The 202500-nt window shown below is 34.3% G+C and overlaps 3 protein-coding genes and 1 long non-coding RNA gene across 5 annotated transcripts in view; 1 reads left to right on the plus strand and 3 right to left on the minus strand.

Annotated features, from left to right (window-relative positions):
* Window positions 1-15509: 15509 nt before the first annotated feature.
* On the minus strand, window positions 15510-136010 carry LOC111046354. Its single transcript, XM_039440729.1, has 21 exons — window positions 135767-136010; window positions 132433-132601; window positions 128620-128827; window positions 126000-126090; window positions 122875-123024; window positions 122014-122179; window positions 114486-114672; window positions 112206-112257; window positions 102667-102828; window positions 101834-101993; window positions 81367-81589; window positions 77486-77543; window positions 75103-75231; window positions 73156-73321; window positions 61237-61432; window positions 57812-57890; window positions 55925-56164; window positions 39894-40050; window positions 32480-32651; window positions 21562-21691; window positions 15510-15923 (listed from the first exon to the last, which is right to left on the minus strand). The coding sequence occupies exons 1-21, from the start codon at window positions 135988-135990 to the stop codon at window positions 15758-15760; spliced, it is 3285 nt and encodes a 1094-aa protein (XP_039296663.1). The 5' UTR covers window positions 135991-136010; the 3' UTR covers window positions 15510-15757.
* Window positions 24446-27465, plus strand: LOC120354186. 2 transcript variants are annotated; one of them, XM_039440731.1, is made up of 3 exons: window positions 24446-24494; window positions 26464-26578; window positions 27022-27465. In XM_039440731.1, the coding sequence occupies exons 2-3, from the start codon at window positions 26474-26476 to the stop codon at window positions 27229-27231; spliced, it is 315 nt and encodes a 104-aa protein (XP_039296665.1). In that variant the 5' UTR covers window positions 24446-24494; window positions 26464-26473; the 3' UTR covers window positions 27232-27465. The 2 variants fall into 2 exon arrangements, with proteins under 2 accessions (XP_039296665.1, XP_039296664.1); XM_039440730.1 differs by lacking the exon at window positions 24446-24494 and having other exon boundaries at window positions 26408-26578; window positions 27022-27464.
* LOC120354187 lies at window positions 44900-50392 on the minus strand. The gene is made up of 4 exons (XR_005572883.1): window positions 50270-50392; window positions 49279-49438; window positions 46379-46478; window positions 44900-44992 (listed from the first exon to the last, which is right to left on the minus strand). It is a non-coding gene; the product is annotated as an uncharacterized LOC120354187 (long non-coding RNA).
* A 7270-nt stretch (window positions 136011-143280) lies between the features above and the next one.
* LOC111046351 overlaps window positions 143281-202500 on the minus strand; it is a 63737-nt gene continuing 4517 nt past the window's right edge. Inside the window, exons 3-12 of the mRNA XM_039441167.1 lie at window positions 198696-198750; window positions 191204-191386; window positions 186518-186665; window positions 184220-184400; window positions 164857-164926; window positions 159757-159882; window positions 158741-158915; window positions 155223-155391; window positions 144740-144788; window positions 143281-143488 (exon numbers count right to left, since the gene is read on the minus strand). Of these exons, the coding sequence (XP_039297101.1) occupies window positions 143281-143488; window positions 144740-144788; window positions 155223-155391; window positions 158741-158915; window positions 159757-159882; window positions 164857-164926; window positions 184220-184400; window positions 186518-186665; window positions 191204-191386; window positions 198696-198750 (1364 nt within the window). The remainder of the gene's footprint in view (window positions 143489-144739; window positions 144789-155222; window positions 155392-158740; window positions 158916-159756; window positions 159883-164856; window positions 164927-184219; window positions 184401-186517; window positions 186666-191203; window positions 191387-198695; window positions 198751-202500) is intronic.

The following is a 202500-nucleotide window of genomic DNA, read 5'->3' on the forward strand; positions in this document are numbered from 1 at the left end:
TATTGTCAACAGGGTAGTAAACAGCTAGCTGATGGGAATTCGATAGGCGCTACCATTCAAAAATTATTTGTCAGCCCGGGAATCGAACCCAGTACCTCCTAATTGCCGGTCAGGAATGCTCACCCTTACACCAAACTGACAATCTCTGGATAGCAGCGCTCATTTTATACGAAGCCGTAGCGGCCAACCAGTCTACAGATAACTGAGATATTACAATTATTCAAATGCTAATGAATCAATTATATAGCGCTCATCGAATCTCAATCTAGCTGTTTACCCTGTTGTCAATATTCGCAGTAGCAGAAGTCTTCGGGGTGAATAGTTGTAGCATTTAATTTGGATTTTCGTTTAATAATAATGATGACTAAATAGAATTTCGGATTCAATAAGATTTATTCCACATATATTCGACAGTACTCACCTACTCCAAATCAGCAGAGTCCACCCAAGAAAATGTAGTACTGTAGTCGACCTCATTGCACTTCAACTCACAGATACTCACTGACTTTATTCTTTGACATTGGCATTGTTTGAAACTGTATCTTCCACGTCAGGCATTCAAAGTTAATCGAAATAACTTATGCGGATTGGCTCTTGGAGACAAGAATAGCCTGACCTATTTGCTATTAGATCGACTGAATAGGTAACATTGAGCAAAAAACTTTATCTCTTTTGATAGCTTAGACTATTGAAATTACAAAATCAACTAAAGATACTTTCCAAATTATTTTCAACTGAAATTAAGAATGTTCTCCATTCAAATTATCCTTGCATTCCCTTGTAGAAGTTCACAAGTGGTCCCATTTGAAAAAAAATATTGTTAACAGCAACAAATATTTTGTCAACAAGAATTGAGAGTGTTCTCCATTCAAAATATTCTTGCATTTCCTTGTGAAAGTTCACAAGTGGGCCCATTTAAAGAATTATTGTGAACAGCAACAAATATTTCGTCAACTAAAATTGAGAGTGTTCTCCATTCGAAATATTCTTGTATTTCCTAGTAAAAGTTCACAAGTAGGTCCATCCGGAATTAGAATTGTAAAAAGCAACAACTATAATAAGAATTTCATTTTTGATAATCAGCCAATGAGAGAGATTCCTGACTTCCCAAGTCGTCTAAAAACTTTTTCCTGGAAGAACGATCAATTTTTCCTCGCCCTAAGATTAGATGCTTTAAATCATTCTTCAAAGGTAGCAGAATTAGTTGGGAGTATTAGCATAGAGAAACAATAGCGTAAGTATATATCCCATGTTATAGAAAATTTATGTCGCAACTTTTACTGTTATCTCGAGCCGATTACTCTTGATTATTGTCAAATTCACTGTTTTGTTGGGGTGAGAGACTACCAGCGTCATAAAGCTTCACAGGGAAGAACTACGTGGACTATCAGCTTGATAGTAGAAATTTAGGACTTGATCGTCCAAGAATGAGATCAGCAGGCTCGCTTCGCTTGCCTGCATTTTCCATTTGAGCATTTTTATCATATATTAGGATGATCCAGTCGGGGGTCCAGACTAAACGTCTGGCTAAACGGATATGGCGAGCGAAGCGAGCCTCACGGCTAATAATATATTCCCAGGAATAGCTCTGATTGAAGTAGCAGTACTACCCAATCAATTTTGCCGCTATAAATCAGGACCTCCTAAATAAGTATTTAGGAGGTACTGGATAAATTGGTATTTAGGAGGTCCTGGATAAATGCATTTCAATCTTCAACTTGGTGCCAACCTAACAAAGTCAACTCAACTTGACAACCTGACAAAATTTTTAATTTACTCACCAGAACAACTGTTCCGAAGAGGTACTCTCTCCAGATTATAGTTCTATATAACATATGGTATGGACATTTCAATATTATAATCTTAAGATATTGGAATAAGAAGAATAAACATGCTAAAAGACGAACTTTGAACCCTTAAAAACCACCCTCAGAGTCAAAATAACGCTAAAAGATTTCTTAGTGCGCCTCTAAAGGGCCAACAGAACATACCTACCAAATTTGAACGTTTTTGGTCCGGTAGATTTTTAGTTCTGTGAGTGAGTGAGTGAGTCAGTCAGTCAGTCAGTCAGTGAGTGAGTGCTATTTCGCTTTTATATTTATAGAAGACTAGCAGGAACCCGTGCTTCGCAAGGATCTATTTTCATACTTGATAATCTGAAAACTTGACGTAATGAAAATTTTAAATAACTTAAAATAGGCCTATAGCCATCCTTGGATAATTAAGAATCTAGCCTATAAGCGAAATTTCAAGTAAATTAGTCCAGTAGTTCAGACGTGGTGATGCGTCAAACATAAATTATTTTCCTATCCCATACGTGTATAAGCCAACTCTTCATTTTATTATAGATATGGTTAACGACTGCAAGAGATAGGAGTGTGGAACAGAATAGTTGTGAAACTATGATAGCGCCAGAAGTGTCTCAAACACAATAGTAGGTACTACATGAACTTTTTGAAAGTGATTAAAAAAAAATAATGTTAAAAAACAGAACTGAAAGTTGTCAACCTTATCATTCTACCTCCATTCAGAGAGGCTTTTGTTTGAGCCGAATGAAATCTTCTATCTTCTATATATATAAAAAATGAATGTCTGTTTGTGTGTTTGTTCCCTATGACTTGGAAAATACTTGACATAACGGCATGAAACTTTGGGAATATGTTGTGTGAATATTGGGGATGGTTTCTGACCAGAAATTTTAATAGGGTGGCTTATAATGATTATTTATTAATCTATTTTACAGACCTATGTTTTCGAAATTGTCGGCCTAGCGGCTACCGAAGAACGGAAAGATGATCATGATTCAAGATCATATTGAGATAATATGATTCAGCATCTAAAGTTACCAGCTGTAATGAACACACCACCCTATGATAAATTGTGTAGGCTACTGGTATTACTACGGTAGTTTGGAGTTGAAGTGTAGTTGATTGGTACCAGCTGTAGATAATGGTTCCTTAGAAGACCTCTACAAATATAATTATCACTCCCCTATCATTGAGTAACCGGAAAATGTTGGGAAAAAATTATTCACCTCATGGAAGAGAGTTGTTCATATTGCATTTATTATTACTGAAGAATGTCAGAATAATTCACAATTTCTTAGCTTAGCTTATTTTCATCCTGAAGATCCTAAAATGGAAGATGGAAAGAATATGTAATTCCTGGTGATGATTCATCGTACATCGCATATTTCCTGGACCATCTATTGAAAATCAACACTATGAAAACATTGAACTCATTTTTGAAAAGCTAATTTATCCTATCTATTTTTTTTTTTTTAATTCAACACTTCACTGTTAGATATTACTACCAATTGATTGAGAAGAATATGTTTTGGGAATAATGAATGCTGCAATACTAAGCACATAGGAAGTTCGTATTTAGATGTGAATGAAAATATTGATTGTCAGATAAATTTCATGATTCACCAAATAAAGTGAGTGTACATTGACTTTTGGCGGTACAAAGTTCGCCAGTAAGCTAGTTGTAAATAAAACTTTATTATTAATAGTCAACACTGAAAAAAGACAGGCTCGATCACCAGGAATACTATAAATTCTCTGAAGGACCAGTAAGCCATTAATTTTGAATAGTTTAATCACTTACATTATGGACAATCAATACGTATGACATTTATTAGCTACAAAATAAAAAACTTTGATTGAAGTGACCCGGACTACTACAATATGAATAACCATTTAGATCAAATAGAAAATATCACTCACATCTCTCATCAACTCCTACTTCTTGTTCACAAAATATTAACACAAAAATATGAGTTATATTGAATGAACTCACGGCTAGTACTCAAGTTTGTCTTTTTCTGGCCATGCTACAAATGAATATAGGTTTATGTTTGACATCTTGTTTTTGTAATCTTGTTGTCTATTAAGAAATTTTTCAATGTGATTTTTTTTGCAATAAAATTTGAAAAAAAGAATTATCAACAAACTCCTAACCAAAGAAAATATCTGTGCTCTGTTGTAATCGGAATGTATGAGACTCATACAACAATGGAACAAACACGTGGCAAGCTAGCGCTTTCGATTCATGGAAAATTGAATTCGATCAGCTGATTGATAAAATTATTTTAAGCTTTCCAATGATTATAACATAATATGTTAGAATATCATGTGTCAATTATCTCAGTTCCATATGGCATTCACCTTACCATGTTCATAACCTTACTAAATATGATCCTTTTTCATCCTTTGAAACCCTTAGAGGCAAAATATCTCAAAATCCGTTTTTAGTGCGCGTCTAGCATGTTTGAAGAATATTTATGCAAAGTTTCAAGTCTGTAGGACAATTAGTTTGAGCTGTAGTGTGATTTTACATCAAAATTTTCGAAAAATGCCCTCTCCTGGACCCCCTGGACTCCTGATCGAAATTTTTCTGCATAGATCTAATTTTTTTTCGTAGCTGAACAAAAAAGTTCCTCGTGACTTTGCTGTGCAATGAGCGGTTGAAAAGTACAAAATTTTGGGGGGGCCCCAGCTCCCTCAGGGGGGCAAATTTCTGAAAATCCTTTCTTAGTAGATGTTTTCAGGCTACCATAAACAATTGTGCAAAATTTCAAGTTTTTAGGCTCAGTAGTTTGGGCTGTGGTGTGATTTCAGTCTGTCGGGGCTTAGCCTTTTATAAGTATAGACATTAACCATAATTATGATTGTTTATTTGATTTATCGATCTGTATTGTACTGGTCTTGATTATATTATAAAGAGCTGTATTAATCCTTAAAACATCAATATAATAAGAGAGAGTAGGGTTGTAATTGTTCATTTGTTTGCATCAAAACATGTCAACTTGTGGATTGCATACCGGAAAAACTTGGATGCTTTAGTTCACATAGATTCTAAAAATATCAATCTCGTGCACCTCAAAGCCCAAATTTCAATTTTCTTTCTAGATTTCTCAGAATAATTGTTCAAATTCTATTCATGGTACATAAAAAAGATTTGATTTCATAAAAAACTCACAAAATCATATGATAGAAATCGAACATCTGTTCTATTATTGCTTTCTACCTGAAACCACTTAACCTCAATAATATTATTTTGATAATTGATAATATTTTGATACTATTAATATGATAATAGTATTATTAAGATAATCATAAAATATTTTTTCCACAAAGTCTGTATAATAATATGGTGAAAAAGCCGCATCAAAGAAATCATCTCAAAACATCTGTTCAGAAAAAACATAGTTTTGGAACTTCGTTTTTTGATGGAATGTATAGGCTTACACGTGACATGGATTATCACTTTCCTTGCCCTATTATCATAGGTAAAGAAAGTATTGCTTTCCGAAAAAAATCAAGGTTCCCCAATCTCCAAATTTCCATACCTTCCAAGGTCCCCTGAGTCCAGAAGAGTGGTTTTTGAGTATTCGTCTGTATGTGTTGTCACGTTATTTTTTATAAATTAAATAACGATTAGCCTCTTGCTTGGCATCAATCGGTAGAGCATGAGAATTATTTCAAAAATTATAAAATCTGATCGTGGGTTTACTAGGATATAATCTCATAGAAATCTTTATAGGCCCAGACATGAGCTTTCACAATAATACTGATAATTTATAGAAAAAAAAAATATATATATATATATAAAACTTATATCCCATAGTATTGAGGAATAAAATGAATCGTACACCATATAAAATTTGATACATATATTAACAAATATCTCAAAAAATAAGTCAAAACAAAAATAAGTTGAGCGACAGAAATATATAATATAACAAGAAACAAAATCAATAAAATATCACAGGTTAATATTATTCTTTAAGTTCTATAGCACGAAACGCTACCATATGCTTTCATTTTATGATCATATGCATTTATTTGCATGTAGCTTCGATATCAACTTGCTGATACTTGTCAACTTGGACAATTCTATTTCAAATATAAATTTCTTAAATCAGCGCCTGATAAATTGACAAACCAATAATCCAAATATATATTAAATTCTATAGTTTCCAATAGATTTCTTTGTAATAAATATTTTTTATCTCAGGGTGCGAGATTCGGCACCTGACGGAATAGATAGATCAATTCATCTAGTGAATCAGAGCTACATTATATTATCGCAAATTATATTGTAGAAATTAATGATCATATGAATATTGTATTAACAGCCTAGAACTTAGTATTTTTTGATTGTTGTATCCTTGGACATATGAATTGACTCGTTACTATCTAATAAAATACCTTTTATACTATCTTTAAACTTTCACAAGTATTTTTACCAATTTCTTAATCTATAAAACCCTTTCGACGAGCTAGCTTTGATTTCTTATTTCATTTCGAAGCACTGAGGGCGCCCTATCACTATTTCAAATATTATTCACTCACGTGCTGGAATTTTCTATGAGCTGCTGATGGCGATCCAAACTCCTGGTGATCCTGGATTATTATTGTAGCCGAAGTCGTCTCTTCCAAGGGGTTGAACAATTATTTAAAAATGACTTCTGCTTTACATTAGCATCACAAAGTCTTATGAAAATATTTAATAATTCGATTTACTTTAAGTTATTAAAAGGTATAGTAAGATATTACACTCTATAATTTTTGGTGACATCTCATGGTGGTGGTTGGTAGGCAAGTGGGGAAGTTCTCTCTTCTAATTTACAATTTTCATTTCCGATTTCCAAATTTAAATAAAATTCGAATAATCTGTTCCTCCGCCATTCAGGGCTCAAATAGACTACCAAACTATTAAATTATTACTTATGTTACATCTTTAATAATTTATTTGCCTTCGGGCCGTATCCAAAACATAAACTGTACAACAATAATTCATAAATTCTTATCATTTGTAGAAAAATATACAAATATATTTGAATCGGCTCACTATTACCGCCTATCAATTGCTACCATTTGATTGGTGCATGAAAATTATTATAGTATTCATGCGCCTAGGAACCTCCTACTTCCTTGATACATTTAATTATTTTTGTTTGGGTTTTCTAATATGCTTTTTACATGCAAAGTAATTTTTTACAAATTATAGGTTGTTTCTCATATTACGATATTTAGCCACGTGGAACCTTTGGTTCCTCAAGTTGAATACTGTTTTGTTACAATAAGTTTCTGCCAAGGTGTTTGGTCAGATTCTACGTTATGCGACTCAGTCGATCATTAGGTCGCCGATCAGTAGATTTTTTACGCCTAACCTCAAATTTTCAATATTTTATATAATATTATATAGGTAGCAAAAATTATTTTCATCTCTATTCGGCTGTTGTACAATTTAGCCATGATGCCTGATATTATCTAATCTTTAAACATTATCATCTTTGGCGATATTAGCCTATTATTTCACTTAGACCTATAAATTTCTTCAAATGGGAATTTTTATCTATCCATCCGAATTTCGAACGGTACAGTGTGTGTGTGTGAGAGAGAGAGAGTGTGTGTGTGTGGTGTGTGTGTATGAGTGTATGTGCGTCTGTATACACGATATCTCATCTCCCAATTAACGGAATAACTTGAAATTTGGAACTCAAGGTCCTGACAATATCAGGATCCGACACGGACAATTTTGATCAAATGCAATTCAAGATGGTGGCTAAAATGGAGAAAATGTTGTCAAAAACAGGGTTTTTCGCGATTTTCTCGAAAACGGCTTCAACGATTCTGATTAAATTTATACCTAAAATGGTCATTGATAAGCTCTATCAACTGACAAGTCTCATATCTGTAAAAATTCAGGAGCTCCACCCCATCCATGCAAAGTTTGATTCCAGATTCCCAATTATCAGGCTTCAGATACAATTCAAACAAAAAAATCCGAGTGGGAAAGATTAAGTATGAAAATCTCTGCAATTAATGTTCAGTACATTTTCACCTAAAATTAATAGTAAGGTTAGATTCAAGATTCAACTCAATTCACAGTAGAAAAATCAGATACAAGTGTAAAGTATGGGAAAATTATTTTTGGCAAGCTGAGCAAAAAGATAAGGCCCTATGCACCTTTTCGTTATATCTTCAAATAAAAAATGAGTTTGTGGGTTGTCAACACTCCCTCTGAAAGGGAAACTATTCAACTTATTCTATCTTTTGGTAAAATAACAATGATCATCCTTTCATCTATCATCTTCTATTCTATAATAAAAGAAAGAACTGAATTATAAACTTATACAAGTGTAAAGTATGGGAAAATTATGTTTAACGCATCTTCACATCTAAACTACTGGACTGATTAACTTGAAATTTTGCATATAGATTCTTGCTTAACCGAGGATGGTTATAGACCTATTTTTGATTCTTCAAGATTCGATTACATCAAGTTTTTAGTCTGTCAAGTTTTCAATTATTTGTCATGCTAGTTGTTGTATGGAAGCAGCTGAACATTCCTCTTAAGGAAGAAATTAGAAGATAGGTATGATTGAGGATCCTTCTCGGATGATGAAAACAGGTTTCCCGTCGTACCCATATTTTCACCGCCATTTTGAATCCAACTTCATTTTTTCTATTGAAAGGTGGTCATATGATTCATTTTTTCCAGAGAGAAGGTATAATGAAAACCACACATCGATATATCTAACCTTTCATGGTTATGTAAATGTATTCTCATTCAAAGATCCTGATATCATCCATTCATCTATCATCTTCTATACTATAATAAAGGAAAGAAATGGCTTGAACATGTATACACGTGTAAAGGATAGGAAAATTATGTTTGACGCATCATCACATCTGAACTACTGGACTGATTTACTTGAAATAATGCATATAAATTTTAATTAACCTGGGATTCTTATAGGCCTATTTTCAATTCTTCTAGATTCCATAACGTCAAGTTTAAAAATAGACCCTTGCGAAGCACGGGTTATCTGCTAGTCTTAAAATATAGTAGGGAATGTTTGAAGTCGTGGCTAGAGCACAAGATTCCTTTTTCTAGCCAAGCCAATTATTTAACAAAAGATGTGAAAAAATCCATATTGATCATGAGCTCATAAAGCATTGAATTCTTTTAAATTTGATGCATAACTTCACTCTTTCCCCTACACCTTTTACAGCAGCGTTGGTGTTGAGAGTGGAATCTCCATTTTTGCAACAATAGACCAATTGACAAAGGAGTTTGGAGGGAATGTTTTAAACTAAATTTTTGACTTTGCAGCTTTGTTAAGACTATTCAGGAGGAGAACATATCAAGAGTTCCCATTCCTAACTCATGTGCTAAGGGGATGAGGGTGGTTTAAAAGTAATAAATTCTCAGCATTTTGCTTCCACGCTCATATCTTGGGAACAATGCATTCAACCGACGTAACTAACAATTCAAAAATTAAGCTTGATAAATTGTCTACACTTTTTGTTTTGTGGAATTCTGTTTAATCCCAACAGTACCCGAGATATTCGATTTTGAAGGTGTGTAATTGTTAAAAAAACAGGTTTTTATCCAATGTTTTGCTCTTTCAGGGCTTATAACTCTCCAACAATGCATCATGAAAACTGATGTTCATCGTAGGTTTGTAGAGCAATGAATTCTCTTTGAAATGAAATATTACTACACTAATCCAAGATCTCTTTCCATTGTTATAGCAGCTTCAATGTAGGGGGTGGAATTTCCATTGCTGCAATAATTGATCGATTGTCAATGACAATTGAAGGGGGTGTCTGTGACACAGTTTTTGACTTCGCAGCTTGATTTGGACTAGTTAGAAGGTAGACATAGCAAAAGTGCGCATCTTTATTCCCTCTGTTGAAGGTGTGAAACCGATGAGTTGACACTTTTTGCAGTAATGAAAATTTCACCCCTACATTGAAGCTGCTATAACAATGAAAGAGAAACTTGGAATAGAGTCATAATACATCATTTCAAAGAGAATTCGATGCTTCACAAATCTACGATGAACAACAGTTTCTATGATGCATTGTTGGGAAGTTATAAGCCCTGAAAGAGCAAAACATTGATTCAAGGAGCAAAATTCGGGGAAGAAACAGTTTCGGGCTGTGCCTGTTAGTCCTTTTCCAATCATTTTGAAGAATTGAGCTCTGTTTATTCAATTATTTTAAAGAATTGAGTTCTGTTTATTCAATTATTTTAAAGAATTGAGTTCTGTTTATCGATAGATGAATAACGAGAGAAGCTCGGTGCCCCGATGTTGTTTTCCACCCAGGAACAATGCCCTAGAGTCTGTAGTGGTAGGGAGTTCGTATAAACACTCTGTATATAGTTAACATTAGAGTACAGTTGCACAGCTTAACCAAGATTCTGTACCCAATAAATCGATATAAATTAAAATCGAGCCTCAAATTTTGACATTCATTTACTTTTTTATTTGAGCACCGAATATGATGATTTTTCAGTTGTGTTTGTTATGTTCAGGACCAGGTTCATGGTCTATCAAATTTATAATCCAACTTCAGGACTCTTTCCTATGGTCCTTCAAAGATTACGTGTATAATCCTCATGGGAGAATATTTTTGTGAGCTGGTCACTCACAGAAATAGAAATCAGCTGTTATAATCATTGCGTCATACAACAGCCCTCGGTAGATAGTAGACAAGAGTGTGTGCTGCTCCATAACCGCCCATGTATTTCATTCTAAACTTTGTTTTGTGTGTAACCATCCAGCAGTGCGGCCTCAGGCTATTAAGTCTTACATACTCTAAAGACATAGATTTGTTTTGATTAATTGCTGTATTCGGTGTTTGGAATTATTGATTCTCAGTAAACTAGTAGTTCTGTGAACAGTAGACCTCACGCAGTATTCTCATTCACAAGTACCTGATTGGAACTGTAGACCTTATGGAAATACAGCAATAGACTGGCTTCTCCACACATCTGTGTAATCACTTGTTAGCTGATTCATTATGAGTAATTCTATAGTCTGATTTTTACCCTAATATTGGCGTATGAAGGAGGCTCCTCTTTCCTTCCATATTATCCTTGAAATGCAAAATTTCCAAAAACCTTGTATATACGTCAACGCGCAATTAAAAACGGAACATTGTCAAATTTCATGAAAATCTATCACCGCGTTTCGCCGTAAATGCGCAACATATAAACATATAAACATTCAAACATTTACACATTAAGAGAAATGCCAAACCGTCGACTTGAATCTTAGACCTCACTCCGCTAAGTTAATTATTTATATCGAAGTTGGATATCGAATAATTGGTATAATCCTATACCGTACTATTAAACGAGCAATTTCTGTTTATATGTTTATATGTTTGTATTGCACCGGATCTCGAAAATGGCTCTAACGATTCTCACGAAACTCAGAACATAGTAGGTTCATAATATATAAAAATTCGATTGCACTAGGTTTCATCATCCCTGGGAAAACTCGCTGAAGGACATTAGAAGGATAATTATTATTCATCCTTGGAGAAACAGCTGATGATAATTATTTCGTCGTCTGTTGATGATGGGAGTGAGTGAGCGAGTTCGTGTGTGTGAGACTGTGTCAAAATTATTATGACTCAGCTGTTAAACTTTTGTAATTATTCAATCAGGTACTTAGTGCCGGTTGCAAAAAAACCGGGTTATTTCCAGTCGTGATTAATTCCAGTAGATCCATCTTTTTGAAATGGTCTCATATGATTTGGTTCACGTGAAATTAATCGGGATTGAGATTTAACCGGCTTTTGTGCAACCGGGCCTTTGTGAGGGAATTTTCGCATTCCTCTAGGAATTAATCTCAATTCACTGTGATTTGATAGAACATTTCTGTATGAACTATGAATATTATTATAATTTCTCCTTTTGTAATACATTTTTTTGATTTTGTACTCCAGAACGAAGCTCGGTCCCCGATATGAATAATGGCATCTAAAGTTACCAGCTGTAGGCCACTACGCTAAACCAAGCTAGACATTAGTGTTTTCATCATACACGCATAATAATACAATACTCCAATTGATTGGAGTGAATAAAAGCATTTGGTACTTTTTAATAGCGTGTTTGAAGTTTTGTAGTCCTAGATATCAGTATGGAAAATTGGACAGTGCCAATAGCCATTGGGCATGCCTATCGATAGAGTAAGCCATGTATAGTACATAGCTATATCTTGAAAGATAAGCCATGATAGTGCTTCTCGGAAGTTGTGAATGTTGTAAAAGTGTAAAGTGTTAAAGTTGTGAATGTGTAAAAGTAATTTAATTCAAGAAACCAAAATATGATAGAATACAGAACATGACATGATAGCAGAGGTGAAAATGAGGATAACAATGTAGAAATATATTTATTATATTAGGTAATATTGAATCTATGAAAAAAATTTCACTGAAAAAAATAATTTTGTTTGCAGAAGTTAACATCCCCCTGGGATATCAGATATGCGTGATCTATTATTTTTGTAAGTTATGATTTTATCGTACACGCACATGGAAGAGTATGCTGAACTGATTATTTGATCAATAAAATATAATAGGATTGTCTGGATTTGAGGTATGGGTTATAGATTTTGAGGTGTGCATCCAGCTGAAGTTTGTCATGAGATGCATCAACTATTTGTCGGAATGAAGTACACCGGGCCAGCTAGTGGTATAATAACTGCCACACATAGGTAGGCCCACGGTATTTATATGAAAATATAATATCTTCTTCTATATACCGTGGGTAGGCCTATAAGGCCTGTTCGTGAACTTAATAAAATTAAGTTGATCAAAAATATCATCTGAATTCAGTAAGAGAGCGACAGTGAGATACAAAATAAGAAAAAATCTGGTGTGGTACACTCACACAACTTTCCTTGCCGTTAAGAAAATTGATCACCTGACGCTAGTGTTCACACACATCTCAAGTCTCAAGATACAAAGAGCCAGCTGGTGACAGGACAATAACGCCGGAGACACACGAGGTCTGTTATCTCTTCATAGTGAATGATTTAATAGAATCAACAGTTGCCAACAGTTTGCAATTGAATAATCACATTTTCTCGAATTTCTAGCTTATATTCAATTTCAGGTGAAAATGTTACAAAACATTAATTGTAGAAATTTCCATGCTGAATCTTCTCCAATTGAGATTTATTGTTTAAATTGTATCTGAAGCCTGATAATTGAGAATCCAAAATCAAACTTTCCATTGATGGGGCGGAGCTCCTGAAATTTTTAAACATTGGCCTATGGGACTCGTGACAGTTGATAATAATAACTATTTTATGTATAAATTTGATCAAAATCGTTGGAGCCGTTTTCGAGAAAAGACCTGTTTTTGACAACATTTCCGCCATTCTAGCCGCCATCTTGAATTACATTTGATCGGAATTGTTCGTGTCGGATCCTCATTTTGTAAGGACCTTGAGTTCCAAATTTCGAGTCATTCCTTTGATTTGCAGTTGAGATATCGTGTACACACACACACACACACACACACACACACACACACACTCACACACACAGAGACTAACCCCCTTTTTTGAACTCAGGGGACCTCAAAACATATAGAAATTTGGAAATTGGGGTAGCTTAATTCTTCTCGGAAAGCAATACTTTCCTCACCTATGGTAATAGGGCAAGGAAAGTGAAAAAAATGAGGAATAAGAAAAAACAAGATGATGGTCGTTCAAAAAAAAAGTGATTTGTATGTGAACAAGTTAGCGTTTTATTTTCAACTAGAAAAATATAATTTGAAATAAGATAGATGTCTTAAGAGTTCTTTTCAAACTTAGAAATAACACACAATAATAATGATAGAAATTATATTATAATAATGATTACAATAACAGAACAATAATAAAGATTACATTAAGAGATAGATTTGAAATACAATCATGGCCACTTGAATCGAACCAGCAACATTATAGTGGAAGAATTTAATTGAATTACCTCAGTAACATATAGGTACTGCTAGACTTGGAATTTGATTACTCAAATTGACCCAGTAACATAGTAATGAAATTTGAATTCAATTTCAATTATAATAATAATAGAAAAAATATGTTTCAATCTTAGAAGGGTTTCAAACATAGAAATAACTCATAGTATACTGATAACGAATATGATTTGAGGTTAACAGGCGAGTAGTCGCACCCGTGGCAAATTGCCGCACAATTGTAACTTTTACATGTAGTTTTGGGAATATTCGTTTTCCAAGGTCATGTAATATTCGCTGTGACTTTCCTCTAGAAATTTCTTGAACAGTTTGAGGATGACAGAATGAACGTTGACTAATTTCAATATAGTGTAATAGGTATTATCTTCCTATCTTATATTCTGTCTTCTGATTTAAACTTCCATTATATTTCTATTCTATTTAGATATCGAAAAATGAGTCAATTGAAGAAGGTATATTTATTCCATTTATGAGTAGAGTCTCTTATCCCATGAAAATGATAAATTCTAACAATAAATTTGCAGTATGTATTTCTGGAATCCCCTTTACGTATTATGTTATTATATACCATTAAATAGTATATAATAACATAAAACACGTTGAGAAAGATTTGAAATCAATAAATATTGAAAGAGCATTGTCAAAACCAACTGTTTATAGTCTAGGGTGCCATAAGCAGGGTGAGTGTGAGCAAAATGCTCACGCGCGACCACTGACGTGCGACTTCTCGCATGTTAAATCAAAATCAAATTACTCAAATTAACCCAGTTTCATGGTGATAGATTTGGAATAAAATCACTTTTCAACCCATAACATAGTGATATAATTAGAATTAAATTACCTGAATATACCCAGTAACATTGTGGTGGAATTAGAATCGAATTACTTAAATCAACCTAGTAACATAATGATTGAATTAAAATCAAATAACTCAACAATAACATAGTGTTATAATTGGAATCCCATAATTCAAATTAACTCAAAAACATAGTGATACAATTGAATACAAATAATTTCAATCAATTCAATAACATAGTGATAGAATTGAAATCAAATAACTTAACAATAACATAGTGCTATAATTGAAATCAAATAACTCAAATCAACTCAATAACATAGTGATATAATTGAATTCGAATAATTTCAATTAACTCAATAACATAGTGATATAATTGAAATTAAATTACCAAGATCAACCAGGTAACATATATTATAGGCCTATATTGTGATAGAATTGGAATGAAATTATCTAAATTAACCGATAACATAGTAAGCTTAATAGAATTGAAATGAGATTACTGAAATCAATCCAGTCATACATAGTGTATTTCGGATCAATAATACGACTTATAAAACTATATGTGGAAGAAGGTCAACATCAATGAATTTCCTCTAATCTACATTTTCGTCCAAGCTCCAACGGTAGTGAGGTCCATGTTATAAATTCAGTGCAAAAGATAGAACAACAGCATTGCCGATTCTCTGTGTTGCCACTTTATTCTATAGTGGATATATCATGTAATATTAGCTGCTCTTATTGATAATAATCAATTATATATTTAAAAACACATAGATGTTGTCAGTTTTCTACACTTTAATTTGGTACACGACCATGGTCGTACAAATTAAAGTGTAGAAAACTGACAACATCTATGTGTTTTTATTTCATCATGGAACGTTTCTACAACATCGACCACAACTCAGTTGAAATTATATATTTCCCAGGAAAATGTGTTTTGATTGAATAATGTATTGTCGCAAAAGAGATTGAATATGTTGATGATAAATTAGATTTAATATAGTTTAAAAACAATTTGACAATGTTGTGGAGCTAGAGAAAATAGAGCTGTTTGCTTTGCTCAATGACAGACAAGAATAGCAACTCCAATTCTAGTCAAGTGCTGCTGACTTTATAAGGTGGTCCTCACTAATATTCTTCTTCCAGGCTTCTCATAACTCAGGCCGACTCTACTTCAAGCTCTTGAAGTTTACCTGGTGGAGGTTGCGTAGGCTTTCTAGATTTTCCAAGTCTTGGTATCTTGAAGAATGGTTTGAGACATTCAAATAATGCTTTCAGTGTATTGACTGATGCTAATAGATAGGCCTCTCCTTTGGCAGCAACACTGTAAAAAAATAATTGCTCTCAATAACATATTTCGGTATGTAAGGCTGGTCACTAGCAACAGGACAAGAGTGTGTTGAGCATGTGTGCACTCACTCATGTCGTCATACATTATTGTGTCAGCGGGTAGCTGTCAAGTAGTCGGGGCTACTACTTGACAACTGGTCATTTTGGCCATAGGCGACTACTTGTACCCTCGTAAAAATATGCCATTGCCGTCAAGTTGTCCCCCGACTACTTGACACCTACTGAACCAAAGGTGCCAACTATTCATGACCGAAATGACTACTTGACACCTTGCACCCTCGCGTCAGGGTGTCCCCCCGACTAGTTGTCACCTCCTTAGAGAGGAGACAAGTAGACGGGGATGGCTCACGTCTACATGTCACCTTGCACGCTGGCGTCAAGGTGTCACCCTGACTACTTGTCACCTACAGAGCAACCGGTTGGCACAACCTACACCCCCGCGGCGTAGGGAGGAGGGACCAAGCAATTTTCATTGCTGGTTATGGTGAAGAATTGAATTCTGAACACTTTTGGCTCAGTAACATTTTCCCGTCAAACGCACAGTTCGGAAGATATTCGCCGTCTTTGCTATTTTTAGGACAAATTTTCTCGAGTTGGTAGAAAACAGAAACAAATGGATAGTAAGCCTTTTTGATGACTGAACCAGATGTAGAACACAATTCTGAACAGATTTTGTTCAGTCATATTTTCCCGTCATAGGCACCGTTTACGAGTAAATTGAGCATAATGCTAGGACAGTCAAATTTTCATCCATCAATGATATGGCAGATGAAGCTATCAGTCTGGTTATTAACTGTGGTATTACATGAAGTCTGGTGATTAATATGAGGATGAATAACTATTTATATACACTTGTTTCTATATAGTCTGTTTCTATACTTATTCTTGATTGCATCATGGTTGAAAAGGCTCACTCACAAAGACATGATGTTCAAAATATCTTATTATATCAGAGTTAGGAATCCTAATGCCTTTTCATATAGAACTTGACTTGATAGTTGGGCTTCATTTTCCAATTTTCAAATAAAGAGCCAGCTGGAATGTTGATTTCTTGTGGAGTGGAGTTGAGGGGATAGGTTGTCGTGACCGTAGACGACTACTTGTACCCTCATAAAAATATACCATTGCCGTCAAGTTGTCACCCCGACTACTCACCCCGAAAAGCTTCCAACAAAAGTTTTTGTGGTTAGGTTCCTGTATCTCGTTGTTCATTTCTTATTTCTTGTTGTTTAATCTCTTGTCTATTTTTCATTTGCTGCTAAACTTGAGATTTAATGATTTTGTATCATGATTTAGAAATTTCTATTTGTTTTTGTTGTTATTGATTGTTTATTTTATGATGTTGGAAGCTGATGTCAAACAGCTGTTTTTGTTTGAAGTATGTCTCTCGCTGATGACACAACAATGTATGACGACAACATATGTGCTTACACATATGTCCAACACACTTTTCCTGTCACTAGTGATCCCCCATGCAAATTCATGAAAGCCATTGCATTTATTTATTATCTTTTTTTTGTGTAATAGTTTTTTACTACATAAGCTCAAGGTTTATTCATGGGTGGAAAAAGTATGTAGATATAGTGGAGGAGAGAGTGAGAGAGAGTGAGAAAGTGAGTACTGCCTGTTAATAGCTACATTAAGTCAGAGAGAAAAGTCAGAGAATGGCTTAATATCTCATATACAAAGGTGATTTTATGGTGGATGTGATTGGGGATCCTACTCAAATTGAAAAAAACTACTTTACAATGACTTCAAAAATCTGGTCCGCCATCTTGGATCCGCCATATTAAATGCAACTTCATTTTAACTTTCCTTGTCCTATTACCATAGGTAAGGAAAGTATTGCTTTCCAAAAAAAATTAAGGTACCCCAATTTCAAGTTTTCTATACGTTTCAAGGTCCTCTGAGTCCAAAAACATGATTTTTGGGTATTGGTCTGTGTGTGTGTATGTGTGTGTGTGTGTGTGTGTGTGTGTGTGTGTGTGTGTGTGTATGTGTGTATGTCTGTGAACACGATAACTCCATTCCTAATTAACCGATTGACTTGAAATTTTTAACTTAAGGTCCTTAAACCATGAGGACCCGACAATAAGAAATTCAATAAAATTCAATCCAAGATGGCGGGAAAAATGGCGGATAATTACTGAAAAACCATGTTTTTCACGTTTTTCTCGAAAATGGCTCCAACAATTTTCTTCAAATTTATACTATGGATAGCTATTCATAAGCCCTATCAACTGAAATGAGTCTCACTTCTGGAAAAATTCCAGGAGCTCCATAATATTATTGAGAAAAATGGCAGATAATCACTAAAAAACCATGTTTTTCACGGTTTTCTCAAAAACGGCTCAAACGATTTTCTTAAAATTCATACCATGGATTCATACCTTATACCATGAGGACCCGACAATAAGAAATTCAATAAAATTCAATTCAAGATGGCGGAAAAAATGGCGGATAATTACTGAAAAACCATGTTTTTCACGTTTTTCTCGAAAATGGCTCCAACAATTTTCTTCAAATTTATACTATGGATAGCTATTCATAAGCCCTATCAACTGACATGAGTCTCATTTCTGAGAAAATTCCAGGCGCTCCGAAATATTATTGAGAAAAATGGCGGATAATCACTAAAAAACCATGTTTTTCACGGTTTTCTCGGAAACGGCTCTAACGATTTTTTTCAAATTTATACCATGGATAGCTATAGTTGTAGTTAGATATAGATATAACTAGTAGTTGCAAATATGTTGCCGTCTGGCAACAAATGGCGGAAACCGCATATAGATGTCTCAAACCGTTTCGGAAATATTCACATTATTAATCAATACTATTCAAAGCAGAAAAGAGAGAAATAAGTCTGAGAATGGCATAGTATATAAAAAAAGAAGTGATTACAAGGTAGGTGAGATGGGTGATGCTACTCGAATTGAAAATACTCTTCTTTACTATGACTTTAAAAATCTGTTTTGCCATCTTGGATCCGCCATATTGAATGCAACTTCATTTTTTTTAAGGGGAGGTGGTAATGTGATACATGACTTGGATACGGAATTTCAAGAAAAAATGAATGGCGAAAACCGCACATCGATATCTCAAACCGTTCAGAAGATATTCACATTATTAATCAATTCCACTCATGTATTTCATTTCTGATTTGCATGGTACTGATTGATAATGTGAATATCTTCTGAATGGTTTGCGATATCGATGTGCGGTTTTTGCCATTATTTTTTTTTTTTAATTTCGCATCGAAATCATGTATCCCATGACCACCTTCCTATTCAGAAGAAAAGTTGCATTTGAAATGGGGGATCCAAGATGGCGGACCAGATTTTTAAAGTCATAGTAGAGTAGTATTTTCAATTCGATTAACATTACTCATCTCACCTACCTTGTAATCACTTTTTTTTCATGAATACAAAGCCGTTCTCAGACTTTTTTCTATCTTTTCTGCTTAGAATAGTATTGATTAATAATGTGAATATATCCGAAACAGTTTGAGATATCAATATGCAGTTTCCACCATTCATTTTTCCTACAAATTCCCTATCGAAATCATGTATCGCATGACAACCTCCCTATTTAAAAAAATGAAGTTGCATTCAATATGGCAGATTCAAGATGGGGAAAAGATTTTTAAAGTCATTATAAAGTAGTTTTTTCCAATGTGAGTGGGATCCCCAATCACACCCACCCGCAAATTATCTTTGTGTATGAGATATAAATCCATACTCGGACTTTTCACCCACTCTGTATAAACACAGTATGGTCATTTGGCACATGTGTGCCTTTTGAACCTGTGTAAAGTCTTCATACTTTGCTCTGTTTCAGTCGGCTTTGGGGTATGTCTGGTGTTCTGGAGTAGGGCTACCAGGATTAAAAGAGTATTGATTATGCAAAAGATAGCAATCAGGAGAATGAGTAGAGCTGATATAATAGCCCACTGAAAGCCCCTTTTTGTCGAGCTTGGCATTCATTTGGTGGTGAATCTCCATACAGAGTGAGTCATATGTATGGGAACACTTTTATCAATTATTTGTTAGAGACTGTTGTGGATATAATACCCCAGTCAGCAGTAAGGCTTGATTCAAGGCTTGAATTAGAAGCAGCCTTCACTTGTCAATGAAGGTTGGAGTTGAATCCAGCTGGAAACGATGACATTCCACTTGCTTGACATTCAACTCGAAGTCCCCTTGAATTTCCATACTAAAATCGAAAGCAGCATACCCTTGTTTGGCATGTTATGTATTTGTTCGAATTTAGCATTTATTGCATGGGTCAAACAAGTCTTGACTTTGCATTGCATTCCCCTTGTCAGTCAAAGCTGACAGTCTTGATTGGAATCGTAAACACCCTTTGTGTGATACATCATTTTTGAGGCCTTTTATAAAGAAGAAAGATGGCATCGATAAAAATGTTCTATGATACTAATATCCAAAATGGCGGCTGATGGAAGTTTTAGCTTCCAACGAAATTGGAGGTTGTAACTCGAATATTTTAAATGTTGACACCCCTCGAGTGACACATCATTCCCAAGACCTTTCTAGAACGAGAAAGATGACATTAATAGAAATATCCTATGATACTTTCATCCAAAATGGCAGCTGATTGAAGTTTTAGTCTTTAAGGAAATAATTGATTATAAGTTCAATCAGCTGCCATTTTGGATAAAAGTATCATAGAACATTTCCATTGATGTCATCTTCCTTTTCTTCAGAAAGGTTTTGAAAATGATGTACCACACAATGGTTGTTAACTTTTAAAATATTTTAGTTACAAACCCTCATTTCCTCAAAAACTAAAACTTCAATCAGCCGCCATATTGAATACAAGTATCATAGAACATTTCAATTGATGTTACCTTTCTTGTTTGAGAAAGACCTTTAGAATAATGTATCACACAATGAGTGTTTACATTTGAAATATTCGAGTTACAACCTGTACATCACCCCATTATGAGGGGTTGAAATTCAGTTTTATGTTGAAAGAGTCAGTTTTACCTCACAGTTGTGTGTCAAAAGGTGGAGTATTTGATCAGTAACTTATCCTGAGAGTTAAAGTATTATATTCACAACAGTCTCCAATTTATTGAAGGGTTCCCATACATATGACTCACACTGTATATTTAGTAGCCCTGTTCAAACTGAGAAGTGTATGGAAACGCTCCAATGTAGATCAAATGTCCATGGAATCAATAATCATGACATCAACATTCATTTTGTCCATATGAAGAGGCTGAGGTCCAGTCATCTGATCATGGGTAGACATTTATTTGATAAAATGCCCCACAAATTTACAAACATGGGAACCAGAGAATTCAAAAAAACTCCACATACATGACTCTGCTGAAACCTTTCTTATGATGTTAATGAGTCTTTTCAGATGCCTAAATCCAGCTTGGACCTGCAATGCTCTACAACCGCTGGAACCAATAGGCATTATAACTTATTGACCATATTATTCACTAATTTATTGATTTGGACTCTATTATGTGTGTAGGTGTTCTAAACTTTGACATGAACCCATGCAACTCATGATGTTCATGAATCGAGAAAGATATCCATCTATCCATCAATCTATCTATCCTTTAGTAACTACTTTCTTACCATGATTTTTTCGAAGGGCCTTCCACTTGTATTTCTCTCATCATGGTCTCGTCCCTCTCGTGGTAACTTTCTGCAGATGATACTCTGACAGGAGGGATTGCAGGTACAATTCTTTCTTGTAAATTACCATCTGCAAAGTGGAAAAGAGGTTTTTTGACACAGAATGCAAGGAAATTTGACTGTAGTAAATTTATTCAACTCTCCCATATTCATACACAAGAATACATTCATTTTCAATGTATAAACAATATTTTACTCTGTAAATCACGATCTGAAGAATGAACGAAATCATTCATGCAGAAGTTCTGTTGATATAAAATAGAAGAAAAATTCCATTTTTAATATATTCCCATAAAACAGATATGCATAAGATATTCGATAAATCTATAATTCACTTAAATAATCTACTTTTAAAATCTGAATAATTATCACAGGCTTTGCTAATATTCACAATAATGAGTTTCAAATTCATAAATATATTATATTTAATACTGGTACTTAGACTTCCAATCAATGCAAAATTCTACCAATAAAAACCTGTTCGGTCTATAAGTTTGATATGATATACTTGGTTCAATTACAAAATTAATATTTAATAAATTAATATTCAAACATGAGATCTCAGGGCTTTTAATATGAATTCGGGCAGTGCATGGAAGTAAGCTTCCTACATATAATAAATAAATTATAAAATGTTCTTGTGAACTAGGTGATATTGTTCAACACGTGGTGACTCTTAATTTCAATTCAAATTAATAGGAATAGCGCTTTTCGTTTTAATAATTACCCCACTGAACGTAGAAAAATGAGCTCATTTGGTTTGACTTATCACTCACTGACTGAAGTTCTGGATGTTCTCGTGGATTGAATTAATTATTTCCAATAATTAATTAGGTAGGCTCCTTTTCGTCACTGCTGGGCTAACGCGTGATCCAGATTTTTATAAGTTTCTTTCGAATTAAAGCTATTTTTATGGGAATCTTTACAATTACGAACTCCTTGACAGCACTGAGTTCACAAACAATTAACATTCAACAAACATACATTACATTTAAAAAAGGGTTTGGCTTAATAATTCATTAAAAATTTTTAAAAGGAATAAGAAAAGACCCTAGACTCCATGTGCATCCTCTCGGGTTGGGATCTTAAGCCAGAAGAAGGAGGTTTTTAGAAAAATTTTGCTTCTTCCTAGAATAATTCTGTAAGCTACTCTCTGATTGGCCTTCAATTTAATAGACTCAATACAATTGGTTGCCTTGGGAATCAGGGCTTCCTCGGCTTTACAATAGAAAAAATTAAATAAAAGAAGTTTTCATACAAATATATGGAGTGTTTATCTTAAATTGAATTCATAAATAAATCGTAACATACGATTTTAATAGATAATACATTTAGTTTTTATATGAGTTTTGTATACTCTTGATTTATCATGCTTTTTTAGATTATAATAAATATTTATACAGAAATAATAGTTATTTGTATTTCTACACATCGACTTCCTTTAGTATACATAATATATCCTTTATGAGTGAATTTTATATGATTCAACCGGTCATATGGGTTGATCGAATAATCAGCTGATTCGTTCAGTATTGGTTCTAATAATTATCGATTTATCCAAGATCGACTAATTCTTTTCAAAACGTAAACAAGTAACTCTAACCTCAATGTTCATGCATTTTATTTTTTTTTTGTAATCCGCCAATAATAATTATGCCGCTTTATAATTTTTTGATCTTACCAATGGGTTCTCATAATTATTAAATCACAATAATACATGTTTTCTTATCGTTGTTGATAATGCTATTACTCCTAATCGCTAATAATACTTGATTTGAGTTGATTTACTCTTTGGATAGGTCTAACCTTCTTTCCAATTTTATAGTTCTATTACATTTTATTGGCTCATTTAAAAATATTTGGTGGTTTCAAATTACCACGTGACACAAAACGCCCTCTGATTTCTGATTTAAAACGACAATTCGAGAATATAATATAAATTTTATGATCCAGTTGGTTTTGGATCAGAAATCATACATGTTACAAAGTCTGCTAATAACTCTACTGAGAATCCTACCTCCTAACAATTCAACAACATATACAACAATAAATAAATTCAATTCAAATACATACGCCTTACATCGGCCAATCTCCTTCTATACACAATACACAATATAAACTATCTCCTCCTCCATATATAATATAAATCTTTTTTCTAATCCACGCTCTGCCCTCAGGCCAGAAGCACATTTGAATGTTGGTGCAAAATCATTGCCAACCTAACAAACTGATAATTCTCCGACTTGCAGAGTATAACATATTTTCTCCCTCAACATAGAACAGTGACTTGTACATTATCATTTCATTCTCTTGCAGAAATTGGGCTTTGTTTTCATATAATGGATATTTTTAAGGATAATCTTTGGTAGGTTTTATCAACAAGAACTTCTTATTCCTCTAATACATTGAGACTTGGGATTAATGCTTTTGGTGGTAACTATGCGGTTTGATCATTTGGCGGATAATTTTAGTGATTTTCTTAATAGCTTATACATAAATAATAATAATATAATATCTTTATAATATCTCTACATGCAATTCACATTTATATGACACTTGATCTTCTTATTCGGGGTATCAACTTTGATGATTTAATAGGCATTGACTACTCTGGTTTTCGTAGTGTACAGCTGGTTTACGTTGGCTTCGGTTTGTCACTTGTCGCCATCTTGATGTTTCTTCCTGCTACATGAAGGTAAGTTGGCTTTTAACATTAGAAGTTATTTATTCTCTTGTTTCATTAGTAAGAATGGTGTTAAAAATGGTTTCTAAATTTGTTCTTTCTTTATTTTCAGGTATATTGGTCGAAATGAATACTCGTCTGCGAAATAAGTGTGTTGTCTGGTGTTTGTTTGGTACGTATTTGTTGACAGGTAGGTCCATGAATCCAAATATTATTGTTTACTTTCTTATCGCTTATTGTCTCGATAATACGGCTTGAGATTAGAGGCATGGGCTTTGATTCTGTAAATAATCTGGCGGTTTTGACGACCGGTTCTCCATCAGCTCTCTTATCCTGGCTAGCCTAGAGTATTTACTTGGTGTATTTTGAATCGTTCTGAGTTTCAGATTAGCTTTGAAAATTTTAGAACTGATTCTCTCAACATAAGACACGCCCTCATTCATCAGTACTTTAATGATATTTTCCTTAATTGATATCGCAGCCATAAATATAATAATACTCACAAAATAAATCAATGCATTTACCGTGTTTCTCACAACATAACCTTTCCACTCATCAATAGTAGTTTCATTTAGTAATAATAATACAATATTTTTCATCCTATCCACAACACAGTCTTTTATCCATATCACAGTCATAACAAATAGTATACAATATATCAGAACATTTATCATTTCTTTAACAATATAATCTCTCAACATATAATAGTCAGGTACTTTCATTTTATTAATATAACTCCTTATTTCTCTCACTCTTCTTAAACACTTTCCAGTCTTCATTAGTTCCCACAAGTAATCTAATTTATTGTTATCATCCATGCATGTTTCCATATTTGTTTCGTAAGCAGCTCCATTTTTAATCCATTTATTAGGTCCGTTTTTATCACATTTCTTTAGCCCATTCTTCCGGTCACATCGCCGATCTTCTGCTTTAAAGCGAATGTGCCGCGGATGCATGCTGTCGATCTCCGGTCCTCCATCCTGGTTTTGGTCCGGAATCCTCCTCGGGCGTTTGAAACGTGCATGCGGCTGGTATCGTCGCGCGCGGTACTTCTTTTTCTTTCGCCTGACTTTCCGCCTCCGGGCCTTGCGGTGCATGCCTCTTTTCTCCTGTAGTCGGTCATGCAGTCGGTCGTCCGGTGTCTGCCTCGGGCGTTTCCGTCTCCGGGCCTTACGGTGTATGCTTCTTGTATCCCGAATGTTGTCCTCCCGGTACTCCCTGGTGTCATCCTTTTGTTCCTCCATCCTGGGTTCCTCGGGGTGCATAAGTCCTGTGCACGGATGCCTGGTGGTGGTCCCTTGATGCGCGGGTGTGGCATTCAAAACGGGTTGATCGCATGTTTGCTCCATATTGCATAACTCCTTTACTATAACCTGGTGTTCCTCGGTGGTGGGTTGCTCTTCCTGCGGTGATGGTTCTCCAGTGGGAAATATAAGGCTCAAAAGGGATTGATGTTTACAGGGCGTTTTAAGTGCATGGCGTGTGGCGGTTTTTGGTGTTGGTTTCTGTGTGTCTGGTGGTGGGTTATTTGCATGTTGATTTTGGGTTGTCTTTGTTGTATGTGCTACTGTGAAAGATGTGTCTACTCTATTATTATTTTGTTTATTTTCGCCCTGTTTTGTGAAATTTACATCCTGATTTGTGAAAGTTATTTTCTGTTTATTATTTCTATTCAAGCGATCTCTGTTATCATAATATGTTTTTCTATAGTACTGTTTGCTGTTTTGATATTGAAATCTGTTTCTGCAATTATTTTCAGTGTACTTTGCACTTTGCGCATTTGCTCCAGCGTTTGCAATATAGTTTTCACTATTATAATTTTTTCTGAAATGATTATTTTGTTGATTAAAATTTTTTGCTCGATTATTTAAGTGGTTTGGCTCAGACGTAGCTGATTGGATAGAATGTAAATGTTCTATCAGTTCTTCACAACTGGAAATCGAAGATACTGCCAGTGTCATACGAACATTGAAAGGAAGCTTTTTTGATAAGATGTGGACCAGTGATGAATCAGCTAGAGATTCGTCTAACTGATAGTTTCTGCTCATCAGATCTGTTATAAAATCAGTGTAGGATTGTCCATTTCTACTATCGTAAGTGCGTAAAATAATTTCCGACAATGCGTCCATCTGTTTACATTTACTCCAATACTGTTGCAGGAACTGGGAGATGAAGTCCTCCAGGCTGTTGATATCTCGCATCCGGCTCTGGAAAAACATCAGTGGCTCGCCAAGTAGTAAACTGGACAATTGGAAACGCCACATTAACCAAGAGGTGGGTGTCAGTTCTTGAACGGCTCTTATTTGGTCCACAAATAATTTGGGTTGCATGTGATGGTAGGAATTATCAAATTTTCCAAGATTTTGGAAAGGTTGAGTGCTATTTACTGGTTCAATCGGTATATAATGTATTCTGCTGGCTGGAATATTTTCTATGGATGTCACTAGTCTAGAGACTCTTTCTTCCCTTAATACGTCTACCCGCTTCTCAATTTCTTTAGGCACTTCATCCAGCTCATCGTTTAACTGATATATAACATCATCAATATGATTTTCTAGGTCGTTTATGGCAGTAGATTGCATGTCTTTTTGTATTTTTTTAGTCATTTCTTCTAAGGCTTGGCTGAGCAAGAGTTTAAATTCATTTATAGAATCGTTTGCTATGAAGTTTGTAGTATATCCGACTGAAGAATTTAATGTGGTGTTGCCTTTTCCTAGATTGGTGGTTGCGGATGGCGGTTGATTGGCGATATCGGATGGCGATTGGGTGGCGGCACTCTCCGTTCCCTCGGCGGCGCTTGGGGCGATCTGCGAAGACGCCGGTACCGGGTTGGACGCCCTCACTCCCTCATCTCCCTCAGCCGGACTCTCATTGGAATTAATCGCATTGACGACGTTATCAATCTTCGTAGAAGACAATTGGGCTAAGTTTTGCGGGTCGAAACTGATGGAGCATATGCTGCCTCCCTCTCTCTCTCGTGGGGTCTCCGCTGCATCGTCCTGGGGCTGTTGATTTGCCGGTGTCGTGGCTACATAGTTTTGGGGATGTTTGCTGAAGTAGGAAATTTGCGAGTTAGCCGGCGACTGGTTCATGGTGACGTTATTATGGAATACTTCGAGTAAATAGCCAAGTGTGTTGCCAAGTCTCAGGAATATTAAAATGGATTCAGTGATAGTGCCTATTCTGGATAAAATTGTGTTGTGTTGAAGTTTCAAGTGTCATGTACATATATTACAAAAAGACCTTCGAGTGCTACAGGTACGCTTATCAACATAGACAGATATGGCTTACAAATTACACTAATATAGTTCTTAAAATTTTAATTAGGGTCTTATCCTCCTGAATAACGATAGTATTATAATGCCTCAAATAACCTATAACCCTGGTCAGCATACAATGTCTAGATTCAAAGATCAAAATCAAATTTTTACTATAACTTTTATGGAAATTTCCATCCAATTTTCTCTATTATGAGAATTATGTTATCAAACTCGTGTGATACAGTTTGTCTGTATTTATGCAGCTTGAAAAATTTTAATTTGAAGAGCAACTCAATTATTTTAGCCAGAACTTACAATAGATTATCAGATATATCTTGTCGAAACAACTTCAGATTATGTTTGTTGCAGCTTTCAGTTTTATCAATAATTTCATTAATCATTGATAGTAAGATTGAGTAGGTAAGCTTTTCATCATGCTCCACTGGTTGGGTGCCATTGTGTGAAATGGTGCTTCCTGAGGGGTTATCTCTTATGATAGAGTCCCACGTTATGAAGCTATTGTGAGAAGTTGTGGATTGCAATTCCTTCACAGATAATACGATGTTTCTGGTATTTGTAAGAGCAGTCTCTAAATTCCCTCTTTTGCGAATAAATTCACAAAAAATTAAGGCCTTCCGGCTCGCAAAATTACTGGGTTCAAACCTCAGCTCTAGCTCAGTGGTAGAAACATGAATTTTATAAATACAAATAATCACCATAAGGTTCAGTGATCGGTAATTGGTAATTCTTACCGCTGCTTCTATGAAGTTCTTGAAGAATACCAGTAAGGAAATTAAAAGAATATTTGATGACTGATTATCAGTAACCATGTACCACTAGAGAATAATCAGGACCAACTATAGTTGTTTCTAGTTGATTCTTAAAACGCTCGTCGTGAATACAAGTATTCACCAATATATCCTTTCAAAATTCCTTAGAACTTACAACGCCAGTTCTTGAAGCTCTCTGGATCCTTATATGATATAACTGGAACCTTATTAATATAATTTCTTAATATACTTGTTATGGCTGATAAAAAGAATATCATCAAAGGATGATAAATATTGAGTGCTCTGAATAAGGTTAATATTATTTGATTCAATAATTTTAAATGCTGCTGAATATTTGTTGGTACCAAAACAGCTCAAACTATATAACACGAGATGAATTGGGATATAATAAAAAATTCTATAAGTTTGTATGCTGACATAAAACACAAAATATATTCCCATAAAACAGATATGCATAAGATATTCGATAAATCTATAATGCACTTAAATAATCTGCTTTCAAAATCTGAATAATTATCACAGGCTTTGCTAATATTCACAATAATGAGTTTCAAATTCATAAATATATTATATTTAATACTGGTACTTAGACTTCCAATCAATGCAAAATTCTACCAATAAAAACCTGTTCGGTCTATAAGTTTGATATGATATACTTGGTTCAATTACAAAATTAATATTTAATAAATTAATATTCAAACATGAGATCTCAGGGCTTTTAATATGAATTCGGGCAGTGCATGGAAGTAAGCTTCCTACATATAATAAATAAATTTATAAAATGTTCTTGTGAACTAGGTGATATTGTTCAACACGTGGTGACTCTTAATTTTAATTCAAATTAATAGGAATAGCGCTTTTCGTTTTAATAATTACCCCACTGAACGTAGAAAAATGAGCTCATTTGGTTTGACTTATCACTCACTGACTGAAGTTCTGGATGTTCTCGTGGATTGAATTAATTATTTCCGATAATTAATTAGGTAGGCTCCTTTTCGTCACTGCTGGGCTAACGCGTGATCCAGATTTTTATAAGTTTCTTTCGAATTAAAGCTATTTTTATGGGAATCTTTACAATTACGAACTCCTTGACAGCACTGAGTTCACAAACAATTAACATTCAACAAACATACATTACATTTAAAAAAGGGTTTGGCTTAATAATTCATTAAAAATTTTTAAAAGGAATAAGAAAAGACCCTAGACTCCATGTGCATCCTCTCGGGTTGGGATCTTAAGCCAGAAGAAGGAGGTTTTTAGAAAAATTTTGCTTCTTCCTAGAATAATTCTGTAAGCTACTCTCTGATTGGCCTTCAATTTAATAGACTCAATACAATTGGTTGCCTTGGGAATCAGGGCTTCCTCGGCTTTACAATAGAAAAAATTAAATAAAAGAAGTTTTCATACAAATATATGGAGTGTTTATCTTAAATTGAATTCATAAATAAATCGTAACATACGATTTTAATAGATAATACATTTAGTTTTTATATGAGTTTTGTATACTCTTGATTTATCATGCTTTTTTAGATTATAATAAATATTTATACAGAAATAATAGTTATTTGTATTTCTACACATCGACTTCCTTTAGTATACATAATATATCCTTTATGAGTGAATTTTATATGATTCAACCGGTCATATGGGTTGATCGAATAATCAGCTGATTCGTTCAGTATTGGTTCTAATAATTATCGATTTATCCAAGATCGACTAATTCTTTTCAAAACGTAAACAAGTAACTCTAACCTCAATGTTCATGCATTTTATTTTTTTTTTTGTAATCCGCCAATAATAATTATGCCGCTTTATAATTTTTTGATCTTACCAATGGGTTCTCATAATTATTAAATCACAATAATACATGTTTTCTTATCGTTGTTGATAATGCTATTACTCCTAATCGCTAATAATACTTGATTTGAGTTGATTTACTCTTTGGATAGGTCTAACCTTCTTTCCAATTTTATAGTTCTATTACATTTTATTGGCTCATTTAAAAATATTTGGTGGTTTCAAATTACCACGTGACAGTGTTTATATGTTTATATGTTTATGTGTTTATATGTTTATATGTTTATATGTTTATATGTTTATATGTTTATATGTTTATATGTTCATATGTTTATATGTTTATATGTTTATATGTTTATATGTTTATATGTTTATCTGTTTATATGTTTATATGTTTATATGTTTATATGTTTATATGTTTATATGTTTATATGTTTTATGTTTATATGTTTATATGTTTATATGTTTATATGTTTATATGTTTATATGTTTATATGTTTATATGTTTATATGTTTATATGTTTATATGTTTATATTTTATATGTTTATATGTTTTATGTTTAGATGTTTAGATGTTTAGATGTTTAGATGTTTAGATGTTTATATGTTTATATGTTTATGTGTTTATGTGTTTATATGTTTATTGTTTATATGTTTATATGTTTATATGTTTATATGTTTATATGTTTAAATGTTATATGTTCATATGTTTATATGTTTAAATGTTATATGTTCATATGTTTATATGTTTAAATGTTCATAGGTTTATATGTTTATATGTTTATATGTTTATATGTTTAAATGTTTATATGTTTATATGTTTATATGTTTATATGTTTATATGTTTATATGTTTATATGTTTATATGTTTATATGTTTATATGTTTATATGTTTATATGTTATATGTTTATATGTTTATATGTTTATATGTTTATATGTTTATATGTTTATATGTTTATATGTTTATATGTTTATATCTTCATATCTTTATATGTTTATATCTTCATATCTTTATATGTTTATATGTTGCGCATTTACAGCGAAACGCAGTAATAGATTTTCATGAAATCTGACAGGTATGTTCCTTTTTAATTGTGCATTGACATATAATAAGGTTCTTGGAAATTTTGCATTCAAAGGATAATATAAAAGGAAAAAGGAGCCTCCTTCATACGTCAATATTAGAGTGAAAATCAGACTATAGAATTATCCATCATAAATCAGCTGTCGAGTTGACTATAAATTGCATGCCATGACGCATTCAATTCAATATCTCAATGTAACTTGGTAAAAAATTAGTAGCTGTTTTGACTATAAATTGCTTGCCTCATTGCATGCCTCATTGGATGCAATTTTTATGCATTATTGAATAGGATGCAAAGAACTTATAACAGCTCGTCTGGGCGCCTAGATGTATTCTGGTTTTCTTGCGCTACATTCCGGAAAGCATTATATGATAATTAAATCTTGTGTAAGCATGATCTGATCAAATAAATAGTTAGTGTATCAGTGTGGATGTGCTTATGGTTTGGGACGTCGTTATAACTGCGACTGGTCTACTGTTCACAGAACTACTAGTATCATGACATATCAGATACAGAATATCAATCAACATGATACCAGTTTTCATCAAACTCGGTCAAGACATTTGGACATGATTGAAACAGGTTCACAATGAGTTCGTTCTGGGTACATGGTGAATTGTCCAAAGAGGTGAATTGTGATATTTTGACAATAAATATGTTCCAGAATCCAGGTTTTGGAAGATTATTCATGCCTTGCACTCTGACCACAGGGCATTCAGAATTTACCACAATCGCAGAGCTGTCATTGGTCGATGGTATGAACCATTTGCACTTGTGCTGATGTATAGCTTCTTGGTCTACCATAGCAAAGCTGCAGAATACATAAGCAACAAAATGATGTTTGATACCTATCTGCTGAATAATCTCTTCTGTATAATATAGTACCTATTTAGAAGAAATGGAGTGGAAGAAGTGCACACTTCTCCAGATGGTGAGTTTGTAAAGCAGACTTAGTTCATTCACACAGCTAGTGAATGATACACTATACTGGGAATCAACTTGAAAAGTGTGTGCCAAAAGCTTGAACCAAAAATTTTTAAATGTCGTTCCATGGAAACAAGTAGTCATTTTGTACTAGTCACAAATGACAGGTAGTCACGTGACATGGAAAAATTTACTTCTGCAACTAGAGCAATTTACCGTTTCTAATTCACCCAGAATGAACCCAATGAGTGCACTGGAACATGATTAGATAAGCTAACTCCACTCTCCACTGTAGTTACTATTTCGAACATACTTACCATATCTGTAAACGTTCAAAGCCAATACATCCATGTACAGAATTTCATTCACTTTGATAAGGTGTTTTCCATCTCTGGAAACTTCAACCTCGATGCCATCTGCATATCTTACAGCAAAAATTGGTACTTCTTGTATTGGTTTATAAACCGTTTTCACTCGTAACAGTTCATCCTGGAAATTAGTTTATGTTTTTCCATCAATTGTGGGAGACAGAACACCAAATATATTCTTCAATGTCCCTTTACATTACGAACTGCTTGTTAATATTCAATTTCCAACATTCAAATTACAACATAGCAGTCTGATTTTCATGTCTAAAAGCTATTATAGCTTCTACTCACATTTATGGAGCGTTTTCAGACACTAGGCCTTTCCTCAACACTAGTTAACACTTTCGTTGTGGAATTCGAAGTTAGTGAGTAGGGTGGGCTGAAGGAGTGGTGGGATTATTGAATGGTTGGTGACAGAGGTGGCAGGAATGTTTAAATTTGTAGGTCATTAGAGTAGGTGGTTGAAGAGGCTGTGATAATTGAAATTAATTGTCTGTTCATTGAGGTTACTTTAAGTGTCTCTTTTGATATGTTTATATATTTGAAAAGTGAAAGTGACATAACCAACATTTTGATTTGGACAGTATTATAGTATAAATTCGAAATGGGACAGATTTGGTCATGAGCCTGTTGTGCTTTTCCTCATACTAAGAGAGTTGCACACAATGTGATAAATAAATGAAGAAATAAATATTTCAAAGGGTGTTCAGTTCAGATCCTTTGTTTTTGATGCATAAAAATTTTTAATTCGTGGCTGTGTAGGTCTGATTGTTTTCTATTATGTGGTGGCAAATGTTGATTTGGGTTTGTTGATGTGTTCATTGAATATATTTTCAAATGAACGACCACTCTGTCTCAGTTAGGTAGTTTTTTTGACAAATTAAACAGTTGAGGTTTTATACCACTGGGATTTAATATCAGTTTTGTTCCTGTTCTCTTATGATCAGTAGCCTACCTGAGTTTTTGATTTTGTTCTTGGTTTGGAATGCTATATTGAGTCCTGCAGGAATCTCGGTAACTACCGTTCCTCTCACATTTGCTCCAGTAAAGAACCATTCCTGACATGATAGTGTAAGAAATGGTAAACAACCCAACCTAACAGAACACAATCTAACCCAACCTACCCTGACCCAGCCCTTTACCGACCCCACCCACCGAGACCCTCAACCCTTTCCTCAAAAATTCCAGAAATGCACCACTGTATGGGATTATAGTATCTAAGCCAGATAAACAAAAAAAGAACCAATGAAATTTCTTGATAATTCTTGAAACAAAAGAGTTGTTTTTTCTTTATAAAATTCAAACCCCTCTTGCAGAAATATTTTAATTGGGTATTTCCCTCATTGAGATTACATTCCAGCTACCTGAATTTGGAGTGATCCATCATAAAAATGGAAATAAAACTAAATGTGAGAAGTCTTGGGCATGGAATGACTTTGCTCATTTGAAACATTGAATTATCTACATCATTACATTAAACTTGGGCCGTTTCCGACTGCTGTAGCTTAGCTTGAATTGGGCAATGTACCACCATATTAATGAGAAAACAGTTCACGCCTCAATATATTTCTTTATATGCTTTGACCCAGTTGCACAAATGCCTCTCAAATTCAAATCGTAATTGAATGTCATGAGCTTTTCCAAAAAAAGGCTTCTCTCATTGGTTGAGATTGCATTTGATCATGATTGAAATTTGAGAGGCCTCTTTGCAACCGGTAGCCTTTATGTACTCAATCACAGATGAAATATCAGGAAAAACAATCGGAGATGTTTTTTCCAAGAAAACGATCATCTTATTATTATCAAACGAAAATTCGAATTAAATGCTGTAATTCACCCCAAAGACTTCTGCTTCTGCGAATATGGCAACAGGGTAAACAGCTAGATGGAGATTTGATGAGCGCTACTATTCAAAAATTATTTTTCAGCTCAGGACTCGAACCCAGTAACTTCCAATTGCCGGTCAGGAATGCTCACCCTTACACCAAACTGACAATCTCTGGATAGCAGCGCTCATATCCAGAGATTGTCAGTTTACAATCACACCATTATCGAGATGAAAATGTTTCAAGTAAATTAAATTAAATTTGATGGAAAATCTTTGGAGTTTTCCAAAAAAGGCTCACTTTTTGCTTCCTGTTGATTAACAATTTTAGTCTCCTGCATGAATCGTCTACAATGCACCGTTGATGATATATAGACCTTTTATGGTAATTTGAAATGCAGTTAAATTTTGGCAGATTTTTAATTTTCCCGGAACAATGTATTTTTGATGACTGATTCGGGTGTAGGAGTGAATTTCCAGCACTTTTTGTCCAATGTGAAAATCCTGTCAGATGAGCCGTTACTGTAATGTGCTACTGACGTTTAAAATTTTAAGAAAATAGTATTTGATTATAAAAAATTTGAAAAAATCATGAACGTTCCTGTTCATATTATCAACGTTGTCCTAGAATTTCAAATGATTCCATCCAAAATTAGAAAATTTATATCTTTTTTCCAAATCAGATCACAATTCATGAGGAAAATTATGCAGTATCCGAATTACTCACAGAGACTTTGAAATAATTTTTGAGTTCTCAATTCAAATAATAACAACCCACTTTTTTATTGATTGCAACATTATTTCAGTGTCAAGCACAAATATGCCCCCCCATGAAAAAAATCATCAATCCCTACCTGAAATATGAAATGTTTTAATTAAAATACTGTATCAATAATTATTTTGGAATTGCCACCATTACTATGGTATCAAAAGAGAATATCAATATTTCATCAATATTGATACTATGGAATGGAAATATCAAAGTTTTAACAATCAATATATCAAACTAATTCTAACTATTTTTCCGGGGTGAGCTAATTTTATTGCATTGAAAAATGTAGAAATCAGGATTGTATTCCACTTTCACTTATTCAAAAGTGTTCATTCAACATATTTTTGAACAAAGATGTAAAAGATGTTTGAGAATATATATAATTATCAATAACCAATATTAATCAATGTATTGATAATATTATATCAACATTCTGGGTTTATCAATAGTAGGACGACGTGGTGGGGGTTGTTGCAATTTGCAATGGTTTAACGGTTTTTGGAATGAGTGGGTTGTTTGTAATTTTTGTGTTTGATCCAGTGATATAGGTAAGCCAAGTGATTTTGTTTTTATTGATGTACCGTGTAATGGAAGAATGAATTTATTATATGTCTAAATACTTATATATTTGAATGATAATCTTTTCCAAAGGCTATAGGCACAGATGAAAGAAACACTTATGCTTACACTTATGCTTCTTCCGTGCTATAGGCCACACATAACATAACCTCATGACAACACTGAATACCATATTATTCATGGCATAACTCAATAATAATAATAATAAGAAAAGCCTCTTAAATTTATCACTGCTGAAAATGAGACGATTATTATTCTAGGCAGACATATTCCAGGGTTATTCTGTTACATATAAATTCAAATTTGTAACATAACTTTTTATCTAGCCTAAGTAATTGAAGCGACCATCAACTTATCTACACTTATCTAATTATAATGAACTGTGTTACCGCCAACCAGTTGCGGTAAGTAACCGGGTCGCCGTCAACCTGTCTCCCCGACAACTAGTCTCCTCGCTATTTTGATCACAGGCGTCAGTAAATCCCCTGGCAAAATATACCATTGCCGTCAACTAGTCTCCCCGACAGTACATCCCCTACTAGAACGAAGGAGACTAGTTGTCGGCGACAACTAGTCTCCTCACACGCTCACGACAACTAGTCTCCCCGACAGTAAATCCCCTGCTGGATAGGCCTATGAGCGGTCTGGTTGTCGTGATCGTATCCGACAACTAGTCTCCCCGACAGCTAGTCTCCTCGACAGCTAATACCCTATTGAACATTGGAACCAGCTTGTAGCGGGCGGGGAAGTACTACAATCACAGATGCTGTTGTGCACATTCTATGAATTCAAACAGTGTAGAATTTGACAACATATTTGTGTTTTTATTCAATTATGGAACGGTTCTACAATATTGACAATGACTCAGTCGAATTTCTATGAATTCGATTATTAGAAGGAAAGTTTGTTGAAGTTTTCACTTCTATAACTGCAAACATAAAATTAAAAAAATAAACTATAATTCTAAAATAAACTTCCAAATTCAACTGACTTGGAAATGTTCCTTATTGAATTGGCAAGCAGTTTCATAATGAGTTTGTAAGTCTTGCAAGAGTGAATCCTGCATGTATGCATGGAATATAACATATAGCCTATAATACCATATAACTACTGAATAATACTGCTTGCAGGAACTGTCCCCCAATCTCAGACGCATAGTCTTACTGGGGGAATTCCACTCAATCAATTTGTTCTTTGTACTGTTTTTGTAGAAATGTGATTCTTATTTTGTTGAATTTCAAATATAAATATGTACATGTATTGTATGCCAAGTGGAAATAAACGAATTGAATTGAATTTCTCGGTTTTAAAAAGAAGTAATAGACAGTAATGTTCAAATTTGGTAAACAGGTGCGTACAGATTCACGCTCCGCGAGAGTACTAACCACTACGAGTGCTGCCTCTAGTTCCTACAGAGCTATTTGAACTATAGTTCACCGAGAAACCGTTCTTTGTAGGAGTCGTTCTCGACTCATCGTTCACTCAGTACACTGTGAAAGTTGATCCCGCTTCCTGCTATGTATGGTGTCGTTTTCCCGCTCCAAGTTACATTCATGTCGATTCTCTACATGATTAATCCGCTCCAAGTGTTTTATTACTGTGATACCGCTTCAATATCGATCTGAGACTTATTATTGTTGAGTATAATTCATAAAGACAGTATAGAACTGAGCAAGTTGTGCTTCCGCCTCGTGTAGTGAGATTCCCGCCTTTGTATGAAAGACTTTTGTTTTACACCACTTTGCTGTATTGAACTTGATTTATTCGATTGAGTAATCCATTTGATCAACTTATTGTTGGTCTGGTCCTCCGATTATATTAATAAAAGTGTATTCGTTTCAATTTGTGTTCACTCAGTCCAACCTGGCTCCACCAGTAGAAGCTACTAAGTAATTTGTTACTGCGCCCACCTCGGTGGCCATAACAAACTGAATAGTGATATAATATGACTGTGGATAGATAGATAAGATGACTAAAGGCTACATAAATTCTAATGAAATAGTGAGCATTATTATAAGATATCTTCATATTATACTTTGTGTAATTTTGGATAGTTTTGAATTGAAGTAGCCTAGTAGATATCATTCAGTTGCTCTCTATTAGAATTTATTCAGTTGTTTGATGGAGCAGCAGGCTTCATTTAGACTTTTTCAGCAAGCAATTGATTCATCTATTTATATCAACAGCTTCATTATCTTATTCCAATTTAGAAAAACTATCGCTGTAGTCCTCTCATTTTAGCAATATATATATTTTATAAAATAATAGAGAGTGAGACCGTGGTGTTTGCAACATGTGTGTATTTCAATTTTCCAGTCAAAAGATATTGTTTGAAATATGTTTAATCATAGGTAAACTTTTATAGGTAAAGACTGGCTGAAGTCTTCAAAAACTTGGTTGACCAGCAAAGAGAAATCTAAGTGAGCCTCAATTTTGATTATTTTGAAACAGAATATGCGGTGAATCATCTGATTGCCACCTGTGATGTTTTCAACTAGCATAGTTTGTTTATCACTTGTGACAGTTTCATTTTCATATTATTTTATTGAAAGTTCAATTTTGTCATTCAAACATTGAAATTAGTTCATCCTCCATTTAGTTCCATTTAATCAATTCCAACATAGGAATCATCAAAATTAAATTCCTATAAATATAAAGTCAAACCAATTTTTGCTAAGGGTGATGCCCACATGAGCTCCAGGCTTGTGCTAATCATTATTAGTTAGTATTTGAACAGAGTGAGTGGGTGAAAAGTCCAAGAATGGCTCAATATCTCAAACACAAAGGTAATTTGACGGTGAGTGTGATAGAGGATCCTACTCAATTTAAAAATACTACTCCACTATGACATTAAACATCTGATCCGCCATATTGAATGCAACTTCATTCTTTCAAATAGAAAGCCGGTTATGAGATGCAATTTCGATAATTATGGAATTTCAAGAGAAAAGATTGGTGAGAGCCACATATCAATACCTCAAGCCCTTTTAAAGATATTCACATTATTTATCAATACTATTCAAAGCAGAAAAGAGAGAAAAAGTACTAAGAGCAGAAATGTAAGATCCTCAATCACACCCACTGTCAAATTATCTTTGTGTATAAGATATTAGGCCGTTCTCAGACTCTTTTCTCTCTCTTCTGCTCTGAATAGTATTGTTTGATAATCTTAATATCTTTGAAACGGTTTGAGATATCGATATGCGGTTTTCACCATTCTTTTTCTCTTGGAATTTTGTATCTGAATCAGGTAACACATGACCACCGTCAATACGGTGTCACAAGGACTCCACCGGGAGTCCGGTCTCACAAGGTGTCAAACTATCAAAAGATAAACTGAAAAGCTCCAATAAATAAACTACCAAAAAAATATCAATATTGATAAAACTTCGAATAAAACAAATAAAGAATTTATTTTTTAAAGGAAAACAAACAAAAATTATACTTTATGATAAAACAAATCTTTTAATTACTTTGAATGAATAATAGATGAAATTGTTATGGAAAAATGTATTGGATTGTACATACATAACCTCAAAAAAGGATTTGCCGCTTTTTTGGGAGGAGAAGCTGTTCTAGTAATCTAAATGCGAGATAAATTACTTTTAACAAAGCTCTTTCTCGAAGACGGAGAGGTCCGATGCTCTATCCTCCACTAATCGCTGCCACTACCTAGCTGCATTCTCCTTCTTTTGTGTCTGAGTGAGAGAGCTTTGTAACGCGACGCGGCAACACTCCCCTCCATCTATTGCTGGCAATGTTCCAAGTAGAACTGGTCAGCAGGTATATTGGTTTGTGTATGTTACAGAGATGTTTCCATCACAAGAACATGAAGCAAAATGACACGGTGCATCCATGTCCGTCTGTGTCTATGCTACAAACTGTGGAGGGAGAAATGGGTTTCTCCTCTTCATGTTAAAAGTAATTTATCTCACACTTTAGTTCTGTACTGTAGGATGTGGGCTATTCTGCTTTCTGGTTGTGTCGAGAATGCTTCAGGGTGAGTTTTGCCTTATTGTAATTGTGATTCTGAATTGTTTAAGTGGTTTATTATCAAGAATATTTTGGTGAACAGTGTTTGGAAATGGTTCATTTCATTTGAGATCTACCTGTCCACTGACAAAGAGTGTATACATTTTTTTGGGACACTCATCTGTGTATTAAAATATGTTGCAACTTGAACTTACAAATTTGTTGGTGCATAGCCAAACTGCCACATCGATAACTTGAAAGTTCTCATCAAATGTCTGCTTGTCCATAGTGTACAAATGCCTGCCAACATACTCTGCCACCCTGGGAGTGTACTTTGGAGTAAACGCTGAGCCCCATGTGAATCGAATACACCTGCAATGAGATAAGCATTGAGTCTATTGAAATATAAAAGCTGCATACTCCAGTCAATATGGACATAAAAAAAGGGAGTGTGCTTGCAATTTATATTGAAGCTCTGATTTTCCAATATTTCATTTGGGTACAAATGAGAAGTCCAGAGCCAATTAATTCATGCAAAATTTCCTTGTGCTAGATACAGAATGGCCCAAAAACCTCGTTTTTTGGCTCATTTTCCAGTTTTCAGCTATTTCTGCCAAATCTCGTAATCGGACAGAAATATTCGCACCTGCCTTTTTCCAGATTATGAAAGTCTGAATAGAATGAGATTATTCAGAACTCTCCATCTCCAATGAGTACTGAGTTATGATTTTTCAAAAATGAGTTAAATTTGAAGAAAAAAATCAATTTTGATGAATTTTAGTTTTTGATCAACCATTTTTTCCGATTGTTACCATTTGGATGTATAACTCAAAATCCCTCTGGGCGTATTTTTGTTCTCTACAATTTGAGATCAGGTAGAGCGCTCTATCTCATATAGATTTTCAGGTACACCTGATAACAATGCTCCTTGTATTGTGAAAATTACCTAATTTTCAGTTTCAACTATCATCACCAACTACATTGTATTCACCACATTGATATTTCGTACAATGATATAAGTGACATTATTTTCTATGAAAATCACCCATTAGATGCACTTCATTTCAGTATTTCCCAGTGGAGAGGCGCTCTTAAGGATATGTACCTCAAGGATCAAAATTTCTAACACTTATAACTCTTGACCCAAAGCTCAGATTTCATCGTACTACACACAATTCTTCTAGGCACGTCAAAGTGGTCCAAAATCAAGCATCATAAGTCAAATTCGGCCAAAAAATGGGAAATTTATTGTTGAGTGTACTTAAGCCCATACACCAATACTCCAACTCCAATACACGAAAAATGGTCAATTTCCATAAGTTATTCAGAGCTATATGTATCTCGGTAACCCCTTATTATAAAAATCATTATTTTATCTTGGAATGTACAATAGAAATTCATCTTCCGTATGCTGTGAACGATTCATAGTTAAATATGTTCGTTAAGTGAGATTTGATTGTTGAAGAAAATCTGGAAATTGTAGATATTTTTCTCATATTAACGGTTTTGGTAGTTCTATGATAGGGAAAAGTGATCAAAAATGGATTTTAGGCAACTGAGCTCGTAGACGATGAATTTATCTACAATTTGGAATCAGTCCTGAGTCTCTGTGATGCATCAGAATCGTTTTAGAAACTCTTGATCAACAGTAAAATCACGAAAAAATGTAAAAACTGAAATTGCCATTTCAAAAATCTTCTGTAACTTTCTAATTGTATTGTAATTGGAAGAATTATTTATTGGAGTGGGTAGAGGGGGACAATTTCCACATCTTCTCCAGATTTGGTAATTTTATCAGAAGTATCATTTTCACAACACATGCAGCTTTGAATATAGAAATTGGCCATTTTTCGTGTATTTGAATATGGGCTCAAGTACACTCAACAATAAATTTTCCATTTTTCGGCCGAATTTGATTTTGCAAATGATGCATGATTTTGGACCGCCTCGACAAGCCCAGGAGAATTAAGTGTAGTACGATGGGATCCGAGCTTTGTGTCAAAAGTTATAAGTGTTAGAAATTTTGATCCTTGAGGTGTCCTTTAGCGGGCCTCTCCACTAGGAAATACTGAACTGAAGTGCATCTAACGGGTGATTTTCATAGAACATAATGTCATTAACTTATATCATTGTACGAAATATCAATGTGAGGACAATGTAGTTGGTGATGATGGTTGATGCTGAAAATTAGGTGTTTTTCACAATACAAGGAGCATTGTTGTCAGGTTCACCTGGAAATATATATGAGATAGAGCGCTCTACCTGATCTCAGATTGTAGAGCACAAAAATACGCCCTAAGGAATTCTGAGTTATACATCCAAATGGTAACAATCGTGAGATATTTTTGATCAAAAACTAAAATTCATCAAATTTGATTTCTTTCTTCAAATTTCACTCATTTTTGAAAAATCATAACTCTGTACTCATTGGAGATAGAGAGTTTCAAATGTTCTTATTTCTTTCAAGATTTTATAATCTAAATAAAGAGAGAGAGCAAATTTTTCTGTCCGATTACAAGATTTGGCAGAAATAGCTGAAAACTGGAAAATGGGCCGAAAATACATGGTTTTTGGGCCACTCTGTATCTAGCACAATGGAATTTTGCATGAAGAAATTGGTTCTGGACTTCTCTTATGTAATCAAATAATATTTTAGAAAATCAGAACTACAATATAAATTTATTGCATGCACCAATGTATATAGTGACTGGACTAGCAATCTATTGACTGGCAACTTGTTAGTGAGTAACAAGCCAGGTTACAATGACAGTCTTTGTTCAACATACGTGTCACTATCCTTTTCTATCATTCAACAAAGCCGATATTGCTATCCTTTCTACCTCTGCAACGTTACCAGACTTCAAAACATGGGTCCTAAGTGTTCGGTGTTGCAATGCACATAGACGTCGGTCTGTCACCTAACATCTGCTAACATCTGCCAATGTTTGAATTTTTCCTTTGTCTGTCTACAAGTGTCTGCCTGCTGGGTGCATTGTTTTGTATTTTCAAGGAGTCAAGAAGGAGTTTTGTATTTTAATTACTTACATCCTTAGGCCCCACCTCAATGAAGAGGTTATGTGGGTCTTAGTAGCATATTAAACAACAAATAATGTTACAAGTTGAAGATTTTTTGGAATGAGTGATTGATAGAAGAGTCGAAGGATTTGGAAAGAAACCCGTAAAGGTTTTGATGGAAGAGTTTTTAGAATAGATGATCAACTTACTTCAATGGTTCCTCTCGATGGAGATCTTTTGTATTCAGAACTTTATCATAAAATCGTCCCAATTGAAACATGCGACTTGATCCAGAGTCCAATATCATTGTATGGAAATCTTGCTGATGGATATCTCCTGAGTAATGAACACCTTGGATTTGATGCTTCGCCAATTTTAGATCTCTCAATGCCAGAAGCCTCACACTATCCAATGACCATATGTGATCATTAGTTCGCTCTGTGAGAATTCTGCCAACACAAATTGCGAATAGTCAATGGATTTCCAAGACCTACCAATCATGACAAATATAATTATTCTTTCTTTCTCACTTTTGTTTTGGCTGAGCAAGCCAGGTCACTTGATAATTATATTGATTTTGTTTTATTCATTTTCAAAAACTCTTGTTGGTTTGGGTTACCTAAATTTAGTACATTCTCCATTCCAATTGCATCTATCTTGCAGACCAACAGTTAAGAACCAATGTATAAGAGTATCATCAGAAGTTGGCTATAGTGTGGTCCACGTTGAAATGATAGAACATCCCAAGTAGCAAAACAATATTGTCTTAATATTGGAAGGAATGTTTTCCCAATATTGTTAAATATATTGTAAATGTTGGTCAATGTTGTCAAAATACTCTGACAATATCTTTATGAAACATTTTTTTTTTTTTGAAAATATTATAGCAATGTTGGTACATATTGCTAAGATATTTTGACAAAATATTGGAAAATATTGTCACAATATTGAGACAACATTTTTTATAAATATTGTCCCAATATTGTGACAAAAATTATCACAACATTGTTCAATGTGTTATAAATGTTGGTCAATGTTGTCAGAATACTCTGACAATATCTTTATGAAACCTTTAATATTTTTTTGAAAATATTATAGCAATGTTGGTAAATATTGCTAAGATATTTTGAAAAAATATTGGAAAATATTGTCACAATATTGAGACAACATTTTTTAAAAAATATTGTCTCAATATTGTGACAAAAATTATCACAACATTGTTCAATGTGTTGTAAATGTTGGTCAATGTTGTCAGAATACTCTGACAATATCTTTATGAAACCTTTAATATTTTTTGAAAATATTATAGCAATGTTGGTACATATTGCTAAGATATTTTGACAAAATATTGGAAAATATTGTCACAATATTGAGACAAGATTTTTTAAAAAATATTGTCTCAATATTGTGACAAAAATTATCACACACATTGTTCAATGTGTTGTAATGTTGGTCAATGTTGTCAGAATACTCTGACAATATCTTTATGAAACCTTCAATATTTTTCCTACGATATTTAAAATATTGGTTGATGTTGGGAAGATATTTTCCTGAAATATTGAAATATATTAACACAATATTGATATTGAACTGAATATTTCCACAAAACATTGTGGAAAAATTATCTCATAATATTGTGAGAAAATTATTCCACAGTATTGTGAAAATTATTCCAAAATTTTGTACAAAAATTTTGACACTATTTTACAATATTGTGAGAACATAAGGGTACAGTTTACTATGTGCAAGCTTGCTCAAATAAGCACTTTCAAGCTAGTACCTAGTGCCAACTTACAGGTGAAATTTTTTTTCAAATGGATGAAACACGTTATGATGTGCTCGGAGAGAATGGTACTAACTCTGCATTATTCATGGATCATTTCTATTCTCTCTGTGCATGTCATGAGGTGTTTCTATGCATGTTACCAGATTCTGTTTTTACCTGTAAGTTTTCACTACCAGCTTGAAAGCGCTTATATGAGCAAACTTGCTCATAGTGTAACTGTACCCTCATTACACAATTTAAAAAAATATATTATAAATAGACTACATTTTTGCAATTTTGTAAATTTCAATTAATATTTTCAACAATATTGAGGTTTCAGGGATTGATTATTCAATTAAAAACCGTAATTATAACCAATTACTAATTTATTGTTTATGATATCAGTAAATTGAACATGTAGACACGTTTTATGATCTTTTCTGTCACTACTATTATATTCTTATCTATTCGAGAGGTTCATCTTCACAATCGATGTCGAATATTGTTATTGTAGCTGGTGTTGATGGCTGATTCCTGGAAAAAATGAAAAATAAAAAAATCAGAAAGAAACTAATTCAAAGCAGAAAATATTTGATCAATTTGTTTTATTAATACTTAATGGTTATAATTGAATATGAAATCATAAACTTGTATTTTTTATTGATAGAAGTTGTAGAGAATCAGATTCTGAAGAAAACGTTGAATGGCGGTGATTGTGTTAAAGTGGCTCAAATTTCAGAAATCCCGATCGGAAGAAGACAAAATAGTCAAACCATAGCACATCTGAATCAGTGTTTAGTCTCTCTATTTTGATCATTTGATAACAATTCCTGAGTCTTGGGTAAGTTTTACACAATCATGCCAATCAACATTCCACCAGAATGAAGTTATAGCTAAGTACCCAATAAAAAATTGTTGGTTCATGAAAGACAAGGTTATAAAACAGGTTATTCCGATTTGAGGAAACTGAAAGTGATGGGGAACCCGAAAAATAGTACAGATCAGAGATCCCGACTACATTTGAGATCACGACTGGCGCATTGAAAATATTAATCATATTGAGCTTTCATGGCTCATAACATCCACAAGGTTGCTTTAATAAAAAAATTATTGATCAATTGAGTTTTACATTTTTACCAATGTTTTACTATAATATCATGTTTCTGTAATGTTGAAATCAGATCTATTTATTAGATTCAGTCCAAGTAGAAACCAAGTGAAGTGTTCTATTTTGAGAAGTGTAACAAGATTACAACATAAATGATATTATTGTCTTGCTGAAAAGACAAGTGCATGCGCACGGTACTAGAATTTCTGATCTGTAGCACTTAAAAGGCCGGGACACATATAACCGCACCGAGCCCGTGCCGAGGTACGGCCGAGCTACGTCCGCGACACGGTGATGATAGTAGGAGAACACACATATCCGTGCGACAGCCGAGCGGCAGCAGTGTACTGCTCAGTTCTGTAGTGCTACTGTGGTCTGATTTCTGAATGTGTTAAACTATTGTTAATAATATAACACTATTAAAGCTTGTTACTTGTGAACCTTTTGTCCGGCCAAAAGTTTACTCTACCCACCCGATTTTCATTTCGTCCCAATATCAGGCAGTTATGGAACAACCTTCTTTTTATAACCTTGGGTGAAAGATGCTTATTCAGGAAACAGCTCATACAGAGTGAGTAAAAAGTTTGAAAACGGCTTGATACTTTTCATAGAGGTGATTTGATGGTCGGACGTAGGGGATCGTGCTAATATAAAAGTTCCTATACTCAATCATGACATTACAAATTTGGTCTGCTATCTTGGCTCAGTGATATTGAATCCAAGCTCTTTTTTTCGAATGGGAAGATTGTCGTGTTATACATGATTCCAATGCTGTTTTTCAAGAAAAATTGAATTGTAAGATTAATGCTTACATTTTGTCCAACTTGGATTGGGCTTGTGCAAGCCACGTAGCCGCTTTCAACTAGACCTGCTTCAATTCTGCCTTCGGCCAGCACCGGTTTGTAGCAGCTGCTGTAACATAAAATTTATGAGAACACTAATCCTATCACACATTACTCATTACAATGCGAAAGAAAGTATAAAGGACAAACAATGTATGAACAAAACTACTTTTTCTAGGTGGGATCGGCTGGAAAGATAAGATGAGGAGGAAGAATATTTTATAAAACATGGTTTATCATGTAATAGGCAGATTTTAGTAAAACATGAACAGGAAAGTGTTTAGAAAAACCGATAAGAAGTCTGGGTGAAATAATTTGAGAGGAAAAAGTGAATCTTCTGAGCATGTTATAAGAAAATTGTAATATTAATGTATTTCCAAAAAATATCCATTATTCAGTAATGGAATCATGCTTTTTATATGTAGAATTAACGGTGCCCTACAATTAGTAGGCCTAACACCTTGATATCTAGAAACTCGAAATAGAATGAAATATATTTGGATAAAAGTCCAAAGTTATCTCTAGTTTTCCATATAGTATTTCTTTATTGGAAATTGAAAGCTGGTCTTGTTATGCATGATAGGCCTATCACTTAACTTGCTACCGCAAAGCAAGTAGGCCCCGCCCTCGGTGGTTGAAATGAAGGTAACGATTCTATTCTATTCCAATACGGAATTTCAATATGAAGTGAATGGTGAGAACCTTAAATCAATAGGACAAACTGTTTCAAAGCTATGTGGAGTGTTAATCACAGACTTGTAGCTTACTACAAATCAATTGATATTTCCAATACTAATTAATGATCAGCATTATAATGACCACCTCCCAAATTGAAAAAAATCAACTTAGAGATTCAATATTGCAAATCCTGGATGGAATGCCTTCTTTTTTTATTAAATAGAATAGAATGACTTTTTCATTTTTTTTTTTTTTTTTTTTTATCTTTATTAGCCTCAATAGTACATCACAATTTGACATATAGGCCAGTCAACACAATACAATACAGCACAATAAAAACGGGCAATAAACCACCACAATAAACAGTCACAGTAGTACATTGGATTGAAATTCAAATATACATTACATACAGTTCATAATATACAACAATACACATCATTCAAAATATACATTATTTTTATTCATTTCAAAATCCCTTGGATATAATTTTTTCTCCATATATTCTTTGACGGAGTAGAAGGGATTATCTAAGAGAAATTTTTCTAGCACATTTCTAAACCTTTTGTAATTAAGTTGTCTTATTTCAAAGGGCAGTCTATTCATAATTTTGATTGCGGCATTAGTGGGGCTTTGATCTGTCTTGTGGAGTCTGCTTCTTGCTAAATTCAAGATTGACTTGTTCGAGTATTATGTGTGTGTGTAGCACTTCTCAACTCATTTTATCGGGATTAGCTTTCAAGAACAGTAAACATTGTAATATGTATAATGAAAAGAGTGTTGATATACGCAATCCCTTAAAAATTTCTCTACAATGTTCACGAAATGGAGCTTTGGCAATGACTCTGACAGCCTTTTTCTGCAACAAAAAGATATCATGCGCTTGTGCTGCACAACCCCAGACTATTAGGCCATATTGGATATGCGACTGAAAAATGCCAAAATAGGCCTGACGAATGCCATCCTGGTCCAGCTCCCACAAAGACGTTTGAGGCAAATACACTGCTGCTCAACTTATTTTTCAGACTGGCAATGTGATGGGTCCAAGTTAGAGTAGGGTCTACAATGATTCCAAAAAATTTCTGAGCCTTATTATTTGTGCTATTGGAAGCAGATCTACTTTTAAGCCCAAACGTGATTGTTGTTGTTTTATCTGCATTGAGAAGCAGCTCATTCGCATTCAACCACGTTTGAACTACCTTCAAATTAGATTCAGAAAGTGCCACAGCCTGAGTGTCATCTGAATGCCTATTGAGAACTGTGGTGTCATCTGCATATAAGACTATTTTCGATGGGACATTGATGCTCAAATCATCAATCATAATAAGAAAGAGCAAATGACCCAGGACCGAGCCCTGAGTACTCCACACTTAACAGACAAAGTACCGAGCTTTTACCATCCACACATACATATTGAGTTCTGCCCTGCAAATAGCTGGAGAATAAATCCAGTGCTAATCCTTCAATCTGTAGTGCTTCAATTTTGCTAACAGGATGTCATGTGAAACACATTCAAAAGCTCTACTGAGGTCGCAGAATGATACAGCAGCAGAACATTTCTCCTCAAAACAGTACAGAATTTCCTCCCCAATTTATCAGAGCATGGGTGGTTGATAGGCCTTTTCGGAACCGAACTGAGTCTTACAGAGCAAGTCATTCTCCTCCAAAAATTTGCAAAATTGCTTTCCAGCAGAATTTCTATTATTTTCGAAAAAATAGGAACTATAGCAATGGGCCTGAAGTTTGTAATATCTTCATGTTTACCCTTCTTGAAAACCGGTATTACTTTAGTGATTTTGAGTGAGGTGGGAAATTTCCCTTCCGCAATGACTTTATTTACAAGGCATGTGAATGGGGTTAGAATACAATTGATAATATTCTTTATTAGAGCATTGGACAGTCCATAGTGGCCCTTACTATTCTTTGTAGACATATGCTTTACAACTTCCAAGATACAATATTATATATTTTAATGACGTGGCGAAGTTTGGACAGTAATGTCCACTCAACCACGGTGTTTGTGGATGTCATGTTTAATGGCGAAATAAAGTTTTTGAGTCATACAGTGAAGTAGAATTTTCTATTCAAGTGGGATTTTGTCCGACTGATATTGATATTGCAAAATTAGAGTTGTTTAAAAAATATAAAGCAAGCTACACAGTGAACTTCAAAAGAGAAATTAGCTGAAATCTTACCAATCATAACTTCAGTTATCAGAAGGTCCTTGAAAGGTTTTTCTCTCTCTTATGGTCGTCCTTGCTTTGGATGGTGAGGAAGGGTCACCAGCTTCCCCATGATACTCATGATTGTGCGCCCTTCCGAAGCTTTATCGGCGCATGACGCGACATACGTCTCCTTTGAACAATGAAAAAAATACTTCAGTTGAAGAATAAAATCAAAGTATTCTCAAAGGGATCAAGTATGTCTGATGAATTCATAATGCAACCTTTGATTTTTTGCAATTTCCCAAAAAACTCTATTAAATAAGAGATTATGTATGTGAATCATTTTTGTTCCAAGTGCTAAGTTCGGTTCCATTTAGTGGAATTTATAGGTACGGCAAAAAAAAATTGTACTAGGTGTTTGGATTTAGGATTGAATTCGGAAAAAATAATTTTAAAGTTAGTGATTTGAAAAGATTTTGAAACGCTGAACATTTGAAAAAAATTATAGGCTCTGATACTCTTATACCGATGGAAATAAGAGACTAAATAATTTAGTGTCTAATTATTTATTTTTAGCTTGAACCTCCTTATTATCCCCCAGTCATACAATAGCCCACAAATTTGGGTTGGGTTATAAATTATAATTTAGCCCACAAATGGGCTTGGCTTGGGCAATGGGTTTGGTTATTATAATTATTTATAATTATAAATTATTTATAACCCAACCCAATTTGTGGGCTATTTATGACTGGGGGAAAATAAGGAGGTTCAAGCTGTAGGTCATATATTACAGCTTACTATAACTATAATGTGTATTCAGGATAGGTAGAATTCAACTGGTCAACCAAAATAAATCAACTAAACCCACCTTATAGAGAAAAGATAAAACACAAGCTACATATATAGGTAATAATAATGTATATTATTTTCTCCAAGCTACCCTATAGTAGGCTTAATTATACTTTTATCAGTCTAACTGATTCAAACTTCCATAAATTTAGTAATATTATTGTGTACTTACATTGATGATAGAAGATCACGTGACTTCAAAACAAATAAATGCCTGGATAAAACACTGGAAACAGGAAATGTACTCTGTATTCAATACGTGATGAACTGAAACTAACCTTGCAAGCTTGCGACTGCATTAGACAAGAAGATCAAGTCCAATAACTATATAGCAAAAGGCAAACGCAACTCAAAAAGGCGCGAAAATACTTCGACAAGGAAGGAGTGAGTTTCGAGAGAGAGAGCACGGCCGTGGACAATGGTGAAAGTTAGGCCTACATACTATTACAAAAGAAGGAGCTTGTAGGAGGGGGAGAGACTCAGACAATATACCGTACTAAAAAGTATAGCAATAGAAGACAACCAAGAATATGGCGGAACTGCCGAAAGATCTCGTTGTCCAGTGAGTGATTTATTCATTTATTGTAAAAATATCTGACTGCTAGTCGTTTTTTTCTAAAAGAAAAAAGGGATTTAATAATAAGCAGTTCGTGATGGAAAACAACATTGAAGAATTCAATAGAAGACATTTGCAGTTGAAAAGAGAACATACAGCGTAGGGATTACGGATTAGATTAGAGTTCTCTTTATTCATGCAGGCCTATGTTATGTTACAATATAATACACTGCTGGCTTATACACTAATTTAGATTGAATGGCAATATTTCTTATTATTGAACGAATTTTACAAGATATGAAGAATTAATTAATGAGAATAGAGATTGAATGCAATTTTTGAATAACGATAATTGACCGAACGCAGTGAGTTCTATGTTATAACTCGGATTTTCTTTCGTCTGTCTGTATGTAATGCATTTACGGCCAAACAAACGCGTTGATAGAATTCTATGAGATTTGGCAAGAATATTCCTTTCTTACTGCGCGTCGATGTATATACCAACTTACACCTTTGTCTCGATATGGTGTAACTAAAAACTATTTGCACTCAACTTCAAGCCACGAAATAAAATTGTAATTAAGAAAGAAATGTTATTGTTGTGATCATGCTCTGATCTGATCGAATAATAAACACCGATTCTGGTAGAAGTAAGTAAGTATTCCTGAGAAATAAGCGATTCTACTACTGAAAAACTTTCTGTACCGGAATTCTAATATCAAACCTCCATACCTACAATCTGATAATTTCATATTATAATAAGAAAACTATTTTCTTGAGCTTCGTGAAGCCAGTGATAGTTAAGCCAGTTACACACATCGATTTTTGGACGTTTGATTTTTTGCTGTCCTTATGAAATCTACCAGATTAAACGAGACTTGAAACTCTTGAATACATTATCTGTTTGCCAAGTTATGCAACTGTCGGAAAAGTATAATTATAAAATAATATCCTCCCCATAATTACGCGACCGGAATAAGATTGATACGATATCAGAGAAAGTGCAAAATGCTAAAACTAAAGAAGACTTGTAAAATGCTGTGAGACCTCAAAATTAATCTATATGGTTCAAATTAGAAAAGAGATAAAAAAACTAAATTGCCATTCATCCCCATTTATAAGGATTCTCAACTCCGGCTACGAAATGATCTTGGCAATATAATTTCGCTTGTATTTATGCTAAAACTAAGCACCTGAATGAAGTGAGTGAGGCGTGAGCTATTTTCTTTCTCCTTCATGTTGTGTAATGAAAAATCATGTTGTATTGTCTCTTGTGTGATAATTATATTTTACAAGCTCATTCCAAGCCTTGAAGAACCACAGATTAATCTAGAATCACTATGATTCTCAAAAATGTAGTAATACCAATGATTGAATTGACTCCTGTACAGGGGAGTATCGTTGGCATAACATTTGCTGTTCTCACAACTTTACTTGAATTGGTTCCTGAGTTTCTTTCATAGAATTCAATTCGATATCTCTAATCCATTCCAATACTAGACCATGAAAACCAATTTTCGAATCATAGTCTCAATCAGAACCTTTGGATATCGATCTTCTAGTAGTTAACAGAACCAAAATGCAAAGAGTATAAAAAACCCACCAGTCTCTGGTGGTAGGGCTGTGGTTGGGTGCAAAGTAAATTCTGTTATTATTGTAAATGGAAATAAATACGAAATATCTCCACTTTCGAGGTGAATTTCATTTCAAAGACTGGAGAGATATCGTCTATTTTTCTTTCAGTCTCCAATTTATCATAAGAGACAATACAGTAAGTTAATATTCTTTGACATTCAATATTTCGATTTCCGTTAATTGAATCAAGCGACTACAATGTAATTGAAGGTATTTAAGTGCTCTCTGATTAATATATAGATCTACTGGGTAGATTAATTGACTCAGTATGTAATAATTAATAACTTGATTGTTGAATTCTGGAAATTACTACTTATCACAATTTCCGAAAAACTACTTTATGGGTTGTGATGAAACTTATTATTTCTTATACATAGAACATTAAAAATGAAAAACAACAGCTTTCTAAGATCCTAGATGTTGACCAATAATGCAGCTTGTGGATATAATAACTTTAACTTCAAGAAGCTTTCAGGACTGTTTTCAGAGACAAATATTGTTGAAGCGTTTGAGTTATATAAACTGTGATGAGCTTCTAGCAAATAATGTGATACAAATAGATACTTTTTTCTCCTCTCAATACTCTCAATATTATTATGATAGTTTTTGTGATATGTTGATACACAAAATTAACGATGCATTTACTCCGCATGTGCTGGAAGTTTAGGTGTAATTGATTAATACAGTACCGTATCAATAATGAAATCAAATATTGGGCTTATCGAGAAGTAATGACAATCGTTCAAGTATTTAGTCTGAATCGTATCTGAAAATGACTCTTCAACATCAGTAGCAAGTTCTATTTGCACAAAAGAGGAAAATCTATACAGGTTTATTTCAACATGAAATTCAATAGTGTGTCGTCCAATAAAGTATGTAATGAAAACATTTGTGGTATGTTGGGTGTGCTTTGTAGATGTGAGATTCTCTAAAATTATAATTAGTAGATAACCCGTGTTCCGCAATGGCAGTCTAATTAAAAACTGGACCTACTGAAATATTCAAGAATTCAAAATAGGCCTAAAACCATCCTCGGTAAATTAAGAATAAATATGCAAAATATTTCAAGTCAATCAGCTCAGTAGTTCTGGTGTGATGATACGTCATTCGTGAATTTCCTGTCACCTACGTCTATCTATTAGCCAATATTATTTCCTTAATTAGGCTATAATTTATTATAGATAACTCTAAAACATCAACACAGACAAATTATTATCGTGATTCACATGATACGGAAGATAATTGAATGAAGATCTAGAACTTACATGTAGGCCTACATTATTTTGCTGTAAACTTACTATAATCTTGATACATAGGTACTATACATTACGATAGGAAGAGAGTTATGAGAGTTTCAGCAGCAAATCTTCCAAAAACTAGTGTCACAACCTCTTTCATCTACAAAAAGTGTTACAAAACTGTAGTGTGTTCTGTAAAATGTTATTGCCTTTCTATTATATTTGCGACACGTTTCCTACAATCAAACTTCTATATTATGCATTTATAATATTTCAAACGTTAATTCATTCTTCAGAAGTTCATATTTCTTAACATTTATTATGTTTCTATAAGAGAAACTATGGAATATTATAGAAACTTATAGAAGATTAGAAAAATCTATGCAATACAGGTATGACTCATCCAATTCAGGTATTAACGGTTGATATAAGTGAACAGTTCACTCACAACTCAGATTACGAAGTGACAGTGAACTCTATACTAAATAGGCTATGTATCGTTCATGTACTATAGCCTACTTCAAATTATGGAACAGTACTGCGATGTACTCGAAACGAAGAAGCAGTATTGGGCTACAGTTTAGAATTTAGTTTTCAGTAGGCTACCTGCCAGCAAAGACAAGAAGATTCTCAGCCAAAAATCCAGTTATATAGTGGTGTGTCTCACTCTTTTGAATTCTGATCTATTGATGCGAATTGGAATCATTGTCTACTTTTCAACTTTTTCTATCCAGAAAGGTTTAGAAGGTCCCTGCTTTGTAAATACTGCAGCTATAGTTGAATAGCTTTAGTTATACATACTAGGGATAGTGGGCAGTTGGATGAGTACTTATATATACAGGACAAAACATCTTCTCTCGCTTTCTCTATCACTTCTCTCTCTCTCCTCCCCTCTTGCTTATTCACCCGCTTTCTCTCCCGCTTACTCACTCACTCAATCTCTCACTCACTTACTCTCTCTCTCTCACACACACTCTCACTCTCTCTCTCTTTCTGTCTCTTTTAATTATTTTTTTTAATTAATTTTTTATACTTTGTAAAATTTGTTCAATAATTAGCATTACCGTAAATTTATGTATAAGCCAGTAAATATTGTAACATACATAAATAAATAACTCTAATCTAATCCATCTCTCTCTTTCACTCTCTCTCTCTCTCTCTTTCTCTCTCTGACAACTATTTGCTGAAACACGGCCGATTTATGTAGTTACATCTCAATATTATATTATCGTTATTCAAATTGCATTAAATCTTCATTCTCATTCATTTATTTTTCATACCTTGTCAAATTTGTTGAATAATTATCAATACTGTCATTTTAATGTAAATAAGTGTATAAGCCAGTGTATATTGTAACATACCTAAGTAAAGAACTAGATTCATTCTAATATAATTAATCTCTCTTTGTCAGTTTGTCAGCCTTGATCAACAAGGAGAATTCAAACCAAAGTCTAGACTTGTTTGACCCTTGCAATAAAAGCTGAATACCCAACAAGCCATATTCGAGCTCGACTCCAACAAGTATGTCATCCTTGAACAAGAAGGGTTTGCTGATTTCGATTCAAGTAGAAAAATTCAATGGGATTTTGATTAGACTTGAGCGATATTTACATTATCATTCAATATTGTGACAAAGTTATATTGATATTATGTAAATAAAGAGAGAGAGCAAATTTTTCTGTCCGATTACAAGATTTGGCAGAAATAGCTGAAAACTGGAAAATGGGCCGAAAATACATGGTTTTTGGGCCACTCTGTATCTAGCACAATGGAATTTTGCATGAAGAAATTGGTTCTGGACTTCTCTTATGTAATCAAATAATATTTTAGAAAATCAGAACTACAATATAAATTTATTGCATGCACCAATGTATATAGTGACTGGACTAGCAATCTATTGACTGGCAACTTGTTAGTGAGTAACAAGCCAGGTTACAATGACAGTCTTTGTTCAACATACGTGTCACTATCCTTTTCTATCATTCAACAAAGCCGATATTGCTATCCTTTCTACCTCTGCAACGTTACCAGACTTCAAAACATGGGTCCTAAGTGTTCGGTGTTGCAATGCACATAGACGTCGGTCTGTCATCTAACATCTGCTAACATCTGCCAATGTTTGAATTTCTCCTTTGTCTGTCTACAAGTGTCTGCCTGCTGGGTGCATTGTTTTGTATTTTCAAGGAGTCAAGAAGGAGTTTTGTATTTTAATTATCTACATTCTTAGGCCCCACCTCAATGACGAGGTTATGTGGGTCTTAGTAGCATATTAAACAACAAATAATGTTACAAGTTGAAGATTTTTTGGAATGAGTGATTGATAAAAGAGTCGAAGGATTTGGAAAGAATACCGTAATGGTTTTGATGGAAGAGTTTTTAGAATAGATGATCAACTTACTTCAATGGTTCCTCTGCATGGAGATCTTTTGTATTCAGAACTTTATCATAAAATCGTCCCAATTGAAACATGCGACTTGCTCCAGAATCCAATATCATTGTATGGAAATCTTGCTGATGGATATCTCCTGAGTAATGAACACCTTGGATTCGACGCTCTGCCAATTTTAGATCTCTAAATGCCAGAAGCCTCACACTATCCAATGACCAGATGTGATCATTAGTTCGCTCTGTGAGAATTCTGCCAACACAAATTGCAAATATTCAATGGATTCCCAAGACCTACCAATCATGACAAATATAATTATTCTTTCTTTCTCAGTCTTGTTTTGGCTGAGCAAGCCAGGTCACTTGATTATTATATTGCTTTTGTTTTATTCATTTTCAAAAACTCTTGTTGCTTTGGATTACCTAAATTTAGTACATTCTCAATTCCAATTGCATCTATCTTGCAGACCAACAGTTAAAAACCAATGTATAATAGTATCATCAGAAGTTGGCTATAGTGTGGTCCACGTTAAAATGATAGAACATGATCATTATTGATAGTGCTATCCTTGTCTATCATTTTACAAAGCGGATAGCACTATCCTTTTCTTCCTCTACAATGTCATCAAATTGTTTCTCAACAAAGTCAGTTGGTGTTGAATAGTGATTAATTTTTCCAACTCTCGATTTCCAGTTTAATTCGAAATTGAAGACATTTTAAATAGTTCATTATTGATTATGGTGAATTTGGACATTGATAGTTGATATTTTGAACCTAAGAATATAACACTGCAATGTACTGTACATCAAATCTGACCATTGATTCACTCTGTTTTTATACATTCCGTTCTCTTTATAGCATTTATGTAGACCATATTTACACCTGAATCATTCATAACCATCCATAATATCAGTTGTGAAGGCACTTGTAATAAACAGTTGTGAAATTACAGAAGCATTTGAAGTCATTGATATAAATTTGAAACTGTAACTATGTAAGAATGTGTGTTCAATAGCAATCTGAAATCTACATATCGATGTGATCGGTCTGTTTGTACCCTAGAATAAATTTAATGTCACATACTGTGGAAGGGGAAACTAATTTCTTCTCTTCATGTTCAATGTAAAAACCGATTTGGCCAACTGTTTACAGTGGAATAGATTGTAAATGTTACATTTCATAGATGTTATAACAAATACCTCCCTTCTGCAGAGCAGATTGATTCACAATCTTGTGAGGAACATGAGTTGATATGATGTCTATGGAAATGGAAATTATGCCTATGGATAAGAATGAACAAATTTTGTTTTGTCTAATTTCTTCAAATAGCCTCACTTGATATTCAAGAGGGATTCCATCGAAAATCCTCACTTAATGTAAGAGATCTCTTTGGATAACCCTGCTTTCAATGGGTGATTCCTTCAAATAACCTCATTCCAAGTAGAATTATATAAAATCATAGTGAGGTCCACATTATAATGGCAGTTGAGAAAGATAGGAGAACAACGTTTTGTCAATACCTTCTTGACATTAGCTGATACAGGTTTATACATGTAATATTAATTATCCATTCTCATTCAAAATAATCAATTATATTTGAGTAAGCAGAAAATTATATTTTTGAATAATTTCATAATCAAGATGATATATTTTGTTGATAATTGATTATCAATTCTACATTGAATTTTTCAATTCTACAATTCTACATTCCAACAATGTAGAATTAACAATTCTACATTGTTGCCTGATCAAGCCGATCAGGCAACAGAGCAAAGTGATAGAGAGATATTGCCATCAGGTTTGTTGAATGATAGCAATACCATTACAAATCAAACGTTGCCATTATGACATGGATCTCACTATAGTATGATAGTAAAGACAAGATTATTAATTCCTCACTTTACTGGTGCTTCAATATTGTGTCTGAGAAATGTGTCAGCCTCTGGTAGAGTTTCCAGTAGATACTTGATGGTGCCAACTGTAAAGAAGAATGATGATGATAGTAGGCTAAACATGAGAAGTCTGGCACAAATTTGACCTTGAACTTCCCATCATGTTTGGTAGAAATTTAATGGGGAAGATATTTTGAGTATTCTTTCCAGAGAATGGACATTGATATGACCGAAGCTCCTCCAGTTTATTCAGATGCATGGCAATATTATCCATAATTATTCCAAATTGCTTTTTTCACATCATATACAGTGAAATAATTATTCTCTAAGTCTATATTATGTGAATCCATTCATGATTCAGCTGTTCTGTGAGCTATTGTAAGTGTAGAAGCCAGTATAGTCCAAGTGCAAATGTCATTCTGTGGTCACTTTTGAGTAACAGTGGTGGAAGATGTCTCAATTTCTTTGTTAGGTCTGGCATAATAAGAATCGTGGAGATGATGAGTAGAAATCACAAGCTAACACCTCAAAAACAAGATGGTCACCAAAATTTTCAGGGTTCTGCTATATCACTTGTATTTCAATAACCATTCAAAATATGCAACAATTCTTTCAGACGAAAATATTTTGAAAATCTTCTTCTACAATTTTTGTTCCATAAAGTTTCCTTCTAAAATGGATATTTTTTTAGTTATAACCTTCAAAACACCCCAAAAAAAAACTTTTTTTTCCAAATTTGATTGAATTTCATTCCACTATAACTTTCTTGTCCAAGAGATACAGATAAATTTTAAATCTACAAAATTCAGAGCAATTTCTCAACTTTAGAACAATATATCTTTATGCTCCATATGTCCAAAAATGAGTTCTCCAGCTCCCTCCAAAGAAAACCCTGCATGATCTCTGGTGCATTTTCCCATATGCATGAGGTAAAGAGCTAGAACCATAAAATACATTTCTCTATGACTACTTCAAGATAGAGACTTGCGAATGGTATCAATCTCCTCATTACAACAGGATGAATAAGAATATTGATGATGGAAATGACGAAAATATCCTACATCATTGAAAAATACAAGATGGCGGTCATTATCGACAGACATTTCTATATTGCTTGTTATTCAGTTAATGTGATATATATTGGATTGGTATTACCACCAAAGTGTTCAGAATCAACAAAACAATGATATTCGAGAGAATCATCTAGATTTGACCACTCTTTCCATTATTTATTCAACTTCAAAAACTTGAAACATACATTTGTCGGGGACAATATTTCACTTTCCATCCTGTATTCGCAGTTAACAAACTCAAGTATTATTGGTACAGTGTTGGAGAATATTTCCAAAGCTTTCAAATTACATCTGATTGGAAGCTGTAAGTCCATATTTCACGGCTGGAGTGTCATTGGAAAAAGTACTGTTCTCAGTGGAAAACACACTTTTTCCACCAAATGTCAGACCCAACAATTAGAATACCATGTAACTCATGACTCCTTGGAGGTACAGACTTGAGAATTGTATCAATCTCTTTATAATGATGTGTTGGAAAAGATTATCCATGATGGGAATCTCAAAAACTTTAGTCATCATGAAAAAATCAAGATGGATGCAAAAATATATTGATTTTCAAAAAATCATCTGTAATTCTAATATTGTCAAGGATATCGGATCAACTCAGCCTTCTGGAAGCTCCAAAATCATCATACTACAATATCTGAAAGATCTATTCAATTCCACCAACTTTTGGTGGAACCAAAATTATATTCACCAACTATGGTGAATATAACTTCAAACTTTTTAAATTGGACTTTTTAGGGATGAAATTCAATTCTTCACCCTATAAAAATATTCAGAGTGATCAAACACCAATATTATTGGCACAGTCTTGTTGAATATTATGAAAACTTTGAAATGTCATCTAGTTGAAGGCTGCAAGTCCACCTTCTACTGCTAGAGCATTAATGGGAGAAGAGGAAAAACAACTGTTTGCAGTGGAAAACACTCTCCTTTCACAATATGACAAACCTGAACAATTAACAATGAACAATGGTTTTCCTTGTAACTCATGAGCCCTTGAAGGTACAGACCTGAAACTGGTATTAATCTCTTCATAAAGATGTGTGGAGATGAATTTTCCATGATGGCAATCTCAAAAATAGTTGTCATCATAGAAAAATCCAGGATGGCTGCAAAAAATCTGATTTCAAGAGTTTGGAGTTATTTTCACCATAGTAAAAGTTGGTGGATTTGGATGAATCTTTTGAATGATGTAGTATGATTATTTTGGAGCTTCCAGATGCTTGAGTTCATCCGATATCCTCAACAATATTAGAATTACAGACAATTTATTGAAAATCGATATATTTTTGCCACCATCTTGTTATGTTGATTCCAATCCCACCTTTTTTTAATCACTTTTCCGAGGAGTGGAAGTGGAGTTGAGTTAGAAGCTGGTGAATTATGATGAGGGGGGTAAAGTGTTGTATGTGGTTGTGAGGGTGGTCAAGGTCAAATTTGTGTTAGACCTTTCATAATTAACCTACTGGTGATGATGATACCATAATCTTCAAATTCCAACCTCAAACATACTGCTTCCTTCTAAACCACAAGATTATTAGAAATCAAAATTTCACAATATCCCATTTTGCACTTTAGAACAAGCATTTTCTGTCTTCTTGTGATTTGACTGCAATCGAACACTTCCTTTCATGAACAGTTCAACTCTAGCCTTAATTAATAGGTTGATGTTCGATACTAAATGGGTATAAGGGTTTTTCAACATTATAAGGACTCTTCTCATTTCCCCAATAAACTTGTACAGTTATATTCTTATGAAAGTGTAAAAGATTGTATAAAAAAATGTTTTTTCTCTCAAAGATTGTACACTCCAAAAAGTTTATATCTCGAAAACCATTGAAGATCTTACAAAACTCCACTGGACATAACTAGAGGAAAATTTGCCAAGCTTTGTTTTTGAATGATTAATATTGTTGGTAGGGAGCATTTCTCTCAAAAGATAAACTTACAAGCATGATATGGGAGAATGCAACTTTCAACCAACCTCGTGCCTTCATCACAAAGGATGAGGACATTTGATATGTTCACCCTATAGCTAGTTCAAACGAAGCTGCAGTGTAAAAGATGGTGTTCCAGACTCCCTTCAAATCTATCTGTCCATTGTGGATTGGGTTCTGTGTGGTTTATTTCAAATCATCCTCATCTCATCGCTCAAGTCTTCATCATCAATTCCATGACTCTATATGCTATCTTATTCTTACATTTAAAGTTTCAATAATGCTATCCCATCCTCACATTCACAAATTTAAATAATTCTATCCCATTCTTACATTAACATATCCAATAATCTTATCTTATGTCCACATTCATATATTCTGTGTGAATTGGACTGCATTAAAACATTGAGACTTACATATTCTAACAACATTGTATTCATATTGCCCATCTTTGCTCTTTTCTTCCAAAAGAAATTTTTCATCACTCATCAGTAGAACTTCTTCTCCATTGGGCAGAAATAATGTTCCAACAGAAACTTGAGTCTTATGATAGACTCGAATTTTTGTATCTTTTATTATCATTTTATTCTGCACAATTAGAAATTTCAAGTCCTGCAAGCAACAATGAAGATCATATCATATTCAGAACAGAAACGACAATCATAATACAAGAAATGGAACCTTTTCATCAGGAATATGGCTCGGAAGGCAACATACAGATGACACTTCATCCACCTAGCACCAGAACTCTACAATTTACTTCCTGCACACATCAAGATAATAGAAAACTAAAAATTTTATAGTGCCATTAAAAACTGGATTATAACAACTTAGAGACATTATTAGAGAAAAAAAACATGATTTTAAACAATATGCACTTCCATTTACCCAATCCATTGCCACCCTCATTAAAAGTTAATTACAACCACATCTGCCCTTGTACATGGGTTTTCCATAGTAGACTACTTGAGTTTCCAGAAAATCCCTTAACATTAGTACTGAATCTTATATACCGTACTGTATTTTCGTTGAATATGAATGAGCCAAATGGGACTTGATACAGATATTTTAATCCTGTTTATAATGAAATTCAGTTCAAACTGTCACTGTACAAACGGCTCTTAGTCCTGAGATACTTCTGAACTAGCTAGGTTTTTTAATTAAATTTAGGAATAATATTGGGGCATCAAGCGTTATTTATTTCTTTATTGATGAACAGAACACAATTCTTCAAAATGATTGCAGAAGGACGAACAGGCAAAGCCCAAAACTGTTTCTTCTCAGAATTTTGATTTATACACTATAAATGGTTCAAAAAGAAGGTTTTGTTCCATACACATGAATTCATCCAGGTCTAATTTTGAGTCCAAATATTTGAAAACAAAAAAGTTCTAATTCAGATTGTTCACAAACCGAATTGAATAACAAAATAACACTTGCCTATCACTTGAAATCGTAAAATAATTATCAACTTTGGATATTATGCAATACCATGTCATGTCAACAAATCAGATTATTTTGATCAAGTCTATTAAAATTCCCAGATTTCTCGCGACACATGGTAAGTTGATTGATTACACAGCTGATCTTCCACTCAGGCACACACATCTTGTTATCAACAGATGACAAATTTATAATCTGTTTTTCAAAGGATGGATAATTATTATCATCTTATGTCCCTCAGCAAGTTTTCTAAAGGATGAGACCTTGTGCGATTGAAATTTTATATCATAAACCTACTATGTTCAAAATTTTGTGAAAATTGTTAGAGCTGTATTTGAGATCCATTGAACATAAATAACCATAAATAAATATGAATAACCAAATATATAAAAATGTATTCAGATATACAGAAATTGCTCACTCAATAAAATAGGATATCGAATGTGAAGCATATAGGGCACCTATTTGAATCATATGTTCGGTAGGAAGCAATATTGAGAGTGAAATGACTTTTGAAATCATTTCAACAGCTGAAGCACCCTGTAAGGAATTCCAACTTCTACCATCAAAAATCTGGTGTGGCGCACTCACACAACTTTCCTTGCCATTATGAAAATTGATCATATGACGCTAGTGTTCCCGCTCATCTCAAGTCTACTATTCACAGATTTGAGCCAGCTGGTGACAGGGCAATAACGCTGGATACACACGAGGTCTGCTATCTCTTCATAGTGAATCATTTAATAGAATCAACAGTTGTCAACAGTTTGCAATTGGATAATTACAATTTCGCGAATTTCGAGCTTATTTCCAATTTTAGGTGAAAATGTTACTGAACATCAATTATTGTAGAGATTTTTAAGCTCAATCTTTTCTACTTGAAATTTTTTGTTCAATTTTCATCTGAAGTCTGATAATTGGGAGTCTAAAATCAAACTTTGCATAGATGGGGCGGTGCTTCTGAAATTTTTACGGATATGAGACTTGTGGAAGTTGATAGAGCTCATCAATGACTTTTTTAGGTATGAATGTAATCAAAATCGTTCGAGCCGTTTTCGAGAAAATCGCGAAAAACCCTGTTTTTGACAACATTTCCGCCATTTTAGCCGCCATCTTGAATTGCATTTGATCGAAATTGTTCGTGTCGGATACTTATAGTGTAAGGACCTTAAGTTCCAAATTTCAAGTCATTCCGTCAATTGGGGGATGAGATATCGTGTACACAGACGCACATAGACTCATACACACACACACACACACACACACACACACACACATACAGACAAATACTCAAAAACCACTTTTTTGGACTCAGGGGACCTTGAAACGTATAGAAATCTAGAAATTGGGGTACCTTAATTTTTTTCGGAAAGCAATACTTTCCTTACCTATGGTAAAAGGGCAAGGAAAGTAAAAAAAACGAATATTTATCAATTTATAATATTAAAAATTTATACTTGATGCACAGTATTCCCTATCATAACTCATTATGTGACCACTTTACTATCTCCGGTATTTATCAGCCAATCAATTTTTCTATTCACATTCCTATTGGAACTGTCTATCAGAGTAAATTCGCTCCTGTTTTATCATGTTGGCAAGATATCTGTGTGGAAACGTGAAAACAGCTAATGGCTGATTTGGCCATTTGGGATGGTGCATCAACAATGGTAATCATTGTAACATGTTTAAATTTGGGTAGATGAAAAGCCCTAACAGAAATAATAATAGGTCTAAAAATAAAGTAATTGGCTAATATCGCCAAGCAGATAATAATCAAGATAAGATAGCATCAGCTTGTTCTGGCTAAATGGTACAAGAACTTAAAAAGGATTTGAAGGAAGTTTATTACTCATAAATAGATTATTCATAAAATATTTGAAGATTGAGGTTAGGTAGATGTATTCACAGATCGGTGACCTAGAGATCGATCAAACCGAAGAACGTAGAATCTGACCAAAACCCCTTGGCAGAGCTTTATTGCATTCGGATGGTGTGCAATGTGAAAAAACACCCGTCCACGTGGCTAATTATTAGTTAGCATGGAATTAATATTAATATATATAATATTAACTAGCATGCAAAGAGCATAAATAAAAACCAAATAAAAATAATTTAATGTATTCAGGAAATAAGAGTTACCAGGCGCATGAATACCTAATAAAATTTGCATGCACCAATAGTAAAACAGCAGTTAATGGGCGGCAACTGTAGGCCGATTCAAAAATATTTATATATATTTATATATTTGTAGTAGATTTTGTGTAAAAATTGGTGTAATCTATATTATCAATATGGCTCGAATGCAAAGAAATTATTAATCATATAATCTAAGCAATATTTTGGCATTCTTTGTAAGATCTATTTGAATTTAATGGCGGAGGATTGAGATATTTAAATTTTATGCTAATTTGAAAGTCGGAAAGAGGATCTGTAAAACTTGAGAAGGAAGAACCAACACTCGCCAGCCAGATGCCACCATAAGAGGACCCCAAATATTTTAGAGCGAAGTACCTTATTAATAATTTTGTAAAATTTAAAGTTAAAGTAAATTATTAAATTTCTTAAAAGACTTCGTGATGCTATTGTGAAGCAGAAGTCATTTTTCATTTTTATTAAATTTATAACCCCCTGGAGGAGACGATTCCGGCTACCATATTCCCGGACCACATGGAGTTGGATCGACATCGGCGGCTTACAAGAAGATTTTCGACACGTGAGTGATTTAAATTTGAATTTAGTGATGGGCGCCCTAGTGCTTCGAAATAATCTGATGATCAAAGCTAGCTCGCCGAAAGGGTTATTATAAATTAAGAAATTAATAAGAGTAATACTTGCGCAAGTAAAAATTAGTATTAAAGGTATTTAATTGAAAGAAAAATATATAGATCAATATTTTAGAAATTTCTATTTAATCAAAGAAGTACGAAATCTAGGCTATCAAACGTATGCATACAATATTTAATTTTTTGCAATACAATTTGCGATAATTTATCATAGTTCTAATTCACTAGATGAATGGCTCTACCTATTCCGTCAGGTGCCGAATCTTGCACCCTGAGATGAAAATATATATTCGATACAAATAAATCTACTAAATACTAGAGATTTTAATATATAGATATATTTGGATTATTAGTGGCTAATTTATCCAGCTGATCTTAGAGCACATATTTATGATTGAATTATCCAAGCCGACAAGTATTAGCAAGTACATGTCACAGCTACATGCCAAAGAATGCATATGATTTCAAGATAAAGGCACATGGTAATGATTCGTGCCATAAATCTAGAATATAAAGTTAGCCTGTGATATTTTTATTGATTTCAAATATTGTTCTATTTTTTATATTATAATTTTTTACCGCTCTATATATATTTTTTGTCTCGATTGAGCTTTGCATTATTTGTGTAATATATGTATAACTTTTTCATGGTGTGCAATTTATTTTATATTCCTCATCTCTATAGTATAAGTATCATTTATATATATATATTTATTATTATTGAATTACAAGAGTTATTGGAGAAGCCCATATCTAGGCCTATCAAGATTTTTTAAGACTGAATACTATTAGAAAACCACGCCCTAAATATATTAAATCTCATGCTTTACCGACTGATGCCAAGCAGGAGGCTAATCGTTATTTTAATATAAAGAATAACGTGACATAAAGATATGGCGCCCAACGTGGGGCTGATGATGAGAGCCAAGCTCATTGAATAATTACTTGAAATTAGGTCAATAACTATAGTGAAAATTATAGATAACTTATACGAGTTGTGAGGAAAACTGGCGAAGGAATATTTGTATTACTTTTTGGGGAAACAAGAGCTTTAAATAGAGAGAAATTATATGTTTTAAAGAAAATTTTATATTATTAGTACTGTGAAAAAATTACATGTTTATAGAGAGAGATTATATTTTATAAGCCTAAACTGCTATTACTTTCTAGTCAAAAATATATTAGGTGTTTAAGCCGGTTGGAAAATAAGTCGCAGCCTGTAAACTAGCCAAAAATAAATCAACAAAACATTGAGGGCGCTAGAGCATTGTAAAAAACTTAAGTATAAATACCTGGTTGTAAGAGTATCCAAACACTTTACACATCACTGTTCACTGTAAGTCCCGGTTGTGTCTCTTTTTTAAGCATTTTCGCTTATCATTTTTTATCACTGTTTAATTAGCATTTATCCCATTTGACATAATGAATCACACTCCCGCAAACTCTGAAGTTTCATATATGTACGGCGGTTGCACAGATCCCACTTTGTCGACTCCGAGCACATCAAACCCCACCACGGTAGATGCCAATACGCCACGAGAAAGGGAACCAGGAAGCGTCGGGTCGATAGTCTTCGATCCACCAGGTCTGCAACCTCTATCCTCCACTCGAATCGACGCCGCTGACACACCATTGAATCAACGGATAGTAGAGATCAACTTTGAAGGGGGCGAAGAGCAGTCTGCAGAACCCGCATCGCCGGAGGCCGAGTCACACCTGGGCAAACAAAGTATGTTTTCAATCACAGAATTAGATCCGCTTCAAAAGGTACTAATGGAACAAACGAGTAGCACTTTCAACATTATGTTACAAAAAACAATGGATAGTATGATGCAGGAGATTAAAAAGGAGATTGCTACAGTAAAAGAGGAAAATAAACAGACAGTGGAACAGGGTATGAAAGAGACCACAGGCGCTATAAAATCAGTAGAACAACGGTTGGATAATATTGAAACTAAAGTAGAGAGTCATAGGGAAGAGTTAAAAGCAATGATAACCCTACAAAAAGAAAGTCAGGATAAAGTTACGGCAAGATTATCGGAAAGGTTAGATACGGTTACATGTGAACTCAATGAAAGGATAGACAACTTAAATACACAAATCACTACACCTATTCAGGATATAACAAATAACATTAAGGCCGATTGCCACCAAGAAATCCACAAACAAATTACCGTTGCCAATCAAAACTTAACAACTACAGTTGACAAAAATATTAGCAATATTAAAGAAATACAAAACAAACAGATTAATATGTCCACAAAAATGAACCAACTGCAAGGTAGCATCAATCAAAACACTGAAACCTGTAAAGCTTTAAATGGAACTCTACTAATTCAGAAATCCACTCTGACTCAACTAAATCAAGAAATAAACGCAAATAAAATTACACATAATAGTCAATGGCAGATCACACAGGAAAAAATAATAGCATTGGAAAATCATATTCAACAACAACCTCAAGGAATTCAAACAGACAACCTCAACGTACATAGTATATTACAAGGACTAGGAAAATTTGATAACACTGATCGCCATTTGCAACCTCAACCATTCATTGATCAGATAAAATTAGTACAAACTCTTGCACCTACCTCTTGGAATTTTTGGCGTCTCCGTTTGACTAATTTATTGATTGGCGAACCCCTGATGTTTTTTCGGAGTAGAGCCCATGAATTTACATCATTGGATGAGTTTGTCGCTGTCTTCCTGGAACAGTATTGGAGCAGAAGTAAACAGTTGGACGTGCTAGCGGACATCATATCATGCGATTTCAACCCTAACTTAGACGGTGCATGTACCACTTTCGTCACTGCCATACAGTTTAAAAATTCTCAACTGAGCGAGCCCATTAATGAATCGGCATTAGCAAGCATTATTTTAAAGAAGCTACCGTATCAAGTTAGAATGGCACTCGCCACACAACCCATTACTGATTGTAAGCAGCTGATTAATCATTTATATGGCATACAGTCTGCAATGGCAATATCAACCCACCGCTCAGACCAGAGATACGCATCAAATCAGCATAATTCAAAATTTAATCCGCATAACAGCCAAAATTATGAACCGGTATCATATGATCGCTACCGATCTGCTCCCCCAATTTGAACGCCGCTATGAGCACAGGAAAAATGGTAATTGGAATAATGAAAAATTTCAAAATCGTACAACCAACCACTATGCCCAGCAGAGCAATCGTAGGAATCACTATGATGGCCGTGATCGATTAAAACTCACATAATAATAATACACAAAACAGTTACAACAGAAATTATAAACCACCACCTCAACAAGTAAGTACAAACTATACACTAGCACATGCAATAGGTTTAAATCAACAAAAAACATGGAACCCAGCACCCAACGACCCGCCACCAGATATACAGAAAACTACATCTAAACAATTATGTCTACATGATAACCCCGATACAACCCACACAAGCTCAGAAAAAATAGATAGAGAAAATAAAGATACTACAGCCTCATATGCCACCTTTGTGAACGGTTTACCGAAAATATTAGAAAAACAGAAGTCAATACAAGACAGCCTACCATCAAAAACCGCCGCCAACAATGCAATTAAAACCAGCCGCAAGCAACAACCAATTTTAAGTATCCTGTTTCCCGTCGAAGACCCATCACCGCAGGAAGAGCAGCCCGCACATCAAGAGACCGTCACCATGTATCTGCACACCACACCCGCGCATCATTTGACCCCACAGCAGACCAAGGACCCGGACCAAGAGGACGACAACAGGGAGGACGGACTAGCGGACACAAGAGGCATGCATCATAAGGCCCGGAGGCGAAAGAAAAGGAGGAGCCGCGCGCGCGCATACCGGCCGCATGCACGCTTCAAGAGGCAAAGACGAACACCGGACCGACACCGAGGAGGACAGGAGCGGACCAACGACATGCATCCGCGGCACATACGTTTCAAAGGCTACAATCAGCGATGTGACCGGAATAATGGACGTAATAAATGGGATAAAAACGGAGCTACTAAAAGGACTACTACGGATTCATGCATGGGCAACAACGAAATGGACTACTTATGGAGATATATGAAGAATAAACAGTGTCTAAGAGTGAGAGAAATAAGGAATTATACTAATAAAAGGGAAGTACCTGGCTATATGATTAAAGATTATACTATTGAAAAGATGATAAATGTTTGGATATGGTGTTTAATATTTGTTATGATGGCTGTGATAATATTGAAAAGTGATGCTATAATTAAGACAATGTTATTGTTGAAAGAATTTATTAGTGTTGATTGGAAGTGTTATATTATTGAATTGTTTATTATGATGATGAAGCCTAATAATGAATTTAAGTGGAAAGTATCGGATGAAGATGATTGGAAGCTTTATATTATAAAGTCGTTTATTGGTGTAACTAGAATTATAAACAATGCCACTAAAGTGAAAATATCGAGACTCAACGGAATAAATAGAAATAATAAGGAAGAAAACAGAACCAGATCAAGGAATTGTTTAAAGGAGTACACCAGATACAAGGGCTTCAAATTTATGATGAAAATAATTATCAATTAGGACAGCCTCAACAAACAACCAGACAGCAGATAACCGAACGGCCTACAGCAGTATAGCCTAGCTACAAGCAAAAAGCCAAGATACGGGAAAACCACAACAATTCTACATGAAATATCATCGAATTTAAAATAATATGATAAGAAGTCAAAGGAAAACAACACTATCAAGCCAATTACTAACCTTCCTTAATAAATTTAATATTGGTATAGGACCTCGTGGCAACAATCCAATGTTTTAACTCCTTCCAGCCGTTAGAAGCCTGTAATAAGGAAAAGAACAATTTTTAAATATGTAATTAAATTATATACATCAGATAAAAAAGGACACAAGCGGGGATAATAAAATTAAAATTTGTTAATTACCTTTTAAGAGAAAAAATTGAGCAGTTAGGTTAGTTATGAAAGTCGATAGCAAATTCTGCTGTAACATGTAACACTATGAATTGTAGAACAGCGAACAGCTGACCAAAGCCACCCAAATCAAATGAATGTAATATCTGTGGAACATATGTTTATAAAAAGAAGTACTGTACCCAAAGAGTTATTTATTATTGTTATTTATTATATTTATTAATGTCGATATATTTATTTATATGTTTTTATATTTATTACTTTTAATTATGCCACGTTTGTTACCTGAAAAGATTTAAAGTGAATACCAGTTACCAAAACCAAAGAGCCATTAGCAAAAGAAAGTATTGTACCTGATGTATAGAAAATTATTATATTAAGACCTAAGAAATACTATAAGATATAAGCCCAGAAGTTTATGAATCGAAATTATTGTCTAAAAGGAATCATTTATGAGAATTATGAAATGTGTGTAGTTAAGTTGGCAGCCCTGCAAGCGGCGAATTCAAAAATTACTGTGTTGTAAATGGTGTCAGGAGGAGTACGTTTAGAAGTTTATATTTATGATATTTTTATGTGTGTTGAGGAGGAGAATTTGTTATTGTTTTTGATAAAGGTATAAAGGAGATGCAGCAAATATGACTGCGAAATGTGATAGAAGTAGGAGAGTATAATTTATAAATAAAGTATAGTGTATATCATGTATTTGAAGGGTGGGTTTTCATTAAAACATTGTGATTCTCAAATATTTTGAATTCAAACCCAGGGGCGCGTGTAACATGTTTAAATTTGGGTAGATGAAAAGCCCTAACAGAAATAATAATAGGTCTAAAAATAAAGTAATTGGCTAATATCGCCAAGCAGATAATAATCAAGATAAGATAGCATCAGCTTGTTCTGGCTAAATGGTACAAGAACTTAAAAAGGATTTGAAGGAAGTTTATTACTCATAAATAGATTATTCATAAAATATTTGAAGATTGAGGTTAGTAGATGTATTCACAGATCGGTGACCTAGAGATCGATCAAACCGAAGAACGTAGAATCTGACCAAAACCCCTTGGCAGAGCTTTATTGCATTCGGATGGTGTGCAATGTGAAAAAACACCCGTCCACGTGGCTAATTATTAGTTAGCATGGAATTAATATTAATATATATAATATTAACTAGCATGCAAAGAGCATAAATAAAAAACCAAATAAAAATAATTTAATGTATTCAGGAAATAAGAGTTACCAGGCGCATGAATACCTAATAAAATTTGCATGCACCAATAGTAAAACAGCAGTTAATGGGCGGCAACTGTAGGCCGATTCAAAAATATTTATATATATTTATATATTTGTAGTAGATTTTGTGTAAAAATTGGTGTAATCTATATTATCAATATGGCTCGAATGCAAAGAAATTATTAATCATATAATCTAAGCAATATTTTGGCATTCTTTGTAAGATCTATTTGAATTTAATGGCGGAGGATTGAGATATTTAAATTTTATGCTAATTTGAAAGTCGGAAAGAGGATCTGTAAAACTTGAGAAGGAAGAACCAACACTCGCCAGCCAGATGCCACCATAAGAGGACCCCAAATATTTTAGAGCGAAGTACCTTATTAATAATTTTGTAAAAATTTAAAGTTAAAGTAAATTATTAAATTTCTTAAAAGACTTCGTGATGCTATTGTGAAGCAGAAGTCATTTTTCATTTTTATTAAATTTATAACCCCCTGGAGGAGACGATTCCGGCTACCATATTCCCGGACCACATGGAGTTGGATCGACATCGGCGGCTTACAAGAAGATTTTCGACACGTGAGTGATTTAAATTTGAATTTAGTGATGGGCGCCCTAGTGCTTCGAAATAATCTGATGATCAAAGCTAGCTCGCCGAAAGGGTTATTATAAATTAAGAAATTAATAAGAGTAATACTTGCGCAAGTAAAAATTAGTATTAAAGGTATTTAATTGAAAGAAAAATATATAGATCAATATTTTAGAAATTTCTATTTAATCAAAGAAGTACGAAATCTAGGCTATCAAACGTATGCATACAATATTTAATTTTTTGCAATACAATTTGCGATAATTTATCATAGTTCTAATTCACTAGATGAATGGCTCTACCTATTCCGTCAGGTGCCGAATCTTGCACCCTGAGATGAAAATATATATTCGATACAAATAAATCTACTAAATACTAGAGATTTTAATATATAGATATATTTGGATTATTAGTGGCTAATTTATCCAGCTGATCTTAGAGCACATATTTATGATTGAATTATCCAAGCCGACAAGTATTAGCAAGTACATGTCACAGCTACATGCCAAAGAATGCATATGATTTCAAGATAAAGGCACATGGTAATGATTCGTGCCATAAATCTAGAATATAAAGTTAGCCTGTGATATTTTTATTGATTTCAAATATTGTTCTATTTTTTATATTATAATTTTTACCGCTCTATATATATTTTTTGTCTCGATTGAGCTTTGCATTATTTGTGTAATATATGTATAACTTTTTCATGGTGTGCAATTTATTTTATATTCCTCATCTCTATAGTATAAGTATCATTTATATATATATTTATTATTATTGAATTACAAGAGTTATTGGAGAAGCCCATATCTAGGCCTATCAAGATTTTTTAAGACTGAATACTATTAGAAAACCACGCCCTAAATATATTAAATCTCATGCTTTACCGACTGATGCCAAGCAGGAGGCTAATCGTTATTTTAATATAAAGAATAACGTGACATCATCTGTTGCAAACAACTACTATCATCAAAAGCTAATTTACTACGAAACATACTGGCAACTGTTCAATTTGAGTTGACGGCAACAAGAGATTGAGATAAAATGCTAAGCTACATTGAGTTATCTTTCATAAGTTCTTTATATGGAACATTCTTTCTTTCGAATAAAAATCTTCAACTACAGTAATAATAATCTTCGATTATGAAGAACTAGCAGGGCATCCGTGCTTCGCTTCGGGAATTGAAAGATAAGATTATTTTTGTGAACCATTCATAATCTAAATTCTACCAACAAAGTTATAATCGTTTTTGAGATTAGGCCACAACTTGGCATGAAAACTATTGAGTCGAATAAATGATTATCTTATCTCATGAAAGGCCTGATTAAAATAGGCCTTCATTTCAAAGTAGTGACAATCTGTAGCTTTTCCTACCTCATCACCACTACAACGCCATATGTCCTGTGACACTTGCTCCAGGTCTGGGAATTCACTCACATCCACATATTTAATTTCTTCATCTTCGGACCCTATATTCGAACATATCTTCGAGTTGAATATATTATCTCCAACTGGGAGGTCCTTGATTTTCAGGCACGTTCTGTAGGTTTATGCAAAACAATCTTCACAAACAAGGTGTGCTACATAATACAAGTGGAACCTTGATATAGCTTGTATATCTCAAGGGACACTCATACATATACAGATCAGTGTTGTATACTTGGTATATGGCACTCATGAACCAAATACAATATAATGATATGAACTCAACCATATACACATACAATAATTGAGATCATACTTGGAATGGTTCTTACTTTGGCCAATAGAGGATAACTGGCTCAGTTCGATTACGAATTCCAAAATGTCAGTCATTTTACAATCTTACAAAATAATTACTATAGAACTGTAAATTTCATCAGAAATGTCAAGAATGCTCTATTGTAGCCTTTTTGATTACAAATTGTATGCTGTAACTACCAAAACATTCAGACAAAGAATACAACCACAGCATTGATTGCTTGGGAAACATGGAATCAATTATCTTTTTTTTTGTGTAGTTGAGAAGTTGATAGTGTGGTAATTATTCATATTGAATGAAAAAGACTAAGAAACTGTCAAAAAACCACTGATTTTTTGATAATTAGAAAGACCGGTTTTGGTTATTACACCATTGTCAATCTCTGATAAAACGTTTTTTCAGAGATTGACAATGGTGTAATAACCGAAACCAGTCTTTCTAATTATCAATAAATCAGTGGTTTTTTGACTATTTCTTAGTCTTTTCCATTCAAGAATCAATTATCATTATTATTATTAGTATAGATAACAATCATGTCTTGATTCTATGTCAACCCATAAAGCCATTTACAAGAGTTTGGCACTTTACATGATTATGGGACACCCTGCATGAATCATTGTTCATATTATACATGTTGAATAAGAAAAATATGTACTATAAGGGTCCAGCAAACCTATTTATAATACAGTTTTGTTATAGGACACTTACTAGGTCCCATAAAACATCAATTAGACCATTGGTCCTATACCTACCATTGAATCTAATAGGATCTGCTTTTTCCTGTTTTCAGAGTACTGTACTGTATACACTATAACTGGTAGGCTCCACATATCATTAGGAAGGCACAATTGTTCGGATGTCAACACATACTCCTGTAATACTCCTTACTTATCAGCTATGATAAAATCAACATCAATTATCATGATATTTTATAATTCCTGAGAAATGTACTGGATATTGGTTTCCTTTTGTAGTACTAAGGCCACCTACACACTTATAATGAACAGGTTTGGAATTTGTTTATTGATTTCCTCCTGAATTAGGGGAGAAGTACTATTATGAGGCTCTCTGCCAAAATAAATATCATTTAGGGGTGTGTTGAACATTGATCTCTTTGGATGTTTCAAGGTATTTCAGAAGTAAATGTACTGCAGTATAATGAGGAATGCCCTATAACAGGATGCATTATATTGGAATTCTACTATTCTTATACTATTAGAATTCTAGAATTCACTTAGAGCTTCCAGCAATGACTGAATGAGAAGCATAGATGTTATTGATAAGGGAAGCAAATATATTCTCCATATTCATCATCAGTCAAAGACATTGGGAAGAAAAAGCAGGTCAAAATTGCCTAACATTCTTCATTTCTGGGAAAAAAGTTGAAATCTTTGGACTAAGACATTTCAGAATAAGCAGCCAATATAATAAATTTACTAGATTCCAAGGATGAATAAGGTATGGTTTCCAAATAGCATAGGCCTATACAATTTCCAATAATATCAATTCTGGAGCAAGCTGTTCTCCAGTTTGAAAAAAGCTCAACATTTCTAATTCTACATGAATTAATCCTCACTCACACTATCTCAGATGGATTTCCAATAATGGTTGTTGTATCATCTTGAGATTCAACTTGAATAGTGATTCCTTTGCCTTCTCCATTGGATAATTGCACTTTTTCTCTGTCCAAACGGTAGTCTATTTTCTCTCTGTGAACAATAATTTAACATAATGGGTGTTTCAAAAAGGATGCACATGGAAGTTTGAGAATGTGAATTTTTTGCATTGAGTTATTAAAGTAATTATAAGCTATGCTGTATGGAATTATTACCTTTATTATATTCAAATTACCTTCAAAACTTCCAAAGTAATGTTTGAATGGCTTCCCCCACTAGTAATGCTGATTTGAACATTTGCAGCCACTTTTTGTAGTGTCTGCTCAGAAATGATTTTAATCTCACTTCCAATATTAGCCTTTAATTCGTCAAGTGTATGAGGATTGTTATTGAAAACCTTACTTTTTAAATTCCTCCAAAGGAAAAAGTCAGCTGGAGTAAGATCTGAGGATCTTGCCAGCCACAATACTTTTGATATCACATGATAGTCTAAAAATGCTTGTAACATGTTCATCATTTCAGCAGAAGTATGGCATGTTGCATTATCCGCCTGCTGAAACAAACAATCTTGATCGTCTAAGTCTAACAATGCTATAAATTGTTGAATAAGGTTGAGATACACCACACCATCTACAGATTTGTCAAAGAATAAAGGCCCTACAATACAACGCCTGGATATCACACACCAAACACCAATTTTACAAGCATGTAATGGTCATTCTTGAAATGTGTGAGGATTTTCAGTACTCCATATTTGACACGCTTTGTCACTGATATATACACGATCAAATATTTCAATACTGATGTCATGAACAAGGGAATGTATCTAACAATAATACTGTATACATTTCTAATGGTAAACATCCTTCAGTTCACAAATGACTGACACATAATGTGGTAAGGATGCAGATTCAATATTTCAGTAGCCCTGAAAGTGGAAGATAGTGACAATCCAGCCTGTACAGATAACTTTCCAAGTGATTTCCTGGGTGATGTAGTCAAACGTTGTTTCACATTGTCCAGAACTTGTTCTGTTAACACTGACGGTCAACCTGTGCTTTTCCAATCCAGTACACTTCCAGTCTCACAGAATTCATCAATCAGACTTGTTATTGTGGTGTTATTAGGTACTGCAGGATTGGTAAATTTCAAACTGAATTTGTCTTACACTCGTTTATGGGATTTTTATGCAAAATCACTTTCAATAATAAACACATGTTCATCCTTTGAGAAAAACATATTTGAACATACACAGACACTACAGATTACAAATGTATACTAACAAGCACTAGTAAATGTAAATTATGCATGCTGCTTCAACAATGAGTATGGTAGTGCCAACTGTTATTTGGGGGAACAAAATATTCCCTATATAGGAAATATATTCCCTTAAAATTTGATGTGCATCCTTTTTGAAACACCCATTATTATTAGTTCAATATGGGCAATGAAGATTTTGTATTGATCACATCAACAATTAAATCATGATGAAGATTAAAATCTGGGAGTTATCTTTATAAATGAAAATTCATCTCAAGATTCAGTTTATATCTGAATGATGGGACTGGAATCCACAACAATGATACATATAACTTATATACAAATTTGTCTAGGAGTGATTGATATATATGAAGTAGCTCAGTCAATTGATGTGCAACAAATCAGGAGAGAGCTGAATTTTTGCTGGGAGTTAGTAGACATAGTACCTACATAGTCTGGAACCGAAGAGTCCCAGACTATATTCCTTACACACCTTGCTTTTGACCCAGGACCATCTCAAAGTCCAAAACTTTAATAGTTAGGCTGGGTTAGGAAACAAGTAGTAATTGGTATAGAATTGTGGATGATTCTATCTTCTACTATTTTCATTGATTTCATTGATTCATACAATACTCATACAACATTCAAAAATATAGGGAGAGGGAAGAAAAGGTAACCTTGTGCTATTTCTATGACAAATTCAGATAAGGTTAGGTCCAGTCTAAAATAGGTTGAGTCTTATTGTTGTTGTTCACTTAACAAAATTATCAGTCCTCAATTATTTTCACTATATAGATTTTTAAATTTAGATGCTTCAAAACCAAACCTAGAAGAAATATTCACATCATGAAAAAACGTTTCATTTTGATTGAACTTTGAAATCTAATAATTTTCGAACAAAAGCTCCTGATGATCAATTAATACATCATACATCACCTACCAAATTTAAAAAAAAAAATTGTATTCAAATAAGCTCTAGGACTCTCCATTCCACACTACTTTGAGTCTCTAGGATTTTAATTTGATTTAATTAAATTAGATGGGTATATTATGTAGGTTCATATATTAGATTAAAATCATGACTGACCTGTGATGCATATGTCTCTCTTCAAACTGTACATCAGGCAATAACGTACGAAAATGATCTGAAAAGGATGACATAGATTTTAGTTAGTCATGAAAACTTCTCTCTCAGTTGTCCTGTTCTGTCTTCTAACCATCGAAAACGTCAAATAATACATTGATATCGGGCACTGAGCTTAGCTGCTTATTTTTATTCATTGATAAACAGAACTTAATTCTTAAATAATGATTGGCGAAGGACTAACAGGCACAGTCCATGGATGTTTTTTCCCAGAATTTTTATTTATACACTAGAAATATTCTAAAAAGGAGGCTATGAATATCTGAAAACATGAGAGTCCTAATTCATATCGTTTACAAACCAAATTGAATAAAAAATAACACTCACTAGTCACTCAGAACTGTAAAATAATGATTAACTTTGAATATTATGATATACCATCTCATGTCAACAAATCAAATCTTTTTGATAGGATCAAATTCTCTAGAATTCTCGCAAGATATGGTAAGCTAATTGATTACACAGCTGATCTCTCACACAGGCACACGCATCTCCTGTTATCGACAGAAGATGAAATTATCATCTGTTTTTCCAAGGATGATTCATCCTTTCCATGTCCTCCAGCTAGTTTTCCCAGGAATGAGATCTAGTGCAATCAAGTTTTTAAATCATGAACCTACTATGTTCCAAATTTCGTGAAAATCATTAGAGCCGTTTTCGAGATCCATTCAACATAAATAACCAGATAACCAGTTATAAAAACAGGAAAATAACCAGATATAAAAATTTTAAAATAACATATAGAAATATAAACGGATATACAGGAATTACTCGCTTGATATAATAGGATACAAGAGGGAGGGAAGAATCAAGAAGATCAATAACTAGGATGAAGTTCACAGAGTTTTATCAGTTGTTACGTTCTTGTCTCTTCATAATAAATATCGGGGCAATGAGCTCCACTTGTTATTTTCATTTATCGATAAACAGAACACAATTTTCTAAAATGATCATGCTAATATTAATTCACAGCTGGCAACATGTCATCTTATAAATTTTGGGATGCAATATTTTTTTTTTCATATACTCACTCACTCATTCACTCTTTTACTATTCACAGCTGTTTCAGCCAAGGATGAATTATTCTTTTAATGTCATTCAGCGAGTTTTTCCAAGGATGATACCTAGTGCAATCGAATTTCTATATCATAGACCTACTATGTTCCAAATTTTTTGAAAACTTTAAGAGCCATTTTTGAGGTCCGTTTAACATAAATAACCAGATATAAATATGAATAACTAGGTAGTTATAAAAATACCGAATTTGCTCACTCAATATAATAGGATTAGATTCGTAGTAGCGATTAGATTCTTAGTATTCATTGTAACAGTGAACAATATTGACTCCTAGGAGAAGTTGTTTCAAAAAGTTAGTTCATTAAAACAAGTAGCTTATGTAATTTTATGGAACATGTGAGGCAACCTTGACTCTTACCCTTGAAAACCTAACCTAACCTATGCAACCCAACCAAACATGAACATGTCACAATATGAATTTTGTGATGAAATTAGAGTTGTTATAATAGGCAAGCAGTCATATATAATCTCTTCCTTTCAGGGTTTGATCATGGTGTCTTGTTAACCCTGTAACATATCATTACTGCCATCATCACTTTCTGTGAGCCTAATCAACTGTAATTTCTATTTCTCCTATTCATCATCCTTATTATAATGTTATTAGTGAATTGGCTCATGTTTTTCAATGTAAAGTTGAGCTATGTTTGGTTTTCAATGTGATGTTAGGTTGGGTTGCATGGATAACTGAGGTAAGGTTTTGAAGGTGAAGGTTGAAGTTGTTCAAGATCTGTCAGAATTAATTTAGGTACTCAAGCAATAAATTTATTTTTGTGTTAGCTTTGAATGGCAATGTTAATTGATAATTATAGTTCAATGGATTTGCAATAGAATCATAGATGTTTGAATATAATTATTGCATTTTCTAGGCCGGGTTTCACCAGGAACTAAACTCTTGTTGTTAGAGGGAGCATGAACTTCAATTAGCCCTTAACTGACAAAATCGGGTTTCACCATACACCATTAGGACTAATGAGCCATTATAGAGTTAACCGGCCAAAGTTGGTCAGTCAACATCTGTAATCAGAAAAAAATGGCGGTATCCTTTTGAATGTTAATACTAGAAGAGCATACGAATTGGCATTTGGGAGTGACAGTGATGATGATTATGTTGTTCGCCAACCTAGATGGATGAGAGAAAGGGTTGATAATTTGAATATAATCTGGTCGAAATCGACTTATTTTTCAATATAATTGACTAGATGTGTTCTTCCACTGTTAATGGATGCTGTGTTCCTTCTTCTTTTGATAGCTTTAGGCAACACAACATTGACAGAATAAGGGCTAGAAGACATCCTGTGGAATTTGATCTATTTACAAAAAAAAACTATATAACAATTATTAAAACACTACAACCGGAATTGAATTAGATAAATCACACAACTGAAGAAACTGCACTATAATTATCATTGATTACTAGAATTTGTAGGCTAATCTCCACTCAATTTGGTAAAGAAAACTTGTGGTTTCGAAATATAGTTGGATCATTCTAGGTTGGGTTCTACATGATAACAATGTGAAACAAGTATCATTATGGCCCACTGCCACCCTGTTCCACTCTAATCTGTCGTTTTGTAATGTAACATTAGTTTTTGTTGGTGGAATCAAATTTCTCAATCTTTTGTTGAAGTCATCAGTTAGTGTTAATTGTAGACTACAAAGTGGAGCATTAACATGAATTTGGTGGATCTTGCCCTTAGTGTGATGAATGTTAATGCCAACCAGTTGCAGTAAGTTATTCATCTACCAACAGTGAGATCCAATTTTAATAATGCACCCATGCCACTATGGCATCAGCCACTCAGTTGATACTTTGACATACCGCTACTATTGCTCCTACTAGATCCAGCAGAGATGTTTTGTAGAGCTGTTCTCCAAAGAGTCGTTCTCAAGAGTCGATCATCATTCTCCTATGCAGTCATTACCTTGTTGTTGATCTCACTTCAAGATGGATCCCGCTCTTTGTTGAACACAGCTTTGTTATAATGTTGTTATGTGTGATGAACCTACTCAACATTTGTATCCTTGTTTCAAGCTTTAATGAGATTGACTGTTTCAATGTAAAACTCCATCAAGTTCAAGATTCATACCTTTTGCTGCTAAAGCCTCACTATGAATTATACAGTGTGTCCATCTAGCTTCTGGTGCTACCTTTTTTATCCTCAAAGTCCAGTGTACTTTCCTGACATAGCCCGAGCTTCATCTGTACAAATGCCTACACATTTGCTCCAATACATGTCAATGTCCTTCAAAAATGTATCAATCATTCAAAAAAATGCTTTCACCAGTTTGTGGGAGAGTGGTGGGGGGCTTCGGGAAAGTCATTATTTTTTCTCTCCCCATAATTTTTATGATGTACTTATTGTATCAATCAATAGATAATAAAAGTATGAAAAAAGAAAGATGCTCATCGTAATTATTTAAGAAGTAAATTAATTCATATAATTTTTCAACCAAGCTTCACGCCCCCCCCTGAGGAATCATCGCGCCCCCCTTTAGGGTCGCGCTCCAAACTTTGAGAACCACTGCTCTATTCAATCATCTTATTGTTGTGGTCTGTTTGTCCACAATAAATGTGTAACCGCTCACTCTCACCTGGCTCTACCTTAACAGCTACCTACTAACTAACTTTCTATTGTGCCCACCTTGGTGGCTGCAACAATAAATATTTTCAATTTTTATGGAGAACTTCCAATATATAAAAATTTATTGAAAAAAATATCATTCCCGAAATTTGAAAGATATCTCACCTAATTTGACTTTTATTAATCCTTCTTCGGTGGATCCATCTTCATTTTCTTTTACTTGAAGGAACATATACTGTATTACTTCTATTGTCAACTCATTATCGGCTTCATGAATGTTTACTTCATCATAATAATAAATTTGTCTAAGTGTATCAGTGTTTTTCAATTTCAAAACAGTGACCACTCTGTAGTAGGAAGAATGAACTATGTCTAAACCCTCAGTCACCTGGAATCAATCAACCTGGTAATCAATTCATGAGAACTGGAATAACTCAGGGCTGGTTCCCAAACTTGAGATTAAGCTAAATTTTAAACTGGCTTTCAACTCTGGAGTCGGAGAATTGGCTCTCCAAGTCACTGTGTTAATGTAATCAAGGACTTAAACAGACTCTGGAGTTAAAAGATGACATTACAGTCTGGAGTTTATAACTCCGCTTTCTGAGTGAAGAGCTTATAAGTCCAGGACTTGAATCAGATTCTTTCCTCTTCCCAAGTCGAGGATTTATCAAGAATAATTGAGTCTAGAGCTTGAAACAGCATGATTTTAGACCCTCGACTGGGGAATGATTTAAAATGAGTTCTAGACAACTAGGCAAACACATTTCAGTTATTGTTTTGGAGTATGGCCAAACTTGGCCAACCTATAAGGTATACCTAAACCCATAGCCAAAGGTATATCCAACCTGAAGGTATAGCCGAGCCTATGAGGTATTGTCATGGAATACCTGAATTATTTCAATTAATATCAAAGTTCATAATATCCATAGTTTGCAAGTTTCCAACCTTAGGTTTCCTCAGGTTTGCAACCAAAGGTTTCCAACCTTATTTATGACTGTCGCATAACCTTAATATGATTTCAAAAACATGATACAAGGATTGCCTTGGAATTTCATCTTCCAATGTGAATGTTTTTATAATCAATGTCATTATTAACACAATAATAATAGTAATATAACAATAATAAATTGAATTCAGACTTGATAACAGACTTGATCATGGCTGATATTGATGAAATTCGTACTTTGCTGGAAATTGATAACATCACTCCTGAAATCGATGAGTATATCAATGATGTTCCTCCAATAAATGGAAAAAATATTGAATTCTTAAATATCTTATCGACCAATATCCGCAGCCTTCATGCAAATTTCAATCAGTTAATCTGTTGTAGGCTATAAACAGCTTAAAAACATATATTCATGTAATAGTTCTTACTGAAACTTGGCTAACCGAGAACATTCCATTTACTTACAAGATCCCAGGTTACACCGAAGTAAATAAATATTCGAAAAATTAACAAATGTGACGGTCTGTGCATTTATATTAGAGATAATATTGATGTCAGTGTTATCGCTTGTGACATTGTTGATGCAAACTCGTTGTGCTTGGACTTGAAAACACCAAATGATAAAATGTTCAGAGTTATAGGAATTTATTGATCACCCAGTAATCATAACACCGAGAATTTTGTCAACATCCTAAACCATTTCCGTGACAATATACCCAATTCAATGAGTGTTTGTATGGTTGGTGATATAAATATGAATATTCAATCAACTAGTATACAGGTTCAGGAATACATGCATATTTTAATGAGCAAAGGCTTCAAATCTCATATAAATGGGAGTACTAGAGTATCAACCACATCTGAATCGTGCATAGATCATATCTTTTTCAAATACACAAATAGCAATTTCAGCTTAATATTTGGGAACATCTTCAAGACAACAATAACGGATCATTATTCGGTTCTATTACATTTAGGTAATGAACGGAATCCCAAAACCACATCAAATAGAATAATGCCTGCAAACAGCATAAAAATATCATACAACTACAGACTTCTTGCTGAAAAATTGGAAAAAGAAAACTGGAATACAATTTTTGGAAATGAAGATATAGATATACTTGTTGAAAAGTTTGTGGAACGGTTGAATGGTATTATAATTTCAGTCAAAACTGAGATAAACATTCCTCGCCGAAACCGCCCTTTGAAGCCTTGGATAACGCAAGGAATAATAAGATCAATTACTATATGGGATAGAATGCATGATAGAATAAGGAAAGGTCCTGCAAATGCTGATTCAATAAATGAATACAGAATTTATCGGAACACATTGAATAGGCTCATAAGTAAAGCGAAGGAGAAATATTATAAAGGTAGAAAAGAGCAATGTCAAAACAATAGTTCAAAGCTTTGGAGGAGTATTAATGAGGCAATCGGGGAAGGAAAAAAGGAGTGTAACAGGATCAGAGTTGAAGCCAAGAGGCTTAATGACTTTTTTACCAATGTTGGTGAAAGACAGGCTATAGCTTTGAACAATGAACTAGCGAATTCTCCCAACTTTGATCACAACAACGATATAACCGAAACAAATCTACTGAATCCTTTCTTCATGAGACCAACAGATTCTTAAGAAATTGGAGAGACAATAAAAGAGCTGAAGAATAATTGCGCCCCAGGAATGGATAATCTCAATAACACAGTACTCAAGCAAATAGGCCACACTATTTCACAACCACTAGCCACGATTTTTAATAAATGTTTCGAGCAAGGCTACTCACCCAAACACTTCAAAAAAGCCAAAATAAAACCTCTCTTCAAGCAAGGAGATCCATCAAATCCTGGCAATTACAGGCCAATCAGTCTTATCAGTAATCTTGCAAAAATTATGGAAAAGATTATAAAGAAGAGATAAGTCCTGTTTTTGAGCAAGCATAAAATAATAAATGAAAATCAATTTGGATTTCAGGCTGAGAAGAGCACGGAAGATGCATTGATTAAATTTGCTAATACTGTTTCACAAAACCTGAATTCCAATTACAAATCTATAGCGGTTTTCTTGGATATCAGAAAAGCTTTTGATACTATTCCACATTACTCCCTTTACAATAAACTCGAGAAATATGGCTTCAGGGGAATTTTTCTAGAATTAATTAAAAGCTATTTGAGAGATAGAACACAGTCTTTAACAATAAATGGATGTACTGATACCTCTAAAATGACCTCTTACGGGTTGCCTCAGGGAACTGTACTTTCACCAATCCTTTTTATTATTCATGTGAATGATTTACTGAGCCTGAAACTAAAAAACTCAACAACTATATCATTCGCAGATGACACTGCAGCTGTTTTCTATGGGAAATCGTGGATCGAGGCTCATGAAATTGCAGAACAGAATTGTTCTCTCATTAAAAAATGATTAGACAAAAACACTTTGAGCTTGAACATTGATAAAACCAATTACATCACCTTTGCACTCAATACAACTGGTAAACCCGACGAAAATATGAATCTGAGACTACATTCGAACTGCAACATTTACTTCAATAACTGCACTTGTCCCTTAGTGAAAAGAGTAACAAGCACAAAATATCTAGGTGTCATAATAGATGAATATTTGAAGTGGGACATCCATATCAAATTTTTATGCAAAAGAGTCAGATATCTTTCTTATAATTTCTACAAAGCAAAAAAAATTCTAAACTCAAGTCATCTTAAAATGGTATACTTTGCACTGGTACAGTCCATAATTCAGTATGGGATTTCAGTATGGGGGGGGGGCTGTTATAATTCCCACTTGGAAGAGCTTTTCATAATTCAAAAATCAATCATTAAAACAATCTTAAATAAGCCTAGACTTTTCCCAACAAACCTGACTTTTGAAGAGTTTAACATGTTGACAGTTAGACAGTTGTATGTAATGAATGTAGTGAAGTATATATTTAAATATAAAAATAATTTAATTTGCACTAATAATACTATCGATAATCAATACAATTTAAGACCCACCTCAAATAAGAACCTAATCTATAATACTAACATTGAAAATATTAGAAGACAACTCATTCATTTAAGCACTAAAATTATAAATAAAATTCCTGAACAAATTATTAGCTGAGCCAAGATAACAAAATAAGTAAAAACAGATATCAATGCTTGGATCAAAATTAACCACTTCTTCTACCTTTGAGAACTATAATAAGTTAACAGAGAACTTTTCTGAATGGTGCGCTCACTTCCACTACTTGTGCTCTATCTTATCCCTTTCCCAATCCTTTCCAAGAATTTCCAAGGATCAAAAGCCTTCCTATGACATGGATAGCCATAGTTGGAAGAACTGTTGATCATCTACCCTTCTTCACCGCATAACATGTATAAATTGCCTTCTAATATTGTAACGTGTTCTCATATTCATGTTATTTATCTTAAACTGTAATGTTTTTTTATTGATGTAATTGATTTTTATTCCATATTGATGTATCTTATGTGTGTGTGTGTGTGTGTGTGTGTGTGTGTGTGTGTGTGTGTGTGTGTGTGTGTGTGTGTGTGTGTGTGTGTGTGTGTGTGTGTGTGTGTGTGTGTGTGTGTGTGTGTGTGTGTGTGTGTGTGTGTGTGTGTGTGTGTGTGTGTGTGTGTGTGTGTGTGTGTTTGTGTGTGTGTGTGTGAATAAGTAAATTGAATTGAATTGAAATTATATTCCAGATTGTTTTTTTAAATACATTTTTCTAGAGAAACTCAATTGCTTACTAATATTCTCATTACAAAATAACATAGAATGAAATGTTAATTTATTCATGTCTCATAAAGTTGGTAGATATATTTTGTATGTTCTGACACACCTGTGCCAGATTCCCCACAAGGTCAATGTGTGCTAGACTTCTCATAGGATCAAAGGTCAAGGTCAAAATCAAGGTCAAGGTCAAAGGTCAAGGTCAAAGATCAAGGTCAGAACTCTGAATACACAAAAAAAATTAAAAAATTAAAATGAACAAAAATAAATCAGGAGACTCCCCACCTACTTGGGAGTATATATACAGTGTGCACAACAGTGTAAAGCCATCAGTGTTCATCCCACAGTCACACAAGACACAGGTGAATTAGAAAAAAAGGAACCTGTTCAGTTATTTGTGTTCTAGAATCAGGCGTTTCAGACATGCTGGTGCTAGCAGTCAACACACACACACAAACACATTCCTTTGTGAAGTATTCCAGGACACCACCACACAGCTGCTGCTTATCATTTCCCAATAGAAAAAGATGTTCTGTAATAATATGGTGAATATTGAGAGGTTTGAATTGTAGTTTTTCTTGTGCCTTTCATTACGTTTGTTGAACTGATCAAATATCAAACTAAATTTTCCCTATACGAACTCTAGTAAACCTTGTTTGGAATCTTTAAACAATTCATTCATGCACCAAGTAAGCACCTGAATTTTGGATTGATATAGAAGATTCACTAACTTGCTTCTTATTCATCCAAATCATTGCAGTCTCCTAGCATTTATATAGTACTGGCTAGGATTTTGTAATGAAATTAATGCAACATATTCAGAAATGTATTTGAACCGTGCCACCCCACAACGTTTTCAACCTGAAATCAGCCTGGGTGCTTCACAAGTTTCCTTGGAAATTGGGAAATTTGAATGGAAGAGTGGCAGTTCTAGAGGAGTCATCACTGTGAGAAGATGTAGTCACAGAACAAGTCTTGGCCTCTGAATTAGGCTTTAGCCTATTTAGATGGAAACTATCCTCATCATTTATTATTTTGTTTAATTTGTAAGAATGTAGTTGAAATATCAGTTGAAATGTTAAGTTGAGTGCCGATTCATTTGTTGAACTTTTTATTCCATGGTGCATGCCAAAATTATTTTATTAAGCTCGAATAGATTGACCAGACATATTGACCATAGCCCTCAATTTATTGTAGAGTGAGTTAGCAAATTCTTGTCTGAATATCAATCATGAATCATTGCGATAAAGTCTCAATTTGAGAAATATCATTTGAAATTAGATTTTCTAATGTTGCAATTTTAAAACAAGTAAGAAATTGAACAAATAACTGGGTTGGTTACAGTGAAGATTATGATTCAATGTAACAGAATTTCAAACATGACCGATAATTCTATATTCGAATGCAAATAATAAATCAATGTTATAAGTAGATATAAAAGGTAGATATAAAAGGCCGGTTCTGGGGCACAAGTGCCCCAGAACCGGCCTTTATCTCAAGGTCATCCAGGCGCCTCAAGGTCATCCAGGTCAACCACCCCAACCTCAAGGTCATCCAGGTTAACCACCCTTAACCTCAAGGTCATCCAGGTCAACCACCCTAACCTCAAGGTCATCCAGGTCAACCACCCTAACCCCAAGGTCATCCAGGTCAACCACCCTAACCTCGAGGTCATCCAGGTCAACTACCCTAACCTCAAGGTCATCCAGGTCAACCACCCTAACCTCAAGGTCATCCAGGTCAACCACCCTAACCTCAAGGTCATCCAGGTCAACCAACCCAACCTCAAGGTCATCCAGGTCAACCACACTAACCTCAAGGTCATCCAGGTCAACCACCCTAACCTCAAGGTCATCCAAAAAAAAAATTAAAAAAAAAAAAAATTGAAAAAAAATAATTATTTTTCTTTTAATTTTTGTTTCTTTCATTTTTTTTTATTTTTTTTTTATTATTTTTTTTAATTTTTTTTTATTTATTTATTTTTTTTTTCATTTTCCTTTCAATTTTTTTTTTTATTATTTTTTTTTGGATGACCTCAAGGTTAGGGTGGTTGACCTGGATGACCTTGAGGTTAGGGTGGTTGACCTGGATGACCTTGAGGTTGGGTTGGTTGACCTGGATGACCTTGAGGTTGGGGTGGTTGACCTGGATGACCTTGAGGTTAGGGTGGTTGACCTGGATGACCTTAAGGTTAGGGTGATTGACCTGGATGACCTTGAGGTTAGGGGTGGTTAACCTGGGTGACCTTGAGAAGTGGTGTATCCATAAGATCCTTTCTTGTACCCCAGTCAATGAAAGTCCAAAAAAATCTGTTTCAATTCAAAAATCAAATAAAACCTGAATTCCTCACTATTGATAGAGCCCTACCAGAGGGTCATTCTCCCAAAAGTCCCAAGAAATGCCCTTGGAGCTTTCCCCCTAGCCCCCTAAAACATGAAAAAAGCAGTTTATCACGGGAAATCAATTATCTCTGTAACCATTGATTGGAGACCTTTCTATCATATGTCATTCAGCTCATTACATTATGGACTACAATATCAGTTTTAATCATTTTTCAATAAATTGAACAGTTTTCTTGATAGAATGATATATATCTGAAAATCTAGGGGGTTTGCGATTTGGTTTTTTTGTTTTCTTCAATAAACTTCAATGCAAATGATTTAAAAAAAAAAAAAATAAGACGAATAATAAATTCAGCCACTTCTATTGCAGATCCATTGATGTATATTGTTATGTATTTGCGATTCAATTTGAAGCCATGGAAGGGGAAACTGTTGACGCAGTATGGAGCGACTGACTTGCTTCCCCATAGTAAACAGTGAACAGGAAATCAAGTATCTCTGTAACTATTAATAAAAAAGTCTATCATATGTCATTCAATTCATTACATTATGGACTGCAATAAATGAGTTGTACTCATTTTCTCAATAAATAAAACAGTTTCTTTGATAAAATAATATATAATGTTGAAATATAGGGGTTTTTCGATTTGATTTTTTATTGTTTTTTCCAACTAACTTCGAAGCAAGCAATTTTAAAGAGAAATGATACGAATAATTAATGTAGCCATTTTCATTGCGAATTCATTGATGTTTATTATTATGTATTTGCGATCTGATTTGACTCTGTGGAAGGGGAAACAGCCCACGCGGTATGGCATGGCTGACTCTCTTCTCCATAGTACCATAAACACTAAAATAGTAGGCTACTGCTTTCTGAGTTGCATCTCATTTACACTATGGCACTCGAAACAATCAATCTTGTACATTGTTTTGACTTGCGCTGAAACTGAATCTACACTTTATAGTTCTCTAAGAAGTCTAAATATTGAAATGTTTGAGATTTAACTTATTTGATTACAGCAATAATTTATTCAGCTTTCATTGCCAGTTTGGAAATGTGGAATATGGAAATCAATATTTTTCCATATACTATACAATACAGTCATCATATTGTTGTCTATGTTTTGAATGAAATTTCATAATTGACTCATCACTTTGTTCCTATATATGTGCTTCATCATGGATTCTATGACAGACAGAGATATTGTTTGCAACCGATAAAATATACTATAACATAATATAATGAATGTATATTATGTGTATGATCATAATTCTATGCTATAATTCAACATAAGATAATTATGTATGTCAAAAACTGAGATGAATCATAGATTACAATATTTTCAACACTGGAAATTTCCTAAAAAATCATAGTATGCAGTGTTTGCTATTCTCGACAGTTAATATTTTTCATCCAGGTTGATAATATACCTTCAGTTGAGGCGGATATAAGGTATATGATGACTGAGGCATCAAAAAATAATACAGTGGGTTTGTTGAGTTGAAACTTTCTATATGATTCTCTCTGTAAAGTAACTCATCTTCCGTTCTTACTAGTCGAATCTACATTTCTAAATAGTACAATATAAAAATTCAGTAGATTTTGAAGATAAAAGGCATTAAAAGTTATTTGAAATGACCAGATACATTTCAACCAATACAACACTACGAATTTTGTTTTATCATAAAATTGTAAGCATACATTAGTCAATAGTTTTTCCATTTACATATTTGTTTTATTATCTCTCAAACTTGTTTTCTTGGTTCTTATTTTGTAGTGAAAGTAAATTTTATTATCATGGCGATTCTGTTGCTTAAGCTGCCATTTTGTCACACCGTTGAGTAGGAGGAGACTGTCTAGCTAGGCCAATGGCACTTTTGTGTGTGTGAGTGAAGGGACAGTCTGTCCACCTGTATACTATGCAGTATACATAGCATATCAATGATGCAGGTAGGTCAGGCGTGTGTGCCTGCATATGGGGGGGGGGGCGAGGGTCGGCTTAATCTTTCAAGACTCATGACAGTTTGGACAGATTATACATGTCAAATTCCATGAAAATCTTTTGCTGTATTTTGTAGTGAATGAGAAACATAAATATAAACATTTAAACAAAAACATAAACATGAAGAAAAATGCAAAACCCTTGACTTGAATATTAGACCTCACTCTGCTCAATCAACAAACTATAAATAATGAATTTAGATAAATAATAATCCATATAAATCAGGTATTCCATGACAGCTATTAGTCTACCATGTACTCCAAAACAGTACCTGATATGTGTTTCTCAGTTGAGTCTAGAACTTCAATGTGAATCCTACCCTAGTCAAGGGTTCAAAATCACACTATTTTAAGTTTTGGACTCAACAATTCCTGATGAACCTTCAACTCAGAAAGAGACAAGAATCTAATTCAAGTCCTGGACTTATCAGTCCTTTACTCAAAAAGCAAAATTATAAACTGCATATTTTAATGTGATCTCTATACTCCAGAGTCTAGTTAATTCCTTGACTGTGTTAGAGCCTTGACTTGGAAAGTCAATTTTCAGACTCCAGAGTTCAAAGCCAGTTAAGGTCCAGAACTCAGCTGAACCCTGAGTTTGGAAACCGGCCCTAAAGATCAAAACAGCAGATTGACAGCAGTTTTCAACATGAAATCAACAACCATAAACAATAAAAAGATCACTGGCAATTTCATATTATAGGGATACAAAAATAATCTATCCTCAAATGGATAAGCAAAGATGAAGGGAAAATGAAAAATGAGAAATGAAAAATGATGATACAATATAGGCTGATATCAGAACATTTTTTGTTCAAAGCCTCCCCCTGATGTCAAAACTTGTCTGCTGAACATATGCGTTCACACATGCTTGACACTCTTGACCTGTCATTAAGGTGCATACAGATATACTTGCCGCGAATATGAGCAATTCACTTTTGATCAACTGACTATATCTGTATTTTTACAGAAACGGTATAGGATATAGATATAAAACCAAGCTTCAAACTGATCTAACACTCTGAAGGTTCGTACAGATATACGTGCCACGAACATGAACAATTCATTTGTAATCAGCTGATGCCAAGCTTTTTATATCTTTATCTTACCTTTTCTGTAAAAATACAGATATAGTCAGCTAATTAAGAGTGAATTGCTTATGCTCGCGGCGCGTAAACCTGTACGCACCTTTAGTGGCCACTTTGAGTGATCATTATCAATAATTTTGTCCAGTCAACAGGAAAAGCAATGTTACATATTATGTGAGTGGGCTTGGCTAGAATGATAATTATCGAATCAGGCTGTTCAGAGTGTGAATGGTTCACAAAAAGGTAAAGTCACTTAGCCCATAGCGAATAAGAGATACTATGTTTGATATCGTGGCACAGTTTTTCTCTTACAGTTCCATTTGAAGAATTTCCTTCTGCTATACAGGTCTCTGGTCAATATTTGCAGTAGCAGATATCCTTAGTTCTATTAATACAGAGTGTTAACAAACTCCCTACCGTACCAATACTCTGGCGCAATTTCCCTGAGTGAGAAACATATCTAAATATCATATTTGAATTGTCCGGAAGTTTTCAGTTACTCACACAGCAGCCATTTTGCTTTTTTTACTTATTATTTTTTCCAAATAATTATTGTTGAACATAATTGAATTTAAAATTGAAATACACAATTATCCATAACAACTAGACAAAGCTACAAAAAATTGTGATAATTTTTCAAATTCATAAAACAAAATGGTGGCTATTAAACGATTTTGTTTCTTAAATAACTCAGAAATCATTTGTTTCAAGGAAAATGGACAAGAACAACTAATTTCAGTGAATTAAATCACCTATCGCTTAGTACCTGATTGGACCAATATTGAATGAGATATGGCAGCCTCAGTGATAGGACACCACTGAGGGTTAGTTGCAGTGCATGCCAATGCATGTGGCTGAAGTCTGCCACTACAATGCAAGAGTCTCCATCTGCTTCAAATGTCATTTGTAAGCTATTTTGGATTATTTTCAACAATAATCAATGTTGCATTACCCTCTTGATCTTGACATAAGTTAAGAATAACTAAAATTTATTTCAATTGAGTAGAGAACAATTATTACATGAAGATTTGTTAACAATATGCGTTTTATTCGAAGTTTGGCTATGTTTTCCAATCTCTGCTAATTGTATCAATTTTCTTTTGTATTCTTCTTTCGAAATGTATTGAAGTTCTGTATTGATTTTAATAATAAAAAGCATATTGTTTACGAATCTTCTCATAATTTATCTCTACTCAAGTGTTGTTCATGGAACAAACGGTTACTGAGTTATTTAGATAATAAAATTCAAAATGGCCGCCATCTTGTTCTATAAATTTAAAAAAAATCTCATAATTCCTCTGTAGTTTTGTTCTGTTGTTATGAAGGATTGTGCAATGTTCCAATTTCGTATGCTCAATCATAATCAAAAAAAAATAATAGGTGAAATAAAGCAAAATGGCCACTGCATGAGTAACTGAAGACTTCCGGACAATTTAAATATGATATTTATATATGTTTCTTACGCAGGAACAATGCCCTAGAGTATTGGTAAGGAGATCGTAAACAACAAATTATCAATTTGAATTGATAATTACCATAAAACAGTTATACAGAGTGGGTGAAAAGTCCGAGAACAGCTTTATATCTTACATTATACAAAGGTAATTTGACGGTGGGTGTGATTGGGAATCCTACTCGAATTGAAAAAACTACTTTACAATTACTTTAAAAATGTGGTCCGCCATCTTGGATCCACCATATTGAATGCAACTCTTTTTTTCTTAATAGGAAGGTGGTCATGTGATGCATGATTTCAATAGGAAATTTCAAGAAAAAATGAATGGCGGAAGCCGCATGTCAATATCTCAAACCGTTTCGAAGATATTCACATTATTAGTCAATACTATTCAAAGCAGAGATGAGAGAAAAAAGTCTGAGAACGGCTTGGTATTCCATAAAAAAGTGATTCCAAGGTGGGTGTGATTGAGGATCCTACTCGATTTGAGAAAAACTACTTTACAATGATGTATGTCATTGAACGCTGATGAGGAGTGAACAAGACTAACTCCCTTTTGGATCTGTCGCCGCGACGCCTGAACATTCCTGGAGGACGACCAATCATCTTCACCCTATCATTCATCTCCGCCAGGGACTCCGGACATCGCGACGACAACTACAAGATGAGTACTTGATCTTTCTCCATCAGAATTCAATGTGTCCCTTAAATTTTGGTCTCTTAAAGACATAAATATAGTTAAACTTGGTCTCTTAAGACAAAGATAATCTCTAATTGAAGAAAGTATTTATTGTAAAGTGTTGTTTGAATTTAAATATTTAATATAGAGGCAATCAATCATCAAATGATTTTTATTTCGGATTCCTCACCACTGGAATAGCACTAGAAATTTCACCAACCCCTCCACCATCAGGGTCTCGCATGATTTCCAAACTTGATCATAGTTGTCTGAGAATTAAGGTTCTCAAAAGACACTATAAAATTGGTAGCAGAACGTACGGTTCATTAGTGAATTTTCTAGTCCTGTTTTTTGTGTTGGAGTTGGAAATTAAAATTTGAAATGGTAAAATTGAATCCCAATGGAATATTATTGAATTAATGAAATTTTTAAGTGATTCAATGAGTAGCAGGTTCCAGACTATCAGATTCCATTAATTTATCTAAAGTAGGAAAAATTTTAGTGATATTGAATTATCAAGCTTTTCAATTGTGTAGAAGTAATAAGTATTAATAATTAGTAGATTTGATTATAATAGGATAACATGGCGGTTACACTGGAGATTGTGAAAACGGCATTTACAAGTAAACGTGTGATTAATTCATTTTTGTCTCATAAAATTAACCCAGATGTATTAGTAAAAGATGAACTTCTGTTCGAATTGGAAATCCTATAGATCGGAAATGCAAAGTCAGACAGTTGATTGTCTGAGAACTTTGTTCAGACAAAAGATCGCTGACCTCACTGAACGTAGACAAGTGTCCTATGAAACGTTAAGCTCTTATAGCACAATAAAAGAAATTAGCTCTCGAATTCTATATTTATTGGAAGAACTTGAATCAATGTCGAAACTGACTAGAAAAGAAATTGTGAAATTGGAATCAAAGACTCTTCATTTCATTTCAGTGATTGAACAATCTTTGAAAGCCTTTCCAACAATAACACCAGATAAACAAGAAAAGTCAATAACCTTGTTGTATGAGATGATAAATATGTTGCCTTCTATCATTGCTCGTACTGTAGATTTGCAAAGTAAACAAGTTAAGAGTAGGCCTCCTTCTCCAGCTAATATGAAATCGCCTAGTGCATTCTCGTTTCCAAATACATCAAATATTGTAGTTTCAAATCAACCAGGAATAAGTAAACTAGTGAATATACCTTCTGTGAACATAATAAATCCGCCAACTGGAGAAGTGAATGCAGCTGCAGGCCCTGACAATAATATAATTTTGAGTCAAAATCAAAATCAGGTACAACATTTAATGTATTCAAAAATACATAACCCCATTGAATCTTTGACTGAAAATTTGAAACCCACTGATGGTCTGAACATTCATGATTTGTTATCATTTCTAACAATTGCACTAAAAATGCAGCCATTTTCTCAAATAGATGACGGCCAGATGCTAAAACTATTAGCGCCATTCACAGTTGGGCCTCTATGCGATAAAATCACTATGGCGATCAATTCAAGTCACTCTTTTGATAAATTCCACCAGGAGGTTCTGAACTATTTTGTACCACAGAGACTTATGTCAACAATAGTCAAAGATCGATTTTATCGACTGCAAGTGCCGGTTGAGCCTATATCAGCTTACATGGTGTCGATAAAAGAGAGTGCTTTGCTATTGAGATTGGAAAAATCAGAAGCTGAAGTCGTATCTACAATATTTAGTGGTCTGAGTCCTCACGGAAGGTCAAGGTTAATTTTCATGAACAAACCTACAACTCTAGCCCAATCAGATGAAATCTGTATCCAGGCACAAAATTTACATTTTGCAGACATCGAGAGAGATGCTTTCTATAGGACTAATAGGGATAATAACAATACACCTCAATTTGAAAAGAGACCCATCAATAACTATCCCAACAGAGGATACAGACAGGGATTTGTATGCTATGAATGCAATGGACACAATCACATTGCAAGAAATTGCACTAAGAATTCAAACTCCAAACTAGCCTCATCAACAAAAAAAAAAACTTAGTGTCAAAAGTAAATAAAGTAGAAAAACAATCAAAATTGAAATCATTGAAAAATAAAATATCTAATTCTAAGAAACGTTTCATTCAAAATTTGCAAAGAAAATCTGAAAATAAAGTCTGTGGGATGATTTATTCTAACAAAGCTCTTCCCCTTTGTACCAGCGAATTTCAATAATGATGAAACTACTTACCAATGTCTAGTTGACTCTGGTTCAGAATTTTCAATTACAAAAGCCTCCACACTTCAGGAAATAATTAGCAGTAATAAACTTAAAGAAATTGAGATCACTGAAGATCAAGTTATTTGTTCGACTGCAAACTCTTCTAAATTAGTTATGAATACATCATGCATTTTGAAAATTAAAATAGAAATATTCTCATGGAAATTCCGATTTTTAATTGCTGATAACTTGCCAGTTGAAATAATTTTGGTATGTGACTTCATAGAGCACTCTCAAATCCTTGTGAATTTAATAAGAACAAACTTTTTCTTTGACTTCAGTCCTCACTTAAAATTTCCTTTAATCAATAAAGATTTTTCTAACGATTCTGAAATTCAAGTTCACAATATCATGGAGAGACTGGCTCCAATGGACTTATCGCATTTGAGTTATTTTGATAGGAGTAGTCTAGAGGAATTGATCAGTAAACACGCAGATGTTCTGACTGAGAAAATTGGATCAACCGATCTAATAGAATATGATATTGAATTAACATCTAACAAGGTTGTCAGATCTCAACCGTATTCTATGGATCCAATCAAGTTAGAATATCGAAGAAAAAAGATTCAACAGCTACTAGATGAAGATATAATTGAACATTCAACATCGCAGTACTCGTCACCTTGTTTATTGGTGCCCAAACCAACTCCAAATTCTTATCGTTTCTGCATTGATTATCGTCGCCTAAATAAGGTAATAGAGTTACAATCAGCTCCATTAGGAAATATTCACGAATGTTTTCATTATTTTTCAAATGCTAAGTGGTTTTCGTGCATTGATTTGACTAGCGCTTATAACCAAATCCATTTGACTGAAAAATTGAAGCATCTAACAGCGTTCATAACACCATTTAATTTGTATCAATTCAAGCGTTTGCCATATGGATTCAGTTGTGGATCAGCTGTTTTGACCAACTTGATGAAGTAAAATATGTTTGGTGACTTGCGTTTCAAGGGACTATTTTTTTATTTGGATGATTTGATTATAATATATACTGACACTCTCGAAAATCATTGGAAATTATAAGATGAAGTTTTCTGTAGATTAAAACGATCAAACCTGACAGTGAACCCTCAGAAATGTAACTTTGCTGCCAACAAGATCAATTTCTTAGGTCATTTGGTTTCTCATAATAGTATTTCGATCGACCCAGAAAGAACAAAACCAATTGTTAATTTTCCTGTTCCTATTAGAGTAAAAGGAATTGAACGATTCTTGGGAATGGTGCAGTTTTTCTCCAAGTTTATCCCCAACTTAGCACAGATTTCAGCCCCATTGAATGCCTTGAGGAAGAAAAATGCGAAATTCATATGGAATGATGAATGTCAAAAATCGTTTGATAAACTAAAACAGATTCTGTCACAGCCTCCGCTTCTAAAAGTGGCTAATTTCAATGAGAAGTTTATTTTGAGCACTGATGCTTCTTCAATTGCAATAGGATGTGTGTTGGGTCAGATGCAAGATGGAGCTTTTGCCCCAATCGCTTATGCATCACGCACACTATCACCATTAGAACGAAAATATTCCACCTATGGAAAGGAAACTATAGCTGCACTTTATGGAGTTGAGAAATTCAAATATTTCCTTAAACATACAAAATTCATTCTGAGAACTGATTGTAATGCACTGCAATTCGTCTTGAACCACCCAAAGCAACTTGGTAGGATAGGGAGATGGGTTCTAAGGTTATCTGCCTTTCAGTTTACTACAGAGCATGTAAAAGGCGTTGACAATAAGGTCGCCGATTGCTTAAGCCGTATGTTTGAAGACTCTCCTCCCGAAGTAATAGAACAGAATTTATGTAGTATAAATTTAGTAGATTTCTCACTCAGTTTCACTGATATTTCAACCTATCAGAAGCAGGACGAATTTGTGAAGGAGATAATGCAATCAGCGAGTGCTGGTGATGATATTTTTCCGTATCAAATAAAAAAGGGAATTCTAGTATGCAATGTTCGAAATTCAACTGAACCAAAAATAGTACTTCCCCAAGTTCTAAAACCTATGGTTTGCAAGTATTACCACGAATCTTTGTTTGGCGCTCATCTAGGATATACAAAAACTTTGAATAAAATTGAACAGGTTTTCACTTGGAAAGGAATATCTAAAGATGTAGGAGTATTTATTAAGAACTGTAAAATATGTGCATTATCTAAACCAGCACAAAAGGCTAATTATGGCTATATGGCTTCCAGTGTTGCTTCTTACCCAATGAAAAATTATTTATAGATTTTGTAGGAAAACTTCCAAGATCTTCTAAAGGTGATTTGGCATGAGGTTATAAAGCATGATTTTTAGCTGTCTCGACGCTTTTAGTAAGTATTGCTGGCTGATTGCAGTCAGAAAAGCCAATGCTAATACCGTTTGCAATGAACTACAGAGGATTATCACTAATTTCGGTGTACCTAAAATAATAGTGTCAGACAATGAACCACAATTCAAATCTAATATATTCAATAAGTTCTGTTTTCAAAGAGGCACTTTACATGTCACGTGTACTCCATACCACCCTCAATCCAACGCTGTTGAAAGAGTACATAGGAATTTGAAATCTGCACTTATTGCATTCTCTTCTTATGACCACACAAAATGGGATGTACCACTCAGTTGGTTACCTCTAGCATTTAATTGTAGCTTCCATGAAAGTAGTAAGTATACTCCTTATGAGTTGATATTCAGGTATAAACCAACTCACCCACACACGAATATATGGGTAATAGATGAAATACTGCCCCAGAAATTCAGTGAAAATACGAGAAAATTGTGGAAACAAGCTCATGAAAACCTCTTAAAATCGCAGAGTAAAGCGAAGGAAAGATTTGACTTACAAAGAAGTAGAATCCCTTTCAAAACTAATGATAGAGTTTTCCTGGAAGCTAATCCAATTAGTAGAGCTGCTGATAAAATTTCGGCAAAGTTAGCACAAAAATGGTCTGGCCCATTCATAATAAAAGAATGGACTTTACCTGTATCTGTAAAGTTATTTTCCATGGATGGAAATACATTCATACGACGTGCACATGTATCACAATTGAAATTAGATAAGAGCATTAATACAGGAGACACATAAGAAATCAGGTGGACGCATCTGAATTTCGTGACTGTTGTATCATGTCTTTGAATATATAATAATTGAAAGTCGACTATAAACAAGAGAGACATTTCCTAGGTAGTAATATAAGTTCATGGCCATGATTATAGTGATAAGAATATTAGGAAGATAAGGGTTAAATAGGATAAATAAATAGAATTATTATAATAATCGTAATTGGAGTATAATCTTATATAATATCAAGTTTTTATATATAATCAATTAAACTATATCGTTGTGAATAAGGCATAATCAGTTTATTATTGTGTACTCAAGTAGGATTATTCAGTTAGGTTGCAGTATTTTATTCACGTACTATAGTATTCATTGGCAATATAGAAATAGGTTAGTAGTGTTAATGTTTAACTAGATTAAGTATTGAATGAAAAGCTTCCTATATCGATAATTCTCAAAGTGATTCATTGTTCTAGTAAGGTTTCATGATAATTTTGTTGATATTATGATATCGTTAAATGAGTAATTTGTGTAATGTTGACTTCGAACGGCTAGCTCCGTTCAGAGAGAATAGGAACCAGACAGAGTCAATCCTATTTTCTCTGCATTCGAAGTAAGTTACTCTAGCACACTCTCTCTCACAACCTTCATGACTTGTAGTAGTAGTAAGTGATAGCTCAGAAAACCAGTCAACGACGCTAGATCGCGCTGGGCCCGCGCTTTTCTCCGTTTTGACTGACTCCGAACGCTGTGAATTCTCACCACACCCTTTCAATTTGCGCGCTCACCTATTCAAAATTTTGGTAGTTTTTTTCATTGGCGTCCAACTTTCCTTTAACGGGGGGAGAATCTGTACCAAAATTTTGAGTTATTGAATAGAATTTATTCTATCTTAAGTAAGTAGTTTTCAGTTCCCATAAGGATAGTAAATTTATTCTTGTTGATTGGCAACTTCGCCAGCATTTCTAAAATCATTATAATTATGATCAGCATCTTATTAAAGTCCTTGATTCCCACTTGGAATTATCTATTCTCACGACAGATTTAGACGCCAGAAGTATGCTGAATCAATCCCATAATTCTAAACTTGCAAAAGGGAAATAACTTTTCTCTCCTAGTTTCCTTCTTGCATGAACATATCACATTCCTTATTTACTGAGGAGAAAGAGAGTGGGCGAAGAGAAATTCACAGGCAATCGGGTAAATATTTTAAAGTTTTATGGTAGAACTGATCAGTCTGGAAGCCTCTGAAAACTGGGAGAGCGTTCATTCTAATCCCAGCTGTCATAGTGTTAACTGTTTCTTGAGATTTTCTTTCAATTTCCAGTAATGTTTTCGTTTGGGGGTACATTCTCATTCTCTCCAGGAGAATTTAATTGATTGTCCAAGTGAATCGGACATCTTTTGAAGTTACTTTAAATGTAGGCTAAGAGTAATATTTAGAAGTAAAGTCTCCCTTTTGAGAATACAGTAATAATGGGATAGCTTGAATTAGGATGACGATTGATTCCTCTATACTTTGGATCTTCAATACCCCTTTTGGGTGAGTATTTTTATTATTGTCATTGAATAGACTATAATTTATCATTTTGTGAAGTGAAAGTTTTCGATTTATGTATGTTAATAATATTATTTCCTCATAGGAAGCGGTGAATTGTATTTATTTGATGATCTTCCCAGATCATCAATTGAATACAATCCTATTAGATATTGGTAATTATTATGTTTCTAATTCTGTTGTAAATTTGTCATCAGGTTTCTGTATCGGGCTGAGAATTTCCATTGTGAAAGGGCCGGCGACTTCTTCCAACCATGGATGGAATCGTACGTCATTGAACGCTGATGAGGAGAGAACAAGACTAACTCCCTTTTGGATCTGTCGCCGCGACGCCTGAACATTCCTGGAGGACGACCAATCATCTTCACCCTTCATTCATCTCCGCCAGGGACTCCGGACATCGCGACGACAACTACAAGATGAGAACTTGATCTTTACCCATCAGAATTCAATGTGTCCCTTAAATTTTGGTCTCTTAAAGACGTAAATATAGTTAAACTTGGTCTCTTAAGACAAAGATAATCTTTAATTGAAGAAAGTATTTATTGTAAAGTGTTGTTTGAATTTAAATATTTAATATAGAGGCAATCAATCATCAAATGATTTTTATTTCGGATTCCTCACCACTGGAATAGCACTAGAAATTTCACTAACCCCTCCACCATCGGGGTCTCGCACGATTTCCAAACTTAATTATAGTTGTCTGAGAATTTAGGTTCCCAAAAGACACTATACAACTTTTTTATTTAAATAGGAAGTTGGTCATGCGATACATGATTTCAATATGGAATTTCAAGAAGAAATGAATGGCAGGAACCGCACATCGATATCTCAAACTGTTTATAAGATATTCACGTTTTCAATCAACACCACTCATGTATTCAATTTCTGATTTGCATGGTACTGATTGATAATGTGAATATCTTCTGAACGGTTTGAGATATCAATGAGCAGTTTTTGCATTCATTTTTTTTTGAAATTCCGTATTGAAATCATGTATACCACCTTCATATTAAAAAAAAAAGTTGCATTCAAAATGGTGGATCCAAGATGGCGGACCAGATATTTAAAATCATTGTAAAGTAGTTTTTTTTCAATTCGAGTAGGATCCTAAATAACACACACCTCGGAATCACTTTTTTATGAAATACCAAGCCGTTCTCAGACTCTTTTCTCTCATCTCTGCTTTGAATAGTATTGATTGATAATGTGAATATCTTTGAAACGGTTTAAGATATCGATATGCGGTTATCATCATCCATTTTCCCGTGAAATTCCCCATCGAAATCGTGTATCGCATGACCACCTTCCCATTTAAAAAAATGAAGATGCATTCAATATGGTGGATCCAAGATGGCGGACCAGATTTTTCAAGTCATTGTGAAGTGGTTTTTTCAATGCGTGTAGGATTCTCAATCTCACCCACCATCAAATTACTTTTGTGTATGAGATATTAAGCCGTTCTTGGACTTTTTACCCACTCTGTATAAGCTACTATTAATAGATCCATATGATGATTATATCACTGGTTCAACTCACCCAGCACTCTTGTAAAGCATGTGATGTTTCAAATAACTCTCCTATTTCTTCAGGTGTCATGACAACTGAATGATGAAGAGAGTTGAATTTGGAGATTCTTGGATGATGTAAGCCTTCACTTTTGATACGTTCTATGGTCGAGCTGTCATTCGAAGTGCAGCTTGTGATACAAGAAATTGAATTAGGTACAGAAACACCCATTCATACTCTATTGATTCTATTTAATAGTGTAGAAGGGGAAACATTGGTAAAGGTGATCACGTTTGGTAATCCTATATAGGCATAGAGGAAAAGAAGCTTCTAGGAGTATATATTTCAAATGGTCGAGCATCACTTATAAATTCTCTCAAATTTTCGGCTACTGAGCTATTGCATCAATAGCTCATAGAATCGGTTATTCCTTTCCCAGTGTAGTGAAGAAGTTTGCTAAATTCCAGTCTTGAAAATCATATTATTCAAAATGCTCTGACAAAGTAGAAATTCAAAAATTTAATTTCAAGTTGAAATCTTTGCTGGAGGTGTGACTTATGTAGAATTAATGTCTGGAGTTTTGTGTAGGAATGACATATGTATATTGTTATCACCTACTCCATGAATTATGAGTAGAATTGATTATATGCTACCACATTATTTTAATGAGAGTAGCATCAGTAGATTATTTGCTCAAGGCAACAGTCACCTAGCCTGGGTTTAGAGCTTTTGAATGTGAGTAGCATAAGCCAAATATGACACGTCAAGCAGCAAACAGTTTCCTGAAATTGTGTTCGATAAAATTAGCACTGAATAATGAAGTTATCATCATTGGTATTATAATAATTTCAGCTTCTACTCACTGCAAATCTAGAATTGATCCAGCATAAGGATCAGGCTGAAGTATCTCACCAATTTCCAAGGTAATACCAATGTTATTAATTTTGGTTAGAAAAACTTCATTTTGTCCAGGGACTACTTGGTTCAGAACAGGTACTGTATCTTTTGCACTCTTTTCCTCCAACCTGAACAAAATAGAAGTAAATAAATCAATAAGTTAATTAATTAATACATATATATTTATCAATATATTATACTAGCAGGTAACCCGTGCTTCGCAAGGGTCTTTCTTAAAACTTGGCGTAATGAAATCTAGAAGAATTCAAAATAGGCCTATAAGAATCCTCGGTTGATTAAGAATTTATATGCTGCATTTCAGGTTAATCAGTATGACCACCTTTCAATTAAAAAAAGAAGTTGGATTCAAAATGACGGAAAAAATTTGGATGTGACGGAAAACCTGTTTTTATGATTCGAAAAGGATCCCCAATCATACCTATCTTCTAATTTCCCTTTCAAGAGAAATCTTCTGCTGCTTCCATACAAACTTGAAGCATGACAAATAATTGAAAACTTGATGTAATCAGATCTTGAAGAATTTAAAATTGGTCTATAACCACCCTCGGTTAAGCAAGAATCTATCTGCAAAATTTCAAGTTAATCAGTCCAGTAGTTCTGACGTGATAATGCGTCAAACATAATTTCCCTATACTTTACACCTTTATAGGCTACGTTTATAATTCAGTTCTTCTCTTTATTATAGTATAGAAGATGATACATGGATGATTGATCATTGTTATTTTACTAAAAGATAGAATATGTTGAATAGTTTCCCTTTCAAAGGGAGTTTTGACAACCCAGAAAACTCATTTATCATTTGAAGATATAACGAAAAGGTGCATAATTATGACCTTATTTTTTTGCTCAGCTTGCCAATATACCCCTCATTCCAATATTAAAATTTTCGAGTCAGTCATTCTATCAGGGCTCGAATAATTTTAAAATTTGAACTAAATAAAAATGGAAGAATATAATTTCTCTATGTAAATAACAACACCTTCATTCAAAGACATATTAACTGCATGCGTTTTCATATTGCCAATACGGCATTGAAGAAACTTTGGACGTTTATTTAGCTCTTTGTCTCAATAGTATATTTCGCACCTAGGGTCGAAAATGTACGTTTTCCGGCTCGATATCGCGGTTTTCAAGTTCGAGATGAAGTCGAGAACTTGAAGCGTTCGAGAGCCGGAAAAACATTTTTGCCCATGTTGCGAACACTATTTTTTGCCACACCAAAAAAAAAAACTTCCCAATATTTATAAGAAATTGAAAAATAAATAAAATTCAAACAGCCTATTTTGATAGCTTGAATCTTGGTTATGACAACTTTTACTGTCAATTAACTTCAATATTACTAATTAATAATTTACAATAGTGACCATATTTTTATACTTTTAATATTTCGAATAATTGTTTGAATTTTTATAGCTCGCGCTCTGCGCCCGGTGCAATATCTAATGGATAGATGGATGAATAGAATTTCCATTACTATTTTGAAATAATGTGATGAAAGAATTAATATAATTGCATATTTCACAGTTTTGTCTCAGAATATATCTAAAAAATTGATTGGAATTTAAATTATGGTAACTAATATAAAAAATAGGTAATAAAAGTCAAAATTCATTGACAAAAAAAAATGTCATTGACCGAGATTCGAACCTACATCATGTTTGTTTTTCTCTGAGCTTTGAGTTCTGATGTATTACGCCTTTACACTCTCGGCCATTGAGTATTGTTGAAAGTAGAGGCCTGACTGATAACACTCAGCATACACATAATACTGTAAACTAGACTTCTAAAAAAGTTTACTTCACTCCTAAAAAGCATACAACCTTTGACTATAGAAAGAAGGTTGTTCTTTGGAAGGTACAACAGACTTTGGCTCATGACTTATATTATTAAAATTGATATTTTTATCTGTTTCACAATAAAATTTTCACTCTGAATTAAGTCAGGTAACGTATGTAGGCTACTAAAATATAGTGTATAGCGGCATATCAATTGAAGCTGGCTTGCTGGCATTTTCACAACAAAATATTGCTCTGAAATCATAGAGAAAACATTCAAAGATTCAATCTTGAGTGGGCCTAATGTTTTCTCTATATGGTTCAATATTAAAGAAAAATTATCTAAAAGTTTTAATAATGAATTACGGAAAAATTACTAGGAATTTTTTAGTCAAGGCTGAGTTTCACCAGTAGGCTTACCTTAAACTTCAGATCTCTGCTGTATTTTCTTGTTATTATAGTTGATTGTATTGCATTAAGAAGTGGAATTCGATAATAAAAAAGAAACAATTATTACTCTACCTCACTTTTAAATATTGATACAATTATTGTACTTTGATATCAAATTCGATTCTTCACTTTAAAATACTTGTAATACATACCTTTCTGACAATGGACAATGCAGCCATTGTATTCATTGTTTGATATAAAAAACACAATAATAAATATTAGAATATGAAACAGTAATTTATAAAATATATTATAGACATAATACCGCAATTCACGATACATAATTATATAGATTATTACAGTCATTATGAGATTATCTCTCTATGATTTTTGTGAGATCGGACACGATCAGCTGTTATTCAAGGTCATTTTACAGCCCTAGGGCCGTGAAGTTTTACCGGCCTGGTCGGAAAACAATCACTTTCGGCCTCCATATGACGAATGAAAACCAGCTCATTACATCCAAGTGTGGCGAAAAAATTTTTCCAGCTGAAAAATTAATAATCCATGCCACGTGTAGGCCTAAACATTGCATCAGGAAGACGAAGTTCCAAAACTATGTTTTTCAGGTAGAAAGCAATATAGAAACAGATGTTCCTTTCTTAATTTTGACCATATGATTTGGTGATTTTTCAATGAAATTGAATGTACCATTGATGGAATTTGAACAATAATTTTGAAAAATCTAGAAGGGAAATTAGAATTTGGGCTTCCAGGTGCACAAGATTGATATTTTTAGAATCTATGTGCAAAATTTGGAGATCTAAATCATTCCCATTTTTCCGCAATCCACAAGTTGACATGTTTTGATGCGAACAAACGAACAAACCTCAGACCAGTTATAGAATAGATACTGTTCAGACGTTATATCAATGTTACTTTGTTGTCTGGCGTTGTGTGGTGGAGTGGGCAATTGAAGGGTGATGCGCATAGCATAATCGCCGCCAGTTGCCATTTGCGAGCCAATCAAACAGTTCACTTCTCATAATGTCGATTTCTGCAAAGTGATCTGTTGATTTATTGTGATTTATTACAAGTGTCGTCTTGTCTCGTATCGTGATCTGGACCCGGGATCCTAGAAGCAAGGAGGATTTGGACATGAAGGTAGGCCTATGTTATTGTGCACTTAGCCATTTAAATTGTTCAACTTGCTACCCGACGCCAGACAACCCAGACAACTTCTAAAAAGAAGTTCTTGATGTAATTGATACAGTCCACAAACCAGAGTGCTGTTTGAGCCAGCCTCTGTCGAATAAACATGGTTCAACCGTCAGGATTGATTTGTTAATCGAATTTGAATAGGACATAAGTTTGAAATATCGTCTAATAGGTTTGTCATTTTTTATGCCTATTTTATTCTTGGTTTTTCAGTGTATATGGCTTGTTTTTGTTGTCGTAGATGAATATACACTTTATTTGTGGTATTCTTAAGAAATTTGGGCTCAATTTGAGTTGGAAATAGAGTAGAACAAGTAATATTTTCGTAAATAATTGTGTTATAGTATTATTGCATGAGATTGTTGCATTGGCGCCACAAGGCTGGACTGGCAAGTTCATGTCAATAAGTAGAGAAAGACTTATACATCGTCTAGCTGTAACAGTAACTGGAACTTTTACTTTTTTCAAAGGAAACTTGCAGTTATTTGCATTGATTATTGTCATTACTTCGTTATTAAGAGCAGTTATTGTTTGTTATTGTGCAAACAAGTATTGATACGGTATCATTAGCCTCATAACCGATCATTCTCTAAGTTGAAGTGCTGGCTAGGCTTGTATGATTAGATAAGCTAGCCATTGTTTGTCTCATTGTGTCGCCTGCTCTCATGTTTTCCCTCTTATTCTTGTTTGGCTCTTTGTCTCACTCTCTCTCTCTCTTGACAAGCGCTCACTGTTATCGCCTCACTATGGGTGTTATTGAAGACTTGACGTTTCAAAGAGATGCATTAATTCGTGGAATAAAAAGGATTAATGAAATTGCCGAAGCTGTCGAAAAGGATCCGAAAAATAAGAAAATGAAGAATTTATTGAAAGTTAAGGGTGAGCATATCGATAACCACCAGGTGGAGTTCAATGATATAATAGATAAGATGCAAAGCTACTATAACAAACAAAATCCTCGATTGGAAACAACAGAGCTTGAAAATCTGATGAGCCAATTTAATGAGTTTTATTCCAATGTCAAGGCTATTCTCGAAACCTTACCATCCACTCAAACAAATTTGAATATTAGTTCTTCCAATGTAGCTTCTTCACCTACAACTGGAAATATCTCGTCAGTTGCCCTACTTAAGCTTCCTTTGATGACTTTTGACAGCAATTTGAAAATTTGGAGTCAATTTAAAGATTTATTCAAAGCCATGGTTCATAATAATGGTCAAATTGCTGACATACAAAAACATATGTATCTTCGGTCTGTACTGAGAAGCGAAGCACTGTTAGTCATTTCTGTAGTCCCATTGACAAGTGATCATTATGCTGAGGAATGGAAAATATTATTGAATCACTACAATGACTCTTACAAGCTGACTGACGCATACTTTTGATATAAGACTAAGCAATTTTTGATATGCCAGCAGTTAATAAGCAACCAGACTCCCTACAAAAATTCATCACTCATTTAGCTGAGTATATTGCAGTACTAAAACCAATTGGTCATTCAGTTAATGACTGGTCGATTCCGTTATTATTTATCTTACATAAAAAACTGACTGAAGAATTGAGAGAGAAGTGGCAGAGACTGCTGAGAAATGGAACAGTATACGATTTGAAAAACTTCCAAATATTTTTGAATGATGAAGCTGTTATTTTGGAGGCTACCCAATCCACTGATTCATTGGTGTCATCTACATTGTCAGAAGCCTCCTCATGTAAGCAGTTTGGGAAATCGAAACCCACTATGGGAAATTACAAAGCTTCAGCTATGATTGTTAAATCAAAATCGGACGAGCTGAAATGTATTGAATGTAATAATTCTCATGAACTGGAAAATTGTGAAGTGTTCTTGAATCGCAAACCATCTGATAGATTAAAATGTGTAAAAAAAATGAAAACTATGTATATGCTGTTTATTGGCAGGGCATCTCAGGGCCAGGGCATTAGAGATTGTAGAAGAAGGAAGCCGTGCAGTCACTGTAATTCGCGTCATCATTCGCTCCTCCATTTAGAGCCGAGACAGCCGCCTGTTGAAAACACCAACACATTGGCCGGTAATAAACAAATGAGCAGGGTAGATGGGCACAACGTCGCTGATCAAAGCCATCAAACATTTGTTACTGACTCAGCTAAGAAAGTATTTTCGAATGTAAATAGTTCCATAGTATTGCTACCAACTGTTAAATTGGGACTTCGAGGTAATCAAGGCAATTATCACAAGGTCAAAGTATTATTAGATAGTGCAAGCACCGTTTAAATGCATTTATTACAAGGTGATGCATGAAAAAACTGGGTTTAGTGGTACAGAAAACACACAGTTTGCCCATCTATGGATTATCTGATACTGAACTGGAAGTGACAGATGAAATTGCTAACTGTGAATTTGAAACACCGAGCTCCCCTTCATTAAAAATTACAGCGTTGGGAGTCAACAAAATAGCAGTTACAATTCAGATAAAAAATGCGTACTGGGCACATATTGGAGGATTGGAGCTAGCAGATTCTAAATTTTTCTTTTCAGAGGAGGTTGATATTTTATTGGGTGCTGAATACTTCCCCTTCATTCTGACAGGAAGAAAGGTGATTGGTCCAGCGGGTACACCATCTGCCCTAGAAATTGTATGGGGCTACTGCCTGATGGGTAAGGTTTCAGAGGAGAGTTCTACTATCTCAAATAATCTGCGCATGTATTCCAATGCTAATTTAGAAGAGTTGGTGAAGCGATTTTGGGTCATAGAAGAGCCACCTAGGACAAAAAAATTATTGGAAAGTGAAATGACTTGTGAGGAGATTGGATGCAAATCAACTGTTTGTCGTTTGAATACTGGTAGATTCATTGTAGAATTACCATCCAAGGAAACAAATACAAGTGAGATATCGGGATATCTTGAAGGTAAAACTAATGTCGGAGAGAATGTTTCCATGATTCGAGAAGAAGAATTGGGAGATAATTTAGAAGAAGTTCCAGGTAAACAAGGTATAGCCTTCAACAGTTATATACCAAGCAACGGTAATTTTGGGAAAGAGTTAAAAGTGATTCATAGTCCACATGAAATCAAACCAATGGGAAGACCCATACCGAAAAAGGAAATTGGAGAAGATGTTTTTGAAAGGGAGAAACGAAATTTGGGAGAGTTAGATGATGATAGACAGGATAATGTTGAAATAAAATGGACAAAATCCGAAAAGGGAAAAGAAATGAAAGAGTATACTCTAACAACTATGTCGTATGGTGTATCATCATCGCCATTTCTTGCCATTTGTACTATGCATCAGTTTATTGAAGATGAAGAAAAAATGTTCCCTGTGGCTTCTGAAGCCTTACGGTTTTCCACTTACATGGATGATATAGTTACATCAGTCTCATCAATGGAAGCAACCAAGCAACTGCAGCTCACTGAATTGTTAAGCAAAGGGAAATATTAATTGCGAAAGTGGGCCAGCAATCATTCTACCATTCTATCAAATCTCCCTCTAGAGCATTGCGCTATTGATGCAAAAGATTTCACTTTTGAGTCTGGTAAAACCAATGAAATTCTTGGCTTCCAATCAAATCCAATTGGTTACTACCTCTTCTACAGGGTGAAGGTTCCATCCAGTCTAGCTACAAAACGAAATGTTTTATCAACTTTAGCACAAATTTTTGATCCATTAGGATATTTGACACCTTTCATGCTTACCTTCAAGAGTATAATTCAATGTCTATGGCAATCGGGATGTGACTGGGATGATATAGCATCCATGGAGGTAGTGAAGAAATGGGAGCTTTGTGTGGTTGTCCTAGTAGCTAGATTATTACATGAAGTTCAAGAAGTGCTTTCAAAAATTATAAACATAGATTATATTGCAGCTTGGACTTATTCAACTGTGGCAGTGAGTTGAATTCGGTCTTCACCTCATCGTTGGGCTGGGTTTGTGGCAAATCGTGTAAGTCAAGTACAGGAACGCCTGTCTACAGAGCAATTCAGATATGTGTTAACCGAATGTAATCCAGCTGATTGTGCTAGTCGAGGACTATTGCTCAATGAATTAATTGATAATTCTCTGTGGAGGAATGGTTCTGATTGGTTAGACAAACCACTGGACTGCTGGCCACACCAAACCCACGGTAATGATGATGAAAATTCCAAACAGATTGAATTGGAAGCAAGAAAAATTACTCTAGCAACACAGAGTAAAGACTTAGAGGAATCAATTCAATCGGTGAACTTGAGAAATCGATGGAGTTTAATCAAAAGAATTATATCCTCATTCTGGAAACGTTGGCAATTGGAGTATGTATCTTGTTTGCAAACCTGAACACAATGGTACAGAAAACATAGTAATGTTAACATTGGGCATATGGCTCTCTTAAAGGAAAGTAACCTACTCCCTCTTCACTGGCGGCTTGGTCAAATAACGAGGATATTCCCTGGACAGGATTGAATTGTGAGAGTGGTGGAGGTACAGACTGCAAAAGGAAGTCTCACTGGGGCTATCAATAGGGTATGTCTCCTCCCTATTGATGAAGATTAGGCCTTATTGAAGGGAACTTCAATAAGTTTAGTGGTGAGTTTTTTTTGTTTCTCGTTTTACATGTGGGAAAGGTTCCAAAGTTGCTTGGTTTCTTGTTTTTATGTATAGTGGTTGAATATAGTCATTATTTCTCGTCCCATCCTCTCCTTTCCATGAGCCTCCTACTCCTTTTGTATCAATGGCCCCTGAGGAGTGAAGATATTTTCCTTTTTTCTCTAGTTTCCCAAGGAGGGTTCATTATAGGTGGTTTTTGTATTTTTTTGTTATTGGAAGTTCTTCCAAGGTGGGCGGAATGTTTGGACATTATATCAATATTGCTTTGTGGTCTGGCGTTGTGTGGTGGAGGGGGCGATTGAAGGGTGATGCGCATAGCATAATCGCCGCCAGTTGCCATTTGCGAGTCAATCGAACAGCTCACTTCTCGTAATGTTGATTTTAGCAAAGTGATCTATTGATTTATTGTGATTTATTACAAGTGTCATCTTGTCTCGTATCGTGATCTGGACCCGGGATCCTAGAAGCAAGGAAGATTTGGACGTGAAGGTAGGCCTATGTTATTGTGCACTTAACCATCTAAATTGTTCAACTTGCTACTCGACGCCAGACAACCCCAAAAAGTTCTCGATGTAATTGATACAGTCCACAAACTAGAGTGCTGTTTGAGCCAGCCTCTGTCGAATGAACAGATATGCTGGGAAGTCTAGCCTCTGAAGCCAACATCTACTGCCAAATCCACCCATCTTGACGTCACGCATCGTATGGAAAACTTTCAGATTGTGTCTATATCAGATTCATGGTGTTTCTAGGTTATTTTCAGCTCCGGGAAAAAACGATATTGGTTAAGTCATGATGTGTTATGTGATATCAGCTTCAAAGTTATAATGTGTTTTGAAAATAGAAAGGTATGGTAGCCTACAAAACTAATTTATTGTCATGCTGCAATGAGTTCACTTACATCATAACCAACGACTATATTACAGTTACAACTTACAATATTTATGTGTATGAATTTCAACTTACGCATGAAAAGATATTCCACTTTTTTTCTAAAAATTCCAGTGCAATTATATGCTGTGCAGGAGATTACCATTTTCATCAATGATAATTACATAAATAAATAGCAATTTGCTATGGAAAACAAGCTATGTTTAACAACAATGCATTCTTTAACAACAATGTAAGTTAAACACCACAAACACTTATGATGCATGACGTCACTGTTGTGACGTCAAGATGGGTTGATTTGGCAGTAGATATTGGCTTCATCGACTATACAATGAATATACATGAATATACAATGGGCCGTGTCTATTCTATTACTGGTCTAAGGAACAAACGAACACACAAACAAACACAACCCTACTCTTTCTTATTATATAGAAGAAAAGAAGATGAATTCAAATCTGCACCACTTCCTGTTTGATTGACAAAGGGAGCCCAGCTCTCGAAAATTTTCGTTTATACTGTATGGTAAGTTTCTAAGTGTTTTTAATCTATCTGTGTCGTGTGTATCCAGTTTCAATATATAGATATATAGTTTAGTGGTTTACCTATTAGTGATAAATAAACGATCATAGTTATGTGTAACTCACTGTGATGTCACCTGAGCTGGTTCACTGCCTTGAGCCATCACTACCTTCCCTTCTGAAAAACATAACATCTCACATCATGGATAGCCACATAATTGAAACTGTAACCAACTCATTCCAAAAATTAAATTTTCAGTTATAGTCAGGCTCACCCTATAATGGCAGTATACGATTGACAATGATGTGTTGCTATCCATGTCTATCATGCAACAAAGCGCTATTAATTAGGTCCGCCGCAAAGTAGACGCATGGTAATCCACAAAAAGCAACCCACGCCATGGGATGTTTTGTAAACCATTGCTAGGCTTCTCCAGACATCTGTGTAATACATGCAATGAATAATCCACTTGTCAGCTGATTGATTATGAATAATTCAATAGCAATGGTTTACAAAACATCCCATGGCGTTGGTTGCTTTTTGTGGATCATCTTGGATCTCCTTTGCAGTGGGCCTCAAACTATGATAATAGTGCTATCTCTCTCTAGCTTTGCACTGTTGTAAGTTTGCCAGAAATATTCCATTTTCACTTTCGACAGTGACTGTACAGATGTACCGTAAACAAACAATTGTCAGCCACCATGGTTTCTTGTTCATTGTACCAAAATACTTCATTGCACAAGTTATAGTTGATCTAAAATTTATTTTTGAATAATTCAAATAATTTTCAGATACTACCATATTTCATGAGAAACACAAATTATACTTGAAATGACACAAAGTTGATGACTTTGACCATCCCAGTCTTCATACCTACCATATAGGTTAAACCTGCTGGTACCATACCCATATAAATAATATTGAAAGGTCATTTTAGGATTATTTCTATTGAATATATCTTATTATGAACATGATTTCTATTCATCTTCCATGTTCAAGAGAAATTAGAATAGAAAATCTATCAAATAACTTAATCTCTGTTGTTTTAAAGTTCAGATTGGTGTATAACAGTGTTTAGTATATTGGTGTATGGTATTACAGCAGTTTGTATGAAAATAGAAATCTGATCTCAGTTATGAAAGCAAAGTATTGAATCAAATATCATGGAAAAATATATTTCATTGATTAATTCAAATCATATTTCATTGATCAATTTCATTGATCCAACATGGAATTGGATATTTTTTCAAGGACATGAAAACTGATATTGGATTTGATTTAATGGGATGATTTGAGTAACAGCTGTGTACATGCAGAGGCAAAATTCAATTTAAGAGAATTGACAAAGTTGTTCTCCTATCTTTATTCCCTGACATTATAACCTGGATCTCACTATAGCATAATTGAAACAGAACGAAAAAAAATTCTAAGATACTTAACCATAGTAGTCTAATATAGAGAAAGCTGGCTCACGAGAGGGAGGTAGGCCTTCCATGCAAAACTTCTTTTACAAAATCACGAACTTACTTCTCTATACACTCTTCATTTCCAATTTTTATCACTTTATTTTTCAAATTACTTGAACTTACCACAATTTAGTTTAAAAAGCTCCAGGGCTAAAAGGTCAACTTCTTATATTATTCCAGTTGTCGAATTTATTGTCATCATAATCATTCATAATGATGTCATGATAATCATTCAAATTCATGATGTTTATTATACATTATTTATATCATCATATACTTCATATTCATCATATCATTTCTCACTCTTCAATGTAAATGGTGAACTGAAGCAATACATCTAGATAGTGAGTACTATAAGATGAAGAATTCTAATTTATTAACTGTTTTGTCACACATCGCCAGCACAGGAAACAATAAAGTTTTGCTGGTAATGCCAATCAGTTTTCAGAAATTCAATCATTATAATAATGATAGCCTTTTATAGCCCATATATTTTATCAAGATATTATCTTTTGTACTTTCAAGTTATTTCTTCTATATTATGTATTGGTCTTGTATATTATTGTGAGGCAATAAATCAATTTAAATTTAGATTTTAGGATTTTAATACATTTTGTTCATCATGATGTGATTATTTCATTCTTGTTCTAATCCGATAGGCTATTGTAGCAGAACAGATTGCATTTTGTTTCATGTATAATTCATTATGCCAAGTTTATTCACAGAGTATATCCATTTGTTTTATTAGAGGAGTAATACACCTCACTTGGGCTCATGTCCAGAGTTGTTCACTTTCATTCCACATTTTTATATTTCTTTCCTATTATTTTGTATTATATTCATCTGAGGAGTGAATTAATTGATCAATAAAAAATCACTATTATAACAGAATAAAGTGGCCTACTGGTGATTTAGATGATTCATAATAGAACAACTTACCAAACTTAACTACACTCATATCAGCTACATTGAGATATTTGAATTCTGTGAACTCATAATGAAGCCTCTGATTGCTTAGCATGCCATGTATAACAGTCACTCCATCATAATAGATAATTTCTTTTAGTGAATTATCATCTCTTCTCAATGTGAAAGTATTCATTACTCCATATAGAGATGATTCACTCTAGAGTATTGGGAAAAAATGAAATGTAATAATAATAATAATAATAATAATAATAATAATAATAATAATAATAATAATAATAATAATAATAATAATATAATAATAATAATAATAATAATATAATAATAATAATATAATAATAATAATAATATAATAATAATAATAATAATAATAATAATAATAATAATATTTGGCTACACAATTACCAGCGAGTTTTTATATTATTTCTAAGTTCTGGCTGGCTGAAATTCTATTTTTCTCATTGTTGACACTGCCGCCTGCCTCAGCGATGAAATGTTTTATCAAGATAGTGTGAAACAATCCTTCTTTCTATTTTTCTTCTCCTTTTTCATACTTTTCAGTTGATTTTTCTTATTCAACAAACTTTGTAAAGTTATTTTTTAGTTTATACTTTCTTGTTTTTATTACATTACATATTGTCTTTTTCTTTATTTATTTCGAACTTCGAATGTCATAAAAATTCCTAGTAAACTTACCTAATTATGTTCTTAATATTGTTTTTGTGTTTGGGCACCCGCCGAAAAACCTACAGGTTTGGCAGGACCCTAAATTGTTTCTTTGAAATTGTGAATGAAATTTGAATAAATTTGAAGTAATGCACCAAAGTCTTGCCAAAGGCCGACTTTGACTGCAATAAACACTCACTTGTCATGTGATGAATGAAATGATACAAAATAATAATAATAAATGTGATGAGGCTCACATTGGATAGTAGCAATCGTCTTTGTATGAAATACATAGAACCAATACAACATATATATGTGGTGGTTGCTCAGTACTAGCCGGTACAGAGTATTTGCAGCGGCACAACAATGTGGTCAGAGTGGTTCATCAGGCTTTGGCTAGAATATATGAGTTTATAGCAACTGAGGTGCCCCATTACAAGTGTTAACCAGAAATGAAAAATTGTGAAAAGGGAAGGCTTCTTTGGGATTGTTGTATGACAACTAACGGAGGAGTGGAGGCTAACAGGCCAGACATTATCTTGTTCGACAGAAAGAATAAAGAGGCTCACATAATCAATGTGGCACTGCTCCTTGATGAGAATCTTGTGAGTACCATAGCCGAGAAGAAAAGGAAATGGTCATGTGTCTGATGAACTTAAAGATATGTCTAAATTGAGGAAGATGGTAATAATCCCCATAGTAGTGTTTGCTAATGGACTGGTCACAAAAGAATAGAGACAAGCAATGGAACAAGCACATTTGGAGAACTGGCATATGAGAATTATGCAGAAAGCTGCAGTAGTTCTTGGTACAACTAATATTGCAAGTTTCTAAGCCTCTGACATGGAAAATAGTAAATGAGTCTCTGCTTTGAATTGAAACTATTCAGTCTTGAGATCAGAATTGATCCTCGGCTACTCAGTTATGAAGACAAAAAATATTTTTCTACAACCGCTTATAGAGTTCTTCTTTATGAACTGAAAACTCATTATAAAATGGTTGTTTTGTGAGGAGCGAGCGAATGGTCTACTTTATGCTCACCAGCTGTTTTCTTTACACTCGCTAACTGAAGCTCATGTCTAGTAGGCTACATTTTAGGAAAATGCAATTCCAATAAGTTCATGTGCCTACTTTTTCACTCTGTTTCCGAACAGTCATGGTGGTAAAGTCGTGTAGTGCATTGACTCTCATGTTGAAGGTCCCAGGCTCAATCAATCCGGTCCCATGGTTCAACCAAAATTTTTTTGCAGATGATACTAATTGTTTTATCTTATTCTGACAATAAATCATCATGAAATAAATTATTATGATCTGATAGAATAATTTAATTGTATCATTTCATTATTATCACATTGATTTATCAAAATGATTGGATAAATTATTAAAAAAAAACTGTTTATTGTATTGGAATCCAATACTGTAGTTGTATTGAAAATGGTCTTGTAATTTGGGCAGAAAGCTTCTTTATCACTATCATCAGAATTACCATGCTCCACTATGGGTCACATGGTAACTGACTCGAGTAATAAAGTCATGTTTTATGCTCTCGTCAATACATAAATAACTATTCTCGATAATAATAATAATAAGTTGAGAAAGTTGGGATTGTCAGCATGGGTGTTGAATCTGATACAAAAAGCAATCATACTGTGCACAACATCAATAGTTGGAATTTTTTTGAATGTCCAAACATAGAAAAAAGTAGTCATTTTGCTTAATAGCCAATGCCACCTTCTTACCCAGTAAAATGGAGACAAAACACACATAATAATCATAATAATGGATTATTACATATCATACTCATTATTTCATATATAATAATTCCTAGTTTAGGCTTACATATCATTTGTTCTCTACAACTGCTTGTAAAACACATTTTTCAAATATTTAAGACTCATTGTAAATATGATAGCTGATTTTAGGGTAGGTGACTGATAATCTATTTCATGTGCTCATCTATTATTTTTGTTTCAATTTAGAAATTTCTGGATTATAACAGAATCCTAAGATGGTCCCACGACAGAAATCTAATTGTTAATAGAAAAAAAACTGTATTAATGCACTTCAAGTCTCCCCATCTGAGATGCAATGAAATACCAACAGTATCAAGTCATGACTGCCATTGCCTTTATTCAAATGCTTTTCTAACTTGCAAATGTCCGCCTCTAGATCTAGTGAATAGCACCCGTTATCTTGGTATTGAAATTGATTGTAGCCTGAGATGGAATCCTCATATCGATCACACTGCAAAAAGACTTCAAGCGCTAAATGCAAAAATTTATTATCTGCATAGAAACATCACTCCCGACTGCTTGTATCTAATTTATAAGTCACTGATGGAACCTATTGTTAGATATGGAATTGAAACATGGGGAAGTGCAGCAAATTATCTTTTAAAAAGAATAGAGCGAATCCAACTGAGAACATTAAACTGTATAACAACCAGAATCCCTGTCTTTAATATTGATCCAAACAACCTACAAAACATCTATATATTTTACCATACCCTATCACCCAGAAATTTTTACTTTTACAAACTTATAACACTTTTTAAATGTAATTTTCAGTATAGATTTCTTGCTCCTGCCGCACCTTACAACTTGAGATTTCCATTAATATTCCTAGTCCCCAGATTCAATAATGTATACGGCAAAAGATCCCTCCACTATGTTCTTCCCTACTTATTCAATAGATTTCCCCAAAATATTCGAGACTACACAAAAAAGGACATAATGATGTATCTTAATATTAATGCGAACACACTAAACTTATTATTTATTATATACTTAGATCATCTATAATATATATTATTATTATTGTTACTATTATTTGGCTACACAATTACCAGCGAGTTTTTATATTATTTCTAAGTTCTGGCTGGCTGAAATTCTATTTTTCTCATTGTTGACACTGCCGCCTGCCTCAGCGATGAAATGTTTTATCAAGATAGTGTGAAACAATCCTTCTTTCTATTTTTCTTCTCCTTTTTCATACTTTTCAGTTGATTTTCTTATTCAACAAACTTTGTAAAGTTATTTTTTAGTTTATACTTTCTTGTTTTTATTACATTACATATTGTCTTTTTCTTTATTTATTTCGAACTTCGAATGTCATAAAAATTCCTAGTAAACTTACCTAATTATGTTCTTAATATTGTTTTTGTGTTTGGGCACCCGCCGAAAAACCTACAGGTTTGGCAGGACCCTAAATTGTTTCTTTGAAATTGTGAATGAAATTTGAATAAATTTGAAGTAATGCACCAAAGTCTTGCCAAAGGCCGACTTTGACTGCAATAAACACTCACTTGTCATGTGATGAATGAATGATACAAAATAATAATAATAAATGTGATGAGGCTCACATTGATAGTAGCAATCGTCTTTGTATGAAATACATAGAACCAATACAACATATATATGTGGTGGTTGCTCAGTACTAGCCGGTACAGAGTATTTGCAGCGGCACAACAATGTGGTCAGAGTGGTTCATCAGGCTTTGGCTAGAATATATGAGTTTATAGCAACTGAGGTGCCCCATTACAAGTGTTAACCAGAAATGAAAAATTGTGAAAAGGGAAGGCTTCTTTGGGATTGTTGTATGACAACTAACGGAGGAGTGGAGGCTAACAGGCCAGACATTATCTTGTTCGACAGAAAGAATAAAGAGGCTCACATAATCAATGTGGCACTGCTCCTTGATGAGAATCTTGTGAGTACCATAGCCGAGAAGAAAAGGAAATGGTCATGTGTCTGATGAACTTAAAGATATGTCTAAATTGAGGAAGATGGTAATAATCCCCATAGTAGTGTTTGCTAATGGACTGGTCACAAAAGAATAGAGACAAGCAATGGGACAAGCACATTTGGAGAACTGGCGTATGAGAATTATGCAGAAAGCTGCAGTAGTTCTTGGTACAACTAATATTGCAAGTTTCCAAGCCTCTGACATGGAAAATAGTAAATGAGTCTCTGCTTTGAATTGAAACTATTCAGTCTTGAGATCAGAATTGATCCTCGGCTACTCAGTTATGAAGACAAAAAATATTTTTCTACAACCGCTTATAGAGTTCTCCTTTATGAACTGAAAACTCATTATAAAATGGTTGTTTTGTGAGGAGCGAGCGAATGATCTACTTTATGCTCACCAGCTGTTTTCTTTACGCTCGCTAACTGAAGCTCATGTGTAGTAGGCTACATTTTTGGAAAATGCAATTCCAATAAGTTCATGTGCCTACTTTTTCACTCTGTTTCTGAACAGTCATGGTGGTAAAGTCGTGTAGTGCATTGACTCTCATGTTGAAGGTCCCAGGCTCAATCAATCCGGTCCCATGGTTCAACCAAAATTTTTTTGCAGATGATACTAATTGTTTTATCTTATTCTGACAATAAATTATTATGATCTGATAGAATAATTTAATTGTATAATTTCATTATTATCACATTGATTTATCAAAATGATTGGATAAATTATTAAAAAAAAAACTGTTTATTGTATTGGAATCCAATACTGTAGTTGTATTGAAAATGGTCTTTGTAATTTGGGCAGAAAGCTTCTTTATCACTATCATCAGAATTACCATGCTCCACTATGGGTCACATGGTAACTGTTTTGACTCGAGTAATGAAGTCACGTTTTACGCTCTCGTCAATACATAAATAACTATTTTCAATGATAATAATAATAATAAGTTGAGAAAGTTGGGATTGTCAGCATGGGTGTTGAATCTGATACAAAAAGCAATCATACTGTGCACAACATCAATAGTTGGAATTTTTTTGAATGTCCAAACATAGAAAAAAAGAGTCATTTTGCTTAATAGCCAATGCCACCTTCTTACCCAGTTAAATGGAGACAAAACATACATAATAATCATAATAATGGATTATTACATATCATACTCATCATTCCATATATTATAATTCCTAGTTTAGGCTTACATATCATTTGTTCTCTACAACTGCTCGTAAAACACATTTTTCAAATATTTAAGACTCATTGTAAATATGATAGCTGATTTTAGGGTAGGTGACTGATAATCTATTTCATGTGCTCATCTATTATTTTTGTTTCAATTTATTCTGGCATTTTCTTTCAGCAGTGAAGAGATTGAGTTTATTGAGAAACACTCATTTTTTAAGACTTTTATTATTCAATAATTTATATTGATCTCTCATATTTATCAAATTTTATTGTAATTCCTTGCTTCAATTGATTCTGTTATATCTGCACATTTTGCTCTGCAGTATTGTTCACTAATGACGTGGTTAAATGGTAGAGTGGACATTATTGTCCAAGCTCCGCAATGTCAACAAATAAACAAGTCATTCTATATTCTATTCTATGCTTGCACAGTATGGTTCCATTTCATGGTCACCAGGCATGCGCAGTAGGCAGCAAGATTGCCAAAGTTACAAAACTGTTACCAACATCACCAATAGTGACTATCATAACATTTCTTGAAATGGATAGCAATATTCATAAATAGAAATACAAATCTCAATACCCTTTTTTGAATTATTTCATCACAACATCTTTCAACATTCGTGCCATTTTCGAGTGATCTAAAGCTTATAAAAATCACTTGACAATGGCATGAGTGTTGAAACATCTTGTGATAAAATAATTCATGTAAAGGATACTCAGATTTAGCCCTGAGAAGTAGCTGTAAACAGGAAAGAGACAATAGCAATATTTTTTATAATAAGAATGAAATGATCAACTTTCTTACGATAATCTGAGCATTCATCAAAATTTATGTCTTGCATTCATCAATATGGGAGGATAAAAATTTCGTATGTGATCAGCTGATTGATCACTGATTCAGTTCATCAATACAGCCATCCCTGATGCATTCCCATCAATCAGGGTATAAGCTTCCAAGTGGGTCAATCATACAACTGTACTTAAGGCGAATTATAGGTACCCCTATATCACAAGAAATATCATATGCTATTTGATCATAGAACTTCTCCATTGTTGTTGCAAAATTATTGCACTCCACTAACATCTGCTTGACAGCTGTTTTGCTCAAGCAAAAGAGTCAAATTTTACGCTTTTACATGAAAATATACAATGAAAATATCATGGAAATAATAATACATGAAAATATCATGAAATATATAATACATGAAAATATCAATGGTGTCTTCTCAAAACTAGCTAGGCTAGCTGCGGAGCCAAACTTTTTTCAAAAAAATAATTATCAGTGGTATCCATATTTCATTCATGCCTGGTTGCAGAGGCGTCACATATAGCTAAAAACAGGCAGTTATCTCATTTAGGAAGCCATAACTCCACTCTTCATTGCACAGATGCCAAAGTAAAATATAGCTTCCATAAAACTAAAAATGACCAATTAGACACATGATTTTTTGCACAGTCATCAGAAAGAGGTTATTTATTGATTCAAAAAAAAAAAAACGGTCAGTTGATTTATGGGCCCAAAGTCATGCTGTCAAATACAATATTTCCTCCCACCAAATGCGTTTTAGAGGTTGTGATAGCTTTCTTTGAGAGATGTTTACATAAAACCATCTGTGTACATACTGTATAATATATACTACTTATTCTTGTTTGGAATAATCAATTACTGTATATTATTCAATCCCTCAAGAAAATATAATAAATTTTCCAAGTTGAAATTGAATATTTTTTTCAATAATTAAATTTCTTCATTTCTGAGAAATGATTTGGAAACGTTGTGGAGATAGAAAAGAATAGCCCTATTTGCTTTGTCAATTGATAGACAATGATGGCAACAACAATGTTAATCAAAGACAGCTCTGGGATGGACCACTATATAATGAATTACCACAACGTTAGTGGGCCTACTACTCAGGAACCCAACTCTAAAAATAATTCTTATTTATCTTACATTGGCATCATCAGTGCATTCCCAGATTTTGAGTGTCAAGAGTTTGAAGTCATCATGGAAATTATACTCATTGTCTTCTCCTGTCCCTTGCTGAGATATTTTTGTAAAATACAAAGAATCCTTTTCCGAGAACTCACTTCCAGCTAGTTCTTTATCTTCAACACATCTATCAACAAAACATGTTTGTATTTTACAAAGAATTATAATATTTCAAATATTGATTTCAGACCATTAGTACATACAGTCACATTATCACTTAGCAATGTTATCATCATCACTGCACTGTTGCCAGAACTGAATCTTGTATTTTGACTGATTCCCACTTCAATCCCAGATGAATATGTATTCATAACAAAATAAGTCTTCTAATCCCTTGTAACTTACTTATGATATATCTTCATACTATCTAACAGACTTGAGGTGATATTGTCTTTTATCTGTTATCATCCACCTGCCTTTTCTCCCGTGTGATGAATCCCACAATGATTCCACTTGTATTTCCGTTTTATTTTTTGTTAAATTTTATTAATTTTGGGTTTACCTCTGGTACTCAATGTGGACGTGATTCATTCATTTGCATAATAGATTTTTTCTAAAATCAAAGATGACTCTGTAGTGTAGGTATTCAAAGAAGACTATCATTATCTTAAAAATAATTGAAATGATTAATCTAATTTACATGCTAATATGTTGATCCATGTCATTTTAGCATTCTTCATTATTATGTGTTGTACGATTACTTTTCCATTGGTTTATTGTTTATTATACTTGAATCAGTTTTTTATACTGTTTGTTTTATTTTCTACCAAGATGAATATATTATTATCATCAAATTCATACTTTGTTCAAGATATTACTCACATCAAAGTGGTCTGATGATTTCCATATATTTCAGTCCACTTGGAACCTATTAGCAATGTTCTGAAGGCTTCTGTGCTTCTAGTCATATTCAGGTGATACATCCTCACTGGCTCATAATAGCCCTCATCCAACTTTACTATTTTATATATTCTGGTTTTCAATAGAGAAGATGAATGTGAGATATTGATCAAGAGTATTCAGAAGCTATTGGAATGGCCTACTGCAGAAACCAGACATGTCCAAAGATCAGAAATTGCTCCATCATATTTCTGATTCTCAAGACCAAGATAACCACAAAACCATACATCTGCAATCTATAGTCTGATGAAGTACTTGACTTATGACTTATTCTAAACAGTTTCATAAATATTTCTATTTCATTATGTGGAAACCCATATTTTCAAATGATTTTAACTCTATAATTGACTCAGGAAATTCATTAGAAATTTCTTCTGGCATTTTTAACTCTTTTCATATCATTACCTCAAAAAAAAAAGACAATTCCACAAAACAAAACTAAATACTGAACAAATGAAAATGTGAAAAAGGGTACCTTTCACAAAATTACTTGTCTACTAACCCATTATGTATCATATTTCTAAAGAATTTCTAGAAATTATACTCAACAAGGAAAACAAATTTTTGTCTCTCCTGAAAAGTTTTTCTTTTGGACATGTCTGGTTTCTGCACTGGACCATTCTTGATGAAGTATTCTTAAGAATTGTCAAAAATTGAAATGTGACCAGCATGTGTGACACAGTGTGGAAGCTATGGTCAACCACTTAAAAAAAGTCCAATAAAGATTGGAACAGCTGAGTACCCTCTTACTGCCCCCTCATCACTAAACAATGAACATTGCCAATTCATCAGATGTATTATCAAAGTGTTAATTAATTGAATTAATTATTATCCATAATTAGCTGTGGACAGCGTTGATCTACTCCAATTTCACAATGTTCCACTAATCTGTTCCAATTTCCATCAGACTTGCTTTCTGTGGTTGATCATGAGTAGGTTGAAATGGAGACTTCTAGCACATGGCGACTTCTAGTGCATTGTGTGGGAGAAGAATCCATTTTAAACTACTCATGGTAAATAGGAATGTAGAATGGTTCACTCTGGCAAATTGTGCACAAAACGTCTCTGTGCACACAGAGATGAATCAATCTATTCAATTTTCTTGTGAATTAGTACATTAGCCAGCATAATATTGTGTCCATTCTGTGTACAGTAAATTGTTCCACTTCCAATTGTAAATTGTTCCATCACATGACTAGTACAAAATGTTCCCATGAAATGTCATTTCAAGAACATTGGTTCAAGCTTTTGACACACACTTATAAAGTTGATTTACACCAAAATGTTACCAGCTGCATGGATGAAGGAAGGCTGTTCTACAAACTCAACATCTATAGAAGCCTGGATTTCTTGTATTCCATTACTCTTAAATTTTCCATGAAAAAAATCATTTGAAAAATGATTATCAAAAATAATTTTGTTGATTATATATTCTATGAGTATGCAATGACGAACAAGCTTCAGTGCATGCACAGAGAAGCAAGCACTCTGTAAAATTCAATCAATCAATGAGAGCTTGGATAGTTGGGAATGTAACAATTTACCATGCTTTGACTGTGGGGCAGGAACTCGGAACTGGAACTGGTTTCTGATACAGAATCTATCAAAATTCGTCCCATTGGATGTGGAACCTTCTACCCGGTAAATTGTGAATCAGACAATTTACCACATTCTGTGTACACAGAACAGGCCCATTGTTACTAATGTTCCATGCCAGCAGAAGCTCTTGAACCCTCACTACAAAACTATAGTTACTTTTCTTCCTCCCGTTCCCTGTAGCAGGTCATTCACTATCCAGCAATCTTGTCAAACTACTTTGCCACTTGTCACTTTAGAAACACATGCTCCCACATTATCGTTTGCACTCTGTAGTTCCATCAATAGCCACCTTGTATGACACTGTTATGCTATTTATTGGCTACAAACATTTATATTATACAATATTTTTTTGTCTTTTTTCTTTAGGGCTACATTTAAATAGATAAGAATTAAAATCTGAGTACCCTTTTTTGAATAATTTAGTCACAACATGTTTTGGCTATATAATGCCATTATCAAGTGATTGGAGAATGTATAAAATGAACTAATAGATCTCAATAGAACACTATAAAAAAACAAAAATAATACATCAATAGAACTCATGAGAGATAATGTAATTTCATTTTATTTTCCAATCATCTAATAATGGCATTATATAGCCACAACATGTAATGTCTGAATAATTTCAACCTTCCGGTAGTCGCGCCCTACTCAATCACACGAGCAGTCCAGTCACGTGTTGTATTCTGTACAACATCCAATTTTCCAAGTGTTATGTACTCTGTTTACTGTCAAAACATATTAATTAATTGTATAATTACTTTTTCTTACTTCTTGAATTATTTCATGGCTATGAACATTTGGATGATTAACATTCCATAGCCCAAAAGGTACACCAAGCAAAGCCATCAATTCTGTGTTATTGGTTCATTTACAGTCCCCATATACAGTCTTTCCCTATCTTATGCACAGGGTGACTTATGCACTGTCACGACTAAATGGCACCTAAAGACTGAACCATTGCTCAGTTGATACTGCAACTCAGTAGAGTGATGGGGGGAAAGTTTTGGAATGCATAGGTAACTCACTCCCTGACATCACCCCATACATTAGTTTTGTGCAGCAAAAAACAGTGTCAGTCTGTTGTACTTTTTACAACAGCCCGACTGCTGGAAGGTTGGAAAGGGTAGGCCTACTCAGATTTTTTTACAATACTTTTATAAAAGCAATTCAATTGTAAGCAAATACTTCTAACATTCCATACTCAGCTCATTTCAAATCAATGAAATCAGCAAGTGATCAATACTTTGAAATTGGCATAGAAGATTTTATTTTATGTAAAGTATATATTCTTGGAACTGCCAGTCAATAAAGTATACATGTTCTAATGTGGGTGCCTGTGTTTCCCCAATGGTAAGTGCCATAGTAGTCAGACAAAATTATCCAATAATAAATGGTCTGCACATTGATTAATTCAATCCCCAATTATAATTTAAAGGTTGTCTTACGTTTTTGATTTCCCATTAAAGTTATTCAGGTATTCTGTTCCACTCTTCCATACACCAGTCGGTGGATCATGTTCAAGTATAACATGGGAGTCTGGAACAAGATTGAGCACAATGAATCTCCAGAAACTTTTATGCAGTTTGATTGATTTTTTGTATACTTGCTGAACGATTTCTTATTTTAAGCTCATATTGTTGTGTTCGTTATTCATTCATACAGTTAGTTCATAGGAAGGGAAAAATATGATAACCTTTTGCTACTTCTGTCCCAAATTCAGGTTACACATAAGTATTAGGTGTTCAGACTAAAGCTTGATTCCCACATAAAACGGTGAGACATAATATCAGCAAACAGTGAAAATATAGTTCCCATAAGCTCTTAAGAGATTTTTCATACTTGCTTGGCCAGGCTAGATAAATATAGTTTCATTAGAACTCATAGGAATTTCATTTTTACTGTTCACTGTCACCGATAACTCCAACTTCATTCTTCACAAAAACGTGCTGTGTGAATTTTTGTTCAGCTGATGCAATATACTTATTATAATTATTTGCTTCAATCCGTATAATTTTGTATAATCTGTTTTTATTTATATGTACAGATAAAGCCAAGGCCAGTAGCACTTGGTTTTATGTAGGCTTGTACTAGCTCGATTTGAATGGAGAAAGATCAGATTTTTGTCAAACCTGTAATGAAACCGAATCAGAACGAATGAAATTATATCAACAAGTAAATGTGGTTTAGGTTTTGTTTGGTTGGTGTTTGGCTTCAAGTCACAGAACCTAACTAAATTTTCTCTAGTTATTTATCCATTCAGTTTTCAATGGTAAAATCAATCTCCAACTCAAGTAAAATGATGTAATAGGCTGTAGAAATTAGGAATTGAACCGGTATGGGCTTGAACCTTTGATACATATCCAGCAAGTTAGGCTCATATGATTCCAGATTATTGAATAGAAAATGATTAATACAGTAGCTGAGTTGAACAGACTTTGTTCGTTCACATAAATAAAAATCAATTCTCTCCAACGTTTTCTTCCTTGTATCAGGTTTATTATAGTAATAGCCAGCAGGCTCGCTATGCTCGCCTGCCTACGCTGAGCCATTTTTCAGCTATTCAGTTCTTGAAAATGCTGAGAAAACGCAGAAAAACGCTGGAAAAATGCAGATTGTGGGTGTATCTTTGAATTTTTTCTCAAACCCGTTTGTGCACTTCTAGATGGTTAACTGAAGAGCCCTGCCAAATTTGAATATATATTTAGTCCAGTATATTCTTATTTCTATTGATTATGAATGAATGAGTGAGTGAGTAAATCAATCAGTGCTATTTTGCATTAAGAAACTGAAGTAGATTCTTAAAATATATAAATTCAGAGCTACTTTCTTGTATAGTACCTTTTTTTTAAACCTGATCACTGAAACTAGTAGTTATAATTTGTATTCTTATTCTATTATTTTTTCAATTTCAAAGGGTACTATAATTCTATTTCATAAATACTGTGATAGATTTATATAATAATAAAAATAAGAAAACCCCTTTTTGACATTCATCTCCCATTTTTCACATGTTGTTATAATTTAGACTCTGGTTTTTGTGAGATATATAGTGATATATTTATTGATTTAAGAGCTCTTGAATATTTTATATCATTAATTTATTGAAAAATTACATACATGTGTGAATATCATTTTATTGCCTATGTTGTGACAAAATAACTTTGAAGGGTACAGAGATTTAAATTTTTATTCATATGTGTGAACACTCATGGTGTCAAACTTCAGTTTGAGAATTCAAAACTTTTTTTGAAAATTCGTGATATTTAATAGTTATTTTTTGTATATCTAGAGTGAAAAGTACTGTTTTTCTCCCTCAGGTAAAAGTTTGAAGCTTGAGCGGAAGCTGAGGGCAACAAATTTCCTGAGGGAAAAAACATTTTTCACTCATGATATACACAACATTTTTCCTCCACCTACATTTTTATAAAAACTGCAAATAAAATAATTTTCAAAAACGTACATGACCAAACAATGTGTTACAACATAATCTTGGAAGTGAACAGCTGGGCTGGCTTGTAATCACAGTTCTTTGCCGACTGCACTATCTGTTGGCAAAAGTTGTAACAACAATGGCTGCCACAACTACAACTATGATTAAGTTCCTGTTTCAAATTTGATTAGTTAATGAGGAATATTCGTCGTTAGCTGGTATTTTAAATAACATGGAATGAAAAAAAATTATACATTTTTTTAGTATAGTGATATGAAGTTTGTAATAATCATTTCATCATAGAAACATGAATTTCATATATTGATCAAATGTCTGGTTGAGGTATTGATTTTAGTTGGTTTAATGACTACTGTATATGCTTTCTCATCTGAGCTTAGACCTTCTAACCTATTTCAAATGTACGTTTTTAAAATAGAGATGCTCCCCATGTTATTTAAATAAAGCTACTTTTATGCTCTAGGGAGTTTTTCTGTTTTTCCGCCCGAGAGCAAAAAAGTGACACTTTAGTATTATGTTCCAGGGAGTAGAGTGAGCACTCTAGACAGGAGGTGGAGGAAAAACAATATCACTGTTTCTTATGATGTTGTGAATTCTGCTACAAAAAATTTACTTACTCAAATTATTGTACAATTTGAACTGTTCTCCATCCTTCTGATAGTATCTGATTTCTTCGACTTTTGTCTGATAGTTGTTATTGAACATTTCAAACCATATCCTATCCAATGGTGTGTGCTCTATCACACAAATATCATTGGGTCTCCTCAGGGTTTGCTTGGTTATAACTCGGACAATTTCAGTCGGTGAAGAAGAGGTGGAAGCTCTCTAACAAACAAAAAGCAGATTCAATCAAAGTTCATTTCAGTCCACAAAAATGGTAGAACTCCAACCCTCATCCATAGTCTGAGAGATATTACTTTCAACATGAAGACTAAAAAACAGTTTCACCTTCCACAGTTTGTAGCAAGGACTGAGTGAGTGTAGAGTGGAGTAGTGGAGTAAGCCACTACCTCCATAAGCAAAGTCATGGTGCATGACAGATGGTTGATGGTAATCTCAGCACAGTTTGGGCTCCTACACTAGCTGATATATAGCTGATTTACAGCTGATCAGCTAAAACCAACAACAATTTATTGGTTTGGGAGCCCTACATGTGCTGACATCACCGGTATGAACTATGGCTTTGTTTATGGAGGTAGTGAGTGAGCATGCTAGATGTTGACACAAAAGTGATCAGTGGAGGGAAGAGAATCAGGCATATCTGTCTTGGAAGAAGAGCCATGTGAAAAGTTGATATCTCTTGGACTACAGTCCATCTACTAGAATGCAAATTTTCTCTAATCCACTTTTAGAACTCTGATCAAGATCCATCCTTGTTTCACACAAGGGCTATTTGCATTCATTGGTATCCCTTGAACACATTGGAATCCGAAAAAATGAACTGTCTTTAAATATGACATATTATATTTTCATGATGGATGAAGTGGGTCTTCAGGACACAGGCTTATTTGACTAACGTCGGAGAAATACAGGGTCACGAATAGGAGGATGAACATTTGATTTTGTTTCTCATATCAAAGAATGAGAGGTCAGAGAAAGATGGTGAGGAGGAGGAGGAGGAGGAAGAGGAGGGGAAAACGGTGAATTGAATTGAATTCATTTGTTTGCAACAGAATACAAGCATACAATGTACATCTATACACAGCATACATGATAGAATAAATTAGTATGAGTTCACAAATATTGAAACTACGCACACATGAACCTTAAGGTTTGTTTGTGAGTATGAGTTCACAAATATTGAAACTACTCTCACATGAAACTTAATATTTGTTTGTGAGTATGAGTTCACAAATATTGAAACTACGCACACATGAACCTTAAGGTTTGTTTGTGAGTATGAGTTCACAAATATTGAAACTACGCTCACATGAACCTTAAGGTTTGTTTGTGAGTATGAGTTCACAAATATTGAAACTACGCTCACATGAAACTTAATATTTGTTTGTGAGTATGAGTTCACAAATATTGAAACTACGCACACATGAACCTTAAGGTTTGTTTGTGAGTATGAGTTCACAAATATTGAAACTACGCACACATGAACCTTAAGGTTTGTTTGTGAGTATGAGTTCACAAATATTGAAACTACGCACACATGAACCTTAAGGTTTGTTTGTGAGTATGAGTTCACAAATATTGAAACTTTTGTTTCAATTAGTTTTGAATATCATAATGAGGTGGGTGACGTCTCCCATTCTCCATACACTGAGCAAACCGATTTCTGGCATTTATCAGGACTCCTGCCAGCATTGCAGGCTATGTTACCAATTTTTTCCCTGATATTGGTGTTCCAATCTCGTTGGGTTTATGGACAGTTTACATGAACAATAGTTTCAAAAAACCCCCATGGAAGAAAGCCTGAATTGGGAGATCAGGCTGGCCACTCCAAATCGCCCCTGATTTAGATGAGGTGTCCTGGAAAGTGTTCCATAGATTGAAGTCACGTTCAGAAAACTCCTGCAAAATTTTGTATTGATGGGAATGAAGATCATCATGAAGAATTCGTCTCACAGAACGATCTAATAGTTCAAGATCAGACACATTTTTGCGTGCAGGATGCTGTGGTGACTTCAACATTGAAACTCTCACTGCCTCAATGTTCTCAGGTGACCTAATGGGCCGGGGGACTCCAGTTCTCCGTCTTGTCACACTTGCAGTTTGTCTGAACGTAGTGAACTACATGGAAATCGATTTCCAGTCCGGGACAGTGGTCCAAAGGGCAAAATTGAAGTGATTTCGAAATCACGCATTGGGTTGTGATCACAGAACATTCGAAAAATGAGTCTCAACGGCAAATGCATGCTTCTCATTGTTCGAATGCCTGAAGGTGATTGGACATGGCAGGTAAATACTTATAGTCTGACCTTTCTGATGAGACCATTTGCGCTCTACTACGACATTAGCTGACTTGAAAGCGCTCAACTAAATCCTTTCTCATGTGATGCACAGTCTTCTGATAGCATTTATGAGCATCTACATATAAGCTAAAATCATACTTTTTAAGTATGTGTAAACTTTTAAGTCTATGGGCACAGTCGTGCTGTTGAAATCTAAATGCATGGTTTTAAACATGCTTTGTAGGTTATGTTATTGTTATGAAGGTATTTGTTTCGGCAAAATTTTTATTGAAGTGATATTTTATAGACATGGTGTAGTCCAGGTTGCAAAAAGGCCTGTTAAATTTAAACTGTGATCCAATGCTATGAGAACTAAAAAAGGAAAGACTCCTTTTCGAAAAAGCCTACTCTGATTGACCTTTGACTTTTAAAAGGTTCCAAATTACAAGTTGTTTTACAAATATGAATTTCAATTCATTCGTCCGTGCTCACTGTTGCAGTGTGCGCAAAGCTTAAGTTTTAAAATGTTATAATTCACAGTTTAATATCAATATAATATTTATTTATAATTCAGAGGAGACATGAAATTAGTGAATCCTATTCATGAATTAGTGGATGACGTTCACTCTAGAAAATGAAGTTTTGCTGCCACACCTGGTATATTGTTTTGTTGATTTACCAAACACATCTTCAGCTGACTTGTTGAAACAGTGAGTTGTGATCAGTACAGCTGAAGATGTGACTGATGAAGTCTTGGAATCAGGTTCTGTTATACATGAATCATTATTGATAATTATAGGGAAGGATTATTGACTCATACACCTATGGAATAGGAAATTCACTGATGACGCATCTTCAGGTCTGAACTACTCAACTGATTTACTTGAAATTTTGCATAAAGATTCTCAATTTAGGATGGTCATAGACCTATTTTCAATCCCCTAACATTCCAGTAGGTCAAGTTTTCAGTTTGTCAAGTATCTAATTGAACTCTTGCATGGGTTACCTGCTGGTATATAATAGTAAAGAGTGGTTCACAATCATTTCTATGTGTGTTCTCATTTGTTATGTTCATATTTTGTTTGTATGTCTCTTTTTCTTCGGGCAACTTCCAATATGAATAAGAATTGAAATGTCAGTAGCCTACCCTTTTGAACCATTTTCTCAAAACATGTTTTGGACTTGAGAAAGTCAATGCCTTGAAAATAACATTAATGTCCAAAACATTTTTTATTTTTAAAGGTTACTGAATTCTATATCTTTATTTGTTCAATAAGAACAATATGAAAATCTTGAAGTACCCTCTATTTTTGAAAACTTTAAAATAGTTCCAGTTTCGACTAGTTGAGAAAGTAGTCGTTGAACTATTTCAAAGTTTTTGAAAATGAAGGGTACCTACTTCAAGATATGTATATTGTTTCGAACTATTAGGAGTAGCCCATGTCAGTGAAGTATTTTTATTTGTTTGTTTGTTTATAATGTTTGACATTTGATATGTTTTCCTATATGTTTCTTCTTCAATTTACTCACTTGTTTTTCCTTTACTTCACTGCAGAGCCACTTCTCACTCTTCATGTTGTCGAAATATTTCTCATTGAGGGTCCTGTCTGTATCAGATTGCATTGATTCAATCAACTCAGTTCCTTTTATAATTTTGAAGAAAGGAAATCTCTCCACCAATGTTTCTTGTGCTTTACAGCTGGAAAAGGAAATGATATTCATTTTCAGACATTTCACAATGTTTGTACTATATGAATGATCACAGTATTTAGATGAAAATACTATCTTCTTCTCCTATATAACGTGATATTGATTATAAATAATCATCCACAAAATTCATCTCAAATATATCTCATTCAATTTGCAAGTAATATTGGAAAATTACAACATGACATACATAAAATTCCAAAACTACTATATAAGCCTATTGAGCCAGTTGAGTCAGTTGCACACACATCAATTTTTGTTCTTACAATATTTTGCTTAGTGGAATAATTTAAAGTAGTGAAATTATAGATTGGAACTGTAGGCTTCACTGGAAGTATTTAGCAATAAAAATTAATTCAGGATAAGAAATAACAGAACAAAATTAATGGTTAGTCCTAGCGACTAGTTTTAATAGAAATAACAAAAAAAAATATATATTTTGCTATCCTCATGAATCCTAGCAGATAAAATATGAAACTTGACAAACATCATCATCAGTTTGACATCATCTGTTCAATCTAATAGATTCATAAGGATGACAAAAAATCATATGATCAAAAATCGATTCTTGGATGTACAATTTTTATCATCCTTATGAATTCTATCAGATTGAATGACACTCAACAAACATAATCTGTTCAATCTAGATAACAATTTATAAGGATAACAAAGAATTTCAAGTCAAAAAATTAACAGGGGTAATCATAATGATGTTTTAGGCAGCTAAAGTGCTATTTGATAACTCTGGATTGTGAACGCTCCATCCAAAACCATCAGCTATTAGCTAACTGCAATAGCAGTCCAAGCGGATAATTTGTGTAACTCAAAGTTTATAACCTCACTTTTGCTAACAAATATCACCAAAACAAATATGGCCGCCGTTTTAACAGAGTTAGCTAGAGTTAGCAGACTGAAACCTGTGCTATCTGCTATCTCGTCTGCTAAGTTTTTTCTAATATAAATATACTATTATAGCATTGAGTTAACACAGACTTAGCAAATAGCAGGAGTTAGCGAATAGCTCGACTTATGCCTGGTTGCAGAGTGGTTCCATAAAGTCACCCATAGCTGACAAAGCCATTAGTTGACAACTCGCCCATAAATAGTTATTCGTTGCAGAGTCGTTTGCCAGACCCCTTCTAACTATGGCTCTCATAAGGCTCACACATAAGTCACACTGCTTCTCATACCACTTTTTGCGTGCAATGCTTCTATCCAACTAATATTGGCAAAGGGGAGAGAATCACTGAGAACAGCTCTTTCAAACCTCCAGTCGGATGATGTTACAACATGGCGTTTGTTTATCACAACACATCTGCTTCGTTTGCTTTGCATTGTTGATGTTTGGAGGTAAACGAATAAGGATTGATTTGTAACTATTTTCAGTTAAGTCAGTTTGAATTTGTGATAGCTAAATAAATTGATTGAATCAAATAAAATTGGAGGTAGAAGTAAAATGAGTGACTGGTGTATTTATTATTGTATAATATTAATTAAAAAAAAAAAATTTTAAACAAGAATTATTTTATCGCATCCTGGCATTTTGATATACCTTGGAAGCAAATCAGCCAGTTTACAAGTTATATTTCTAATTAAGCTGCATACGGTCTAATAATATTATCAAAATTAATAATAATTGATTATTCAAATTTATTAAATTATACAATTTATTGAGAATCGTATTACATCTTTGTCCAAGCTACTCAAATAGTCAATGATATTTTATTTAATTCATTTACAGTTTCAATGTCCAATAGATAACGTTATTATAATGTATAATCAACTATTATTGACCGAGCGAAGTGAGCTCTAAGATTCAAGTTGACGGTTTGGCATTTCTTTCAATGTTTATATGTTGCACATTTATGGCAAAACGTGGTAATAGATTTTCAAGAACTTTGACAGGTATGTTACTTTTTAAATTGTGCGTCGACGTATATACAAGGTTTTTGGAAATTTTGCATTTCAAGGATAATATTAAAGGAAAGAGGAGCCTCCTTCATATGCCAATATTAGAGTAAAAATCAGACTATAGAATTATTCATCATCAATCAGCTGTTTAGTGGACTATAATACTACCTGTTCAAAAACATCAACATCTTGAAAATGTATCTCTCCATCAACGTGGTAGACAATTGCAGCCAGACCTGATAACAGCGCTCACACTCACATTCCGGGACGACACGTCACGGTACGATGACACTCTATGTTCATTTAGGTTTTCTTCAAGACATTTAAAATTGATAAATTATTTATCAATTTTTGAAAAAAACATAACAGATCAATGTAACTCACTGAGCGCGAAGTCCACTGTTCACATAACTACTAGTTATAATGTATGACCATTTTCGTCTGTCTTTTAGAACATGCAAACAAGTTAACATAACCTAAAATACACTTGGCGTGAATGTATAGCGGATTTAAAAACACGATTTTGGGCATTTAAATAAAGAGCACTTTCAGTTATTAGTAGCCGCAGATGACATCATCCCCCTGTAGGTTTTCCATCTCTGCAACGGAAAAATGTGTTTATTGGCGCGCTGTTACCTATCAGAACGTCTCTGCAACAAAATACAGTAGGCCTGTTAACTCTGTGGTGTCTACTACTATGTAAGAAGTTGAGTCCATGCTGTGAGCTATGGGTGACCCTATGGAATGACTCTGCAACCGGGCATTGCCAGCTAACTCCAACATTGTAAACACCCCCAATGTGTTCATAACTGGCTTGACACACTCATCTTTGAGATACAATTTCCAATAAATCGTTCAATTTTTTGCTGTCTCTTCCAATTATATGAGATGAAAGAGTACTTGACAAACACCATCTGTTCAATCTAAATTAATTTATAAGGATGGAGAAAACTCAACATCCAATATAATCAAGAAGTGTGTGACTGTCTGTGATGATGTTGATGAAGATGAGGAGGAGGAGAAGGAGGAGGAGGATGAAGTTGATGAAGATGATGAGGAGGAGGGGGAGAAGTAGGAGGAGGAGGAGGAGGAGGAGGAGGAAAAGGAGGGAGAGTGGAAGAAGAAAAGGAGGAGAAGAAGAAGAATAATAAAAAGAAAAAGAAAAAGAAGAAGAAGGAAAAAAGGTTTGAATTGAATCATCAACTGAATAAAAGTTCTAATGAAATCAGTATTCATCACTACTCACATGATAACTTGTGGCTGGTTTGTTGCCAGAGTAGAATCTCCATTCACTTCTAGACGCATTGTTTTCTCCTGGTCCTTGTCATTTTCAAAATGCTCATACTGTTCACCATCCCATTGATAGTCTCTTGAAATATGCTCTCTGGTTGGAATGTCATTGGTTGGCAGTGGATAAATTTCTCCTTTCTTGATTGCATAAGGCGTTGACCTGTTACAGAGAAGCTCCATTTCATCTCATTTCATTTCATAATTTCTTCATTCCTAAATTTGTACAGTGTTCCGAACAAAGCTCAGGCTAGAGCTACCAGAGAACTGTAATTTACTATTTAAATAATCAAATACAAACAAGGGGCAAAATTTAATCTTCAATTTGAGCCAGGTTATTTGTACAGTTAAACTCTGCATTAATGAACAATAAAAAAGAGCAAAAACTCACCAGATTTGATCCAATCTCGCTTACTTGCCCTTAGAAGCCTTTATTAGGTGTTTTGGTCAGATTCAGGGTGGGATGAAATCGGGGAAAAGACAGGTTTTCGCTTCCGGGCTGCCTTTTCGCGTTGATTCTGTGTTCAACTTGCAGGTCATACACTGTGTTTCGGACAAAGCTCAAACTGGATTCTTTATAAATTCAAATCTGATTCAAATTAATTCAATTCAATACTATTTATGCTGTTATATTCATAATTCACACACACTACACTCAAACAATTATTTACAAGAAATTTCCGATCGAAATTACATGGCAAAATACAAATTCGGTCTTGCACAACAATGGGGTGACTAGACAAGATGACTCGGGGCTTTTAACATTGACAAGGCCAAAAACAGCTGGACGGTCTGCGCTGGAGCAAACACAAGCCTGCTATTGGCAGAACTGCAGTCTGGGATTTGGTGCTACAGTTCAAATTCTCTGGCCAGACCATACCCCCGCCTCTGAAAAACTATTTTTCAGCCAAGTTACAAAAACTGAAAAAAACCACAGAAAGGAAAAAATCCAGACATGCCAAAAAGAACAAAAAACACCAACACCAAAAAACAACACAAAGAAAAAATGCAACAAGCACAACAACTATTGAGTTGGGAGTGGATATAATTTTGTTACTGGTCTTTTATAAATACCAGTTTTTAGGCGAACACTCGCCACTCGAACCTCGCCGTCACTTCCGGAAACACTTGTTCAATGACACCCAGTGGCCACTGCAATGGAGGTGTGTTTGGTTGGTCTACTACCACAACCGTTCCCACACTGATAGAAGTGGGTGATTTCAACCATTTTTTACGACTTTGAAGTTCGTGCAGGTACTCTCTTCTCCATCGGTTCCAGAACGATTGAATAAGTTGACTAATCAATTCATACCTGGTGAGACGATTCACAGGGACACTGTCCACGTCCCGCATGGGAAACGATTTCAACGGTGTTAGAGTCAAAAAGTGCACTGGGGTTAAAGCCAGCGGTTCACACGGATCCTCACTCAGTACACACAGTGGGCGGGAATTCAGGACACCTTCAATCTGCACCAATACAGTGTTCAGTTCCTCATAGGTGAGAAGTTGATTGCCAATTACTCGGAACAGATGCAACTTTACAGATTTGACATTTGCCTCCCACAGACCTCCAAAATGCGGTGAACCAGGGGAAATGAATTTCCAATCAATTTTGTGTTCGGCGAGTTGACTAGTCAATGTGGTTTGAAACTCGGACGAGTTCAAAAGTTGAGATATTTTTCGCAACTGTTCCTTGGCACCTACAAAATTAGTACCACAATCGGAATACATCACACGACAGGGTCCACGACGTGACAAAAAACGACGAAACGCAGCTAAAAACATGGGCGTTGATAGATCCGATACCAACTCAATATGTACCGCCTTTGTTGCCATACACACAAACAGACAAATGTAGGCTTTCAAAACACAAGGATTACGACGTCTCATCATAGTAATACGCAGAGGACCAGCGTAATCCACACCACAATTTTCAAATGGTTTGCATTTTGACACTCGACAAGCAGGCAGGTCACCCATTTTCGGAATAATTGCATTATTACTAGGTCGAACACGGAAACAACGATTACACTTAAAGACACAAATACAAATAATAGAGCAAGCAGACAGTATCCAGAATTTCTGTCTGATCAAGGACAACAATAACGAAGGTCCAGCATGACAATTCTTCTTGTGATGATAATCAATCAACATCGATACGAAAGCGTCGGATTTTGGTAAGATCATCTGATGACAAGTCTCAAATTCCAGTCCAGCATGAGACAAACGACCGCCGACGCGAATCACACCTCTATCAATGAATGGAGACAGGCGACGTAGGCGCATAGAACAATCTTCTCCCTTCTCTAATTGCACAAATTCAGAAAGAAAATGTATCTTCTGTACCACTTTACATAGATACCTCTCAGCAACATCGAAATCTGATTTTCTGATTGGGGTAAGATTCGTAAGAATTTGAGAACAAGAATTACAATTCTCAAAAGACGACCATAATCCGAACAACACCAATCAATGAATATACTGCATTGCTGTTACAATCAGGAGATTTTGTGACTGTCAACACTGACGGTTTTTTCGCCTCCGGTGGATCCACTATCTCTTCCATTTGAGTTCGGACGGGCCAATCGCATTCGTCCTCTGCTATCCATGATGGACCTGAGAGCCACAACGGAAAGTTCACAAGCTCAACTGGTGATAAACCTCTAGACAAACAGTCAGCGGGATTTTCAATTCCGGCAACATGCATCCACTCCTGTATACAAGAATCCTGTATTTTTGCGACGCGATTACCAACAAAAGTTTGCCATTTCGCGGATGGAGCATTAATCCAACACAAGGTGACTGTAGAATCAGAGAGTGCGACAATACGAGACACATGACAACGTTCACTAATAATAGTGACTACTGAATTCATGAGTTCTGCCAACAAGAGTGCCGCACACAACTCCAAACGAGGTATTGAAACAACTTTAGATGGTGCTACCTTGGACTTTGAACACAATAATACAACTCTTGGCTCCTCGCTCTCCTTCTGCGACTTCACATAGATAACTGCACCATAACCAGACAATGATGCGTCACAAAAACCAATCAAACTGATGTGAGAATCCTGAAACAAACCAACGTGACGTGGAACAGCAAATTTCAACAATAGAGGCAACTCTTTTTGACAATTCTCCCAAAGAGTGCATATAGACTCAGGCGGCTTCTCGTCCCAATCCACTCCTAATTTCCACAGTTTCTGGACAAGACATTTTAGAAATAATGTAAACGGTGACAAGAGACCAAGTGGATCATAGATACGAGCCATCACTGACAGAATAGAACGCTTAGTAGCGACGACCTCACCACTCTTGACTGAAAACTGAAACAGATCAGTACTAGGTTGCCAATTCAATCCCAAGATAGCCAAGGAGTTGTCTGCTTCGAAATCCTTGTACGAAAACGATTTCTCTTCCTCCGAGAATTTCTCCAACATTGATGGTGAATTTGAAGTCCACTTTGTGAGCGAGAAACCTCCTCCCTCAAACAGCTGCTTGGACTGACGATACAGCTCCGCGGCCTCTGACTCTGTGGCGACAGATGTGACTAAGTCGTCCATGAACATGTCTCTTGGTATTCTCGCCTTGGCTGCTGGAAAACGATTTCCATCCTCCTCTACAAGCTGGTGGACGGTGCGAAGCGCCAAATATGGAGAGCTTGAAACACCAAAAACAACACAATTGAGCTGATAAATTTCGATCGGATCCTCCGGCGAAAATCTCCACAATACACGCTGATAACGATGGCAGGAATCCTCCACTAATATCTGTCGATACATTTGTTTAATGTCGGCAGTTAGTGCGATTGGGAACAAACGAAAATTAACTAACAAAACAAAAATGTCAGTCTGCAATTTGGGACCAGCATGAAGAACCTGGTTCAATGACAAACCAGATGATGTTCTGGAACCAGCATCAAATACAATTCGGATGGGCGTGGTAGTGCTGCTTGCTTTCACGATGGCGTGATGCGGTATGTAGTAACCACCTCGGTCTGTCTGATCTGCTACAAACGACATGTGACCCTGACGTAGGTAATCGATCAATATTTCATGATATGAAATACGAGTATTGCTGTCAAGCTCTAGTCGTCTCTCCAAAGTCAGCAGTCTGCGTTCGGCGACAGCATACGAATCTCCCAAGCTGCTGGGCGGCTCCGCAAATGACAAGGCAACAACAAAACGACCAGAATTCACACGATGTACAGACTTCCGAAAATTTACCTCACACTCCAACTCTTCCGGTTTCAGTTGACAGCTTGGTGCAGGGCACGATTCCAACTCCCAAAAACGTTCCACAAAACTATCCAACGATGGACTACTAACGAATGGACTACAGATGGCTGTAAAACAATTCGACACATTCGTTGTTGAAGTGAGAATCGACGCTCTCCCCATCAGAATGTGACCAAAGACACTATTAACAGTCTTCGTGTGATTGACCTGTACTAGGACTCCCACGTAGCAAATGAGGAACTAACTCCGCACCAATGATGCCATCTATTCTACTAGGAAGGTAGAATTTGTCGTCAGCCAGTGTGAGATTTTCAAGATGATGAAGTTTGGATCTGTCGATTTCACAAGAAGGCAACTTGTCGATGATTTTATCTACCACTGTGGCATCCATCGAAAACTTGACGGTAGGATCCAACTTCGACTGAATCGACACACAAGTATGACCTCGAACTTCACTAGTACCACCACCGAATCCACGAACAACGGTTTTCATGGGCTGGAATGGTAGTCTCAAACGCCGACACAATTTGGCTGTAACAAAATGACACTGACTCCGGTGTCAACCAAGAAACGAACATCACAAAGCTGATCATTTCAATCTCGAACATGTGCAGTGACGGTCGACAACACAACAGTCGAATTTTCTACATCGTTGGATGTAGAACAACAACTAATAGGTGATGTGCCACCTGCCTTGGAGTTCGATGAGGACGCAACACCTTCATTGGAACTTGATCTGGAAAAGTGCAATAAAGAATGATGAGATTCTCGACATTGAGCACACTGAGTTTTACTACGACAATTTCTACTCAAATGATCCACATCAAGACAACGAAAACAACAAAACTTTCCTTTAATCAAACAATAACGATCCCAAGGAGTCATTTTCAAGAAACTTGCACAATCTACTAACCGATGACCCGGTTTTGAGCACTTCAGACAATTGGGATTTTTACTAGATGCATCGTTAGATGAATCATTAGATTGAACCACAAACACCTTTGATTTATTATCCTTTTGTGTGCCTCATATTAAACGATTCAGTCTGTTTCTCATCAGAAGGAAGAGTCTTAATTTGCTTTTCAATGAATTTGACATAATCGGTATAAGTTGGCATAGCCTTGTCACGGACGGCCGATTCAAAATTTCTACGAGAACTTGGATCCAGCAATCTCAAGCCATGATAGAGGAATATCGAGTCTGACAAATCAGTGAGTCGCAATCTCTTCACTGCATTGATTGAACTGCAAAACCCATCCAAAATCGCAATACAACCTGCCTTTGATTCTGATTTTATTGGACGAAATTCAAAAATTTGTTTGAAATAGGCATCGACTTGCGCCCGTGGATCGTTATAGCGGGTCAATAATGCCTGCCAAATTATTTGATAATTGTTAGCCAATGGTGGCAAATGACGACAAATATTTGCTGCTTGTCCAGTAAGTCTACTTACAAGATATTGGACCTTCTGCTGATCGTTCAAACTCTTGTTGTCATGTACCAATGCCTTAAATAGTTCATAAAACACCGACCATTGAGTCTGGTTCCCATCAAATTTCGGAAGGTCGATTTTAGGCAGTACCGACTCGGACACGACCGGCTGTGCACTAGCTGCTGTAGCTGCCGAAGATTGAGCAATAGCATCAGTCGCCTCTTCTGTTTGAGAGTGTTAGCCGCTACTTCAATATACTGAAACAGATCTAGGTGTGAGTCGTTGAATGCTACAACATGATCTTTATTCAACTCAAGTTCCAACTCATTAACCACTAATTCTGTCTTTTCATAATCCGAAATGGTCTGAGACACCCGAGGATACAAGATTGAAAATTGCTCAGCAACTTTTGGATCAGAGACATTTTTAGACAGTTCATAAATTCTTTGCAATCTGGCATACAATTGTTCCAGTTTAGCGCGATGCACCCTGATTTGTTTCTGTATTTTTTCCTCCATCTTGAACTCATACACAAAACAATTCAGCCCCGACAATACAACAACAGACAATAAAACAAGAATGAGTTCAAAACTAGATGAAAGGAAGAATCACGACTAGTAAGTTATCAAAGTTAAACTTTGATTATCAATTCACAAGATAAGTTACTGCTGAAGACAAAACTATATGATTAGATAATGTTCTTCCAACAACTCACAAACAAACGATAACTTGTTGAATTGAACAAACAAAATCATGCTGGTGATTAACCTTCACTAACATGTAAAAAAATGGACAATACAAATTCCAACAAACAAACAAATTCCTGAAAAAGAGCACAATGAGCCTAGTTTCAGGAAATTACAATTTTAACTGAAATAAATTTAATTTCAGACAAATACAAATTGACAAGAAACCTTGCTCTAGAACAAGGCTACAACAAACTTAAGTTGAGCATAGATCAGACCATTCTCCAACATTGGACAAATACGAAACTGCTTAAATCCAATGTGTGTGAATTAATCAATAAATTACAAATTTAAATTCATTCTGGCCTGGCAGGATCAAGAAATGTTCTGAACAAAGCTCAGGCTAGAGCTACCAGAGGACTGTAATTTACTATTTAAATAATCAAATACAGACAAGGGGCAAAATTTAATCTTCAATTTGAGCCAGGTTATTTGTACAGTTAAACTCTGCATTAATGAACAATAAAAAAGAGCAAAAACTCACCAGATTTAATCCAATCTTGCTACTTGCCCTTCGAAGCCTTTATTAGGTGTTTTGGTCAGATTCAGGGTGGGATGAAATTGGGGAAAAGACAGGTTTTTGCTTCCGGGCATTGCCAGCTAACTCCAACATTGTAAACACCCCCAATGTGTTCATAACTGGCTTGACACACTCATCTTTGAGATACAATTTCCAATAAATCGTTCAATTTTTTGCTGTCTCTTCCAATTATATGAGATGAAAGAGTACTTGACAAACACCATCTGTTCAATCTAAATTAATTTATAAGGATGGAGAAAACTCAACATCCAATATAATCAAGAAGTGTGTGACTGTCTGTGATGATGTTGATGAAGATGAGGAGGAGGAGAAGGAGGAGGAGGATGAAGTTGATGAAGATGATGAGGAGGAGGGGGAGAAGTAGGAGGAGGAGGAGGAGGAGGAGGAGGGAGAGTGGAAGAAGAAGAAGGAGGAGAAGAAGAAGAATAATAAAAAGAAAAAGAAGAAGAAGGAAAAAAGGTTTGAATTGAATCATCAACTGAATAAAAGTTCCAATGAAATCAGTATTCATCACTACTCACATGATAACTTGTGGCTGGTTTGTTGCCAGAGTAGAATCTCCATTCACTTCTAGACGCATTGTTTTCTCCTGGTCCTTCTCATTTTCAAAATGCTCATACTGTTCACCATCCCATTGATAGTCTCTTGAAATATGCTCTCTGGTTGGAATGTCATTGGTTGGCAGTGGATAAATTTCTCCTTTCTTGATTGCATAAGGCGTTGACCTGTTACAGAGAAGCTCCATTTCATTTCATAATTTCTTCATTCCTAAATTTGTACAGTTATACAATGAATAGTGACAAAATATATATATATATTTTTTTTGTTTTGTTCAACCCTAAGTTAACCCGCGCTGTTCAGTATGTTAGTATTGTTGTATTCTGTAGATGTCTTATTTATCGGACAGCAACAGCTGCCAGGGGGTCTCATCTAGCCGACAAGACGAATCCCCCAAGCTAAGGGCTGAGTCTACTTTCAATAGTATCTAATCAATACTATTGAAAATATAATACAAGGCAAATAAGACATCTACAGAATACAACAATACTAACATACTGGACAGCGCGGGTTAACTTAGGGTTCAACAAAATACGGAGGACCGAGGAAAATACATAAAATGCAGATTGACTCACTTTATGCGGTTGTAACGTTGCGGTTTTAGAGACGATTGGGGTCTCACACCACTCTGCCGGTAGATAGTACCCTTCTCCTCCACGGAGATAGACAGAGCTAGGTAGTGAGAGAGAGGGGGGAACTAAAAGTGATAAGACACACTGTACTGTTTGCGTTCTAACCACATACAATACAATTCAACTCATAGGAGCTGATCACTTTCATTCAGATATTCTTCAATATCATGAAGAGCTCTCCTAGTTGAATATCTTTTTAATTCTGATTTGAATTTATTTGGATTCGGCTCTTGTTGGATTCGCGTCGGTAGCTTGTTATAGAACTTGGCTCCTATGTATGTGAGCTTCTTGTAGAACCCAAGTCTATAGCTTTGCAAATATAAAAGTTTATCTCTAAGGAGAAGTTTGGTACATCCTGTATAAAACTGGTCCTCACCCTCAAGGCAATGTCAGGGTCGAAGTCAAGGTAAAAGAAATCAAATTCAAAAAATGTGTGAAAAGTTTTTTAAATTAAAATTAAAAATGATTTTCTAAAAAAATGAAGAAAAAAACTCTCAGTTGACAATCAAGAAAGAGTGCATGGAAAGGTCCCTCACATGAATAGCAGATTCTTCATAGGAAGTGGATCTACAAGAACTGGCAAGTGATTCCATATACAATAGAATCATCTATTGAACCAAGCAACAAATAAATCAATTCATTCTTATTAATTCATAGAATAGAATCATAGTACCCTTTAAAATTGATAAAATAATAAAACAATAATACAAATTGAAGGTAAAACAATAAAACAGCTTATAAATCGATTCATTCCATCAAATCGATCTTATATAATGCATAACTCACCCTGCATCAGCAGCTCTGAAGAATTCATCTACAGTCTTCATTTGACCCACTGTGTTTTTTTTTCAATCATCATGAAACAGAGATGAATAATCAGTCTACATCTTGTATCAAGCTTGGAAAATAGTTGATTTATTCATCACATGTCAGGTTTTGAAAAACCTATTGCATTTATAACATTATAACATTGCAAAATTGCAGAATGATAATATATTGATAAAAAAAATTATTCTAAATCTACAGAAAAAGAAATAATATGTAATCTAAGTTGAAAATAATTGAAGAATATAAAGTACCGTAAGACAAGAAAAAGTATAAGCTCATCACAATTGAGGAATACTAAGATACATAATATGATGAAGAAGGAAGAATTGTTGAAACAAATCGAAGAAAAATAATAATTAAAGAAAGTTATGATGAAGGGAGAAACAGATGATGAGGAAGAGTACTGAAGGGAACAGGGAAAAGAGATAAAGGAGAACATATATGTATCAAAAAGGAACTAAAAATAAAGCACAATTACTTTAAAGTGGTGTTGAAAGATCTGATAGTGAAAATGCACTTCAGTGGACCTCAAAAAGCCTACTGATTCCACATCTGTCCTTGTATTGTGTAAATGAGTAATATTTAATTCATCAATTGGTCAATAGATGACTAAACAGTCTTCTCCTGAACATGGAGAGAGATGCTGAGAGAACAATTTGCTCAGGCAACTCATTCCATAACCCAAAGGCCATCACAATGGAAGAGTTGTTGAAAATGGCAATAGGGTGCAGCAGAAACTGTAATGTGAATCGATGAGACCATGTATGGTGCCTCAACTAAGAATCAATTGATACTCCCAGAATTCTAACACAATCTGAAAAAGGGACAATATTACCTTCAATGACAATCCTTGAGACTTCTAGATCCAATTGATTCATTAGTCTTGGGTAACCAATGACAATACTTTTTGTCCTAGTGGGATTCAGTTTGAAGTCAATCCATGTGCATCAGGAAATGCCAGAAGCTCAGAGATGTCTAAATTGACATTTTCTACAGATAAATGTAGGTTATCAATAGGAAAATGCAGGTACATTATGGGTTCATCAGCAAACATATGATGAGGAGGAGATAACCATGAGTACATTGTTAATGAAAACAGAGAAAATGAGAGGTCCCAAGTCAGATCATTGAGGTACACCTTGGGTTAATAGACACCAAGAGGACGAATCGTTTGAATTGCACAGCTTGACAGTGATCATTGAGGTAGGATGGAAGCCAGATGATGGCAGAATCAGAGAAATTACACTGATGTTCCAGCTTGTGCGGGAGTACAGCATGATCAACATTATCAAATGCCTTGCTATAATCAAACTGAACAAGCAAAGTATCCTGCCTTCCATCCATAGCGGATCTGATATCATCAGTTATCTTGATGTACTGGTACTATAGTGAGGGCTGAAACCTGACTGGAATTTAGCGAAGAAATCAAAACTAGACAAGTAGTTAACAACTTGTCTATGGGCAATTCATTCAAAAGCTTTGGATATTGAGCATAACAAGTGGATAACTCTAAAATCAGAGGGAGTTTCAGATTTTCAACTTCAGGGATGGGGATGACTGGGAATCACTTCCACAATTTATTTTGGCTCCACCACTGAATCTTTTGAACTCCCTCCTGGCTCTATTTCATTCCTTTCTAGCATTAAGAATTCCAGCATTGATCCATGGTACAGACTTCTGATGCGGTTAAACTGTGCAAATAGGTGCATGTTTTTCAAAAAAAAATTCAAGATCAACTAGTTGAAGACAGCAAGCTTATCATGAATATCATAAGTTTCACTGTTACAATAGCAAGGTTTGTTGATTGCGTCATCAAGAGCCCTGTCTATATTGGAATCTTTGAAGCTTCCACAGGTGAATGTATCATCATCAGAACGCTTTTTCTTCAAGTAGTAAATGAAAAGAAAGGTCGTGATGTGAGAAACAATTAGCTGGAGCTTCATCATAATGAGTAACAAGATCAATATCACTCACAATGGTAAGGTCCAGGAGCGTGTGCGAATTAGGCAAATGATAAGTTTGCATTGCATCATTCATAAAATGGAAACTCATTAATCTAAACATAGTGACAAGCTCAACCTTCTTGAAGTTATTTTTGAGCAGATTGGAATGAGAAGAACTGAAGAGGAGAAGAGATGGAGGAATTGGTAGTTGAGAATAATGAAAAGTGGAAGAGGAAAATGATTGGGATGATTATAATGGAGAAGATGATGGGAGAGAAGAGAGCAATCCAAGGAAGAAATGTGTACTAAAGTGGATTCTTTGGATCATCTTCCAAGTTTTCATAAAAAGAGTTCATGAGTAATGTGACAAATGATAATGAAGAGAAATGAGTTAACCTACAGCTTTAGGTGGGTTCCAAATCACTGACAAGCAATTTCTGAACTCATAAATAGTATTTAGAGAATTTGGGCTCTTTAAGTTGTCACCCTTACAACAGGAGTAGCAAGCACATAAAGCTCAACTTATCAATCATCAGCGTGACCATGACACCAGTTGTTATTGTTGACAACAATAAATAGACAGCATGATTGATAACTTTATCATGATCACAAAACTACTCAACATGTATCACGATTTGACATAGTATTGCCCTATCATGAAATTCCTGAATATAATAATTGAAAAAAATTCTTGGAATTTTCGGGAACTGAAGTTTAATAATGTTTCCAGGGAACATTGGAATATAGAAGCTGAAGGCACCTTTAGCTTTTGACTTCAGAAAAAGCAGGCATGGACTTGGAAGAGTAGAATAAGAAGAGGGGTTCTGGGACAACTCAGCCAAAATTCCAGTCATGAACCTAACCTTACTCCAGCTGAAAAAAATGTTATAGATAAGTGGCTTCCAACATATGATCCATAAAAGCCTTGGAAGACATCGAAAGAAATTTTTAAGGAGTGAGAAATGAAGAATTTCAAGTTGAGAATTCCTTATACAATATAGTGGAACTCTCTTAAACCTCTTCGAGATACAGGTTGCATATTCCATGAGCATTGAAAATAAATCTCAAATTCCAGGTTCAAGGTTAATTCATTCATTCACAAAATCTTTGAATCTGAAAACCCACAACTGCCTCTCTGACATAAGACTAGCAAGTTTTAGTGAATAAAAAATTGAATAGATATATATTATTGAACTCAATCGGAATCGAAGATTGGTATTTCACTAAAGTCCATGAGATATTACTTTTAAAATGAAGAGGAGAAACCCATTTCATCTTCCACAGTTTGTAGCATAGACAGAGACGGTCATCTGGTGCAAATTTGGATGTGCCATGTAATGCTCTACATTCATGTGATAGACACATCTCTTTAATCACACCAACCAATATACCTGCTGACTAGTAAACAATTTTAGAACAACCCCAGGCAATAGCTGGAGGGAAGTGTTGGCATAATGCTTTGGAATGCTGCTAGGTAGTGAGAGTGATTATTAGAGGATAGAGCATGGGACCTCTCTGTCTTTGAGAAAAATCATTTCAAGAGTAATATCTCATGAACTAGAAAAATCAATGATCATTAAAATGATTAAATCATAGACCAGAAGGTGGAAGATCAAGGCCATGTAAGTTATGACAATAACTACATGTTATGTATGGAATTCGAATTTATATATTTTAGTTGAATCATATAATGATAAACACTGTATAATCTGTTTGTGAGTTGGAACAGCCGATAGCCTGATCCTCACAAGTAAGATGATGATCAAAGATTAGGAATATTTTCATTAGGAATATCAAGCCTGTGCCACTCTGAATGGAATCTTGGATCTGTAATTCTCATGTTAGTTTGTTTTCAAAAGTTGAAAAATGGTCATTATAAGTCTACAATAGATTATTTTCAGAAAAATTGGTGTCAGCTGTACTTTCTTGATATCTCAGACTATCATGAAGATATTCCCATTTTGAAATATCAGATGAATCACAGTTGATGAATAGATAAGATTAGAATCTGAATTATCAAATTGCATTGTTCCACTACAATCCATTGATCAGGGTCAAGATATTTTGTATACAGACATGAATGTAAACATACAGACCCACACAGAACAATACCCAAACCCCATTCTCTCAATTAGGAAGCTTGTAATTCATAAAAATATTGGAATATTGTACCCAGGATTTTTTTCTAAAAGTAAAACTTTTGTAATTCATGATAGTAGCCTAGTAGGAAGCAAGGAAACAGAGGGGGAGGTTTTGGACACATACTGTGTATCATTGAACAGAATAATTCATGAAGGGTGGCTCAGATTATAATCCTGGGGTAGATTCCAAAAAAGAGTAATGAGTTTGGAAAATAACCTCCTTCTTGCTTTTAAATAGTAAAGAAGTGGAGTTCAGTGGATAGGCTAGAACCTTTGCCACTTTCTGAAGGTTGTTAAGGTGATATTGTGGTATTCATCCATACTGAAGTTAAGGTTGTCTAAGAAGACAACAAGTTCTTGAAAACAAATTTTATTCATGAATTCCAAATCATTGGACATAGCCCTGACATTCAGAGTTGAAGAACAAAAACAGAGTAAGCATGGCATGCAGGCCTCTAATTGATTTTATTGGATACTAATGCTGACCAAGCTCACTACTACTAGCAGACCTATTACTCCTCCAACCCAAAAATTTCCCATCACCCTTGATGATTGGACTCAAAGTTAATAATTTGGGTATAGCATACACCAAACTGGGAGGTTGTTGTGAAGTATTTAACAATGATACATTTCTAGGCTTTGAAGCATGGTAATGATATAAAATGACTTTGAAAACCAACACTAGAATAGAAATAGGAACTAATCAATCCATTATATTCTTGTTACCATAATCATTAAATAAAGATAAATCATTGAAATAATAATTTTGTTTCTTAAAGGTTGACATGTTTTCCATATTATCTAGTTCTTCTATCAATAAAATCATTTCAGAAATATTAGTCAATTTCAATGATTTAGACATTTTGAAGGTAGAAGCAAGATGTTGGTCTTCCATTACATCCCTATTATCTAAATGGATGAGAAATGATTTTGAAGGATTCATTTTATCATTATTGATTTTGAGATGTGATTGACCGTATCTATAGATACAATAACATAATTCATTATACTTAATAAAGGGTTCAAAAATATAATTATGTTGACAATTGGTCAATTCATTATTTTCCAAGATATCCTCAATACAAAGATAATTGATTTTACACATTGTTTGGCAATAAGAGGCGTTGAGGTCATGTAGACATTGGTCCAGTACCAGTAAGCCTGAATTAGTTACAGAAATAAGTTTCTCAATGACATTCATTGTATAAAAATGATTATCAAGGAATACAGGATATTTGATGAGACACTAGGTATAAAGCATAGCACTTCTCATGGGAACGGAAATGAAATATGTAATGGAATTCTCAGAGATAGTACAATAAGCTATGCTTAATTTCCACAATGTTTCAATATTTTCACTAGCAATTTTCCCTCTCAGGGAAAGTGTGATATTATTACAGAGTCAGATTTATGGATAATCGAATAATGAATTTCCAAATTGGAACAAAATTCTATACTATCTAATAATGCATTCACTTTGATCTCCATTAGCTCAATTTGATTTAATACAGTTGCTTGTGAATGAGTCACATTCTCAATCAATTCATTATTACTATTAATCCTATTCGAATCATAATTTAACTTATGGACTAAATGATTTTTTGGTATAAATGATAAATGATAAGGATCCTCACATTCTCTTCTAGTTGATCAATAGTTTGATCATAATTCTTTTTATAATCTGAATCCAAGCTAATCTCATCCAGTGAACCAGGAGATAGCTTCTTCTAATCTATTGAAAAGTCCTCTCTTTTAACGAGATGGAGAATACAAAGGAAACAATAAACTTAATTTTTCGAAAAGATTGTCACACATTTGCGTGGAAGGAATCATGAGTTACTTCAATGATGATGATAAATTTTGCAATTTGTCAATAGAATCTGATGAATCCTTAATTTCTATCTTAATGCCATTCATATTAAAATAATTCAACCTTCTGGGATGCGCGCAATTGTAAAAAATACAACAGCCAGAAAGTTTTTCGTTTTAATTGAGTAATTTATATCTGTGAGGTTGGTAAACTGTAAGTATTCCTCCGCGACATCTAGCTCCGCCCATAGACAAAATATTGCATTACTATCAATCACTGGTCATACCCTATTCAGTGTTGAAGAGACCAGTGTCAGAAATATTGTACTATTTACATCATGCAGGTCCTAGATTAGTGTAAAGTTTGAAGTCAAGTGGTCCATTTTTCGAAAGTGAGTGTGATTTTACCATTAGTTTCAGATGAGTTATTATTAATTTTGTTAATTATGAACAGTTTTGACAATTTTCGTGATGTCAGATGTTCTAAGAACAAGTGAAATAGACAGACTCCTCAATGAAAGTTGTTCAGAAGATGGCAAAACATTGACTTTTCAGATGACAGTGAGGAAGTGATAGAATACAATGAATCTTTGGATGATAGTGAAGTAGAAGGTGACAATGGAAGTGAATGAGAAACCAGTAATTTCGTTGATGAAAATTCTCCTGAACATGATGATATTGAGTTTATTCTTGGGAAGGATGGTGGAACAATCTGGTGTATGTCTGAAGTAGCAACAACCTGCAAGATTTAGAATGAAAATATTATAAAAATTCTCCTTGGTACAAAGAAGGTGGCTAAGAATGCAAAAGATAGAGTTGAAGCATTTCCATCAGTTATCAGCCTTGATATGATTGATGAGATTTTATATTGCACTAACCAGCATAATTGTATCTTTAGCACCTCAATTCAAAAGAAAGCAAGATTGCTTACAATCGAATAGAACTGAAGTTGCCTGAACAAACAAAAATTGAGAAATGAAAAAAAACTTCAAACATTGAATAGAAGGTATGTTTCTGTGGGGAGTTTTTACTATGTGTATTAAACGTTTTCTAACATAACTATTATTTTTTTAGTTCTCTTTAATAATTATTAAAAATCAAAAACATAATAAAAATATCATACTAACATCCAAAAATAGTCTTGTAATGAAAATAATGGTAGAAGTTGCACTTATAAATTGATATAGTAGCTATTCAAATACAGGAACTGAGTGTTGCATAAAGTACAATGCGAGCGTACTCATGCTACAAAAATGGGAGCACATCCCAGTTAAGAATGACAATGTCTCATTTATGTAAATATGTCATTCAATCTGTAATGGTATGAGTCCGGCTGTGTTAGTCAAGTCCACTAGCTTATACGCAGTATTATCTGTGCTGCAGATGCCTGTTGATGTGACTGCAGGGATGCAGCTGCTGCTGCATCATTCATGTTGTCTTTGGCAGGAGGTGGTGTTGATGGCTGTAGTCAAACATCTTTGTCTCCCTCTTCTGCTTCCCCAAGCAATTTCCTTAGTGAGGGTCAGATTCAAGTTAAAACAAGTGTTTAGAATTCAAATTCACAGAAAAACCCAAAATTTTTAACCTGAATTTTTCTTCACCTGTCCCTGTTTGGGTGCCAGTTAAGGTTGTTTAAGAAGACAACAAGTTTTTGAAAGCAAATTCCATTCACCGAATTCTCAGACATACCCCCACGTTCAGAGTTTAAGAGTTAAAACGAACTAAACATGGTACACAAGCTGTCAATTGGTTTCATTGAATACAAATGCTGACTAAGCTCACTACTACTAGCACACTTATAACTTGGGTAAAAATACCATAGTCCAAGAAATATTATTTTCAGCATATCCCTCACTCAGAGATAGAGAGTACCTATACTCTTTCCTCCACTAATTACTGCCACTACTCAACAGCATTCTCCCTACTCTTGTGTCATCATCCACCTCCTCCTCATTACTCTGTCCCCACAAGAAATCTTGGTAGGTAAAACTTGTTTTCCCAATTCATGTTGAAAAACATATATCTCGGACTATATTTGTTGCCTAACCATGGATTTTTTCAAGAGACTGGGATATCCAATTCAATATTGATATACAATTATCAATCTTGATGTAATTTATTATCAGTTGTGTTCTCCAAATGATAGTATATAGTGTCACGTGGTATTTTAGCACCAAAGAATACTTGGAGTAAACCAGTGAATTTTTAATAGAATTATAAAATGGAAAAGAAAGTTAGACCAAGTCAAAGGATCAATCCACTTAAATCGAATATTGTTAGCGATGAAGAGTAATTGTATTATCTAAAATGATAAGAAAACATGTATAACTGTGATTCAACAACTGAGAATCCATTGGCGGAATTAAAAATTATAAAGCGGCTCACTTATTATTGGCAGATTATAAAAAATAAAAGTTTGCATGTACATTGAGGTTAGAATTATTTGTTTACACTTTTAAATGAATCAATCGATCTAGAATAAATCGATAGTTATTTGAATCAATACTTAGCGAATCAGCTGATTGTCGAACAACCAATATAGGTTGAATTATAAAAATTTACTCACAAAAGTTGTATTATATATACTAAGGAAGGTTGATGTATAGAAATACGGACAACTATTATTGCTGTATGAATATTTATTATAATCTAAAAAGCACGAAAATCAAGTGTATACAAAACTCACATAAAAAAACTAAATGTATATTGTTTATTAACATCATATATTGCGATTTATTTATGAGAATAGTTTAAGATAAACACTCCACATATTTATATAAAAACTTTTTATTTTATTTTTTTTCTATTATAAAGTTGAAGAAGCCCTGATTCTGAGGCGACCAATTGTATTGAGTTTACTAAATTGAAGGCCAATCAGAAAGAAGCTTACAAAATTGTTCTAGGAAGAGATAATTTTTTCTGAAAACCACATTCTTCTGGCTTGTGATCTTGACCTTAGAGGATGCAAATGGAGTTTAGGGTTCTTTCTTCCTTTAAATTTTAAAATTATCAAGCCAAACCCTTTTTCTTTGAATGTGAAATATTTGTAATTAATGTTAAATTATCTGTGAACTCAGTGTTATTGAAGAGTTTGTAATTGTATTCATTCCCCATGAATATATCTTTAATTCAGAGAGAAATCTATAAGAAATCTGGACCACACGTTAGCCCAGCAGTGACGAAAGGGACCTGCCTAATTAATTATTGGAAATAATTAATTCAATCCACGAGACCATCAAGAACGTCATTAATGTGAGTGATAAATCAAATGAGCTCATTTTAGGCCTTTCTACGCATAATTAGGGAATTAATCAAAAGCACTATACAAGTTAAATTAAATTAAAGGAAAAATCACAACGTGTTGAGTGCTATCACATAATTTATAAGAACAGTTTATGAATTTACTTGATATATGTAGGAAGCTTACTTCCATGCACGGCCTGAACTCATATAAAACCCTGAGATCTCATGTTGAATATTAATTTGTTAATAATTATTATTTGTAAATTGATCAAAGTATATCATATTAAATCTGCAGACCGAACAGGTTTTCTATTTTTAGAACTCTGAATTGACTTGAAGTCCATATATCAGTATTAAATACAAATTTGTGAATTTTAAAATCAATATTGTGAATGCTATTAAATCTTGTGATAATTATTCGGATTTTAGAAGAGAATTTATTCAAGGAGAATTATAGATATAAGAAAATTTTATATATATATTGAAAATTTATAGATATCGAAAATTTTATATACATTGTTTTATGGGAATATATTTTGTGTTTTATGTCAGCATACAAATCATAGAAATTTATTTTATCCTAATTCATCTTGTGATATACAGTTTGAGCTGTCTTGGTACCAAAAAATATTCAGCAGCATATGAAATTATTGAATCAATTAATATTAATCCTTTGATGATAGTCACATTAGTCTGCCAGAAAAAGTATATTGATAATTATGTTAATAAGGTTCCAGTTATGTTATATAAGGATCCAGAGAGCTTCAAGAACTGGCGTTGTAAGTTCTAAGGAATTTCAAAAGGATAAATTGGTGAACACCTGTATTCATGACAAGCGTTTTAAGGATCAACTAGAAAAACTATAGTTGGTCTTTATTATTCTTTATTGTGTACATGGTTACTGATAGTCAGTCATCAAATACTCTTTTGATTTCCTCTTTGGTATTCTTTAAGAACTTCAAAGAAGCAGCGGTAAGAATTAATGATCACCGGTCATTGAACCTTATGGTGACTGATTGCATCTGGAAAATTCATGTATCTACCACTGAGCTAGAGCTGAGGTTTGAACACAGCAATTTTGCGAGCCGGACGGCCTTAATTTTTTGTGAATTTATTCGCAAAAGAGGGAATTTAGCAACTGCTCTCGCAGATATCAGAAAAACGTCTTCACAATAGTTATTGGTCAAATAAATCAGTGGTTAGACAACATCTGTGATGAAATGATGTGGTTGAATCTATATTGTGTTGTTTTGAATCTGTGAACCAAACAAGTTGAGTTGAGATATGTTGGGTCATGTTACTCACCAAAACGAACTGCCTCCCCATTCAATAAATATTTGATTTCAAGAATGTTCAGAACATAACTTCCATCTCCCTGCCGGAGGTTTAACAATTCAATACCATCATATGTCTCAATATAGTGGATTGGTTCCCTTATCTTCAAATAATTTGATACTCTCAAGAAAGTCACGCTCTGTTGAGAAAACATGTTATTCCTTATGAGATCCATTGTGAATTTGTGACAGTAGTAGGAAATTTGATTTACAGTGCATGATGTTCAGAATCAATCTTATTCCAGTTGCGAATAGTGGAGCCTGCATGTCTTGGTGAAGAGAATAAAAACAGCTTAATATTCAAATCCCGGCCCAGGCAAAATATTTATCTCGGGTTACTCCCGTGTTTCGGATGGACACGTTATTCGTCGGTCCTGGCTGCCTAAAAAGCAGTTGTTAGGTTGTGTCAGAGGCCCTGAAATTGATCAGCTGCGACCTGAAAACTCTGACACCAGACCTGAGCCAGCCAGGTCACTTGATATTATTATTATTATTATTATTATTATTATTATTATTATTAATTTTCTATTTTTATTATCATCATTATTATTATTATTATTATTATTATTATTATTATTATTATTATTATTATTATTATATTATTATTATATTATTATTATTATTATTTATTATTATTATTATTATTATTATTATTGAAAACTATAATAGACTTTCAATTTAGTTTATTGAACACTTTACAAAAATTTTCATTTGTAGTGTTATTATGGAATGTATAACTATTATGATGTAGTATGAAATTTGAATACTCCTCAATTAGCTCTAAGCTAGAGGAGCAACAAAACACTGTATGTATATGATACTATGTAACTTTAAATGAAATAAATTGAAATTGAAATTGAAATTGAAATTGAAAATTATTATTATTATTATTATTATTATAGCTTAATATTTCCTCCAAAATGATAAATAGGCAATAGGTTTAATTGAAGATCCTATCCAAATTGAAATAACAACATTCCTTCCACATCAAAATTATGGTCCTTCTTCTATCATTTCATTGATAATGATCCATGGATAGCTAACTATTATCATTCAAATGTTATAAAGATAAGTCTTGGAATAGGCCTATAGCTAGGTTCAGTATGACATTCACATTCTTCTCCACATCTCCCATGAAGGAAAACTGCTAGAAGAGGAATATCATGATAAGTGTTAACATTTTTTATCCAGGGGGAGCACTTTTCCAGATACAAAATTCTATGACTCTGTGACAGTTAGGAGACCGTATCAATCTATTCAAATACATTTCTATCCAGGAAGCATTTTTTCTGTAGAACGATTATAATGGTTCTGACTGAGTTTAGATTTTGAATATCTCTGAAGAATAATCTATCATTTGATTCCCATAGCAAAGCATGTGTGCCCTGCAAGTGATATTATTGACTTATACTGTGTCTGGCATAAAAACCTAATTATTTTTAAGGGATGATGATTAGAGTGTGATCAATACAATTAAAACATGTAATATATCAAATTGAAGATCAAATACAGTGAATTATATAGATTACTCAAAAAACTCTTCTCATTTTTAAATTTTGTCATCCAAATGATTTCCATTACTTTTCACACACTCACTAAAATTCTAAATTTTGCCATTGCTCACTTATAAAATTGCTTCGATTTCTGATTGAATGACTCCCTCTAGTTCTGTGGATTATTGACTGCCCAATAACGGTTATTTTGTTTATTCACAAATCCCAACAAATGAAAATGTGCCTCCTCACTTGAAAGAATAACATCATCCTGGTGTACATTTTCAAGAATGATCTTGCAAGTGACTTTGCGATGTGCCCTAACAGTTGTTGCACTAACATTATCTCATACAGATTGAATTTTAGATTGGAATGGAGAACTCATTGTATATTTCAATCAGGAACGGCTAGCGCAACAGCATGTTTCTCTGCTGAACGCTCTGGAGACTGTGTGACAGCTACTTTTACCACATTGATGTTTTCAGGTGTTCTCACAGTCCGCTCTTGCCCTGTTAGTTAAAGCAGACAACGTGCTCCTGAAATTCTCTACACACAACAAGATTGTATTCCAATACAAGATTGTACTGGGAACAGGCACATGTCAATTTGAATTATTGAAATGTTCGCAAAATGAATACTGTGTTGGAATAACAGGGCCATTATTTTAAAAATAAGCTTCAATCACAAACGCTCGAGGTTTACTTAACCACCACATACTGGCTTCTTGAATGGCAAAAATAGACCCATCGATATACAACATTCCCACCTTTTTAATGACAGTGGTGCCAACATAACAATAACTACAAGATCAATATGACGGTCCCTGTATAAATGTATTTAAATATGGAATTCACACTACAAAGATAGTATATTTACACTATGATCATATGGATAGTATGTGTCTTATATTATTCTTTCTCAAGCTTCATATCATATATATCATATATCATGCTGCCACACCTGAAAAGATCCAGAGTTTTCAACCAAAATATACCACTTGAGATGATGTCTTATCTATTATTTATTATTGATTTATACAATATAACAATTTCCACTGAGTCTAACAAGACTCATAGTGGTACAAAACAAAATAGCACTGTACATGAATAAACTATACGGTAAGTATTGATGTAAAACTAAGAGTATAATAGATGAGCACAGTGAAAATTAATATAGATTACTTCAAAAACAAGATAGAAATAGAAAAATGAGAAGGAAAAAAAGTCATGCAGTTCGTGAACCCATGCAAAAATCATTATCTTCATTTCATGAGTAAGTAATTATAAGAAAAAAGGATAAAACTTCTCCTCGATACCAGCCATAAGTCAATACCCAGAAGCAAGAGCTAGGTGTCGGTGCACTCTCTTTTGGAATAGTGATAAGGATGGGGAAAGGATGATATAAAGTGGCAGAGCATTCCATTCACGAGAAGCGTTAACACAGAATGAAGCTCCGAAAATTGCTGTTTGGTGTTGAGGTATCTGAAGAAAGAAGCGGTGAGACCGAGTATCCCTCTGATGAACCTCAGTGAAAAGTACAAGTCCTTCTCTCAAATATTCCGAACCAGTACCTCCCACAATCAGTTTGTAGGTTTGGCAGAGTATGAAATACAATTGTCTCTGCTCTAATTTTATTCAATCAAGTTCTCTGTACAGGGGTGTTACGTGGTCATTCCATGGAGCATCAAAAATAAATCGCAGAGCATAGTTTTTGTCTTAGTGCATTGAAACTTAAGTTTGGCTTCAATTAATAATGTGAAACTGACAATATAGTTTCTATTTTGCCTTAATAATCAAATGTTCTCTGTACAGGGGTGCTACGTGGTCATTCCATGGAGCATCAAAAATAAATCGCAGAGCATAGTTTTTGTCTTAGTGCATTGAAACTTAAGTTTGGCTTTAATTAATCATGTGAAACTGACAATATAGTTTCTATTTTGCTTTAATAATCAAATGTTTATAAGTCACTGTGAGAAAGACTGGAATATGACACCAACCTTATTTTTTTGTGAAGCACATGACCATATTAATTGATCACTCACAACATCATGGATCAGATCTCTATCATGTACAAGAGTATGTCGCAGGCCATTGTCATCAACTACAACAATCTCAACATCAACCACATATCTACTGTCATGGGTATCACCATATGCCATCACAATTTGACACCTGAGGGAGATATCAAATGAATATTATGGTGAATAATATGACAGTATTTGATCAACTTTGGTTTTGATATCCTTGTCTATCATTCGATAAAGCCGGTGGTACTATCCATTTCTAGGTCCACAACAATGCCATTTATGTTTTTGACAATGTAGAAATATAATTGATTAATTCAGAGAATCGGCATCGCTATTTTTCTATCTTCATCCACTGTCATTATAACGTGGACCTTACTATAGTATTGAATAGATATGGATGACAACTCGCATTGTTCAATGGATAGGGTCAACATGACCCCATTCGATTCTTGCATATTATGGCATTCCTGAGATTATTAACTCTGCAAATCAGTTTATAGAATGGATTAGACACACTATATTCAGAGGATATTATTATTGTGATACAATTTGGAAAAATGTATTAGAAATACATCGTAGATTATCACATCATTATATCCACTGTGAAGTAAAATTTCACAGAGAAAACTAATCAGAGATTAAGTTATTGGGAGTTTTACATACTTTTAAATTGTTGAGGAATGTGGAGTATCATGTAAATAAAGTTGAAAAGAGTAAATAATACTCATATCAATTATTTAAAGTAATGCAGGGTTGAAAAATGATGGCGAGGGGCTTGCATGTAACATTGTGTTACAATCATTGGATTCCTCTTCAATCATGATATATTATAATGAGGTATATTCTTATATTTTTATTCTTTCTTAATAAGAATATTGTTGAAAAAAGTTTCTTAGTTACTCTTTTTCAATTCCTGATTTACATTTTTTGATCAACCTAGAAGAAAATTGAGATTTAAAACAGATCATTAGATGGTGCAGACTTACTGTACATCATCTGCATCAATATCTGCCACAGGCCTTGAGCCCACTCTGATATTGTAGCCTTGAGGGCTGATAAGTACTCTGAATATCGATCCGGGAGGTAACTTGTAGTCTATATCGAAAGGTGAACTGGAAAGCACAAAAGAAATTCCGCAAAAATGTATTGTGCATGTAAGTACATACAGCTACAGGAACAGGAACAGGAACTACAAGTCTATAGGTAAGATACATTACACAATAAGTGCAATACATAAGGTATGTATAGAACTCAGTGGTCCCTGTGAGGGTGTGTTGTGTGTACACAGATGATCGTCATGCATGCTGTCATCAGCAAGTCTTCAAACAAGGAACAACTGTTTGCCAGCAGTTTCCAACATAGATAAACCTTAGACCAGTTATAGAATAGACACGCTGGGAAGTCTAGCCTCTGAAGCCAACATCTACTGTCATAGCTCCATATCGTGATTTCAGAAAACTTTTCTGCAGAGTTTGTTTACAATGTTTTCTATCCGATGCTGACGTCACGATATGGAGATATGGCAGTAGATGTTGGCTTCATCCAAAGTTAGTAGACAGAAGGTTGGTCACTCATCTATAGTATTTTAGTTGAAATGCAATTGGAGTGGGGGAACTGCAGTCGTGACGTAGGCTGTAGTACAGAGTAGGCAGAATATCGCATTCTTGAGAATCATACGGTGACGTATAGTCAAATTATATAACACAAACATTTTCTGACATGCAAGATTTCTGTTTCTGCTTTACAATAATTATCAAAACATTTGAATAATGAAAGTATTTTGCCATATAAAAGCAAGAACCCCACCTCCTATCCTTCCCTTTCAAATCCTTAAGGTTTCTTCATCTTCTAGGTCGTGTTTATATTTTGTAGTTTGGCTATACATCAGCTTGTGAATTCCGGGGATGAGATATTTTGATTCTCGTAGAACATGTGCTCGATACCAGCATATGTTCAGTGCATTTATATGAATGAAATTCTTCGGATTTATTGGAATCGGTTCATCGGATTATTGCAATGCATTGGTTTGTCAAGATTTTTTATAGGTTAATCTGAAATTATAATAGTATAACGTTGTCTATTAACGCTTTTCCAGCTTATTAACTTTTTCGTGTCACGTTTTTAGATTCTTGAAAAACTTTCAACTCAACTTTATTCATATAAGTTGAATGAACTTGAAGTATTTAACAACATCATTAGAATCAGTGATTCAATCGCTATAAGTATGGAGAATTTTCAAGTTCTAGGTCAATCTTAGGGGATTAAACGACAATGTATTTGAAGATTAAGTGAATAAACTGTATGCTCAGTGTGGTTACTCTATCACTTTTTTACTACACGTGACGTCACGCTTGCGTTTCCCCCACCACTTCGAATCTTTCACCTGTGAGTGATCAACCTTCTGTCTACTAACGTTGGGCTTCATCGACTTCCAGTATGAATATACAATGGGCCGTGTCTATTCTAAAACTGGTCTAAGAAATAAACAGCCAATAACATTAAATTTACCGCTGGAATATCACACATTTTTATATCGTGAAAATTCTTGATCTGAAATAGATCATGTCATAGAGAATAACAATGAAGGATTGAAGATACAAAAACTAGCCTCGAAATATTTTGTTTGAGGACTTTCTTTATGATGACACAACAATGTACAACACCCTTTATGAATAACACCATGAATAACACCCTTTTGGATTGTAAAGATCAAACTAAATTTCTTGGTCTGTTAATAGATAGTAACCTTTCGTGGGAAAATCATGTTGCCAATGTTGTGAAAAAAATATCCCCAGGTCTATATGCATTGCGTCAAATGTCCAGTTTATGTAGTATACAAATATTAAAATCAATATACCACTCAGTAGTATATGCACATCTATCATATGGTCTCTGCATATATGGTAGTACAAGTAAAAGTAACCTTGATAAAATTCTAAAACAGCAAAAACGAGCAATAAGAATTATGCTGAACCTCAATAGAACTGATTCTGTAAAATTAGCTTTCTCAGACCTGGAAATTTTAACAATATATGGACAATACATATATGATGTTATAGTCTTTTTCAAAAAATTTGGTGACACAAACTTGAGAAATAACACTCACGGTTATAATACAAGGTTTGGTCGTATAACAGAGAGGCACAGATTAGATCTTTTTACGAAAAAAACCATATACAGAGGTAAGAAGTGTTTTGTAAAGTTGCCAAGCAGTCTTCAAATATTAGAAGATCCAACAATGTTTGCAAAGTATCTAAGGGAATATCTGGTAAAATTGTCGCTGTATTCGTTTCAAGAGTTTAACATTGATTTTTGACGAAACGTTTTTGTCTATACTAGGCTAGCCTAGTTATTTATATCTATAAATATATATTTAATCTATTGACACTGTTCCAATGTATTTCTTACATCTGATGAATAAAGACTATTTCTATTCTATTCTATTCTTTCTATGTATGATGACTTGTGTGCACACATGTTCACTTGTCTTGACATTAGTAGCAACCATTATCAAAAAGATCCATGGTGAGAGGTCTGGACACTATTGTTGGTTTTTAAGAAGACTCAATATGGCCGCCCCATTCAGTGTAACATATTCAAAAATCCATGCAATTGAAAAAACCTTTGTTCATTTTTTTCGTCAAAAACTACCACAAAATGAAGCAATTCTTGTTAGTATCAGACAGAATGAAATTGAAACTTTGAATGCACAATCAGATATTATCTCTGGGAGACCCATGAATGGTCCAATTCATTGGAAATAATCCATTATCACTAGTAGTTCTGTGAACAGTAGACCTCACACAGTTTTCTCATCCATGAGTATCTGGTTTCACCTGTTTGAAATGTTAACAAATTCAGTTCACCTTTGAATTTGTATTCCATATGATATAATTCATCCAGTTCCGTGATAACCTTCCTATAGTGAGGTCCACGTTATAATGTCAGTATTTGATCAACTTTGGTTTTGCTATCCTTGTCTATCATTTGACAAAGCCGGTGGTACTATCCTTTTCCAGGTCCACAACGATGCCAATTATGTTTTTACCAGTGTAAAAATATAATTAATTAATGCAGAGAATCGGCATCGCTATTCTCCTATCTTTATCTACTGCCATTATAACGTGGACCTCACTATAGTACCACATTGGGTCGTATCCGACCCCAGGCGCCATTGCTTATCGGTTTGTGGGCATGTTGATGGGGGAGACACCACCCCCATCTATGTAACCTTCCCTTCAGTATTTGTCCAGACACAGACCAGACCGCACGTTCGTGATAAGTAAACTTTTCTTATTATCACCAATTTTAATATTAGGTATCAAGAACGGGGTCGCATCCGACCCCACATGGCCATTCCTGTTCAACTTCTTTTGATGCTTATTGTTTGAATTACACTATTCAATTTTCGTTCTTGTTGAGTGAAAAAGTTATTACACACTTTCAGCTTCTATATACTTGATAGTGGGTAATGATAGAAATGAAATTTCAACTTACAGATAGAAATGAAAACTGGATAGATGCATAGAAACACGTTATGAAATTCCCAGAGAGAATAGAACTAATTTATAAATTATAACTGATTATTTCAATGCCTTTTCAATGCAGATTTAGTTTTTGAGTTGTGAATACCAGCAAGCTTGTTCGTGGTATAACAATACTCTGATGTAGATTTAGAACCACAGGAAAGTGGAGAGCCTATATAGCTGATGGGAATGTCATTCCATTAGCTATTGAAATATATTATGATATGCATAAAGGGTAACAACATTATTTTAATCATATTATATCATCAAATCCATTGCATGACATTGCTATCGAGTCTTTGAACAGTACCTCCAGAACTTTTGTGACTATCAAAACAATCTCCCTACTATTTCATTGTGCAATACATTTTTTCCAAACATTTCTCTATTCTTTGGAATTATTATTCCAACTATGTTAAAGCTATGTACAATAAATAATAAGAATACTTTTTTGTTCGTAAGAAGCTGAATATGGGGAGATATTTCACAACAGACAAAGACATTTTGAGAGAGCTGAACAAACAGTTATGTGATTGATTTGATGGTGTTTTTTTATTTTATTTTGTACTCATATTATAGAAAGTTTTTAATTATTCAAGTTTTTTTCATCTTAAATATATGAATATTCAAATAAATAACATTTTCATTCGAATTTATATAAAATGTTGTGAGAGAAAATCATAATTCGAGACTGGGTCAGAGACGACCCAACCTGGTCTTTCATGTCTCATGCAACCACGTGGTACCAGGAGGGTCTTTCCATCTAATGAAAATTTATCTTTCACAATCAAAAATATTATAATTCCTTCAGCATTATTAAGTTCATATTTGATTATTTTTAATCACCTTTTGAATTAGTTTTTTCAAATGTGAGAATATTGGTACTGATTGGCACGCATAATAATATCATGACTGCAAAACTAGATATTGAAAGCAAAGGCCTTCAAGATGCATAGCTTTTCAAGGTCTTTGATTGAAACCATATACCATGAAGAAATAGACCGGCTACTCCAGAAATCTGTGTAATCCACTTGTCAGCTGATTAATTATAAATAATTCTATAGTCTGATTAATCTCATCTTCAGAGTAGATTATAATAATATAGTAATATTGGAGAATTCCTTTCCTTTTCATGTTATCCTCAAAATGCAAAAATTTTAAAAACCTTGTAAAAGGTGTACATCGACGTGCAGTTGAAAAAGGAATATTCCTGCCAAATCTCATCTAATTCTATCAACGCATTTGGGCGTAATTTCGTCAATGTATATGTCAATTCATACAGACAAAAAAGAATCTGAGTTAAAAAATAGGCCTCACTACGTTTGGTCAATAATTTTCAACTGAGAAAGATAGCCCATTTGCTCCTGGAAATAGTACCAGGAGAACTAAAATGGAGAGATAATAAACATCAAATGATAATCATGACTCAATCAGTAATATTTAGGAAAAAATGCTATCACGAGAAAGCAAAGGTCTGGAGAGAGGTCTTGACTGTTGGTCTATAGTCTGGTCTTGCTCATAGTCAATAGGCCAATTTGGAATTTTGTCTGGTGAACTTACAATGATCCATCTGTTTCCATCACAACGAATGATTTTGGAAGTTGAATGTGAGGGAACGTTAATTGAACATCTGTAACACAGCAGAGAAGGTGAATAGGTTATTCATGTTACTAGAATTAAAATTGATAAATTGGTGGAATAGAAATTCGAAATAAAATTCCAGTCACATATTGGGCATGCCCAGATGAGTACAGATTATAGCATTGCCTGGTAATAATAATTAGCTTTTCAATACAATAATATTTCTTTTAATAGTGATGGCCCACTTGATAATACCATAGAGGTAAGTGGATATCCTATGGTATGGGGTGCTCACGTCATAATTTTTTGGCCCTACTTGGATGTAATGAGCTGGTTTACGTGCGTCATATGGAGGCTTTGATTGTTTTCTGACCAGGCCGGTAAAATTTTTTTCACCACACTTGGATGTAATGAGCTGGTTTACGTGCGTCATATGGAGGCCGAAAGTGATTGTTTTCCGACCAGGCCGGTAAAACTTTACGGCCCTAGGGCTGTAAAATGACCTTGAATAACAGCTGATCGTGTCCGATCTCACAAAAATCATAGAGAGATAATCTCATAATGACTGTAATAATCTATATAATTATGTATCGTGAATCGCGGTATTATGTCTATAATATATTTTATGAATTACTGTTTCATAATTTGATATTTATTACTGGGTTTTTGATATCAAACAATAGAATACGATGATATCTCCATAGCCTCAACAATATAATGTTTGCTGCATTATCCATTGTCAGAAAGGTATGTATCACAAGTATTTAAAAGTGAAGAATCGTATTTGAAACCAAAGTACAATAATTGTATCAATATTTAAAAGTGAGGTAGAGTAATAATTGTTTCTTTTCTATTATCGAATTCCACTTCTTAATGCAATACAATCAACAATAATAATAATAAAATACAGCAGAGATCTAAAGTTTAAGGTAAGCCTACTGGTGAAACTCAGCCTTGACTGAAAAATTCCTAGTAATTTTTCTGTAATCCATTATTAAAACTTTAAGATAATTTTTCTTCAATATTAAACCATATAGAGAAAACATTAGGCCCACTCAAGATTGAATCTTTGAATGTTTCCTCTATGATTCAACTATTTTCAGAGCAATATTTGGTTGTGAAAATGCCGGCAAACTGGCTTCAAATTTGCCGCTATACACTATTATTATAGTAGCCTACATACGTTACCTGACTTAATTCAGAGTGAAAATTTTATTGTGAGACAGATAATAATATTAATTTTAATAATATAAGTCATGAGCCAAAGTCTGTTCACTTTTTAGGAGTGAAGTAAACTTTTTTAGAAGTCTAGTTCACAGTACCTACAGTATTACGTGTATGCTAAGTGTAATCAGTCAGGCCCCTACGTACAACAATATGTAATGGCTGAGAGCGTAAAGGTGTAATACATCAGAACTCAAAGCTCAGTGAATAACAAACATGATCTGGGTTCGAATCTCGGTCAATGACATTTTTTTTGTCGATGAATTTCAACTTTTATTACCTATTTTTTTATATTAGCTACCGTAATTTAAATTTCAATAAATTTTTTAGATATATTTTGAGACAAAACTGTGAAATATGCAATTATATTAATTTTTCCATCACAAAATAGTGATGGTGAATAGTATTTCAAAATAGTAATGAAAATTCTATTCATCCATCTATCCATGAGATATTGCACCTGGCACAAAGCGCGAGCTGTAAAAATTCAAACAATTATTCGAAATATTAATAGTATAAAAATATGGTCACTATTGTAAATTATGAATTAGTAATATTGAAATTAATTGACAGTGAAAGTTGTCATAACCAAGATTCAAACTATCAAAATAGGCTGTTTGAATTTTATTTATTTTTCAATTTCTTTCATATTGGGAAGTTTTTTTTTTGGTGTGGCGAAAAATAGCGTTCGCAACATGGGCAAAAATGTTTTTCCGGCTCTCGAATGCTTCAAGTTCTCGACTTTGTTTCAAACTTGAAAACGGCGATCTCGAGCCGGGAAACGTACATTTTCGACCCTAGGTGTGAAATATACTATATGGCCCTGGAGCTGTAAAATAGCCTTGAAGTCAGCTGATTCTGATTTGATGTGAACATGTTTACAAAATAGTTTTTGAAACGAAATCAGTTTATGCTTCTAGAATTGAATAAAGTATTTTGCAATAAGATACTATCATTTTATTGGGAAGAATGAAATACAAATAAGATATCATATACTATTCAAATTCAATTTTCAGAGTATGATAGAATCTAACCTCAAACCTCATAGTACTTCGTTCATCACGAAACATGGTGAATAATTTTGGAACTACTTGGGCAATATTCATGGTGCTGAACATTTTCACAAATAATTTATGAGACGGAGTCAGTTTATACTTCTAGAATTGAATAAAGTATTCTGCAATAATATACTATGGTTTTATTTGGATGAATGAAATACAGATAAGATATATATTATATACTACCCTATTTGATCAGAGTGAGATAGAACTTCTAACCTAAACTTCCCAAGTCAATGACAACAAGCATTGTTGACTTTGATATTCAGATTGGCCAAATTTCAAGTCTGCTAAAACAGCTTTTAAAAAAACTCTTCATCATTTGTGTTTATTATTCAATGATTAAAACATTTATAATAATATCATCTTATCGTCATATGAAAGAATAAAAAAGTATAAACTCAACCTCCCACATAATTGAACATAATCTTTCAGGTTATTTAGACAAATCAGGATGAAAATAAAAATACTTGGACAATTTCCTGATATTCAGATTACCTCAGATTTGCTAGAGCTATGACCTTTAACTTTTGCTTTTGGAAGTGCTTAATGAACAATAATTATTCTCATATTGTATATTTTTCTGTGTGGCGGAAAATAGCGTTCACACCATGGGCAAAAATGTTTTCCGGCTCTCAAATGCTTCAAGTTCTCGACTTCGTCTCAAACTTGAAAACCGCGATCTCGAGCCAGGAAACGTACATTTTCGACCCTAGGTGCGAAATATACTATATGGCCCTGGGGCTGTAAAATAACCTTGAAGTCAGCAGATTCTGATTTGATGTGAACATGTTTACAAAATAGTTTTTGAAACGAAATCAGTTTATGCTTCTAGAATTGAATAAAGTATTTTGCAATAAGATACTATCATTTTATTGGGATGAATGAAATACAAATAAGATATTATAAACTATTCAAATTCAATTTTCAGAGTATGATAGAATCTAACCTCAAACCTCATAGTACTTCGTTCATCACGAAACATGGTGAATAATTTTGGAACTACTTGGGCAATATTCATGGTGCTGAACATTTTCACAAATAATTTATGAAACGGAGTCAGTTTATGCTTCTAGAATTGAATAAAGTATTCTGCAATAATATACTATGATTTTATTTGGATGAATGAAATACAGATAAGATATATATTATAAACTACCCTATTTGATCAGAGTGGGATAGAACTTCTAACCTAAACTTCCCAAGTCGATGACAACAAGCATTGTTGACATTGATATTCAGATTGGCCAAATTTCAAGTCTGCTAAAACAGCTTTTAAAAAAACTTTTCATCATTTGTGTTTATTATTCAATAATTAAAACATTTATAATAATATCATCTTATTGTCATATGAAAGAATAAAAAAGTATAAACTCAACCTCCCACATAATTGAACATAATCTTTCAGGTTATTTAGACGAATCAGGATGAAAATAAAAATACTTGGACAATTTCCTGATATTCAGATTACCTCAGATTTGCTAGAGCTATGACCTTCCACTTTTGCTTTTGGAAGTGCTTAATGAACAATAATTATTCTCATATTGTATATTTTTCTGTGTGGCGGAAAATAGCGTTCACACCATGGGCAAAAATGTTTTCCGGCTCTCAATCTTTTCTAGTCCTCGGCCTACGGCCTCGGACTATAAAATCGATTTCAAGCCGGAAAAGTCTCATTTTCGGCCCTAGATGCGAAATAAACTATTACTGTTATCTCAAGCCGATAGTCCACGTAGTTCTCTCCCTTGAAGCTGTGTGACACTGGTAGACTCTCATATTGTGCCGTTCATACACTCTCACCCGGCCAAAAAAGTAAAAATTGACAATAATCGACAGTAATCGGCTTAAGATAACAGTAAAAGTTACATCATAATATCCCTGTACTATGGGATACCTACTTACGCAATTGTTTCTCTATGATAATACCCGATAATTACTGATAATCTATACTAGGTGTATAATGTTCATAAGTTGTATAATGTTTATTATATGTGTAATGTTTATAATATTTATTAAGTGTATAATTCATGTCCTTAGAATGCCTGAAGACTGTTTCCCATTGAATGTCCCACTCCAAAAACTATTAGGCAGAAGAAGTATAGGTAGACCAAGGAAGAGATGAACGCCGGAACAGGCTTGGAAAGCCTAATCCATGACGATGATGAAAATGATGGTAATCTTTACTATAGTGAAGGGAAGAGCTGGCTTTTATACGTAGGGAATACGAAATTCACAAATGATGCATCATCACGTCTCAACTACTCAACTGATTAACTTGAAATTTTGTATTTCTATTCTCAATTCACCAAGGATGGTTATAGACCTATTTGAAGTTCTTCAGGATCTCAGTGGGTCAAGTTTTTAATTAACAACACCCCTGCATAGCACGATTTACTTGCCAGTATCTGATGATACTTGAAAATACTTCATACTTCACTAGGTGGCCGATTTCAATTCAAAGTACACTAGCGCTGCATGTGAGTCTATGTATCTTCAAGATCTTTGAGTTAGACCAAACAGTGCTTCGTTCAGATCCACGTTCACTGACCAGTCTCATCGTTCACCAACCGATCAGTGGCTTTGAACACAACCAATCTGAGAGCTATCACACGCGCTGACACATCATTTCAGCTCGTTAATAATACAACATAATTCACAACTTCTATGAAATGATACGGCTTGAGATAAGTGCGGTTTCTGAAATTTATTTTCTATTAGAACTCTGTATGGAAATCATGTATCATGAATTTGGATTATTATAAGGATCAACGATGTTGAAGCCTCAGAGTAATGTAATAGAGAAACAATAGCGTAAGTAGATATCCCATGGTATAGGGAATTGATGTTGCAACTTTTGCTGTTATGTCAAGCTGATTACTGTCGATAATTGTCAGTTTTTACTGTTTTGTTGGGGTGAGAGTGTATGAACAGCACAATTTGAGAGACTACCAGCTTCACACAGCTGCATGGGAAAGAACTACATGAACTATCGGCTTGAGATAACAGTAAAAGTTGCGACATAAACGCCCTATACCATGGGATATCCACTCAGGCTATCTTTTCTCTGTGGTAATATTTGAAGATTGATTGTTTATTTCAAGTAGGATCCCCAATAAACCTCCTGTAAAATTATTCTTATAAAATAAATATTCAGCTGTTTTCATAATTTTTATCAACTCTGTATAATTAATAGTTGCGGTTTTCAAAGGTTAAAATACAACAGTTCTTAAGCGAGTTCTACAACCCAGGGGGTCACTACTTGATTCATAGATGACCAAGTAGGTATATGAATTATTCATGATGATTTGTTATATATTGCTGATATACCGAACATGATATACTGGATTGACTCAACTTGATTATAGCTATATGAATGATCTATCTATCAATCACACAGCAGTTTTGCAAAATTCTTCCAATCGACCAGTAGGGGAAATATGACAGTTAAAGGGAACTTTTTTGCTTGAAATCCCCCTCCCACCTCCAACCCTTCTCCCATCCCACCACCCCCCGCCTCTCAAGCCACACTCGCTGGGTGGGGGGTGTTCTAAAAATAGATTTTCCCCCTACCACACCTCTCTCTCACCCACTCTCTCACCCACTCTCGCTCACTCTCTCTCTCCCGCTCTCTCTCCCACTCCCTCTCTCCCTCACTCCCTTTCCCTCTCTCACTCTCTCTCTCCCTCTCTCTCTCTCCAATCCAATCTAATCTAATCTGATCTAATCTAATCTGATCTAATCTCCCCCCCTCTCTCTCACCCCCTCTCCCAGTGAGGACGAGGGGGATGAAGAAGGAGAGAGATATCTCTCTCTCTCAAATAGATTTCCCCTTCCCCTTCCCCAGTATAGACGAGGGGGGTGGATATCGATTATAGATATTGACTATTGACTATTGAATGAGGGAAAAAATAATTTCCCTTTGAGGGAAAATTTCCCTCTCTCTCTCTCTCTCTCTCTCTCTCTCTCTCTCTCTCTCTCTCTCTCTCTACATCTAATGCTATACTGTCAGATTAAAGTGAATCCATTAAAGTGAATTGAGAAATTCCCTATCTCTCTCTCTCTCCACATCTATTGCTTAATAATCTAATGCTATACTGTCAGATTAAAGTGAATCCTTATCTCTACAATAATCTAAGTTCTATAATATCCATATTATGCTTGATTTCCAACTGACAGTCAAGAGTTCAATCAAATTGTTTATCAATATTATGCATGTGTAAAAAATTGAGCTCTTTTGCTGTACAAGCAGCCAGTCGTTATTGTTAAAGTGTTTTCTCCAACAATATGTGAGTATAATAAATTGGAATGAGCTAGCATATATAAAAATACTTACATATTCTCAGACCTATTTCAATTGGGGTGGTATCTTAATACTCAACGCCTATAGTTACCATGGAGCTCTCTTAAGAATATGCAATTCCCACTCGCATTCAATTCCCATGAACAAGAATTGAAACTTCTGATGTTATCCTCATTCAAAACCACTGTATATTCTTTTGGTAACTTAATAGTGTGTTTAAAGTCACCTTCACTATCAATATCAATAATTTTAAGGTGAATTTCGCCATTATCTGCAAATGTTACCTTCGTTACTACAAAACAATCAAAAGGATAAAATTCATAACCCCAATCAGCTAGTGGATTTTCTTCTACAGAGAACTCATTGGAACTTCTTCAATCAAAATAGTGAGACATTGTCTGAACTTATCAGCTCGACTGTCTAGAGAGAAGTGACGCGCGTGCTATTCCCCCCTGTGGCTGAATGTTTCCCCCTTCCCAAATTCTATAGATAAGAGTGTATGGTTTCATATAACTCCTACATCAAAAAACTGTTACATTCAGTTAATCAATCATAGACGCATGAAAAAAATGTATAATGACTCTTATTCATCATCTTGAAGTAGCATGTGTTTGTGTCAGCAAGAAAACCGTTAAAGCTGACTGTACTTCAAATTCAAATTTCTCCCTCATATGCCAATTAGTGTTATCCTTTCAAAAGATTTTATGTTTTCGGAGACAACACAAAGCCTTTATATTGTGCTAACCCCATTTTTGTTGTTATCATTTCTGCAACCTGATTTTCGGAAATGTTATGTTGCTTAGCTTCTATCCAATTCATATTAAAACTAATGCGTGCATACCCACTGACGATATCATGAGCTATCTTATGGATGAATAAATTAAGATGAATGCAGCTGAACATTGCAGTCTCATAACAGACCCCTCTTCCGAATCTTTAATTGCCTCAGCTATTTCATCACAAATGATTTTCACAGTGACTTCCATCTCGTTTTTCTTAATAAAATCACCTATATCATTTTTAGTTGCATACTTGTCTGCGATTTGATTAATCAGAGTAGCAATAGCATCTTTTGTAATGAATTGTTCAATACCATACATAATATTAGCTTTTATTGCACTCGTCATTTCAGATAATCATTTCTCAAACTCTTCCTTTGTTAATGAAGAACTAGTCAATTTCTGCAAAGCAGATTCTAAATATTGCTTATCAATTGGTGATGGCTGTGTTTCATTTACTTCAGTAAAAATTTCTGTACTAAGCTTTTTTGATTTAGTATTGAGGTAGTTTATGTCCAGGACCTCCAAATTCTCAATTTTATCTGATATGGCTTTTAATTTCTCATCTAAATAACCTTTATCAACTTTATCGTTGTTAATACTGATCAACTGGGATGGAAAGCTGTATGTTTAAGTTTTCACTTCTCCTAGAGCAGATTCTAAAGTTAGAGTTCTCTCTGCAATAGCTTTATCAATATTGGCACTAAAATTTTGTAATGAACTTAGAATATGTTCTCTTTCAATTATGCTGACACCGATATTCTTAGTATTTTCCAAAACGAGTTTGGTTATTTGTAAATCTAAATAAAATTCCACAGATTCTCTGATTCCTTGCTGATTTATCAATTCAATTATTTTCTGTGTTATCAAGTCAATATCGCACGTAAGATTGGCACTACTAGGTGTATCAATCTGACCAAATTGATGCAAAGTCATCGTAACACTAAACAATTAGTTTTGCTTCTTTTAGCTCTTCAATTTATAGATGCGATCTCAACATCATGTCCAGTGTTGCCGGAAGATTTTGAGGAAAAGAATTAATTTAATCTTTCCACTAATTCATCAAAATTATCAAAGTATTGATAAATTCTATCATGAGAATTATTTTTTGCAAATTTCAATGAACCCCATCCCTTCTTTTTATAAATCTTTTTACTGGGAAATAGTTTCTGAATCATTTGCGATTTAATTCCCTGATTACGTTTAACATACCCTCTTCGTTCTAAATGTATGTTTGCTTAAGATTTTTTTATACTTATCCAGATCTCTCTGATTATAAAGATTTGAATTCGGCCTTGAACTGAATAATAACTCAAGTGAACCATGTGTTATACAAAATCTGTCATTATAAATATCTATATACCCGTTATCGAATATTACTTGCTGATCTCCAATATAATACATGTCATCTTTAGAATCATATGAAATTCCATAACTAATCAAATTATTTAATTTCTCTGCATGGAACGTTTTTAGGTATTGTGCCAACACCTCATCGTTTTCACTAGAACCAAGTAAACTGTTTTCAAATTTAGTTGAGCTTAAAAGATTCTCTGTTGAACTCCCATAGCTTTTATCATAACTTGCCTCCTCCTCCTCATCAATCTCCATGCTCTCTTCTTCCTCTTTTACTTCTTCCTTTTTTGGTGTAAAACCATGATTTGAGTGGAAACTGGATTTGGTTTTTCCCAGTTCAATTATGGGCTCTATCGATGGTGAGAGCATTTTCCTGTTTTATTCCTCCGATCATTTTTCAAAATTAAGTAAGCTTTTATGCTTGTCACTGATTACTCTTCTCAATTTCTCAATCTTATCGATTAAACTGACGTTCTTGCTATTTAGTTTTCTCCAACATGTTTTAGACAACAAGACTGTACAAAGAATTAATCTCTACTGGACAGTAAGAAACGTATTGAGTGAATCTCGGTATTTACCGCTATTAATTCCGCACTCGCTCATAATAGTTACAAAATTATGAGGTTTATGAGATTCCAAACTTTATGACAAAGTTTACTGAAATCTCCATAAGAAATATCTCCTCCAACATGATCTCTGTGAATTTATTTGAGACTCAATAAATCTATCTTGAAGATTATAATCATATTTGCATTGTCCCCAGTGAAATGTTTCTGCATAGCTCCATAACTCTGAACTAAATATGCCGTGTCAATATTATGATGTTGGCCCATAGTAAAATATTCTCTTATTTGAGGTACATGATTAAGTTGTAAATCGTCAAATATAACTAAAGAATATTCTGATATTTTTTTTGGATGTGGTATAGTTTCAGAATTGTTGTTTATATGAAATTCAATATCCTTTATGTTGGAAAAAACACTTTTTAAAAAAATATATTTATCTTGATACTCATATAAGTAAGAAATCACCTTACTTTACTTTCAGCGATGCAATTTCAGCAACCCTCACTCCACCCCCTATCACGTGACCTTGGCTCCACCCATCACTGCTCTTAGCCTGAATGATGTCACATTGGATTACAACCTTCTCTGCGCTCGCATTTTCCACTATTTACAATACCTTGAATTAAATACAAAATACAACTCTTTCCTTATGTCTACTGGGGTTATGCTTTAGAACATCTAGCTTAATTCTAATTTTTCAATTCAAATCAATGTTAGAGCTCTCAAATTCCTCCTCTAACCAATAGTTAGACACATACAATTCTTCTAGGCTCTCAAACTGTAAAATATACCATATCTTGTTTCTATTGTACACTTCTTTTATTGCAATAATGACCAACTCTGTACCTTCTGGTAACTCTTCTAATCTTTTGCACTGTCCTATTTTTACTTTCCCTTCAATTTCCAGCATAGTAATGATGTTGAATTGCTCCACTTCTGTCTGTGTGAATGGGGTGTCTTCCAAGTTTTTCCATACATTTGACAAAAATTTTAGATTCTGCATTTTTGAAAAGATGTTACCATTATAGCTTGTCATGCCATTGGTGGTAATTTCACAAAAAATTCCTCCCCTTGATAGACAAATAATTTCTTTTTGGACATTGTATGGGATTACAAAATAACCCACTTTCTTAAGGTCTTCTATTGCGTTGTATGCATTTAGAAAAACATTTTTGTGATACCCTTTTACAATATACACATGTTTCGAACCTTCCTTCTCTCCTTGAACACCTACAAATGGGAATTTTCCCTTATTATCTACAGAAAATGCAGTCACATTATAAACCCCACAAGGCTCAAAATTCCACCAATGTGAATAAAAATATGGTTCAAGTTGCTCTCTTAAATTCCCAATCTCCTTCTCAAATTCTATAAGTTGTTTGTGCTGCTCCTTCATGCTCTCTGTAGCCTCTAAAAACTCTACCTTTCTACGTTTGAGATAATTCTCATCCAACTCTAGCTTATGCTTTCTGGTAGATAGTATTGTGATTGGAGACAAGGGCTGTATCTCTTTAACAGGGTATGGGAGAAGCTTACAGGTTATGTTTGCTCGTTTTCTTAAGACTTGTGGTATCAAGTTACCTGTTGCTACAAGGCCCAACTTATCTAGGTCAACAACTTTGGATATGGTAGAGAAAACTATGGTTGACTTGGAGAAATATGTCTCACAACTCTTAATATAACACTTTTGTATAAAACTAATATTGTCCTTGTTGTCTGTATCCTCGAAAATTTCCACATAATTAATGGGTAGTAGATTAAAGCTAAATGCAGAGATTACATAGGATATTATTTCATTTCATTGTTGTGGATTGGTAGACAGATTTGATTGTACTCCAGTCAATTTCTTGGTATTGCTATTTCCCCAGTAAACATATTGTAAGAGATTGTTGAAAACCAAACAACAGCTATTCTTTTAATTGTTTGTCAGTTTGGTCTACATTTTAGCTAAGGATACAGAAAATATAGGAGCATTTTGGAAATAATTCTTACTGTCATTTAAGAGTGACAAGCAATCTTGAATAGGGTCAAATTGATTAGAGCTATAGTTATTTCTAATGCTGTAGTTATAAATTGTTGCTTCCAAACTAGTAATACCATGCATTTTAGCCAAGTCAGAGGCTAAGGTTTCACATAATCTTGTATCTGGACAGGCAATAAAGTCTACAATATGGTTACCTAGCTGCTTATTTAAACCAGAGCTTGTCATTTGACAAATAAACTTATTATAAATTTTTACTCTCACATTTATATTAACCCAAGTCAAGCAATCAATTCCAACAGTTCCATCATTATTCACAATTACATTATAGTCTTCTTTATACTCTCCTTGGAGACAAAAACAATGATTCATAGTTAGAAAATCACACATTCCACTCTTGTCAAATATTCCATCAAAGTCCTGTGTTATGTCCAAGTCCAGAAGATAGAAATGTTCCTTCCTAAGCTACCCAAAATTGTTGGTAACTCCTCCATTAATGTAGCAATTGGGACATTGGCAAGCTCTACTTTGTATGGTATCCCCACTGGATTGTAGTACTTCTGCTGCACTACTCTATAGTTGTCCTCCCCAAGCAGTTGTGAAATCTTCTTTGACATATCGCTTCCACTGTCCAATAAGTATAGCAACTTTGCATTAACTCCATGCTTAGCTGACACCATTTTGGAGAATTTTCCTCTCAAGTACAAATTGAATGATCCACACATCTCCTCCTTTAGAATAAAACGTCCTCTATCCAGTTATTGGCAGTCCTCCAAACCACAAACCTTTACCAGCATAATATTGTCACAAAAGGGTTCTGTTATAGGCACAAGATTTGATTCATCCTGCACCAACAGTTCTTCTCCAGCAGTGTAATCAATTTTCCCAATGTCTGTAATAAGGTTGTCATTGCACAGATTTTCTGTCAACAGCCACAAACCAAACCTCTCATTGGTAGGCTTTATTTTATCACCACAAAGCTGAGAAACACTAAACACTTTGGAAGAAGCCATGTTCACTGTTTCGCTGCTACTATCAAACTGAGCGAATGTCAATTATTCTGGAGTATTTATAGGGATACAGCTAAGAAGAAGGATACTGCGCATGTGCAAAGATAACTGGATTTCGTGTGAAGGGAGTGTCTTCCAAGTTTTTCCAAACATCTGACAGAAACTTAAGTGATTCTATTCTAGGAAATGTATGACCATTATAGCTTGTCATAACATTGAGTGTAATTACACAAATGTTCTCCCTCCTTCTCCCCATTCCTCTCTCATTTTTCCTCTCCTGCTAAATTAGTGTTGGAGGAGGGCAAAGGAGGAGGAGGAGGAGGAGGAGGAGGAGGAGGAGAACGGATGACAAAGGAGGACAAAGGAGGAGGAAGGAGGACACAGCAAATCGAAGGTTAGTTAGTTATTTGATTGGTGTGTGCTCATGTGAGAGGGTTGTGGAGTGGGGGTCGCTGAAATTGCATCACCAAAAGTAAAGTAAGGTGATTTCTTACCTATATGATGCTAACAAGTACACAGCATGCACATTATCAATTTCTAGAACAGAGACACATGCCAAACAGGGGGGCATTAACATGCAGTGTTATTGTTTTTCAAAATTCAAAAAATTAACTCGTTTCTTGATTGCAATTTCATTTAATGAATTTGATTCAATTGCAAACAATATTGAATTTTAAACAGGATGTCAAGATGCTGATTTGCCATTAACAAAAACAGAAAATGTACACTTTCCAATTTTATCTGATATATTTGAATTACTCGATATACTAGACACAGGTCATCCACATATGATTGTACAAATGATTCATCATTATCTGTTGTTACAAATTCCAATGAACTTTGGAAATGCTTGTACGATATTGCAGATAAAAAATATAAAAGAACTTAGATCATTGACCTCTCTGTAGAGATATGAAATTCACTTTATTCTGACAGTATAGCATTAGATGTAGAGAGAGAGAGGGGATTTTTCCCTCAAAGGGAAATTATTTCTTCCCTCATCCAATAGTCAATAGTCAATAATCGATATCCACCCCCCTCATCTATACTGGGGAAGGGGAAGGGAAAATCTATTTGAGAGAGAGAGAGATATCCTTCTCTCCTTCTTCATCCCCCTCGTCTTCACTGCGAGAGGGGGTGAGAGAGAGAGGGTGATTAGATTGGATTAGAGAGAGAGAGATTGATTGATTGATTGATTATATGCCTTTATTAGGGCGGAATTAGGACTCCTGGTCCTCTCTGCCACACAACCCTTTACAAAAGAAGAAAAATTTACATAAGAACAGAAAAAAAAATAGATTACATATTATGTAATAAGATTACATAAGATTAATATATAAGTAAATAAAACTATTAATCAAAATACAATAACATATAATAAAAGATAATTTTAAACTTTATAAACTTTATACAATTGGAAACAATATTTCAAATTCCACTAGATAAATCTATAGGAGAACCTATCAGAAATGAAGATATAATCGAGTTGCCATTCACTCACACTTGCACACAAAACAACCCTAAAAATAAAGATTTTACAAAGTATAATAATTATCAAAACAATATATTAAGATGAAATATTTTTGTATCTGTAGTTAAATTCATGTAGATTGATACAATGTAAATAGACAATAAAAATAAAGCTGAACCCGACCCAAGCCTAATCTGCGCCACCAGATCCCAGCCAATTCAATACTGCCGCGCCAAACAGAGCTCGATCGCCAATACTCTTCACAGTTGGAGGCAACAGATTCCAGATCCGACAAGCTGATACATGGAATGATTTATTATACATAGATGTTCTATGATTTGGAATAACCAATAGTTGGGAGCCCTGCCTGGTACCTCTCACACTACGATCTCCAATAAAAACAAATTTATGTGCCAAATAACCTGGGGTTTTTACATGCAAAAGGTCATGAAGCAGCATCAGAATGTGGTACTCCCTCATTTTCTTGAGTTTTGGCACATGTAGTTGCTGGAAAAATGGGGTGATATGATCATCTCTTCTTAGATTGAAGATGAACCGGATGCAATAGTTCTGAGCCCTCTGCAGTCGCTCAGACAAGGCCACAGTCATGTCATTGATCACAATGTCACCGTAAGAGAAGTATGGGAAAATTAATGACTTAACCAGCATCACTTTCACATGAAGCGGAATGAAGTCACTAATCTTCTTAAGCGAGTGGATACCTGCAAATACCTTATTACAGGTGGTGTTAATTTGTTTCGTCCAGTCGAGTGTTTTGTCTATTGTCAGTCCCAGATTTGTAACAAAGTCACTGTAATTCAAATTTATGTCGTTTATTTTGATGTATGGTCCATTATCAAAGCTGAAACCTCGGCGAGTCATGAGTTTAGTGTAGCCAATAATTATTGCCTTGGATTTCGTTTCATTAATTTTAAGTCCATGTTTCAAAGTCCAGTCCGTAAGAGTCTCAAGTTCACTATTCATATTGTCAACTGTAGCAGTAAAGTCGTTCAAGTCAAAGTGGATGTACAATTGCAGGTCATCGGCATATAGGTGCTGTTTGGAGAATCTGAAGATATTGGTTACATCATTTATATATATACTGAACAAAAGAGGCCCAAGTACAGACCCCTGGGGAACGCCCCTCCCTAAAATGTGATAGCCAGATGAGAACCCATTGTACTTAACAGATTGGCACCTGTTACTCAGGTAGGAACCGAACCAATCCACTACATGAGTGGAGAACCCCAAATTCCTCAGTTTTTTCAACAGGAGAGGGTGGTAGACGCAATCGAAAGCTTTACTGAAATCTATCAGCACTAGCAGAGTAGCCTGTCTTCCATCCATCGCTTTACGAATATCCTCAGTCACACAAAGCAATGCAGTGGTGGTACTGTGGCCTTTCTTAAAACCAGATTGAAAATCACTTAGAGAATTGTTCATTGTAAGATAATTATTAACCTGCTGATGCACTACCCTCTCTAAACCCTTCGAAAGGGGTGAGAGAATATGTATGGGCCTGAAGTCAGACGGTGAAACGGGATTTGGTATTTTATTGAGGGGTAAGACGGCTGAGTATTTCCAGTAGGTTGGAAAAATGGAAGATAGAAGTGAAAAGTTATACAAATGTGTTATATAAGGAAGAGTGACAGGGAGAGTATCTCTTATGAACTTTATAGGAAGAGAGTCCTCACCAACTGCATTGCTTCTGATCCTGTTTAGGCAGTGGAAAACTTGAAGTTCCGAAACTTCAGAAAATTCGAACTCATTTTCTAGAGCGTTTACTCGGAGAGTGTCTGCATATGCCCGGGCACCCTCATCACTGACTGGGACATTGCAGAAAAAAGAGTTGAGCTCTTCAAGGCTATGAGTAATGTTAGGCAGTTTCTTCTCTTTACCCAACCCCATACTTTTCACGGTTCTCCAGACACTTGCAGAGGAACGATTGTCTGTCAGTAGGGCTCGAAAGTAATGGGATTTTGAATTTCGTATCCTCAGCTTACAACGATTCCTAAGCCTTTTGTACTCTGCAAACATCATTGGACACCCACATCTCTTAGCCAAGCGGAATTTTTTGTCACGCTCGTTCATAAGCTGACGTATGTCCGGTGTTATCCAGGGAGCTGGTCTCCTAGTTACCTTTTTGCACCTCAACGGCACATGTTTATTGAACAGCTCGCACATAATTTGTTGGAATACTTCCAGCTTCTCATCAATAGTAGCAGCCATGACAACATGATGCCAAGGAACAGTGAAAAGGTCAGCAAACAACTCCGAGTAGTTAATATTCTTATAATCACGGTATCTTATGATTCTTGCTTGTGACTTGGGGGCTTTCACAGCATAAATGCAATAAACCAGATCATGAGCTGAGAGACCCGGCACTGGCACCTGTCCATGACTCTTCACAGCATCAGCATCACAAACAGAGACAAGATCCAACAAAGTGTGGGAAGTGGCTGTGTGGTGTGTAGCCTGTAGCGGAAGTATTGTCATATTGCAAGTAAAAAATATTGTCTTTAGTTGTGTCAAGTCAAAAGTGTCACGTCCAAGCAAGTCTGTGTTAAAGTCACCCATAACAATGACATGACTGTAAGCCGGCATACACTGCAGGAGAGCGTCCTCGAATTCACACATATATCCTATGTGTGGAGGGCGGTAACAAACTCCAATCAACACTTTGGAATTCGCCGCAACTATTTCAATAAACATAAACTCCGGCCTGTTAGGTCTGGAATTGTCGGACTGGAATAAAACTTTGGCTTTCAAATTTTCCTTTGCAAAAACAGCAACTCCCCCACCATTCTTATGAAGCCTATCATTCCTGAATATGCTAAAGTTATCAATGTGAATAGCGTTCGACGATATCGAAGGCCTCAGCCATGTTTCAGAGACCAACATCACATCACAGATCTGTGTGCCAAACAAATCACGGAATTCATCAATGTGACACTGCAGTGACTGCGCATTCACATGACATATTTTTAAAAAATTCTTGTGAGGTGAAAAAGCTTGTTCAATCAAGCCCTTCGTGCTTGGCGCGGCTGCACTATCATCTGGAGCTACACTCATGAGAATGATGACAAGACCAAGAGCCAGGGCACATGAAGGCAAGAGTCGAGCTAATCAATACATAGTTGATGTAATAAACGAAGGATTCAAACCACTCATACACACACGCACACACACATACACACGTTATTATAAAATTACCTGAGAAAAGTAAATTGCCAATCATAATGACAGAAGGTTCGAGCAGAAACTGAACTGTACTTTATATCTAGATTATAAAAGCTGGATACAAGAGCTTGTCAACCATTACTAGCTTCAAAGCAAAAGATTCTTGACAAACTAAAGAATAAGAACGTGCTAGTCAAGAGCCCAACATGAGGAGCAATTATAATTTATGATAATAACGAAACAGTGGATAAGATTTAGAGTAATTAACTGAAGTAATGTAAAATAGAGGTTACAATATTTTGCTATTATTATGATGAAGCAAAAGAATGAATAGCGACCATAGTTGCACATTAAAATGAGAGACAATGATTGTATTGAAATAAGCTCTATGGAGATCCACTGACATAAATTTAAGGAACAAAAATCGAATTATTATAAGGAGAAGAAATAAAATAGGTACAGTGAAGAAGAGAGAAGATGCAACTGCATTAACTGATCATTAGATTATTAGATCAATAGATAAGTGATAAAAAATAATAATAAGAATATTTATGTATAAATATAATACAAATAATCCCACTTCAATCAATGATTCAATTTAAGAAGTAATACAAACAATATACACATAAATAATATATCCTTTGAGAAGCTGGCATGAGGCTTAGCCTCAAATCAAACTTGAAATAATTGTCTACTAGTAATCAAGTACAGCACAAAAGTTGAGAAAGTCAATCATCAATAAATATGGAGATCAATAGAAAATTAAAAAAAAAAAGAAAAAGAAATAATAATAAAAAAAAATAACAGTACTTGAGACCGAAAGTATGAGAGAAGAAATCAAATAAATGCTGTGTATAGTGTTTATGAATAAATGGAACAAATAAAAATAAAATAGAAGTTAATTCATGTTATTCTCGAAAGTTTAATCTAAGGTCTACATAATTTCTAATTGAATTGAATTGAATTTCTAGGCTTCTAATTGAAAACTGAAAGCGTAAATACATATCTCAGACCTGGTTGGTTGCACTGTGCTTTTTACCCTCAGTGTCAGTCCAATGAATAATTCCATCAGAAGACCACACATTTTTATACCCAACTCTTTCACATAATGAATTATAGACCTGTATTCTACGTTGTGTTAAGTCTTCCCTTATAACAACGCCAGTACCTTTCAGCTTTTTCTTTTGAGAAAAAACTGCATTCCGTTGGCGATAGCTGACGAATTTCACAATGATGGCGCGGGGTCGTGGTGGCGGGATGGTGGAGGCCGCAGCGGCCAGCCGACGCCCCACGCGATGCGAGCGATCGATGTCTTGCAGCTCGATATTAACACCCAGCTTGTCCTTGCAAACATCGATCACTAGTTCATCAGTGTTTTCCTTATTTGATTCTGGCACTCCGAATATGCGAATGCAGTTTCTTCTCTGATACTGCTCTAAATCGTCAATGCTACTAGATGATTGCTTGATTTTCTCGTCTCTGAGCTTGAGCTGCTCTTTCAACGAAGATACTTCTTTTTGAAGATCCACTATTTGAAGAATAGCAGAATTCAGAGATGCTGTCAACCCCTCGATGACCAGGGTGGAAACGTCTCTAACTAATCTGTCATATACATTGCTGTTATTCAGAATTTTATTTACGAAATTGTTCTCAATACCTGAGATAACAGCCGGTGATAAAGGGCGAGCCGGCTCAGAGGCAGAGCCTGGCTTCGAAGCAGTAGCTGTCGTCTGCTGTGGCACCTTATCTTTCACAGCTGATGAGGACGACTGCGATGATGACGATGACTGCTTATCTGCTGTTTTGCCCGACTGAGAACGAGTCACAGCAGTAAGTTTCGGTGAACTCATTATTAATATTCGTTTACACACTATTTGCAGCCACAACACGGAAGATACAGAAATTGTATACTGACAACTGTATAGAGCAAAGAAAACTGCGCACGATGACACGAATTTGAATTCGAAAATCCAACTTTGAACTAACGAAAAGCGTTAAAAACGAGGAGCTCGAACCTGACACAGCTTCTACTCAGAATCTATCATTATCTCAGAGAGGGAGAGGGAGAGAGAGAGAGAGAGAGAAAGAGAGAGAGAGTGGGTGAGAGAGAGAGAGAGGGTGAGAGAGAGAGAGAGTGAGTGAGAGAGAGAGAGAGAGAGAGAGAGAGAGAGAGAGAGAAGAGAGAGAGAGAGAGAGAGTGAGAGTGAGAGGGGGGAGAGAGGTGTGGGAGGGGGAAAATCTATTTTTAGAACACCCCATACCCTGCGTGGTGGGGGCGAGGGGCGGGGGGAGGTAGGATTGGAGATTGGTGAGAGGGGGGGAGGGGGATTTCGAGCAAAAAAGTGCGTTCAAACTGTCATATCTCCCCTACTTCGACCTATGGAGAGAGCTATCAGTATCTAGATTTGCAAACTCACTGTGATCCATGACAGGTTTCCTTGTTTTTGCATAGAAATTTCTGACCTCCGTGTATCTTATACTTCTTCCTCCATCAGGTAACTTTATGGCGTATAATTCACTTATACCATTCCCATACTCAATGTTTGATGTGTTAGTTCTTCCAATCACCGTATGTGATATCCGAAATATGCGATCATTCTGTACAAACAAAAAATGCCACATTAATTCCACCAAGCTCAATCTAGATGATTCACATGTGTACACAGACATCTATTATATAAAAGCAGAATGGCACCGATTCATCCACTCACTCACTCACTTACTCACTTAGGGCCGGTTTCCGAGCTCGGGATCTAAGTTCTGGACTTACAGAGTCCAGGACTGAATTGAGCTCTCGGGTCTGAATTGACTTTCTTAGTCACGATTTTATCTTCTAAACTCCGGAGTCTATCAAGTTCTCGACTTATTTGAGTCCAGGACTTTAACGCATTAAACGTGAGGGAAATTCACAATATTTTGCTGTTGTGTTGTTGGTATTATAGCAAAATGGAAACAGCTGATTACAGTGGGATAATTCAAATGGGCATGCTCTCCAAACTATATTGTGAAACTATGTTTAGATTTCTTTGTAGGCTTATTCAAAGCAAAACCTTTGAAAGGTGAATGAATGAACAATTCATTTTACGTTATGCTATTATTGATCATTGATCCTAACCAGTGATTTTGGAATAAAAATTTCATTAGGCTATTAAGTTTGAGAACGTATTTTGTTTAAAAAAAAACTGGAGAAATAAACATTTCATTTCACGATATGCTATTATTGATCATTGATCCTAACCAGTGATTTTGGAATAAAAATTTCATTAGGCTATTGAGTTTGGAAACGTATTTGTTTTGGAAAAAAAACTGGAGTAATAATTTATTATTGTTATTATTATCAACATGTTGAATATGACATTGAATAATAACATTCAGATTGGAATATGAATTCCAAGGCAATCCTTGTATTATTTTGCTTGAACATTTTCAGGTTATTTTACAGTTGTAAAATGAGGTCAGTTTCATACGCATATTTCTGATACAATTTCATTCCAAAATGAACTTGCAAACTATAAATTATGAATTTAGATGGACTAATTCATATAATTTAGTTATTCCATGATATCTATTTGGCTTTTTATCTACTCCAAAACAATAACTGAATTGTGTTTGCTCAGTTGAGCCTAGAACTTGAATTAAAACCCAACCCCAGTTGAGGGTTTAAAATCATGCTGTTTTGAGTCCTGGACTCGATGATTTTTGATAAATCCTTGACTCAGAAAGAGGCGAGAATCTAATTCAAGTCCAGGACTTATAAGCCCTTTACTCAGAAAGCGAAATTATAAACTCCATGGTCCAACATGATCTCTAAACTCCAGAGTCTATTTAACTTCTCAACTACGTCAACGCTCTGACTGGGAAAGCCAATTTTCTGACTCCAAAGTTTAAAGCCAGTTAAAGTCTAGAACTTAGCTAAATCCCGAGCTCGGAAACAGGCCCTTAGTCTATTCAAATAGAATTTCCAGAGCATGAAATTTTATTTCATTTGAGACCAATCGCAAGTTTCTATCATGTATCGTACTCACTCGTTTTAGAGACTCATGTATAACAATGGAGTAGCAAAAAATAAAAAATAAATAAATGTCATCATTTTCCAATTGGCTGTAACTTTTGAACGGTTTTGAAATCAGAAGTATGATTCATGGGAGTGGAACGTGGAAACAGTTTTCTACAATCTTGACTTTGGATTTTTCATCTGGAATGTCCCACAATAGGCCTACATTCATCTTTGAATATGCCAAAAATTTGTGATATTTTCCTCATTTTTACAGTCTTGCATATTCAAGGTTGCGTATATCGTGAATTACTCCCGATAAAAAATCCAAAAAGTAGTCAAGGTAGTAGAGAGACTTCTCTCCTTTTCTCACTTTAATGGATCATACTAACTTCTGTTTCCAATACCGTTTAAAAGTTACAGTCAATTGAAAAAATTAGGATTCTTTATTTTCTATTTTTTTGCGATTCCACTGTTATCCAAGAGTCTCTAAAACGAGTACAATACATGATATAGGATGAGATATCATTGATTATTTTAAACAAGAATGGATAACAACTGATAGTATTTCATCAGATGTACTGGTATATCAGTCATCTTCCAAAGAAGGCAGTGGCAAGGCAAAGAATCGACAGCAATTCTCTCCTATATCTATCGCCACTTCCATTTGAATGACTATTACTACCACGAATGATATTAGAATACATTTTGGTAATCTTACCTCACCGGACTCACAAATCTGAACATCCCTGTTGAAAATTATGAATCGTTTTACAAACTCTTCTTGTGGAATCAGCGCATAATGATCACCAATCTTTTGATAGCATTTGGGAAGGAATAATTCCGTATTGACATATGAAGGTTGACAACTTGAAAAGAAAATATAATAGAATTAGTAGATCATAGATTAAACACTAGTAATTGATGAGTACCTTTCTTATGACCACATGGACCTTAAAAGTTTGAGGCTGTGCAAAGGCTGAAAAAAACTTACTGCTGGTGATTTTTTCAAAGTTTTCCGTTTTGTTTACCTTCAAGCTATCAAGTGACAAATTTTTCTCGAGAATTTTTTCCGATCATTATTTTTCAGATATGAGCGCATTCAGTTTAAATTTTTGGGACAGATCATTTCAAAATCGGTTAGAGATAAATTCATGGAATTCTAAGGATAAACTCTTCATGGTATTTTCGATAAAATGGAACAAAAATTTCCTGAAAAATCAATTTTTTGAGAGAATTCTCCATTGAGTTATAATTGGTCATTTTGGTCAATATAATTTTCAATTATTAATACAGTATTTTCAGTTATTAGTGATGATTTAGTGAAGTATTATTATTTAATTTGGTTTTCAACATTCCTAAATTCTAAATTCCTAGTTTATAAATATTTTGGACTCAAAATTGGACAAAAAACGTGTAGTGTAAACATAACCTATTTTTGGACAATTTCTATCTAAATTTGGGAAAGGAACAGTTTTGGGCTTTAAGCCTGTTGTTCCTTCCCCAATCATTCATAGGTGAGAATGTTATTGTATCTATTAATGTATAAATAATAACTTTCTTAAAAAATCTGGAGTGGCGCACTCACACAACTTTCCTTGCCGTTATGAAAATAATTGATCACCTAGTGTTACGCTAGTGTTCACGCGCATCTGAGTCAGCTGGTGACAGGACAATAACGCTGGAGCAATACCTACTATTACTTCAGGCCTCACAACTGATCTCTAATAAACTATGACGTAATCATATGTAGATCGATGATCTACTGGCGGTAAGCAAGCGAAATAAGAGCGCTGATGCTTGTTATCACATCTGATTGGTAATCAACAAAATTGGAATTACAAATTCAATTTCCACGGTCTTCCATTTCAATGAATATTGTTTGTTTATCATTCTTCTAATATTGTTTGTTTATCATTCTTCTAATATTCGTTAGTAATAATTAATTTTGGGTTTTAAATCATGGGATACTGTTGTGTACCTAATTGTCGCGGGAATTATAACAAGACTCCAAAAGTTTCCGTACGGTATTTTCTTTTTCGAAAGATGAAACTTTGAGACAAAAATGGATACGAGCGATAAGAAGAACGAATTTCAATTCTACAAAACATCAGTTTGCATGAAGAGTGAAAGAACAGTGAATGAAGTGTGAGTGGAAAATTTAATTATAGTGTGAAAGAACAGTGTAAATAAAATGTGAAATAACAGTTTGATTAGAGTGTGGAAGAACAGTGTAAATAAAGTGTGAGAAAGAACTTTTGAACTAATAAATTAAAAAGTAAATCCAAAGTGTTGGAAATGTCCATAACATCATAATATTAAAGGTTTTACCTAACTGAAAAACAGTCTCCTGATGAGTTTCTTTGTACTAAAGATTTATTGTGATCAAGTTTGTGGGAGCCTCTTCCCTAAAAAAAGTTACATCAAATTTGGTTTATCTTTGAAATCAAATTTACCTCTCCTTCGATTCTGATACAGGCTATTATCAAGAATTTTTGATTGAGATGAATTTATCAATAGCTCTATCACTGAATCGAGTAGGCCTATGTCTATCATAGTGAAAGTATGAATAAATTATTGCATTTGTGGAATAAAGTGTTTTTATTTCAATAAAATTTCTATTTATTGAATTACAAATGTCTTTAAACTGAAATTTAGATTGTATTCCATCCAATAAAAAATCGATACAGTAACAAAAGTTACATCGATAAGCAAGTAGAAACTACTATGATCTAGGAAGAATCAATCTACATGTTATGACGTCATTAATTAGTTGTGGGGCCTGAAATAATAGTAGGTATTGGCTGGAGACACACGAGGTCTGCTATCTCTTCATAGTGAATGATGTCTCTTCATAGAATCAACAGTTGCCAACAGTTTGCCATTGAATAATCACATTTTCTCGGATTTTGAGATTATTTACAATTTTAGGTTTGAAAATGTTACTGAACATTGATTGTAGGTAGAGATTTTCATTCTCAATCTTTTCCACTTGAAATTTTTCGTTTGAATTGTATTTGAAGCCTGATAATTGGGAATCTAAGATCCAACTTATCATAGATGGGGGTAGCTCTTCAAATTTTTACAGATATGAGACTTGAGGCAGTTGATGGAGCTTATCAATGACTATTTTAAGTATAAATTTGATCAAAATCGTTGGAGCCGTTTTCGATAAAATCGCGTAAACCCTGTTTTTGACAACATTTTTGCTATTTAAGCCGCCCTCTTGAATTTTATTCGATCGAAATTGTTCGTGTCGGATCCTCATATTGTAAGGACCTTAAGTTCTAAATTTCAAGTCATTCAGTTAATTGAGAGATGAGATATCGTGTAAAAAGACACACACACACACACACACACACACACACACACACACACACACCCACACACACACACATACAGACCAATACCCAAAAACCACTTTTTTGTACTCAGGTGACCTTGAAACGTATAGCATTTTAGAAATTGGGGTATCTTAATTTTATTTCGGAAAGCAATACTTTCCTCACCTATGGTGATAGGGCAAAAAAAGTAAAAAATTGATATTTTAAAAGATTTTTTTTGTTTCATTCAATCAACATCATTATGAATTATTTCTTGAAATCACATTGATTTATTTCTCACCAAATTTGAAATGATCTGTTCTAAAAATTCAATCTTCAGGCGCTCATTATTAGCTCAAAACGTAGTGAGCAGGAAAAAATGTTTCCCTGAGAAAACATTTCTTTTCTGATAGCTTAATAGTATACAAATAGAGAAACTTTGAAAAATATCACCAGTGAAAAGTATTTTTTAGCCTTTTCACAGTCTTAAACTGAATTTAGAGTAAACGCGCCTAGATTTGAACTAGAACCCCATTCAAACCACTATAGTTCGCATGAAATAAGTTGTGACTTAGCCCTCATCCAAACAAATACTACATCTTTGCCAAATTGTGTAGAATTATATCTTCCTCAAATTTATATTTTAACACAGAATTGTATGTACAAGTTCATCCCCTACATTCCAGTACTGGTGAAAAATTTTTCAATACGAATTCAATTTTTATAATAGCATCGCGGAAATATATTTTTCTTTCGAATTCCACTTCTATTATAAATATGGAGTGTCATAGTGAGATGGCATTTCATATCAAAACGTTCTCCAGAGTACTCCTCGACAATCGCAAAAATAATTTTTACTATTGCCAGCAATTACCCACTTATCTTCCAAAACATATCACGTTTTTAGGTGTCAAACATTTCATATTTTCTGCTTGAACACAATGATGAACACGTCTTGTGTTAAGATTGACAAACATAATATGGAATATAAATAATAGAGGAAATAGTCGGCTTATACACGTTCGGGATAAGAAATTCATGAATGACGCATCATAATGTCTCAACTACTGACCTGATTTACTCTAAGTTTGCACAAATAGATTCTTATTTTTCCGAGGGTGGTTATAGGCCTATTTCCAATTCTTTTAGATTCCAGTATGTCAAGTTTTCAGTTTTTTCAAGTTTTTAATTCGATCCTTGTGGAGCACGGGTTACCTGCTAGTCATTAAGGCTGTGCAAAGGCTAAAAATGAACTTTTTACTCGTGATATTTTTCAAAATTTTTCGATCTGTATATCATCAAACTATCAAAATGAAAAAGTTTTCTCAGGAAAACATTTTTTTTCGATCATTACTTTTTGAGATATGAGCGACTGGAGTTTGAATTTTTGGGACAGAACATTTCAAATTAGGTACGATATAAATCCATGAGATTCATAGGATGGATGAAAAATATAAATTTTTGGAAAAGTTATTCAATTTACCAAGAATAACTCAACTGAAACTCATCTTCGGTTGTTTTTAGTAAATTGAATAACGATCTTAGAAATTGATATTTTCAGAAAATTTTTGTTTTTCTAGATCAACAATACCATGAAGAATCTATCCTCTGAATCTCATGGATTTATCTCTTACCGAATTTGAAATGTTCTGTCCCAAAAATTCAAACTTCAGTTGCTCATATCTCAAAAAGTAATTATCGGAAAAAAATGTTTTCCCGAGAAAACTTTTTCATTTTGATAGCTTGATAATATCATAGAGAAACAATAGCGTAAGTAAGATATCCCAAGGTATAGGGAATTTGTGTCGCAACGTTTACTGTTATCCCAAGCCGATTACTGTCGATTATTGTTAATTTTTACTGTTTTGTTGGGGTGAGAGTGAATGAACGGCACAATTTGAGAGACTACCAGCGTCACACTGCTGCATGGGAAAGAACTACGTGAACTATCGGCTTGGGATAACAGTAAAAGTTGTGACATAAACGCATTGTAATCCAAAAACTTTGAAAAATATCACGAGTGAAAAATTCATTTTCAGCCTTTGCACAGCCATTATGAATGAGAACTGTAGTATAGTACTCACACATATTTCCTGTTGGGTTTGCCAATTGTAGATGGAGATGATTCGATCCTAAGTGAAGGTCCATTATTTGAAATAGAGCTACTCCTATCTCCTACTGATGCGTCTTCATAGTATAGGCCTACCACTCCATCTTCTTCGTGGTCAACTGTTCGAAGCGGGTTTTTTAAGATTTCCACAGAGAGACTGCAGAAATAACACAGAATGTTTATGAATGGATATTTCACTTGTCATAATATTTTTGTTACATTAAACAAAGATATTTCTCAAATAACAATGGCCCATATGAATAAAACCAGAGCAAATGCTCATGAGCAAGAGCATGGAGCATAAGGTTTTGCTCATGGGCAAATGGTAGAAGCAAAAGCATTTGCTAATTTTTATATGAATAAGCTTTACCTCATACTCTTACCTTATGCTCCTGAACCCTGGAGCAAATTCTCACGTATTTTAAAGATTTTTATCAGCTGATTCGCTTTTGTAGCCCTAATTTGCTTTTATGCAAGTAGGGCGCACCGCTTGTGTTTGCGTCGTCTGCTCTGTTAAAGATTTATGAATAGAGTTTTAGGTTAGTTGAGTTTAGAATTTTGAAATAATAGCTTGTAAAAATGTCATCTCTGTAATAATCTTTATCATATTTTTATAATATCAATAGCCTTCTTCTAATCGTCTACACTCTCATCTTCTTTAATGCCTATTTCCTATTTTGTGATGGCTATCTTTATATCAGGTAGCTATATCTTTTGAATTTATTCTTTTATAGGGATAATGGTGATATATAAATCATGGTTGAATCTAAAAAGAGTTTTATAGTTTTCAACTATTGGTTGTTATCGTATCTGATATAGTTTCCTCTTCCACATACGAATTAGTTGAGCCATTTTACTATGAACAAAAGTTTATAAGCTGCTCTAGACTAGACTCACCTTTTTGAAGCATTTGCTTCAAAAGTTGAGCAAATGCTCTAGTTTATTCATACAATTTTGAGCAAATGCTCAAACTATTTTTTGATGAGCATGAGCAGAAGGTTTTTCTCACGTTTATTCATAGAGAATGAAGCAAATGCTCCTTATTTTAGAGGTATAAGCGAATGCTCAACTTTATTCATATAGCCCATTGTCTATACTCTAGTTGAGCTTCTGTACCGAATTTGAACATTCTCAACATACCGAATTGAACATGAATAATAACAAGACCCAAACTCTTATTATTTGTGGTTTGAAGCATAGATCTGACACTCAGCAGTCCGTTGAAGAAATATCAACCAAGTTTCTAGGCGTCTACATGGACCAGAAGTTAACATGGGAGCCTCATTGTAGAGATCTTTGTGGCAAGCTCTCAAAGTCTATGGGAGCCTCATAAGATGTCTCAAGAGCCAACTGTCGAATGATATAAAGACATATTTCAGTTTGTTCCACAGTCTTCTGTGATATGGTATACTACACTGGGCTGGAACTAGACTAAGTCATGCTTCTGGTGTTCTTCTTCTCCAGAAAAATGCTGTCAGTATAATAGTGGGAGCCCCTTCCAGGGAACATTGTGAACCGTTATTTGCTTATCTTGGTATATTAACGGTTTACAACTAATATAAGGTGATGGTTTCCTGATCCATTCCGAGCTGCTATAGTGAGGTCCACATTATAATGGCAGTGTACAATATTGACAATACTGTTGCTGTCCTTTTCTATCATACAAAAAACAATATCACTATCTCTCTCTCGCTTCGCAATTTTGTCTATTTGCCAGAATAGTCTATATTCACTTTTGACAGTGACTGTACAAAACTGACCAAAAAATTCTCAGCCGCCATTTTTTTTCTCCATTCTATCAAAATACTTGAGTACACAAGTCGTATAATAGATTTAAAATGTATTTTTGAAACAATTGAATAATTTTTAGACATTATTGTATGAGAAACACAAATTAAAATACCTGAATTGACATTTTAAAAGTTGATAACTAACCATCCTAACTGGGCTTCATCCATGCTTCAGTTAGCCTACACGTATAGGTTAGACCTACTCGTACTGGTATAAGTTATAATATTGAAAGTTTATTTCAGAACTATTTCCAATTAAATTACTTATGTTGAATAGGATTACCATTTTTCTATTATTTTTAAAAGAAATTGGAAGAGAATGCCTACCAAATAATAAAATAAATTTGGCTGCCATTTCAAGTTTGTATAAAAATAAAATCTGATCTCAAATATGGAAGCAAATTATTGAATCAAATTATGAAAAAATATATATTCTTGATTAATTTGACATCAAATTGATTATTTTATCAAGGAAATCATAATTATTATTCATTATTATTATTATTTTATTTATTATTATTAAAAACACACAAAACAAAATTACAAAGATTTACGAAACAAATAAAACACAATAAAATGTTACAAATATAAAAATCATGGGCTTAGTGTTTGGGTGTGTTGGAGAAGAGAAAAAAAAAGAGAGGAAGATACCTAACCAACTATGGTTTCCCATGTAATAGGCAGGCAAAGAAAAGAAGAGAAGTAATGAGGAAAAAGGAAGGGAGAAATGGTGGGAAGGAAGAAAACAGAGGAATAGGTACTCAAAATAAAGGTAAGCGAGTCCACTGAAAAATGAAAAAACTAATGAAAAAAAAATTCTGGAACAGAAATCTCGAGTCATATATCTTAATGGAAGAAGAAATTACTGTATGTCCAGTTTTTTATATCCAGTTCAATTTTCCCGCTGATCTTATTGTCCATGAGAAAGTGATTTGGAATGAGGTTTATTATTTTAGTACCTATGTAAATTAATTGCCTCCTTATACATTCAATATTAGTGTTATAGGTTACATATTTGTTAGCAGTGGCCCTTAGATTATAATAATTAAGAGTAGAGTTTATTGTGAGAGGAAAATCGAATCTATATTTTATTAAGTACTCAATTACGGTTTTTATGTATAATTGACGTATAGTCATGACCTCAAAATCACTAAAAACCATATCCATTGGATAGAGCCTGGGTTTGCTTAATATAGTTTTAATTATCAGTTTTTGTGCTACAAATGATTCAGCAATATGACAGTTGAAACAGCCTCCCCAAACAACTACGCCATACTGCAGAATTGACTTGACTAGAGCATGATACATCATTTTCAGGTGGTTCTTATTAAGAATTCTGTTAACTTGATAAAATTTAAAAGGTAAATATCTAATTTTTCTACATATGTATTTAATATGAACATCCCATTTAAGGTTTTCATCAATATTATAATTCCCAAATACTTAGTACTATTGACTTTTTTAATGGTGGGACAATCACAATTACCCAAGTTTAAATTGCACTGAGAATGGAGTCTCAAATCTTGATTCTCGTTAGGCTGCCCTACTCTATTTGCAGAGAAAGTTATGTTATTAGTTTTTTCAATATTTAAACTTAAGGTATTCTTATCTAACCACTTCTTAATTAAAAGCATATCATTTTCAGCTATAGTATGAACTTCATTTCATGAATTACCGTGAAAAATAGCTGCAGTATCATCTGCAAAGGATATCACAGTTGAGTTTAGAATTAAATTTAAAAAGTCATTTACAAAGAGTATGAAAAGGATGGGAGAAAGTACAGTACCTTGAGGAAGACCATAAGAAGTTAAGTTAGTTACACTAGATTGATCATTTATGGTTAGGGACTGGGTTCTATTACTCAGATAGCTTTTGAACAATTTAAGCGAGTCTCCTCTAAAACCATAGGACTCCAGTTTATTGAACAAGTATTATGAGGTATTGTATCAAAAGCTTTGCGTATATTCAGGAAGACCGCAATAGTTTTCTTATTGGAGTTTATTTTATCAGATAAAGTATTGATGAATTTCATTAGAGCGTCAGATGTACTTTTACCATTTTGGAAACCGAATTGGTTCTTGATGATTATTTTGTTAAGATTCAAGAAAGAAACAACTCTTGACTTTATTAGTTTCTCCATTATTTTAGCAAGGTTGCTGATAAGACTAATTGGTCTATAATTACAGGGATTAGTCGGGTCACCTTGTTTGAATAGGGGTTTTATTTTGGCTGATTTGAGGTGCTCGGGAAAATATCCCTCCTCAAAGCATATATTAAAAATGAAAGCGAGAGGTTGAAATATAAAATTGGCTATTTTCTTCAGCGTAATATTACCTAGACCATCAATACCTGGACTGCAGTTGTTCTCTAGATTTTTAATAGTTGCCTCAACTTCAACTGGGCACGTTAGTCTCATAAAAAACGTGTTATCGATCTGTATTGCAGGAAATCGATCTAATACAAGTTACCATGAGTTACCAATTATTATTAGATCAAATTTAATGGGATGAATTGAGTAACAGCTGTGTACAGTCAGTGGCAAAATGGAGAGACTTGGCAACGTTTTTCTCCTATCTTTCTCCACTGCCATTATAACGTGGACCTTACTATTAATACGACCTTACTATGTATTAATACGCGAGTAGTCGCGCCCGCGGAAAATTGCCGCACAATTGTAACTTTTGTATGTAGCTTTGGGAATTTTCGTTTTCCAAGGTTGGCAGCTCATGTAATCCTTGCTGTGACTGTCCTCTAGACAAACTTGAACAGTTTGAGTCCTTGAACAGTTTGAGAATGACAGAATGAACGTTGACTAATTTCAATATATAGGTATTATCTTCCTATTTTCTATTCCATCTTCTGATTCAAACTTTCATTATCTTTTTATTCTATCCAGATGTCAGAAAAAGAGTCAAATGAAGAAGGTATATTCATTCCATTCATGAGTAGATTATTTTATCCAAAAAATGATAAATTCTAACAATATAAATCTGCAGTATGTATTTTTGGAATCTCCTCCATGTATTATGTTATTATATACTATTGGAAAGTATATAATAACATGAAACACGTTGAGAAAGATTTGAAATTAATAAATATTGAAAGAGCATGGTCAAAACCAACAGTTTATAGTCTAGGAAGCCATAAGGGTGAGTGTGAGCAAAATGCTCACGCGCGACCACTGACGTTATGCAAGTCCATGCGACTACTTGTGTGTTAACACACTTCTTTATGTATTTGAACACGACATGCAGTCAATTATTGAGTAAATAATTAAAAACTCCTACTCACTGACTGAAGTACTTTCGATCGTCCAGTTAATTGACTGCAGGTCGTGTTTAAATAATAAAAAAGTGTGTAATCTTATTTTTGTGCATATACTGTGCAAGAGCATAAATTTGTCACCCAGTATTTGCACAAAAATAAGACTAAAATGATCACAAGAGGAATGATTCATTCATATAACACCCGCCAAAGACAACAACTTGATACCCAACGTATACGATTAACCAAAGTACAGAAGTCTCATCACATCTTAGGAACGTGATGAAAAGTCTACAATAGGTTGCCAGAGCCAATAAAAAATTATCCAGTCTCTTTGTTTAGCAAATCACTATTTGATTTTCTGCGTGCAAATCCCTTCTATTCTTTGAAGGAGTTTTTCACACATTTTTTTCAATTAAGTGTTAAGAGCTATGAATATTTGACTGACGTTGCTGATGACTATTGTCCGATAGCGGAAAAATTGAATCTATCTATCCATCTATCTATCGCTCTTATATTGGTTCTTGAGTGATCTGAGAGAACCCTGTCAAACCGCTTCTTTTAGCCGTATCTCTTACGTAATTTTGAAGTCCTCTCAAAACGAAATTTCTAGACCCTAGCTTGAGTGTCAATCGGTTCTTGAAAAGGCCTAGAAAACACAGGTTGAAGGCTCAAAAGCCGCCATTCTTGTCGGATTTTGGGCTTTATTCTAAGACCCTTTCAATACAACACTTTTACACCAACGGTGTGCCTGTGTACCAAATTTGAAAACTTTTGCTTATCAGTCATTGGAGAAGCTGAGAAAGCAAAGAGGAAAAAAATTACTTTGGACAATTATAAAGTGATGAATATAACCTCTGTTTGGACAATTTCTATCCAAATTTGGGAAAGGAACAGTTTTGGGCTTCAAGCATGTTGTTTCATTCCCAATCATTCATAGTTGAGAATGATATTGTATAAATTCTATTTACAATAGAAATTGTCCAAACAGAGGTTATATTCATCACTTTATAATTGTCCAAAGTAATTTTTCTCCTCTTTGTTTTAATGTATATTGTATGATATTGTATTGTATCAATGCATGAATGAATAAATAAGAATGTTTGAGAAACGCAGATTTGTGGATTCTTTATCGATCCATACAATAAGTGTACATCATCAAAATGATAGGGAGAGATAGAATGAGATAACCTTGTGCTATTCCTCACCCAAATTTACATAGTCAGAAATAGGATAAGTCTTGTAGTTGTTCACTTCACAAAATTTCAGTCTTGAATTATTTTTAACCCTAAAGAGACACACTGGGGTGTTTCACACCTCTTTTTTTCTGTTCTGCAGTTGACAATATCGAACAGATGGGAATTTATGTCCAGTCTAAATTTGGTTTTGTAGTATTGTTAACTACTCTCCATCACTTCCAGTCAGTAATAGCATCCTACAAGGTCACCAGCTCATCTTGTTCTCCGTTTGGGGTGTCTAACACCCCAGAGTGTCTTTTACGTAGGACTTATATTAAACACTTTTATTACAAAGATTTACTTGTATTGTCACTAAGAATGTGGTATGGGATGATGGATCAGATTGGAATAAATGCTATGATTCTCTACAACTTGAGATTCAAAACAATAAAGTGGAGAGGCGTGAGTTTTTGATGAAGTTGTCATTGACAATGATCAAGCCATCCGTTCAAACCGGATTAGGAGCTCCAACACTAAGGCGGAACATACGTACTTCTAAAATCAGTATAAATATTGATAAGCAGTGCTTTACTTTTGATTTCTGTATGCACTTGGAACAAAAATGATTAAGAAATGATGAAGTATGGTCTAAGTACTTGTTTTTCTCATATTTTTCGAAGAGAAATGCAAAATTAAATTGGAGTGTTCAACACCCCAGTGGGTCTACTGTGTTAGCATAAAGTAAGTAGGGTTAAAAAGTAGATTTTTAAATTTAGATGCTTCAAAACCAAACATAGAAGAAAAATCTAATGAATATAGAAGATAAATATCAATGTAATGAATAAATATTATTATCACTAAAATAGAAAATATTCACATAATTATTTTGGGCGTATATTTCGATTATTTTCTCAAATTTGTTCCTTTTGGCTATTACGCCTCTAAAAGGCCAACTGGACAGACCGTCTGGTGTAGTAGATTTCCAGTTTTTTCAATTATGAATGAGTGAATGGATCAGTGCCATTTCGTTTTTATTATAATATCTTGAAATAATGAGGACATGAACTATTCTACTGAACATGTTACAATTCCCATGAAAGTCAGGTGAAAGTTCAAAGCTCCAATCTACGCCAGTTGGTATCTCATAATATTATACTATGATGATTTATGTTTGTCCAAATGAATGAGTACGGAGTACGCACTCATTCAATGTTCATTATGAATCAATACTCACTCTGGAATGTTTGATAATCCCCCATCCGCAGTAACATCATATCGCCAATCGTCCACTATGGAAGAAGTTAAAGGATTAACAATCAACACTGTTCATGTGGCAGTATAATTCTCTCAAGAACAAGATTTCAACTATAGTGGGGTCCACAATTTATGGCTATAATTCATTAACATTAACCTTCCGGTAGTCGCGCCCTACTCAATCTCACGAACAGGCGCGTGTTGTACTTTTTACAACATCCAATTTTCCAAGTTTTATGTACTCTGTTTACTGTCAAAACATATTAATTAATTGTATAATTACTTTTTCCATCTTCTTGAATTATTTTACGCCTATGAACATTTGGATGATTACCATTTCATAGCCCAATAAGGTACACCAAGCAAAGGCATAAATTCTGTGTTATTGGTTTGTTCACAGTATTTCCCTATCTTATGCACTGTCTCGACTAAATGGCACCTTAAGATTGAACCATTGCTCGGTTGATACTGCAACTCGTTGGAGTGATGGGGAGAAAGTTTTGGAATGCATGGGTGACTTATTCACTGACACCACCCCATCCAATAGTTTTGTGCAGCAAAAAAACTGACACTGTTGTACTTTTTACAACAGCGCGACTGCCGGTAGGCAAATGTTGATGTCGTTTTCTTTGATTTTTGTATTATCTTAGTATCGTCTTACTAGAGTGAGGTTCCAACTATAATGGCAATATTTGACCAACATTGGTGTTCCTATCCTTGTCTATCTTTCGAGAAACCAGATAGGGCTATCGTTTTCTAGCTCTGCCAAGGTCTGTCTATATTATACAGGTCATAACATGATCCAACAATGCATTGCAAAATCGCCATTTTGTGAGGTTCTAGTTAAGATTTATCAGCTGTTTTCAATATAGATTAAACAACATTATGTGTAATTTGTAAATTTTTCACGGGATATTGCTTGGCTTCTAATTGTAGAATGAATCCTTCCGACAGAATAATAGTGATGATTTCTTGATCCATTCCGAGCTGCTTTGTATAAACACACTTTTTTCTATGTATTTTAACACGACATGCAGTCAATTATTGAGTAAATAATAAAAACTTTTACTTACTGACTGGAGTACTTTCGATTGCCTGGCAATCATTTTCAACAGTGACTGTTGAAAATGATTGCCAGGCAATCGAAAGTACTCCAGTCAGTAAGTAAAAGTTTTTATTATTTACTCAATAATTGACTGCATGTCGTGTTAAAATACATAGAAAAAAGTGAGAATAATAGTATCATAGAGAAACGATAGCATATTATGTAGATATCCCATGGTATAGGGCGTTTATGTCGCAACTTTTACTGTTATCCCGAGCCTATAGATCAAGTAGTTCTTTCCCAAGCAGCTGTGTGACGCTGGTAGTCTCGCAAATTGTGCCATTCATGCACTATCACCCCAACAAGACAGTAAAAATTGACAATAATCGACAGTAATCGGCTTGAGATAACAGTAAAAGTTGCGACATAAATGCCCTATACCATGGGATATCTACTTACGCTATTGTTTCTCTATGATGGTGTTTAGATTCCAATGAGGAACTGAATAGTTGATTTCTATATTCAATTGATTATGAATGTGGGGATTATAAGCTGGCGCATGTGGTGCGAGCAGCTTGCTTTAAAGATGGCCGCGCCCTTGTGCTGACTTCGAGGTCCCACACGTCCTCATTGTAATTTGTATTTTGTATGAGGTGATGAAATAACACTTGCACTGGTTTGCACGATTATGAAGAGACTTTGTTTATTTGAGGCTGTGCAAAGGCTAAAAATAAACTTTTTACTCGTGATATTTTTCAAAGTTTTTGTATTTGTATATCATCAAGCTATCAAAATGAAAAAGTTTTCTCAGGAAAACATTTTTTTCTGATCATCACTTTTTGTGATATGAGCGCCTAAAGCTTAAATTTTTGGGACAGAACATTACAAACTCGGTAGGTGATGAATCAATGAGATTTATAGGATAGATTCTTCATGGTATTGTTGATCTAGTAGAACAAAAATTTTCTGAAAATATCAATTTTTAAGATAGTTATTTAAATTACTAAAAATAACTTATAGTTGAGTTATTTTTTTTTTTTTTATATTAAACAACACTTACAAAAATTGATATTTCCAGAAAATTTTTGTTTTACTAGTATCAACAATACGATGAAGAATCTATCCTCTGAATCTCATGGATTTATCTCCTATCGAGTTTGTAATGTTCTGTCCCGAAAATTAAAACTTTAGGCGCAGATATCTCAAAAAGTGATGATCAGAAAAAAAAAAGGTTTTCTTGAGAGAACTTTTTCATTTTGATAGCTTGATGATATACAAATAGAGAAACTTTGAAAAATATCACGAGTAAAAAGTTTATTTTCAGCCTTTGCACGGCCTTAAATAACACTTAACATACCAGTAGGTAAACCGATAATACTAGTAGTTCTGTGAACAGTAGACCTCATGCAGTATTCTCATCTACAAGTACCTGATAGAAACTATAGACCTAATGGGAATAAACATCTAATATCTGAACATATAAACAGAAGCTGCTTGTTTAATAGTATAGGATTGGTTATTTTAAACGAGAATGAACAATCAATATTTCATCAATAAACCTGTTTCAGCTACCGTCTATAGAAGGCATTGATGAGACAGAGGATCTGATTTGAGCCAGCTGGTGACAGGGCATTAACACATGAGGTCTGCTGTCTCTTCATAGTGAATGATTTAATAGAATCAACAATCATTTACAATTGAATAATCAAATTTTCTCGAATTTAAAGCTTATTTTCAATTTTAGGTGAAAATGTTACTGAACATTAATTGTAGAGATTTTCATGCTCAATCTACTCCACTTGATTTTTTTTCTGTTTTAATTGTATCTGAGGCCTGATAATTGGGAATCTATCTGCATTGCTGGGGCGGAGCTCCTGAAATTTTTACAGATATGGGACTTGTGGCAGTTGATAGAGCTTATCGATGACTATTTTAGGTATGAATTTGATCAAAATCGTTTCAGCCGTTATCACGAAAAACCCTGTTTTTGACAACATTTTCGCCATTTTAGCTGCCATCTTGAATTGCATTTGATCGAAATTGTTCGTGTCGGATCCTTATAGTGAAAGGACCTCAAGTTCCAAATTTCAAGTCATTCCGTTAATTGGGAGATGAGATATCGTGTACACAGACGCACATACACTCATACACACACACACACACACACACACACACACACACACACACACACACACACACACACACACACACACACACACATACAGACCAATACCCTGAAACCACTTTTTTGGACTCAGGGGACCTTGAAACATATAGAAATTTAGAAATTGGGGTACCTTAATTTTTTCGGAAAGCAATACTTTCCTTACAATAAGGTAATAGGGCAAGGAAAGTAAAAACTAGTTCTATGAAACGGTGGCTGTTGAGAGGGGAGGGTGCAGATACATCACAAGATGTTTGTACACATTTCAACTGGTTTTATTTTAGTAAAAATCAGCTGGAAGCTTCAAATGAGAATGCTATAGTGAGATCCACGTTATAATGGCAGTGTAGGAAGATAGGAGAAAAGGCTTGCCACCCAAACAGCTCATACAGGTTTATCTGATGAATTTAACTGTTTATTATTGTTAAAAATAGTTGATCATATTTTATTTGTAAAGAGAAAATATTTATGAAGGATGTTATAATTTTCATGGTTTTTCATGATTGAAGTGTGAAATTAGACATCAAATCGAAGAGAATTTAATGCTCTATGAGCTCATAATCAGCATGGATTTTT

This window comes from Nilaparvata lugens, chromosome 14 (genome assembly GCF_014356525.2).
Source record: "Nilaparvata lugens isolate BPH chromosome 14, ASM1435652v1, whole genome shotgun sequence".
Lineage (NCBI taxonomy): Eukaryota > Metazoa > Arthropoda > Insecta > Hemiptera > Delphacidae > Nilaparvata > Nilaparvata lugens.

Coding starts and splice junctions, on each gene's coding strand:
- LOC120354186 (XM_039440731.1), top strand. CDS start 26,474: ATGAAGTCCTCCAGGCTGTTGATATCTCGCATCCGGCTCTGGAAAAAC. Junction 26,579..27,021: donor AACGCCACATTAACCAAGAG/GTGGGTGTCAGT, acceptor GCCTTTTCCTAG/ATTGGTGGTTGCGGATGGCG.
- LOC111046354 (XM_039440729.1), bottom strand. CDS start 135,990: ATGGAGCTTCTCTGTAACAGGTCAACGCCTTATGCAATCAAGAAAGGA. Junction 56,165..57,811: donor AATATTGAAGCACCAGTAAA/GTGAGGAATTAA, acceptor TTGTGTTGGCAG/AATTCTCACAGAGCGAACTA. Junction 40,051..55,924: donor CATGCAGAGGAACCATTGAA/GTAAGTTGATCA, acceptor ATCTCATTGCAG/GTGTATTCGATTCACATGGG.